The following is a 252705-nucleotide window of genomic DNA, read 5'->3' on the forward strand; positions in this document are numbered from 1 at the left end:
CCGCGTCTCTCGAGTCGTGTTTCCTCTCTGTGGTAGTCTTGGGTAGTCTGAACAATGGTTTACTCATATCAGTTACCAGGATTCGCACAGTGTAGCGCGCTGGATCTGAGCGAAATCACAATCCGGAGCTGGAAAACGAGCTGAGTCGCAAACTAACCGGCCACTAACCAGTCTCTTTAGCTGATAAGCACAGCGACAGTCTTTATTTGTGGGGCAGGGGGCCTTAGGAATGATGTAGCAGTTTATTCAATAAACTAGCGTCTGGTTTAGCTAATTTGCCAAGCTAAACAAAGTGGAGCCTAGTTAACGTTTGGATGGGGAGCATCAGATAATATCAGGCCTGGGGAAAATGGGAAGAGGTTGGGACAGTGGGACAAATCCACACAGAATGTACGAGTCTGAAAGATTTGCTCCCATGAAGGATTTGTCCCATCTATGGAATCTAAATTTACATACTATATAATATAATGTTGTTGCTTGTTTGCTCTTCAAAAGTGTGGTTTGTGAACCCAACGGTTGTAGATAATACATGACAGCGCAAGTAATCTTCAATTTATAACCATTTGTTTAGTGACCGTTCAAAGTTACAACGGCACTGAAAAAAGTGACCCGTGATCATTTTTCACACTTACAGTCATTGCAACAACACATGGTCATGTGATTAAAATTGTGATACTTGGCAACTGGTGCATACTTGGTTGCAGTGTCCTGGAGTCAGGTGATCACTATTTGTGACTTTTGACAAGAAAAGTCAATGGGGAAACCATATTCAATTAACTCTGTTACTAATTTTAACAACTGCACTTAACAACAATTGATTCACTTAACAATTATGTAAAGAAAGGTTGTAATGTGGCAAAATTATCATTGAAAGAGGACAAAAAGTAATAGTAACATTTGAGAAGTATGATATTTATGCGGAGATAGGTCTATGTAGATTAGATTTTTGTTGTTTAGTCAGACATTGAGAAATGTATAATGTGAGAAAAATATTGTTTAATTTGAGAAAAGTTTATTGTTTAATGTGAGAAAAGTTTATTCCTTATCGGTTCAAAGAAAAAGTAATGGAATGTTTTTTGAAACATGGCATCAAAGAAGGAATTGGAAGAAGATGGAAGAAAAATATGCATGGCTATAAATTAGATGAGGTGAGATTGAGCAGGAAATAGCCAGGGATGGGTAATAACTTTACTCTTTAATAGAGGGGGCATGATGGCTCCTCTCCTCAAGAAGCCCTCCCTGGACCCGACAGTATTGGCCAACTATCGTCCTGTCTCCAACCTTCGCTTTGTGGCGAAGGTTGTTGAGAGTGTGGTCGCACGACAGTTTCCACAATTCCTGGAGGAAACGTCGTATCTAGATCCGTTCCAGTTGGGTTTCAGGCCTGGGCACTGCACGGAAACGGCATTGGTCGTGTTGGTTGATGATCTCTGGAGGGCTCGGGACAGGGGTTGCTCCTCTGTTCTAGCCCTGTTAGACCTCTCAGCGGCTTTTGATACCATTGACCATGGTATCATGCTGCACTGGTTGGAAGAGTTGGGGATGGGCACCGTGTTACGGTGGTTCTCCTCCTTTCTCTCTGACCGGTTGCAGTTTGTGTTGGCAGGGGGGCAGAAGTCGACCTTGAGGCCTCTCATTTGTGGAGTGCCTCAGGGGTCGGTCCTCTCGCTCCTTCTGTTCAACATTTATGTGAAGCCGCTGGGTGACATCATCCGTGGCTTTGGGGTGAGATACCACCAGTATGCTGATGACATCCAGCTGTACATCTCCACCCCAGGCCACCCCAATGATGCCCTTGAAGTGATGTCTCAGTGCCTGGAGGCTCTGCGGATCTGGATGGGGAGGAACAGGCTCAAGCTCAACCCTTCCAAGACTGAGTGGCTGTGGTTCCCGGCATCCCGATATAGTCAGCTGAATCCATCGCTGACTATTGAGGGCAAGTCTTTGGCCCCCGCGGAGAGGGCGCGCAATCTGGGTGTCCTCCTGGATACGCATCTGTCCTTGGAGGAACATTTGACGGCTGTGGCCAGGGGGACCTTTTGTCAGGTTCGCCTGATTCGCCAATTGCGCCCCTTTCTTGATTGGGATTCCCTGTGCACAGTCACTCACGCCCTTGTCACCTCTTGCCTGGACTACTGTAACGCTCTCTACATGGGGCTCCCCTTGAAGAGCACCCGGAGGCTCCAACTGGTCCAGAATGCGGCCACGTGAGTAGTTACAGGAGCTGCATGGTGCTCCCACATAACACCGCTCCTGCGTGAGCTGCACTGGCTCCCAGTGGTCTTCCGGGTGCGCTTCAAGGTGTTGGTTACCACCTTTAAAGCGCTCCATAGCATAGGACCTAGTTACCTTCGAGACCGCCTGCTGTCACCGACGACCTCCCATCGACCTGTACGCTCCCACAGAGAGGGCCTTCTCGGGGTGCCATCAGCCAAACAATGTAGGCTGGTGACCCCCAGGGGGAGGGCCTTCTTTGTGGGGGCACCTACCCTCTGGAATCAGCTACCCCCAGAGATAAGGAGAATCCAAGACCTCGGTGCCTTCCGCCGCGCCCTTAAAACTTATTTCAGCAAGCCGGGCTGGCTTAACAAATTCTTTTAATAATTTTAATTGGTTTTGTCTTTTTAAATTTGGGGCCAAACAGAGCTATTTCTTTTAATTGTTTTTAATGTTTGTATTATATGTTTTTATCTGGCTGTACACCGCCCTGAGTCCTCAGGGAGAAGGGCGGTATATAAATTTGAAATAAAATAAAAATAATAAATAAATAAATAAAGGGGTTAAAGGCACTGAGCTGGTCAGCTGGAAAGCTGACAGTCTGGGTTTGAGATCCGAGCACCTCACAACAGGTGAGCTCTCATTCCTGCCCCAGATCCTGCCCATCTAGCAGTTTGAAAGCATGCAAAAGTGAGATTAATAGGTGCCACTTCAGTGGGAAAGTAACAGCATTAGCACTACCCCCTAGACTCAGATACGACTGGAAACCTTTACCCTTTATCTTTACTCTTTAATATATTCATGAATAAATATACAAAATGCTTTTGGTAGCATTAGAGATGCACTGTGGTGGGGGGGCATGAATGTATTTTTCTACAGATGCTGCTGATTTTTTTGGCTGAAAAACCATTTGCAACAAATATTAGATTGTGTAATGCAATGAGGAGTATGGATCTCATCATTAATTCTAATTCAGGTGCTTGGCAACTGGCATGTATTTATGATAATTGCACTATTCCAGGGTCACATGATCATTTGTAACCTTTCCAGCCAGTTTCCGACAAGTGAACTCAATGAATGAAGCCAGTTTCACTTAACAACTATAGTTGATTTGCTTAACAACTGTGGTGAAAAAATCATAAAATGCAGCAAAACTCACTTAAGTGTCTTGCTTAGTAATGGAAATTTGGACTCAAATCTTGACCTGGTTCTTGGATATTTAATCTGGGTATTCCTCCATCCCTACCCTCTTCCACTGCCTAATTTCTAACATTTCTACCCAGGCCCGTATCTTCCTTTCAAACATATCTTCCCACTCTCAATATATTTCCCCCCTGGTTTAATTCATCAATCATTATTATTTCCATTGTTGCCTCCCCTTTGTCTTCTTCCTTCTTCATTCCTTCTGTTGACTCCTCCTTTTCCTGGGTGTCTTGGTCTTTACTCATCATCCCTCGTATGGTATTTTCTATTTTTTCCATAATCTCCTTAAATCCTTTCTCCATGATGCTTTTGTATTTTGAAAAAGTAAGTCCATCTCCTTCACAATTCCACTCATCTCTTCTTTATTAAGTGTTTTGTTTTGTTTTAAAAAATTCAATTTTTATGCAGCAGCCCAAGAACTATTTATTCAATCTTTAAATTACCCTTCAAGGAGTGTAGTAGTTTCAATTTTTTATGTCCCATAGGTTAACAATAGGTTACTTGGGTCTCCAATAATCCAGTAGTCATAGGGTGGTTAAAAGTAATCCAATAGAAATTTTCACACACTTTCATATAGGTATTTCCAGATTTGTAATTAGATTTATTTCCAGACTTGTAATTTTCCCTTTTGTCAGCAGGTGGCACTCTCAGCTTAAATTTCAATATCACCACATTTCCAGCATTCTTTTAGTTATAGAAGAATTATAAAAGCAGAATAAGTTTTGCAAATAAATGATTTCAGCATTTTAAAATGCCTTCCCAGTACCATGCCTTCCCAGCTTAAGGGTTCAATTTTCTGTATATTTCAAAATTTCAAAGTTTATTATTTTCACTCCTGCACCCTTCACTTCTAGTTTGGTGGTTTGGTGATTTCTCAGAATGCTTAGACGCCACTTTGACAGATGATTCTGAGCAAATAATTCTAATTTTTTCCTTGGGATTAAATGTAAGGTAAAAGAGAAATCCTCTCCCCCAGTTCTACTCACTGTTCACCTACTTTGCTCCAGCACCAGTCTTAGATGATCATCGGCTGTCCCAGCTTTGTGGTGGCCATCTTTAGGCTGCCTCTTCTTCTTGCCATAGCTGAGCAGGAAACGAAACCCCAGGGCCGACAGGAGAGCTGCGACTCTCCTTGACCTCTCAGGGTGCCTCTCTTTGCTTCACTGGCTTTGGTTCCTCTTGGAGCCCACGAACATGGAGAAGTCAGTATAGGGGACACAGAGACCCATTCCCTGCGTCTGTATCGCCATGACGTCAACTGGAAGCTCTACTTTCTGCTTTTTAGGATGTAACGGTTCTCTTCAGCCAAGTATTTTCAGAATGATCTACTTTAATAGATTTCCAATAGTTTGTATATGCTTTGCTTTTATTGTTCATCTCTTTGATTGCACCATGTGCTAAAAGACAGGCTAACAGTATTACTGATGCTCTTACTACTGCTTCTATTGTTCCTAAAAGTAATTATAGCATCACTATGTTCATTTAGGGCCAAACCAAATGCCTGCATGTATATTAAACACATATTTTCTCTGCTGTAAACTGGCAGTAGTAGGCTACAGATATAAGGGGAAAAATCTGTCCAGTGCTCTTATTTTAATGTTATAGTGCACATCTCCCATGACAATGCTAGCTGGTTGTTCTGTCAAGAAACGGGGTTATTATTTTTGATTATTTGAAAAGAATAGAATATTTAAGGCAGTGATGGACTGGATTATCTATCCATGCATTAAAATCTGTTTCAAATCTTTCCCTGGAAAGGATTTTCTTAGTATTATAGTCTGTTAGTAGGAATGGTAGCATGCTTGCTTGTGTTAATTTCTTTGCTTTTTAAAAAAGTTTGTTTAAACAAGGCATCACATAACAATATTAAAGTAAATAAATAATAAATCTGCAAGTACTAAATAGTTACTAATAGTGGTAGAATAACTGGAGTAAGCATCTGCCTTGAAAAATTGAAATTACCGTATATTTGCTAGATATTTCCCTAAGAAATCTTAATAGCCTTTGACCAGAAGATGGCACTCCAGGATAACTTTTGCTGACATAAATGATTTCCCCCCCCCCCTCTCCAAATGTAGGGAAATATGTGTCCCAGGATAATATTGTAGGTTCCAATCTGGATGGGTCAGTAGTCATCTGAACTTTTGGATTTATGCTGGAGCCCATCCTCAGGGAAATTCTCACCAGAATGTTTTTCCGCCTTATAGGTTTATCAGGTTTAATTTTTTTGAAAATTGTCATTTTTGTAATTTTAAGATGTCATTAAAATAATTTTATTTATGTATTTATTAGATTTATATGCCACCCATCTTGTCTAGAATAAGAAAAATTTGAAAGAAAGCATGGCTTTCAGATATACCTATACCTATACCTATACCTATACCTATATCTATGCCTATACCTATACCCTGTTTCCCCCAAAATACACACACACACACACACATACACACACACACACACATTTCTGCCTTTCAATTAATAAGGTCTCAAGACAGCTGAAAACAATTGAACATATGACCATAATAATTTGGGTCCCAGGGGATATGACTTTTCTGCTGTGGTGCCCACCTTATGGAGCATTCTTTCCCACGAGATTAGATTAGCTCAATTGCTTTTGATATTTCAGAAGTTCCTTAAAAACTGATTTCATTATCAGGTCCTGGGTTCCCAAGGAACTGAAAGCTTGTTTGGATAGTTTTATTGCTAAGATGGCCATTCTTATCGTCTGTTTCAGGGGTGGGTTCTACTTAACTTTACTACCGGTTTGCAACGGGATCGTGCAGGCGCACTCACTTTGCGCAGGTCGCCAATGACAACATCCGGGGTGGTGGGCGGGGCCACCTGCCGGTTTTAATACCGGCTTTTTAGAACCAGTCCAAACCAGGGGAAACCAACCACTTGTCTGTTTGCCTAGGATTTGTATGTTTTTATGTGTTTGTATGTGTTGTTTTTAATATTCATTGTTTTATTTAATAGTTGTATACCACCCCAGAGTCACTTTTTGAGAGATGGGCAGATATACAAATTTGATAATAAAAATAAATGCTTATGGAGATTCTCAGTCATCTATGGTTGTCCCAAAGGTGCTTTTTCAAAAGGCAACTCAACTTTGTCTTTCCTTGAAAACTTTTCGCTTCTCATCCAAGAAACTTCTTAAAGTTCTGACTGAAAGATGGAGGATGGGAGGATTTATATTCTTCGTTGTCATCTGGTTGTTAGCACTGTTTCTGAGAGTTGTTGAGGCCATTTGGGGGTTTATCTGTACACTCAGGGTCACCTGAATAGAACAAATGGGTGTAGAACCTTCTTGGAACCCCAGGGCAACCAAGAAATGTTCAGGGATTAGCAAATTTTATCTTTCAAAATATCCTCTTTACCACCTGCTTTCTGTGAATTCTAGGGACCTTGAACCTTTTGCAGTCTTTCCCTTTTTCATTAGTTAAGAGAACAAGTTCTCTTTTCATTAGGAGAACAAGTTACATCCTACTATGGGGTTTAGCTTTACCAGTTTGAAAAGATATAGTTTCAGCTCCGAAATGTGATTTTTATCTACCACTAAACAATATATATTTAAACAAAATAATGTAAATTCCAAAACAAAAAGTAGTTTTGATTGAAAAATTTCCTAACAATGACAAACATTACAACAATGAAGCATAAAATGTTATCTAACTTCGATAATGTTTGAAATAAATATCCTTTGGAGCTGTAAAAATATGAAATATATGTACACAGAGAGATGAAAATGGAGTAACTGTTTGATAATTGACAGACTTTATTAATGTATAATTTCAGCATTATAGTTAAAAGTAATTAGTTCAGAGAATTCACTAGTGGAGAATTATTGTAAAATGTTATTTTGACTTTCAACTGGATTTTTAAAATGATTTATTACTGTGCAGTTACTATACATCCGTTTTCATTAGCTAGATCTTTCTACCTCTTAAACATATTACTTGCAATTGTATGATAAATATAAATAATTTTAAGGCATCATATTTTAGGAGAAATTCCAATCCCTTACCCAAACATATTACATTGCTAACATATTTTTTAAAAATGAGGGACTATTTTCAAGATGATTATCTTTTCAGATTCTTAGATGATCAAAAAAATGGCACATGAAAAATAAATAATTTTTGTTATTTGAATGTGGTTTATTAGATAGTGAGACAGTTAGTTTTTAAAAGAAATTAACTGAGCTGGATTCAATGGCATATTTTTGTTAGTAAGGACTGAATTCTCCTAAAAGACAGAGAAGAAAACAGCTTCCATGCAGTTTGAACTTCTGCTGCATCGGAAGGAGGCGATTTTGAAGGTATACAGAGTATAACAGGCAGGAGGAGAATTGTAATTTCACTCTAACTGAAAGATAACATATAAATTAGCCTTACATATCTGTTTTCCAGTGTTGCATTCCTCTTTCTAAACTTATAAGCAATAATTTAAAGCAGCAATCCCCAGCCTTTTGGGCATCAGGGACCGGTTCCATGGAGAGAGGTTTTTCCACGGATCAAAGGGGGCGTGGTTTCATGCGCTGACTGCATAGGGCTTCACTTGTTTGAGCGGCCCAGTTGGGGACCCTTGATTTAAGAAATAGCTCTTACAAGATAGTTACAGTATAATAGAAATTCAAAAGCTGCAATCTTATAGAAAAATACATTGGATAAGCCTAAGAAGACAAGGTTTATCCAAGTTTCAACTTAAGATTCTCAATGGATGCAAAGCCATTGTAAGGTGCGGCAGCCCTTTTTTAGCTGAACTTTGGATCCAGAGCAGTTCACTCCAAACATGGAGACAAAATGGAAAGATCTAAAATTGATTTAAATTACTTGAAAACTTTTTCTACTTTTCTTTTTTCTAGCTTCTTTAGCATAATACAGCCATTCAACTCTCTCTACATAGAAAACAATTTCCCTGATTCTTTGTGAAATTCTTTCCATTTGCTTCTTGCTTTTTGAGAACTTTTTCTTGAGAAATCATATGTATTACAAAGCACTGAAAAGTTGTTGGCTTTATGGTTTCATTTAAATAGAAAAATGGTATAAACTTCTTTGCATCATATTTAAAGATAAAACTCTTGTACTGTAATTAATTATAAATAATGGCTCTGTTTACCCACGTGGAAGAAATATGTAGAATTGCTGGAAATAAGACATTCAGCAATTTAGGGCTGGTAACAAAAGATGCAGAGCCTTCTTTATTTTCCTCTTGGAAAAACTCTGTAATGCTATTTCTTGAATTTCTTTTTTCAGTCCCTGAAACCGAGTCCAAGTATCATTTTTCACCTCCCTTTAAATCATTTTTAGGTGACATTCAGATACTTGTGTTTTGCATCTATGCTATGTAATAACTGTGTTACTTTGAATGAAATACATTTACAATAGTTGACTCAAAGCAGTTGTTCCATTCACACGAATAGACCTTTTAAGCTTCTACCCCCTTTCTACCCTGCTGTTGAATAAAATAATAAAGAAAAGATCCTATTGTTGTTGTTTTTTGTGTGAAGTCTAACTTAAATGTATTTGCTGAACCAAGAGAACTCAATAACTTTATTGCTGCTTAAGTAGCTTAGTACAATATCTATAAATAACCGGTTGAAAGAATAGTACTTTGTGGAAAGGTGTGTTGAAGCTAGACCCCTCTGATGTCTCAACAACAGTAGGGCCTTTCCCAGACATACAGCAAGAAGTCTTGCCACTGATGCAATGGGGATGGAATTGGTATAATTAGAACTTTTTCCCTCTAACTATGCTGCCTGGCATACTCACACAGCAAAGAGTTCAAGGTTTTTATTCAAACTCCCCCCCCCCAGATTTCCAGGTAGAACCCATGTTGAGTGAGTCCAGTCATTTAATTCAGGACATCAACAAATGCTAGGCAGAAATCTAGTCTCAACAGAAGACGAACAGAGTCCAAAGTCAGGATCAGCTTGTGGAAAACCTGCTGCCCCAATTGTTAGGACTCTTGCCTCATCCCAGTTCTTCACTACTATGCTTCAGCTTCCCCAAAAGCTGTCTTTTAAGAGAAAGATACTTTATAGGTTTGCAGCAGTGGTGAAATGTAAAATTTGTTATTACCGGTTCTGTGGGCGTGGCTTGGTGGGGGGGGGGTAATGTGACTGGATGGGCTTGGCCAACTTTTTTTTTTAACTTTTAAAGCCATTTTTTCTACAACCTCTTCGGCTGAAGAGATTGTAAAAAATGCTTTTAAAAGCCTCTGACGATCCCAGCTGAGTTGCCTGATCGTCAGAGGCTTTTTTTTCTTTTAAAAACATTATTTTTACAACCTCTTCGGCCGAAGAAGTTGTAAAAAAAATGCTTTTAAAAGCCTCTGACGATCAGGCAACTCAGCTGGGATTGTCAGCGGCTTTTAAAAACATTTTTTCTACAACCTCTTCGACCAAAGAGGTTGTAGAAAAAATGCTTTTAAAAGCCTCTGATGATCCCAGCTGAGCCACGCAATCATCAGAGGCTTTTTTTTTTTTTACTTTTAAAAGCATTTTTTTGGCCGAAGAGGTTGTAGAAAATATGCTTTTAAAAATAAAAAAAAAGCCTCTGATGATTGCGCGGCTTAGCTGGGCGGGGGGGGGGAGGGATTTTTACTACCGGTTCTCCGAACCACCTGCCACCATCGCTACCGGATTGGGCGATCCAGTCCGAACCGGAAGCATTTCACCCCTGGTTTGCAGGTCCTCCTCTTAGAATCTTTAAGGATTTTTATATGTACTATGTTCAAACAAATGGGTAAAAATAATGTAAGGGCATGGGTGGAAAAGTGCAAAAATATTTTATTTATGCATGTAAGTGACATTGGAGTATTTTGTTTTGTTTCTGTAAGGTACAGTATGTAGCAGCTCAGGTCACATAGTGATTCCATGTTCCCTTTCCTAATCAGTGTAACCTTGGTAGAGGACAAGGCAATCATAGATCTTTTTCAAATGCTTTGCAAAATTAGGGATAGAAAGAGTGATGGTGTAGATATGTTGTTAGAATTATTTTAATTTAAGGAATAAATGGAGTAGAGAAAACTGATGAAAGATTACTTAGACTGCATTTTTGAACAAATAACTCTTCCTAGTTTGAATTCCAAGTGAACGCATCCAAACTTTTCTTTTCCTATAATAAGCAACTAAGAAGATATTCTTGTTTAACATTCATAGAAACGACAATGACACCCAGACTGAAATCTTCAATAAAAATATGTCTCACTAGGCTGCCGTTCACTGGCTTGGCTTCATAATGGAGAATGTCATGCTAATTTAGCTGGATATTTGGGGGGTTTAGTTGTGATTTGCTTTATTACTGTTATTTGCCTAAGGACTAACTGAATAAAATTTAGTAATTCTCAGTATGTTATTTCTTAAAACCATCACCATACTATTTTCTCAAGAGAGAATGATTTTGCTTTGTATGATGGTCCTTAGAAAATCTGACAAAATGTTTAAATGAAAACATTTATGCTTGAAGCAGTGAAGGAGACAAACTTTACAGTTAAAGAAAGCAATTGTGTTTGTATAGTTTGGAAAAAATGTGTTGCCTCTGTTGTTTGACTGCAGAGAAACACATAAAGAAGTGGTAAAAATGTCAAGGTCATAATGTTCATGAAAGCCTTTGCCCAGTTAGGAATTTTTATTAATTCTTTAAATGCAAATACCATGGCACTGTGGACAAGTTCCATACCTCCTGCAGAGCAAAAGGTGGAAAATTACAATTAGCTTTTCAGAAGGGAATGTTACATACTAAGCACAAGAAGCCAAATTCTTTTTTTTATCTAAATGCAAATGTATCTCTTAAATTGAGACCTCTGAGATTATCAATATTAGAATCATCTCGTTTTTATAGTGAAAGTAAGAGACTTTTGGGGCCAACAGGATTTGCTCTTGTTTCAGGGATGCTAAATACATTCCTTCACTTTTCATATATCAAAGGAGAAGAATACATATTTGCCTGCTTTGACAATTTAATGTTATATATAATCCTGGAATATTTATTGAGAAATAACTAGTTTTCTGAAAGATCTAGCGAAGGTGGTTTTCTACAAGCCTTCATCTATTCAAAACAAGTGTAGAACGGACGTTGGCTTACCTGAACGTCCCTTTTAGGAGTGCTGCGACCACTGTCCATGGCTGGGATCTTCACTCCAGATCTTGACATTAACTGAGTGAGAGCTGTAAAACTCTCCCTATTAAGGCACGCCTCCAATCCCATGATCCTCCAGTCTATCACGAAGACACAACAAGACTCCCAGGAAAAGGTCCAACAGCGGGTCCAGGAAACAGGCAAGAAAACACTGCAGACAGTCTGAAAGAAAACTGCAACAGCAGAACATAACGGAACAACAAGGGAGGGAATGGACAGTGGTCGCAGCACTCCTAAAAGGGACATTCAGGTAAGCCAACGTCCGTTTTCCAGAGTGCTGCTCCCACTGTCCATGGCTGGGACATACCCAAGCTCAAAAACTAGGGCGGGAGACTGGATGCCCCCAACCCCTTGCCCAATACCACACTCTGCAAAACTCATCGCCCAAAGGCAGCATCTGAAGAAGCGTACGAGTCAATCCGATAGTGACGGATAAACTGTGACACCGAGGACCACGTGGCAGCTCTGCAAATGTCCTCCACTGAAGCCTGAGTCGCCCAAGCAGCGGATGTGGCTGCGCTGCGGGTGGAGTGCGGAAGGATGCGCCCCGGAACAGGTTTCGCTGACAACTCATACGACAATGAGATACACGCCCGGAGCCACCTTCCCACTGTGGCCGCTGAAACCTTCTGTCCCATCGAGCCCGGGTGAAAGGAGACCAGCAGAGCCTCCGTCCGGCGAAACGTAGAAGTCCGGCGAATGTATATACGAAGTGCCCGTCTGACATCTAACTTGTGCCAACGCCGTTCCGTCGAGTTCCGCGGGGACGGGCAGAAGTTGGGTAAGGAGAGTTCCTGCGCTCGGTGAAAGTGCGTGTTTACTTTCGGAATGAACGTAGGATCAAGCCTGAGAATCACAACACTTTCTCGAAACATACAAAGGTCTTCCCGAATTGAGAGCGCCGAGAGCTCCGACACCCTCCTTGCCGAAGTGATGGCTAACAAAAACACGGTTTTAAGCGACAGATGTTTCAAGGAAACCGACCTCAGCGGCTCGAAGGGAGGAGACGTCAGGGCCTGCAACACAAGTGGTAGGTCCCAGGTAGGGTATCTGTGTACCGGGGGAGGAGACAAGTTCGTTGCGCCATGAAGAAATCCTCTGATGAGTGGATGTCTAGAGAGAGAGTCGTAAGGCGGACATTTCAAAACAGTGGAAAGAGCCGCAGTCTGACGCCTCAACGTCGCAGGGGCCAGACCCTTTCTGAGACCAGAGTGGAGAAATTCCAAGACTTCCTCAACTGTCGCAGACGTAGGATCCACATGGTTCGACACCCCCCAGGTGCAGAAGGATCTCCAGGAAGCCTCATAAATCCGGCACGTGGATGGCCGTCTGGCAGCTTGAATAATTTCCGCAACACCGTCAGACAAATGTGATTTCTTTAGGATGACGCGTTCAAGCGCCAGACGGCCAATTGGAGCCATTGAGGCTCCGGATGACACACGGCCCCTTGAAGAAGTGACACTTGATGGGGTGGAATCACCCAGGGCGGAGCCACGGAGAGGTCGACGAGGTCTGCATACCAAGCCCTGCGAGGCCAATTGGGAGCGACCAGGATTAGATCCGCCTGTTCTCGTAGCAATTTCCTCACAACGCGTGACAGCAGAGGAATGGGTGGAAACGCATAGAGAAGGCCCCTCGGCCATTGGCACCTCAGGGCGTCGTGATCCGCCGCTGATGGATCTGGGTACCGGGAGACGAATCGAGGGAGGTGAGAATTCTTCCTGGAGGCAAACAGGTCCATCACTGCTGTCCCGAACCTGTGGCAGATCTCTTGAAACAGACGAGGGTGGAGTTGCCACTCCGCCGGGTCGATCCGTTCCCGGCTGAGCCAGTCGGCCCTCACATTGTCCACCCCCGATATGTGTTCGGCCTTTATAGATCGTAGATGGCGTTCCGCCCAGCCGAAGAGATGTTCCGCCTCGAACATTAGAGACCTTGACCTGGTGCCTCCTTCTTTGTTGATGTGCGCCTTTGCTGTCGTGTTGTCGGTAAGGATGAGTACGTGGCGCCCTTCCACCGACGTCTTGAGATGTTGTAACGCCAGTCTGATTGCCCTCAACTCGAGCAGATTTATGCTGCATTGTTGTTCCGACGGGGACCATCTGCCCTGCACCACCAGTTCGCCGAGATGAGCCCCCCAACCTCGTAGGCTGGCATCCGACGTCAAGGTCAGCCTCTCCGGCTCCAGAAAGTCGCAGCCTTCCAGAGTCGCCGGCGACAACCACCAGGTCAGAGACAGGCGCGTCTGAGGGGGTAAGTATACTCGGAGGTTCGAAGCCGAGCGGCCCGACCGTTGGTAGGGCAGAAGGAACCACTGCAGCGCTCGGGAGTGTCTGCGTGCCCACGGAACGATGTTGTAGCAGGACACCATTTTCCCGAGCAGTTGAGCAAGGAGCACGAGAGGTACCTTCTCCAGGGCTTGAATGCGAAGAAGTAGGTCTGTGAGGCTCCGAGTCCTGTCTGGGGAGAGAAAAACTCGCCCCTTGACAGAGTCTATTAGGGCACCAAGGTGAATCAGACTCGTTGTTGGAGCAAGGGTGCTCTTCTCGAAGTTCACCGAGAACCCGTGTCGTTGAAAGGTGTCCAGGACAAGACCCCGGTCCCGGGATGCCTGTGCCGGAGAGGAGGATAATATCAGGACATCGTCGAGATAACACATCACTCGAACAGGAAGTTGACGGAGAGAGGCGGCCACCACCGCTACCAGCTTCGTGAACGTGCGGGGCGCGGAGGACAGGCCGAATGGCATCGCCCGGTACTGAAAATGCCTCCCATCGTACTCGAACCTCAGGAAACACCGATGGTCGGGATGCACCGGAACATGCAGGTAGGCTTCCTTGAGGTCCACCGATTGGAGCAAATCCCCTCTCCGAACCCCTGCCAGGATGGAGCGAAGTGAGTGCATCTTGAATTTGTGATACGCCACGGACAGGTTCAAGATCTTTAAGTTCAGGATACCCCGCCAACCCCCGGAAGTTTTGGGGACAAGAAAAAAGGTTGAGTAGAAACCTGAACCCCATTGAGTTGATGGAACAGGTTCTATCGCTTCGATGCTCAGAAGATGGGCAATTTCCTGCAGCATCAGTTGGTGACGATCCGGAGATGACGGGACCGGGCATGGAACGAAGCGAATCGGCGGGGTTCCAACGAATTCGATGGATAGACCTGAGAAAATGGTGCGCAGCACCCAAGAGTCCTTTGTGGACCGGGCCCATTGGGGATAAAAAAGTTGTAGTCTCCCGCCGATGGGACCCGGAAGAAACGAGTCATTTGCCTCTGCGAGGCGGTCTGAAGTTTGAGCCATGAAAGGGGCGCTTGGATTGAGGCTGGAATCTGCTCCTGTCGCGAAAGGAATCCCTTCCTTGAGGCCGCTCCGGACCGGAAAAGTATGACCTGCGGGAGGAAGGACCGCCCGAACCCTGAAAGGAACGAAAAGGCGGGCGCTGGCTGTACGGGGTGTATTTTCTCTCCGTACGGCGGTACGAAGTCGGAAGTATCTTTCTTTTGTCTCGGTCTTCTATCAGGAGCGGATCCAGAGCAGGCCTGAACAGGTCCGGTGCCTTATAGGAGGCGGATGCCAGCCTCCACTTGGCCTTGAAGTCGGCCTTCCAATGGCGGAGCCAGAACAGGCGCCTGGAAGAGACAGTGGATGCCAGAGCCCGGGATGCGAACTTCACCGAATTCAGGGACGCATCTGCCGAATACTCGGTGGCAGCAACAATCTTATTTATGTCCTGGTGTAACCGGGTCTCTTCCGGGGGGAGCCTCTGTTGGAGTTGTTTCAACCATATCAGCGAGGCTCTATTAAAGAAAGATGTTGCTGTTGCCGTTCTGATTGCCCAGGAGACCGCCTGATGTGACCTGCGAAAGGCCAGCTCCGATCTGCGGTCCTCTGATCTAAGGCCATCCAGGGAGTCAGTCGAGACTAAGGTGTTGGAAGCTAAGGAAGCTACTGGTTGGTCCACCTTGGGAAGAGCTAACAAATCTTCAAGCTCAGGAGCGGCACAGTATAGTTTCCTATCAAGAGTGCTGGGCGATGTCATAGAGCCGGGTTGCCCCCAAGGGGACTGCAGAACATCCAGGAACAGGCGGGGGCACGGGATCACATCCTTGTCAGGTTTAGCAGACAGAAACAAGGCGTCGTGGGGTCCCGTGGACGTCGAAGCGCCAGACTGGTCCGTGCCTGAGGATGTGAAATTGGTAGTAATGCGCGCCTTATGTAACAACGATTTGAACATAGAAGGCCGAAACAACCCCGTAAAGGATGGGGATTCCGCCGGTAAGTCCTCATCATCCGAAAATTCTATGTCCTCCGGGCATTCTTCACCGTGGTCGGATTCAGCGCGTGAAGAAGAAGAGGTCGGTCTCTTGGCCCCCTGGTGTGAAAGGACCTGATGAGACCGCTGCGGAGGCGGACTTGCAGGAAGAGGTGGAGGATTTTGCGACGCCTGATGAAGGCCAGCTGCCAGAAATGAAGAAAATGCAGATGAGAACAGCGCTTGCAGGTCCTGATGCATAGGTAGAATCTCCCCATCAGGGCCACGGAGACCAGCGGCAGTTGGGGTAAAGGAGGCCTCTGGCGTAGGACGAAGGGGCCTCTGGGAGGTGGATAGTCCCACACCCGAGACATCCGGTAAGGATTGAGAGACGCCTTTAGACAGGCGTAAGCGCTCATCTCGGTGGACAGAAGGCGGAGCAGGTTGTTCTGGAGACGAAGGCGGGGACCCGGAGGAGGAAGAATCCCCAGCAGCCGCAATAGAGGCGGAGTGCTGCGCGGCGTCCGTGCCAAGGCCAACTTCTGCCACCGCCGCCAGTCTTGCCTTGTCCCACTGCTTCTCCAGCGCCCTATGGCGGCGCTGGGCATCCTTGTCCACTGCCTTGGAGGCCTTAGATTTATGAGAAGAGCGGCTGGAGGGTGCCAACTGCCTCCGAGAAGACTTTTTGGCCCGCTTGGGTGAGATACGTGGTGGGCTATGTTCTGGTTCCATGTCCGACGAGAGAGCCTGGTCCGCCATAATCAAAATTTTCAGGCCAAGGCCGACCAACCGAGGCGCGGCACTGGCGGGAGAAAGGTCTCAGTCTCCCCTGAGAATAATTATTATAATTGGTTTTTCTTTCTTTCTTCTTTTTTTTTTTTTTTTTTTTTAATATGTACAGCCCGAAATCAAAAGGACCAAAGGCTATACTTGGCAGGAGTCTTTTTTTTTATATATATATATATATATATATATATATATGTACAGCCAGAAGCAAAAAGCTCAAAAGTCTATGCTTTGCAGTTTTTCTTTTTTTTTTTTTTTAAATCAACTATGTACACGAAAAAACACAGTCACCAGGTGAAGGAAGGGCTTTTGGGGCTGTATTTAGTCCTGCAGCAGCCACCCGTCGTAAAATGGGAGCCCGTCAGAGGAGAGGGGCAGCTAGTAGAAAAGGGCCCAAATCCTGCAGTCTAGCCCACACACAAAATGGCGGGCGCCGGAGATGACCGAAAATGGCGGGCGCGCCAGCAGTGACAAAATGGCGCCTGATCCACTGTCTCGGCAAGTCCAACAGAAAAAAATGGCGGGCGCCCCAACACGATCTGAAACTGCGCCCGCCGTTGCCAGCCGCCCTGAGAGGCCCCGGAGTCACTCACGCCGCTCGTGTGCTCTGTCCAGCCGCCAACTAGTAAATCTGCCAAAAGCGGAGGGCGCGCCTCGAGACGACGCACCTCCGCGGTAGCTGTTAACGACGCGGCTCCGAATGGCGGCAGGCCTGCGCGCCAATTTTGCCTCTTCCGGCAAGTCCGCTCGGCAATGTAGAAGAGCGGGGAGCGCGCCCAAAGCGACGCTAACCCTGAGGCCGCTGCTGGCAGCAGAAAAGGGAGGCAGGGATGGCCGCAAGCCTGCGCGCCTGTCCCACTCCCGCGGCCAAAGTCCACGAGCCGGATCCGCCCCGAAGAGTCGGAATCCGGCGGCTGCGATCCCGCAGGCGAGGGCGGCCCTGCGGCACACCACACGCTTCCAGCAGCCCGTCAGAAGAAACAAGCAGGTCGCGAAGGAAAGCTAATCAAAAATAAAGAAAAAAATCTAAACGAGAGAAGAGGCAGGGAGAGAATAAGGGGAAATTTGGTAGAAATTAAGGCCAAATATCACAGCTCAGAAAATTCACTACAGTTCTTGTCAGTAACTGAGTGATAGACTGGAGGATCATGGGATTGGAGGCGTGCCTTAATAGGGAGAGTTTTACAGCTCTCACTCAGTTAATGTCAAGATCTGGAGTGAAGATCCCAGCCATGGACAGTGGGAGCAGCACTCTGGAAAACAGGAATAAAATGTGCTATTTGTCTGAAAGGAAAAAAAACCCTTTTCCAAGTGGTTTTACTCACAAATGTTTTTCTGGCTGCTGGGCTCATATAAGGGAACATTTCTGTATCTAATTGGCTATCTCTAAACCTATCTCTAATCCTTTTGCTTAAAAAACAGAAAATCTTGGTCTTCCAGAAGGATGTTAAATCTTGGCTTTTCCCCAAATGTTAGAGCCAAGATGATAAGGGAGTGCAATATATGTATACATTTTAACATTTAACCATAATCCTAACAAAGCTAATAGGATATACAAAATTCTTTTTCAACATACTTGTTTCTGCCCATTTTTTTCAAGTTATGTGAATAATAATCTTTTAAAGCAAATTCCCTGGCATGAATCATACTATCCTAAGACTTAAACTGCAATTTTTCAGGTAATATGCAAGGCTAGAGCAAAAGTGGGTTATATGCAGTGTACGGTAATAATTAAATTCACATAAAGAGGCACTGTCAAGAGTGTCAGATAAATTCTAGCATTAAATCAAATCACAGCTAATACATATCAAAATAAGTATTGGTTATGAAGTATATTTTCTGCTGGTATCAAAAAAGCTACATTTAAAACCATAATATATATACTTTATATATGCCAAATTAATACTCTCCTTGATTAAATATGCAAGAAATAGTTTATATAGACACTAGCACATATCCATCTTAATTCTTTGAACAATTATTGTGTGAATTGGGAAGCTATTTACTTTCTGTTTTGCATTTTCTCTGCAAACCATTAAATTGCAAACCATTATTTTAAATTAAGAACTGTCTTGAGTGAATCAGAAAAGTTCTATATAAACAAACTAAGAAAGAGAATAAATCAGTGGCTACTAGAAACGTGGGCTTTGGCTGACTTTCTCATATTTATTGAAGAAGTTGTTCTGTTTTTGCACAGTTCTCCAAAAAGAATCAAGATGGAAATTATTGCAATAAAATATTGGTAAAGGATAGGTGTATATACCCCCTTAGCCTTTGACTTAGGACAAAGCATAAGATAAATGGGAAGCAAAGTAGGCAGGAGATGGTACTTTTTCTTGTTTAACATTGCAACAAGAGCGTAGCATTTCTGTCACAATAGCAATATACTTAGCTTCAGAATCATGGCATGCTACATATTTTAATTTCTAATCTTTTGCTTTGTGCAGTAGATTACAGTATACTAATGTTTCAGTATGTCTTGAAGTTTTTCCATATATAGAATATTTCCAGAAATATTTGCCTACTTGTTTTTCTTTCTATGGCTCCCCACCCCTCATTAATGTGGAACAGTCATAAATATTTTCTTACTGAATTGTGGGAAAGGACTTGACCTTTGTACAAGGTTAGATTTCAGAATTGAAGAAAACCAATAAGAAAATATAGAAACTTTGAGTAGCGGCAAATATGGTTGCTCATCTCTTCAGTATGATCTTTAAAGTAGGGAGTAGTTCTAAAAAAATCACTTGACTGTATTTGATTTAATATTTAAAAATATATTTGTTCTAAAACTATTGGTTATTTATGGCAATCCTAGCTCTCCATTTAGATACTGTAGTAGAACTAGATTTTTCCGTCATTTATAGTAACAGGAAGATGTAGTAATTATATTAAAATTCAACCTTCTTCATGTAATTTTCCACTGAGAACCACCTAGGCACTTGCATACTTGCAAGACCAATATATGTAACCAAATATAGTGATTCGAGTGAGAGGTGATAATTGCCAATCTAATTTAATTGATAATCATCTTTCACTTCATTGCAATCTAGGGAGCAGCAAACTAACCCTTCACAGAAGGAGCAAGTTGCTGCAAATAATTTCATACAGTTTTTTCTTTATTAAAATTTGAAAGATCATCTAAATGACTACAGAAGAGCAATTATTTGTACAGAACTGTCCCTCATTGTCCCTAATTTCAAGCAGGAACCTATGATGCTTGGCATTTAGTTCCACAGTAGAAATAAGACTGCAATCCTGTAACCATGTATCTTGGAGTAAACTCTATGAATCTCAGCAGGACTAATTTATCTGTTAATCGGTATATATTTGCATGTAACTATCATGTGTGGGAAAAGAACTCATTTGTCTTAGTCCTAGTGACCAGTATTACAACTTGAATACACAGAAAATTTACTTGTTTTCAATTATTTTACATTTAAGATTTTGACATGTTATAATATTGCAAAAACATATGACAATTCTTAGAATTGTAACATATTTATTATATACATAAAATAGAAAAACAACATCTAAAACAGTATCATTTTAAAGAATCCATAGGATCACAATAAAAAATAACAGATGAGCCATGGATGACTTTTATTTACGTTGTATGGTGCCTTTGCCTTTCTTTTTTGTATGTTCATATAAATAGGATATGTTAGTGCTTGCGTTTGCGTTAACAGAACAGTGTAAATGCCAGCGATGAAGTTCTTGATATATAAAATATATGCAATTTTGAAAGAGTATGTACACCATATATAGAAGCAGAAGATGACAATTTAAGAAAACAGTTTAAATTTAAATATTACAAAAGTAGAAACTAAAGCCAGCATAATGCTAGGCAAGTTCACCACATTTTTCATAAACTTCCATTTTTTTATGTTTACTGATATCAATCAAATCAAATTATTATTTTGAAATTGGGGCTCCAGTGTAAATATATTCTTTTTCATAAGTTATCTTTAGCTTTTCTGAATGGCTTTTGCTATGTTACAAGGAAAGCAATTATCCTAATAGGTTTAGCAAGATTCTGTTCCCTCATCCTTTCTCCTGTGCTGTCCCTGTTCCCCAATATTAGATTGCTCACACTGGAAGGGGGCAGGTAATAAAGTGCTTTATATATAAAGTATTTGAAGTCAAAATTCTAGTAAAGGGATTGATTCCATTTCATTACTTGTTTTAAGTGCTCATGACTGCAACATCCTGCACAACCCCCAAAAGCCATTGATTTAACCAACTTGAGTCAGCATTCTTTTTGTTCTGACCTAGGCTCCCTTAAAAAGCAGGAAGCAGAGTCTTGGTCATGGCAAAACCCCTTTTATTTACCCGACTGTGAATTTCTTTCATTCACAGTTAGCAAGGCCTGGCAAACAGTCTTTCAAAGGAATACTTATCAACACAGACCTTATCTCGCTTGCCAGGTAACTAGTTTCCAAATGCAGTGCAAGGCAAAACTTGGCACAGAGTCATGGACAGATCTTCCCACTCTTGAAACAACCAAACAAATGAATTGTTTCCTGCAAAAGCCCACTCCCCGTTCACTCCTCTTTTGTTTCCTATGGGAGGGGCCAGTTACCTCCAAGGTGTAGCTTTACTCCTAAGTCGACCCTGCTTTCTTAGTTGTTCTTATCTTCTGGCAGCTCTGTGCATGTGTACACTGGGAACAGACTCCAGCTGTTCCTCTGCCTCACTGCTGTCTAGCTCCCTCTCCACCTCCGATACAGAGCCTTTGAGCTTTCCCTAGCCCCCAGGACTGGCCCATGTTCCTCCCCCACCTCCTCACTGTCTGACTCTGCTGCCAGCTCTGCTGGCCGCCAGCGGGCCACAACACTTTTGTACTTCAGTGGAGATCCTATGTACTGCTTTTATAAATGACCATTAATATATTGGTCATTTCCATTTACAGTATATCTACAGAAACCTGAATATAAACCTGACCAAATTCTCCTTTATGATTGCAATACACTAATGTAGCATTCAGTTAATCTCATTCATTACAACAGTACAAATAACAGCAATTACTTTATCCATCACAAGTGTATATACATATTTCCAAAGAAGAAAAGGAAAGCTTCAACTTTTAAATTATCCATACATTTCTGTGTGGCTTAAATAAAATATTTAAATTGGATATTAAATCTATATTGATTAGGAAAACTTTAAGAAAATAATGACAAGGCATATTCTGCCAAATTAATGGGTTTTACTTTTAAGTATCTTGTTCCAGTCCAGAAAAAAACTGTGAGGAAATTCTGTTCACAAAATGCTTTGACCAAACCAAACTGATGATTGTTGATAAAATGGAAATGCTAGAGCTGCAGGAATGCAGATGTGGATGTATATCTTATTACCTCACTTGTGGATTGTTACATTTAGTTCATACTTCTCATCCTATTGCAAAAAAAAGGGGGTTGTGTAAGAGAGCTCCAACTATTTCTGCAATCTGAAATGAGGTGTTTTGAGACAAAGTGAATGGGTTATGAATTAAAGTTCTTTTTATACTACATTTGGCACTGTTCCCTCACATTCCAGTTTTTATCTCAGAGGTTGTTCATGAAGCTTACACATATGTTTTTATGCATAAACAAATGCCCTTTTCAGACACACTTTTTAAAAACCTGTATGATCTTTTTCCCCAGAGCTGATTTCCACTGGTGAACAAAGCTTTTCATATTGACTATCAGTCTGCTTGTATGAACATCTTCATATCCAGCTACAAGATATTTCAATCCTGCCGATGAAATAGATATATGGTATATCTTAATCATTTGTGCTTAACATAAGATAAAGATTACTTATCATGAAAGATAAAAACGTTATTTAATTACAAGAAAAGGGAAATAAATGTACATGAGAGTACTGCTGTAAACTGTCCAAAGTCACTTCAATGAAATAGGTTGTATGGAAATTTAAATAAAATTAAAATAAAGTAGTTTTAGATAGAATTTTCATTGTGTTTATTGTACGGTAACAAATGCAATCCTCGATTGCCAATTAGTCAATATATTTTTGTAATTGCTGTGTGCATGATATTGTCAAGATGATATCAGTATTATTATAGCAACTGTCATTTACAAGAGATTGTATCTATATCTCCTTTAAATAAAATATGTTTACTTCATTAATTGTACGGCTTCAGGAAAAGGCATAACACTTTGTTAATTAAAGTAGCCATACAGCAATTTTTGTTTCTCTAAAAAAATTAAGTTACCTGCACTATTTTAAAGGTTTAAATTAAATTTGCTGGGAAAATAATTGTGTAAAAGATCCACAGTGATAAAAATAGTTAGTATATATTATAATGGGTAAGCAGTGAAGGAATTGCTTAGTATTATATTAAACTGCTTTAACAGTATAGGCAGTATGGCACTTTCATTTTCAGAAGCATCAAGCTTTTTTTAGCACATGGAACAAAATGAAATTTATATAATATACAAACAGTGCAATATCTATTTAGCTATCTGTATGATATATACAATCAATTATATATAATTAAGATTTTATGAAATAAATATGGAATAAATATATATAAAAACCTACCAGGATTAAGTATTGGACAGGTACAACCTCGGTTAGTCCATGATTCTGGGTAAAGAATCCGTTTTCCTTGCAAAATCTTCAGTTTTGTAGATTTCAGTACTTTCTGGATCATCACATTGACCTCAGCATGAGACCCTTTATCATGAGCAGACAAAATCTTTGCCTTTACCACTGTGGGAAGACAATTTCAGAAGGAAGAATATATCTTCTCTTTTTATTCCACTAGAATGGAATGAAACATAAATATTGACTAAAAGCAACATGTGCAGTGTACTGTAAATAGATCCTTTCAGAATTATTTTTACTTACTTTTAAAAGCCATACAATGACGTTTTATGCATTTCCATGTTCCATTGTACACTGCATAATGTATATACACACACGAATACACATACACAGATATATGCGATACAAGAAGAAGAGAGAAATCAATCAAAGTAGTGTCAGATCCTATCTTTAATACAAGGGTTACAACCATGATGGAGCCTGCCCATCATGGTCATAGGTTGAGAGGAAGTTGGGAGGACCCTAGTGAATCATGTTAAGTGAACGAGCCCCAATCCCTGCTCTCCCCAATGTGTTCATTAAATGAATCAGGGTCGTTAAGTGTGTATGGTGTACCTTAGGGTGGGGAAGACCATGGGTGGCCTAATGAAGGAACAAGATCACCTGCCTCTGCCATCCCAAGGCCTCCTCCCACCCACTGAGATACCCCATACTCTGCTTCCCACCCTTTGTGGTCCTCACAGCTGTTTGGGACTCCTCTGCACCAATCCCCTGTCACCGATTTGGTCACTTTTTAAAGATCTCCAGTGCTCAGATGTCAAGAGTAGGAAAGAGGACAGGCATTGCTGGACCATGTGGCAGAAAAGTGGCCAACTTTTTCTCAGACTCTGGCAAAGATGTTTTCCTTTTGTCACTAAACAGTAGCTTTCTCTCTCCCCTGGAAATAATGGTGTGGGAGGGAAGACATGCAGCCAATGGCAAATCTCACCTTCCTACATGCTTGCCTCCTTTCAGCGAACGTAAGCAGCCAATGAGAATGCAAGCATGTAGGTAGGTGAGATTTGCCATTGGCTGCATGCTTCCCCTCCCCACCATTATTTCCAGGGGGGAGAGAAGGCTAGCATTTAGCAACAAAAGGCTACTGTAAGACTAGCAGAGCTAATGTTGGGGAGGAGGAAAGGCTAGCATATAGCCATGAAAAGAAACCAGCTTTGCCAGGATTTGAGAATAAGATGGCCGCTTTTCTGCCATGTGGCCCAGCAATGGAGCAGCCTGTCCTCCTTTCTTACCCCAACACTCTGAGCTCTGGAGAGCTTTGAAAGGTAAATGAGAGATCATTACAGGGCTGGGGCGGAGCATGTGGAAAGCAGGCCCAGTGCCTGTGGGAACCTTGCGGAACAGGATGGGGGAGGAACAGGTGGGGGGGCATTTTGCTGCATCTCTGCAGTCATAAGGGTGGATGACTGCAGGGGTGCTGCAACATGCGCAACTTTGGGACCAGGTTATCTTGGGGGAGAGTCTATTGTAATTGTGAACCATCACTAAGTGATCTGTCGTAATTTGAGGACTACCTTGTATACCTGATTTGTTCTATGACTTGATTGCTAAGAATTTTATATTATTGTTTATCTCTGTTTAGAGTACCAAGAGCTCTAGCTTATTCATAATTTTAGGTTTTTGCATAAAACAAAAACAAAAAATGATGATTTTCCACAATATTATTAGAAAACAAGTTGATTTCTTACAAACGAGATAATTCAAGCATTTAAAGTTAAAAAACTTGGAGTTTCTACTTATTTCTTGCCCCACTAAAACATGAGTAGTGTTAAAGTTAGAAACCTAGAAATAGTTCTGTCATCACAAATAACTGCCAGAAGTAAAGTGCCAGAATATTAGGGAAGAATAGAATTTATACCATATATCAAATATACAATTTTCATGGAATATGTCTTATTAATAGGACACATACCAATAATATTACATATAATCTTTTGGAAAGACTATAACTAGCACTTAAAATATGTTGGTAGCTTTCACAGTTTATTAAAAAGAAATTCCCAAATCAAAGGGTATAATGTAGCCTAGCAGTTGAAAAATGTAGTGTCCACATAAACAATTTTCCATTCTGAATTATGTTGCCTGCATAATTAGTACATCATTTCACACTAATAACCAGTTCTGCTAATATTAGGAATAGTCCCTTTCATACATGCTTATGTGCATTTTTTCCCTAGTATTTTAACATATTTACTGCTGATATCCGCACCAATATGGGGACACCTACAGGATTTATACTGAAGATAGGATCTGCTGGTAGGAACAGAGGGAAATCTGAAACCTGCTATTCTTTTAAATTGTCAAAAGAATATCTTCTTTATCACAATAGGATTTGCTGCTGATGGTATATTTTGTGCACCCACCACATCATAAGATTCTTCTCTATTCCATTTTAACAATGGAGCAGAGGGCAACTTGCAGTTTTTTAACATGACCACAACACATTTGCCTTCTCCCTAATTCTTTGTCTTAACATCCAGTAAAAAAGAAAATATTGTGAAATCAATCATAGATTATTTTTATTGCTGTTGCACTTGTTCAAAATGCTGCCTTGGTAGCTATAATCAAATGCATGTTATTTGCCTTTACAGTAAAAATTTGGGATTGTAGAGCTTATTGATTTCTCCTCAGGCTACTTTTCAACTTAGTCCAGACTAAGAGAAGAAGAAATCCATGTGTTGCTTCCTTAAAGTAAGACATAAATAGTTGGAACAGATGCAGTTTCTTATCTAAAAGGAGCAAACTGTTTTTCCAAGCTAAGTCCTACCCTAACCAGGGGTGAAATGCTCCCAGTTTGGACCGTCTCGGGCAAGTAGGTAGTGATGGCGGTGGGCAGTTCGGAGAACCGGTAGCAAAAATCCCTGCCCCCGCCCCCATGCCCAGCTGAGCCGTGCGATCATCAGAGTCTTTTTTTTCTTTTACATGGCTCTGACGAGCCAAGCTCTGACGATCCCAGCTGAGTTGCCTGCTAATCGATAGCAAAAATCCCTCCCCCTCCCCCCTCAGCTTGCTTATTTTAGCTGCTGTTCACAACGCCTTGCTGTAATCCCTGCAATCCATTGCATCAGCAAGCAACTGAATCTCCCTGCCTGCAATCAAGCCGGCAGGGAGTTGTGGACTTCAACTCCCAGAATTCCTCAGCCAGCAAAGCAAAGCTGGCTAAGGAATTCTGGGAGTTGAAGTCTACAAGTCTTAAAGTTGCCAAGGTTGGAGACCCCTGTTCTATTGGGTAAGTTTTTTTCCCCTTTGGGAGCTTTAAAAAAATACTTAATTGGGGTTTTTTTTAGTTGTTTTTTTTTTAGACCTAGCCATTTAAAGTTTAGGAAGTTTTAAATTTAGCTGCTTTTATATAAAAATAAAAATAAATAAAAATAAAATAATATTTGTGCAGCTTTCTGAGATTTTGTGTGTTTCTGTAATGTTTCACTCTAACTACACAAACACACAAAATCTCACAAAGCTTTATGTGGAATTTTGTGTGTGTAAAGTGTGAAAGTTGGTTTTTTGGGCTTTTTGTGGCTGTGTGAGGTTCCTGCTTGTTGCAGGGGCCATTTTGGGTCTAGCACAGCTGCTTTTATATTGTGGGTGAGCCTGTTGTGTTGTGTTGTGTTTTATAGGTTAAAAAAGGGCAAAGAAGTGACATTGACTTGGCCACGCCCACCTGACCAACAAGCCACACCCTCCCAGTCACCTTACCAACAAGCCCTGCCCACTAATTAAGCCCAGTAACAGAACCGGTAGCAAAAAAATTTAGATTTCACCCCTGACCCTAACCTATAAAGATTGACAACAAAGATACTTAAAATCATGGTAGAAATCAAGATGCCTTCTTACCTATCCAGTATAAAATTGTTTCTATTTATTTTTGTGAATCATGTTTGTAGGATTAAAGAATTTGAAATGAATAAATGTCTGCTAAAGAATCTTCTGCAAGAGAAAAATATGTACTTGAATCCTGCTACAGTTGCTAACAGATTTCTTGTAATATCTCTGTCCTTAACACTTGCCTGATTTCATTTCCATGTCAGGAAAATTTTTGTCCAATTAACTGCTGGGCCTGATGCAACAGTTAAAAGCACTGGAAACCTGCCAAGAAAAACCTGATAATTTTTGCACTTTCCAGTCTATAGAACAATCAAAATGGTACATTAATAACTTCTTAATATCAGGATATACCACCTGCACAACTATAAATAAAAAAGGAGAATTTAGACATTGAAAAGTGTTTATAATTTACTCTAATTTGTTTATTAGAAATTAGTACAAACAGCCTAGTGCTTAGAAACAACATGGGGTGATAAAGTTATGTTATATTGCTTCAGATTCATATAATTAAATGTGCACCATGTTTTTTCCATATTTTTAAACTAATTTCTGTAACTGCTCAGCCATACAGTAGACATGAATTCGAAAGTTTCATTTTGCCTCATCAGAAATGTAGCATTCAACCTAAATGCAAAGGAACTGTTAGTTAGCTCTGAGATAAAGAAACCTGGAGTATACAGTTCAGAATGTGTCCTCTGCTTGTGTCCTCTGCTTAGAAAATAAAATTATAAGCATAGAGTCAGCTGCAAAGTGAGGATGCATTGGTGTTAAAAGAAAAAATGAACCACTTTTGGAAACATGCTTCTTGGTGCTAGACTACCAAACAAACATTGAGGGGGGAATGGGCATAACTGATCAACTTGTCAGCTACATTGCTCACTAAAGACAGAGAAGCAGCACCATGGGAAATATGCTGTAGTTCTACATTCTAACTTAAATCTAAATTAAATTCTAAAAACTAAAAAAATTCACATTAGGTTCCTAAAGTGAACACCAACTATTTTTGATAATTAAAATGACAACATATTATCTAGCCAATTAATGAGCTGGGCTGCAAAGAATAAGGAACCATACTCTATTAAAAGTATATAATACGGAAAGATAAAAACCAAATGGGTTGGATGTCATGAATTAATTCAGACATCTCACTAGAAGAAGAAAAAATGCAGAACCTCGATAATTAGAGTTACATGTAGCTGCTGCCCTAAAAGACTATGGTTTTCAGTGGAAATGAATGACTAGAGATAAGATGTTGAAGAAGATACAGTAAAGAAGTGCCAACCAAAATATTATTTTTTTTATTTTGGCTAGAAAATAAAAGACAGGAAACCTTCTTATGGCAGAACACTGGCATAGTGCTAGATGCTGAAGCAGAAAAATGAGTACAAGGCAAGAAAGAAGAGTTAGCTCAAGGGAGAAAGATCATTAGACGAATTATCCCATTAGGTTGGCTCCTTTCTGTTTAATCCTCCTGAAATCCTTCAAGACCTGTTTATACCATCAATTCCGAAGACTTGTTTAGATGACTGCACTATTGAGATTGAGTTATTCTGAAAGTGGATTATTTGGTGATAAAGTAGGCTAGGCAACCGCTGAATATCCTACCACTGTGGGGCAGAGTTTCCAGTGTTGAAACTCAAGGGTCTCGGACTACATCATCACAGTCCTTATTTTCTGACAGAGTAAATATGTATAAGTTTAATGAACTAGTACTCTAAGGCATTGAAAATTCTGCATTTGGTATGTAGCATTGTCTATTCCGTATTTTTCCAATTACAGTAGTTTTGAATAATTTTATATTAATTAGGAAATAATTATATATATATATATATATATATATATATATATATATATATATATATATATATATATATATTTCTGTACATGTGTGAAACATATAGGTGTATGTGTATGTATTTTGACTCACCATATGTATATTTCATGGCACAAAAGATCTTAAAATTTTGCAGAACTTGGTCTTTACATTCACACTTGCCTGTGGAAACACCAAAACACCTGTTACCATGAATCACCAATATTTCTATTATTTCTATTATTACAACATATTACAGTCCCCAAATGAATGATATCATTGCCCATATTCTCTGAAGTGAATTTGGAAGGAACGTATTATATATAAGAATATATAATACTTAATGAATTGTAATTAGGAAGGATACATTTCTTTCAAGAAATGGATTATTTTTGCATGAAATATTGTTTGTGTATCATGGTGAGACTGCAGGTCCTGAATTGCTCAGAATATTTGAAGAAGCTCCTTGAAGTCTTAATAGGCTATAAATGGGGAACATTTTGATGGAGATTAATTTTGGGATTAATATTTCTGAAATTCTAGCTATGCATTGGATCAAATTGCCCACAAATATTAATTGTGGTGGAAAGTCTATGGGAGGGGGTATGTCTCCATTTCCTGTTGTGTCAGAGGCATCTGGATGACTACTATGAGAAACAAAATGCTGAAATAAGAAATAACTCTTGGCCTAATCCAGCAGGACTTTTCTTGAATTCTTGTGGCTTTCTGCCCAGTTTTCCAAGTGTTCCTTGTTTGTTTCATTAAAAAAATGGAAAACTTCAGAATATATTCTACCACTACCAACAATTCTTCTAAATTTTCTTCAGGAAAAGAAACTTATGATAGGCTAAATCTTCTGACACTTCATAGTTTCTCTGTGTGGCATTCTTAATCATTGTAACAATATTTTTTCCCTTCAGTTAGGTGCACTAGAACTTTATATTTTTGTCCAATACAGCAATATAAATATTAATAAATATTTTGTCAATGTGAAATCACAAGGGGTAGGTTTACACAATCCTGTAGGCAATGGTTTTAATGAGATACTATTTATTTTAATATACCAAGCTAAAAATTTAGAAGGAATTGATTTTGGGGGAAAGGGAAAAGACAAGAAGCCAACACTGATACACATAAAAGTCTAAAATCAATAATATAAACCTAACAACATTAGTTACTTATTTGCATAAAAATTTGGGTTTCAGAACCCAGTTAACATTAATTCCAGAAACAATGATTGGAGAGAGTTCATTGGTGCCAGGAAGGGGAATGTGTCCATCAGAAAAGCAGCATCTTGTCTATCCATACTCCAATTCTTGCTCAGTTTATTCTTAATTTTCTGGCTTTTGGAAACATAGGCCTAGAAATCTGGGTAATGGAAATCACTTCATCAGAATAAAAACAGAACAATTGTTTTTATATGGTTCAATGAGATCTTGTTTCTTTTACTGAAGATTTTGTCTTTTACTTGTGACCGTCTGTTGGTTTTCCCACCATTTCTCAAAATCATCATTTCACTGATTATTAATCAGTAAGATTATCCTCCTAATGAGATAACTAGCAGGCCTGCGAACACATTCTTACCTGAATGTCGAAGAGCAGAGTATCCTTGTTCTTCCTCCCACTCCCAAGCTACTTCACTCTTGTTGAGGGCAGAATAGAGACCAGGGATTTCATGGTACCACTCTATGTCTGCATTGCTAAAAATCAAAGGAATAATGTGAAATATTTCTTATGAAATCAGTTCAGTTCAAGTGTTAATACAGAGAACTGTCTTTGTAAGATTTAGGAATCAGAAGTAAGTTAAAAAATAATCATGTTAAAAATGTATATGTCATATTCTTGAGTCCTTCCATAACAGATACAAAGTAGCGGAATATATAGTGCTGGCTACAATTTGGAAGAAAATTAGTTATTTTAAGCTCCTCTCTCCTTGGAGATTTGTACTTGATCTTGTTTGGGGGGAAAAAAAAAAAAGAAGAAGAGCTTGCTGGAAGGATGGCGTTACTAATAAAGTCTGATAAACAAGAAGGGGGGGGTGTTCCCCCACCCACAACTGTTTGAAGAGGCTCTGAACCTACAGACTCTGCAGAATGATTTTAATTTAAAAGAATTTATTCAGGAGGAAATGGCAAAATATTATGAGACTGTGAACCAGAAATTTGAAAAATTAAGGCAGGAAATTAAAGAAATGATACAACTAAAGTATGATAATTTGCAACAAAAGATTGTAACAGTGACTAATGGTTTTTCAGAAATTGTTATAAAGTTGGACACAAATATTAAATTGCTAGAGTCTAAAATGGAGAAAATTGATAATTTGGACAATAAAATATTAAGAATTGAAAAGGATTTAATAAATATTCGAGACAATGGTTTAGAAGTAAAGTCTAAAGAGGAAGCTGGTCACGAGACTTATAATGCAGAAGATATAAAGCAAGGAATTGAAAGAGAAGTTGTAATGTTGCAATACAGGATTACAGAATTTGCGATCAGAATTAGAGGTTTACAGGAAAATAACAGTGATGACTTAAGAAAAACATCTGCTCAAGTTCTGGCTGGGGTCTTAAAGGTTCGTCCTGAGGAGGTATTCAGTAAAATTGATAAGGCATATAGAGTTAATTCCTGGATTGCAAAGCAAAGGCAATTGCCTAGAGATGTGGTGATTTACTTTACAGATAAAGATATAAGAAATGATATTGTGCAAAAATCTTTTAATTCTACTCTACAACTGTATGGGAGAAAAATTTGGATATATAAAGAATTGCCGCCTAAGATCTTAAGAGATAGAAAGAAATTTGGCTTTTTGGTGACTGAGTTAAGAAGACAAAATATTTTATTCAGGTGGGATGTTCCAGTGGGTATAATATTGAGATATCAAGGAGCAAGATATCAGTTAAATACTGTTGAAAAAGCGGAAGAATTTTACTATAAGATACTTAAAAAGCAAAATCAACAAGAGACAGAAATTCAAGAAAAGCAGAAGGAGATGGAAATAATGAAGAATCAACAAGTTAAAGCGGCCTCCACAGATGAGTCGCTTTTGGATTCTTCTTCAGAGGTTTTAGCTGGATTATTTAATATAAGAGAGGCGGTTCCGGACTCTAATGCAATGATTTATCAAGCCACAAACCAGCATGGAATTCAATCAGATGATATACAATTTACAGAACCAGAAAGATTTCACCACAAAAGCAAACCCAACAGGATCAAGTTATAGATCAGCACGAAAACCAAATAGTCGATACACAATCTACAGAAAGGAATTTAGGATGGAGATCCAACCCACAAAAAGTCAAGAAAAGAAGAAGTAGGCCTCACAAAAACAAAAACTTTTAAACTAAACAACAGTGTAATGCCAGTTACCTATGAGAGGACTGAATATACGAAAAGATAATGGGCAAAGTATTGGTTTATTTTATCCTGAGGATAAAGCAGATCTCTGCAGTGCTGAATTTTTTGGGATGTGAAAAAGGCCTTAAATTGAATGGTTGGAAATATCTTGTTTGTTTTTTGGATTTCTTGATAAATATATACCGTGTACGCTGAGTTATATGGCAAGAGATCTACTGGATTGGGGCACGCAGAAGATCTGGTTGTTACCCTATTATGGTGGTTGGAATTAATAATCTGGATAAAAGACACCTCTATAGACATTATATGGAATATAAATATAAAGTCACTCGGGTGGTTGTCGGGGTTTTTTTTCTTTTTTCTTTTTTCTTTTTTTTTTTTCTTTTTCCAATATGAAGATATTTGTTACTGATGGGGGCAGATGGTACTTGAAGATACTGAAAATACTGTTGGAATTAGGATGTGATGTTACCCTAACGTGGGCGATGGAGTTTATCATCCAGCTGAAAGACATGACAGAAGATATTATGTGGATTACAAGCCTAAAGTTTTTTTTTCTTTTAGGATTTTATTTACACAAGGGAATATTTTTCTAGTAGAGTGGGTAGAATAAAGATATTAAGAATAATTATGGTAATTTTGTAGGAAAGTGGGTGGAGATAGGTTAGGTTATTGATTGTTTAGTTTAAAGAAAAGGGATATCATGTTTAGATGTGAATATATGTAAAAGATTTAAGTTAAGAGATATAATGATGGGGGGGAAGGAAATGGGTAGTTGAATAAATGTTAAATTAGGATTTTATACTGTATGGGGGGTAGTAAAAGGGTAGATTATGAGCAGAAATTGTTAAATTGGGAGATATAATAATATTATTATGTTAAATTAGGAGTTATTTGATAATGTCATAATAGAATGTCACTTTGAAATGTATATTATAGTATATTTATTAGAAAGAAAGGGTCAGCATATGGAGATGGAGTAAGTGGATAGCAAAGTATGATATAATCTGTTATGTATTTAGGTTTTATTATGAAGAAGTCAAAGGGGAAGGGGGGGTGAGGGGGGTTAGGGAGGAGGGGGGGAAAAAGGGGGAAAAATTTGTATTTGAAAAACTTTTTCAATAAAAAAAATAAAAAAAATAAAAAAAATAATAAAAATGTATATGTCATATTCTTAATCAGCATTGTTGTTTTCTGTTTGTTTATTTTAAAACCCACTAGAGACCCGAACTCATTTAATTTCCTCATAAAATATTCTAAGTTGTTTTTTGGATCTTGCAGAAATATAACCAAATCATTAGCAAAGGCCTTCAGTTTATAAACTTCCTTCTTTATACCTCTTATTTTCCCATTTTGTCTGATATCTCTATTCAGGAGACAAAGGACAATCTTGTCTCGCACCCTTTCAGATTTCACATGTGAGTTACCGGTAAATCACTATTAATAACAATTTTTGCTTGCTGTGATATATAAGCAGCTTTGACCCCCTTGAATAAAATTCCCATCAAAGTCCATTTCTTCCAGGACTTTAAACATAAAAAACCAATTTAAGTTGTCAAAGGCCTTTTAAATATAATGTCAAACCTTTTAAATATAATGAAAAAAAAAATCCCTTATAGAACAAAATTGTTCAGATGACAATTGTTCCAAGCATAATCTCAAGAGATTTATCAGGTCTCAACTTTCTCTATCCTACATCCTTTATATATATATTGAGCAATACAGTATATACTTGGGGAATGTGTCATGCGTCCACTGATGCTACTATCTTTTGGGCCAATGATTCTATGTATAGTTTAATACATTCAGCTACTTTCAAATCTTTTTTTTTAAATAATTTTTATTAAACATTTTTTCAAAAAACAAAAAAGACTCAAGCTACTTTCAAATCTTAATGGTTCAAGCCGAATAGCAGAAAGAAAAATCATGGTGTTAATTTTGTATATCTTGCAGTTTAGTACTACTAAGCTTTTTCATTTTTGTTCATAAAATAGTATGAATCTGTTTGTAAATTTGTGCTTTTTTTGATGACCTCTACTTCCGACGCAGGATTATTAAAGGTAAATTCCTCCCCCTATTATGATAAGCCAACTTGTTCAGTTTTTCTACTCACCTGTTGATGCAGTCTCCATTGATTGAATCACAACTTCCTGCACAATCACATGGTTGACAGCCATAATGTCCAAATCCCCAGTATCCTACCATACACCGATCACACTGAGGACCAGACACTCCAGGTTTGCAGGGACAATCACCATTGCTAGGGTCACAGAAAGTGCTGTTGCTAAAAGGAAGCATGGCTGATCCAATGGAGTTGCAAGAGCACACTGCAATATCAGAACATGCATATGAGAGACTGTTCTTCATATTCAATAGAAATGACAGCTTGCTTTCTTTGCATATTGTTCCTCTTGGTTATTTTTTTCCTGAATATTTAATTTATTTATAATATCTAGGGGAAATATTCCTCTAGAGTCTTCCAAATTTTCTTCTAAAGCTTCTCCTGAAAATTATGCCTATGCCTATCTCTTCTCAAATATATAAACGTTTACAGCTAAATATGAAGCAAAAAAGTTAAATTAACTAAATGAGTACATTTCAATCCCAACAATATATAGAGAGGGGGCACTAGGTTCAAGAAGACATGTATAAATTAGGTGTATGAAATAATGCACATATTATACAGCAGGAGCTTTATTCTCATCTGAGCTCATGTAATAGAATTCAGTTCATCTGTAACACTAGAAATAAACATTTGAGGAAAAGGCCAGTGTGTAGATAAACATCAGTCATTTTCCTTCTCATCCTCTAATATCTCTGCTAATTACATTGTTTTCCCTGTTTCAGTTAACAAGAAGTTCATGCTTTGATTCCATCATTTCTGATTTGGCTATAACATTAAATATTATTATTTAGATCTTTTTTTTTTTGCCATCACTCAACAAACTCTGAAGTGCTCCTAATATTTTGAAATAGGGTTGCCAGGTCTGCTTCCAAAAAATAGCGGACAAGCGGGGTGGGGGGTGGGGGTTAAGTAGTAAAAAAATTTTTTACAATTAAATTATATATTTTCTTACAAACATTTTAACACGTATTAAAATAATCACTTCAAAACTTTACTTAAAATTCAAAACATCAAATATATTATAATAATATGTAAAATATTAAATTACATTTTACTTTGCTGTTGTGTGTATTTTTTATTTGACGGCACAACTTTGATCAATTCTTTGTGTTTAAGGAATAATTCTTTAATTTCAGTACAACGTTGAGAAATATTAAAAAATATACAAAGTTCACTTTGAACTGATACAAGCAGTCAGTTACGTTCGTCAGTCCACAAATTTCCCATGACGCTGAAAATTCGTTCAACGTTTGCATTTGATACCGGAATTGATGCACAATACTGGAACAGTTTCAGTAAACTCGGAGTTGGCTCTTTCTTGAAAAAGTATGTCCACCTATCAAGGGATGAATCACCCTGCAGATGAACATAAACTTCTTCTAAGGCAGAAATTTCATCGAAGAGAGTGTTGGGTGGAAGTTCTTCTCGCCATGGTGATAATAACCAGATGTTCGTCATTTCTTCTAAAGTTGGAGGATTATTGTGATCAATTAGATTGAAACAACTTAGCGTCTCATATACTGAATCGGTGAAATTATACCACTTTTCTAGGTATGCAATGGCTCTTTGATACACGTTGATGGCTTCTTTCTTGAACTTTTGCACGGCATTCTCAGGAAAATGTTTTTTACGTAAGGCAAATAAAACTTTCATTCCAAAAAACTGCTCATCGTATTTTTTTTGCAAAGAATCATGCAGCTTACACATGATAATGTGAAGATCACATGCAAGAATTTTCTTGCTTTCCAGCTTCAATAGGGTGTCTTGCATTATTGACATGAAGAAGTGCGTGAAATATAAATACAATTCTGAAATTGTTGGTTCATCGTCCTTTGCGAGTTCATTTTCCTGATCCGAAATAAGGTTCCAGATAACCTTATGGCACTCATCAGATCCAAGAGAAATAAAATACGATTTTAGAGGTATCCAGTTTAAAAGAAGTCTTTCGACCGCTTTAAACAAACTTAACCAACGTGTTGGAACATGGAGCAAAACTTCATGGAATTCTGACTCGCAAAACTCAAAAAATGATTTCAACTCTTCTCGTTTCTTCGCAGAATTCGAAAATTCGGCAAAAACCTTCAGCACTACATTTTCGATATCAAAAGATAACTGCTTTAATGCATTTTTTTGTGCTGTTGTGTAATATGTGATTATTGCAATGAGCATTTGATCTTTGTCTCATTCTAACTTATGATAAAAAAGACAAAACATGATTCTCCTATCCTTATTCTCTTAGACTGTACAGCTTTAGATTACGTACCATTTCATCATAAAGCTTTTGAATAAAAAAAATGTCCACTATTTTGTGAAAAAAAATAGTGAACATAATGTGAAAAAAGTGGACTGTCCACTCAAATAGTGGACACCTGGCAACCCTATTTTGAAAAGACTAAATTTATTTTAATATCGTATCTATAGTGGACGGTTTTTATATTATTTGTTGTTTACCGCTTTATTAACATGGAAAGCAACTGTATAACAAATGCCAAAAGGTACCTGTTTGTATTAGTTGTATGAATTACATTTGGCAAACTTTATAAAAAAGATATAAAGAGCTAAATACCACCAGAATCTGTAATCATATCTCTGTTTAACTGAATACTGAGATTATGAATTTAAACAAACCAATTTCTGACTGACAAGTATATAATTATTTTATATTCTTGCTTGTGTTTATTGACTTTTGGGAAAAACATTTACATTTACAAATGTAATCCCCACTTTTTAAAAAAGTGTTCATTGCTGTTTTGTTTAAGAATGAAGTGTGGAAAAATATACAGTATGTTGCCCAATGTTACTAATTTTCATTATGTTATTAAGATATCCACTAATAATTTTACCTGTATATCTTTAAATGTTGATAATATTTTGAAACTGTTTCATTCTACGGTAGTTTCTTACTCTTGCTGGTAAGTTTGATTATTTTTACCTGCTACTACGTAATTCTATAAATTAAAGATTAAACATGGGCTAGCATTTTTAGTCACTTTTAGCATTTTGCATGAAAACTTTGGTTAGTTAACTAACTAATTAATTAGTTAATTAATTAATGAAACAAAATTATAAATATGAGATCTGGGTAATGATATAGGTTTAAATTGGAAAAAAATACTTTGGAACATATAGGCATGTAAATAAAGCATCTATTTGCAATTCATTAGAGGAGATGTATAATTTGTCAGGATTGTGTAGCTACTTTAAAGAATCAAATAAAGCCTGTTCAATGCATTGCAGATAGAAGCTGTGTTCACTGTACTCTATATTCCTCCTAAACTGAATCCAAAGCACTGCATAGTTAGAATAGAATAGAATAACAGAGTTGGAAGGGACTTTGGAAGTCTTCTAGTCCAACCGCCTGCTTAGGCAAGAAACCCTACACCACTTCAGACAAATGGTTATCCAACATCATCTTAAAATCTTCCAGTGTTCATCTTCAGGCATACCACATAAATGGAATCTCTAAATTATATAAATGATTCTGACCATTCTATTTGCCTGGGTTGAGGCTGATAAAATTCATGGTTGAGCAGGAATGTAGTTGAGATTGAATTAAAACTCAGGTTCCCTTGTTCCAACTTTCTTTTGCATGGATATTGTGTGCAGCAGTGGTGGGTTTCAAATTTTTTTACTACCAGTTCTGTGGGCGTGGCTTGGTAGGTGTGGCATGGCTTGGTGGGCGTGGCAGTGGAAGACTACTGTAAAATTTCCATCCCTACCCCATTCCAGGGAAAGGTTACTGCAAAATCCCCATTTCCTTCAGATCAGCTGGGAATTGGGAGACAGAAAACAGATGGGGGCGGTGTCAGTCAGAATTTTTACTACTGGTTCTCCGAACTACTCAAAATTTCCGCTACTGGTTCTCCAGAACTGGTCAGAACCTGCTGAAACCCACGTCTGGTGTGCGGTATTTATTTAGAGAACCTAATATTGGTATTAACTTGTAAAATAAGTATATTTTAAGTTCCCTCCTAAACCGTAGCAAGAAATGAACTGTTTCCTCTGCAGTACTTCCTACTTGTAATTTTTTTTTAATTATCCAAAGTATACTCGAATACATCTATCAGGTATGCATACATAAAAGAAGCCTAAGGTAATTAACCCTAATATATTAATTTTAAAAAATCACCCAATGTTGGAAGCTTGCAAAATTAGGATTGCCTTACATTTGCAGGTGTCAGGAGCAGAAAAAGGCTTTCTAAGATCTCGATAAAAGCCTGGCTTGCAACGTTCACAGTGTTGTCCTTCAGTATTATGTTGACAGTTGTCACAAATGCCCCCACTTTGGTTCCCTGATGCCAGCCATGTGTCCATATCAAAGTGACAAGTGTCAGAGTGCCCATTGCATTTACAAGCTGAAACATACCCAAGATTAAGGAGAGTGGAGGAGAAAGAAAATCAGGATTTTGCTGTTTTTGTAAAAAAAAGGTACACATCATGGAAACTGTAAATATTGAAAGCAAATGGTATTAGAATATATGGGTTCGTAAAATGAGCAGATTGTATTACTGTCTAGTTTTTCTAGTATATTTAGCTTGTCAAATGGGAAATTTCTAAAATTATCATTTTATTTGGATGGATAGATGAATGGATGAATAGACAGGTATACTTTTTATTTAAATAATGTTTCCAATAAAATACTGTAAAAGCAAGAAAATACAATAAAAATTCATGGTCATTTCAAAATGTTAATCAAATTTCAAATCATTTTTTCCTGACATACATTTAGGATCACTGTAAACTCTTTATGTCTAGGTACTTTTTATATTTTAAATGAAGGCTGAAAATCTTTTGATTTTAATTCAGAATATTTTATTTAAATGCTATGGGAAAATATAAGTAACAGTTCCTTGAATTTTCAGTAGACTAAACTATACAACTTTCTTCAATATGATGCTCTCCATACAATATGTACCAGTGGTGAAATCCAATTTTTTTACTACCAGTTCTGTGGGCGTGGCTTGGTGGGCATGGTAGGGGAAGGATACTGCAAAATCTCCATTCCCACCCCACTCCATAGGAAGGATACTGCAAAATCCCCATTCCTTCCCCACTCCTGGGGGAAGGATATTGCAAAATCTCCATTCCTACCTTACTCTGGGACCAGCCAGAGGTGGTATTTGCTCATTCTCCAAACGACTCAAAATTTCCGCTGCCGGTTCTCCGAACTACTCAAAATTTCCGCTACCGGTTCTCCAGAACCTGTCAGAACCTGCTGGATTTCACCCCTGGTATGTACTAAATAATCTAATAAGGACTGGAATATTTTTTAAACCAATGGGCTTTCTCTCAGGATTTTGAAACAGGATCCCATGACTGAGCAAAAAGTGGAATTAGATGACCTATAAAGTCATTTCCAAATAATATATTCTGTAGCATGATGATTCTAATTCTCAGCTAACACGGTCCATTTGAGATTAGGAGAGTTGTAGCCCATGATATCATGGCCACCAGTTCAATGAAACTTCAAACAATACCTTCTCAGTAAGTGTCTGTTCTTATTTTTGTAAACTGAGAAATTATAAAAGGATGCAAATGGTAGTTTTAGTTTTGTCTTAAAAATTTTACCCATTGTTTGCAGAAGAGAACTTTGTTTTTACACAATAGCCTATAAATGATTTCATTACTTTGGTCTCCATACTTACATTTGCATCCATTTGGAGCGCTTGTTTGGCCATTTGCAGCAAGCCAAGGTTGGTCATTGTAAAGAGGGGCACAATGCTGACAATGAGTTCCTGCAGTATTATGTTTACAAATGCATCTCCCATGGACCTAACAATTGAAAACAACCATGTCTGCAATGGCATGTGTACAAATTTTAACATTCAGATATCCCCATTACACAATTTCATAGAGTATGTGCTACTCTAAGGCAATAGAATAGCATTTTGTAATGAAAATAATTCCTTTTTGAAAACTGATGACTGAGAGCTCATCCAATAGATAATCAGCGCACATCCCTTCATTGCACATAACACTTTCTAGTTTTAAGAGGATGTAATATTCTTAATGCTGTTTCCTACACAACCAATGAGTTGTATGGGGTTTTTTTTTAATAGAATTAAGCAAATGCATAGATGCTGGGAAACTGAGAATAGGGAGAGGCTGCTACAGCTCACACAGTAAGTAAGTTGTAAGGAATGGGAAATCAAACAATTGGAGAAGGAAGATAAGGTTGCAGTGATACTATTATTCATATTCCAATCTTCCATTACATACTTATTATACTGCACAACTTTCTCAACATAGAAGCAATAATACTTTAAAAATGCTGCCAAAAATGAAATGCATTTTTCTGAAATAAAGTACCATTTAAGCATCACAAACACACCCTGTAGAAAAAAAAATGATAGAGTTCCATTTGTTGAATAGTCTTGGAATGAATGATTCCTATTTAATTCTATTTAAAAATAAGATATACATACATTAAACAAACTAGTTTATATAAAATGATACCCATTGTAATTGGCCTTCCATTAAAATATTTGCCTGTTCCTTTTTATATTATTTTTCTTAGTACTTTGTAACTTCAGTTTTATTTTGGCTCCAAAGTAGTAAAAAAGAGTGGCCATCTGCTTTACACACTTCATGTATCATATGTGTTGTAGAGTCAAGCTAGAAGATGAAAATGCAATCTGTGGAGGACTAGGAAAAGTAGTGCAGATAAAGATATTTTCTTTAGAAAATACGTAGTTCTCAAGATTATTCTGCATCCTTCAAGATATTCTTAAGAAGGCCTGATTGTGGTGGGCAAGGATTTACAGTATTGGAAGGACATTTATGGAAACCATATTATAAAATATTCTTATGATGCTGCAGTGCACATTATTCAATCTTGCTTAGAATATTATGACAGAGGTACATAATAGCAGAGTAGACTTAATGGGCTTAATACTTCAATTTTATTATACCCACATGTTAACTATATGTCAAAGAAGACATTCAGTTGTATTTGATTTATCAATGCACATATTTACATTGATGATGGATGTACATATTGAAGCCAGTGTCCTATATAGAGGAATGGAAGTAGAATCCAAGGGAGGCATTCATAACAGTAGGTTTCCTTCCAGCTTTAACAAACAATGTCTTTTTGCAGAGACTTCAAGCCCCTAATTCTTATATACACATGTATGTGCAAGTAAGATCTGTAGTTAGTTTTGGAATGTAAACATTTCCTTTGGTAGTCCCAAAGGTGCTTTTTCAAGAGGCATCTGGACTTTCTGGATTTTCTTTGAACACATTTTGCTTCTCATCTAAGAAGCTGAAGAAGCTTCTTGAATGAGAAGTGAAACATCTTTAAAGAAAAAAAACAGAAAATTCAGTTGAAGAAGCTTCTTGGATGAGAAGCAAAATGTCTTCAAAGAAAAATCGGACAGTCCAGTTGCCTCTTGAAAAAGCACCTTTGGGACAACCATGACCTGGATGACTGAGAATCTCCATAGACCTTTCCTTTGATAAATATGAAAAATCACAGTATTCCTGCTTAGTGATATGGAAAAGACAATATTCCATATAGTCCATCGTAAGTGATACCATATTCATAAAAAGTATGTCAGTTACGAGTTGCATCCCAACATTTCTAGAGGATACTATATTAACACTGATCTAAATATTTCCATTTGAAAATGTTATAAGGAATTGCTAAACAGACACATTTCCCAGGCTGTTTCATTATTTTGTGAATCAACACAAGCAAGTTCATTTAACCAGAATCCTTTTACACACACACTATTTTTCATTCTGTCACTAGGCCTTTCCCTTTCACTTCACTCACAGACTGCTTTTCTTCTTAGCTTGACAGCTCTCTCGTAATGTCATTTATTATGCTATACAAGGCAAACAGTGTTACAAAAGTTGACCTATGTAAGATAAATGAGTGACTGATTTTCACACATGAAGACAGTTGCTAGGGCATGTTTCCTTCCATTGCCTTTTTGTTCTTGAATTAATATATTCAATTAGTTCTTTTCAAATTGCCTGTTGTTTTTTAAGAAAATCCCTCATGACTTATGTTCCTCCATATACAGTATCAAGAAAGGAGTGACTAAACAGCTGTAGACTAAGTTGCCTTCTCTACACCCCCTTTGATTATTCTTAATTGTATTAAAACCCAAATGTCTTGGGTTTTAATTTACAAGTGCAGGGAGGTTTGTTTTTAACAGATGTCATAGGAATGTTTGCTGAAAAAGTAAAAGGCTTTGAAACAATATCAAAAGAATAACAAAAAACCATCCTTAGGAAATGGTTTTAAACTATCAATCTTGAGCTACACTTTCTTCAACAGAATGAAAGGCAAAATGCCACAGCAATAAATATCTTCTGTTAGGAAACTTCACAAAATAAAGGGTTTTTTTATACTGTATGACCTGACTTGCAGCCACTTTGAAACTGGTTTGATTAACTACATTTTTATTTTGAGTGTATAATTATGGTGATTGTGAGAATGCTTAAATGGAAATATATTTCCTAAAAAAAAGCCTTTTCAAGTTTTGATATTAGCTTTTCTACTATTTCTACTGTTGAACAAATAATCCTACATCCTATTAAAATTACAAATGAAAGATTTCATTAGATAAAGAATTCATTAACAATAACATTTAAATACCAACATGTTATATGCCTACTTACCAATGAGATGTTACACAAACTGTGAACGGGTTATTTGTCTACATCCACCAACTGACATAAGTGTAGTATTTTTTAAAAAAATACTTCTAAAATATTTAAAATTAATTATCTGAAAGATTATTAAGAAGGTAATTTCAATAGCCCTGTGACTGGGTCCTAAAAAAGCCCTTCTAAAGGGCTAAGAATTCTGAGACTGAGGCTTGTAAATGAATTATAAAAAAGAACAAAAAAGGTTTATTAGATATGCGTGGAACTTGAAGACAAGGAAATTATCAGACTGCTAGTGAGGAAAAATGCGAAGAATTATATATAATAGGAAGAAGGCTGGACTGCTTAATTCATTCTTTGCACCAAAAGAAAAAAAAAATAGTCCAATCTATCAGAAACTGCACCATGGGGATAGAAGACAAACACCAATTAGCAAAGATGTTATGAGATAGCATGGAGCTTTTAATGAAGTTTATTTATTTATTTATTTATTATTGAATTTCTATACCGCCCTTCTCCCTGAGGACTCAGGGCGGTGTACAGCCAGAGTTAAAAAACATGCAGTACAAATATTAAAAAACAATTAAAAGATATATAAATTTGGCCCAATTAAAACTCACTACCAATTAAAATATTTAAAACATTTAAAAAAACATTTAAAAATTTCTTCTTAAGCCAGCCCGGCTTGCTTGAAAAAATGGGTTTTAAGGGCACAACGGAAGGCACTGAGGTCTTGGATTCTCCTTATCTCTGGGGGCAGCTGATTCCAGAGGGTAGGTGCCCCCACAGAGAAGGCCCTCCCCCTGGGTGTCACCAGCCTGCACTGTTTGGCTGATGGCACCCCGAGGAGGCCCTCTCTGTGGGAGCGCACGGGTCGATGGGAGGTCGCCGGTAGCAGCAGGCGGTCTTGAAGATAGCTAGGCCCTATGCCATGGAGCACTTTGAAGGTGATAACCAGCACCTTGAAGCGCACCCGGAAGACCACCGGGAGCCAGTGCAGCTCGCGCAGGAGTGGTGTTACATGGGAGCGCCATGCTGCTCCTGTCACTACCCGCGCTGCTGCGTTCTGGACCAGCTGGAGCCTCCGGATGCTCCTCAAGGGGAGCCCCATGTAGAGAGCGTTGCAGTAGTCAAGGCGAGAGGTGACGAGGGCATGAGTGACTGTGCACAGGGAATCCCGATCAAGAAAGGGCCGCAACTGGCGAATCAGGCGAACCTGACAAAAGGTCCCCCTGGTTACAGCCGTCAGATGTTCCTCCAAAGACAGCTGCATATCCAGGAGGACTCCCAGATTGCGAGCCCTCTCTGTGGGGGCCAACGACTCGCCCCCAATAGTCAGTGATGGAGTCAACTGACTATATCGGGATGCCGGGAGCCACAGCCACTCAGTCTTGGAAGGATTGAGCTTGAGCCTGTTCCTCCCCATCCAGATTCACACAGCCTCCAGGCACTGGGACATCACTTCAAGGGCATCGTTGGGGTGGCCTGGGGTGGAGATGTACAGCTGGGTGTCATCAGCGTACTGGTGGTATCTCACCCCAAAGCCATGGATGATCTCACCCAGCGGCTTCACATAAATGTTGAACAGAAGGGGCAAGAGGACCGATCCCTGTGGCACTCCACAAATGAGAGGCCTCGAGGTCGACCTCTGCCCCCCTGCCAACATAAACTGCGACCGGTCGGAGAGAAAGGAGGAGAACCACCGTAACACGGTGCCTCCCACCCCCAACTTTTCCAGCCGGTGCAGCATGATACCATGGTCGATGGTATCAAAAGCCGCTGAGAGGTCTAACAGGACCAGAACAGAGGAGCAACCCCTGTCCCGAGCACTCCAGAGAGCATCAACCAACGCGACCAATGCCGTTTCCGTGCTGTGCCCAGACCTGAAACCCGACTGGAACAGATCTAGATAAGATATTTCCTCCAGGAATTGCAGAAACTGTCGCGCGACCACACTTTCAACAATCTTCGCCATAAAGCGAAGGTTGGAGACAGGACGATAGTTGGCCAATATTGCCGGATCCAGGGACGGCTTCTTGAGGAGAGGCCTCACCACCGCCTCTTTCAAGGCGGTGGGGAAGTAACCCTCACTCAATGAAGCGTTGATAACACCCTGGAGCCAGCCTCGTGTAACCTCCCGGGAAGCCAGTACCAACCAAGAGGGACACAGGTCCAGTAAACATGTGGCCGCACTAAGTCTCCCCAAAATCCTGTCCACATCATCGGGAGTCACAGCATCAAACTCCTCCCAGATAACATTCTCAAGACTATTCCTTGTCACCCTGCCCTGATCTACCCAGTCAGAGTCCAAATCCCCCCGGATCTGAGCGATTTTGTCATACAGGTATTGTCCGAAATCCTCCGCCCTGCCTTCCAAGGGATCCTCCTGCACTCCCAGATGGAGCAGGGAGTGAGTTACCCTGAACAGGGCGGCCGGACGATTCCCTGATGATGCAATAGAGGCGGAAAAGTAATTAAACTTTGCCGTCTTTATCGCCACTAGGTAGGCCTTAATATGCGACCTTACCAGTGTTCGATCAGATTCAGCGAGATTGGCCCTCCAATCGCTCTCCAGGCGTCTTTTCCGGCGCTTCATTTCCCTCAGCTCCTCAGTGAACCAAGGAGCCGCACGGGATTGGCACCGGGTCAGAGGCCGCAAAGGCACGACTCGGTCCAAGGCCCCACCAGCCACCCGTTCCCAGGCGGCTACCAGGTCCTCGGCCGAGTCATGTGCTAGAACCTCAGGAAATGGCCCAAGCTCCATCTGGAACCTCTCAGGATCCATCAGGCACCTGGGGCGGATCCACCTAATTGGATCCGCCACCCTGCGGCGGGGGGCAGCGGTTCGAAGATCCAGGCGAAGGAGTGAGTGGTCTGTCCATGACAAGGGTTCCACGTCTATATCCCCAATAACAAGACCACTCAACCACTAGCCAGAGACAAAAATCAGATCCAGAGTGTGACCTCCCCTGTGAGTAGGGCCATGAACTAACTGGGTCAGGTCCATGGCCGTCATGGAAGCCATGAACTCCCGAGCCACCTCAAACGTTTCACCAATGGATGGCAAGTTGAAATCACCCATGACTAAAAGCCTGGGTGTATCTACTGCCACCGTGGCTATCACGTCGAGTAGCTCAGGTAGGGCTGTTGCCACGCGGCAGGGAGCCAGGTACGTAAGCAACAAGCCCATCTGAACCCCACGACCCCACCTCACAAGGAGGGACTCACATCCGGCTATCTGAGGCACAGTGGTCTCCCTAGGACCCAGATCCTCATTAATAATAACCGCCACCCCCCTCCCCTCCCCTGGGCCCTCAGCTGATGGAATGCTCTGAAGCCTGGTGGGCACATTTCAACCAGAGGGACACCACCCTCCGGGCCCAACCAGGTCTCCGTAATACCTGCCAGGTCCGCTCCTCCCTCTTGTATAAGATCATGAATGAGGGGGGCCTTATTTACCACGGACCTAGCATTGCATAACATCAGCCAAAGGCCCAGATCCTGAGTGAGTCTCCGAGAGGAGCCATGGGGACCGGGGCAAGCAATTGCTCTCAAACAGTGAGTGCGAGCCCCCAACACATGATATGGTCCCCTGCTCCCACCGTATCTGCCCCTCCCATCTACCGTGCTGATGGTACAGACCTCATAGGTATCGTCCCCTATCCCTTTTCCAATCCCTCGACCAGCACCCCCTGAATCGTTACCCTGTGCCGGGCTCGGCTCTGACCCTGGTGGATTTCCCCCCCCATCCCCCAAAGTCTTCTTCCCAATTTCTCTAGAAAGATCATTACAAACCCCCCTCCCAGAACCCCTTAAAGTCTTAAAAAATTTCCCTAGAAAACCCCACAAATTCTTCCTTGCTGGGGCTAGAAGGATTACATCCCAAGATACTAAAGGAAGGGCAGATGTGATTTCAGAACCACTAACTGTAATTTTTTAGAACTTCTGGAGTACAGGGGAAATGCCAGAAGATTAGAAAAACTAACATCGTTCCTATTTTTTAAAAAAGGAACAAAGAAAACTCACAAAACTACAGACAAATCAACTTGACCTTAATATCTGGAAAAATTCTAAAAAAGATAATCAGTAAGTTTGCAAATGCTTAGAAGAATCAAGGCAATTACTAGAAGTGCACATGGGTTTGTGGAATAATAAACTGTTGTTTTGTTTTGTTTTTTGACAAATTGACTAGTAGATCAAAAATGTTTTGGATGTGGTGTACCAAGACTTCAGTAAAGTATTTGATAAAATTGACCATAACCTCCCTCCTTAATAAACAGAACAATGTGGGATGGATAGTCCCATTAGCAGGTGGAGTTTTAGTGTTTGAACAACCATATCCAGTGCCTGGACCTAAATCTATGTTTACACGGAGGGAGATATCTCAGGGTTCTCTCCTGGATCCAGTGTACTTCGACATTGATATTGTTTACTATATCTTTAATAACACTGAAGATATTATAAAAATAGTCCTTGATTTATAACTGTAATCGAGTCTGGAATTATAGTTATAACTTATTGCAATTGTAATTTTTGGCATCACATGACCATACCTGATTATTCCACATTTTTTGTGGTGGACATTAAACAAATCCTTTTTCTCTAATGCATGTTTTTGCTGGAAACTAGAAATAAATGCTGGGAATTGGCAAAAATGTTGCAAATGTTATGTGACCACGGACATCGCAAATGGCCATAATGGGGAGAAGGAAAGAAGGGTCAGCAATTGAAAAACATAGTATACTAGAAAGTGGTCTAAAGGGTTTCAATCCAGTATAGCAAAAAAGAGAGAAAATCTTTGGCATCTGAAATAGGCCCTTTCTACTGGAACAAATGGGATGAGCTAGTCTGCCTCCAGCAGCTCAGGCAGGGAAGTTGCTTCCTAGCAGGCAACCTTTTATGATAATCATAAATTGTACACATGCATAGATAAAGGGAAAAGCACATTTATAATTCAAGCAACTGGAAAAAGATTGTGGAAAAAAGATCACGGGTATGCTAAAACCTTCAGAAGTAAGGAGTGGCATAACCAGTTTCAACAAAGCAGTCAATCTGGAGAAAAGTTCCATCTGAAAAAAGGAATGAGGTCCAAGGGACACATAAATGCATGCAGCCCATATAGTTTTCAAGAACTTTTGATTCCATTTCAAAATATTTGGATTTGAAGTCCTACTGAATTGATTTAGTAATAACCATTGTATATTTATTTATTTAATAAATAAGTATACCCATTTATATGCATATAAATATGTATGTAAATATGTATACCCATTCATATGTATACCTATTCAAAGTGCTAGCAAGACTCCTACATCTTCTCTTAGCATGAGGCACCTGATGAACTAGGAGAAGCAAAAGCTGTCATTATAACCGGCTCATCTATATAGAGCCGGCTTTATAACCGGCTCATCTATATAGAGCCAAACCTCTGTAAGTAGTGCCTACTGCAGAAATGAAATAATCTTAACTTAAAGTGATCTCAAATTCTGTAAAAGCCATAGTATTTGTCAGTAAAGTTGTGTGGATAATTAAATTTTGCAGACAAATCCCTTGAGGTTTTTAAGAGAAGCGAGGAATAATTTGTGTGATTCATGTTCGGAAATGTACTGTTATTTCACTGGAGCAGACTAGAATTATAAAAAGTCCTAGACCTGGCCTCTCTCTTGTATAACAATATACTCATATTGTTAAAATAGCAGTTAGGTATGATGTAAAAACTAGAATTCCTATTTCCTGTAAATTCAACAAAGGCCTTTTTTACCTTGTCTGATATTTTTCTGCTCCAACATATCACCTCTTGCAAAGACCCGCATCCCCTTCATATTTAATAGATATACATACATTAAGTAGAATCAGAATCTAAGGCTGAATGCAAGTGCTAGTATTCCCTAATTAGTCCCATGCTAAAGACATTTTAAAATCCTAAGTATGTTTATGTAATTCATAACTCTTGAACAGCAGAAGTTGCAAAGAGAAGCAAGGAATTATGGAAAAACTAAAAGCTTCACTCACACTAGATCCTACAGTTTCTAAGTATTTTCGACATGGGTACTTATCAATTAAAATAAAATCAATAAAGCCATTAGCTTGTCCTAGTGTTTGCTAGTAGTTTGTACTACTAGCTAAGATTTCTGCCAAAATATTGGTTATTAATATACATAGTCTGTTTTGATATTATTGGCTTTCACTGTAACATTTTAAAGTGGCCCAATTTAGTATAGACTGCTAATAAGGAATCACTTATCTTCATTATTATTCTAGGGCATCTAATATTTCAGAGGAGTCATCTGGAAATTCTAACATTCCATCAAAATGGCGTCTAGTTGAGCACAAAGTTTTCAAACAATTATCTGCCCTTCCAAGATTTGAACAATACAAACTTACCACATGGAAGACTCCTGCTGCTTTGACAGGCCTAAAACCTTTAAGAGGTGCACAGCGATCTGCATGGCCATTGCAAAAACAGCTCCCCTTCACAATAAAATCATAGATTGCGTAGTAAGTTAGCTGTGGTGGGTTTGCATTCAGATCATTGCTATGACATGGGCAGGATTGTCGCTTTAGCAGTTGCACTCGAAGGTTGGTGATTTTCAACTGTGCCTGAATTTTAGGACTGTAAGGGTCATCAGCAGAGTTTGGAGGTGACAGAGCTCGATATATAACCTGAAAATAATAAATAAATTGAAACTAATCAGTGAAATGAAACAAGTACGCCAACTAGAAATGTAAAAATGCTTGTGTAGAAGATGATCAGGCTGAGCCCGAGGGAGGAGTTGCACGTATGATCAGTCTCAAGTTCTTTTGTGCCCACAAGACATCTAAATCTATCCCAGCTTGAATTCTGTTGACTCTTCAACAGTCAATTTGCTTTGACCATTAGTAGTTCAGATTCTTGAAGAAAGTCTTAGCATATATTCATTTGAACTGCCTTGGCTCCTGATTTCTTGTGCCCGACAGCTTATAAAGACAACTATTAGCACCTAAAACATAGTTAGAGCAAGATGCAGTTTCTGCAGATTTCATTTATTGAAAGCCTGTGACTCTAGACTTTATGTACACTGATTTTAAATTTTAGATTTTAAGATTGTCATTGCATGAGGATTTTTAGAATTGGAAAAATGCCTTTGAATGAACCAATAATAAAGCTCCTAGCTTTGTCCTGTCCTTGAGGTTGTAGAATATTTCACCAATGAACAAGATTTTGTTTGTTTATGAAACAGAATTGCTAGCTTGGCTTTCTTTCCTTAATAATAAAGGAATCACACATTTGTTTCTATGTTAATCATGAAACAAATAAGATCTAGATCCGGGGCGGAGGGAAGAAATAATGATCACCTAAATTTCTGCTGAATAATGGTGCTGTAGTTTAGTTTCAATGTATACCACAAATGTGAAATTTAAATACAACTACTCATCTATGACAATTCTTCTGCCATCATAATCTCTGTTCCTGAAGTAAGGATATAACAAATATGTTCCAATAATATCTCAACATCCTCTGAGTATAGGTATTCTGTATTAAACTGCAGCAGGAGAAGCATGTTACATGTTCCATCCATTGAAGGCTGTCATCTGGTGGAACCCAAGAAGAAAGACTTCTCTGTTGTACCACCTTTTCTAGAGAATATCATTCCACACCCACCACCCCATGAGAATCAGATTGGCTTTGACATTGTAGGCCATTTACAAGGCTCTGAAAATGTGGTTTGTTCAAGGTATGGGATTCAGTTGGAGCCTGTGAAATAATTGTATTGAAATTGTTGTATTGATTACACCCTCCCTCCCTCCCTCCCTCCCAGTTTTTTAAAAAATCACAGCAGCTGATTAATATTTTGAATTTTGTTTGTGTGTGTTTTCTGCTGTTTTTTGTTGTTTTTGTTTTTGCTAGCTACCCAGTGCTGCTTGTTTGAGGCAGGTGGCCTTGTGAATTAAATAAACCAAACCACACACATAAATTATGCAACCAAACATACTTTGAAATCTCAAAAGATTTAATTCAGGCCATTATGTTTTTCTGAATCTGGTTGCAACTTCTGTCTTAGTTTTCCAGGATTTTTCACAGACAATAAATACGAATTGAGCCTAACTACTGGTTCTTTCTTTCAATTCTATAGTATATGATAAATTGTAATCAGTATTGTAAGTCACCGAAAACAGCTATGGATGCCAGACACAAAAGACCAGGCCCACATATGAAGTTCCAATTAAACTAATTTATTGCATATGCCTATGCACAGAAATGTACTCAACGAACGTTTAGCACTATTTTGGCACTGGATAAGGATTAACAGAATTCAAGGAGGGGTTGGATTTAGTCCATTTGTGGCTATATAGAGATTCAGGTTGATTCATCTCTTGACTCCACCCCAACATTCTGCCACAACTTCGCCTATAATGGAAGAAGTAATCACAAGGGTTCTATGGAAAAGATCTTTTAGGTTAGATAATGTGGTTCCAGGAAACTTTGATGAAATAAGTAGATAAATATAAATATATAAGTATAAAAATATAAATAAATAAATAAATAATGCAGCACATCTTATTTTAAAAACCATAAATTAGTTTATTTTCATTACCCATGGCCAATAAATATTTGATGGAGCAAGTGAAGGAACCCACTTGTGTTATTTAACCCGCCTTTTTAAAATAATAAAGTGATGTACAAATTGACATGCAAAACTGATGCAATCCTTGTCTAAAGCCTTTCTAATGGAATGATTTAGTTGGGTTTCTGATTCTACTAACACACTGAATTGTCAGATTGTTTCACCTTCTAACTGCTGTAGAGATATGGTGTTGATTCCAAGATGTCATATCTAATCACTTTTTTTTTTAATCAAGATTCTTTGCTGACCCAGTATTGGCTTCCTTTTTGAACTACCAAACTTCCCTTAGAGACTGGGGCCACTTAGGGTGGGGAGGGGGTTGAAAGAGAAAAGAAAGGATTTAGATAATTTACATTTCTGAACAGAATGAATGCAGCGTGCTTTTGTCTATTCTGTCAGCATGCCAAATCTGTCAGTGGCCAATGTGACAGAGACAAACCCAACTGGATAGTTGAATGCCAGCAAGCATGACTTTAGAACGTATCTAAGGGTTTTTATCATATAAAATAATAATAATAAAAATAATCTGTTGGGTACATGTAAGTGTGCCAATTTATAAATCAAATATGTTCTTTTGGGTGCATTGAAATATATGTTGTAATGAATAATAATGCTACTGCATTTCTTCAGATACCAAGGGAGAAAGAAACAAGAATGAGAAATGCACTGGGAAAATGATGCTCATGGGTTGTGTTGGACCTGGGTAAAAATTCTGAGTCATTGACGGGTGATTGAATAAGTGGTAACAAATTTCAAAATCTGCTCCCTAATACATATGTTTCTATATTTAACCAAATAAAGATTGAATTAAACTGTGAAAAATCCCAGCTCCCGAATCTGTGTACAAGCCTGAGTTCTTCTATTTCAGTGACATACATTCCCAACTACAATGAATTTTTAGCAACTATGGGACACACAAGATCTCTTAACATATGAAAGAAATTAGAGTTGTCTCAAACTGCAAGATAGTGGCAAATAAATTCAATAAATAAACAAACAAACAAGCAAGCAAATAAATAATAAAATAGTCTGGAACACAATAGAATTTTTAGACAGTTTCATTTTTCCTAATATGGAAAATTCAGGTTGATAATTTTTCAAGAAAAAGACCACTCATGTTTCCTTTAATTAAAAATAATCTGCATTGTATGTTTCTTTGTTCTTTCTGCATAGTTTATTTTAAAAAAGCAGATTTTAAGGAAAAGAATAACATTGATACATACAATAATTTATATTGTTCCTAGTTTTATTTATCTCTATTATCTGCACTTTATAAATGAAAGGTAGTAGTCAATCACCGTTTATAGTTAAAGGTAAAAGAGCACTTATTCATTATTTTATGACTTCATTTTAGTAATGAAAATAATTTGTAGTATTTGACAGAATTCTTTACAGACTTTTCTAAGATTGCCATGCTAACCAAACCCCAGAAAATACATAAAAGAACACAATTAAGATTACTACAAGTAAGGCATCAAATCTAGCATCAAAAAGGGAATGGAAGTACCTTGGTGTTCCTGCTTGGGAAGAATATATAGTTTCTTACTGCATAGCTCCTCCTTCCCAGAGGTTCCACAAAATAAAGGTTAATTCAAGATTAGGTGGCCTGTCTCTATCACCAACACTGCCTGCCTATTTTTCACATTGCTTGCCTGGAGCTACAAAATAGGATTTCTGGCTGGGTGTTAAAAAGCTATCGATTTATTATTGCGTTTTCTGAAAAGTCCAGTATTGCTCCCTTTCATCCTCACTACCTGGGTGTTTTGCTAAGCAATTGTCTATTGTTTTTTACTTTCACCAATGGGATTGCTGTTATTTCAGGCAATGAAAATAACAGCCTCCTGTGTGTCAGTACACTGCCAATACCTCCTGCTCAGTGAGAAGCAGACAACAAAACAGTGCCTTGCAAATTAGTCTCAAGTTTGTACCTTATATACATAGAATAGCATGAATGTCATTATGGTAAATCTGGGTTTTGGCTGTGCTTGTGGCACGACAAGCCAAAATATGCCTGAACTGACCAATATTTTCTGTACCGCCAGCAGGAAATGATAAAACCCATCTATGATACATAAAGCTTGGTTAATTTATTTATTTATTTATTTATTTATTTATTTATTTATTTATTTATTTATTTATTTATTTATTGAATTTGTATACCGCCCTACTCCCGAAGGTCTCAGGGCGGTGAACAGCCAAATAAAATACATATAATACAAATGTTAAAAAACCCATTAAAATACAATTAAATAATTGGCCCGGAAAACAAAATTTAAAACACCCCAAATTCATAAGACAAATTTAAAATTTTAAAATTTTAAAAATTTTAAAAAACAGTTTAAAGGAGAGGTTAGGCCAGGCCGGCCTGCTGGAAAAGAAATGTTTTGATGGCGCGGCGGAAAGCGTGCAGGTCCAGGATCCTCCGTATCTCCGGGGGGAGCTCGTTCCAGATGGCGGGTGCCCCCACAGAGAAGCCTCTCCCCCGGGGGCCGCCAGTCAACAATGTTTGGCCGACGGCACCCTGAGGAGCCATTTAAAGTAATTTTAAAGATAAGAGAGCAGTTCTTTTTAACAGCGTCACAAAAATTTAAAGATATATTACTATTAAACATAATTAACTATTTTCTAGGCAGTTTTTGTGTTCTGGTCTGTATACATGTCTATATACAAGTTTTCTTTCCACTATCAGTGCTATTATTTTAAGGACCACCTGCTTCAGAGATGAAATTTGACCGGTTCGGACCAGTTCAGGCAAACTGGTAGAGACAATTTGAATCAGTTCACCGAACTAGTAAAAACCACCCCTGCCCATGCCTGCCCAGTCGCCACTCACCCCTTCCAATCGCTTGCTCCCCCGTTCTGGCCACTCGATCCATTCAACGTTAAATGCTGCAGCAGAGAAAATCCAAACTTTTCTCCCTCCATTCACAGCGGAGCTGCTGCAGCCTGTCCATTTAAGGTCCTTCGACCCCATGAGGGAGGGGGCCAGGGAGGGACCATAAAGGGAGCAGCAACTCCGCTGTGAATGGAGGGAGAAAAGTTCAGCTTCTCTCCACCACAGCATTCACTATGAGCCTTTCTGCTGCTCATATACACATTTTTTCCTACTGGGTTCTGTGGGCGTGACTTGGTGGGGGGGGTCATGTGACTGAGTGGTTGTGGCCGTGAGTGACATTGAGTTGGTCATGCCCACTCAGTCACAGGACCCCCCCACCAAGCCACACCCACAGAACTGGTAGGGAAAAAATTTGAATGTCACCACTTACCTGCTTGTTTCAACCTCATGCTTTTTAAAATACAAACAGCTCTTCCAATAATTGCTGTCCTGTAAAATGTACATTTAAAGCAGTGGTGAAATCCAAATTTTTTTACTACTGGTTCTGTGGGCGTGGCTTGGTAGGCTTGGTGTGGTTTGCTGGGCGTGGCTTGGTAGGTGTGGCAGGGGAAGGATACTGCAAAATCTCCATTCCCACCCCATTCCAGGGGAAGGATACTGCAAAATCCCCATTCCCTCCCCCCTACTGGGGGAAGAATATTGCAAAATCTCCATTCCCACCCCACTCTAGGGCCAGCCAGAGGTGGTATTTGCTGGTTTTCCGAACTACTCAAAATTTCCGCTGCCAGTTCTCCGGACTGCTCAAAATTTCTGCTACCGGTTCTCCAGAACCTGTCAGAACCTGCTGGATTTCACTCCTGATTTAAAGGCAATGTGCCTGTATATTTTATTAAATGAAAATCACAAATGAGAAATTGTATTGGGTCAACTGAGCCAGGGGTGGGTTCTACTTACCTTTACTACCGGTTCACAACGAAACCATGCGCAATTCTGCGCATGCGAAGTTCCTGCGCATGCACAGAGTGCCCAATATAATGTCCGGGTGGGTGGGCACAGCCTCCCGCCGCTTTTACTACTGGTTCGCAAGAACCGGACAGAACCGGGAACAATCCACCACTGAACTGAGCTCTATTTATAGAATGATATAAAACTTCAAAGTAATCTCTCCTCGGTGAAAGAGAGATAGTTGTAGGAAATCTGCAGCTTGCTGCTGGATATAATTATAGGAACTGTTATTGGGGAAGGAGAGAAACTTGTGCACAAAAAGGAAGACTTTCCAAAGTAAATGTCTAGAAGAGGCTGTTGCTTTTAATTTTTCATTTAAAAAATAATAATTGATGACAATAAAATATGTACGTATTGGAAATAAGTCAGGCTAAGTGTTTAAAGTTAAATGTAAAATGTGGCACAGCCCTACTTCAAAGGTGATTCTGCCATATGCAGTAGATCAAGAAAAATGTACTTCTGTTCATATGTTTTTAGCCATTAATTGAACCTTTCCCAATTTTTTTGCAGTAGTTCTAAACTGAGTATGCCACGGCTAAAAAAATGGATCTTTCAAGTCTATAGTGGCATTAACTATTCTTAGCCCTCCTTCATCATCATATAATCTGGAAACTCCTAAAACAGAAAGTCCTAAAGATCCCCAATGCCTTCCAGATGTTTTGAATTATAAATCCCAGACTTCCAAAAAGGCTTGCCATAATCAATGGTTATTTGACACATACATCATATCTGCACTTCTTGTTTCAAATTCATCTTTTCTTGTGTTTATGACTACTTAAGTCTAAAATGGTTTTTATTTAAACAAAATATATTTTGTTTGCAAGTTATTTAGTCTGGACTGCAGGCTATCACAGTCTTCTATTGGACAATTCTTGTATTGATGTGGTCTACCACCCTTCTCTTCCAGGAAAGGAACTTTCAATCACTCTCCTTCTTATGTTTGAGTCTTAGTGGGCATATACTTGTGTATATGTCTGTATGCACAAAGTTCAGAGAGAGAGAGAGAGAGAGAGAAGGAAAGAAGGAGACAGAGAGAAAGGTTAAATTTATGTATACAAAATTAAATAAAGCAGCAAAATGCATACATATACAAGCTTACAAAACAAGAACCTTTAACACAAAATTTTGAAGAACCAGTGATGTTGGAAACATGGGAAAAAATTTGGGTTCAGAATGTTAAATTTACACAGTCGCAGAATTTGAGGGAAAATTTCTATAAAATGTTTTATAGATGGCATTTAGATCCCAAAAAGTTGTCATGTATGTACCCTAATGTTCAGCCAAAATGTTGGAGATGTGAATGTTTGGATGCTACGTATTATCATGTTTGGTGGACCTGTAGGAAAGTTAAGGCTTTTTGGATAAAAATTTGGTGGGTCATGCAGAATGTTTTGAAGAAAAAAATTCAATTCTCTCCACAATTGTTTTTATTGGGTATAGTTAAGGGTTTTACATTGGGTGAAACAAAACTGATATTGTATATGATAACAGCAGCAAGATTGTTGATAGGTAAATATTGGAAAAATGAAGCCTTGCCCACTATTGAGGAATGGACTTTGAAGATGGCCAGTTTTGCAGAGATGGCGAAGATTTCAGCATACTTAAAAGATTGTTCACAAGAGACTTATGAATGGGAATGGAAAAAGTGGATAGAATATGTTCAGAACAAATATCAAACTAGAAAGTATCAAATAGCTTTTATTTGAAAATAATGTATTAGAAATATTTTAATGTAATGAGGGTAAAAAGAAAAATTATAAAGGGGAGGGAGGGGTTCAAGTTTTTACACAAGTTTTATATTAAGGGTTTTTTTTTATTTTTTTTACCAGATATGAGTATAATATAGGGAAGTCTGGGGGGAGGGGAGGGTTAGGGAGGGTTAGGGAGGTTGGGAAGTTTGGGGTGGGTGGGTGGGGGGAAAAAGGGGTGAAAATGTAATTGTAAAACTTTTGCAATTAAAAAAAAAACAAGAACCTTTAAAGTAAAATTTTATTTTGTGTCAGAATTTTTGAACTCTAAAAATTTTTAGATATTCCCTTTACTATATAAATGGTATTTATCATACCACTTACAATACTAAATGCACTTTCAGGAAAATTTCAGATACACTCATACTTTCTTAGAAAAAAGTTTATAAAAAAGGATAATTAAGATGTAGAAATTTAAGAACCATTAAATTATACTGAAGGAACTGAGAATGTTTAGCCATGAGAAAAGGAAATGACATGGGTTGGAGATTATTATGCCATTCTAAATAGTAGAACAATAACATACAGAAGGTTAAATCTGATTCTCCATCATTCTGCAGTCCAGAACAAGAACCAATGGATTAGAAAAGAAGATTCCAGCTGAATCTGCTTCAAATGGCAAGACCAGTTTGATTGATTTGCTTTGGATCCCGCATTGCAGTGGTGGGGTTGCCCCCGGTTCGCACCAGTTCTATAGAACCGGTAGTAAAACCGGCGGGAGGCTCTGCCCACTGACCCTGATGTCATCAAAACCCTTCTGTGCATGTGCAGAAGCTTCTGCGCTTGTGCAGAAGAGCAGGCGCGCGCGCGAGCTCAGCAAGCATGTGCGCAGCCCCATTGCGAACCAGTATAAAGGTAAGTAGAACCCACCCCTGCTACACTGGGCAGAGGATCAAATTTAATGGCTTAATTAGCCACATCTAGATTTTATGAAATTTGCTTTAGTTTAGTTTACTTTATTGATTACCCCTTGGGCCATATCAAAGTGCAGAGTTCCAGACACACATTATTACTAAAATCTGATAAAAACAATTTAAAATGGAATTGGATAAAATACAATTTAAAATGAAATTGGATCCAGTTTAAAATGATAAATTTGATTAGCCTATAGGCCATATCAAAGCACAAGGTACAAACACATATCGCCAATAAAATCTTATACAAACAATTTAAAATAAGAGTAGGGTATCATACAATAATTATAGGATAAGATATAATTTAATACATAAATATATAAAATAGAATAAAATGACATAAAATTATAGTTCGGTATCACCCTTACAATCTATCCCAATCAGTCCCACGTATGCAGATCTCAACTGAACCATTTTGTTTAAGTACTGTGCTGTGTTAAATGTTATTTTCAGATTCTGGCTGCACATAAAGTAAGTTGTTTTGATATGGGGATCCCAATGGGTCATTTGTTTGGTATATGGACCAAGGAACCTGTCTCTCACCCCCTTATACAAGCATTAAATCTGTTTTAAATATTTATATGTAGTGCTGTGCAACACTTCTGATTCAATTTCCAAAAGATGCTTCAGAAGGCTATACAGTATTGCTAAAGGTTTATTTAGAATCCATGTAATCTCATTAGTTGACCTGGGGTATTTCCAGACAGATGACAGCTAGTGCTAATAATTTTTTCTTGTTCTTCCTCTAAATCATAAAACAGAATTGCAAGTGTCTGTCAGTATTATAGAAATACATCCCATTTCTTACATGTACATGCTTATTTTACAGGTTTATAAACTTCTTTAGTGCTGTTTATAATCCCACTATGCATAAACTAGATTAAAACTACTAAGAAAAACTAATAAATGAATCACATTACAAGGTAAAATATTTCTATGCTGAGGAACTATAAAAACCCATATAGGTTATTTGTTGTTATATTCTATCTCTACCAGCATAATTCCAGTTCCCCAGTTGCTATATAAACAAATGCCAGCTTTCTTTTAAGAAGCATCTATTTCAGAGTTACTGGGTATGGATGTTATGCTATTGGAAATTTTTCTCTTGACAAATATTGATAAAAATTTAATTGAGAACAGAATAGGAGGGTCCCAGGTATTTGTAGATAGAGTTATTGCATTCCTTTTAATTAGTTCTTTAATCTTGCAATTATCTTCTATAAATATTTCAATGTATTTCAAAAGAGGTTTTATATCCTGAATGGAAAAAATAAAAATCACTCCTTCTACCTTCAACTTTGAAGATTTTTGATCTTTAATGGGGACATATAAATATTCCTCAGACACCTTTCCTCCTTTATCCAAATATATATTTATATTTATGTTCTTAAAGTCAGCATGCCATTATTATGTGTGGATATTTGTCAATTTAAAAAAATGAATTTCATCCCAAAACTAAGCCAAAGAGTAAGGGACTGAATGAGCAACTTTACTTTCTAGTTAGGATACAAAATCATCAGAAGACTTGCAGGACAATCTCCTGTCACTGAGCATTTTACATATGTACAAAAGCAAAGACCTGCCAAACCATCATTGATATTATGCTTGTAGGGTAGCAATGTCAGTACAGAAAGTAGCATTGTGAATACAGAAAGATTTTTTTATTAGTATCTTCCATATACAATGGAATAAACTAATATATTCCACTTACAAAATACCTTAATAGTAAAACTCTTCAGATCTTTCAATATATTTTTTGCCTATTCAGTCCAGATTGTGGCTTCCATCCAGTCTATATAGTTTTTGCATGAAGAAAACAAATTACATTCTGTGATTCTCATTTTCCTAAGAATATTCCACAGCTTGACCTGGTTGAAATAATTTAAGGCTTTTCTATAGTTAATAAAGCAGATACTGCCTTCTTAATTATCTAACAAGCATCAGCAATAATATTCCTTCTTTTTCTTACAAAGAATTTAAACATTCTGGCATCTCCCTTTCCATATCAGTATGATCCTAATAATTATTTTGCTAGCAGGTGAAATAGTGTTAAAATGGTGTCCTTTCTTTGACATTGGTATGTGAACAGACTTACTGTTCTTCTCCATATATTCTAGCTAGCTACTTTTTGATTGCTTGCCATAATTCTATAGATATTCCACCAATTCCTGTACCCTTGTAACTTGGTAATGACTGGAATGCTGATCTGACTTCATTTTCTAGTTTTTCTAAATAGAACTTTTCTATTCCCTTCTGATACTCATCTGTCCAAAGTATCTGCCCAAATATAGCATCTGCTATATTGCTGCTGCCCAACATAGATGCCTGGTAGATATCTGGGATGAGCTACAAGGCTTGGGTGACTTTTGGAAGTACATATTCTTTACATACACTCATTCATATGTTTCATAATTAATAATGTGCATTTAAACCTAAAAAAAATCGAAGCAATTCTAAATTGGCACATTTTATTATAGAAAATATTTGTTAACATACTGAGGCTGTAACAAACCTACATTGTTGCAGTTGTTTTAATTACTGGATCTTTCTTGCTAACGAACATGTATGAGGAAATGTTTGATAACTGAGGCGCTACAGAATATGCAAGTAGAAATTCATGCATGAGTTCTCACTTAATAACCTGTGTGGTCCTGGGGGTTACAATAGCAACTGGGACTGCCAGGATTACTATTACTAAACAATGTGATCATATGACATTGTATTTTACAATCACATCACTCCAATTGCCATTACAACCCAACCATATATATCCAAATCAGAGATGGTACTCAGCAGGATCTGACCAGTTCTAGAGAACTGGTAGTGGACATTTTGAGTAGTTAGGAGAACTGGTAAATACCACCTCTGGCTGGCCCCTCCCCCATCTATTCTCTGCCTCCCAAGTCCCAGATGATTGGGAGGAAATGGGGATTTTGCAGTAACCTTCCCCTGGAGTGGGGAGGGAATGGAGATTTTACAGTATCCTTCCCCTGCCACGCCCACCAAGCCATGCCACGCCCAAGCCACACCCACAGAACTGGTAGTAAACATTTTTGAATCCCACCACTGACCCAAATATATAATTATATTTAGCTTTGACAGAAAGCTACTCAGTGGTGGGATTCAAATTTTTTTACTATCAGTTCTGTGGGTGTGGCTTGGTGGGCGAGGCATGACATGGTGGGCGTGGCAGGGGAATGATACTGTAAAATCTCCATTCCTACTCCACTCCAGGGGAAGGTTACTGCAAAATCCCCATTTCCTCCTGATCACCTGGGACGCGGGAGGCAGAGAATAGATGAAGGTGGGGCCAGCCAGAGGTGGTATTTACCAGTTCTCCTAACTACTCAAAATTTCCACTACCAGTTCTCTAGAACTGGTCAGATCCTGCTGAATACCACCTCTGAAGCTACTACCTCTTCCATTGGACAATTCTCTTGCTATTGTGTCTGTCCACCTTTCTCTTCCAGGAAAGCAATGGACAATCACCTTTTCTCTTGTGAGCGAACACATATACTTTGTGTGTTTGTGTAGGTATGTGCACATACGTTTGTGTGTATATGACAATTTTATTAACTTTAATTAAATATTAACTTTATATATATACAAAGATGGAGCATCAAGATACACAGACATGCTTCCACCCAAAATATGGACTGGTGCAATGTATATAAATCACTTTATTAGCATAATTATTTGACAATTTTACATTTCATTTTTGGTTTTCATGGAAAGGAGCAAAGAGCTTTTGGTCTTTAATTCTCCTGTTTAGGCTTCTGAAACTGATCACTACTTTTCCCAACCAATCTTTGCATTCCAAGGCAAGTATGCCTGCTTTTATTGAGACTAAAGATATTTTGCTTCTTCCAGTTACTAATTCTTGAGCTTATGCAGCGTGATTATCCAGCCTATACTAAATAACCTGATCTCAGTTTATAAAAAGTGTGAGTACAGAGGGAAGTATTGTATTTCCTTCTTCTAGAAGTCCATTTCATGAGGTCACTTGATTTTTGTGTGACAATACACTAAAATGATCGAAATCAAATAGAGCAGCACATAATTAGCACACTAAGGATATCTTCATTAACTGGGATGAGTGGCAAACAAATTTAATAAATAAAATAAACTTACATCTACCAACCAGTTTTGGTCAGTTTTGCTACTAAGAGTGAGCCTACTGCTGCATTAGACAGTTAACTTTTTTAGTATGATTTCCTGATAAAAAAGAGGAATGAAATGGCAGGAAATCCCAGAAGGCTATGACAGAAGCTGGCTGATGTCAGGCATTCAGGGTGTGAGATGAGGAATTTGGTAAGTACACTCTACATACCAATAATAGGTTGGTTTTCTATTATAGCAGTTTTCTCAACATTTAAAGAGAATGAGTGTCACTTGCAAAGAATGATAATAAAATACCCAGCTATAGACAAAGAAAACAAAGCTCACAAGGCTTCAAGCAAGCAATATTGTGCCTAGAAATATAAGTGAACAATCTTTATCTTTTATCTTTCCATTTATTATAACAAAAACTGATATTCCTTTTAAACATTAAAAATAAGGTTTCAGATGCAGGTGGCAGCATCTGGCCAACTTTGTCTGGCATTTGGAAATTCACCAGAGTTGGACCTGCTGAATAATTGGATGGGACACTTCCCAGTAATATTAGTATTGTAGGCTAGACTGGGAACTTCTTTACCTTTTACTGAGAAATAGAAAGTGGAGGACTTTACAGTTTTCAAACAAGATTGAATTGTTTATTGTCATGGGTATCTTAATGAACTCACCTCTCCTCCAGTGCAAGGGAAATGGCTGGAGTATCTCGAAGTGCAAAGTGCCTCTTTCTTAGTTACATCATCATCCAACCCAAAGGCTGCTGAGCAGTTGATGGAAAAATACTTATAAGGCTTCCAAGTTTTTCCAAAATCCTGAGATCGCTCTAGGACCATGGCTGCTGGTCTTGGTGATTTGAATATCATGATCAAATGAGTGAAATAAAATTCAGTTTCCAAATTGAGCTGGATCTTCTCCCTCTCTACTCCTTGTGCTGATTGCCACCATGTGTGTGGTAATCTAAAAGATGAATCAACCATAGCAGAAGGTGGATGAGCCAGATGTGTATTCATAGAGTTGCATTTGCTAAACTTAGGCCGCTTGCATAAGAGGTCTGTATTTTCACTATAAGAACAGTATAATTCTGTGGAGTTGTATCCACATGTTGTATCTGTCCACAATTTACGTCCATGACCTAGGTTTCCCATTTGAGGATTGCATGCCTTCTCACAGCGAGACCCAGTTCCAGGAATACTACTCAATCCTAAATAGGGGGGAAAAAAAAAGACTAAATGAAACTCCTCATATGTATCCAATCCCTAGTGAGATATTGAGTTTGTTTTCTTACAAAATAAGAAAGCATAGTTAAATAAACAATGGATCCCTTATACTCTCAATCTCAGACCAGCTCCATTGTATATCTAGATAAATAAAAATACTCAACTATTTTATAAGGCTGTTTTAAGGAATATTGTGATAATTTTTGTTGAAAACATTGACCATTTATATCAAATGATTTTACTAAGAAATAAATTTGTCCAAAACTCTTGAAATACTCAATTTCATTGTAACTAAATTAATTCCAGGCAGGTCTTTATTTATAGGAATATTATTGCTCTGTTGTACAACACATACCATTCTTTTCATGCAGTTGTACAGCACATACTTTTCATGTTCAAATATTAACATCACTAAGTACAAATCTCTTCTGCCAGAAATCTTGAAAGACCCCTGCCAGTCAGTGACAATTATTTGGGGAAGAATGGATGACTGGCTCAGTATAAAGCAACTACTTGGGTTCTTGTACAAGTCTAAACCAGTGGTGGGGTTTGCCCCAGTTCATGTGAACTGGTAGTGGCGGCGGCAGCAGGCTCCACCTACCCGCCCAGATGTCATGCGCTCACAGTTCCGAACTGGTAGCGAAGGTAAGTGAAACCCACTACTGGTCTAAATATTACAAAATGATATACTGCACATTACCAAGAAATTACTAAAAATTATTAAGTGGAAGATAATTATTAAACAAATGTCAAGAATACATAGATAATAATAGCATTGTCTGTTTGATGCCTAAGGCATCCCTTTTTCTTTTCTTTTTGACTCATGAAATGTATTTCAAACCTTTCGGTTTACATAAGCACTCAATTAAAACAAATTTAAAATTGGAGAGTAAGATCAATAGTTAACAGCAAATGTATGCATACTATTTTCAGAGGCTGTGGGATGTGTGCCGACTCCTTGTATAAATGGGGAAAGACACCTTCAGCACAATGCGATTGCGGGCCCCCCGACAGACTATCCAACATATAGTGAGGGAATGCTCTAACAGAAGGTATCCAGGAGATTTTAGGGACTTCCTCTGTATAACAACGGCAGCTACTGACTGGATCTCCAAACTCGACATTAAACTCTGAAATGTTATTTCTGTTTTCCTCTTAGGTTTTCTTACTGCTCTTTTTTAAATTGTTTTAATTGTTTTAACCTGTAAAAATGAAGTGTTTTAATATTGTGTGTGACCAGCCATACACTAAATAAATAAATCAGAGGCTGTCTACTCCAGTCATTTCTTCTTCTGCTCTATGCATCCTATCACTCTTTGCTTAAACAATGGAATGTTCATTTGCAATAAATTGTACTTATTTCTCAGAAAAAAACATGTTTAGAATCAAGGTTGATTTTTACTTTGAAAAGAAAAGTTGTCCTATCTTAGATGCAGACAGCACACTTATGCCCACAAAAAGAAAAAAGTCACATTATAAAGGTAAAGGTCACATTATAATATCCAACTCTTTTCAAAGTGCTGTACAAACATTAACTAATCTATATAGGCCTCCTGAGAAGTAAGGAAATATTTTCAGGTGTGTTATCAGTTACAAGTGCCATAAATTGCCTCAGTTAACATGCCGGCTGTTAAATTCTTCACTTTCATTATGCTACATAGGTCCTTTACTTGCTATATAATCAGGTTTACTGTAGTAATTTGATGTCTATGAAGATTTTCAGTTATCCATGGTTGCCCTAAAGGCAATTGGACTTCCTTTGTTTTTTCCTTTAAGATATTTTGCTTCTCATCCAAGAAGAGAAGTGAAATGTCTTCAAGGAAAAGACAAAGTCCTGTTGCTTTTTGAAAAAGCACTTTTGGGTAGCAACTTGATCATTCCATTTTTTGCTATCTAGCAAAGGAAAAATCTGAAGCATAAAAAATGTACCTTAGAGAAAATAAGTAATGTTATGTATATCCTGTGAGTTAAACTACATCTGCATGCAATCTGATACATATGCAATCTTTTTTGAAAAAGCTTGCCTTGCCTTTTAAACTTAATCCATACAGGATTAGATAAAATACTGAAAACATGCAAAATTAGGCTTATGCTTCCCGAGTCTTGGTCAACACTCTTTAGAAAAATAGGCAGTGGGGAGTTCACAACCAAAGGAAGGACTTAGGAGACCAACAGGAATAGGAGAGCTTTGTTAGAGAATATAGCAGGAGAGAAAGCAGGCAAAAAAGAAGCTGGCTTGAGATACTGGCAAAAGGATGGTATCAGTGGCATCAGTGGAGCAATGGGAACTTGGAAGCTGTGTGCTGTGTTTACCAGAAAATTATGCTAATTACCTCTGTGGCAAACACTAGCATTTCTCTTTGCAGAAGAAAAGGGTGAAAGAACTGGAGACCAGCCATTCTTTTTTATACACATCAGGGATCGTGACACACACAGCAGTACTGCACAAACAGCTTTCCACAAAGGCTGACAGAACGAGGCCTTTAAGGGGCAGGGCACAGGAAGTCACCCAGAGACAGGGTCAATAAGGGAATGGCACAAGAAGGAAGAAAGAACTTCAGTGGAGGGATGAGTATTTGGAGGATTGTGACAAGAACAACAAGTTGAACATGGTGGTTGGTCCTCCACATCAAGGAGTTGATCAAAGAATGCAAACATGGAAGCCAAGCACCATCTACCTGAGAAAGTTTTATTATTTCAGTCTCTCCAGCTCTGGTCAACAAAACCAAGAAACTCAACTGAAACCTCCATTGAGGAGGAAAGAAGAGCAGAGGTGGTAGTGGTGAAAAAAATCACTAGTATGCTAGATATAAGAAGCCATAGTAAGGGGAACTCTGTGTTGGTGCACAAATTCAAAATATGAAGGAAAGATTATCAAGACTCATCAATCTGATCACTATCCATTCCTGTTTATCCAAGTACGGTTAACCAATGTTGCTAAAAGAGGGTTGCAAGAAATTATAAAACTAGGGTAAAAAGATGAAGCTATATGGATTGTAGGAAGTGCTTTCATCACCCTTTCATACATAGTCAAGGAACAATAAAGGAAAGAAAATCTTGGAGGTGAACAAGTGGCCATGAAAATGGTGTTGTCAAGAAAGAATTGGATTCCTAAACCATGGTCTTCTTTAACAGTAAAAGATACTTTTAGATGGGGTGAAGTGCACCTCATAAAAACAGGAGGCAATTATTTTGCCAGGAACCTTGTGAATTTTATGCCCTTAAGGTTTCTGTGACTCCTTGTCTCTCACAGGGCCATAGTGTTAAAAAAGGAAACAAAAGCCAGTTGTTCTGTCCCTTAATTCGGAAGATTCTTAAAACAAATATAAAATTGAAACCTTTTCTTTCAGGACTTTGGATAAATAACGTGAAAAAACGTGGAACTTTGTTGCTACATTGTTGACTGTGGCGAGAATCCTATATGTGCACAAATGGAAATACACATCAATTTCCACAATGGAAGATGTGATGGAGAAAGCGATGGAACTGGCAGAGATGGCAAAACTTGCTTTAATTAAATAAAAGAATTTACCCAGTTTTGTTTCTACTTGGAAACTGCTTCTGGACTTTATGCTCAAAATCAAAAAAATGAAACTTTGATCTTATGCTTTGATGATTAGATTATTTTGTTGTTATAGAAATGGCTAGTAATTACTAAATATGTAACACTTTTACTTTGTACCTTTTCCCATTCCTTTCCCCCATTCCATTAGTATCTTTGTTTCTATCTGTATTTTATATAATAAACTTCAATTAAAAAGAAAAAATCTAATCTAATCAGCTAATCATAACATTATGAAAAACATTTTTGACATCAGTTCCCTTTTTATACTTTCTGCTTTTCTATTTCTGTTTTCTTCCTCTCTCAGTCCAAAGTTTATTGTTAAGATGCACTTTATTTGTTAGATTTCTATACAGTGTTCAATCCAAGAGCTTGAGGAAGTGAACATATATTCCTTTGTCTTACAACAGTCCTGTGAGGTTGGGTTGATTATTTGTACACTATACTGGATAATGAACTGAAACCTGTAGTATCAGACAAGACCCTCCATGAGGCAGTACTGTAGAGGGATTTAGAGCTGATCTTGGGGAAGATATGAGGGAGCCATTAAGCATGGAAGAAAGGAGTAAGCCATTAAGGAGAGTCTTTGACATGAGATTACGATGTCCAGAGATAGAAAGTAGCATGAAAAAGAAACTCAGAATAACCGCACCTTCATTTTGTTTAGTATAAACAAAAAGAAAATAAAGAGAAATTTGGACAAGCTTTCCAGATTGATGCCAACCCTTTGAAGTAGGCCAGGGGAAGAAACACTTTATTGTTGTAAGGTATATTAACAGAAACTTGAAAACCTGTCCAAATTTTTCTCTCAAAGGAAAATCCAAGGTGGAATTAGTTTGAGTTTCCTTTTCATGTTTCCTTCAGTTTCAGGGCAGTGTAGTCCAAGTCCCTTAATTAATCCTTGCTGCACTTTTTCTAAATTACATTGCCTGGTCTGAATATAAATAATGTAGCTTCATTAACAGCTTTCTTATTTTTGTTTTATTCCTCAAATCTATATGAGATGTTTTCCACTAATTAAAGTAAAAATGCCAGCATGTGGCATTCATGGAATGGACATGAATGCAAACGTATAATCCTCAGGTATAAATATTCAGAAGGAAAATCAATATGAAAAGAATGTCATCAGATCACAAATAATCTCTAAATTGTTCATTGCAACTAATGATAATCAGAGAAAACAATTGTCACGCACATTCCAAGGAGTAATTCTCTGTAATCTTTTGAAATCATGCCACTGGAATTACCTTAAGTATCTTTTTTCTGCTTCTGTTTAAACAATGTTTACTTAATGTGTAAAGAATGAAGTGTTTGTAGTAAGTAAATTCTGTCATCCTACATTGCCACATAGTTATGGTAGTTAGTCTTTCTTTAATTCCACTTAAATGACACATTACATATTTTTTGTTGATTCAGGGAAACTAATAAGGATGGTTTAGGATTCAGGGCTATATGTTTAGTTTGGTGTACAGTATACCTTCTATAGAAATACTATTTATTACCGAGTGCCTATATTGTTGCACTCTGCCAGTGAATGAACTAATAAAATCAAGGGTTCTGCATACCTTTTTTGGACAGGGCTTATGCCTTTGACTAAGTCTTGACCTGATTAGGTTCTTGCAGTTTTCTCCGCAAGGGTTTTCAGAAGTGATTTGCCATTGCTTTCTTCCTAGGGTTGAGAGAGAGCGACTGGCCCAAAGTCACCCAGATGGCTTTGTGCCTAAGTCAGGACTAGAATTCATGGTCTCTCCGCTTCTAGCCTGGTGCCTTAGTCACTGTACCAAACTGGCTCTCTCAACACCCATTACATCAGAATACCCATTATTCCACTATTTTTCAAGCGAGGAAGGAAAGCTGCAATATTATAACAAAATGCTTTTATATTCGGCTATTTTAAAATTCCATTTCCTAAGGTCATGCTAAGTCATATGCAAAAACGCGGTATATTCTCTGCGGACTAGATTTAAAGAAATTCGTCTTTCTCTCTCTTGCGCAGCTCCAGCCCTTTAACGATTTTCATCTAAGCTGACGGAACCGCTACCTCCGTTTAGAAAGCGAATTTCACCTCGTTTACTTACAATACAAGCACCTCTGGCTCTGAGTTGAGTCGAAGGAGGAACTCTGCGAGTGCCAGGGGGCGTTTTTCGGCTTCTGTCCCAGGCAGAGGAGGGAACGGTGCGGGAGAAGCACCCCAGAGTCAACGTCCCCCGCGAGGAACCGTTTCTAAAAGCGTCTTTTTTTCTCTCTCAGACCTGCGCGGGGGAGAGAGACACCCACCTGCAGAGCAGCCCAGCAACACGAGATGCCAGAAGGGACTCCCCATGGCGGAGCGCGGGGCACCGAGCAGGCATGCAGTCCTGTGGGCGCGAACCCTCGATCTGGGCGCCGCTAAGGACGACAGCCAGGCTCCCTCGCCAGAGGCCCCCCCCGCAGGGCGACGGCCGGAGGACCGATCGAGCCAACCCGAACTGCGGGCGCTACCGCGGGCATCTTTTTCGCTCCCGGTCGTAGCCGATCACCGCCAGCCCTGTTCCCTCGCCGCCTCTGCCGCCGCCTGTTTCTCCCAGCTGGGGGATCCCCGGCCAGGTGCATTAAGAAGAGGCGCCGATCCTCCTCTCCCGCCCCTCCGGCTCGTCTCCTCGTCCCGAGTGACAGCCTGAGAGGGGAGTGGCGGCGGCGGTGGCTGAGGCTCATGCTAGAGCGGCGGCGGCGGCGCCCCAGGAGGAGGAGGAGGAGGCGAAGGGCCGGCTCCAGCTGCTCCCACCCCTCCCGTCTGTCATAGTGGGGAGTAGAGACCGCCTTTCGTCGCTCCCCTGGTCGCCCCCGCCGCCTGCCTTTCCTCCCCACCCAGCCCGCCTCGGCCCTCCAGGGGGCCTGGTACTACGGTGCGCAAAGAACGGGCTGCCCCTGTCCCAACGCCGCCCTCCCGGCATTCCTCAAACCCACTGACTTTTGTCCGCTGTCACTTCGCGGCACGCCAAGGTGCTTCAGCCGGGCGGGTGGCCAGGGGAAGGGAGGGGCTCTCGCCACTTCTTTCCTCGCTTTTCCCCCTTTATTTATTTATTTATTTATTTATTTATTTATTTATTTATTTATTTATTTATTTATTTATTTATTTGTTTGTTTGTTTGTTTATTTATTTATTTATTTATTTATTTATTTATTGGTTCGATTTATATGCCGCCCTTCTCCGGAGACTCAGGGCGGCTTACAATGCGTTAAGCAATCGCCTTCATACTTTTGTATATACCTGCTTAGTAGGGCTTTTGCTCCCCCCCCCTCAAAGCGGTGTTCTTTTTTATACAAAGTCAGCTTATTGCCCCCACAATCCAGGTCCTCATTTTACCTACCTCGAGAGGATGGAAGGCTGAGACAACCTTGAACCTGGTGAGATTTGAACTCTCAGTAATTGCAGGCAGCTGGCAGCTAAGTGCTACTTAACAGCACTTTAGTCCGCTGCACCACCAAGGCTCCTTTAGCCTTTCACCCCACTCTACCTTCTTCCCTCCCAGCTGGCCTCTGAGGGCAACTGACCTCCTTACCCCGCAGTCACCCAGGCCATCTTCCCTGGAGGTACTCTTGCCTTGACACCATGGGGGGGGGGGGAAAGGCCACCTGGGCTGCTTTCTTTTTTTTCCTCTGCTTGCCTCCTGCACCATCTCCCTAACCTGCTTCCATTTAAAAAAAAAATTGGTGTCTCCAGTTTAGATATTAAAGATGGAGTGTGCAGACTTGACTGCATTGGCCATGAATGCCATCCAGTGCTCATTTTACACTTATGAAGTTTTTGGGAAAACAATATTTTATTTTTTTATTAATGAATTAAATTTTTATAGCTGCACATCTCACCAAAAGCAACTCTGGTGGCACACAATAATTAAAAGACAAAAAGATTTCCTGTGGTGTCCCATTCTAGGGGGCCATGCTCATCTCAGGTTCCTAGCCAAGGGAGCCAGTGTTGTCCAAAGATGCTTCCGTGATCATGTGGATGGCATGACTATACGGCAAGAGACACAGAACATTGTTACTTTCCCACTGAAGTGGTACCTATTTATCTACTTGCATTTACATGCTTTCAAAGTGCTAGGTTGGCAGGAGCTGGGGCAGGATGGGAGCCCACCCTATCATGCTTGAGGCTTGAACTGCCAACTTTCTGGTTGACAAGCCCAGCATCTTAATCACTAAGCTACTATGCCCCTACACAACAATTCAGTGCCACTAAAAGAAGGTTTTAAAAAACTTTTGCTTTGATTATGGCAACATTTTATTCACTGAATTACTGTTTCTGCAATAGAAGTTCACAAGCTGTGAACTGCAGTAGTCTCAGAAGGAATCCATTAAAAAAAACACTGATCAGGTTTGTCCAATCACAGCTGGAGTATTGTAGAAACTTGTTCCAGCTTTGCCTGAGTCTGAAGCAGACCTATGTTTGCTTAGGAGCAAGGGTTGATAGCCAATAGCAATAGCCAACTGCAAAAATAATCTGCCAAAGACATGCTGTGACTGCTGAATGTTCTCCACCCATTGGCAACTTCTAGCATGACATGTAATAGTAGACCCATTCTCTTTGAATTACCTGTAGTGTACAGTGTTTGTTAATAAAGTTCAGAATTTTCTCCACTTATTTTAAATGTCCAGTCTTTTGAAATAAGAAACACGGGGGCAGTTGGATTAGACAGCTAGCTAAGTACTGGTATGTTGATGCATGGCTTGATCAGTACTTGCTGTTGTGCCATAGTGCTCTTGTAGTAAACATACAAATTATGTTGCCCTATTATAGCTTTTGGGCCCTTTTAGTATCCATTGCAGATTACAGATATTTTTTAGTCTGCTTTTATTCATATATCTACAGTTTGCAGACAGAATCTTTTTGAGGTCACTGCTCAGCTTGAATTACCTGATAAGTCAATATAGAGAACAGCAGCCCAACCTACCTGAAACAGGCAGATCGCTTTGGGAAATCATGGCATCATTTCATGATTGCAGGTCAGGGTTTCTACTGAGTGAAGGGGTTGTTTATATCTCTTACCACTCTTTTACATCCTGAGATTTAAAGTTGGCAGAAGGAAGTAAAACTGTAGGTGCAAACTACTTTTTCAAATGGTCCCTTTTGGTGGTGATGAGGAGTCTTTTGTTGTTGCTGTTTTTGGATGATATTATTGTGGGCGGAGAAAAACCTGATTGCAGAAGAACCTGAATGATTAAATTCCCATAGAAATGAAATGCTACAATTTAGCAGAGATGTTGGAGACAGGGGGCATGATGAGAAATCCCCACATGGAAAACAAGCCCAATCATAATAATGTTAGCCACCACCCCTTTTCAAGAAAAGGACTTGGCATCACATTCAAAAGCCAAGGGAAAAAAGGACTACACTTCATATCCAAAGTTATTCTACAATGCAGAGGAGGAACAACCAATCAGGGCCTATAGTGGTCATTGTCTGGACTCAGCACCTTCTCTGTCCCTTGACAAACTGGTGCAATCCAGTCAGGATTTTTAAAAGTTGTCTTCCCTCACACAGCTCTCAGCTGTTTCTGAAGCAACTTTAAAAATTTCCTGTCTGGATTCTAGTAATTTGTCAAGGGGCAGGATGGGTTTGAGTCCAGACAACAACCATTGCAGGCTCTGATTGGTTGTTCCCCTGCTTCTTGCTCTTCATGTCCATGAGGGGAAGGAAAGCCTCATTCTGTGTGTTTGCGTGTGTGTCTCTGTTTGTGCTAGTTTATCAGTACCTGCCTTGTCCTTCAAAACGTCTTCCCTTCTTGCTGGTGTCCCATTTTTTTCATTCACTTTCCCAGATATTTGACCACTTAGATGCCTCCACACTCCTTTCCCATAATCTCTCCTTTGATACTAATGCACCCTCCACCCTCATTGTATTATTGTTTCTTTGGTATTGCAATGATTAAAACAAAGGAAAAATGCTTGTTTCTTGGTCTCTTTATTACACTGTGGGACAATGGAAACATTGTAGTAAGCAAGAACTGATAGTTCAGATAAGAACAAGGAACATTTAGGGGTACTTTGTAACTTGATTTCAGCATGCACATGTTGCAACTTAAAGATAAGAAGGGAAAGGAGAGGGGAGGGGAGGGGAGGATTAGATGCGGCACAAAGAAAAGAGTACACTTTGCCCAGCTTGGACAGAAACTGAAAGAAGGCCTATTAGGAGATGCCAGGGTGGAATGAAGGTGTGCTGGGTAAAGAGGTGGAGAAAACATGGTAGCCTGAAGATTTACTGCCCTCCATGGTCCTTATGGGTCATCATTGGGTTAACTGGAATGTATAAAAATAAAGGAAGCTGCTGACCAGTTGAGAATATAGCAATTCAGCAACTGGGGATGAAATAGCCATAGGATGATCAGCAGCTGGAAGTATGGGCATCAGAGGTGGGTTTCAGCGGGTTCTGACCAGTTCTGGAGAACCGGTAGCGGAAATTTTGAGTAGTTTGGAGAACCGATAGTAAAAATTCTGACTGGCCCCACCCTCATCTATTCTCTGCCTCCCAAATCCCAGCTGATTGGTAGAAAATAGGGATTTTACAGTAACCTTCCCCTGGATTGGGGTGGGAATGGAGATTTTACAGTATCCTTCCCCTGCCATGCCCACCAAGCCACGCCCACCAAGCCATACCACACCCACCAAGCCACACCCACAGAACCAGTAGTAAAAATATTTGAAATCCACCACTGATGGGCATGCTAGATACTGTAGCCAGTTGAAATTGAGGATGTTCCTAGACTGGAATGAAGCTTGAAACAGAAGGCTCTGATTGGGAAATAGTACAGCTGAAGCAAAGCAAAGTTTCAAAATACAGGCAGGAGTCCATGTACTGTGGCCTGGAAATCGGTGGAAGACAATGATGTCTATTCCTGCTTTCAAGAAATGATGGTTAGCCCATTCTGGCAACTGGACAAGCAGAAAATGTGGCCTGGTCTAGATAGTGAAAAGTTTCTGATTTGGCGGTAGATAGAACGTTTTACTGGTGGACAAAGGGAACAACAGTTGGTGCTCTGAAGTGTTTAGGAAATTTTTTTTAAAAAAAATTGAAACAAACGTATACTTATTTTGATTTCTAGTAGGATGATTTAAATTATTAAACATTTTATTATAACAATTAAAAGTGGACAGTGGGGTTTATTTTTTAACTACAAGCCTGACCAAAGTTCACTATTTAATATATTGGTGTCTGTATAAGTATGTAGCATTCTTGTTATAATTTAACAGGAAGTCTTTGCATGGGGTGCAGTTATTCAGATTCTTTTAGCCATCTGAATTTCTGTCATGTGTTTGGTTTGGTTTGGTTAGGTCTGGTCTGGTCAATTTTGGGGGCGGGGGGTGTCAATTTTCTTCCCATTTTTTCCCAGTGAAGTTCCACTGCAATGTATGCATGTATGTACAATCCTTGTTTAATGACCACAGTTGGGACTGGCAAATCCATCACTGAGTGACAGGGTCATTAAGACTTCATGTGACCACTGGTTTGCTATCAATTTCTCTATTTACACTGCTTCTTGAAGCCTGCTGTAAAGCATGTAAATGGCAATCGTATCATCATGGGACACCGTGATGTATATATACACTTACCAGTTGCAAAGTGTACAAATCTTGATCACATGACTGCAGGGATGCTTCAACAGTTGTAAGTGTGAAGACTCATCGTAAAGTTATTTTTTCAAACAGTTGCTAAACAGGCAGTCATGTATGGCCACCCATCTCAAATCCATGAGTCTGTATGGCTAACAGCATATATCAAGAAAAACAGGAACAGCCAACAACTAATTAACATAACCATTGTGCAGTTCCTGCTATAGATCCAGATCACCAAACAGGGTAACAAATTACATCTTTAAGATCTTACACAATACTTATACTCTTATACTCAAAAGTCATTCAGTATTACCAGGGTTGAGTTGAAGTCTGTTGTTCTCCATCCAAACCCTCACAGCTTCCAGACACTGAAACAGAACCTCCACAATATCACTTGGGCTGCGGGGAAGAGATAATATTTATCTGATAATATCAGTAAACTAATGATACTTCATCCTGTGAAGCATTCACTGTAGTGAAGTGAATGACTTCACTCCAGTACCTTCATATAGAATAGGAGTGGAAATAGTACCAAACCCTACAAAACAACATAAACTACTGTATGAGTGGGGCTGTATGGTGGACCTATCCCCCCACCAATACATATTGAAATCACAGAGAAGGAAGAATATCATCATAACATAATATTGCTACTCCCAAAGCACAAAACTGCTTCAGAAGTGTCAGAGGAAAAACCTCTTAGCATTTTGCTGCAACTAATTGATTGTTTAGTTTGAATGGTTTGAATGAACCAATCAGAGCACAGCTTCCTGGCTCTGAGTTTCCTGTGCTTTCCAACGGCCATTTGGTCAGTATATAAGTAGCACCAGGACTGCAGCCACTAGAGAGCCTCTCACGCAGACTCTCTGAGAGTCGCTGAGAGACAGAGAGAGAGAACAGCTGTGAGCTGAGACAGCTGAGAACAGCTGAGAGCCTCCAGAGCTGAAGTCACTGCAAAGAGCTGAGTCACTGCCTTGCTCCCGAGAAGACTTGCAGGAGAGGACTGGCAAACAACACAGAGGACCTCCCACGTTTTGGGAAGAAGACTAGAGCAAATGGACTTTGCTAAGAGGAGAATCTTTTAGGCTGTTAATGCCTTCTTGTAGGTTTGTTTTTATGTGTTTTTATTATTATTAAACTAGTTACCTTTCTAAGACTCCTCTGTCAATTTGCATGCTTTTGTGCGTTTGTGTGCTTATCGGGCCACAGTCCATTCGAACCCAGAACCTCCTTTACAGAAGGATACCTTGACTGATGCTGAGAGGCCACGAAGACTAAGGCTGGATGTCCCACACTAGGGATGGGTTTCAAAACCCGTTGCTACTGGTTCGCTTGTGGGTGTGCGCTCGCTTGCGTGATGCTTCTGTTCATGCACAGAAGCGTCCGGGCAGATGGGCGGAGCCTCCAGCCACCACCGGTAGCAACCCACCACTGCCCCACACCTATTCTCTGCCATCAACAATCATTTACAAGTGCGGTCAATGCTTTAATCTCTGTACCCAGGTCTGAATCCTATCTGAAAGGAATCCAGATAATCTGCTTCCTCCAGCATTCTCTGGACTCGTCATGCATACTTGAAGACTTGATGAAAATTGTCACTCTGGACAATTTTTCATCTAGCAATGACTTCTTGAGAAGGACATGAACCAGTGGTGGGTTGCCTCTGGTTCGGAACGGTTCTATAGAACCGGTAGTAAAACCAGCGGGAGGCTCTGCCCACCGACCCTGACATCATCAGGAAGCTTCTGCGCATGCGCACATGGCCCCGTTGTGAACCGGTAGTAAAGGTAAGTAGAACCCACCCCTGACATGAACTACTGTCTCTTTAAGAGATAGTAAGACTATCCTGTACCTTAAGAAAGGATTCACCACTGCCAGAACCCAGCCACATGACACCTCCCAGGCGGCCTTAGCCAATCAGGAGCCATATGGTCCTAACATGCAGTAGGCAAGCTAACAGTCTGGAGAAATCAATCCTGTGTTAATGCCCATCCATCTGTGCATATTTGCTTTTCATTTTTCTGTAAATGATTAAAAAGAATAAAACAAAGAGGCAATTTTGTTGTTCTCTTTCTTGATTTTTCTCTATTATATGTATTCACCAAAGAGACTGCAAAGTAACAAACTTTATTTTTAGAAACCTTTTGAATCTTTTCAAGCCAACAGGATTCCATGCTTGAGTATAATTTCTTCTATTAGAATTAATATTACTAAAATCAACCATTAGTCTTAAAACTATGCTAATCACTATAGAAAAGGAGTGAAAATAGTAGCTATTCTCACCCGACACACATATACTATTTCTCATAACCAGCCTCTTCCTTTTCCTCAGTAAAGTTTACAAAAACCTATTACCCTTGTGAACCTAGCTTGAAAAGTTAAACGGAATCTCAAGGCCCCTCTTGACCTAAGCATATTTTTTAAAATAATTAACAGAGATGAAAGGCAGAGACTGAAAAATAGGTTACTTGGGCATCTAACACTCAATCAAAATTTCTCTATGACTTTTTATGGAAAAGTTAACTTCTGTCTCCATGTCTCTCATTTTTTGCTTTATGAAGAGAAAAATGAAGTGTCATATCAATACTGAATGTTCAAAGTTTTCCCTTTACTGGCAATACTCCAATGTATCCCTCAATATACACAATGTATACAATATTATACAATTATATGGGGTGGCAACATTTTCTGAATTCAGTTAAATGACAGGACTAATATATATGTGGTTCATGACTAATGTACTGAAAAGGGCAGAAATCATTTTGTGAAATCAATTTTATAATTCTTCCACTAAATCTTTATGAATTCCACCAGTGAAATCAGAACATTTACTTCGCTGAACTTGTTTAGTTAAAATTTATCAAAAATAATGTATAATTGGTATTGAATTTCAATCACAGGGGAGGTGTGCACATGAAAAAAAAACCCAGACTAAATAACAAGAAACAGTGGGATCCAACATAAATTATATGGAAAAGTCCTAATTAAAAGGAAAATAATTATTCACAATTGAATAATGATGGTGACATCTAGTGTCAGCTACAAGAATAAACCAGTCGAAATTCAGATAATACTTTAAAAAAATAAAATGACATATTAGAAGTTAATTTCTGAATCCAGTTTATATGAGTCATTGAATCACTTTGTATAGAATAGTTAACTACTGTTCATATCTGTCACCTTCTGTATATTATTAGTAACTTACAAATTATACTTTGTACCAGATGCGTGTGACACATCTGGCCTACAGGCCACGAGTTTGACACCTATGGGCTAGATGGTACAAAAAAAACCAAGCTAAAGCAGTACTATAGGAGAAAGAAATGTAATACGTCTTAGACACATTTTCAGAGTTTTTTCCTATATCATATTGGACGGTTTGAAGTTATGAAACCTGCTCTCTATGAATTGTTCACATGTATATGAATAGCTTCCACATGCAGATGTAAAACTGTGGAATTGTCATCTACAGAATCTATACATTTTACTGGCTTTCTCAAATCAAATGTTGGAGCAATCTGAATAATAGTATGAATGGAGTCAACAAAGCTGGCATGCATAGACTTGTTCTCCCTATAACAGAATCTTGAGCTGTAGTAAGTCCTTGTCCATGTCAATATCAACATGGAGGCTGAATGTTGCTAGACTCTATTAGATTTTTTTTCTTGGTTTGTTATACTGACAAATATGATAGGGATAGATGAGCCAAAATCGTTACATTATATCTCAATAGGAAGCAGCAGAAGCACTTTATCCAATTAGGATGCTAATCCACAAAAATGTAGGTAACACATTCAAGAGCCAATTTAATTATTTTGAGATACCTTGCTGTTAAAATTATTAGATACAGCCCTGTTTCCTTATTTCAACCAAACCCAGAGGAGAAAGAACAAACCCCAAACCCAAAGATGAAGAAAAAAAATGCAGACTACTTATGAAAAGTCATCTTAGTAGGGAAATGCACACTTTTGATTGGTTCCTTGTTTTTTTTTTTTCTGGCCTTCAGTTTCTTTCACCCATTATCTAAATACACAGATCAGCTAACTTTCTTTTATTGTAATTCTTTCTGTGCCTAGATCTCTTCAAGTGAAATTTCTCCACAATTATTGCAGTAATCGATCATTACACTATTATAATTACTATAAAATATAAATTTCATGTCTAAAGAATTAAATAGAGCCACATGTAATATTCAAGGCCATTACCTACACATATTGCTTTCTTTTAAACTACCGTCATGGTGGATTTTTTCATTACAAAATGTATAAACAGCAGCATCTATTGCTATTTTGTTATTTGTTTCAAGCACTCAGATTTGTTCTGACTGGCAATATATTCCAGTTCTAGAGCCCACAAGAAGACAAGGTTTGTTTCAAATTTGAGCTTGCATTTTAATTTAATTGGAAAGTTCAGCAAATTGCAGTTAGTTTGCATTGGAACTGTTGAAATAACTAAACTTGACTTTTCTGAAATGTGCCTAAATCAGGGTTCCAGCTCTCCAGGGAAAGGCAGTAGAGAAATAATACATATTTATCAAAGAAACATATAATGGATGTCATGCCTGTTACATTATATTGTTGTCCAATTGAGAATTACTACTATTTGCTGTTGCTTGTGACAAATGAGCTAGATCAGCTTTTTCCAACCTGTTGCCTTTTTGCATTTTCATACTCAAAAAGGAGCATTTGGGAAAATCTAAGAATATGTTAGTTTGCAGTGCTGTTAATTTCAATTGAAAAAGTAGAAGCAATATATTACTGTTATTGCACCTAGTAGACAGGTTTTGTTACTCATTACCTGCCCAAAGTATGTGAGTTTGCTGACCAAAATAGCTGTTTGGTAATTTTAAATAGTACTTCAGAGGAAAGAATTTCTATTGGCATATAACCTTTAAATGAAAAATGCTAAGAATTCCTTTGCTTTCACTTATGGCTGCAAGCCACTTGGTTCCTTGCCAGTTTTCTTAGCAAGGTAAAAGGTAGGACAGCACAAAATACAGGCAAACTAGAACAGTTACCCTGGAGGGGGATCTGCTCTTGCATCTTGCAGTAGATTCCTTTAAGTATGGGTGTGTATACAAGAGCTGTGATTTATGGAGCTTTTAGAGACAGTTACTTGACTTTCTGTCTGTCTATATTTTCTCAGTGCTTGAAGTTTTAATACTCAGAAGAAAAAAAGAAAAGTATCCTATTGGTACATTCCACTTTGTTAGGAGAAAAAACTGTAAATGCTGCAGAGCCCAGCCCAGAGTTTCCTAAACAGCTTCACTTACTCCAAGTCTTAAAGAGAGGGTAAACCACTTACAGCCCCAAGAACCCTGTTCAAAAACAACTGCCCAAAATTGCACTGTAGTTTCCGGTCATTTGATTTAACATAAAATAAAACAGAGAAAACAAAAAATCCATCCAATTCCATTTATTAAATCTTTTATGATGAACAATTAGATTATTCCAGGCCACAAAAGTTTTGCCCATTTCTGTTGTAGAAGCTTCTATGCTCTTCTCAGCATTCAGTTAAGATTCAATCCAGCTTCCTCTTCAATGGAATTTGGTGTTGAGCACACCTTTACTTAAACCAATGAAATATCTTGGGCTGGCTGTATCATAAGACCATGGAGGACTATAGTACTATTTTTTCACACTGTGCTAACCCTAACATTTGCATAGTAGGAACTAGAGATTTTAAATTTTTTCATAGTTCAAACTTTTGAAGATGAGCTTAAGAAGTAAGAAGAAGAAACAAATGCACTTGTAGTGATCCCAGTTTAATTCTTACAGGGTTCAGAAATAGTCCTTAGCTTGTTCCCTGGAGGAGTGATTGATTTTAAACAATGGCTGAATAGGAGAGAAGTATTGTTTCTTGCAGTACACAGTGGAATGTATTTTTTATATCACACTCACTCCTAACTGACTTCATTTTTGAAGATATGCAAAACAATATAACACTAGTAAATCTTTATCATTTGTAAAAGTGGATTGAATTTGTATGTGATGAGGGAGATCACTTTCCAAATTTTTGTATTATTTTTTAAAATTAGGCATCTGGCGCCATCCCATGATTCATAATGAATGCATTTTTCTTCCAATTCCATTTTATTGGTTCAACCACAGTTTCCTGGCAAAACTGACTATGATCTTCAGGAAGTTTTAATCCCTGCAGATCTGAATGGCACCAGGTCAAAAAAACCTAGTGCAGACTATAAAGCTAATTCAGATAGCCTTCCATGGATTATGATCCTCTATATTTTGTCTCCCCTTCTCTGTGGTATTCTGAAACAAGAAAAAATTACTTTATAATTACATAGATTATAATGTATTTTGTTTTCCTCATTTCAACTATATATTTTCCTTACAATACATATTGGGTCTTCCTCTCAAGCTCTTGTTTTGTTTTGCATTCATTTGGTATTACATCATCCTTGCTTTGCTTAGATATGCTTTTCTATTCCACTGTACTGAAAAAATGATTTTTTTCTGACTTACTACCTCTGCCTCTTCACTTCAGGTTTGTAGTCATGTTTTGCCCTTTTTCACCACAGTCAACTGTAAGGCTGTCTGGGGGAAATTATCTCAAATGAATATAAAACAATTAAACACAACGTAGACATCAGTGCCTGCCAAAGCATTTCAAAGCAATTTTAGTATGTGTTTCGTTGTGCTTTAAGGTATGAATTCAAGAGTCAAATAATTTTAGCTGCTCAGGAATATGTAGCAATTATATTCAGTTCATATATTTGAGACTAAATTTAGTTTGCTTGGTTAGTCCATACTCATACATCAGTCAGGGTAATAATTATAAATCACTCTATACTCTTAAAGCAAGTTCTATAATACATTTTAAAAATAAAATTGTAATTATAAAAGTCTGAGTTAATCAGATTAATGTTGGCCTAAGAAAGAAATTGGGGGATGAGTCTACTTAATTATCTTGACTGAAAAGACAGATCCAGATATGTTTAATAGAATTATTATCAAGCTGCTATCACTGTAATCATGGGAAGCAATGTAATTCAGTACCTTCAGAGAAGAAAAGGTAATATGTACCATAGCTGTTCTATAGTACATATTTCAAATGAATTTATTGCATGACAATTAATTGGGTGACAAAAAATTCTAATTAGTTAATTTTCTGAATTTTCTGGAACAGATAAAGGAAGGCAATGTTTGCAAACATCTGAAGGAAATATGAAGTACAGCTGAAAATACCTGATGAGCTAGCTGTAATACTGTGCAGTAGTCCATTTTAGAAAACAATACTTCATTTCATCTGTGTCTGGAGTTAATTGTTAAAATTGTCTAATAGTTAAGAGAATTTATATTATGATAATATATCATGCTAATAATAAATAAAAAAGGATTTTTTTCTCTAGATACGTTAACTTCCTGAGTAATTTTAATTTTAAATACATCAACCAAATTCTTTTGTATGTCCAGGGAAACAAAATAATCTGGAATCTGGAACCCAATAAAGACATAATACTGATAGGATATGATCATGTCACCCAGAGCCAGCCTTTCAACTGCTAGAAAGCTGATGGTGGGATCTCTTCAAGAATATTTTCTTTTACAACAGCATTGCAGTTATCTCGATGGATATGACGGCCTCATTCACTGGGGTCAGTGAGTCTAGGGCTCTAGGCTGACCAGCTTGTGCTAGTGCAAGTATGATCAGCTGGCCATTTTATTAGGACAGGATTGTACAATGCCATCCTTTATGATAATCCACCAGCAAGGCAATTCCTGCCTGTCTTGTCTTGCCATAAATTAAAAATAATGTTTTCTGGCTTCTAGTGCAAATGTGCTGTCTGGTTTATCTGCCATGCTACATTCCTTCAAACAGGATATCCACCTGTCCAATAAAGTGTCTTCTTTCTTCCAATCACATGTGAACTTTGTTCTTTTGTTTCATTTTTAATGCTTTTAAGCTACTCTGACTTGTATGGATTTGGAGAGCCTCTACGTCTGCAATGAATGCATGCGTTGAAACCAGGCCAGTCTATTTTACAAAACTACATAGATAGATCCATGAAGTCTTCAGAGTTGAGTACAAATTGAAGAAGGCTTTGTTGAAAAATCAGATACATAAAGCACTTTTTCTAACATCTTCATATACTGTACATCTTCTCTATTATTACAATCATATCCTACCAGTATAGGGTAACCCTGGGTGTCAAGGATTCTAGACTGTAAATTTAACTTTTGGCTTACATTCTTTATAGTATTGACCTTTTCCTTGGTATTGAATTATAATTAAATTGTTACTGTACTCTGATGTTCTGAGCAACACATATCTTTATTTACAATACATGTTATTAATCATTTATTTACTCTTTATCTCTGCCATGTTGAAATAATAGGATAAAAATTAAAATATATATCTTTAAAAAATCTAAAATATACATCAAATCTAAATTATTATTTTATCTCACTATAGTATCAGAAATCCATGTTGAAACAGATAATAATTTTAAAATGGCAAGAAATTTATTATTTTTTTTATTGAAAAGTTTTACAGAAAAGAAGATTTTTCCCCCAATATTCCCCCCACCCTTTTTCCCTCCCCCCACCCCCCCACCCCTTCCCCGCGTCCCACTCTCCCCCCCAGACTTCCCAGAACAAAATACAGGGTATTTCAGTTAACAATCATAAGCTAAATTAACCTATCTATCCTTAGACTACAAAATCTCCCCCTGAAACCTTAACTCCACTATAAATAACATAATACTTCTAAAACTTAACATTCATTCATAAGCTATTTGATATTTTCTTGTCTGATACTTATTTTGAATATAATCAATCCATCTTCTCCATTCCGATGCATATCTTTCTTGTGTATAATCCTTCAAATACGCTGAAATTTTCACCATTTCCGCTAAGTTCGTTACTTTCAGTGTCCACTCTTCAATAGTAGGCAAAGAGTCCTTCTTCCAGTATTGCGCTACCAACAGCCTAGCTGCTGATATTAAATTTAAAATCAGTTTAGTCTCTAATGCTGTACAATCCGTAGTTATACCCAATAAAAACAATTGCGGAGTAAATTTCAACCTTTTTTTCAAGATGTTCTGCATCACCCACCAAATTTTTATCCAAAATGCTTTGATTTTCTTACAAGTCCACCATATATGATAATAAGTTGCATCATCACATTCACATCTCCAACATTTAGCTTGCAAATTTGGATACATACATGATAATTTTTTAGGATCTAAATGCCATCTATAAAACATTTTATAAAAATTTTCTCTTAGGTTTTGTGCTTGCGTAAATTTAACATTTCTAACCCAAATCTTTTCCCATGTTTCTATCATCATTGGTTCCTGAAAGTTTTGTGCCCATTTTATCATACAATAAAATGGCAAGGAATTTAATAGTAGACAATTGTAAAACAAGCAGACCATGGGGACATTTATGTCAATCTGGTTATTTAGATACCGTTCTATATTTTCAGTTATGAAATTTGACATCCATTATTAAACAGATTTTGTCTCTGATGTTCTTAGTGTTTAAAATTACTTACATTGTTTAAAATTTCTGTCTGTAATCTGATTATAGTCTACCCTAACTTGAACACAGAACTATGGATGCAAAATCAGCAATTATTCCAGAAAATTTATAATCCTTTGTTAATTAATTTATTTTGCCCAACTGAAACTATTCCTTGTTGTCTTTTTGAAAAACAAATATGTATTTATTTTACAAGGCTTCCACATTGCTTCTGTTAAAACTGATTCTATCGTATAGAATTCATCTTTATAAACACAGATTAAAACAAAATAATAAACAAAGGAACATATAACAATAATTCGGCAACTCTACCGAAAAAACAATATGTTAAAAAATAGGAACATACAACAATTAGCAGTTCAACGTTAAAAATACCATTCTTTTCTAGAGGTAGCAATTACAACATTCCAGCACCCATGTGAAACAACCATATTTCAGGCAATTTCTAAAACCAGGTGGGAAAGGGCCTTGCAGATGTCCTGGGGCAAAGTATTCCATAATGGCATTTGTGACTAAAAAGACACATATCAGTCCCTAAGGAGAAACACACAGAACATCTCTTCCCTAAGTAATCTTATTGAACTAAGAGAACGTACTCCCATAGACACTCAGGCCCTGAGCCATGAACAGTTGTAAAGCTAACAACAGGACCTTGAAGACAACTAGTAACCAATGAAATTCTCAAAGCAAGATATGACCATTACTACTTTGAATCATTTATTCTGGGCTACCCATAGTTTCCAAATATTTATTGAGGGCAGGTCTATGTAGAGTGCACTGCAATAATCCAACCTTCAATTTTATAGATACAATAAGCATTATTATCTCTATATAGATATAGTGATAACCATTATACTGTATCTATTATATCTGTAATTGTATCTATCTAGACAGACAATGAGTAGAAAGTGTCTGAGGAAAATATTACAATAAAAGAAGAGTCAAAGAAAAGTAGTGATCTATTTTTTCTTGCTTATTGGAATCATATGAAAATGTTTAAAATATGTATAAAAATTCTATAAACATTTTTGTTAAAGCACTGCTCATATAGAGCTTTAAAAATGAGAAAGTTAATGAAAGATACACAGATCTTTGGGTTATCATCAATTTGTTATTTATTTATTTATTTATTGCTTTTAACAACAAGTATTGAACACTGTGATGTTCCACTTTGAGTTCCACTTTTTACTAAGCCTTTAAAGAAGTTAGCGACAAGGATGACATACTGAACCAGAAAATGAGCTGGTGACAATTATATGAAAAAATCTTCCATTAGAATCACTACTGAAAGTTGAAGATTGGCAAAGGAATTGTTTGCTTATACTCTGAATAACCCCCTGAGAATTAGTAGTGTCTTATATTTTAATAATGAGTGTCAAAATGATGAAAAATACCTGAAAAGGTTAAAGTGAGAAGTGGCACATAGTACTAGTACTTCAATTGTTTCTTTTGAGGTAGATGGGTAATGTATCCTTTTGTCAGCACCTGTTCAATTCTTTTCCCTGTGTGTATATGTGCATATGTAATTTTATTATATATCTGTGTATGTGTGTGTATGTATTTGCACGCCAGTATGAACCTAAATCACATATACAAGAGAGAAATGTAGAAAATACATGCAATACTACTGCAACGCTCTCTACCTAGGGCTGCCCTTGAAAACCACTCGAAGGCTTCAACTGGTGCAGAATGCGGCCGCGCGGGTTGTGATGGAAGTGTCCCGACACTCCCATGTTACACCCCTCCTGCGTGACCTGCATTGGCTACCGGTTGCCCTTCGGGTGAGGTTCAAGGTGCTGGTTATCACCTATAAAGCCCTTAATGGCCTAGGCCCGGGATACTTGTCAGCCCCCCTGCAGCCAGCAACAATCTCCAATCGCCCGGTGCGTTCCCACAGACAGGGCCTCCTCAGGGTGCCGTCGGCCAGACAATGTCGGCTGGCGATCCCCAGGGGGAGAGCTTTCTCTGTGGGCGCACCCACCCTTTGGAACCAACTTCCTTTGGAGCTCCGGATGGCCTCTGACCTTCACTTGTTCCACCGTGATTTGAAGACCTGGTAGCCTGGACTGATGGGGGGGGGTGTTTCTTAATAGTTTTAAATTGATTTTAAACTGTTTAAATTTGGACTTTTAATTTCATATTGTTTTAATATGCAATTGTGCATTTTATTGTTATGAGCCGCCCTGAATCCATTGGAGATAGGGCGGCATATAAATTATATTAAACTTAAACTTAAACTTAAACTTAATTTTCTGTTTGAAACTACCAACTCAGTTTTAAATGACCCCCAGAATGCTTTTTTTCTTTCCAGAAGCCCATTGGAAAGATTATTCAAATACTCAGAAGCCCACAATGGTCTTTATACAGTATTGATTTCAGCAGGACCATGATGTAATTATGTAGCATTGCTTTTTTTCCTTAAAAAAGAAAAAAAAAACCCTAGCATTTGAAACAATAAAAGTTTGAAGCTTATGAGACCCTGTTTTTTGTTTTGCTTTGCTTTGTTTTCATCTTTTGACATAGTGGCTGAGGACGCTTTAGTGTAACAAGCAAATTAAAGTTCACAGTTCTTATGCAAGGAAACTGACAGCTTCACACAAACTGCTTGCAATATCATTAGAATTAAGTTTCTTTGATGGATTTTTAAGCTTTGAAGGAACAGGAATGTCCTATTGATATAATTATATCAGGCCAGGCAGAGGCCTTGCTTGTGTAATCCATCTGAGCACAAATAGCACATTATGGTGTTAGCATTATTTCCATGTGAAAGTGGCTACATTTGGCTAAGCCTACCAAGTTATCCTGATTGACACATTTATAAATGGGTCACTTGGAATGTGCATTATAGATTCAAAGAAGAGAGCAATCCACCTGGTATTTAAGAAGGGAGGTCCTGGGAATCTGCCCATCAAAGGAGCCCTTTCCACCTCTATTACCCTTGCCTCCATAGAAACAAAGACAGAAGGTTTTAGAGGAACCACACTGTACTTTACAGATTCTTGTCAGCTGCCTTCATCCTTTATGTCATATTATACTTTTGTTTGGACAAGCTCAAGGTTCCCTCTTTTCAGTCTTATGAAGCAGGGAAGGAGCTGTAGATATAATAATCTGTTATTATTCTACTGCTTTGCAGTCCACCCTGTAGAACATGTGATCACCCCTCTTCCTGCAAGGCTGCATACATAACTACAGATACATATTTAGTTACAACATTTTGGATTGCAGTCTATATTTCTGGATTAATACCTCTTTTTGCAGCTCCTGAGTCAAAAATGATATGAATAAAATTTTGTTGGTATTCCACATTTGACTTAGTGGGATTATAAATTGTGCATTGAACAAGACTGCATTGGAACATGTAGTATGCTGACTGCATTCTCTCTTCACATTTACCACACAGCAAAATACCTCATTCCTTGTGTATTTTATATCAGTGGTCACCAACCAGTGTCCATGTGTTGTGGATTTAATAAGACAAACACAACTTTTGGGTTGATCAGAGACAGATTTTATATATATATTGCGCAATAGGTTCAAGGCTCTGTACATGAAGCGTTGAACAAAGACAGGAATTAGGTACAATGGTTTTATACCCTTCTAGACAAAGGATTCTTTTGAAGTCAGCAGTTCATATGGTCCTATACATTTATTAATTTTAATTGACATTACAGAGTTTCTTTGCAAAACAATCATAATTCTTTTTGTAGATTACTGAAGCATCTCTTTTATCTTTTAACGATGGACAACTTTTAACTCATGTGGATCCCCTTGACCTAACCAACCCTTAAGATGTATGTCATTAGAATGTTCCTTTCTTCTGACAACTTAGAGGCCTCCTAGAGGAACCAAAAGGACCTTGGCTGAGTTTGTACTCTTTCCAGCCGGATGCATTGCTTTTTAGAATAGAGTGAATAGAAAGTTATCCAGTGGTCATCCATCAGAGCCCGCTTCATTACATTACATGCACCACTGGTGGTCCATGAGAAAATTTTGGTGGTCCGCAGAAAATTATTTGCATTTTTATATTGCACTAAATACTATTTATCTTTTTTTTTAAATCATATTAGTGGTCTGTGGGATTTAAAATTATGAATTTAGTGGTCCCTGAGGTCTGAAAGGTTGGTGACCCGTTTTATATCCCAGAGATTTCTGAAAGCATCTCTTTTCAAATTATCCCACTAACTTAGTCTACTATACTTTATACATACTAATATATTATCTATAGTTAGACTCCAATACATCAATTTTGTACTTTTCTTATTTTTAATCTTTTTTAAAAAATATTTTCTCTAATTTTGATAATCAAGTTTCATCTTCTGAAACTGCCCTGAACTGAAATGAGCCTAGATAGATCAGGATATCACAGACAGATCCAAACTTTTTCATATTGGATATTTGTTCTGAAAAGGTTCATGAAAAAATCTTCAGAGTTTTGTTATCCATAAAAAACAGCACAATGTATAGCTTCTAAGATTTAATAATAGGCTATGAGTTTTTTTATTTTATCTTTTTGTGGAGGGCTAAAATAGAATTGAAACAAAAATATGTTTGCTCTAACACTAGTTAACTTCATGGTACTGTAATCATAGTATCATTTATTCTTCAGCTGTTCATTTAATTGTGATAATTCTTTATAGTTTTACCAAGTTTTGTCAATTAACCCTAATACTTGCAGAATTGAAGTTTTTAGTCAAATGGAACACATTCAAAGCTGTTCTCTACTCTTTGCATTTAAGTACACAGTCAGCTTGTTGGAATAACAATGCCCCACATTTATATCAAGAGGACTATCAGCTTACAACTTTGCCTACAAGAATAGATGTATCCTCCCATGCTTTTTCTTTAATGTGATATATGCCATCATCTGCTAGCATGCCCCTCTGGATTCTACATAGAATAAACAGAGCATATTTTGTACAAAATAATTAATGGGCACAAATTTGGCATCAGGGCTCAAGCAAGGATCAATATCAAAGCATTTTAAATTCCTGAAACAATCCATTATGGATCTCATTCTTATCTTGGAAAAAATAAATTCCCCAGCACAATTGAGCTAGAGACTGTTGAACTTCAAAAGGTTTCAGACTATCCGTGAAAGTCTCAACACGTATAAATGTAATTTATAATTTTTAATTGATAAGATCATGTATCTCACATAATCACTTTGTTTTCTGTCTTCCCCTCCTTTTGCACTTCTCATCCCAATTTAAATCCTACTTCAGTCTAGCCGCCCCATGGCATCGGATGAAGTGATCTGTAACTCATGAAAACGTAAGTTTTTAAATATAATTCATTAGCCAGAAAAGGAGATAGTATAGACTTTTTCTGATTCTTTGCTTGTTAAAATATCTTAGTATTTTGTATATCAAAGCTCCTTTGTTACATTTCCATGAATGTTATTGTAGTGTCTTCATTGAATGAAACCTCAGTTCTTGTTATTTTGCAACCTTATCAGTTATAGGTATATCTGGGGTTTCTACAATATGTATTGTAGGAAACCCTTCCCCCTCCCCAGATTAAAATATTCTTTATTGTTTATTCTTAATATTAAAAGAGGCAGGATAGAATATTTCCCCAAAGGAGAAATGGAGAAACATGTTCTTAAAGGCAGAAAGCAGACCCAATCTTCCTGCATAGGAAAACAGCCTCAAGCAGAAGAGACTGGTCTTTTGGAATGGAGATTTTGTATCCAATCAGGAAGACTGGGCCAATCTATTCATAAACACAAAGGTTGAAGCTGACAGGTTGAATGTAAATTCTACATTCTCCCACCCAAATTCTAAGGACAGGACATGACCTTTAGGATGTAACAGGATTAACCCACCACCATTAGAATAGCAAAAAGCACAAGGCTCACTACATTGTACAACCCCCTGGAGCATCTCAATTAGAACCCTATAAAGATCCATATACTCACTTAGTCATTTGGTCAACCACTCTAGAAGCATTGCTGCTGTCACTGAAATTTCTGGAAACCAAATAAACTTTCTTTCCTTGCAGTCAGCCTCCATTTTATTTCCAGCGCCTTACTTCTGGCTTGGAAGCAGACCGGATTTTTCTTCCTACACTCTTATACATATCAACATTCCATATAAAATCAATGTAACCTTGGAACTTTTGCTTTTGGTTTTATTTGATGGAAGAGATCAGTGACTCATTGTAACCTATAATCTTTAGACATATGTTTAAATGCATTCCATAATGCATTTATGGTAGATTTGTCCACAACCACAACAAATCTACTTTTCCAGAACTCCAATTTGCTGCAAATTAATAATAATGCAGCATATATTACTTAACCTTTAAACTGCAGTAGCAAGGCAATGTCACAAGTAAATGCCTTATTCTCCAATATGGAAACTGTATATACTCAGGGGTATTAGGGGTTAATTTATTCTTCCTCCCTTAATATATTCATATGTAACCACTCCCATACTTTACTCCGCCTTGTGAATATAAAAGGAACTGTATGCACCTCCTCCTCGCTTCTATCTGTGATTACTCAGTGAATATAGAATGTCTACTGTAAATAAACAGTGTTATGTTTGAATACTTTATTCAAGAATCAATTATTGAGTCTGATCCTTAAAATTACGCAACAATCTGGTAGCAGAGGATGGTTTAATTGACTCAATAAAACTTTAGATATGCCTAAGAGAGAAAACTCCAGAAACAAAAGAGAAAGACCCAACACCAGGGCACACAGTAAAGAAATGGAAGCTGATCAAGAAATGATCGATGAATCCACAACTGCAATATCGAGAGAATCTGAAGACTGCACTACAGATAACGAGGAGATAATGGATGAAACTGATGACCAAGAAGAGAACGAAATAGAAAACAACGAACTCAGGTCAGAGATACTGAAACTCTTGAAAAGTAAAAAAGATGATGAAAATCTCATCGCGAACCTCCAAGACATAATAAAAAACAACGGAGCAGCGAGAGAGAAACACATCCCAACAGATGAACTTAAAGAATCAAAAATGGTGAGCGAATTACCTGTAGATAAGAATATAACAAAAAAGAAGACTAACAGTCCCGCACAAAATTTTGAATGGCAGCCATCTTGGTTTCAACAGACCTCTAAGATGAGCGAAGCAGAGCCAATCAGAAAGCAGAATTCAAAATATTTGGCGCAAAAAGCCTTGCATGATGCAAAAAACAATAAAGAAAAAATTTACTCTTCAGAAGAATCAGACACAGACATTGAAGAAACTTCAATAGAAATGCAAATAGAATCAGCAATGAAAATGCTTTTTGCAACATTCGGTCCAAAACTAAGAATTACAAAAGAATCAACAAAAGCTAGCAATCGAGAAATAAAGAAAAGACAAGCAAGCAAGCAAACGTCTCAGAATCTACCCGCTTCTATCCAAACGACCAGAGCAACTACGCCTGAACCCAGAGAGCCCTGCAAATACCACCCCACGCCACAGACGATCCCAGGAACCAGCGATCTCAACAAGAATCATCTCAACAGAAAGAAACGAGCGCCTGTCGTCACCTGGACGCCCAAGATCGAACCGGAGACCGATTCATCGGAAGAAGAATGCTACGAGGGAGCTGCAGCAGCGAGAACCTCTCCCGACAGCTCCAGAAGCGAAATGAACAACGCGCATGTGCAGAACTACGCAGACAACTACGGAGGACATGAAGAGCAGAGAGAGCCATTCAGACTCGTTGCAAGCATACCCACACAATTCTGCAACTTTCGACACTTGCAAGATCACGGACTACCTCCAGTTGTAAGTAATGGGTCTAACAGTATTGGGAATTTGCCCAATGATTTCCCAAAACTGAGAATAGATGGTATTAATTTGCAAGAATGGTGTCAACAACGTCAGGTTGTTTTTCTAAAAGAAAACTTATTATTCTTTATTACTAACCCCCCCAAAAGACCTTGGACTCTAAAATTGGACTGCCTACACCACAGAGCATTTTACTTATTAATATCCAGTATATCTCCTGCTATGTACCATAGTATTAAGCACAATTTGACTGTATCAGAAATTATTCAATGCATGTTTAAATTATTTCATAGTGAAAGTGTAGCAACTACTACAAGGATGTCTAAAGATTTCTTCTCAGCTAGGATAAAGCCAGGGGTTACTATAAGTGAGCATTTAATATCTTTAAACAAAATCAGAGCAGAGCTGCATTTAAGGGGAGAGGTAATTTCAGATCAAACAATGAAGAGTGTTATCATTAACTCATTAGACCCATCATGGGATAACTATATATCACATTTGGACACAATTAATTTAGGATACTTATCCATAGAGAATTTATCAAATAAGCTAATAGCTGAAGATAATTCAAGAAGGAGTCGCTGTAATAACCATATAGAACAGAGACAGTAGAAGAGAGTAGCATTTCAAGAAAAATATTGTGAATCAATTGAATGCCACAACTGTGGATCTAAAGAACATTGTAGAAGAGATTGTCCTAAATTCCTTAGAGAAAGACAAAAAACTGACTATAGAAGTAGATACCATAACAGACAATCATCCATTGATAGACATAGATATAGAAGATCACCCAACTATAGAGAACATAGAGGGGGCAGGGATAACTCAAAAGATAGAAGATCTGGTTCACTAAATGGATTAGACAAACATAATACATCTAACATACAACAATCAGGGGATAATGATTGGCTCATTGATTCTGGGGCAACTAATCATACTACACATAACAAAAGTATATTATCTTCATTCATAGAAGATAAATTTGTAATCAAAGTAGGTAATCAAGAAAAAGTCCAAGTTATTGGTAGAGGAAATGTAAACTTACCCGGTCTAGGAAAAATAGAGGGGGTATTACTAATACCGGAAATACCTCATAACATACTTAGTGCAATAAAACTAAGTAGAGATTCTGACATATAGTATTCTCAAAAGGAAAAGCAACACTAGAGAAAAACAAAACAAGCTTAGGTAGTGTGATTATCAAAGGAGGTCTACCATATTTAATCATAAAAGAAAGATGGTTACACAACATTGACTCCAACTTGGATGATAACAATGACATAGATAATGGAGACAATAGTAATAGTGATAATGAGGAACATGAAACAATTCATAGTCACAAAGACACATCTATTAATGACACATACAATAACAAAAAACCTACCATTAGAAAACCAATCCACGATGAATGTGCACATATTTTACACAGGAAATTGGGGCATGCTAGTTTTCCTGTAGTACAAAAAATGATTGAACATGCTGAAGGTGTTAAAATAAAAATAATAGTAAAAACTATTTGGAATGTTCGGTATGTAAGTCCACAAAACTAAAAACTAGCCCCAAACCAAAAAAGGCAACTAGATCAACTAATCAAATTTTTGATTTGGTACATATGGATTTGGTTGGTCCATTAACACCATCAATCACATATAGGAAACGATACTTTCTGACTATTGTAGATGACTATAGTCATTACGGATTTGTTTACACTTTGAAACACAAAGATGAAACCTTTCAGAAATTTAAAGAGTTTTACAAACGTGTAGAAACACAACATAATATTAAAATAAAACAAATCATGACAGATAGGGGATCTGAATTCATGTCAAAAGAATTCTCCCAATGGCTAAAAGACAAGGGGATGCTACATTTCACGTCCAGCCCTTTCTCTGCATTTCAAAATGGAGTAGCAGAGAGAAAGAACTCAACATTACAAACCATGATTAGATGCACATTAGAGGATGCTGGCTTAGGAAAACAATTCTGGTCAGAAGCATTACAATACTCCAATTATACACAAAATAGAACTTGGTCCAGCATTATAAACAAGACACCATATGAATTAATGTACAGCAGAAAACCCAAAATAGCACACATGCACATATTTGGAGTCACAGCGGATGTACACATACCAAAACAATTGAGACGTAAAGGAGAGAACATGTCCAGAAGACTTAGATTCATGGGATACGAAACAGGCACAAAAGGGTACAGATTTATTGATAACAATAACAAATTTATAATTTCTAGGACAGCTATATTTCATGAACAGGCCAACTGGTCTAAAATACATCTTAATGAAATATTTCCAATCACAAATTCAAACTCTGAGCATCAAGATAGAGAAGAATGCAATCATAACACACATAGATACAAAAACAAAACATGGACAAACAGTCAACACAGAATAAAGACAGATTCGTTAACAAAAAAGGAGGCAAGATACTTACATGATAACGATAGTAAACCAGAAAAAACAATTAGATGTAATAGAAATCAAGTGCCAAGCAAATACAAAGATTACGTAATGTATATGGATAGTGAAATATCAACACCAAACACATACGAGGAAGTATTAAAGCTTCCCACCGAAGAAAGAAGAAAATGGGAATTAGCCATGACCAAGGAGATGGATAGTTTACGAGAGTTAAATGTATTCACACCTACACCTGCACCTAAGGATAAAACTATTATAGGCACCAGGTGGATATACAAAATTAAAAATCTAGAAGGAGGCAACTCATTATACAAAGCTAGGTTAGTTGCACAAGGTTATGCTCAAAAATATCCTGAGGATTACACAGACACATACTCTCCCACAGTAAGAACTGAGAGTGTCAAAACAGCTTTGGTTATAGCATCAGCACTTAACCTTGATGTATTCCAATATGACATACAAACTGCGTATCTACACGCAAAACTTGATAAAGAGATATATGTAAGAGCACCTCATAGTCAATACATAAACAAGAATGAAACGTGGTTATTAAATAAAAGTTTGTACGGATTAAAACAATCTGGCAAACGCTGGTATGAATGTTTAGTCAAAGTGCTCAGAACTATGAATTTCAATGCTACTACTGCTGATAACTGTTTCTTCGTCAAAAAGGAAGGTGACTCATTAGAATTTGTGTTAATTTATGTGGATGATATTTTGTATATAGGTAAACATAAAGAAAAAAGAGACACATTTGTAACAAAACTAAATGAACATTTTTCTTTAAAATCATTAGGGAAGGTAAATAAATATCTTGGAGTTCAAATCAGCAAAACCAAAAAAGGTTTCAAACTTTCTCAGAAAGATAAGATTATAGAACTCCTAAACAAGTGTAATTTAAATAATGCTAAGCCTTGTGATACTCCTATGCAAACTGATTTCTTAAGGAACATAGATGAATCATTCCCTGAATTTAAGGATAATACTCTCTACAGATCAGTTATTGGTTCACTTTTATATATTTCTAATTGGACTAGACCTGATATTGCTTTGCCCCTCAATTTGTTGTCCAGGTATGTCAGCAAACCCTTAATGTATCATTGGGAAGCTGTTAAAAGAATACTAAGGTACTTGAAGCATAGTTTGGACTTCTGTTTATTATTGGAACCCAATAACGTCAAAGAGCCCATCCTCACCTGTTACGCTGATGCGGATTGGGCAGGTGATACCATATGTAGAAAAAGCACATCAGGTTATATATTTTTTCTTAATGATTGTCCAGTTTACTGGTACACTGGAAAACAGGATTTAGTAGCCACTTCAACAACTGAGGCAGAATATGTTTGTTTATCCAAAGCCTCCAACAATCTTGTATGGTTTAATGATTTATTGTCAAGTACTTGGAAGAAACCTTCATTACCATTTATCATACACGAAGATAATAAAACTGCTATTGAGATATCTAGATCTGATGCTATTGGTCAGAGATCCAGACATATAGATATAAAATTCAAACACGTGAGGCAATTATCTCAAGATGGATTTATCAAAGCAGTTCACTGCGAAACATCAGAGCAAATAGCTGACATATTAACAAAGCCTTTGCCTTCTAAACAACACAAATATTTAACTTCCAAATTGCAAGTTTTGTATTTTCTGAATCTGAATGTAATTATTGTTGTATATCGAATCGGCATTTAGAGGGGGATTTGTCACAAGTAAATGCCTTATTCTCCAATATGGAAACTGTATATACTCAGGGGTATTAGGGGTTAATTTATTCTTCCTCCCTTAATATATTCATATGTAACCACTCCCATACTTTACTCCGCCTTGTGAATATAAAAGGTGCTGTATGCACCTCCTCCTCGCTTCTATCTGTGATTACTCAGTGAATATAGAATGCCTACTGTAAATAAACAGTGTTATGTTTGAATACTTTATTCAAGAATCAATTATTGAGTCTGATCCTTAAAATTACGCAACAGGCAAAGATAAGGTGACCAGATTTTAACATTGGTAAAGCGGGACACCCACCATTTTGTGGGCATGGCTTGGAGGTCATGTGACTGGGTGGGCATGGCTAGCTGGTCATGTGACCGGGTGGCCATGGCTATGTGTATAGAAAAAAGTCATTTCTGACAGGTCCTCGCACTTTTGACTGGTCCTCACACTTATGACCATCCTCACATTTATGCCCGTGCAGCATTCTTAATAACCATGTCACTCATTTCACAACTGCTTCTCTTCACCATGGTGATAAGATAGGGCAAAAAACGTAAAATGTGAGGACAGTCGTAAGTTCGAGGACTGGCCAAAAGTGCGAGCACCAGTCAAAAATAACTTTTTCAGCCCTCTGAGTAGTCCATATGCATAAAAGAATACAGCAATAGAGAGGGATGAAGGAAGGGAAGGGAAATTAGAGTAGGAGTGAGGGTAAGAGAGGGAGGAAGAGAGGAGGAGAAGGAGGAAGGAAGAGGAAGTAGGGAGGAGAAGGGGGGAAGAGAAAGTAAGAAGGAAAGGAAAGAGAGAGGTGGTAGGTTTGAGGGGAAAGATTGCTGTACAAAAAAGATGAAAGGGAAGAAAGCCAACCCCAAACAAATATAAAGATATTAAGATAAAGAATGAATTGTTAAACTTTAAAGAATAAAAGAGAACAAATATGAATAAATAGCAATAATTAGAAAAACACGTACAAACATACAATGTATTTTCTTTGAACAGACTATTTGGCTGGTTCACAAATTTAAACAGTGTTTAGTCATTTCAATTAAATTTACAATTTCTATATTTCCTTTTGCCATATTTATTCCTCATCTATTTTTTTAAAAAACCAATATTACCCTTTATCCTCATCTCTAATCTTAATCAAATTCAATTTTTCCCTTCTATTCTATATTATACCCCTTCCCATTGTCATCTATTTTTATATCCATCCTCACATTGGTTAATTATGTAATATTACAGTTGTTTAATATAAATTCAACATTTTAATATAAATCAATTAGTTATATAACTACCTTTTTTGTATATTAATCAATATGAACATGAATATTCCAATTATTTCCATGCAATCCAATTTCTTACAAATCAATTAATTATATTTACCAATAATAATAAACCAAATAATTTCCCCCATATATTCCTCCAAACCACAACTTAACCATTTCTGCTTTCAACACAATATACAATTAATAGTATCTCAATTATTACAATTCCCTAGTTAAATAGAGCTTTTTTTCTTTTGTGTTTTAAAATCTTGAACTCTCCTCTTTTCCTAAATTTCCCATTGTTTGCAGTTTTGCACCTACCTTTTTTGGTGAGGAAAAAGAAAAAGAAATCTCTCTCTGCCTCATTTTGCCACATTGCAGCAAAGACCCTGCTTTACTTTCAGTTTTGCTTTTAAAGCATAGTTAGGGGGAAAAATCTCCAGCACTCTGCAGCTAGCAACTTCATAGCCCTGAGCAAAACAGCTGAGAGCAAATCAGCTGAGAGTCGGGAAGCGGATCTAATCAACTTGTGTTAATTAACCTATGCTGAAGCTTTAAGGGGCTGTTTTTTTCTATTTTTGCAGGCATCTGTCTACTCATTTGTTTTCTTTTAACACTGATCAGCTGTAGGGCGGCCCTTTGAAGCCCCACAGCAAAGTTTAAGCAGTTTTTGTCCCTCTAGCCATCAGCTGGGACTCAGGAGGCAGCCGGGAGCAACCCACCACTGCGCCGTGCATTCTTTCCAAAAATCGGGACTTTTTTAAAACGCCGCGGGACGCGGGACAAATTGTTTAAAAGCGGGACTGTCCCACCAAAAGCGGGACGTCTGGTCACCTTAGGCAAAGATATTATATTTGTACCTATACACACAGACAATAAAAATAATACAAAGCCATTTCCAGTAGAAATAATTCAGCACAATAGATTTACTCTTGACAATAAAAAGTAAGCTAAGATGTTAAAAGTAAGCTTTATAGATGTTCCTTAGCAGTATCCCCACTGCGCAAGATCAAGGAACAGATGCAAAGATTTCCTTCCACAGCCATTATTTCACTAACAATTTTTTCTGATAGAATGATTTAACAACCATTGATCATTATGTTCTTAAATTTTGTCCAGCTTAAAAATAACATTAGTGGATGCAATTTACATAACAATTCATTTAAAACAAGTATAGCTCAGGAATGAATGTATTTCCATTGTTGCTATCAATTAAATTTATAATGTTACAAGATTGCTTGATTTCTTAATTTACTTAAGCTTTCCCAGAATTCTGAAGGAGGATGACCATTGCAGAGAATTCTGAAAATTGAAATCCAACATCTGAAGGTTATGCAGCTGGCAAAGAGGTTGCATCTTGTGAGGGAAGGAGCTGGTGTGAGACTTCTGGAATATTTAAGGGACAAATATTTTCTAATTTTATTTTTTTTAAGCAAATTTTTTAAAGATATTTTAAGAAATAAATATCTCCTAAAAATAGGGGTCCTCAAACTTTTTAAACAGGGGACCATTTCATGGACCCTCAGACTGTTTGGGGCCCTAGACCGGCTGAGTGGGCGTGACTAAATGGTCATGTGACTGGGTGGGTGTGGCCAATTTTACAGTCCATTAAACAATGCACACAAATTAATCTTTAATTTGTTTTGCTCCTATTATCTCATTTTTCCTTAATTATCAAAACCACAATTCATTTTTTTTCTGTTTCGTGGAAAAAGTCTATAAGGGGTTTTCAGTCAACAATAAATATATTGTCTTTGCTCTAATCAACGAAGTAAATCTAACAATCTCTACAAGTTCCATCATCTTCACCAACTACTCCTCTATTGTGGATGATATTGAACCTTTTCACTTTTGAACCTACATACTGTATAAAAACGTTTATGATATTTTTCAAACTGTCTATCCACTAGTCCCCCCCCCAAAAGCGCTGGCTTCAAGTGTACATGTCTTTAAAATCTTCTGAATTATTAAATATATTTGTATCCAAAAATGTTTGGCTTTATTTCATGTCCAACAAACATGATAAAATGTGTTGGGTTAAGATGATAAAATGTCCCAGCAATGTGCTATGTCGTGATGGGTGGGAAAAAAACATCATCTTTACACCGGAATATCATCTAAACCTCTTCCAGCTTCCTCAAAAGGTTGGCACCGAGAGAAAAGGTGGCATTGGAAGGGCGTGTCTTCTACAACCTAGTGAAAAAGGTCTTTCTGCCATGGTGACAAGGATGCGTGGCAAGCAAACATGGCATGCCCACCACTACACCGTTAATAATTAGCCATTCACTGCTGAAAGGGACTGGTTTTATAAACGGGCGCACAACCTGTTAGCATTAGAGTGATTACAGTTCCTAGTCCTGCTCCACAGGCTCAGTTGCAGGAAACCTAGGAGGAGTTTTAACAAAAATATTCCAAAACGTTCAGTGAGAAAATTATGCACCATTATGGCTTCAGTCTAAAATAGAACAGACTTTTTTACTTTCACTAGTGGGCACTGCCCGTTTTTGCAATGGATGACAAAGACTGGATGATCCGCCCTGTATCCCATAAGAAATCATAGCCAATGGCACTCATTAAAGGCAATTCGCACTGCGGCTAAGCCCAATAGTTCAGTTTGATAAAAATAGGATCGCCAACTCTGATGACGGACATTGCACTAGAACAGTGTTTCTCAACCTTGGAAGCTTGAAGATGGGTGGACTTCAACCCCCAGAATCCCCAGTTTCTGTTGAGAAACACTGCACTAGAAGAAGAACCCAAACAATTGACTCCCTTTATGACGCGTACCCTATGAGGCACTGCGCGCGCACAACCAGCCCGCCGCTCTTTACTCTCACTCCAGCCCCAATCAAACTCAGCTTCTCTAGCCCCGCCCATCCGCCTTGTCTCTGAAAAGCCGCCTATCGGAAAGTGCCTTTGCTTCCCGCCTTCGCCTGAATCATAGAGATAGGAAAATGTGTAAGTCTATCAACAGGACGGGGAGGTGGGGGAGTATTATTCCGTTCAGGTGAAAGGTCAACAGGAAAGCTTTGCTCGAGGAAAAGAGACTGCGCGTGACGTCACTTCCTGGCCTTTTCTTTTGCAAGTTTGGCGGGCGCACGTGTTGCCCCCCGAATAATTTTTGCAGTCGCAGCCGCCCCTCGCTTGGCCGGGTTGCTATGGTGAGTAAAGGGAGGGGAGGCAGCGCGATCGGAAGGTCCCGGGTTCCGGGTGATGCATCTGGGAGCGCGGTTTCGAAAGAGCCTCTTGGCTGCAGTATTGGGACTCCCCCCTCCCCGACTTCTCAGAGTAATAGGCGTTTATCCCAAGAGATGCGTTGGGATAGAGTTCTTATCACTCCTAGCTGAATGGACCCACCAGGCTGGGAAAGACTATTGTGCACAGTACCGAGCTAGATATGGACTATCCTGGTCTTTGCAGATTCCTAGTTTTCTGTATGTAGGGTGGGGGGTGTCTGTGCATCTGGTGGGGGGAAGAATGGGTTCTATCTATGGACATGGCTTGCAACTTTTATTTACACTATGCGGGAACATGCATACATACATTTTATTTATTTATTTAACATATTTATATAGCCACCCTCTCATGAAAACGTGATTCTGGGCAATGCACAAACAACAATTTATTTATTTATTTATTGGTTCGATTTATATGCCGCCTTTTTCCGGAGAGTCAGGGCGGCTTACAATGCGTTAAATAATAGCCTTCATACTTTTGTATAAACCTGCTTAGTAGGACTTTCGGCCCCCTCTAAGCGGTGTTTTTTTTTTTATACAAAGTCAGCTTATTGCCCCCACAATCCGGATCCTCATTTTACCTACCTCGAAAGGATGGAAAGCTGAGTCAACCTTGAGCCTGGCGAGATTCGAACTTGCAGTAATTGCAGGCAGCTGGTGCTACTTAACAGCACTTTAGTCTGCTGCACCACCAAGGCTCTTCAATCTCAAAACAATCGAGCATAATTAGAATAAAAAAGCGAAACCAAGATTTCGGGAGAACAACAGTCACTGGAATCATACAACTACCTTGCGTGAAATCTTTGAGGTTGATAGAGAAGCTATGCCTGGAGTAACCTCATGGGGGGTGGGGTGGGGAATGGAATGATGTTCCCAAGGCCACAGCAGAAAAGGCATGTTGCCTGGGTCCCATCAGGTGGAACTCTTTTGGAGATGGGACCCACAGCATATCTCTCCTGGGTGAATAAAAATAAGATTCCTAGTGTTAGGATTCCTTCTGACAACTATATGGTTTGAATACTGTGTATGTTCTTGTCATGGTGTTTGGGACTTGTTTAGTTAAAGCTTAAAAGAAAGTAAAATAAGGCCAGTTAATGGTGTATCAACTTATTCACGGTCTGGATGGTACTATGGTGCTGGAACTGAAATATGAAGTGAATAGTGAAAGACTTAAGGTAGAGAAAACAACACATCTTTGTAAAGTTGGCTCTAGGATTTACTAAGGTAACACAACATTAATTATGCTCATGAGTGTGTACAACTTTAAAAGAGAATTAGATATTTTTAAAACACCCATCACAGATTTGACTGCTTTCAGAATGGTTGCGCTGTAATTTCCATAATCTTTAACACATCTCTGGAAAATGTCCCAAATAATGAGATCAATAGATTAGCTTATGGCGTCATTAAGTGTATTTTGTCAACAGTTTTTTGAAATGCTATAATCTTTTTCTTAAACTTATAATTGATAAATCTTAGCAATCAAACTCTAATCAGGATAAGAGTCTAACAGTGTGTGTGTCTGGGGGGGCTGTTTTTATTTTATTGTCTATGCAGAGTTTGCCTCTCAATCCAAAACCATTTCTAAATGGGCTAACTGGGAAGCCAGTAATGGTGAAATTGAAGTGGGGAATGGAATACAAGGGCTATCTTGTATCGGTTGATGGATACATGAATATGCAGGTAAGTCAAGAAAATATCCATGTTATCCAACTGGTGAAAATATAGGGAGAAGATACTTCTGTACCTAAGCACAGTAAGGGATTAGTTTTGAGCAAATAAATTGAGGCTTAATGCAATGCAAATATAGCGTTGAATTATATGAATGAATAAAAAAACAAAATGCAAAGCCCAATTAAGTTCAGCAATAAGGTTAATTTCTATATTTTATTGAATAGGGTTTAATAAAGAATTCATGCTTTGTTTATATTTTACAGCATTCATACTGTATGGTGTTATTGCTAACAAAGTAAACTATTTTTATTATAACATCCACAAACCCTTATAAACTCATGATGTCTGTAAGAATTATGAACCAAATCCTGAATTTGGAAGAGAGGAGGTCTCCTTTGTTGATAGCATTCAAGTATAAATTGGATTCTTAGTTTACCAAAACTTCAGTTACATAACCCAGTTCCTACTAAGCTGGCTGCTAAAGGAAGACTTACCTGCTCCAAACTCACCAATCTATTGTATTTACATGATAGACAAGGGGACTCTTCTTCCATGGCCAGAGCGGAAAATAAACAGGCTGCTGTGATAGTTTTTCTTCCTGGTGCTTACCAGCCTACATAGAACTGTATATTGTTAGGTGGTACAGCAAAGTTTTCTTAAATAATTTTCATTTTGTGTATATTAAATTCAGGATAGTGATTACCTTTGTTTTGAAGACCTTCGTAACAAAAAAAGTTTCATATCCTATATGATAATAATTCTGCGTTGTATATCTATTGTATATCTATCTATCAGTCGTACTAGCCACATGACCATGGAAGTGTCTTCAGACAATGCTGGCTTCCTTGGCTAAGAATGGAAATAAGCATCACCCTGTAGACACGATTGGACAGGGGAAATCTCTGCACACTTGATCAGAAAAGATTAAAGAAAGTTAAAAAAAATAGAAAACTAAATTATTTTCTTTTTTTGGCTGAAAGAGTCCTTTGTGTTGGCTTAGAGAAGCCAGTGCTCTATCCCTGTTCTGCATTGACTCCCCACTTGAGGATGTGTTCAGTGGTGGATACTAAGGAAGAGACCTTTGTGTTTGGGGATGCTATTGGCTGAGTGGGACTGCAAGCATGGACCAAGACTACTTCCTCTATTTCTGTTGGGAGCTTCTGCATTATGACCTTTCTACTGAGGAGAGGAGACAGAGAAAAAAGCCTGTTGGCACAGTCCTCATTATTAAAGCTGGTGGGTGTCAAAATTTATGGGAGAAGAAAAGTATAAAAGGGAATTGGCAGAAGGTAGGAGCCTCATCAATTAGCTGGATAAGTCTGACAGCACCTACACAATAGCATTGCTCTTGTTATATGAGAATATGGGAACTTTACGCGGATCATAGCCAGGCATGATGGCAGGAGTGTGGCAGCAGCAAGAATAGATAACATGTATTGTATATAGCAGGGGTGTCAAATTCACATCGTCACAGTGGTGTCACATGACATATTGGGACGTTCCCCCCCTTCGCTAAACTGGGCATGGGCATGCCAGAGCATGACGCATCCGACCCATGGGCCGGGAGTTTGACAGCCCTGGTATATAGGGAAGAAGAGAAATGTCAGCACTGATCAGGAGGAGCTCTCTGCAATCAGCTGATGTGCTTCCTTCCATTTCATCTACTAAGCCAGCCTATTTTTTTTCTCTCCCTGCCACCTGATACCTCTGAAGTATCCCTTGATCACCATAAGTGTCAGTTAAGGATCTGTGTAATGGTTTCTTTATATATATATATATAGTATACATATAACAGTGATGGTGAAACTTTTTGGCACCGAGTGCCAAAAAGGGAGCGCACATGTCTAGGCCACAACCAGGAAATAGAGTTGCCCAGGGTGCATGCGTGCCCCTGAAAATGAACTACTGGTTTTAGCTACTGAACTTCCAGTTTCAGTCAGCTACTCTTCCAGGTTTCTGGAGCGCATGTGTGTGCGACAATCAGCTGGCCGACACGCATGCTCACACAGGAAAAAGGAAGACCAGCTTCCAGTTCCCGGCACTGCTGCATGCAAAAGGGTCAGCTGATCATGGTGCGCACATGCACACCAGAAACCCAGAAGAGGAACGGGCGACGCCTTGTGTGCCAGGCGACATGGCTCCGCGTGCCACTTCAGGCACGTGTGCCATAGGTTCGCCATCATGGCCTTATAAGATCTCAGAAATCAGTTAATACTTTGAGAACCACCAATTTAGAGTATTAAATGTTCGAACGTCTATTAAATTTTAAGTATGGATTGTAGAAAATGTTCTCTAAAAGGAATACATGTAACTCTCCTATTCAGTAATACTCATTTCTGTTTGTAAAGCTTGCCAATACCGAAGAATATATTGATGGTGCATTGTCGGGACATCTTGGTGAAGTTCTGATAAGGTAACTACTGCATGTAACTGAGTGGGTTAAAATGAAGTACTGTGGTAAGAGTGATTGAAGTGCTGGATGAAGACAGAGAAGTTAAAATTCACAACAGGAAATTTATTAGAAAGTATTGGGCCAATTGCTACCTTGCCAGATGTACATTGCATCTATCTTGCCAAATCATTGTGAAAATTAAATGAGAGGAGCCCTCCATATGATATGCCTTACTCTTTTTTGAATTATAAATCTAACAAATAACCGTTATCAACTACAGGTCAGGTTATGACCACTGATTCAGTAATTATTCATAGTTACGACATAGCTGAATGAGGGGGGCTTAAGGTTGCTCTGTGAAACACAGCAGTGGTGAAATGTAAAATTTGTTACTACCGGTTCTGTGGGTGTGGCTTGGTGGGGGGGGGGTAATATGACTGAATGGGCGTGGCCAACTTTTTTTTTTTAACTTTTAAAACCATTTTTTCTAAAACCTCTTTGGCTGAAGAGGTTGTAAAAAAATGCTTTTAAAAGCCTCTGATGATCCCAGCTGAGTTGCCTGATCAGCAGAGGCTTGCTTTTTTTAAAAAAAAAAAAAGCCTCTGACGATCCCAGCTGACTTGCCTGATCGGCATAGGCTTTTTTCCCTTTTAAAAACATTTTTTCTATAACCTCTTCGGCCAAAGAGGTTGTAGAAAAAATGCTTTTAAAAATAAAAAAAAAGCCTCTGATGATTGTGCGGCTCAACTGGGCAATGGGGGGGGGGATTTTTGCTACCGGTTCTCTAAACCACCCGCCTCCATTGCTACCAGATCGAGCAATCCAGTCCGAACTGGGAGCATTTCACCCCTGAAACACAGGCATCATAGCATCCACAGAATCACGTAATTACAATTTGGAAACTTGACAACTAACTTGCCGTTATGATCGTTGCAGCATCTAATGGTCATGTGATCATTATTTGCAACCTTCCCTGCTGGCTTCCAACAAGCAAAGTCCATGAGAAAGCTGGCAGGAAGTTGCCAGTCACTCCTACTCTTATTGCTTTTCCATCTGCGCTTCATAGCACTTTCCCCACCTACCCACATGCTTGCCTGCACCTACCTGCCTGCACTCTGTAGCATCTGCCTGCCCAAAGCTTTCACCTGCAACTTTCACCCATTGGCCTGTTTGCCTGGGACTTCTATTTCTTCCCACATTGCAATCAGGTGAGGTCCTTACTTAATAATCTACACGGTCCTGAAGTTGACAGTGGCAACCAGGAGTGTTGGAAATGCTGTTTGTAAGTGACGCAATCATGTGATGGTATGCTTTACAACCACATTGCTTAGTGACAGAAATTCCAGTCCCTGTTGCCATCATAACCTGAGGACTACCTGTGTAGTACTTGGTACAAGTAGTCCTTGACTTACAACCATTTGTTTAGGGACCATTCAAAGTTACAGTGGTACTGAAAAAAGTGAGTTATAACAATTTTTCACACTTAGAACTGTTGCAGCCATCCCCATTGTCACATACACAAAATTCAGATGTTTGCAGTGTCCCAGGGTCATGTTATCTATCGCCTTTTGCAGCCTTCTGACAAGCAAAGTCAATAGGGAAATCAAATTCACTTAAGAATTGTGTTACTAACTTAACAACTGCAGTGATTCACTTAACCGTGGTAGTAAAGGCTGTAAAATGGAGCGAAACTCACTTAAGTATCTTGTTTAACAATGGAACTTTTGGGCTTAATTGTGGATATCAGTTGACAACTACCTATATTGGAAAAAGTGCATTAATCAAATATCTTAGTGCTATAATAAAGTTTTCATTTTAAATCTTCTGTCAAGTTGCTAAATGCAATTTGGTTACATGATTCTCCTTCAACAGTCAAAAGAAATTTTCTTCCTCTGTCCTGAATTTCCTTTGCACCTCCACATGCTCCATCCCCCAAGATTTTGGAAGGCATAAGTCTGGGAAAGCAAAATAGTAGAAAGATCTGTTGCACGAGCCAAAGTTTGCTTGCTTCACAATTTCATTCTTTATAAAGCACTGTTTCTTTAGTGTATTTGACAGATAGAAAAATATATTAAAATAATGACACACATTCAATAAAAAGCAGTTTTAATATTAAACACAACACCAAATACAGAATCAAAATTGTTTGAATGCAAACCAGCTATAAAAAACAGTTGTTTTTTTTTAAATTCATGTGAATTACAGCAAAAATAACTTATCTCTTTATTGCCAGGTGCAACAATGTCCTATATATAAGGGGTGTAGAAGAAGAAGAAGAAGATGGAGAAATGAGAGAATAATGTTGGAAAATCTTGTGTTTTTTTAATGTGTAAAATATATATATTCAGTTGTAGCTTTTGAAAAAAATTCATGTTTTGTAACATTACATTTTGGGGGACAGAAAAATACATATGGCTGAAAGAAACAGTCAATATGAAAGATGAACCACAAATATAAAAACTGGGATTGTTTAGCCTTAATACAAATATTTTAAAGTAAATGGGATCAGATATATTCCATCACCATTTATGTTATATGACTCACTAAGCTAGGAGCAAGACTTATAACTAGTACAAAAATATACTTTACCCAAAAAAAAATTCAAGTAAAGTAGTAATCATCTTCACTTCTTGTAGTTGCATCTGTAGCTTGTTCTGCTTCGTACTTAGTCGATGGAGGCTGTGAGCGGTACACTAGTTTTCTTCCCGTCTAAAACAAAGCCGAAAAATATAACACCTTCATATGCATGGACTTTTAAAATCAGCCTTAATTTTCCTGTTAAAGTTCCCATTACATAGTCTTTCACTTATATTTTATACAAATGTAGAAACACTTGAAATGGATGCCTGTAGGTAGATTTAATTAGAACAAAACTATCAGACAAAACACACACATTTCAAAGTTGCTTTGAATGGGGGGGAGGTGAAGCCTTTTTTGTCTGAGAACCCAGTAAAGTCACATCACTGGACATCTTCCATCACTCTTTGAATTTGGCACACCTGAAAGTACAATTAAATGCTTTGCAGAAAGAGTTTTGGCAATGTTTGTATAAATTCTTTCGTTTTTGTGACATTACTGAAAATAGTTGAAGATAGTCATGATTAATTTGGCCCCATTAATATGGATATGTATCTTAAGGCTAGATGTTTAATATCCTATTTTGATTGAAATTATGTTGTGGCTGGGATTGCTCCAGAAAATAGCTGTCTGCACATTTTGTTACGGACTTTATGATAATTAAAAAGTTCTTTTAGACAGTTGTCGTCTATATTATTATTTATTTTATAATATCCTAATCCTTCAGAATTGAAATCAGAATTAAAACCAATAATATAAAAATAATTCAAACTCTGATTTAAATGTGATTTTAATGGATTTTTAAAAAGTAGACAAAGTCTACTTCAATTGTTGAATTAAGAATGCCATCCAAAGATTAGCAGCTATGATAATTTCTTCTGTGTGAGCAGAGAAAAATGCAAAAAAGTATTTTTCTAAGTGGCATGACCCCAGTGAGCAGTGGTTCTCAACCTTCCTAATGCTGCGACCCTTTAATACAGTTCCTCATGTTGTGACCCCCAACCAGGGGTGGGTTCTAATTTTTTTTACTACCGGTTCTTTGGGTGTGGCTTATTTTGTGGGTGTGGCTTGGAGGTCATGTGACCGGGTGGCCATGGCTATGTGTATAGGGACTACTCAGAAGGCTGAAAAAAGTCATTTCTGACAGGTCCTCGCACTTTTGACTGGTCCTCACACTTATGACCATCCTCACATTTATGCCCGTGCAGCATTCTTAACAAACATGTCACTCATTTCACAACTGCTTCTTTTCACCATGGTGATAAGAGGGCAAAAAACGTAAAATGTGAGGATAGTCGTAAATTCGAGATCTGGTCAAAAGTGCGAGGACCAGTCAAAAATAACTTTTTCAGCCCTCTGAGTAGTCCATGTGCACAAAAGGACTACCCAGAGGGCTGAAAAAAGTGATTTCTGACAGGTCCTCACACTTTTGACCGGTCTTCGCACTTATCACTGGTCATCATTTATGCCCATTGTAGCATTCTTAACAACCATGTCACTCATTTCACAACTGCTTCTCTTCACCATGGTGACAAGATAGGGCAAAAACGTAAAATGTGAGGACAGTTGTAAGTTCGAGGACTGGTCAAAAGTGCGAGGACCAGTCAGAAATAACTTTTTCAGCCCTCTGAAAGAGGGGGAGGAAGAGAAAGTAAGAAGGAAAGAAAAGAGAGAGGTGGTAGGTTTGAGGAGAAAGCTGTACAATAAAAAAGATGAAAGGGAAGAAAGCCAACCCCAAACAAATATAAAGATATTAAGATAAAGAATGAATTGTTAAACTTTAAAGAATAAAAGAGAACTAATATGAATAAATAGCAATAATTAGAAACACATATACAAACATACAACATATTTTCTTTTGTAGGAAGTTAGCACCCACCCCTTTCCTGAAAGAGTGAAATATTTTAGGAAATATGAAAAAGGCAGAATATTATATTTCCCTGGGATAAGCATGTTTTGAAGCAGCTCCCATCTTCCTGCCCCCACCCTTTGTCAATGGGCCATTAAGGCCTGGGCCAGTCTATTCTACATAACAAAGATCTACCTCCTTCGGGCAGAGCCATAGTAGGAATTGCCAAAGATCCAATAAAGATAGGATTAGCCCTCTACACAATAGCAGCAGAAACTCACCACATGTGACCTGGGAAGCACATGTGACCATCAACCAGCAAGGCTAGCTAAGACCCCACCCCCTGGGAGTCTGACAACCAATCAGAGTACTCTTTCTGGGCCCCAAGAAATGCAGAGCCAGAGAGAGCATAAAAAAACGAGGATTTACTGTATCTGCCCTTTTCTGTTCAGGAACTCAAGCCATGTGATCCTGTCCACCATTAAACCATCTTTCCAAGCAGTCTCCATGTTTCCAGTGTCTTTTTCCCCACTTGGAGGAGAACCTAGAAGGAGATTTCTTCCAACACTTTGAACAGAGTATTTGACCGGTTCACAAATTTAAACAGCGTTTAGTCATTTCAATCAAATTTACAATTTCTATATTTCCTTTTTGCCATATTTATTCCTCATCTATTTTTGTAAAAAACCAATATTACCCTTCATCCTCATCTCTAATCTTAATCAAATTCAATTTTTCCCTTCTATATTATACCCCTTGCCATTGTCATCTATTTTTATATCCATCCTCACATTGGTTAATTATGTAATATTACAGTTGTTTAATATAAATTCAACATTTTAATATAAATCAATTAGTTATATAACTACCTTTTTTGTATATTAATCAATATGAACATGAATATTCCAATTATTTCCATGCAATCCAATTTCTTACAAATCAATTAATTATATTTACCAATAATAATAAACCAAATAATTTCCCCCATATATTCCTCCAAACCACAACTTAACCATTTCTGCTTTCAACACAATATACAATTAATAGTATCTCAATTATTACAATTCCCTAGTTAAATAGAGCTTTTTTTCTTTTGTGTTTTAAAATCTTGAACTCTCCTCTTTTGCCCTAAATTTCCCATTGTTTGCACCTACCTTTTTTGGTGAGGAAAAAGAAAAGAATTCTGCCTGCCTAATTCTCCAACGTTGCAACAACAGCAAAGCCAACAGCCTGCTTTACTTTCGGTTTTGTTTTTCAGCATAGCTAGGGGAAAAAACATGCTCCAGCAAGCAGCAGAGCCCTGAGCAAAACAGCTGAGAGCAAATCAGCTGAGAGTCGGGAGCCGATCTAATCAAGGGCTAATTAGCCTATGCTGAAGCTCCGCGGGCCAATAAAATTACAAAATACCGAACCATTGGTTAAATTGCTGGCTCGCCCGCCCCTCGCCCACCACTATTTATTGGCAATAAATAGTGGTGCGGAGGGGCGGGGCAAGCCAGCAATTTAACCAATGGTTCGGCCGAACCCCCTAGAACTGGCAGAATCCCACCACTGGCTATAGGGCGGCCCTTTGAAGCCCCACGGCAAGAATTTAAACAGTTTTTTTTCTTCTTGCCATCAGCTGGGACTCAGGAGGCAGCAATAGATTGGGAGTGGGCGGGGGTAAGCGAATGGCCGGCGATTCAACAGAGCAGAGAGTGAGGGTGAGTGAAGGCGTGGGGGGGGCGAGAGAGGGCTTTGGCGACCCCTCTGAAATGGCCGTTCGACTCCCAAAGGGGTCGCGACCCCAGGTTGAGAACCGCTGCTCTAGAGGGTTTTTAAAATAATAATTAGCCCTTGTAGTTTTCCTAGAACAGATGGATCCTCAGTGCAGTGTTTTCCAGAGAGGAATAATGAAATTTTTGAATTCTTCAAGTCGCTAATCTAGCAGCTGTGTTATGTGCCAGTTTTAAGTTTATGAACTAGTTATAAAGGCATGAAAATTAACTTGCAAATGCAGTTGCAAGATCACTTTCTTTCAGGAAGAGAGAGAAAGTATCCCTACATATACTCATTTTTTAGTGTAGATAAATGCATTGCTGCATCAATTGGTATGTTACTAGATTGTACTATACCATGGATCAGCAACCTGCGGCTCTGGAGCCTCATGTGGTTCTTTCACCCCTCTGCTGCAGCTCCCTGTCACTCAAAATATGCATCACAACCGCCAATGTGCAACACCCGCCGGCATGCGATTTATTGAGCTTTTCAACTCCCGGTAGGCCAACCATGGATAAATCCAAGAAAACAGAACATTTAATTCAACTACATATGCTAGTTTTGTGACCGCTCAAGAAATAGGCAGGCATGGGAAGGGTTTTGTGGCTCCCAGTGTTTTCTGTGGGAAACTGGTCCAAATGGTTCTTTGAGTGTTTAAGGTTGCAGGCCCCTGTACTATACCATATAATGACAAAACTATTCTGTTGGATTCGTCCAATCTCAATCTAATCTGTATGTGTGAGCTTCAATTCCCCAATTTCCCCAACTAGCATAGTTGTTGACAATTGAGGGTTTTGAAGTCCACATGGCTAAAGGGAGTCACATTGAGAAAAATGGGTAAAACTTTTCTCTGACGTATATGGAAAAATATATTCACACACACTGAATTCATAAACTAACTTTCTTTTGGATTAAGCAGCTTTGCTGCTTAATTTCTTTGGCACAAGAAATTTTAGATACATGGATGAATTTTGTTACATGAACACATGTACCATAGTTAACAAAACCCTACTTTCTGAGTTTGGGCAACATTGCTAATGAATTTAAAATGGAAGAACAAGCTGAATTCAGTTAGGTGCTTGTGTTCAAGTATTTGCCTGAATATATGGAGAATTTAAAGTGAATCAAGAAACGGTAAGTACACGGCCCCGCCCTAATCTCTGTCTAATGTCCATGTGTTCAGATGGAAGCTCTGAAATTGAATTGTACTGTATGAACATGGAGTGGCTACTACAACTGTCAACACAATACAGGATCTTCCTTTATCAGGTCCTCGATCACCCAGAGACCTGAATTGAAAGTGAGCATATAAGATATAAGACCAATAGGGCCACATACATTATTTATAGCCCAATTCTTTGAATCGTTTTTCATACAAAAAACCCACAAAACTTCTAAAGTTTTGTTCTAAAGTCACAGTTTTGGAAGCTGAATTTCAGGATGAGAGAGATACGCCTTTTTAAAATAGGGCTCACTGCCCTTTAATGAATATATCTGCAGGTTTTACTGTGGGTTTATGCTACTTAGCCATGCAGCAGCTATGACAAGGACAGCCTGTATTGACTTTGGCCAAGCATAGTGCATCTCTACTGGGAGGGGTACCTTATAACACGCACAACAGTAACCTCCAAGGCTGTCTTGGATGTTGGGCCACTGGCAGATGGACATGTTGCATGGAGATGAGAGGATTATAATCCAAAGGTGTGGGTGGAAAAGCTGATCTTTACTGAGAATATTTGCCATGGCTGAATCAAATAGATTAGTAGGTGCAAAGGGGAGGGGCAAAATAAATCAGCTTCCTAAGTGGGGAAATTAGTAAGGCAAATTCTAAGGCCCCATTGCAGGCCCCATTTGCCCTTTTTTGTGTACCATATTAACTATTGCCCAAGATAATACTAGAGTTGTAGCAAAGTATTCAAGAGGCGCTCCAAAATGCACAATGTATGCAAAGCAGCTGTTTTCAGATTTAAAACACATTATTTTTCAGATTTGTGCAGCTACTTTCAGAAGTTGCTGTTATCTCTCCACGTACATACAGTATATAGCTATTTGGCTAAAGCTACTTGCTCATGGAGACAGCTGGGAGCAGCTTCTGTAATAGTCCAGTAAGCTTTGCAAATAAATGTCTTCATGCTTGCTGTGGTCCTGTGTATTATGAAGCATCTCCTTTGAATAATTGTTATAACTTTATTAGGCATCATTCCAAAAACACTAACATGTGGGTAGACAGTGTTGCTACATTAGCTAATCCTGTTCTTATAATGCATCCGTTTAAGCCAATCTTTCACCAAATATTTATAAATCTTATTAAAAAATTATGACCACTGCTAAACTGTATTGTGGGATGACTCTGTACATAGGAACCTGTATCTGTCTTTAAATGGGTAGAACACGTAATTCACAAATAGGCATTATTTCTAAGAATAGGCATAATTACTTAGATATAGTGTAAGATGCTAGTAAATTTTTTAACTACAAATAACTAGTTTAGGCATTGACAAAGTAGCTAGGCAAGCATCTATTCTGCTATCATCCAGCACAATCCAAGAACACATCTCTCTAAAGCACGACTACCAACCCTTTTCTTTGGTTCTGCAACTGCTCTCTCAAGAGCAAGCTTCAGCCGTTCTTCCTGAATTCTTCTGAGTTCTTTCAATTTGTCTTCACGTATCCTTCAAGAATGGAAAAAGGGAAGACTTTGAAAATGAAAAGTTTATTGACTAAAGAAAGCTTCCTTTTTTTAATGTTCCCCGATTTTATTTTATTATGTTTAAATCTGAAGAACTCAGCATTATTTCAGTGAGGGGGAAAAACATGACAGACCAAAGAATGAGAGAGGGTCATAGTGACTTATTGGAAACCTGCGACGGAGGCCCCCCTGCCTATGTGAGGAATTGCACTTCGAGCTCTTCCTTGCTCAAAGTCAAAAGGAAATCTCAATGTCTTTTCTTCATGCCTTCTGGTTACAGCTTCCATTGGTGCCACAAGGTTTCCTTCCAATAAAAACTACTTAGCACCTCATCCTTATACTGTATAATCACATCAATTATACATTTGTTTTGCCCCTACGAAAATGTTACATTTGTTCATTTTAGAAGACAAAGCTGAGTGTCCTAATGGACAAGAATAATATTTTATAACAAAACCCCCCACAAATATTGTCTCACTAGATGGGAAATCTTATGCATTATATTGGTGGGAAAGAACTTCCTAATGTCTGGCCACCCTCCCCCCTGTTATTAGTTCATATAATTCCCCGCCCCCCCAGAGTTCCAATGCTATAGACTGAACATTCTGCATTTTTAAATCACAGACTAGTTTTGCTATTTTGGGAAATATTTTTGGTTTGCATGTGGTTTTTTTAATTTCTAAATCCTCTAAACACTCTTTGACCTTTAATGGAGGCTCCGTATTTAGATTATCACTTATTTGTAATGCAACAGATATAATCTTCCATTATGTCACCAATCATGAGTTGAGGTTCTTGGAAATAATCTTTCTTTCTGTCCATATTCTCTGTCACTTGTATAGTTTCAGCATTGCTGACTGCTATTCTCTAGTCTGACTTATCTCCTCAGACATATCCATTATTCTGTAGCTGTTCACCCAAACTTTGCTCATACAATTTTTGTTTTACTGTAAAGGGGGCCTTAGGGATTCTGAAAGCATCCAGCAAACAAAAATGGTTGATTCTTTCTAAAGCTGTCTACGTTTTTAGGGCAAAAGCTGGACACATCATCAATCTTGATATTGGTTAAAATGGTGTTGGAATTCAGAGTTAAAATTATGTTAATTGATGAGATTATATTTTGGCAAACTCTTACCTTTGTCGCCTTTCCTTTGCTCTGAGCTTTTCAGTGACTTCAATGATCTCAAGATACTCTTTTGGAAGTATTTCAAACATCTCACAGAGTTCTGAAACTCGCATTTCTATTTTTTTTAGCATTTGAAATGAGGTCATGCTGGATACTTCCTGTGTCCCACAGCAAACTCCATATACTTCTGCTACTTTTTTAGTAAGTGCATCCAGTATTTTATTCTTATGATATAAAGAAGAAAATTAATATCATTAACTACCCTTAACCTTGGGAATGGAATAGAGAATATATTTAAGTAAATAAATACATAAACAAAATAAGGCAAATTCTGAGGTTACATTAGAAATCCTGAATCAAGCTTACAGTGAAATATTAAAGCTAAATACTAGAGGTAAACATTCCCCAAATTTAGAGTAAGAATTATATAATTCTGAACATTGCTAAAAGGGAAGAAAATAATGTATAAGCAAAATGGTATTCGTTCAGTGAACAAGAGCTAAAATACAAAGTTGGCAACATACACTATGGAAATTCAAATGAATAAATCTTAAAAAAATGCAGTTTGGTGGTCAAAAAGGCATAAAACCAATGTAGATGCAAACACAGATGTAAGAACCCAATGCACATTGGAAGAAGAGGTATTCTGTTCAAGGTTAAAACATCCTAGTCTTTGGTGGTCCATCCTGAATTCAGTGAAACAGTTTCAATGTTGGGATTGGCTGTTCTGACCACTTGGAATTGTGAAGTGGGGATTGACATAATCCATTTTAAGGTCTGGTTTTTCTGGTAAAGCTGGAAAAACTTATTAAGGGAAGCAGTAGGTAGGATTCTGTGCTGATTGCTAAAACAGCTCAAGAAGGGTCCAGCAAAAAGGAAAAAGCCCATGCAAAACAGCAGAAGAAGCCACTGTTCCTCTCCAGAATGTTTAGTAAGGATTTGAAGAGAATAATTCCACATATAAGAAATGGAAAGGCATACACACCACCAAGGAAGAGTACATACAGAGAGCAAAGAACCAAAGAAATGATTGTCAAAAAGTCAATAAAGAATATTTATTATTTATTTATCAGCTCATTTTATAGCTGCTGCTCATTCAGAAAGCCATTCTGGAGGACTTTGGGCCAGTCATTCTCTCTCAGCCTTAGGAAGAATGAAGGGCAACTTGCACTTCTGAAAGTATTGCAAAGAAAACTGCAGGGACTTATTTATTCAGTCATCAGGGCTAAGAATGACTTGAAGGTCTCAAATGAGAATAAAAATAAAAAGTTTATTCAGCAGCAGCTAGACTGCATTTTGAGCAGTCCACAAATGTAGGGGGATATATTACTTTTCAGGAATCTGAAAGGTGCCACTTGGAAAAAGATTAATGACTTATTCTGTCTCTCTAGAATGTAGGACATGGAATAGACGTATGGAACAGGAAGATAATGCCAGTTGAATGTAGGGGGGAAAATAACTGTAAGAGGAATTTGACAGAGTAACAAATTAGGCAAAAAAATATAGTCTCCCCTTGCTGCATATGTTCAAGCTAGAACATGTTCAAGTTGGATTTGTACACTGTGCAGCATCTGCATGTATTCAGGTATAGAATCATAGAATGTAAGAGTTGGAAGGGACCTTGGGGATCATCTACTGGTAAGTCAATTGTAGCCTAAATAACTTCTGGCTCTATAGTTCCCTTACCTAATTACCTCGTTGTTGGAAAAGGCACTAATGTTAGAAAAGGTACAAGGAAGAAGAAGTGTATGACCAACAGCAAGGCAGATGGACTCAGTTACAGTGGCAATGAAGAAGACCTGAAGGGCCAGATTAGGAACAGATTGTCATGGAGAAAATCTGGGTGGTCATTAAGAATTGATCCTGATTCGATGGGATATAATAAATCAATAAACCTAGCATTTCATTACCATCATTAGATATTATAATGCTAATCAAAATAAATCACTGATGGTCATTTTAGATGCTCTGTAATGTTATTCAATATTTATCTGCCACTCTAGCACTTCTTAAGCTAAATGTTGCCCACTGGTATATTAACAGGATTGGTTTCATTTGTCTATCAATGATGAGTCTGAGTCAGCCCATCCCTCATTTGTGACAGTGGATATGTTATTCAAAAGTTGGTTGTAAAGTTACGGTTCAAGGTCACCTTCTGATGGTGACTTTCTGTATGCAACCCTGCAGCATTCCTGGCGTCAGAATGGAAGCTCTTTATCACTGCTGCCTTCTGGGATGTTTTTTGATTTTCCAGTCCAACCTAAAACCTTAATATTTATCCCATTCAAGAACAAATCGGGCCTGACCCTGCTTAGCTTCTGGGCTTAGGCAAAGGTGACCTGGTGCTGTATCTGAGGCTCCCAGGGTATTACATACAGGTAAGAGATACAAACTCAGTTCAAACTGAATTATCTTTTTAGGATTGAACAATCTGTATTATGATGAAGATGGTTGATGCATTCAAACTTACCATGGATGCTGGATTATATTCTCCTGAAGAAAACATTTTAGCTTTTAATGCCAGTTCAGCACTTTTCCCATCTTCTTTGAGGCAAGCAGCTATTAGAGCTTCTTTTTTGTCTCTAAGGCGCTTTACCTTTTGTTCCCTATTAAAAGAGAGCATAAAACTTTATAGCTAGAATTTTAAATTAGTTTGTCTGTTTTAAACAGTTGAAGTGCTCATTGAGTTTTTCTAGTCTAACATTTTTCAGAGGAAATAACATTTTTCAGAGGAAATAAAACATTTTTGCTAAGACCAAATTGATTTAATAGGCATTTCCTGACTCAGAGATTCCTGCAAATTGTCATAGAGTGATTTCTGGCAGACATGGTCTTGAGTTTGTAGCAGTGTCATTATAAACTGGCTAATGCTGTAAAATAATTATCCAAATAATTTGCTATTAAGAGCTAAAACCCCTTAATTAGAAAGGACATCTTTTTCTTTAATTAAAAACATCATTTAGGAAAAGTGGTGGAAAAGTATAAAAGAATACATTGGATAGAATAGTATATAATGGAATGATCATCAATTGTATTGAAGGGGAGTGGGGAGCTATCCTGCATTGGACAGAGGAAGGCAGCCTCTATAGGAGGCAGATGTTAGAAGGGCAGCTGTGGCAGCTCTGTAGGTTCTCCCCCTAAAATCGTAATTTTTTTTTTCTCATGTGCCATAAAGCCTGCCTGCATAGTCTGCTATTCTTAGGAAGGGTAGAAGTTTTGTCTGATTACCAACACTTGATTAAGATTCAATTGCTAGTCCAACCAACTTCATTGCATGGAATTATGATTTGCCTTACGCACCAACATCTTTTGAGCTAGTTCTGTATTGGTGTGCCACAATCACAAGATTTAAAGCAACATATGCCACTTACTTGCAGTTTCACAAGAACTGACTCATTTGAAAATATGGTTTATTCATGTAAGAATATAAATTCTGAATTATATCCTCTTATTACATTTCCTAATTATATTATTTCCAGATACAATAATCTTAATTTCATTGGGCAATGTTGTATTCCTTATGTTATTTTTTTTGAATTGGAAAGAGTTTTTGTGGTGGATAGCTTCCATGTAATACAAACATTTTTTTAAAAAAGGTGATGGGTGATGGGGGGAAGGCAGTGTGTTCTCTCCCTGAAATTCTCTAACTAAAGTCTTGAATTATTAAGATTATTCATTTTAAAGCCAAAACTCGTTACATTTTTAAGGTATGTCATATCTATTAGCTTCTCAATTCTAACATTAAATCCCTTTCCCTGTGTTAATTGTTCAAGAGCTGAAACCATTCCACACCACACCCTGCTTAAAATTAAGCTAGTCAGCTGTGCCTGAAAGAGAGCACAATATTGAATTCAGCTTCTGTTCCTGGCTAAAATCAAGAAATCTCAATAGGCTTGTTTGGAGCACAAATTGCTATCAGCGTGCATGTATGTTCACACTTTGAAAATATATAAAACAACCCTATTAAATTAATAACTTACACATGCTGCTTAACTATTTTTTCTCTCTGCTGGCTTTCCTCCAATGTGCCACTAATATCTTGAATGTTTTGGAATAATGAAAGATTTTGCTCTTCAAGATATCTGAACATCTGAAGTAACTCTTCTGTGTCTTTAAAATATATCTCTGTCTCCTAATGAAGGAGAGACAGTAATGCATAATATCTGGAATGGCACATCTGTTTGCAAACATTTTTTGAAAAAAATGAGAATATGGTAAAAGGAGGGCATTTGAGGATTATACTCAACTGGCAATAAAGGACTATGTTTTCTTCATTATTAAATGTATAAATCAGCAAAAAACCCATTAATTTCATTTGTCAATTTATATATTATGCAGACTGTATGGTTTGCTATGCCACCAATTTTCTGTAAACTTGTTTAAATGTGACTGACTTAACAGGTGGCTGATATGCATTGAAGTGCTGCATAATGTCCTTCACTGACACAAGTTTATGGTATATTTATAGACACTACTGTTTGCTATAAAGAACACAAATAAATTCAGGGATTACTTGTCAGGTGCAAAAGTTCAGGTCTACATGAAGGTCCAATTAAACTGATTTATTATTACTCATGCCTACGCACAGGAAGACTCAAATATTTGAGAATCTTCCTGCTAGCTGTTAGATTGGAGTCAATGGAATTCAAGACAGGTTGGACTTAAACTGCTTGTGACTATTAGAGATTCTAGGCTGATCCCTCTTTTAACTCTGCCCCCAGGTTCTGCCACTCCTTCTTTACATTACTGGATTGAATCCACCAAAGGATAAAAGAATCCACTGCTGGATAAAATATATAAAACAAACAAAATATTTCCTTCTAGTCTAAATACTTTAATTATAGAATAAATGAATGAATGAATGAATGAATGAATCAATCAATCAATCAATCAATCAATCAAATCAATCAATTCTTTGATTTATTTATTAGGTAATGTTTTCTGCTGCTTTGATTCTTATAGCATTGTACAGTAATTCAGATTATGTAGCTGATATCTGAAAGGTTGTGGGTATTAAATAGTATCTAGAGGCACACTTCTTTTTCAAAAACAGTTTTATATTATTTTTACAAATACAAGTGTAAACATATGCAACACACCTTCCTCCTCCTATTTTCCCCACAACAATAAGCCTGTGAGATGAATTGAGCTGAGAGACAGTGACTGGCCCAAGGTCACCGAGCTGGTGGAATAGGGCAACTCTTGGGTAATGAAACGACTGCAAGCAAACAACCAAATTAGCGACCAAGAACCCCACAGTTTAACTCTGAGATATGTATATTTTAAAGATAAATGTCTTACTTTGTCACAATTCTGGATATCATCCAAGTTAAAAGTGTCTTCTGATGATAGAGAGAAGCTGTTTTCACTTAGACCACTGTTATTAAAAGAAAAATTAACTTGGATATAATTTGTGTGTACACCTTGAAGCTTGCCAAGTAAGTGTTTACCAAGCAGGAAGATTATGCTTGGTAGAGATTCCACCTGAGGGAAGGGAAGGGAAGGGAAGGGGGAGGGGAGGAAAGTTGGTATCCATAGATGAGCTTGATTGGGTTTTTTTTTTCCCGAATTCAGATTGCTATCACCTTTCAGATGATACATATGTATCATCTATGAATAATTTTGGGTCCAGTGCTCCTTGTGATGACTTTCTAAAGAACCTGTAGTCTCCTGCAAAAAAGAAGAAGAAAAAGAAACATATAATATCATTCTTATTTAGCAACAGGATAAATTATATCCTGTTTTATCTTATAATTATATCATACACAGTGGAGAAATGAATCCACCATGAAAGGATTGCCCTATGGCCTGTGGGAGCACATAACTCCCAATTCTACTTTTTAAATTTTTGGTGGCCTCTAGAATACTTGCAGAATGTTCTGCTGTAATAAGGGGCAAAATAGGTACATTAAACTTCTGCAAGGATTAAAACATCTATTTTTATCCCTTAAAACCTCCAGGTGTCTCAGTGCAAACTGGTGATATTTCTTAGCCCTTATACAAAAATGGAAGCATCCTATGTAATAAGTACTGATTGTCCAACTAAAATCTTAATGAATTTTCATATAATGAACAAAGAAAAAGCAAACATGCAAGTGAGAAAAAAAATTAAAGAAAAAAGTATATAGAAGCAGCTTCTCATATTCTTCATAGCAGTTTTAAGCGCAAATATATTTTCTTTCTAAAGTTACATCATATTATGCTTCTTTCTATAACCTATCCTGTTTAATCATCAAAACCATGAGTCACAAGTTCATTTTTTTCATTTTTATGCAAAAAGTCCATAAGAGGCGTGGAGTCAGCAATAAATATAAACATGTTTTTACTCTAATCAAAGAAGTTAATTCATCTATTTCAGGAAAATCTGTTGACTTCAACCATCCCTCCATAATGAGCAGTGTCAACTCTTTTCATCTTTGTGCATACAGTAATCTCACTGCCATGATTGTATACTGAAATAATTTTTCATGGCTTCTTTCTAATGATTTATCCATTAATCTTAAAAGAAAAAGTTCTGGCTTCTGTTGAATGTTGATCTTTAAAATAATCCATATCAAAGTAGGTATTGGATCCAATTTTTTTTTAGCTTTTTACATGTTAATCAAGCATGATAAAACGTTCCTTCATCATGTTTCCAACATACATTTGAATGCTTTTCTACGTTCTAAATAATTTCTCTGGCATTATGTATCAATAAAACATCATTTTATAAAAATTCTTTTTGAGATCATGTAAATTTCAACTCTTTTAATCTCCCCTGCATCTTTCTTCCAGTTTGACAGCTTTTCTTGTGGTTGCCATGGTGAGAAAGGAAAGTATGTCAGTTACTATGATGGGAATAAAAGGCATGGTTCTTTTTTTTCTTTTTCTTATGTCTCAGTTGGCTCTGCCTAGTTAGTCAAATAGTCTAGCTCATATTACTCTTCTCTTCTTGTTTTGTAAAATCCACCAATTATTACTGCCCACATATATAAACAATCAATCTTCCCACAGTGGTCCAGTCTGTTAGTTAAACTAACTTTATTATTTTCAAAGATACTTTCATCAAAGAAAAAAAAATTCTTCTTTTTTTAAAAAATCACTATCCTCCTTTTCTGTTTGAAACATCCAGTGATGGGTTCCTCCTGGTTCGGCCTGGTTTGGCCAAGCTGGTAGTAGTGATGCTATTACGTCACCGAACCGGTTCCCTTTCTTCGGGAGCTGGGTCCTCCCACCCCCACCCCATTCCTACCTTTTATTTGTCTTTTTCCGCCCAGCTGAGAAGTGCGGCAGAGCGGATTGCCGCACCTCAGCTGGGCTGATTCGCAACGTGCTTGCGAACACGAAGCGTGTGCACCAAGAGAACCGGTAGTAAACCCGGTTAGAACCCACCACTGAAAACATCCCAATATTGTAATCTTGATCAGCTTTTTATCTTTAAATTAAAATCCTTTAAAATAGTTTTTTTTCCTGTTTTTTAATTTCAAAAAGAAGACACTGAAATTCTTTAATCTTCTTTACTGTTTGGAATAACTTAGATTGTAAAGTACTTAAATTGTGAAGTGATTAAAAAGGTGACCTTTTGCCAATCAAATGTCCATAAAAAGACTGTACAGCAATTCAGGGCAAATTGTGAATCCCTTACTTCCCAAGTTTTGTTTTGTTTTGGTAGGTTTGTTTTTTTTTTTGCAAGGAGAAGCTCTTCCAGAGCAGTAGTGGGCAATCCCGATTTCTCCTGCCTCCAGAGAACTTTTCTGTCACCAGAACCAACTCTTGGTTGGCAATTGAACCACTGTGTTGTCTCCACCTGCAGAACTGCTTATAGAGATGTCTAATCAGCCATACAATAATGACTAAAATTGTGGAAACCTTTTGGGAAAAGTGTATTTTCTAAAACTATCTAATAACACCACTTTTTTGGGGGAATAGTATCATAAAATTATATATCAATGGAAAGATAATTTAATCAAGAATGTAATGTAATAACTTTTATGAAGGATTTGCTATTAGAATAGCAGTTACAGTATAAAGAAGAAAAGTTAAACATGTAGAAAAAATGAGATATACAAAAATTATCACCATATCAGTTAATAATTGGGTAACCTTTAGCATGAATTATGGCCTTACAACATCTTCCCATGGAGTGAACCAAGTCTTTTAGTTCTGCAGCTGTTATAATGTGAAACCAAGATTGAATGATTGCTTCTATTAACTGGGATTTATTGCTGTGTCGCTTCTGGCTAACAGGTTTCTTTAGTCGGCTCCATAGATTTTCAATTGGGTTAAAGTCTGGGCTATTCCCAGACCATTCCAGCAGTAGAATATGATTACCTTGAAACTCCCCCCCAAAATTGGTGTTATTAGCCATCAAACCTCAAAAATATACTTTTCCCAAAAGGTTTCCACAATTTTGGCCACTACTATAAATCTCACCCAAAACCCAGATTCCTTTCTTTCAAAGGTCTTCCTTATTTCTTACCTTCGTTACTTGAAACTTGTGCCTTTTCCTCTGGCTTGCCTAAGTTGACTGAGACTGATTTCTCTACTATCATTTTCTTGGCTGGCTGAGGCCCTTTATGAAGTGCCATTTTGTCTAAAAGTAGTAGCCAAATAACACAGGAGTCACATATTTGTAAAAAGAACAAATCATCACCTCTATTAATCCTTGCTAAATCCAAACAAGACTGACATTGACAGGAAGTGAAAGCAATCTGCAACCGATATTAAAGTGTTGTCAAAGTAAATAGTCAAATCATGGGACTGGAGACTTAACTATCATGCAGGAAGCCTAGGAAAATCAGTCACACTAAGACGAAGGTTGCAGCAAAAGAGAACGCTGATACATTATTTTGGTCATACATCAACAGGACAATTATGTTCTTAGATTTTTCTTTAATGTTGATGTAATGCCACTACAAATTATTTATTTAAATTGTAAAGTTATCTATTCAAACATTACTCCAAGGGCATACAGTTGGTTAAAACTTCATTTTAAAACACTGAAGCAAATAGACTAAAATCAGCAACCTGGAGAAATACACAAATATTCGAAATATTTAAACAGGATCACACATGATCCCGGCTCACAGCCTGTTTAAAAAAATAGTTTTAAATGCTTTCCAGAAGGACAGAAGGGTCAGAGCCAAAGAGAGAGCAATTATTCCAGAAACAGGACTGACAATTTCACTATATAAATATTTCACTATAGTCATTTCACTATATAAACATCATTAGGACCTAAAAAAAAAGAGTATATACTTCATAATGTTCCTTCCTGCATGAACTGGGTTGTGGATTTTTTTTTTTTTTTGCATCTTCAATAATTTGGGATATGACAAAATGTATTTATTCCAACTAAGTTTTTTCTTTTAGGACATAGTTTTCTCCCTCCAAGTTTAGAGTATAATATCTTGGCATACCTAGATAAAATTTCTATTTAAAAAAAATCCTCCAAAAGCAATCACGAGGAAACCAATATAGTACAGGAGTAATCTAAGAGTGCTTTTTCACTATTCAATAAGAGAATACACAACTTTGCTAGACATAGCATCGATTAGAATTATAACTCTCTTGCTGAATTAAGATTTTTCAAGAGTGCTCTTTGAATACAATTTTTGAGTCACACTGTACACATTTAATTGTTATACAATCTAACCTAACCTTTATAATAAATTTAGTCTGCTAAGTCTTGACAAATTTTGATTCATATAATGTTTCCATTTTATGATTTCCTCCTCTGGAACCTGCTCAGATAGTGATGCCAGACTGACTAATCCAATAATTTCCTGACTCTTCAATTTTTCCTTTTGTGAAGAAGACAATACTTTTCTTCGTTCAGTTTTTTTAATACTTCACTTATTGTGGACCCAGGGTGCTCTCTGAGCATGGTTGATTTCACAGTTGTTTTACTACTCAATTAAATAGCATCTACAGTGCCAGGAGGGGGAGCGTTGTCCTGTTTATATACAGTAGCTTATCCTGTCAGTTGATTGGGTTTTCGTTTTTTTTCTTGGTAGTTCCTTGTTGTTTGATGCTTATTTATTTGACTGAGTTGCTAGTTTCTTGATTAGGGTATTGTTTATTGCTTGATTGTCTAGTGTTAATCCTGTTGTTGATCCTTGCTTATCTGGGAATTGATTGCTGCTGAAGAGATGTTCTGGAAAAAAGTTTTGCTTCTTTTTTAGCTTTTTTAACCTTTGTTTTTTTTACAGCTAGATAAGCAGGGATCCAACACCAGGATTAACACTGGACAAACCATTAATCAGTAAACACAGGCTAGCCAAATAATTATCCAGGAGACGACCATACCACCAATTGACAGGGCAAGTACTGGGAGGGCAAAAACATATGCATTTTTTCTTTGATGACCTGTCTGAGTTCCATCACTTATGTACATCTTTTTGGTTTTTCTTTTTGGTAAATTGATGGCTTTTTTCCAATTGTGGTTTTAGTATCCTGATGAGCCCCCATTCATCTTAATCTCCTTTTTGTTAACATGAATACTCCTGATACATTAAACAAATTGGCCAGAAAGAATCAGCATGTCAACTGGCTGCACCCAGGGGGAGAGCCTTCTCTGTGGGGGCACCAGCCCTCTGGAACGAGCTGCCCCTAGATGTGCGTATGATCCCCGACCTGTGCACCTTTCACTGCGCCCTGAAGACCCTTTTGTTTCAACAAGTCGGGCTGGCCTAACATGAATATGAATTTTAATGGGTGTATGTTAGTTTTTTAATTTGTGGGCCAAATTTTTGTATATTTGATTTTAACGGTTTTTAAATTTTGTAAATTTTATGTGTTTTAATATGGCTGTACACTGCCCTGAGTCCTTCAAGAGAAGGGCGGTATAGAAGTTTAATAATAAATAAATAAATAAATAAATAAATAAATAAATAAATAAATAAATAAAGGATATTATGGATATCCCAGTGCTTTTAGGTACAACCAGTGCAGAGCAATTATCCCACTCCAGTAAACTATGCCTCATGGACCATAATTATTACAAAGTGAACCAGTCAATATGACACATGTCTAAGTTACATATTTGTTTGTTCCTATTTGCCACCTTCCCTGCAAACATAAAGCAGGAGATGGGAATATATTAAAAGAGCATAGTGGAAGTATGCTAAATTTCTCCAGTTATTCAGAAACTTTACTTACCAGGCAATCTCATATTAATGGAAATTCAATGCTTCCCTTTCTTTTTTTTACATACTTTAAAACTTCCTGCCTCCACTGTATATATTGTCCTTTATATATTTTCAATTTAGTTTGTTCCAGATGTGTTAGCCTTGCATCACTCAAGATTCCTAGTTGGTGTGCTTGCTAGAATTACAGCAGTATTCCCTCACACTGTAATTTAAATGGTCAATTGGACCACTGAAAACTGTGTACTTACTTGCTTTATTTTGTAATACAATGGAGGCTGAGATTAGTTTGGTTTTATCAGCAGCTGCTGGGAAAGAAATAAGGGATTTTGATGGGCTTCTTTTCCGGTCTTTCTTCCTCTTTGCCATCTGCTGCTCTTGCCATGCTTTGGGAGAAATACTAAACAAAAAAGCTTCATAGGATAAATACAGCTTCAAAAGGTCTTCAGTGTTTGCAATTTCACTGCACATGTGAAAAGAGAACAAGGGATACAAGGGATAGAAGATGTTACAGATGTACAATGCTTAGCAGACATTCAAAAAAATACCTAAGAAAGCTGAGTAAAGTATTTTCCCTGAATTACAGTATATGGTTTTCTAATAGCAATAGCACTTAGACTTATATACCGCTTCATAGTGCTTTTACAGCCCTCTCTAAGGAGTTTACAGAGTCAGCATATTGTCCCGAACAATCTGGGTCCTCAGAATGAAGAACAAAGACAATAATTTTTATTAGTACTGGAGCTACTGTGTTATGTCTGGGCAATAAGGTTTTTCAAAATTACTTTAATTTGGGGAAGATTATTTTATCAAGAAACCTTCTGTCCTTTATCACAAACATCTGTGAACTTGTTCAGAAATTTTAAAAAGAACAATTGAATATGCTTTATAAAAAGAATAGAAAGTATTAAATTGAGCTTAATAAGAACATCTACTCAAGTTTCCATTTATTTTATAGTTCTAAAGATTCAGCTTTCTGAATCTCAGCTGTCACTTCTCAGTTGTCCATGGTATAAATAGTGTACATTATGCTTATTACATTATTACAAAGATTTTGAGCTTGATCATTTGGTGCCTTTCTGTATGACAGATGTATAAAGACCGTTGTGTAGGTATCTGGTACTTGAAATGCAACTTCATGAGCAAGAATATGCTGCATTGTGGAAAAATATATTAAGAATCTCATCATCAAGAATCCTTCCCATAAATCTCTCTATAAAGCAACAAGAAAGAGCTCACCTTTTAAGGGAGAACAGTTCATTCATTGCTATCCTCAGTTCTGTTGTTACTTCCATTTTGTATTTTGCCTCTTGAGTTGCCCTAGAAAAAGGCTGCATGTTATTTTAATACAGAGATGTTCATATTGAAATAGAGAATCAATCTGATGTAGTGGCTAAGGCAACAGACTAGAAATTAGGAGACTGTGAGTTCTAGTATCATTGTAGGTATGAAGCCAGCTGGGTGACCTTGGGCCTGTTGTCTCTCTCTGCCTTGGGATGAAAGCAATAGCAAACCACTTCCAAAAATCTTGCCAAGAAAATTGCAGGGACTCAGGCAGTTGCCAGGAGTCAACACTTGAAAGTACCCCTTTTCCAAATATTAAAATAGTTATATCGGTGTAGTTTAAATCTCTTACATAAAGAAAGAAGTGGTATTTTTGTCTCTTCAATTTAATAGTAAGATATGATAGTTGCATAAACTATTGGTAATCCAGAAACTAACTTGATGATAATTTTAAAGAAAACTAAAAAAAACAAGCAATCAAACTTATTTTTCATCAATGTGGGGCAAAAAATCCAATATGACATTCAGCAATTATTATTTCTTGAAAATACTGAAAATGAAAAACACAATAAAATTTCCCTTGATGTAAACCCTTTTGCCTAAATGAAATTGTGTGGTAGGTGAGTCCTAATATCAGCTTCTTCTTCTAATAACAAATTCTTCAGGAATCTTTGGAAACTCCCCATTCCTTTTGTGTGTGGTGAGGTAGACAGTGAAATCTCATCTACAGAAACAGTTTCTTTACTTGTAATAGAATTCTATTTCTAAAACTGAATTAGTTTATTGTTAGTTACTATTAGTTCTTATCCCTTTAGCTGCTTGCAATGAGCGATTATGAAGTATTACATCTGAGATCTAATGGCATAAATAGAAAGATCCCAAATCTAATAAGTGGTAGTAATCTAATGGAAGAAATTATCATTATTTTCAAATGCATACCCATGCCGTCACACTATTCTGCAGTTCCCCAAGTACATTAATTTCTTATTCAAGCAAGGACTTGAACAAAATTGGTTTAACCATGATGCTAGGGCAGCAGAGTCTCTTTTGGGATGACTCAGAGGGTATACGAGTATGCAAGCCGATTGCAGTTCTGCCTTGTAACTAATAGTGGCAACGACTGATGTGGGGGCATCATAAATCCCAGAGTTACCATTGTAGACATGATGATGCTTGGGGTAAAGACTGGTTTGAGATATCTTGGCAGGGTGGGGTGGGATTAATCTAGAGGTGAATAGAAGTTTATTTAACTGGATTAGGGAAAAGTAAAGACTCCTTATGCCAATTGCCCGCTGTATAGAATGAATAGATGCAATTCAAAAAACAGCTATCTATGGGCTTTTATGTATGATTTTATTCATATTCTGTAAAAGGAATGTACAGTTCCTGAATGCCTTATGTTTGGCTCCTTAAACTCCTGCAAATACTGCTGAATTACAATGTTTATAATGTGACATGAGGATATTATTAATGTCCTGGAAGGTAATCATAGACATTATTTAATAATATTTATTTTTATTTAATATAATATAAGCTAAATTAAATCAAATTTGTAGCTAGTCTAACACAATATTTTTTCTTGGGCATTAATATTTTAGAATGTGACCCCCATGACACCATTCAAAAGCCAAGGATGACCAATTACCTAAAACCTAAGAAACACATCTAGCAGAGAGCTAAGGAAAGCATTTAGGTAGAAGACAGAGTGTCCATTTCCTGCAGTGACTCTTTGACGGCTTTTTTACTTGGGAGAACAGAAGAGGGAACCAGACAATGAATCTTTAAAGTCACACTCCAAATGTGGCCACTACAGTCAGCTGTAGAGTTAAAAACAGAATTGTAACTAACAATTTAAGGGCTTCTACAGAGCTCCTATCATTTTGTCTGAGAAAATCCTCAAATGCAAGTGTATCGTCATCTAATTTTATTTCAGCAATTCTGGCCCTCCTCTCCTCCTTTGCTGCCATCTTCTCCAACTTTGCCATGGTGCGCTGTTTTACTTTAACAGAGTACTGGAGAAAGAAAAGAATAGCAAAATGTTATATACAAAACATCTTAACGTACAGTAACTTGTCATACCCAAATCATTCCCATGCACTTCTCTGGCAATGAACCCTTTGAAAAGAACTTGATTAAATATTGCTGTGTTTTTTTAAAGACTCGGATATTGATTACCTAAATCCTATATGCTTTTAAAATAGTGACTTGGATTTTGTGTGTATCTGTGTGGGAGAGACAAGCCTATATATTCCTGTCAAGCAGGGGTAAAATCCAAAATTTTTCGCTACCAGTTCTGTGGGCGTGGCTTGGTGGGTGTGGCAGGGGAAGGATACTGCAAAATCTCCATTCCCTCCCCTCCTGGAGGAAAGATATTGCAAAATCTCCATTCCCACCCCACTCTGGGGTCAGCCAGAGGTGGTATTTGCCGGTTCTCCGAACTACTCAAAATTTCCGCTACCGGTTCTCCAGAACCTGTTAGAACCTGCTGGATTTCACCCCTGCTGTCAAGCCATTGATCATTTTCCCCAAATTACCTCCCTGCAATCATTTCTCACACGTGTGTCACCTTTCTCCATTTTGAAAATTATGAATACCATTTACTGCTACATGATAGATTCAGAAATGTGAGCTGGCCTACAACTACGTGTGTTCTATTTTTTAAAAAGTCTATAAAATCTTGAAATTGCATTATTAACTAGTAGTCCATCATATCCTTTTCTTGATTCTGTAACTAATAAAGAGGAATCATTAGTTCATTCACATCCCATTTAACAAAATAGCCCTACAAGTGTCGGGATTCTTTCTTCTATTCTCTTTGTATCAGCTGCAACTGCTCAGCTTGTCTTCAAACTACTATAGCTTTTCTTAACAGCCTAATATTTTCCTGTTTCAGCTCTCCAAACTGGATCTTTTCACCATGGGTTTTTTTTTTTTTTTTTGTATTCTAGCAAAGTCCACTTTTCCTCATTAGCTGTGACCCACTTCTCCCTCAGCCTAATGATTATGCCATAGCACAAGAATGTGTAAAATTGCACATATATGTCTGTGCATGTTAAAAGCTGCTTTCAGGTAGTTTGTGCTTTAACTGAAACATGCTCTGTTTGTTTGGTCTGCGTATGAAAATAAGTTGGGCTGCTCTGTTCTGGATATTGGAAGATAGTTCTAGTGGGCAAAGAGGCAATAGGAAACAGCCAGGGACATTCCTGGTGACTGAAAGGTGGCAGGGGAAGATAGGAAGGGAAGGCTCTGCAAAGGCCTGGGGCCAATGAGGGTATGCCCTGTTGGGTTCTGCTATATGTTCAAGTGAGCTTAAAATATTCTAATAAAATAATATAGATCTGAAAATTTTCATACAGATAGTCTTCCCTTACAAATAATCATTTAATGACCAGTCAAAGTTACAACAAATCTCCAAAAAGGAACTTATGACCCAGTTCCGGAATTGTGACAGCCACATACGCCCATGGTCATGTGATTGCATTTTGGGTGCTTGGTAACCGGATTACATTTATGGCTGTTTGCAGTGTCCTGTGGTTTTATGAATGGGATTTTTGGTGGGGTTTTTTGCCAGTTTTGGGCTCTTTTGGTTTCTAGCAAAAAAAAAAAAAAATCGCTTTGGATAAAATAGATTTTTTTAACGACTGCTCTGTTGCTTAACAACTAGGGCATCTGTTTAATGACCACCCCCCAAAAAAGTAAAAGCCTGATCACTTAAGGGCCTCCATGACTTATGACCATAATTCTGGGTTGTTATGGTCTTAATAAAGGACTACCTGTATGAGAAATGCTATACAGGTAGATATTTAATTTATTCAATTTAGATACTGCCCAATTCCAACCTAGTTTAGTGTACAATAAAGCCAACAACATTAAAACAGAATGCAAGAATGATAAAAAAAATAAATCCAACTATCTACAGCCACATACAATTCAACAGGAGTTCCAACTAACCTAACCTGAGACCTAGGAGAATAGCTAAATCGCGAAGGTTTTCTAGAATGCCTGCAGAAACATATACACATATACTAGTATTTTTATAAGGTTTATAAAAACTATTACCTCCAATAGAAATAGCTCCTTCTCTTCACTGATGTAATCTGCTATAGACTGTTTGTCACTTTGACAACCTTTAAAAAAATAAATAAAATTTTGTGATTTTTTTTCTCCTGATATTCTGCAGCCTATATTTTTAAAACAAGCTATATGTTATCAATGACTTAATACAAATAAATTGACATTTTAAAAATTGAAATATTAATTGTCTGTCCACATATTAAACTAAAGTTGTATAATGTCAAACCAAAGGATAAGGAAACTATGCTAGAAATAAAGCCAAAATTAAGAATTCAGTAAGTTTAGTTAGTGAGCCCACAAGAGTTTTACAGAGTAGTTCAAGCAAACTACTGTAAAATACCCATTTTGCAGATGACTATGTAGAATATTTCATAAAAGCAAGATTTCTTTTCCTCTTTTGAGGAACATGCTAGAGATGTGCCATCATATTTCGTGGTTTCCTGAAAACAAGAAGAAAACAAATCTACCATACAAGACCTGTTTTTTTCTTTTTTTTTTAGAATAGATTTCAGAGGGTCCCTGTTGATGTTTCAACACAGCTGGATGGGGCTTGGTAAAATGTGTTTGGAAGATAATTTACACCCCTTATACGGATTATATTAAAATGATCTTCTCACCCGTATGGAATGAGTGAGGGGTGAGAAAAAAAAACTCCAGAAAATAGTGTGACTTCACTACTGAGAGTAACATCCAGGTTGGAAGGCACCAACCTAGTAATAAATTGGAAGGAATTCCTTGTTATATGATTCAATGTTTTCAAAGTCTTTATATAATTAGAGCTATGAAGAACAAACAAGAAAAACTTAATGATAGGCATTAGAGATAATCCTCAATTTATGACCAGCATATTGTGGGCAAAATGCTGACTCTGTAAACAGCTTAGAGATAGCTGCGTAGCACTGTAAAGCGGTATATAAGTCTAAGTACTATTACTAAGTGCTATTGCTATTAGTTTAATGACTGTTGTTCACCACAGTGATTTGTAACAGTAACAGTAAAAGAGTTGGAAGGGACCTTGGAGGCAGGGCCGGATTTTCCTATAGGCTAACTAGGCTTCAGCCTAGGGCCTCAAGATCAAAAGGGGCCTACATTCAAATTGTTAGCAAAATTAAAATTACACTTTCACTATAGGTGAAAGGGCCTCATAAGTGGAATAGCCTAGGGCCTCTTTTCATCTAAATCCGGCCCTGCTTGGAGGTCATCTAGTCCAACCCTGCTCACGCAGGAGACCTGTACCAGGGATTCGACCGCCGAACTGCCAACCTTTCTGATCGACAAACTCAGTGTCTTAGCCACTGAGCCACCTAGACAGCCATATGATTCTGCAGTCATATGATCAAAATTGCAACCGGCATGTATTTTTCATGTTTGCAGTGCCCCGGTGTCATATGATTTTCATTCATAACCTTCCCAAGGACCCTGGCAAGCAAAGCCAAAGTGGGAAGCTGGATTCCCTAAATGGCCTTGGCAAAAAAAGGTTGCAAAATAGGATATGACTCACTTAATGACTGCCTAGCTTAGGGGTGGAAGTTGTGGTCGTGAGGTAACAAGGTAAGGACTACCTTACTAATACCTGGTGGGATAACATAAAACCCATGTGTGGAATGCAAGGATTGAAGGGTACCACTTACTCCAAAGAGTAGGCCAGACAAAGGATAGCAGGAGTGACATTAAATGTGAAAGATGTTCACACATTTTTGAGATCCAGGGACTGAAGCACAGGAATACAGTTAAGAGCATTTGGGCAAAAATACCAGAAAGGGAAAACAACAATGATGTTATTGTGTATTAGAAACCACTAAGCTGATCAGAATATCCTGAACCAATCAGAGACATTTTAGAGAAAAGATGCAATAATGGGATACTTACTTCAAGTACTCAACATCTATCAAAACATCAACTCAACCAAGACTGTAAAATCACAAAATTTCTCAGTGTTCCTGCAGTCTATTATTTCTCTAAAATGTTTACTCACACTTTGCAAAAGCAAGAGCCCAATTCAGAGCAGGAAGATCTTTTCCCATTGTTTCTGTTGTTTCTTGTTCGGTGACTTCTTCTAGTTTTCTCAAAGCTTTTCGACATCGGGCTCTTGATGAAATGGTGCTCCTTTCATATGCCTTCAGAGTCTGCTTAGTTTTTCTAATCTAAAATTGAAATCCATGTTTATTGTCTAATTTTAAACATGTATACTGCCTTTCCTAACTGCCTTCCAAATTCATAATCTTCTCAAGGCTGGTCTATGATCATAGTAAAGATTTTATTTTATTTCCACGGTGTCTTAAAATTAAGCACAATGTATAAACATACCGTAATAAAAGCACATCCAAATATTCTTATAGCTCTAACAGTCTTTTTTAAAAAGTTGACATATTTTATTATCCCCAACTCTACATGCATGGGGATGGAGAATGGTATATCAGGAAAAGGAGTTTTTAAAGAAAATCCATTTAGGCAAGTTTTATTGGTTCTGCAGGTTGTCCTCTATATTTTGAATGTATATTATAGTTGTCTGAAATTTGAAAGTAAATTATTGGAATTCCAAATAAATGAGAAACTAAATGGTGACCAAGAGAATTGCTCTGGGATTCATTTAATGTTTTTTCTTCATGTTCTCAAACTACAGTTGAATCTCCATATATTTGTTTCCAATAATAATTATTTCCAATAGTTCACTGAAGAAGAAGGAGCAGAGAAGTAGCAAGATAATAAGAAATGGAGGAGGAGAGGCAAGAAACTTGATTTAAGGAGCTCTGTTAGCCACAATATATGCTACTTTCTTTATTTGGCTCCAAAGAAAGAAGCAGTCCTTTCTCTTTTGGTTGTATAAAATGAATGTTTAAAACATACAGAAAGTTCTGGTTTCTATTTATAATTATTTATATTATTGTTATTACTGTCTTATTTTAAATTGTTGAGTTTTCACTGTGTAAATTATAACAGCAATTAGTCAGTATTATTTCTTATTAGTAAGAAGCCACTATGGTTTGTCTAGGAGACTGCCCTTACCTTTTTTTGGGGTGGGGTGGGGTGGGGTGGGGTGGGGTAAAGCAAACTATGATTCAATGGGATATGTGAAACTGATCCAAACAAAGAGGCCAAGAAGGTACAGTAGTAAGCAGTAGCTGACCAGTAGAATACTTACAATTTCTTTCTCTGTGCATTCAATATCTCTGTAAAGGTAGATTTCAGTGTTGTTCCTTTCAAAAGGAGTTTTTTGCCTGTATTCTTCTGATGGACAATATTAACGAAAAATATTTTAGTACACCTCAAAATGTCAGCACTAACAACAGGCAACAGCAGTTTTGAATTACTAAGTTAGAATGTGTAACAGGTAAACATGGGCTTTTCAATGACACATCAACCAAGTTATTCCCAGATAGCCATTCATGTTAATCTGTTGCAGTAAAAACAGCAGAGGGGCTGTTTTTCAGCTTCTTAAGCACCAAGAGATAATACCTAACTGTTGATATCAACATAATTATAAAATAAATTATATTATAATTTTTATAATACATAAAAAGTTATGTCATAATATAACAGTGCACTTCCTCAAATACCCCCGTTTTCTCTGCTCTAGCGGAAGTATGAACTTCATACTGTAGAGTAGAAATTACATAACTGTTAACTGTGTTACAGGTCATTTGAAGGTTATGTTATGTTACTTGGCATTTAGGGTATAAAGGATGAAGTAGTGTTTTAGTTCAGAGCTCTAAGTGGTAAACCTGGGGACCACCTCTGTCTGTTCCCACCATGCTCTCTAATAATAACACTTCGGGGAATTCTTCAGCAACCCTCCCCAAGACAGTTCCTCTTATTCTAGAGCATAGATATTTTGGAATCCTGTGAAATAGGATTATCATGAAATAAACTTTATGTATTTGCACCTGTCTTACATATACAAAGTTATGTTACTTAAAGAACTACAATTTCCTTAAAAAAGGGAATCAGGAATCATTAGTCCCCCCCCCCCCCCAGATACTGTTGAACAATCATTCTAGGCATCTCTCATCATTGACCATACTGCTAAAAAAGTATAGCAGCATCTCCAGCAAAGCTCCTGTGGCAGAGTGAGATGAGTGGTTATAAAATGGTCTCAGTGTTAAAGGGTGTTTTGTTCTTGTTTGCAAGCACAGTGCATAGGATCATACAAACACTGAGAAGTTTTCTTCCTAATTGGGAAAGCTGAGATCAGTCATATCTGTCTTTTAGTGAAAATATAGAAAGGAATAGATTTCTTAGGCTGTGGAGTATGCTGTTGGTGGATGCTGGACATTGCTGGAGGTGGTATTTGTGCTATGTGGATTGGATATTCTGGGTCAGTCAAGGAACTGATAGAGGAGGGATCTGCAGCTGAGGGACAGAAGGACCTGAAAGGGAGAACTGAAGAGTGGATTGCGGGTGGCAAAGACAACTGCATTTGTAAAGGCCAGATCAGGTATCAGTGAAGACAGTTTGACAAAAGGGCTGGAAATCCAAGAAGTTAAAAAAGTTATATTTTCCCTCTTTCTCTTCTCTAGCACTGATTCCATCTAAGAGTATATCAAAGTGATGATATGGAATATTTGTGGAATCAGAGAACAAGCAGCACAATTAAGAAGCAATAAAAATATCTGTATGTATACTATGTATGCATGTATGCATGCATGCATGCATGTATCTATCTATCTATCATCTATCTATCTATACTTCAGAAAGCTGAGGCCACTATATATACAGATAATCCTTGAATTACGGTCATGCTGATCATTAAGGGGGTCACCATGCAACTACAACTGAATTTTTGACTTTTTTGAGGCAGTTGTTAAGTGAATGTGGGGAACATAAAGCCACAATCATTAAGTGAATCTACTATTTGCAAAAAGGCATTTTTTTTTTTTTGCTAGAAACAGGAAACCAGTTATCAAGCACCCGAAATACAATCACATGATGGGGCTGAACATTGAAATTTTGAATCCAGATCATAATTAGCCCTGGGGAGATCTGTTGTAACTTCAGACTGTTGCTAAATGACCAGTTGTAAGTGAAAGACAAATTGTGTTAGAAATAAATAGAAACCATTTTACTTAAAAGCAATAAACATAATTTAGAGAAGAAATGTAGTGCTTTATTTTTCAGGTGGGCATGGATCCTTGAGGTCATAAAGCATACTAGGTCTCCAAGACCACATTGAAGCACCAGGTTTAGAGAACCACAGTCTCCTTTGCCATAGATGCACCTATGAGAGATCCATACAGTACACAGCTTCTTAACCTACCAATTCAATTCATTTCTCCCATATAGTTAATTATTTCACTAGGGTTTATTTTAGTCTCTATAAATAATATATGAAGAACCTACCAACAATGTGTCACTTTTACCAGATTCCTTCCTTACTAAATTTCTTGATATGCAATTTCTAGAATTAAATAGCTTCCCTAATTAGAATTTTATAATTACAAAGATTACATAAATTTAAAATGTTATTATTACCATCTAGTTCCACAAAAGGACTACGTGTAACACTTGTTGATGCCATTTTCACACAAAATTCTTCTTAGATCTAGTAAAACACAGAAACACAATAGTGAGAAAGTTTGAAATCACATTTTATTCAATCTGCAAGTAAATAATTGAATAATCTGTAATGATACATTTGGCATCCTGAAAATTAAATGGTCCTACATGTGTGCCTATGTGTGTCACACAATTATATTTACAACGTTGCACAAAAAATTTTGTTTTCCCTTTTTCTGATGTTTGAATGCTTATTGATGACTTATCATAGTGTACATCAAACTAAAATGGATGGTGGTGACAGTGGAGAGAGATTTGACAAAGAAATATAAAAGTATGTGGCTCCACTTGTCTTATTATAGGGAACAAGTTTCAAGCTTGAATAGACTCTATTTGTTATCAAAACGAATGTTCATCTGTGCTTTGGGCTCTTGTCTTGTCAATCAGAATTTGGAATCTACCATTGATTGCTCCTAAATTATGAAATATATTGCTCAAAAAAATAAAGGGAACACAAGCAGAAGACATCCGAGATCTGAATGAATGAAATAGCCTAGTTTATACACTGCTCAAACAACTAAAGGGAACACAAAACTACTGTATGTAACGAACAAAGTATTTAATAAGGCTATTTCATTCATTCAGATCTCAGATGTCTTCTGCTTGTGTTCCCTTTATTTTTTTGAGCAGTGTATATTAGCTCCAGAGCTACAATTTTAGAATACATTTTCTCTACAACTGTGACTGGCCTTTAGAAGAGGTATTATTATGCTTTTAGTGAACATATTCTTTTAAATTATCATCAATGTTCTTTTGTTTTGTGCTTTAATGTGTCCTATTTCCATTCTTCTGTTAAATCATGTCCAATTCTCCAAGGCTGCCTGACATGTCCCTGCAGTTTTCTTTCCAGTTTGGTGTAGTGATTAAGGCAGGGGTATCAAACTCGATTTCATTGAGGGCTGCATCAGGGTTATGTTTGACTTCGGGGGGAGCAGGGGTGTTAGGGGGACATGGCCAGCTCAATGTCACTCCTATCAGGGGTGCCTGGAGTGGCCTGAGTGCTCTGCCAGCAAAAACAGGCTCCTGAGCTCCGTTTTCAGCTGCCACAGCCTCCTGCAACCTTCTGCAAATGGAGTTCGGCAGCCCTCCCGAGCTCTGTTTTCATTGACAGAGGAGTGCAGGAGGCTGTGGCAGCCAAAAACGGAGCTTGGGAGCCTGTTTTCGCTGGCAGAAGCACCGTGGGCCAGTTCTTTGCTGTTTCCAGGGTGGCCCCATGGGCCAGATCATATCTAGTCCCCGGGCCTTGAGTCTGACACCCCTGGATTAAGGCATCAGGCTAGAAACTAGGAGATGGCTAATTCTAGTCTCATTTTAGGCCTGAAGCCAACTGGGTCATCTTGGGCCACTTTCTCTTATCCCTAGGAAGTAGGCAATGACATACTACTTTTGAAAAATCTTGCCAGAAAACTACAGAGTCTAATTTAGACAGTCTCTGAGAGTTTAATACAATTTAATGGAAGGGGGGAGAAACCATCTTTACTGTGAGTCTAGTTTTAGAGGTAGTCTTGTCATTCATTCAGTGACCAACCAAAATTAGGATGGTATTAAAGAAAGAAACTTGCTCAAAGCTGCAGCCATTGCAACATCTACACGGTCACACAATTGTGATTTGGGCACTGGCCAACTAGTTACACTTACAATGGTTGCGTTATCCTGTATCATGTGATTGTCATTTCCAATCTTCACTATCTACTTCCAACAAAGTCAAGGGGAAACCAGTAGGAAGTTGCAAATTGTGATTAGATGGCATCACACCTACCAACCACAAGGGATTTGCCTAATCCATCAGAACTGGAACAACTCATAAATCAGCGCAGTCATGACAAATCGTCCTTTATGACAGTTTTGCTAAGCCACAGAGTTCCCAGTCTTAATTACTTACCTCCATTTACTGACAACTATCTGTAGTTTAAATGTATTCAATCCTATTTAGTGACTAAGCAAAGTGGAAGGTGTAAGAGTTGCAGAATTTCTAGGATTTAATAAAATGACTAAAAACTGCTTCTTCCACAAATCCTCCATACACAGAATGTCTTTCTCCAAGACTGGTTTGACCTGGCCCATTCCAGCACTTCTAAATTAAATTTTTATATTGCCATAGGAGGAAGCAGCTACGTCGGCCAGAAAAGTTAACGTCTGCCCGCCTGCTTGCCGTCCTAATCCCGAAAAGGCAGGTGGGCCCAGCGGACAGCTGAGGTGGCTGCAGCCGCTCCATCCTCCGGCGCTTTGCAGAGCTCAAAAGAGTCGGAAGAGACCCCCAACTCACCTTCACCAGCGGAACTTCCTCGGGCGATGGCGCCAACAGCAACCCCAGGCGAGCTACCCGCTCCGGCGCAACCGAGGCACCTGCGCTCGTCCCGATCAGACTGAGGCTTCCCGCGAGGAGACGGTTGAGCCCGGCTGCTGGGCACGAGGCGAGCATTCCCACGGAACTCTGGCTTGGGTTGCGGCCGTTCTCAGGCAGCCGCCAGCCACGGGCCTGCAGGGCAGCGGAAGCTGGCGGTCCTTCCCCGGCAGAGAAGCCCTTGGGCGCACTGGGAGGTCGGGATTCTTCGCCCAGGGGACCTTCGCCCTGCTTCGCCCATAGAATGGGAGGGCGTAGGATCTCTCGCCCTCTTCCACTCTCTCTCCCCACTCCCATCCCCGCGCTCTACTTGGCTTGCGTTTTAATCGGTTCCCTAGCGGTCTGGACTGGGAGACCTGATCCATAAATCTCGGCAGTTTCCGCCCGATCTTGACTCTTAGCCATGAAACAGGGCGGAACTCCTCAGTTCAGCTGCCTTAATCCTTGCGGCTTCATCCCCAATTCTTACCGCGTCTGAACTGGGAAAGAGCTGGTGGCTCGTGTTCAACAAGTCCTTCATTTTTAAAAAACATTATTTACTTTATTCATTAAACATGAAACTCAGTCAACTGAACGTTCAAAAATGCATCACAAATACCATTGACTGGTGCTATTGGTTGATACGGGTGGCTACCAGCGTCCTAGGTATCAACCAAGTACATTATTATTATTATTATTATTATTATTATTATTATTATTATTATTATTATTATTATTATTATTATTATCATATTCTAGTGTCCTAGATATTCTAGTGTCCTAGGTATCAACCAAGTACATCATCATCATCATCATCATCATTATTATTATTATTATTATTTTCATTTTCATTTTCAAGGTATTCTAGTGTCCTAGGTATTCTAGTGTCCTAAGTATCAGCCAAGTATATTATTATTATTATTATTATTATTATTATTATTATTATTATTATTAATTAGTTAAGCATATATAAGATAACAGGTAAAAGTATAAACATAATTTGAATACATGAAAAGAGTAAGATATTAGAACAGGGACTTCAATTTCTTAAGTGCAAGGACATTGCCAGGAAGAGATTTTTTCCCCCTGTAACTGATATTTGTATATGCCTTTATGATTAATCGTAGAGTTTCCTTCTTGTGGGGCACTTAAAATATGATAGGTAAACTTAGCCGAGGGCTATAGTGCATTATAGATGCAACCAGATCCTTTTCTTTCTGTTGCTTTGATGGGTTTGAGCTCAGAACAGGAAGAGTAAATATGATTGTCATTAAGATTCCACAAAATTCGGGCTTCGGGTTTAAAACTGCTACCCTTCATCAAGTATTTGTTCTCATGGAATGCACACCACCCCAGAAGTAAACTCCGTTCATTGGAGCCTAAAGAGGGACCAGGGAGTACCTCAGTTCTATTGAACTCTATGGCAGTTGCTTCCATTGATGCATAAGATTGAGCTAATAATGCTCAAGTACATAGTTTTGAACATGCCTTCTAGAGAACAAGGGAGAGATTGACAATTGAAGTATAATCGATTTGGAAACCGATTTGGGAATAATGGGTATTGCTTTAAGAAAACAATAAAGACTGGCAATTCTACCATACTGATTATAGCCAAGCTTTGTGGTCTGAAGTTCATGCCACACTTTTCTAAATTACTGTAGTTAATCTTAAACTTTTAAAGCTTTGTGCTAAGAGTTTACCCTCTGATATTTTGGAATTATAAGCAAACACTTAAAATAAAATCCCATAAGTAAAATTCATCACAAGAAAGAAACTGTGATTTTGGTGCTCCACAAAGGTCCTAGCCAGCTGTGGCTTGCCATCCAGGCTAACCCCTCAGCCCCCTATATTCTCTTTCTATTCATTCTGATGTGGGAAAAGTGTGTGTGTGTGTGTGTGTGTGTGTGTGTGTTTGTGTGTGTGTGTATGTTCATTTCTTTATTAAACTTCTTTTCTAAAAGTTGTCCCATTTGCCATTTCCAAACCTCTCAACAGATGGAGATTCACAGGTTTCTTCCTTGGTTGAGAAGGCACCTTTTGTATCTAGAAAAGTTATTTTACCTCTGTGCCTGAGTGGGCTGGCTTCTCTGTGGCTGGTTTATATGGTTGGGGCATTTATTTCTTGTTTCAACCATTTCTCATGGCTTCCTCCCCCTCCCCCAAACAATTCCAAATCCCACTGTGCAAATTCAGTTCATTATGGCCCCTAAATCACAGTTCATAGTGGCACTACTAAGCCCATCGCGACTTCCTTTGCGTCTATTTATCAAATATTCAGACAGCCCAGCTTCAGAATGACTCTAGGTACCTTCACGAAATTAAAAAAAAGCACCAAGACATCCCAAGTCAAACCCTCCCACCTTATCTCAAGCCAAAAGTTTCATCACCACCCTTAATCAAAGGGTGGCAAGAGCCAAGTTTGAGGCAGGCAGGGTAGACGATGTAGGTAGGGGAAGGCTATTCCAGAGAATAGCCCCCCCCCCCCCAACTCATCTCTGGAACCGAAGCAAGCTGACTGATAGCACAGGCTCGGGGGTAAACCAAGGGCGACGAAGTGCTACGTATTAAGCCGGGCTGCGCCTCGTCGTGCTGAATGCCAGCCAATAAATTCGGCCCTTGCCGAGAGGTCCACCCTGACCAAGCAAACTTTGCTCCGCGCTCTCCGCCCCCCCCCCCGGAGCCGTTGTCCGGCTCCTTGCCTTGGCTCTGCGGCGGACGAGGCGATGGCCGGCGGTGAGTACAAACTGCTGCTCGAAGGAGCCCAGCAACTGGTGCTTGTTTGCACCCAAGGCGAGCAGTATCTCTTGGAAGCCGGCATGCAGCAGCTGGCCCTGCGGGAAAACGCCAGCGTCGTCATCGGCAAGTAAGTGCGTCTCCGGAGGGGCGATGTGTGGCTGTCTCTGGGCAGAGAGGCATTCCAAATGGCCGTGGCCAGCTCCCCTGGTCTATCAGATGACAGGCGAACGTGAGAAACTGTTGCCTGAGGCAGGGGTCTCCAACCTTGGCAACTTTAAGCATGGCGGACTTCAACTCCCAGAATTCCCCAGCCAGCAAAGATTTTATATGAATTGTTAATCCAAAGTATATAAAAATGACATTGTCTGTTTGAATATGTATTAGAGTTTTGGAAAAGAAAAACTACAATAAAAATTATTTACCAAAAAAAAAAAAGACTCATCTGTAAACAAGCCCAGATCTAGGGCCCAGTTTACTCTTCTTTCCATACTGGTGGATCATAAAACAGTGCTTAAACCACTTGATGAAAGAGGAGATCTTCAGCACTTTTCTTAAGAAGAAAGACATTAGAAAGAAACAGATAATTCCATATAATCTCAAATTGTGGTTTGTTTTCAGAAATGGGTGTATAAAAGCAGTTGGTGATGCAAGGGCCATTCGTGAGCAATTCTCTGGAGCAACTTTTGACAAAATAATTGATTGTTCTGGAAAGTGCATTTTACCAGGTTGGTATGGATTTAAAGATTTATTGCACCAAGCAGAAATTTATATATTTATAGAAGGTCAATCTATGCCTCTATTTGACTTCTTTCTTTTCCCTTGAAATGAAAAGGACTGGGTAAAGGACACAGGACATTCTGAAAGAAAGATGGCTGTGTCAAATTGGATGTATCTGTTGAGCATGCCAGGACTTTTAATCTATAATATGTAAAATCAAAACTTCAGCTAGAGCAGAATGTGGCAGCAGGTGTCAGGCCCAGCCCAAAAATGACATAGAAGAATCCAACCAAAGTTCAGTTTTTTATTTTCTTACATGATATAGACAGAATCTTGCTAGACTTAACCTATACTATTCTAACCCTAATGGAAATATCCTGGGAGATTCTAGGGAGTAGTTATCCTAAATCTCTTCCTCTGTCTCCAATCTAGCTCCAGGCCTCTTATCTTGCCCCACTTCTTGGAACATATTCCCACCTTCCAAGGAAACTGACTCTTAACTGTAGTCCATCACACCATCTCCCCTTTTATAGACACAAACCATCACATGTTAGTGATGTTGGTTTTTAGGACATGTGATACCACTGCTTTACAAGGTGCAGTTCAAGCATTCATGCCTTGGAACTGGGCTACTCTTCTCAATTTTTTCTATTATTAATCCTGTTACAATTGCATCCTTCTCTACCTGGTGTTCCCCAGAGATCTTCAGAGACTGCATTTCTCACAATCCCCCAGCCAGCACCACAATTACAAAACTGCCTGAAAGTTCTTAGGTTAGGCATTTCTTCCCAACTTGACAGAACTGACAGAACTGTTGTCAAGATTGTATGCTGCCTTGAGAGCTCCTTTGTGTTCTTGAAGGTTTTCCTGGTCAAAGAATGAGTAGCACAAAAACAACCTTCAACTGTCTAATATGTATATGTTAAGCAGGCAGCATAGAGTTAGATCAAGAAGCTTCAGAACTGAAATACCAGCAAAACCAGAAAAAGAATACATTAAAAAATGCCCTGAAGAATATAAAGATTTAATATGATTTAATACTTCCATCTATGGTTAGCTGGATGCATATTTACAAGAATTATGCCATAGCAAAATTTCTAAATAAATAAAATAAAATAAAATAAATAACCCCAGGCAGGACATAATGGATCCACTGTCCTGAGTCTCAGCAGCTGGAATTCAGATAAAAGTGAAATATCGTATTTGGGCCAGTCACTGTCTTTCACCCCAGTCTATCTCAAAGTATTGTTGTGAAGATAAAATCGATGTGGAAATACTATATATACACCACCATGAGCTCCTGTAGAAAGATGGGGTTTAAATCTAGCAAGTAAATAAATAAATCAAATTACAATTACACTTTTTGTTAGACTCTGTAGAAATTGCATGAATATTTTCAAAGACAAGGGATGATTAATCTCTTTCTAGTCAATTGCTACAATATTACATGCAAACAACAGTTTCTCTCCTCTCTGTTTCATGTTCTCAATTTCTAAACATGCAATGTAAGACATTTGCTGACTGTATGATTCATTATTAAAGTTTGGAAGTTTGGTACTTCTCTCTTCTGTACTAATGGATAACTTTGAAAACTCCAGAATTCATATTTACTTTATATTTACTTTATTTTTAATTAGGACTAGTAGATGCACACACACATCCTGTATGGGCTGGTGACAGGGTGCATGAATTTGCAATGAAGGTAAGTTACAACATTTAGAGAAGATTTGGGTTTCTTGCTGTTATGCTGTATGTGCCTGAAGTGCTTTTCTGTTTGCTTTGGAAATGGAGAAATATTGTAACCTTGGGTGCAGTCATTGACTCCATAGTCCCTGAGATACTGGCAACAACAGAATAATGTATGACTTCATTTATGCCTTTTATAAGTTTGATAAAAATGCGGTTCTTGAATTTTCTCTGAAAGTTAATTGTTGTAAATTCATCAATAATTTTTTCTAATATTGCACTTGAAAAAGCTGTTTTAACCCACAAATAAAAATAGTTAAAATTTAAAGACATGACCAATGTTGTGCCATAGATAATTTTGCTATCAAAAGGAGTTGATGTTTACTTAAACATACATCAACTCCTTGTTTTTAAGAGAAGTTTTGGATTGCATGAATAGATATAATAAGCCAAGCTTTGCAGGGCATTTAACCAGAGGTGAGCTTCACATAATTTAACAACTGGTTCACCCAGAATCCAAAATGTGAGCAAGCGTGCTGGGGCAGGTGGGCAGGCCCAGCCGCTGGCTGTAACTACAGGTTCACCGGTGGGGTTCGCTGAATCCCACCCCTGCATTTAACGCTTTGTCTTGAAATTAGCTATTTTTTTTGATCCCAAAAAAGTACCATCTTTTTACACATCTGCCACAGATGGCATTCTTGATTTTATTTATTTTTGGAAAACTTTCAACAGGAAGAGTATATAATTTTTAAAAATTGTCAGGTTCTGATATATCTGTGTAAGTCCATAATCAGATCTTCTGATTTAAGAGGGCAGTATGCCAAATACCTCTGCAGATTCTGTAAGTTTTTCCTTACTCTGTTTGGCTGCAGAGCTGGGTTTAAACAATGTAAATGTCAAATTATCTGCAAGGATGCTTAATAAATATAATATATCTCCAGATTTAATTGCTTGACTTTGATTGTTAGTGCACAGTGCAATTGCTAGGGCTCCTAAAACCAAATTAAATGAAAGAACTTATTTGGCATCCTTGTTTAGTATCTCACAAAATTACAATGAAGTATGATTATTGCCAAGTCTTATTTGCACACTTGTACAAATATAAATCTGATCAATCACATTAGCAAAATAGGGCCTGAACTTATATATTTTAAGTCTCTGGAAAACTGAATGCCTTTAAAAAGCCAGTGAACATATAGCTGAGTCATATTAACCATACAATATTTGATATTTTCTAAGGCAGAATATATTTCTTTTGTTGTCTAAACAATATATTTAAGATGATTGGTGATATTTTGTATATAATTTATACAAATTAATCTAAATTAAGAAGTAAAATTAGTCTACAGGAGATTATCTCCTGTGGAACCTTTCCCAATTTTGGAATTAAAGTTATTTTAGAATCTTTCCAGGAGAGCTTTCCTGATGCAATACTCTGGACTTTGTCCCAAGCACACGTTTCATGGATGATTCTGTTTAAGTTGGCAGGTGCTTCCTATATGGATATTCATCAAGCTGGAGGAGGAATACATTTCACTGTGGAGCAGACTCAGAAAGCCCGAGAAGATGAACTCCTTAAAAGTTTCAAAATCCGTCTGTTACAGATGCTCCGAGCAGGCACCACTTTGGTTGAATGCAAAAGTGGATATGGTTTAAATCTGGAAACAGAAATTAAGATGCTCAGGGTCATTGAACAGGCTAAAAAGGAATTGGACATTGGTATTTCTTCCACCTACTGTGGAGCCCATGCAGTTCCTAGGTAATTATGTGTTGTTTTGTCTATAAAATCACTTAGAGTTAGAGTTGGGCACAGATGACTTTTCAGAATTCTCCACTAAATTTTTGAGCAAACATATAGTGTGGTTGAATTTTCTTGACTTTTTAGGTGAAGGAGAAATTATCTGACAATTTCTAAAGTCAGAACTGAGCAATTGTGGCATAGTGGTTAGAATGCAGTATTGCAGGCTAACTCTGCCAACTGCCAGCAGTTCGATCCTGACTGGCTCAAGGTTGACTCAGCCTTCCTTGCTTCCGAGTTTGGTAAAATGAGGATCCAGATTATTGAGGGAAATATACTAACTCCGTAAAGCGCTTAGAGAGGGCTGTAAAGCACTGTGAAGTGGTATGTAAGTCTAAGTACAATTGCTATTGCTACTTCGTGTGAAAGTACAATCACTCCTGAAAAAGCACAATAAAAGGAAGGAGTTTTTTCATAATGACTTTCTGCAGGAAATAATGGAAAGTGGGAAGCCAGGGTGTTGCAGACTGAGGGGGAGATGATTGTACAATGGAAGACATTAATAATATCCACTGGTCACCTATAATTAAACAGTTCTTATTTCATCTATTGATTTTTAGGCATAAAAGGACGAGGAGCATACACTGCTCAATTCAACTGATTTTGCAGATTTGTTTTATTTTCTCTTTAACAGAGGGAAAAATGCTACAGAAGCTGCTGATGACATTATCAACACCCATCTTCCTAAACTCAAGGAACTTGATCTTAATGGTGAAATGCATGTTGACAATATAGACGTCTTCTGTGAGAAGGGAGTCTTTGATCTGAGTTCTACCAAAAGAATTCTTCAGGCTGGAAAAGCTATAGGATTACAAATGAACTTCCATGGGGATGAGCTGCATCCAATGAAAAGTGCTGAGGTATGCCTTTGCTAAAACGCCTTTGCTTTTGATTCTGTTCTGAGATAAGAGCAAAGCCAAATATATCATGATAACGTGCAGTGCAACATTCTGGCAATAAGTAACAGAGAAATGTAGCAGCAGCATATGAGGTTTAATCTTTTAGAAAGCTGAACCTCCTAACCTTTGCTGATCACTTTTCAAACATTCATTTTGTTTATCTTTTCCTTATGATGTAAAATTAAAGAATGAACTCTCCTTTTTATCTTTTTCGTTGTATTAAAAAATACAGTTTAATAGTTGCTGCATCATACTTTGATTATTCAAAAAATTATCATTACTATTGTCTGATAATTTATATAATACAGTATATTCCAATATAAGCTTCAACTAAACAGTATTTAAAAGGTGATATCCCAAATATATTTCATCTATTTAATGAACTAAAGCAAAAAAATAAAGTTATGGATTATAATTTAATGTCATCTCTTTCTTCTGGTAGTTATTCATGTTTTGCTTAGGAAAAAATAACTCAAGCAAACATACAGGTGAAACTCAAAAAATTAGAATATCGTGCAAAAGTTCATTTATTTCAGTAATGCAATTTAAAAAGTGAAACTAATATATGAGATAGACTTATTACATGCAAAGCGAGATAGTTCAAGCCGTGATTTGTTATAATTTTGATGAGTATGCTCATCAAAGTACAGCTCATGAAAACCTCAAATTCGCAATCTCAGAAAATTAGAATATTGTGAAAAGGTTCAATATTCTAGGCTCAAAGTGTCCCACTCTAATCAGCTAATTAAGCCATAACACCTGCAAAGGGTTCCTGAGCCTTTAAATGGTCTCTCAGTCTGGTTCAGTAGGAATCACAATCATGGGAAAGACTGCCGAACTGACAGTTGTGCAGAAAACAATCATTGACACCCTCCATAAGGAGGGAAAGCCTCAAAAGGTAATTGCAAAAGAAGTTGGATGTTCCCAAAGTGCTCTATCAAAGCACATTAATAGAAAGTTATGTGGAAGGGAAAAGTGTGGAAAAAAAAGGTGCACAAGCAGCAGGGATGACCGCAGCCTGGAGAGGATTGTCAGGAAAAGGCCATTCAAAAGTGTTGGGGACTTTCACAAGGAGTGGACTGAGGCTGGAGTCAGTGCATCAAGAGCCACCACACACAGGCAGATCCTGGACATGGGCTTCAAATGTTGTATTCCTCTTGTCAAGCTGCTCCTGAACAACAAACAACGTCAGAAGCATCTTACCTGGGCTAAAGAAAAAAAGAACTGGTCTGTTGCTCAGTGGTCCAAAGTCCTCTTTTCTGACGAGAGCAACTTTTGCATCTCATTTGGAAACCAAGGACCCAGAGTCTGGAGGAAAAATGGAGAGGCACACATTGCAAGATGCTTGAAGTCCAGTGTGAAGTTTCCACAGTCTGTGTTGATTTGGGGAGCCATGTCATCTGCTGGTGTTGGTCCACTGTGCTTCATTTAAGTCCAGGGTCAACGCAGCCTGGAGATTTTGGAGCACTTCATGCTTCCTTCCGCAGACAAGCTTTATGGGGATGCTGACTTCATTTTCCAGCAGGACTTGGCACCTGCCCACACTGCCAAAAGTCCCAAAACCTGGTTCAATGACCATGGGATTACTGTGCTTGATTGGCCAGCAAACTCGCCTGACCTGAACCCATAGAGAATCTATGGGGCATTGCCAAGAGAAAGATGAGAGACATGAGACTGAACAATGCAGAAGAGCTGAAGGCCGCTATTGAAGCATCCTGGTCGTCCATAACACCTCAGCAATGCCACAGGCTGATAGCATCCATGCCACGCCGCATTGAGGCAGTAATTGATGTAAAAGGGGCCCAAACCAAGTACTGAGTACATATGCATGCTTATACTTTTCAGAGGTCCGATATTGTTCTATGTACAATCCTTGTTTTATTGATTTCATGTAATATTCTAATTTTCTGAGATTGTGAATTTGGGGTTTTCATGAGCTGTAAGGCATAATCATCAAAATTATGACAAATCAAGTCTTGAACTATCTCGCTTTGCATGTAATGAGTCTATCTCATATATTAGTTTATGAAAAACTAAGTTGCATTACTGAAATAAATGAACTTTTGCACGATATTCTAATTTTTCAAGTTTCACCTGTAGACACATAAAAAAGCAGCACATTTCATAGTGATCTCTAAAGGCATCTGAAAGCTTATGCACTAATTTCGATCATAATATACCATGCCCATATTTAGATATCATGATAAACCACAGTTATGAACAATGGGAATTTGACTGCATGCTCCTTTCTCCCCTTCCTTATTTTCATCTGACCAAGAGGAATCCAGATATGTTTTATGCCTCCTCTGTCAGATAATAACCCATCATATGATAAATCCTTTCTCAGCCCCTTCTGGTTTTCCAGGAAAGAGAGGAGGGGTTAGATTCCAGGAGCTGGACTCATTATATTGCATTAAGCCAGGTTCTTCCAATTATTTTCAGGCAAGGGTTACACTTAGTTTTGAATTATATAAAGGAGGCCACATTTCATGAAGTAGTAGTCGAAGGACAAATTAACAAAATATTATTTAACTGGGTTGACAATTAATTTAATAAATTTCTATATTTTTATTACTTCCCCCTTTCACTTAAAAATAAAACATAATATGCTAACTTTTGAAAGAGTTTTGGGTTACTCTGAAACTTTTGGAATATTATAGACCTGAGTTTCATACTTGTAAAATCATGTTTTCATGTGATATGCAAATGTGACCAGGAAGTATCTGAAGCAGTGACTGTTTTAGCTGGCATTTTATAATCTATTGTTGCTTTATATTATTATTCTTAAAATTGGATCTTATTTGCATATTTTACATTTCATTCTTCTTTGTCACCTTACATTTGGCACAATAGCTTGGAGCTGAACTGGGTGCACAAGCTATAAGTCACCTAGAAGAAATTAGTGATGAAGGAATTGTTGCCATGGCCCAGGCAAAATGTGCAGCTGTCCTATTGCCAACCACTGCCTACATCCTGAGGTAAATGCAATTCTTTAATATGGATATTAGGCTTTATATAAATATTTTATATTGGGGAAGGCTGTACAAGGTATACCTCTCATGGAACTCAGTGGGCCCTACAACTGAGTCAACACACTTAGAATTATGTTACATAGCTTTAGTTTCAAATTAAATATTGACTTTGCACAACTTGAAAGACTACTGAAAACCAAAGTCCAGTTTAGAATATACTTATATTCTAAAAGATTTTAAATCTTTTAAAATCTAAGAGTACAACTCTAGGGAGCTCACAGTAACAATAAAACTAAATAATAGCATATGAAACAAGGATCCTTTTTTAAAAAATATCAACAAATTCAGTGTTCAATAAGGATGAGTTAGCAGGTCTGTATTATCTAAGTTTTCTATAACATGCTTACTCTTATTCTGGTATTTCACGCAATAGAAAACAGCAATCTTGGAAATTTTTGATATACTGGTTAAGGCTGAAATAATGGGCTAGTAAAGTCAGCTATTCATTCCATATGAACAAGAATGTCCATGTGAGCGGAATTCTCACACAACCAGGTCACAAAGAGGATCCAAGATTCAAGGGAGTTCCATGCTTACTATCCACGACCATATAAAATCTGATGGTCATGTAGAGATGATGGAGATAAGAATTCCATTGCTTCCATTGAGAGTTTCAACTAAGCTCTGCTAAAATATTCTTTATGTCACCTGTGGGTCTCTGTGTGTATACTGTATATGTTCTTATTTTTGACAGCCTTTATATTTTGAATTAGAATCCATATTCATGTAAGACTTAAATGTGTCTTATGTCCAAGCATCCATGCACAGGAGTGAATTATAAATCATTTTTTTAATTTTCTAGTTCTGGTGTTTCTAATTAAAACTTTGTCAGGGTTAAAATATATATTCATAATGTAATGTTACCATCCTGAATCTCTTATAATCCCATTACAGAAAAAAATCTCTTTTTTCCCTTTTGTAATGTTAGAACAGGGGACACGGTGGCTCAGTGGCTAAGACACTGAGCTTGTGATTGAAAGGTTTACAGTTCGGTAGTTCGAATCCCTAGCACCATGTAACGGAGCTCCCATTACTTGTTCCAGCTTCTGCCAACCTAGCAGTTTGAAAGCATGTAAAAATGCAAGTAGAAAAATAATAACCACCTTTGGTGGGAAGGTAACAGCGTTCTATGCGCCTTCAGCATTTAGTCATGTCGGCCACATGACCATGGAGACATCTTCAGACAGCACTGGCTCTTTGGCTTTGAAACTGAGATGAGCACTGCCCCCTAGAGCCAGGAACGACTAGCACATATGTGCGAGGGGACCTTTACTGTTAGAACATTTGAAATTATATATGGTGAATGATCCAATGCATTTAATTTTGTTTTTCCAATACTTTTTTTTTTCTTTTTCTTTTAGATTGAAACAGCCTCAAGCTAGAAAAATGTTGAAAGAGGGAGTGATTGTGGCTCTTGGCAGTGATTTTAATCCAAATGCTTACTGTTGTTCTATGGTAATGCTGCCATACTGGTGGTTATTGGAACCATAATGATTGTTCATTGACTGTTCCTTTTCTTCTTATAGTCTCAGAATGTAGATATAAAAATATTCTGTTTCATTTTTTATATTGGTGACCTATGAATTTAATTATGAAATGAATACTGGATAGTATGAAGTAGCCTTGTGCATAAAACAATTTTCCACAAGATTTTCCAGAAAGAAAATGCTTTTGAACACTTGAAATCCATGCAGATAGACCTGAGTTTCTCAAATGTAATGCATGGGTCAAATAGAGATCATTATTCTCTGTTTTGTAGACTCTGGATCTCCCAAGATTATATTGCCAAAGTAGGGTTTCAAACCATTAAGTAACGGCAGTGCAATTTTGGAAAACTGCCCATCCACAAAACATAAACAGTTCCCCAAACTTCTATCTCCCACCCACCCCCTTCCACCCCCAAAATGATAAGAAATGGCTGAAATTGTCATTCCTGTCCCCTCTGCTGAAATCATTACATCCTGGTCAGGTTCTCTGAGGCACTGAGCTACTAAAAAAGTAATTAATAAAACAGAATGTGATTATCTGTTCCCTTTTGTCTCTTCCATTGTACGAATCAGAATGCCTGCAGAATTCCATAAAATAGTGTTCAAAATGCCTGACATTGCTTATGGTTTGAATCATGCCATAGTTTGGAATTCAAATAAAACTGAGCTTGGAAGCTTTCAGAAGTGACTGATGTAACTGTTGATCTATTTTGTAAATTCTGACAGCACTTTTGGTTTTTTTCATTAGCTGATGGTCATGCATTTAGCCTGTGTAAACATGAAGATGTCCATGAAAGAAGCCTTAGCTGCTGCCACCATTAATGCTGCTTATGCTCTTGGGAGATCTCACACCCATGGGTCTATTGAAAAAGGCAAACAAGGAGATTTCATTATCATTAACTCTCCAAGGTAAGAGGGTAAAGTATTCATTTGTGTTGACATTATTGGAAATTAGTTAGACTGCACTATCTAGGAAAGTATTATAAGCAATAATGCTATTACTAATAACAAAAGTTGAAATTTCCTTTGAGTCACGCTTGGTTCATAGTGATTTCCTAACTATTTATGCCTTCCTTTAAATATGAAGGCACTTAACCTTACTATCCTGTGCTTGTTTATCGTTTTTGATCATGCAGACTATCTAGTATTCTATTCTCTGCATAAAATATAATTATCTACTTCTTTTAGGTGGGAACATTTAATCTATCAATTTGGCGGCCATCAAGAATTGATTGAATATGTAATTATTAAAGGAAATATTGTTTACAAAAATGACAGCATTCTGCAATACTAGGTATATTCTATAAGAATAAATACCACAGTTGCCAGATCTCCAAAGTGCACACAGAACAGTAAGATCTCACATTTATGTAAAACCTGAATGTTATGCTTATGTACCATACACAAGTCCAGGATTTAATTGATGTTCATTCCTATTTTTAATGAAAACAATGGCTTATTTCATTTTTAACGTTTCTTTTTCTCAGCAAATTATAAAATAAATATATATAGGTGTTAAATCTCTTCAGTTTCTTTCAATTATAGTTCATCAATATGATTTGTAATTAGAGTAACAATACAATAAAGAAGATTCAAATAACTGCACATTTGTTATCTTGTCTTCGTGAAGAAGTTGATTTGTATTTCTTTTGAATAGCACAATTTATCATTTAATGGGAGGACACTGAAGAGCAGTTTATAATGTATCATGGGAGATGAAACATGAAAAATTAGAATATCGTGCAAAAGTTCATTTATTTCAGTAATGCAACTTAGTTTTTCATAAACTAATATATGAGATAGACTCATTATATGCAAAGCGAGATAGTTCAAGCCTTGATTTGTCATAATTTTGATGATTATGGCTTACAGCTCATGAAAACCCCAAATTCACAATCTCAGAAAATTAGAACATTACATGAAATCAATAAAACAAGGATTGTACATAGAACAATATCGGACCTCTGAAAAGTATAAGCATGCATATGTACTCAGTACTTGGTTTGGGCCCCTTTTGCATCAATTACTGCCTCAATGCGGTGTGGCATGGATGCTATCAGCCTGTGGCACTGCTGAGGTGTTATGGACGACCAGGATGCTTCAATAGCGGCCTTCAGCTCTTCTGCATTGTTCGGTCTCATGTCTCTCATCTTTCTCTTGGCAATGCCCCATAGATTCTCTATGGGGTTCAGGTCAGGCGAGTTTGCTGGCCAATCAAGCACAGTAATCCCATGGTCATTGAACCAGGTTTTGGGACTTTTGGCAGTGTGGGCAGGTGACAGGTCCTGCTGGAAAATGAAGTCAGCATCCCCATAAAGCTCGTCTGCAGAAGGAAGCATGAAGTGCTCCAAAATCTCCTGTAGACGGCTGCATTGTCAAGCACAGTGGACCAACACCAGCAGATGACATGGCTCCCCAAATCAATACAGACTGTGGAAACTTCACACTGGACTTCAAGCATCTTGCAGTGTGTGCCTCTCCATTCTTCCTCCAGACTCTGGGTCCTTGGTTTCCAAATGAGATGCAAAAGTTGCTCTCATCAGAAAAGAGGACTTTGGACCACTGAGCAACAGACCAGTTCTTTTTGTCTTTAGCCCAGGTAAGACGCTTCTGATGTTGTTTGTTGTTCAGGAGCGGCTTGACAAGAGGAATACGACATTTGAAGCCCATGTCCAGGATCCACCTGTGTGTGGTGGCTCTTGATGCACTGACTCCAGCCTCAGTCCACTCCTTGTGAAAGTCCCCAACACTTTTGAATGGCCTTTTCCTGACAATCCTCTCCAGGCTGCGGTCATCCCTGCTGCTTGTGCACCTTTTTCTTTCACACTTTTCCCTTCCACATAACGTTCTATTAATGTGCTTTGATAGAGCACTTTGGGAACATCCAACTTCTTTTGCAATTACCTTTTGAGGCTTTCCCTCCTTATGGAGGGTGTCAATGATGGTTTTCTGCACAACTATCAGTTCAGCAGTCTTTCCCATGATTGTGATTCCTACTGAACCAGACTGAGAGACCATTTAAAGGCTCAGGAACCCTTTGCAGGTGTTCTGGCTTTCTTAGCTGATTAGAGTGGGACACTTTGAGCCTAGAATATTGAACCTTTTCACAATATTCTAATTTTCTGAGATTGTGAATTTGGGGTTTTCATGAGCTGTAAGTCATAATCATCAAAATTATGACAAATCAAGGCTTGAACTATCTCGCTTTGCATGTAATGAGTCTATCTCATATATTAGTTTCACCTTTTAAGTTGCATTACTGAAATAAATGAACTTTTGCATGATATTCTAATTTTTCAAGTTTCACCTGTATACACATGTGGAAATCTTGTTTTGAGTTTGATTTCTTTTTGTGGTAATTCCTAGGAATCCAATTTCATAGCAATTGGATGTTCTGAGATATGGTATCAATCAGATTAACAGAGTTGGAAGGGAATTTATAGGTCATCTAGTCCAACCCCCCACTCAGTTGTAACTGGTAATTGAACCCAGTTGGTAATTGAACCCAGGGAGAGCTACAGAAGTTTTTCTGTTTGGATTAGAACATTGTCTTGATGTGGCTTCATATTTTCTGATTTCTATCTCAATTCCCAGCTTTACTTCATACTCCTGGTTTCAAAGTTTACTCAGTAGCTGCACATCCAGGCAGCTAGTTAGATATGATTTATTCCAGTCCATAGGGTGACACAATCTAAGCATACATTTTGTTTATGTAGCTAATCTACACCTTAATCATGAGGCCAAAATTTGGCACTGTCCTACCCACCTTACTGTGGGTCAGCTTAAGGTACAGCGATTAACAGATTTCCCAATCATGAATTAACACAACCAACTCTTATCTTCCACTGTGTATGCTGAGACTGGGTGAGGAGGCAGGATGGACAGACAGCTAGCACAGTAGTTTCAGCCACATGTCAGAAATAGTGTGCTTTGCTTTAGAAATCCCTGGAGTAATGATCTCTTTCAACACCACCAGAGAATATGATAAGCTAGAACCTGTGGCAGCACCAATGAGCTACAGAAAGTGCTTAAATTCAGATTACTTCCTTACTCAATTAGTGTTACTGCTGCTACTCCTCTCTTAAAGTTATGTCAGTCTAGCAGCACAAAACAAATCAGCCATGGAGGGGAAAACACAGCAACTGGATAGAAAGCAACATGCTTGCAGAATGTAGGTGAATTCCAAATCTTCCACAGCATCGTAAGAGTCATCACCAAAATGTCACATTTAGGCTTGTATAGGAAAAGATGGAAAACAGTGCTTCCACATTAGATTAGAAAAATCCAAAATCAGCTTGCCTTTGCACTGTTAACTAGGGATAGGAGGAAGGCTATATCATGCAAAGAAGTCCATCAACAGCTATTTGTTTGTTTGTTTGTTTGTTTGTTTGTTTAACAAACCTATTTTTTTTTCAGACTGTAGGTAAGAAGATATGTAGAAATACTTAGTCTTATAAAACTTTTAAGATGTGGCTTATAGCCTTCAAACTTGGCATTACTACCAAATTGTATTTTACTATACTTCTACAATATCTCTCATTGCTTCTATGTATTATGCACAGTTCTAGTGCTGGATTAATTTGGTATAAAGTATGAATTTAATATTCATTTCTGAAAAGATTTAAGAATTAATTTCTTTAAATATTTAAAGAAATATATTTATTTTAATATACCGGAACAATTTATTCATATTAATTTTGGCTTGACATTGATTTTATTAACTTTGCCATGAAATGTAATTTGTGTACAGGATTATATTCCAGTCCCATCTCCATTTATTTGTAATAAATTAAATCTATATATTCTCTTTTTCAATTTGTGAAATAGTAAAATTATTTCAGCAACTTTTCTATCAGCATTTTTGGTTTTGGAAATAATCCTCCCCCCTACCCCAAATACTCTTTAGAATAAACTACAGAAATTTTACGACACATACAGCGATCCAGCAATTGAAATACTGCGATTCAGTTCAGATAGTTTTCACAGTTCTTCATGCTCTTCAGAATCACTGTGGTGATGGTGGTGACAAGAAGCACTTTTACTGGCCGATAGAGAAAATGCAGTTGGGGAAATGGGTCTGGATTCTGGAATATGTTCCCTTCTGTATTTCTCAATGTATGGTTCAGCTACTTCCCAAACCTAGATGTAGAAAATAAAAAAGTGAGTTAGAAGAAAAGGCAAAGTCTGATCCTGAAATTCAGCAAAATATTGGAACATATCTCAAAATAACTAATAAACAGGAGATACGCTAAAATTAGGAACAGGAAACTAATGCCCTATAAGCCTTTTGCCCTACAGATGTCTGCTACTGGCTATAAAGCTAAGGCTTATGGGGTCTGAAGTTCAGACTATAGTATTTAGAAGGCAAGTTTTTTTTTATCATTCATTCATTTATTCATTCATTATGATTTTGTTAATGTAACTTATTGAAGCCAGTTTGCCCGCATCACCAAGACAAGATAAAAAATCCTCCCAATTTTTTCTTTTTTATTCTGAAATTCTGTATCTCTGCTTACTACCCTCTTTAGTAACAAGGGAAGAAATACTTCCTTTTCTGCCCAGATTTTACAGATTTTATTTTTGCAGTACCTAGTTTGAATATTTGTTTTTATTGGCTTGCTAATTATTTTCTGTCAACTATTGTTTGTTTTGTTTGTTTCCTGACATTAATTAGTTGAGCTGGGAAACTTTTGACAATGGAAAACAGATAAATATATTTGAAATAAATATGCCATTATCTTTTCGCAGTAGCTGCTACAACCCTGGTTCAACCTTCCTTCTATTGACTGGGAATTCTGATAGTTATAGTCCTAACACATCTGAAGAGTATCATTAAATCTTTAATATTTCATTGTTAAATATTTAAATATTTTTTCATAGAACAGTGAATACTAAATCTTGTAAGGAATTATGAACAATTGCTATGTATACAAAGTTATATGCATTGGTGTATATGTATAACAACAACTTACCTTCTGATCCACAAGCAATCGCTGAGTTGCTTCGATATCTGGGGCCATAAAACGATCTTTTAACCAAGGCCTGAAAAAAGTCAAATTAAAATCCTCAATTTAGTCCTATTAGTATGGTTCTGTTAATATTTGGCCAATGTTCCCAAAAGCTATAATCTATGGGAATCATCGTTTGATATACCTGACAACAGACCGCACAAGGTCATAGACTTTCTCCAATGGGGTTGTAGTCCTGAGAGGGCGTAGAAACTCAATGCCCTGACATGCTGCAAGCAGTTCTATAGCCAGCACTAGTGAATATAAACAATAGGAAAATAATTGGTTAGCTGAAAAGAGTTCAAGATATAAGACTCAACATTTGGAGTCACAGAACCTGATTGGCACTTTAAGGATGTGACCAAGAGTGGAGTTCTGAAGAAATTATACAAATGTTTTGTCATTTGCCAATAAGTGCAAGAGGTTGATCTGTAGGTTAAATATCAAGGGGAAAGTAAAAAATCAAATTAGGACAGTATATTTATTAGGCCAATTCAAGACCATAAATTAACATGCATTGTACAAACATTAGGCAAAATTATAAACAATAAATAAACAACGAGGACAAGCACCATAGCCATAATATTGGTAAATGATGTAATCATGAAACCAAATATTTATTATGGTCATAAACCTCATCATATCCAATGCCATTAAGAATACTTCTTCACCAAGCTATTCATAATACAGAAATGGCAAAATAAAATACTTACAGATTAATAATAATAAAAAAAGGGTAGGGCAACATTTTCACTTGAGCTACCTTAGCGTCTAATGAAGTATACTATGACAATCTATCTAAGATCAGCAACTAAAAACATATTTTTGATTTGATATATTTCACAATCTTAAACCTTATAGTACATTAGCGCTGTGGTACCAATTACAGAAAAGATGAGAGAAGGCTGGCTCCTCTGATATGGACATGTCCTGAGAGTAGCACCTTCCACTATTGACAAGACTGCCTACCAAATAGAAGTCAATGGCCGGTGACCTCGTAGGCATCCAAAACAGAGATGGCAAGACACCATCAACAAAGATATGCAAGCTGCAGGTCTACGCCCTGGGGATGCAGCTGACTGGGTAAAGTGGTGTTCAATGATCCGAAAAGCAGACCCCACACTTGTGGGAATATGCTAAGAAGAAGAGGAGGAGGAGGAAGAAGAAGAAAAAGAGCAGCAGCTGTCTGAAGGAGCCTAAACATGCCCCTCAGAATAGTTCTGTATTTTAAAAATTCTTGCTGTGTCACTTAGATGCTAAGAGCCAGATGGTCTTTCACATTTTCAAAGGAAGTAAATTCCCTGTAGATTTTAAAAAGACCAATTTGTGTCTGGATATCTGATTAAAAACAAGCCCTGTAAAGCAAGGAACAAGAGGAATCAAACTGATTCGCCCATTCCTATCTCTAATGGTGTCACTGCCTGTCTCGGAATCCTGCTTTTGTTCAGCCTCATAGGAATCTAACACACAAATGTACCTCGTGAAGCCTTGCTGTGATGCCCTGTGTCTTCCTAGGAGGCTGCTACTTAGCTTTACCTTGTTCCACGTGCTCAATGACTTTAAGCGCTTTTCTTGCAGCCCATCCTCCCATGGATACATGGTCCTCTGTCGCAGCACTGGTTGAAAGAGAGTCCACAGAAGAAGGGTGGCACAAAGCTTTGTTCTCTGAAACTGCAAAAGCCCAGAAGAAATAAAAGCAAATAATAATGGAAACAACGTCCCATTGTAAAGAACAGTCAGCCATGAAAGATCTTTGTAATAATAGTATTGTATACAAAACTTCGGGCATTGGTCAAATTCTACATTTCAATGTATCCTGAAATGAACAGAAGCCAACAATAAGTTCTGCCTAGTTGAGTTTGGTATGTTTCTTCATTAAAACTGAATGCCTGCTTAACTATTTACATATAACTGTTTACAGATTTAAAATAAAAAAAAAAAAATGGTAGGAACAGAAATTTGAAAATGGTTTCAGTTACAATATTTTGCTATACTTCCTTAGATAGAAATAATGGCTTCCAAATGTTTCCTGTAGCTACCTAAAAATCTTTCCATTTCTGCTTTCAGAATGTTTTAATACTCTTCTTCTCAGAACTCGTCTAGCTTAGAGACATTGCCAGATCTCCCTGCATGCACTATATATTTGAATTCTCCATACAAATTTCAATAATATTCAAGTCTAGATACTGTGCAGGCCTTCCATAAACTTTGTATCTTTTTTTCTTTGCTATGACAGTTGTCATAGTTGATTCAAAGGTAAGCTTCAGATTGTTGTCTTGATGAAATAGCCCAACTGTGGTGGGATAGTAGCACCTACAATATTTCTATATAACTGAGTGTATTTTTTCATCTACCTACCCAATATTTCCTAGGCTCACGAAGGCTGAAATGAAGACACAGTGCTATATTATATAATAATAATAATAATAATAATAATAATAATAATAATAATAATAATAATAATAATAATAAAATTTGTATACCGCCCTACTCCCGAAGGACTCAGGGTGGTGAACAGCCAAAAGATAAAATACATATAATACAAATGTTAAAAAACCATTAAAATACACTTAAATAATTTGGTCCAGAAAACAAAATTTAAAACACCCCAAATTTATAAGACAAATTTAAAATTTAAAAAATTTAAAAACAGTTTAAAAAAAAGGTTAGGCCAGGCCGGCCTGCTGAAATAGGAATGTTTTGAGGGCACGGCGGAAAGCGCGCAGGTCTGTAATCCTCCGTATCTCCGGGGGGAGCTCGTTCCAGATGATAGGTGCTCCCACAGAGAAGGCTCTTCCCTTGGGGGCCACCAGTTGACACTGTTTGACCGACGGCACCCTAAGAAGCCCCTCTCTATGGGAGCGTATTGGTCGGTGAGAGGCTACTGGTGGCCTCTCACCGAACAGATATATATTATGCATATATATCTAGGAATAAGCCTACAAGCCAGACTATTATTTATCCTAAGAAGATATTACAAATAGAGAATCGTGTTATCAATGTACGGCAGTATTGACATAGTGCCAGATTGTAATTGATAGCCCTAGATGCAATGAGTTATGCACAAGAGAGAAATTGTCCCCCCAAAATGTACGCACTACAGTACTATAATAAAACAGGATGCACTATTATCAATACTCCCAATTTCAGGTGAGAAGTTCATATTTTCCCAAGTCCTCAGATGCCTGTGACCCAAGTACTCACCCAAGGCAGCTGCTGTGCAATGTGCAATCATGAAGCCAGAATTTAGACCTCCTTCTGTAACCAAAAATGGTGGTAATTCACTGAGTGATGGGTTACAGAGTCGTTCAATTCTCCTTTCACTAATTGCAGCAAGTTCATGGACACCAATTGCAAGGTAGTCTAAAGCCTGCAAGTTAAATAGTTTTAGAGATAGGAATTTTAGCCCTCTTTCTCCCCCCCCCACAATTCCAAATTAACAAATACATGTTAGAGGAAGAAATTTTTGACACCTACCTTGGCTGGATATTCACCATGGAAATTTCCTCCAGAAATTGTCTCCTTCCGGTCAGCAAAAACCATCTTTACCAAAAAATTAAGAATTAACATGACATGTTTAAAAATGACTCCTTTGATCAGCTTAAACTCCACATTTTTAATGTATTAATTTATTTACTTGTTTCATGATACAGGTGGCACTTAGCAAATCATTTTTAAAGTGATTTGAGTGGAAGGTAAGCATATATCCTTTTGATGCATAGAAAATATTTGATAAAATCAATAGGCGTGAATGTTTTTGCACAAATGTGGAGTTGAAGATCGGTTGCTAAATATAGTAAGAGAGCTATAATAATGGAACTAAAAATGGAGGAACATAAATGGAATATTTAGTAAATGATTCAGTTCTGAGCAAGGAGTCAGATCAGGGTACATGATGTTACCTTAAATGTTTAATATATTAATGTAGAAGGATAGTGGATACTATGTAGCTTCTTGTTAGGAATAAATCATCTATCTATCTATCTATCTATCTATCTATCTATCTATCTATCTATCTATCTATCTCAGGGGTGTCAAACTCGTGGCCTGCAGGCCGGATGCATCATGTGCTGGCCATGCCCACCCCCGTTTTAGCAAAGGGGGGGAAAGTCATGATACATCACTGACAACAGCGTGAGACTGCAAGTTTAACACCCTCTATCTATCTATCTATGTATCTATCTATGTATCTATGTATGTATGTATGTATGTATGTATCTATCTATCTATCTATCTATCTATCTATCTATCTATCTCTCTATCATCTATCATTGCTCTAGCTAATCTAATCTAATCTAATCTAATCTAATCTAATCTAATCTAATCTAATCTAATCTAACTCAACCCAATCAAATCCAACCCAACTCAATCTAATAATATATCTTCTATCATCTGTCTCACAATCCAAGTTCACTTCTTGTAATAGAACTCCTAAAAGGGAAAAAAGCCAATTTATTTTTAAAAGAAATAAGGATACAGGATTGTCTGTTGCACTATTGATCTCTGTGGTAATTATGTTCTTTACAAAGGCAATTGTATCATTCACAACACCATGAACCTACAAGAAAAAGATAGATGTTAGTTATTTTTTGGTAAACCATTATTCATTTTAGTTAACCTTCTCAACCTGTCACCGTCTGTATGTGTTGAACTATAACTTTCTACATTCTCAGCCAATATAAGCAGAGGCTTCAGTTTAGAAAGTCTGTTAAAACAAGTCCCCTTTCCATCTTTATTGATCAAACAGAACATTAGTTTCATAATAATGCCTGAGATTTTGTAGACAATAGAAAGTATGCAATTTATATTTACAGCATACTTTACAGTATTTAAGTCAGATTGATGTTTGGTTGGATCACAAGTGTGGGAGAAACATACGGAGTTAAGGAAAAGTATATATTGTATTGACTCAATAAACAATAAACAAAGCCTGCAAAATATATCTGTGTAGGTTTCCTATGCAATATGTTACATATGTTTAATAAGTTTAACTATAACTATAGTGCATGCAGCAATGCTTAATTTGTTGTTAATGATCTATTCACAGATGATTATTTTTCACTATTTTTAAATTATCGTCTAGAATTATTCAACTAATTGTTGAATTATTATTCTTTGAAATAATAGTTCCATATAGATTCTATTTCTGTAACGAATATAATCTCTGATTGGAAAACATTTTTTCGTACAGTATAATCTCTTTGAAGTCAACTTCAGCTCCTGGTGACTTTGATAAAGATGTCCATAAAATGTTGGCAGCAATAGGAAATGTTTTATTACTATCTTCTTCCAGGCTGTTTTTTGCAAGTACTAGAGCCCTGATACTCAGGATAGGACCTACGTATTATGTTATATTGAATCAGAATTACCTTTGAAGTTCAGACAAGATTGGCTAGATACTATAACTTGCTCAAACTGTGAATATTTAGAGGCTCACATGCTGAGGTAAGTCTCTTTCAAGTAAAGATTGAGTGAAATTTTCCTGAGAACAATTTGATAATGATCTCCTGTTGTCTTCTTCATCTAAAAAGTCATTTTCTGAAATTATTCTGCAGCCCTGGGATTTCCTGTTGATTCCAATCCATGTGCTTGCCTGTCTAACCCTGCTTAATTTTTCAGACTTCAGTCAAAGTTGACTGCATGCTGCCACTTAGCTACATGTGGGTGGTACTACTTATTAACGAGTGCCATTCTTAAGTACAGTTGTTGAAATTAATATTTTTTGTAAATGTCATCAGTTTTACTTGTGAATTCCACTTGGTTATAAAACTAACTTCAGTTAACTTGGAAAGTATATTAAGTTCCTGACTACATACTGTATATCTGAAGGAATTTCTGAAGCTTTACCTGAGGGCAACAACGTAATGTGTATGCATCTTGCACTCTATCACAAAATCTATGCGATTCTGTAAAAGAAACAAAGCAAGTAATGTTTGTTTTAGAAGACCTGCATTGATATTTTGGTGAAATCTTCACAATGCTGTATTAAAATATGGGATTTGCATTGAAATGTTTTGTAAATGAGTTATGTGACAACTGTTTCCACTTCTGTAACTCTGAATTCACATAGCAACACTTACAAATATATTGAATTTTAGCGCCAATAATATTGTATTATTTTACAATGAAATATGATGTCATGTGTTTACAGGTACGTTCTACATTCAGACTAATTTTATACTGTAGCATATTTAATGAATTCTAAATATTCTATATGTGTGATTTTTTTTACAAATAGCAGTCATGACTCAAAATACTATTTTAAATTAAGCTGAAATGTCATTTTCATTTTTTTAAAAAAAGATTGCACTAATTGGATAAATAAAATATATATCAACTGCCAATGATTACTCACCTGCTATTTCAGAAGGATGATGATCAGAGTCTAAAAGGGACCTGAATCGAAAAGCTACCTCAATCTGCCCTGGATGTGGTCGCAGTGCATGAATATCTGATTTAAAGTAAGGATAAAGAGGTAAAATATTTTCAGAAAATAAATGAGGAAGGATTGAAATTTGACCAAAATGATTTATGGGCACCTTTGAAATTTGAGGAAAATATGGAGATATGGAAAAAATTGTCCCTGTGCTAGGCCTCCCAGGATCCCTGAGGCACTTCTTTCTTTGTTTAACAACCCATGGACTCATTTAATGACTGCATGAGGGAGAGCAGGGATGGGGGGGTGGTCATAAAGCAATCATGTGGGCACTTCCTTAATGGCTGTCATGACTTCTGACCATAATGGGTAGCCTCCATTATGGTTGTGAGCCAAGAACTACCTGTATAGCAAGAATGTCAATGGACCTCAAGTTATGACTTATACAACAAAAAAAGATATTTAGAATTCAGTGGATTTGTATATATAAGGAATGTCAAAATAACATTTTTGGAGACATAATAAGCATAATGCATCTTTAAAACATATGTTTTTACAATGCCCTATACTTACCAAGTTTTGGAAGAAAGTAATGGATTATATTAACATGATTGTATGACAAAAGCTAAAATTCTCAGAGGATAATATTTCCTGAACTAAATGTGATCTAAAACTGATAGTGCAAATGAATTCTCTGTATCCTTACTGCTGCAACATAGGAAAGATAAATTTATGGCCTCTTCTACTCAATGGATTGAAGACTTCATTATATTTGCTACATATGAGTTGATAGACATAAACTTTATATGGGCAAATATAATGAAATATCAGATTCATTTATACAGAATATAGTAGGTTAAGAAATAGTCATATAAATATATCAGAAATATATACGGTACATTTTGAATAATATTTGCATTAGACAAATATATAAACATCTCTCTCTCTCTCTATCTATCTATCTATCTATCTATCTATCTATCTATCTATCTATTTGAATCTGTTTATTAATATAATGACATATACAAAAGTTTACAGGACTTCCGGTTGGTGAGCTGCGGCGATATGGTGCTGAGTGAGTGATCGCTACTCCTCAACACCGCCTGTCACCACGTTTTGGGGATCCCTTCGGGGGCGCGGGACCTGGAGAGCCCCGCGGACAATAGAGGGAGTCCGGCGAGCGAGAAAGTGAAGCGCAAGCACTTCTCGCAAATCCGGGCGGCTCTGTCAAACCAGCGTGAGTGTGTCAGCCTTTTAATGGCTGACTTGAAGCTGTGGGGAGCTGACAACTAGAAGGAAGCAAGGAAGATCGGAGGTGGCAGTGGCGTGATCGAAACCTACTTTCCCTGCCTATGTGGATTTAAACATCAAAAAGGGGTCGGCGTAGACGAGATCGAGGGGCTCAGAGTGGAACCGAGCGGCGCTGGAGATCAAAGAGCAGTTTGCCAAGGCACAGAGCTCGTCTAGCCGGCACAGAAAAGGAAGTCTGAGGGCGCTGAAACTATCTGCATTAAAAGAGGTTTGGTGGAGCAAGGAACACATAAGAACTCAGAAAATTTTGTTCCTCATTTGCTGGCCATAGCGGGAAGGTGAATTAAGCTGAAGATCGGATTTTACTTGCCTGTATCGGAGAACAGGAAGTGCAGCCATTAAAGAAGCCTGACAGAGCAAAAGCTGAAAAGGACAGGCATAGAGACAATCTAGCTGCGAGATTTACCATAGAGCTTCGGCTGTGGCTAAGGAAGAATTGGAGGAGATTGGAGGAGATTGCTGACTGAGTGGAAAAAAAAAATCAAAATCAAAAAACTTCCTCTTTGTGGAAAATACCATTTGTCCCTTATTGTATCTTGATAGCTTTCCTCTTTATTCTTTTTACTCTTTATAACGCTGTCCTTAACCCCCTGACCCTCTACATAGTAATAGTGTTATTAATAAGAACTGTTAATTTTTAGGCTATTTAAGTCTTGATTTTATTTGCCTATAAGATATACTATTATACAGTGTTATTTGATCTGCACTCATTTAATTATCTAAGTATACTCACTTCTATCTATAGTAATTCTGCATATTTTATATATCAACTTATTAATATTTAGTAATATAAGAATTACAGTATTTTCTTGGTTTAGATATACATAATATACTCTCAAGCTATGATATTTTAAATCTTCTATATATATTCCGCTGCCTAGCATTTATAGTATTTATTTATTTATATAGTATTTATTAGTATTTTTATAATATTTAAAACTGTAATTGTATTTAAAATCAAGTATTCAAAAATTCCCATTTACAGCATTTATAGTACTTTAAGCATTTAAAAGTACAATATTTAGCCAAATTAATTGCTATAGTGATATATTGATTGTGACTTGTTGATTAATTGATATATTGATTGTATAGTATTGAATTGTCTAATCCATATCTACTAAGCTAGTTATATTTGTTTATAAATTTAGAAGGAAAAATTAGGTACAGGAATATATATCTATATATAGATATATATTTAAAAAAAAAAAAGATAATAGAGGCGCTAACTGGCGAATGAGAATTTGGAGTAACATTGATAGGATAATTAGAGAGCAAAAGAAAATTTTGAAAGAAATGACAAGCATGTCATTCACAGTGGGGAAAACAGGAAAAAAGACTCCCTCTAATCCCACTATAACGACAACCTCTCCGGCGACACAAAAATCAACAGAAAGCCTGGCAATGCAAACTCTGCAAGCATCATTAACCCTGATCCAAGAAACAATGATGGCAATGCAGGAAAAACTGTTAAATAACCATGTCGAATTAAAATCAGACATACATGCATTGGACCAGAAAATGAATGAAATCCAAACATCAATAGTTAATAATGAACAATGAATTCAAAAAGCTGAAACAAGAATTGACCAAACTGAAAAGAAATTGGATATTGTGGATCAAACATTAACAAGTCAAAATAAAGAGTTAGAAGACTCAATAATCCAATTGGAGATGGACCAGGCTTCCTTCTACTTGCGATTTCAGAATGTTGTCGAGGACAAAGAGGAAGACCTAGGTGAAAAGATGGCGGAGCTGATAGCTGATGCACTTCATCAAGACAAACAGGCGATAATTAGGGAGCTGGACGACGTATACAGGGTCCAGACTAACTACGCAAGAAGGAACAAGCTTCCTAGAGAAGTACATATCCGCTTCGCATGGAAAAAAGTTAAAGATATTCTATATAACATGGCAAGAGACGAACAGATAACATATCGAGGAAAAGAAATAATAATCCTAAAACAGATACCAAGAAGAGTCCGGGAGATGAGGAAGGGATACAGATTTTTGGCCATACAGTTGAACAAAAGAAAGATACTATTCAGGTGGCTTCTCCCAGAAGGGATGCTAATAACCTGGCAAGGAAGAAAAATCAAAATAGAAAGCCTGAGTACAGCACAAGATTTCCTTGACCAGTTGAGAGGTGTGGAAGAAGAGCAGGGTAGCAAGGAAGAACTAGAAACAGCAGTAGTGGAGGAGGAAGCCCTACACCAACAGAATACGAACGAAGCAACTGCAGAGGGGAAGACAGAAGAAGAAGAAGAAGCCAAAGAGAAGAAAACAAGACCAGTAAGGGCCGTAAGAAACAAACAAGAACCAATAATCAGATAGAGGTATAGAGATGAATGACTTGAAGCTAATATCTGTAAATGTCAATGGACTAAATGATTACAAAAAGAGGAAAAGAATTTTAACAAAATTAGGTAAACAAAATGTTGATATAATGTGTTTACAGGAGGTACACATAAAAAAAGAAGAGAGTAAATGTTTAGAATATAAAAAATTCGGTCAAACATTCGATTCGCTGGCAGAGAAAAAGAAAAGGGGGGTGGTAATTTACGTAAAAAAAGGAATTGAAGCAGAATTGAAATTCAAAGATACAAAAGGTAGAATCCTCATGATTGAAATTAAGAGAGGGAATTCCAAGGTATTATTAGTGGGCATTTATGCCCCAAATAAAAAACAGGGAGAATTTTTTAAGAAACTCCATGAACAATTAGTGAAAATGGCATATAACGAAATCTGTATGATAGGGGATTTCAATGGTATTGTGGACCCGGAGAAGGATCACAAGAGCAATAAAGAAAAAAAAAAATAAAAGGACAAATTTACCGAGAGCTTTTTTCGAGTTAGTCGATGAATTAGATTTAATTGACATTTGGCGTACCTTGCATCCAAACGATAGGCAATATACCTTCTTTTCAAATGCACAAAAGTCGTGGTCCAGAATTGACATGGCATGGGTTAGTAGGAATTTGGGGTTAGAAATCGGAACAGCAGTAATTAACCCAAATGATTGGGCAGATCATAATCCGCTAGAAATTAGATGGAAGCTTGTTCAGAGGAAATACCAACGGAGGTGGAGGTTAAATGCTAAATTATTGGGCGACAAAGACTGTATACAAAAATTCAAAGAAGAAATAAACCTCTTTTTTAAGGAAAATGAAAACAAAGGCACATCTCGCGCAATAGTATGGGATACAATGAAGGCCTATCTGAGAGGAGTCGCGATTTCATATACTGCACATAAAAATAAAGAAGAAAGGAAGATTCTGGAAGACTATTTAAATCACATAGGAGAATCAGAAAGAAAACTCCAAGATAACCCAGAAGATGAAGCTGCCAAAGAAAATTGGATGATGTGGAAGCATAAAGTAAATATCATGGAGCAAGAAGAGCTGGCACAAAGAATGAAAAGAATGAAACAATATCTTTTTGAGAATACTAACAAATCGGGCAGGTGGCTGGCTTATAAATTAAAAAAGGAAAATGAAAGGGGAATAATTCATACCTTAGAAGACTCTAAGGGCGAATTATTGACTAACGAGGAAGGAAAACGGGATAGGGTGAGAGAATACTACGAATCCCTATACAAAGAAGAGGAGATACCGGATGACAAAATAGAACAATATTTGATAAAAGCAGAGCTCCCACAAATAACTGAAGATGAGAAAGAAATGCTCAACAGAAAGATTACAATTGAAGAATTAAAAACAGCCCTCTCCAAATTGAAAAATAATAAAGCTCCAGGACCTGACGGATTCCCAGGGGAAATATATAAAAAATTAGAAGAAATACTCCAACCGAAATTAGTAGAAATTTTTAATGATGTATTGTTAGATCAAAAAATCCCAGAGTCATGGAAAGAGGCGCATGTTACACTTGTGCCGAAAGAAGGTGCCGACCTAAAACAAATTCAAAATTACAGACCAATTTCGCTCCTAAATACTGACTACAAATTATTCATGGGTATAATGGCAGAAAGAATGAAAAAGATTTTAAATAATTGGATATACAAAGACCAGAACGGATTTTTACCGGGGAGACAAATTAGGGATAATTTGAGAATCGTGCTAGACACACTAGAGTATTATGAAGAACACCCCGGAAAACAGATGGCTCTGATCTTTGTTGATGCTCAAAAAGCATTCGACAATCTAAATTGGAAATTTATGATTAAACAAATTGAGATTATGAAATTCGGAACAAATTTTGAAATGATGATTAAATCTATATATAATAACCAAAAGGCGAACATCCTGGTGAATGGGGATAGGACCAAAACATTCCAAATTAGTAAGGGAGTAAGGCAAGGTTGTCCCCTATCCCCCTTATTGTTTATTTTGGCCCTAGAAGTTCTTCTCCGGAAAATTAGATCTAACGAGGAAATAAAAGGTTTGAAGATCAGGAAGGAGACCTACAAGACGCAAGCATTTGCGGACGACGTAGCTTTAATCCTTGAAGACCCCATAGAATCGGGACCTAAAGTATTAGAGGAATTAAGTAAATATGGAGAGGTGGCAGGCTTTATACTGAACAAAACTAAAACCAAAGTATTGATCAAGAATACAACTGAGAGCCAGAAGAACAAGATAGAAGAAGTATTAGGATTACAGGTTGCCAAAAAAATTAAATACCTAGGAATTTGGATTACATCTAGATGTTCGACCTTGAAAGACGATAATTATATTCCCCTAATTAGAAAAATGAAACAAGACCTAGATAGCTGGAAAAAAATAAAACTATCACTTTTGGGCAAGATAGCCACAATTAAGATGAACATCCTCCCCAGAATATTATTCTTATTCCAAAATATACCGATAAATCTAAACAAAAAAATTTTTTTAGAATTAGACCAAATCATTAGAAAATTTATATGGGAGGGAAAAAAACCGAGATTTTCCATCAAAATTTTAAGGGGCAAAAGAGATATAGGCGGATTTGGACTCCCGGATTGGGAAACATACTACAGGGCAGCTAAGCTAGTTTGGTTAAGAGACTGGATCACCCTGGAAAATGAGAGGATTCTCACTTTAGAAGGCCATGACTTGCAAAAAGGCTGGCATGCCCACATTTGGGACACGGAGAAGAAAAGGAAGACACATTTCCACAGACATAAAATTAGAGACTCCTTGGTTCAAACATGGACTCAGATTAGGCAGAAATATTACAAAAAAATTCCAAATTGGCTCTCAACGATGGAGGCCCTGACCCACCCAAGTAGGTGGGAGAGGGAGAAAATGGGCAGATACAAAGATATTTTGGATGAAGGAGGGAGGCTTAAACCAAATGACACCTTATGAGAGCAAGGAATAATCCTAGATTGGTGGACCTACTCACAAATAAAATCCAGATATCAGAGAGATAAAGAACAATACGGTTTAGAACTTGGACCAAATGGATTGGATAAAGTCCTGATGGGAACAAATAAAAAGATTCTGGCAAAACTATACAATTATTTATTAGGCGAGGGTAAGTTCGAAGATGTCACAAAGAACCAAATAATTGCATGGGAGAAAAATATAGGGCGTGATATAAATTTTGGGGAATGGGAGGAGGCATGGAACAGAAATCTTAAACTTACTAGAGCGGTGGCATATAAGGAAAACCATTACAAAATGTTGCATAGATGGTACCTAGCCCCGGCCAGACTAGCAAAGATATATTCCAATATACATCCCAACTGTTGGAAATGTGGCCATGGTCAAGGCACCTTCTTTCACATGTGGTGGACATGCCCGGAAGCGAAAGGATACTGGAATAAAATTAGGAGGTGGTTACAAGAAATAATTGACGAAGATATTGAACTAACACCAGAGATTTTCCTCCTGGGAATAATAATGAAACCATATAGAAAGGAAATGATACATTTAATGATCCACATAATTACAGCCGCTAGATTGGCATACGCACAGTACTGGAAAGAGAAAACTCAACCACCAGAAGAGCTTACAATTAAGAAAATACTCGAGTGCGCAGAGATGACTAAATTAACTTATGAATTAAATGATGAGAAGTCAGTTTACTATATGGTATGGGAAAGGTGGTACAAGTGGTTGCATGACAAAATGAAAGAAAGATCTAAAGGTGTGTTAAATATTGGTTAAAAGTGAGTTGAAATGTCACCAAATACTATTTATGTAAATAGTTAAAACACTGCACATCCGATATTAATTGAAAATGTTATCATACTTATGTGTTTTATGTTTTATGTTTCTGTTTGAATGTTTGTTTTTCCTCTTTTCTTTTTTCTATTTTTTATATTTTTTTTTTGTTTTTTGTTTTGTAAAAAACCTCAATAAAGTTTATTTAAAAAAAAAAAAAGTTTACAGGAAGTCCTTGATTTACAATCATTTGTTTAGTGACCATTTGCAGTCACGACAGCACTGAAAAGATTGATTTACCATCATTTTTCACACTTACGACAGTTGCAGCATCCCCATGATCACTTGATCAAAATTTGGATGCTTGTCCACTGGCATGCATTTATGCTGGTTGCAGTGTCTTGAGGTCATATGCTTACCGCTTCCAACCTTCTGACAAGCAAATTCAATGAGGAAACTAGATTCACTTAACAATTGTGCTATAATTTAACAACTACAGTGATTCAATTAACAACTATGGCAAGAATAGAGCCTTGATAGTACAGTGGTTTAATGCACCCTGTTATTAACACAGCTGCCTGCAATTTCTGCTGGTTCGAATCTCTCCAAGGCTCAAGGTTGACTCAGCCTTCCATCCTTTCTAAGGTAGGTGAAATGAGAACCCAGTTTGTGGGGGCAATAAGCTGACTTTGTATAAAATATACAAAAGAATGAAGGCTATTTCTTAACGCATTGTAAGCCGCCCTGAGTCTCCAGAGAAGGGCGGCATATAAATCAAATTAAGAAAAAAAAAAAGAAGGGTCATAAAATGGGGCAAAAGTCACTTAACAATTGTCTTATTTAGCAATAGAAATTTGGGGGTCCATTGTGGTCATAAGTCGAGGACTACCTGTAATATATTTTTGTCATATATTTTCACTTTTTCATTATAGCACTTTTTATGTGTTTTTTGAATCTCATTGACTATTGCTATTATTTTTCTATTTATTCTTTTCTTTTTTGTTATTAATTTAAAAAGCAATAAATAAACAAAAAAAGCAATAAGGATAAAGAGGTAACACTTTCCCTTTACTTGTGAAAACAATGCCTACTTTTTTAGTTTTGTATAAGCTTAAGTCTATATGGAAAATGCAGTGCAGGAAAAAATAATTTAAAGTTGTAATCAATTAAAATCTAGCAGTGTAGTATAAAATATTTGCTGCTCATTCATTCAGTGTATTCCTATTTCTTTCAATGAATGGGACCTATAAATAAAATGGTGGAGCGGTGGTATTCAGCCAGTTCTATCCGGTTCGCGTGAACCGGTAGCGACAGCTGCGGGAAGCTCCGCCCACCCACCTGGATGTTATCATGTCCCGTTTTTGATGCTCTGCACATGTGCAGAAGGCCCTGTGCAGGCGCTCACATTGTGAATTGGTAGTGAAGATAAGTGAATACCACCCCTGAAATGGTGTAATTATGGAGTGTTTTTGTTTGGGATCCAAACACTATTCCTTTTTTTAAAAAATAATTATTTACTTCCATGTTATTTTCATTCTCCACTCACAGCAATCAGCTAATATCTAGGCCCAGGAACATAATGCATAGAACCTAACTTATTCTGGTTGAGTTCTTTGGTTTCCCAAACAACTATTACTGTTAAAGCAGAGGTGTCAAATTCACGTTGTCATGTCATCATCACCTGACATATTGCGACTTTTCCCCCTTCGCTAAACCGGGGGAGGGCGTGGCTTGCACGTGATGCATCCAGCCCGTGGGCCATGAGTTTGACACCCCTGTGTTAAAGTATTTTCCTAAATATTTTCATGCTTCTGCAAAGTTTTGGATTATTTTTAAGTTACCAGTCCTTTGTTGTGATATGTGATGATGCTAGTTTGGCTGCCACAGTGAGAATTAGTATTGTTGAAAATATATGCCACAAATTTGCAAACTAATGCATATGTTTTGTATAAAATCTGTAATACTGTTGCCCATTGTTTGGTGGCAAGCTCAGGTGAATTATAGGTGTGACAAGATGTATGTTTTAGAATTGCTGAGGGATTTGCTGGAATATATCTCTGAATAAAAACATGTGGAAAACAAGGAACAAGCAAATTACCACAGAGGGAAAGATAGACAGACCAACATACAGACAGAACTTAGTCTGCGTTAAAAATACCAACCTGTATCAAAGGCTTTTGTTGTGCCCTTGAGAACTTCCAGTGTGAGGGCAGCTACAATGTCAGCTTGTCTAGCAATCGCACTGGCCCTTTCAACTGCTTCGCATCCCAGAGAAGTTATCATTTGTGTTCCATTGATAAGAGCCAGACCCTTCAAAAAAAAAAAAAAAACCCACCAAGGATTATATTCAGTGAATCTTTCTGTTCAAAGACATGTGTATGCCCTTCCTATATTTTCCTGGCTCAAAGAACACAAAATGTTTCCTCTTGTGCTTCAGCCAAAAGCAATCTCAGGAAACAGCCTGGGTGGGGAATGAAGCAACTTCCTTCATTCCAACATTTGTTCAACTTGAAATTACTTTTCTGGCAGTCATATCTCATGTTTGGCTACAATTTACTTTCCTAGCAGTCCTGTCATCTATAAAACTCTATGAAGATACGACGCTTCAGTCTGAATCTCTTGAGTGTTTCACATATAGTTAATTTAAGTTCTCTTTTCTTTAAGAGTCTATGCAGAGAAGCAGTAAATGCAAAACACTCAAATATATTCCATTCAACTATATAACAAAAATTTTCACTATATAAAGCAGAGTTCAGTTAAACCCATGCTGAGTACTGATCTGCATTCTAGCCACAGCTTAATAAGAATATGTAAAAGAAACATATGTTGATCTTGGGCATAGGGAAGATATGAATGAGCTATAAAGGGAGGAAAAGATTGGACTGTTCTAAAAAAGAAGAAAAGTGGGAGAAAGAAACTGTTTCCCTATGCCCAGGTCAATATTATAAACACACACACACACGTATACATGCATACACACACACGCACATCAGGGATGGGTTCTAAAACTTTTTACTACCAGTTCTGTAGGTATGGCTTATTTTGTGGGCGTGGACATGGCTTGCGGGGGGGTAATGTGACTGGGTGGGCGTGGCCAACTTTTTTTAATTTTACTTTTAAAAGCATTTTTTCTACAATCTTAAGAGGTTTCAGAAAAAAATTCTTTTAGAAGCCTCTGACGATCAGGCAAGTCAGCTGGGATCGCCAGAGGCTTTTGAAGGCATTTTTTTTCCTACAACCTCTCTGGCTGAAGACGTTGCAGAAAAAAATGCTTTTAGAAACTTCTGACGATCAGGCAAGTCAGCTGGGATCACCAGAGGCTTTTAAAGGCATTTTTTTTTCCTACAACCTCTTATATATATATATGAATATACAGACCTCTTCGATTCACTATACCAATTCAGTGCTGGATTATGTACCTAAATAATACATTATCTGCCAATCGAAACTGTGGTATTGGGAAACAAACATGCATTTGATTACCTCCTTGGGCTTCAAAGTAATTGGTTTGAGTCCATGAGCTTCCAGCACCTATAAGGCAGTACCAAGAATGCTTATTAAGTGAGAAAAGCTTTTCAAATGAATTGAAATTCTCAGTATTCTACGTACAAATATTTTGAAATATCTAGAAGCTATGCAGTCTAGGACAAAAATGAGGAAATGGCCTTAAATTTGCATTCAAGTTTTAGTTTTGATTGAACTGTTGTTTTGAATTTCTAGATTTTTCTGTGTTTCCTTTTATTTAACTTTCTTTTTTTACTACATATCACTATTTAACACATTTGTACTGTAGGAAATGGAAGGTTGCCCACACCAGCTCCAAACAGTTTTTTTCTTCAAACTGCCTTAACTTAGTGAACTGCTTCTCCTCAGGCAGTAGGTGGCTTCTAATTGTGTTAGCTTCAACACAAGCACACACTTTCCCAGGACCAGGAACTGTGGAATATTAATGTTTGCAGTTACACAGTTACTCATATTCAAGCAAGCTAGAGTACAGGTAGTCCTTGACTTAGGACATAATCAGAACCAGAATTTTGGTTTAAATTGTTGTGCTTATAGGTTAGGCACCACATGACTGGATCCAATTTTGGACCATTTTATGGCAATTATTAAGAGAATCATGCAGTTAAGTGAATTCATTCTCCTACATGGACATTTTTTGCTGGAAACTGGAAAAATGTCGGAAACCAGGAAAAAATTGCAAATTACAATCACCTGACTGTGCAATGGGTCAACCAGTCATAAATGTGAGCACGTTGCTAAGCGCCCAAAATGCAATCATGTGACCACAGGAGGAGGGGCACAATATTTTACAACAGACCTTAAAGAACCCTTTCTGAGGTAATCATAACTTTGAATTGTTGTTAAAAGATCAGTCATAAATTGAGGACTACCTATAATATATTGTAGATATTACTCTGAACAGGCAATTTAGTAATTTGGAAGAACAGGGCTGGCTTATGATACTCAATGTCTCTTTTACCTCACTTTATTCAGGCTATAGATCCAATTAGATTATCTGGTGTAATAATACAAAAGTCTGATTAAAAATAAATATATACTAGGAAAGTATGCCGTATATACTTTATACAGTATATAAAGGTTTCCCTAGGTAGGATTTTTAAAATTCTACCGTAATAGATTTTCCGGAAATTTTGAACTGAAGTGGCATTTTCTGAAATTATACTAATTTCTAAAAAGATGTTACAAAGAAAATCAATGGGAAAAAATCTTAATAATGCTTTAAACCAGGGCCAACCCTGGTCCGTGAACCAGCACCAGACCACAACATGCCAGCAACCGGTCCGCGTAAACAAGTGAAGCAAGATGCAGGCAGCACACAAAACTACCTCTGGTCCACGGAAAAATCTCTCTCCACAGAACCAGTCCCTGGTACCCAAAAGGGGCCTCTGTTTTAAAGTTTACAAATATATTATGTTAGAATATATGACGATGATAGCCAGTATAATCTAATGATTAAAGGCACAAGGCTAAAAACCAGAAGGTAGAGTTTTAGGCCTGCCTTAGGCATGAAGCCAGCTGTATAATTTTGGCTAATCATTTGATCTTAAGCCGCTTCTGAAAAAGTAAGAAAACTGTGTTTATCCAGGCAGGTGCTAGGAATCAAAATGGACTTGGAGGTACAGATGAGTTCAGGTACTTGATTTTCTGTCCTAGGAACAACTTTCCCACAGACTGTGGACAGTAATGGTTAATTAAAATCTAACACATAAGGTGGAAGATCCAGGCTGAGAAAAGCTTTCTTAAAAACTAGGAGTCAAAATTGATTCATCTTCATGGTCATCCCATAGGCATTCATGAATGCAACAGAAAATGTAGGAATCATTTAAAATGCCCCCGCAGATGTCATGAATTTAATATTATTTGTGTCACTTTATCTCTGCTTCTTACAGTGTCTTGCTTGATGGTGAGACCTGAGGTCGTGAAAAGACCTGTGGTCTATTGGTGTAATAAAGCTATTTCCCAAATATATCCTTTCGATTTCTCCTTAGAAGCAACATACTTGCCTTTGTTTTTTAAAAGAAGGTATAGAACCAGGGTATCATTTTTTTTTACATTTTAAGACATTATTGCAAAAGTTTGAAAATAACCTTCTTCCCTTTTAATGGACCCTCCCATCACCATGTGAACCATTTACGTTAGAAAGTTTCTCTCTTACATATTTTGCATCAGCCCATCCACTCTTTGGGGACCACATCTTTCCTTCGCCAATGAGTCCCAGGGCAAGATGGGAAAGAGGCGCTAAGTCTCCACTGGCTCCAACAGTCCCTTGCTCTGGAATGTAAGGCAGGCAGGAAGCTGTGGAAGAAAATTATTTTGGTTAGAGCTTCTCTTTGTGATACAGCATTTTGTCTCCTCATCTTTAGCAGAGCACTTTAATGATAGTTCCCACTGAGCAGGAAGGCAAACCAAGATCACCCTATTGCCTTTCAGCAGGGACAATAGACTCAACTTTCTCTATTCACTACCACTATCCTAGGTTACAGGGGTATGCACGTCAGGGTGGGTTCTACTTACCTTTACTACCGGTTTGCAATGGGAGTGCACGCACGCTTCTGTGCATGTACAGAAGCTTCTGCGCATGCACAAATTATCCATGATGATGTCCGGGCAGGTGGGCGGAGCTTCCCGCTGCTTTTACTACCAGTTCACAAGAACTGGACCGAACCAGGAGCAACCCACCACTGGTCCACGTCCACCATGCATGGTAAAATAAGTCAAGATGGCAACACACATTTAAAAAAACAAGTTGAACTTTGATCATAGCCACCATCTCAATTTTTTTAATCTTGCTGTGCAATCAATCCCACCCAAGTTCCCCAAAGCACCTCAAGTGCTACTATTTCCTGTCTTCCCCACAATTCATCAGTACAACCAATAAAAAGTTAATTGTTACTTCAGTGAGAGGAACATGTTTGCATGCATTTTTCAGGTGGCGGATGGAAAGGAGGGAAGGCTTTTTGTGTTTTTAAAGTGTGCTGAAAATGAGATCCTTGACAGAGCCATAATGACTGAATATATAATAATTGCTATTATTATATTTCCTTTCAGCAAAAGATACTAAATGCCACTACATCATGATGATCTTGCCTGGATGGGAAATGAAACTTCTGCTAGAAATCAGCCAAGCTCCAAGAAACAAACAATTGAACCCTGTGATCCATATATTCTCTACTTGAAAGATGTGGCTATCACTATGTTAGAGCATTACAGGATATAAATAATATTGAAGTTGGCAAACATGGCTCAACTCTAGCATTCTATCGTTTTATTCAAAGTGCAATCCACTACTTTAAAGGCAAAGAGAAGAGAGAAAGATTGTTCCCTTTTTCATAGGAGATTCTTTGCTCGTTAGTAGGAACTTTACTTTCTTCTAAAGGATAACAATTGTATTTGAAATACTGAAGTCTGGAAAAAAAAAATCAGGAAAACACTTATCGTGTTACCATTAAATGCTTTAATGACTTGCTGAAGAGTTTCTAACGAAAGTCCACTGTATCCTTTGGCTAGGACATTTATCCTCAGAGCTAAGAGCATACGGCATCTCTCAGGAATCAAAGGCTTCCCAACCCCTGAAATGAAAATGTTCATTTCAAAATTATCAGGACGAAATTGATTGTAAAAATTATGATGAAATAATTAGAAATGAATTCTCCATTACCTGCAGAATGTGACCGGACTAAGTTCACCTGCAGCTCCCTCAGAGAGAAAAGAGCGGAAAATAGTCAGTTCAAACTACATTATGAAATTAAATTTAATGCAAAAAAGTTTTTAAAATTGAAACTATGGAAATCATTTCACTACATTAAAAATAGCTTTGGCTCATTAAAAATAGCTTTGGCCCATTTAGAAATTTTCTATATTTTCTATAGTTTTTTTTACCGAGTTTAGAAAGAAATAAAAGTGACATACTGTAGCTTACTGTTTGGAATAACAGTCCGTGCAAACTTCCCAAAGCCTGTTGTGATTCCGTAGACAACTGAAAGAAACAGATACATTATGTATTTATTATTATTGTGTTTCAAGAAAGAGACTTAGATTGTCATGTTTACTGCCATAACTGTTCAGGTAGGCCTGTATAAGACTCTGTAATCCAGGGCCATCTCTAAGTACCACTTAGAAAATGGTATGTGATAGTGGCAGCAATAAAGAAGCAGACGGTGTGAATGCTGGGGTCACTACAATCAGTATTGTTCATTGCAGCAACTTTATTGCTTTCTCCCTCTCAAAATGCTTTATAACCAGGGCAGTCTCCTTGGGCATGTGCATATTTATCTGTTGCAGTCCCTTTGGCTGCAATCCTGAATCGTGCAGCACACATAATAGTACATCTGAGAAGATGAAGTCACGGGTGAAACATTGTCTTCATGCTATTTTTCATACCAGTGGGTTATTGTATTGATGGTCATGGCGGCTCCTTTCCCACTTTCTACCTTTCATTCTACCCCAATGACTGCAACATAGCTGATTGGTCTTAATACCTTTTTATTGTTTTATATTAAGAATATGTTTTCTCTTTTTCTACAGAAAGTGGTGCTTATTCCCAACTGGATATATTTGGCATTAAGGCCAGTGGTGGGATTCAGCCAGTTCACACCACTTTGGGAGAACCGGTTGTTAAATTTCTGAGCAGTTTGGCAAGAAATCATTAGGGCAGAGAACCGGTGGTTAAATTACTTGAATCCCACCACTGATTAGGGCAGTAGATGCAAATTCAGTTCTATTTCTATTATCATGTTGCTATGATTTGGGTGTGCAATAGGTACATTTTGCTTGTTTTAGAACAAGATTGGCTAGGGGATTTTGTTCGCTCTCAAGTTCTAGGGATGCAAAGTAAGAAGCAGAAGAAGAAAAATATTGGTCTGAGCTCCCAGGAAATCATTTTATAAAATGAAAGCAATGGTTACCTCTTTGTTCACTTATAATACTTTCAATAACATCTCTGGATTTTTTTACTCTAATTTCAGCTTCAGGAGTAAGCTGGAAAAAAAAGTTCTTACTTATTTTGTGTTTTAATTATGGGTAAAGAACAAAAATATCAAAATCTCTCAAGATATTTACCTTGATATTATACAGCCCCTTTCCTAAATTTACCAAATCTTCTGTTGTCAAACTATTTCCATCTAAATAAAGATACTGAACGAAAGAACTGTGTTAGAGAGAATAACATGATATCAATAAGGGCAACAAACTGTAATCTGTGGGGTTATTGTTGATGCTTGTGCACAATCAAAGGCATTGAAGTGGAACCATCAGAGTTTCTCTTTCATTTTTACTTCTTTAATTTTTATATTGCTCTTCCTTCTGCAGTTTATAAGAAAAAACAGTTTATAAGAAAAACACAACAGTTTATAAGAAAAAAATAAAATAAAAATAATCTGAAACGGAGCCATTGTACTAGTAGGAACTATTTTCATGTAATTAAAAAAAACATTATGTCCAAAAGGCAAGGTCCAGACTATTAAACTCTTAGATTGCAATGATTCATTCCAGCATCTTTTTTAGGACTGTGCAATCAGTCAATTTCCTAGACTTGAGAATATTAGGAATGTAACTTCTTCTGTTTACTCAGATGTAATTCCCATTGTGTTTGGTAGACCAGAACCTAGACATGCACACAGAAGCATATCATACTGTTGTAGTGGTGGTTTATTATTAGAGCAGCAAGGTTTTTTAGAACAGTGTTGGAAAATTAAGAAAACAAGGAAGCCTGCATATTTATCATCTAAATCATATACAAGAAGAAAAAACATGGATCAGAACAGGAAACAAACACATTTAGATTTATATTCCAAATTATGGAACATATATTATGGAGCAGACTTTAATTTCAGTTCCCACTAGTGTATGGTAATGGCCATTCTGGCTGTGATGCTGTTAATTCGATCACATGTGGACATGAAATTGCTGAAGGCTGTGCTAACTCTTCATAAACCACCATTCCCCCATACCTGTTCTGGTTCTCTATATCTGTATCTGTATCTATATCTGAAATAACATATAAAGAAAATAAACATGGCAAGCTGGTGGTTTAACTTTACATTTAAGAATATTTTGGAGATTGATTTTACTTTGTTCATTTAAACTTCTTTTTAGGCTACTGTTATTAGCAAGAGAAAGAATACAATTATGCACTAAACTAGATCTTTTCAACCTAGGAATCTTAAAAAAAAAATCTGAGAGATTTTTCAAAGGATACAAATAAACACCTTCTGGCTGAGATGGAATAAAATCTGGGGACATTACATCTCCTTGTATCACTGGAGGTAAAGGGAAATTAATCTCATTAATACATAGATTTTTTTCATTTCTATGTCCAAATAAGTCATGCCTTGGTTACCTTTCTTCTTCTTCTTCATCATCATCAACATCATCATCAACATCAACATCATCAACATCAACATCAACATCATCATCAACATCAACAACAGCATCGTTCAAATCTTATTATGCCATTTCCCCTTGTCTCTTTATGCTTTCTTTTTCCCCAATTAAATTATTTACTTAAAAGATTTGTATGGCCATCCATCTTAGAGTACCACTCTGAGCAGGTTGCAACAACAACTAAATTTAAAAAAAACCAGTAAAAAAAAAACAAAACCAGCCAATTCACAATCTCCCAGCTATGCCCCAGAAGAACCAGGAGGAAAATTAGCTCTCAATGCTATTTTAATAGCAAACACACATATACAACAATTTTGTCAGACATAAATATTTATTATTTGCACATACCTTTCCCATATAGGTGAGGTTGGACATTATGGAAATAGCAGCCTAATTTATATTGTTAACAATAAATACAGAAGGCCAATATGAAGCTTAGAAACCAAATCCCTGTATCAAAAACTGATTGTCAAAAGCTTGATAGTGGATTAGCAATAGGGAGGAATGATAAAGGACAAACAACACAGGGACAATTGCTTTTCTGCTGAGATACAATTGCAGCTGAAATCTGGGATGTTATGATGAATGTGACATCAAAAACAGCAGTTTAGATCTAATATATTTTCTTTCAGTTCATGAATAAGGAAAATACATGGTTTGTATACCTCTTCTAAAAATGCTTTAAAGATATTTGAAAGTAACTGTAACTAAAATATCTTATATTTAAAGGTAAACTTGTTCCTGACGGAGACCAGCTTATATTGTTTCCTGCCATCTTTTCCCTTTATGACCATTTCAGTTTATGAAATGTATAATTTCCCTTTTTTTTTTTTTTTAATTTGATTTATATGCCGCCCTTCTCCGGAGACTCAGGGCAGCTTACAATAGCCTTCATCCTTTTGTATATTTATACAAAGTCAGCTTATTGCCCCCACAACTGGGTCCTCAATTTACCTACCTTAAAAAGGATGGAAGGCTGAGTCAACCTTGAGCCTTGGCGAGATTCGAACCTGCAGTAATTGCAGGCAGCTGGTCTTAATAACCAGCTTAATAACAGGGTGCCTTAGACCACTGAACTACCAAGGCTCTTTGATGTACACCTTTGATGTACACAAGGTATTTTTCAGACCTGTAATGTGCAGTTTGCTTACCAACTTCCACAAATTCATTGTCCTCTAGGACATCCTCCAAGGCATCATCGTGGTCCAGCAATCCAAGTCCTTTGCAGCATCGTACATAGAATGTTATTTCTTCCACTGAAGCAAACCCTCCATTGTCAGGCTTGTTTTTGATGTAACGCCTCAGAGCTTCTTTTCCTAGCCATTGCACTGTGCTTGTCCCAGTTTGACAAGGGACAGTGAGCCATTCCCCTCGGACATGCACCGTGTACCTTGGCATACCTGTCTTCAGCTCAGGGTTGTCCTGTTACTAGAGAGCTTCAGTTTAAGATTGAGCACCTCTCTGATCTACATTCTGCAGCACAAGCCACCTGACTGGCTTCTACTGTCCCAATCAGAAGACTAAAAAGCTACCCACCCACCCGGAGGTTCCTGGGTTCTGCAAATAAATCAACATATGTACATAACCAAGTATCTGATGAAAAACACAGAGAAAGCAAATCTTTGTGAATTAAATTCTTCTTCTTCTTCTTCTTGTGCCATATCCATCATCGGACATTGGCGATCATGTTGGCAATCCTATTTTTGTAAATTAAATAAGCACTATAAAATAACCTCTTGCTATCCAAATTAGCTCTGAAGCCTGTTTTGTTTCATTTTTGTTCTTGAAAGAACTGCTTCCTAAACTCAAGTGTTTCCAAACATTTGACTGGTATAGTATAGTTTATTGAATAGCCCGAAGGCCTTTTCAAACAAAACAGAAAAGAAAAAGGGAAAAAGATAAAACAGTTATAAAAATAGCAATCTAAAAATATATGATAGATGACATTAAAATTTTACAATATCAAATTTCAATAGCTAAGTTGTCAAGACTAGATAACCCAAATAGGATAGCTCCTCTCTAACTGAGCTCATCTTCCTTACAATCGATAAATTTTTTTTTGATATAATTGGCTCGTATTGCCATCATTCTTTTAAGGTATCGAGTGATCGCTCTTACCAGGGGAGGAGAGTCAGCCCTCAACAAAAAAGCTAATTTTTGGCTTATATTCCAGTGGGGAAATTTATTTATAATTGGGGACAGATATTGTTTTCTTACTTCTTGATAGAGACTACATTCGAATATTATATGCGCCGTGTCCTCCATGACGTTTACCCCACATATGCATATTCTTTTGTCATACGGGATTTTCTGATAACGGCCGAATCTAACATTGGTATCTAGAAGTTCGAATCTAAACTTAACAAATAACTGTCTCTCCACTGATGGCATTTCTAAATGTAAATACTTTTCCAGAGTGAAAGTTGTTTTAACTGCTGTCAGCAGTTTAAGGGAATGATTAGTTGAAAGGGTTGCCATGTCCATTTGCCCATGTATATCTTTAATCTGTTGTTTAACTTGATTCAGTGTGTCACACAACGGGAATCCTACGCCATATCGGTTCAATATTTCTGACAGCCACATTTGACTGAGATAATAATTATGTGAATTCAAACTTTTTCCTGGTGAATTCAATTTTCTATTAATTAAAACATCCCACGCAAGTTAAATTTTTTCCCCATGCACCCACTTTCAAAGATTTTACCTGCTTGAATAGCTAATATTGTTAGCTTGAATAGCTAATGTTCCTAATGTCTCCAGTTGTATTCAAACTCAAAAAACTCAGAGACAATACTTTCTACAAAAATATGTTTGATAGTAAGTATGTTCAAAGAAAGCCCATATGCGAAACCCAACAATTATTTAGTTGACAGAGCACTTCCTTGTTGTGCAAAGAATCCTAAATTTTAGTCATTTACCATTAAAAACAAATTGGGTTCAGAGTTGTTTTGAACTCTGATTGCACCAAGCAGAACAAACATTACTCAACTCAGCCATATTTTTGTGTACTACAAAATAAAATTCTTTTGGTCTGTTGATAAAAGGAAGCAATAATGTGAACTCCTGGCTTGATCTTCATCTCTTCTTTGCTTCTGCCAGGGATATATGAACCTTTAACCCTAATTGGAATTGAGGAGCATCATCTCCCATCTAGGCACTTTAATTTTTTCTTTTTCTACATGTTGATCATCAAATGAAACTGCAGAATCTCATGTTATGTTGGTAATAAAAATGTATGCATGCACAATCACAAGCCAATAGTTTTGTATGAATAAATTAGTCTGCCTTCCCAAATTCACTACCAAACTCCATTCTAAATGACGCCATTCTGAAATGAGCTTAGAGTTAAGAGGATGCATTCCTTTAACTAAGTTGTAATTTTCTGTATGGGCACATTTTGAAAGAATATAAAAGATTACTCTAATGACAAAATCGGTATTGATCATGAGGTAACTAGGGTAAAGCAACAACCTTTAGACTTCAGCCCAAACAGAACTGATATGTATAGTAGACCTATTAGTATTAATCATTAATCCAAATGTGAATACACAACATTTAGGTAATATCTGTTACAGATTTCTCTGGTGTATTTCTCTCACATTGAAATGAAGCTGAATTTAGAAGCAAAAAGCCATACTAGAATAAATATGGCTATGGGGAAATAGACTGAAATTTTACTATAGTACATGGAAACTACAAGTCTTTATACATGCAATTGTCTTATGGATTTATTTGGAAATGGCACGGGAGGGCTGTCTACTAATTTCCTTTTAGCTCCGTTTTCTCTAAAACATCTTTCTTCCCTCACTGCCGGCAATAACACCCTTTTTGTCTAGGCAAAAAATTATTCAGCATATTTCTAAAAAAAACAAAAAACTAATCACCTTCCATAAACAATATGGAGAAAAGAAAAAGGTTGTCAGCTATAAATCTTCTAAAATTAAAATATGGTTGAAAAAATATTTTAAAACATTAGGGAATTGTGGCTGCATCTTGAGTATCACAATAGACCAAAATATATCAGTACTCATGTGTGTGTGTGTGTTTGTATCTAGCCCCCTGCTAATCTATTTAGGTTGAATAGAAATTATAGCACATGCGTGCACACACACACACACACACGATCTGTCTCCTATCATTTCTATCCAACCTAAACAGATCTAGCAGAGGGCATACTTATGAGCAGTTAGAGTACCGTACTGCAGGCTATTTCTGCTGATCACCGGCTGCCAGCAGTTTGGCAGATTGAATCTCACCAGGCTCAAGGTTGACTCAGCCATCCATCCTTCGGAGGTCGGTAAAATGAGGACCCAGATTGTTGGGGCAATATGCTGACTCTGTAAAATGCTTAGAGAGGGCTGTAAAGCACTGTGAAGCGATATATAAGTCTAAGTGCTATTGCTGTGCTCTGAGCCCCTTTTGTCAAAACCATATCTTGTTAGACCCTGCAGTTATGGCTTTCCAGCAGTACAGGTAGTCCTCAACTTACAACCACAATTGAGCCCAAAATTTCTATTGTTAAGTGAGACATTTGTTAAGTGAGTTTTGCCTCATTTTACGACCTCTCTTGCCACAGTTAAGTGAATCAATGCAGTTGTTAAATTAGTAACAAGGCTGTTAATTGAATCTAGTTTCCCCATTGACTTTGCTAGTCAGAAGGTCACAAAAGGTGATGACAGGACCCCAGGATACTGCAACTATAAAAAATATGAACTAGTTCTCAAGCATCTGAATTTTGATCATTTGACCATGGGGATGCTTCAACAGTTGTTAAGTGTGAAGAATGGTCGTCACTTTTTTCAATGCCATTGTAACTTCAAACGATCGCTTCAAACTGTTATAAGTTGAGGAGTACCTGTAGTACCTGCCCTACAGAATAGCATCCTTTGAAGATTCAGAGGGCCCTGACTCTGTTAGCCTTTCGCAAGGCACTGAAGCCTAGCTGTTCCCCCAGATGTTTGAGTCAGGTAGCTAGATGAGCTCTATTGCATTTTTAGATGAACGAGGTAGTTGTTTTATCCTGGGTGCCAGGAGTTATGTTCCATGGGTTTTGCCTTTTAATCCTGGTATGTCACCCAGAGCCACCATTGCAAACCACCATACCACATAAATCTTGCCCCGCCCTCCCAATTTTTTGTTTTTTTACAAACATATCAATGCATGAACAGTGTGGCACCTGACTGTCCTACATTTTGGTACAAATAAAATAATATTCATCATATTTACTACGTTTGAAAAGCTTATATAATTCTGGTAATAGTACACATATTTAAGTTATATATAGAATAACAGAGTTGGAAGGGACCTTGGAGGTCTTCTAGTCCAACCTCCTGCCCAGGCAGGAAACCCTACACCACTTCAGACAAATGGTTATCCAACATCTTCTTTAAAATTTCCAATGTTGGAGCATTCACAACGTCTGTAGGCAAGTTGTTCCACTTATTAATTGTTCTGTCAGGAAATTAGTTCTAACTAATCTCCTTGATTAGTTTCCACCCATTGCTTCTTGTTCTACCCTCAGGTGCTTTGAAGAATAGTTTGACTCCTTCTTTGTGGCAACCCCTGAGATATTGGAACATTGCTATGTCTCCCCTAGTCCTTCTCTTCATCAAACTAGACATACCCAGTTCCTGCAACCGTTCTTCATATGTTTTAGCCTCCAGTCCCCTAATCATCTTTGTTGCTCTTCTCTGCACTTTTTCTAGAGTCTCAACATCTTTTTTACATCGTGGTGACCAAAACTGAATGCAATATTCCAAGTGTGGCCTTACCAAGGTATTATAAAGTGGTATTAACACTTCATGTGATCTTGATTCTATTCCTCTGTTTATGCAGCCCAGAACTGTGGCTTTTTCTACTATTGAGCAAGGTACTATATACTATATACGGAACCTGTGCATTTTGTTTTTCTTCCCTAAATCTTTTTTATATAATCTTTTATTATTTAATTATTCAATATTTCAATATTATTTTTATGCCAATCACCATATTGAGTGTCATTTGTTTTACTACAATTATTACTAATCATACTTATTACATTTAGCAAGGTTATATGGTTCTAAAAATACTAATATTTATGTTATAATCTTCCATTAATTATTCAATATTTCAATGTTATTTTTATGCCAATCACCATATTATTCAAGCATACTTGATACCTTCAAATTCTAATTTCCCCTTACTTCACTTTATTATATAAAAATGTGTATTCCATTAATCCCCCCCTCTCTAGTTTGCATCCCTATTTTAACTTTTAATTATGCAACTATTATATTTAAAAATATTCCCTTTCTATCCATTGTCTCTTGCCCGCTTTAAAGCTTTCTTCTTTTCTTAGCTTGCCATATTCCTCTCTTGGATCTTTGTCTCTATCTTGACTAATCATTTTAAACATTTCTCCTTTCTCTGCCCTATTCCATTGTCTAATGTTCAAAATATCTACTCTTGCCCCATCTCTCTTCCAAAAAAATCTTCCTGCAACTCATTTTTTAAAAAATTCCCTTAAAATACTCTCCCCTTGGCTTATTTCATAAGTCATTGTTGTTTTTGTAGTTATCTCCTTCTTGTCATCTCATTTTATTTGTTGGTTTTTCTGTTCTGTTTTTTCATCTACTCTTTCAATTGGCTCCTCCTTTTCCTGGGCGTCTTGGTCACTCCTTGTCTTTTGTATCATGTTTTCCAGCTCTCCATCTATGCTCTACATTTTATTCATAATCTCCTTGTAGCATCTTGTAAAAGTATCTTTAATACTTTGAATTAATGACGCTGTTTCTCCCCAAATTCCACTCTATTCTTGCAGATGGAGCATCTCATTTAGTTTTATTTTGTTCCTCTTTTGTCCAATAATCCAAACACCATATATTCAAACCTAAAGTCACTTCTCAAAAAGTTCAATATTCATGAATCTTTATATTCCAAAGCTGATTGACCTGTTCCTCTGGATAGTTCCAAGAATTTTTCCAGAACCTTCATAAATCCCTCTATAAATTCAATCTTGTGTTGCAGCTTTCAGGGGTCACTTTAATAATAATGTTTATTCTCACGTTTAAATCTCCAATAGCCAATAGGTATACCACATAAATCTTATAAATAAAAATAAACCAGTTAATTATTTCTGCCTTTATAAAGACAAAGATTTGACTCATGAATCAGACATGAAAGCTATACCAACAGTTAAAGAAAGAATATAAATCAGAGATAGTTGTATCTGTTCATTGTTTATTTCACTGTTCTGATGAAATCAATGATTGCATTATTAAGTATCCCAACATAAAAAGAGATTGCAGGTAGAAGAACTCAAAAAACTAGTGTTAATACACACAATTTCAATAAAGTCCACTAGTACCTGTTGTGGTAAAAGTACAGCTAGTGTAGCAAAATGTACAAAAATATAGGATTTTTTTCCCAGTTTTGTAGAACGTGTATGTAGCAGAAGTGCAAAGCTCTAGAAAATGCAGAAAGAGCTTCCTTGTTCCAGGTTTAGAACACAATGTAAAGTAAGAAAGCAAATGAGATCTACCATGATTTTATTTGTAATTTTTCGCAAAAGGGTGGAAAAGAATAGCTAAATTCTCTTATACAAGGTCAGCACCATCAACTCTGCAGAAGTTAGGCTGTTTGTCCCTCCAGGCCCAGATCTTTGGATACCAACATTGCAGTCACTGGATGCATAAATATTTTGTGCTGCTGGAAGGCACTGATGGCTTGGTCACGTGATTTTTCAAATTTATAGAGATCCCTATAAAAAATTCCACATAACAAAAAAATTTTTTTTAGTGCTTTTGTTTTCATTATCAGTTCCACATAATAAAAACTGTAGTCTGAATCACATAGGATCACATAGTTTATCTACTCCATTCGGAGTATATTTGGAGTTTGAGAAAAGTGCTACATGATAAATAGGAGCAGATTTGCATGAACCTGTTTTGAACTTAGTTACATTTCCGCCTGGATGTAATGTGGAGAATTTACATTATTTATATAAAATATGTATATACATCTGCTATTTTAAAAATCCCAGAGTGGAGTGATAGATAAAACAAAACAAGGTCTCAGCTAGTCTAATCATCCAATATTTTCAAAATGTCTCATTATTTATATGATTGCTCTGCCTGTTAGATTGCTTGCTTCAATCAAATGTGAACAACATGATGTTTATTAATCTCCAGTAACAACAAAAATTATTTTAAAAAGCCAAAATCTCACAGCCAAATTTAACAATATTTAGGTTCTCCTATGTCATGGGTATCAAACTTGTGGCGTCATGTTGCCGTCTCGTGACCTTTTGCGATGTTTTTCCCATTCATGGAGCTGGGGTGGGCATGGCCTGCATGTGACACATCTGGCCCATGGACCGCCAGTTTGACACCCTTGTCCTATGTGATCTTATAATAACTGCTATTCTTTAGCATGTATTAATGATTTTAAGTTTTAAAATGACATTATAAAACAGCAATGCCAACTTTATAAAAAAAGGTTGTTAACTCTTGCTCCTTCAACATCCAGGTTGTGAAATTTGTATTGTTGGTATATGAAAAGAAATAGACTAAACAAAAGCTACTACAAATTCCACATGAAGATGATTAATAAGGGAGTTGTGTATTTGCATTATAATTCTGATACTGGTGATTTTGAAAAAGTCAAAAGTGACATTTAAGTCAATGATCAGGAAAATGGCCAAAACATTTTGACATTTATCTTACTTGAATAACGGACGAGTAAATTTCATGCGGCCTTGTTCAGTAGCCATCTTTAGAGCTAGAGGGATGGCATCTTCCCACTTGGCTTGAATGCAGAGGCGGAGCCATCTGAAAGGTAGCGAGATGAAATTCATTTCCCTTTTTATTGTATTCATTTATATTACTATAAACCACTTAACAATTTTGTAAACAGTGATGTATAAATCCTTTTTATATGTAATTAATAATAATCCAGATTCTAGAATTGAATCAATCCAGATTCTAGAATTGAATCAATATGCAAATTAAGCATAGTTATTCATATAATTTATCTTTTTTTTCAGATATCCAGTTATAAAAATTTAATTGGCACACAAGAAAAGCTTTAAAAATGATAATTTGCCTCTATTAGTAGGGTTTAGAAGAAGCACTGTGTATGCAAGATGCACAAGCTGTCTTGGTAAGATATCCCTTGCATAGACATATTTTTAAATTTTTTATCCCCTAAAGTTTTATCACACACTGCACATATGCTTTCAACTTCTCCTTAGGCTTTCTTTTAAAAAAAAAAAAAGTCAATTTGCTTTATTCTACAACATGCATCAAATCAATCTACTGATAGTGAGAGACTGTTTTTCAGTGCTTCATGAACAACTAAACCAATCAGCAAGACTCTTGCACATAACATATAGATAACGAATAATCAAACTGACAAATCAAAATTTAGAATTTTAAAAACTGGCAGGACCCTCTACAGATTAGACAATTTTAAGGATCATGTCAATTTAACATTCTTGGCTTAACAAATATAGGTGAATGACTGTCAGGCCCATAGATCATTCCCCTCCCCTTTCCTCCCATTTGGGATGTTTATTCTTATCTCTTTAAACCCCATGTTGCTTGCTGAAGACCAAAGTAGGAAATTGTGGTTGAATGCCAATTGATAAATAGTTTTAAAATTTGAATTGAAGAGACTGGAAACAAAGCACTGAAGTCAGTGCATGAGGATGAAACAAATATATATATATATATATATATAGTCCTGATATAATAGTGGCTTATTTAGCCAAAAGCTTAATAGTCTAACTAACAATGTTTGTTGACATCGAAGTAAATAGATTAAATCTGCAAAAGTTTCTAACTAAGCAACTGGTTTTGCCAGATATAATCCAACATTTAAAGGAGTCTAAGTACAAAACAAAAGTATCATCTTTCACCGTCTTCCAACTTCCCAGGTGTGATGCTCTCATTCTTGAACAGCTGCTTACTTCTATATATTTGTTTCCAATTTCTGATCTCCATCATGAGAGATTTAGGTGTACATGAAATAGGACTAAGTAGAAAAACTTGATTTTCAATATATTATTTCTACATTTGCAACGAACCTGAATCTGATTTCGAAATTGTTTGTTGCATTGAAGTCATAGATTTCCTGCATTCGACTCACATGGCTCACTGAAAGAGGATTCTATGAATTTTGAAATAGTGTGGGTGGGTGTGAGAAAGAGAAGGACAAACAAGGAGGAAAAGGAAATGGGAAAAAAGCCACAACAATATATCTTTAGTTCCAAATAACAATGTCAGTTTCTAAACAGTGTTTTTGGGCAGTCACTCACTCTATTGTAGAAAACTGCAGTTCAGAGCAGATAATAGCAATATTATACAGCTACAGCTTCATTTTGCCTTTGGTCTATATTCATTAAATAGAAGTAAGAAAATTAAGTAACCAATTCCTAGCATTGTTTCTTTTGGTGTCCAATCTATTTCTAAAGCAAGTCCCTCAGCTTTGCTTGTTGTAAAGTTACCTAGCATATCCAGAGCCCTTCTAAACCAACATATACTATATTTAAAAAAATAGTTGGTTAATTTGTAATGTAAATAACAATCCTTCCCTTATGCTTACACAAATAAGGAAGAAGGAAACACACGAAACATTTGAACGAAAAGGTTGTCTGAGTTAATCATTCCCCATGTTTGTGAATGAAAGAATATCACATTGAGCTATCATTTACCACTATTTATACATTGGCATAATAAAAAACAACATCGTGCAACTCCATATTGTGTGCCAGTCACACCTGTTCCTGAACCAAAGGCTCTACTCACTCATACCTTGGTCATCACTTCAATGGGTTTCTGTATTGTGCTATATATAGTATAGTAGTATAGCCTTTATTGTCATTGTACATCATATATACAATGAAATTGGTTAAATATATGGGGTTGCCCATAAAGAGCACCCAGGAGTTGCAGCTGGTATAGAATGTATTAGCATGGGTAGTCCTCAAACTCCCCAGCTCTGTGAGTAGCATTGGTTCCGAGTCCAATTTAAGGTACTGGTTATGACCTATAAAGGCTTACATTGGCCCTGACCCTCCCCGCCTTTAGGAAGGCCCCGAAGACATGAGCTAAAGTAGAATGAATTCTACTGATCATAATTTTCTGGTTTTTTTAATTGATCGTGGATAATTTATGTTTGTATAAAGGTAATCCTCAATTTACGACCACAATTGAGCCCCAAATTTATGTTGGTAAGTGAGAAATTTGTTAATTGATTTTATGACTTTTTTCACCTCATTTGTTAAGTGAATCACTGCAGTTCTTAAATTGGTAATATGGTTGTTAAGTGAATCTGATTTCCCCATTGACTTTGTCAGAAGGTTGCAAAAGGGGATCACATGACTCCAGGACACTGCAACCGTCATAAATGTGAGTCAGTTGTCAAGAATTCGAATGTAAATCATGTGACCATGAGGATGCTGCAACAGCCATAAGTATGAAAAATTGTCATAAGTCACTTTTGTCAGTGCCATTGTAACTTCAAACAATCACCAAATAAACTTTTTGTAAGTGGAGGACTACCTGTATTAGTTTTTATCTTTTTACCTGTTGTGACTTTTCCCAGAATCATTTAGACGAGATGGGTAGCCAAACAATTTGAATAAACATTCAATTTTCCAAATTAATGAAATACTGTCTAAAACGCTAGGTTCATGCCATATTCCTTGAAAAAAATCCTTCTTTTCAATATCTGTTTGAATGACAAATGGCTGGCAACCACTTACCTCCAACAGCAGGAGTGCAAGGAACTCAATTAGTTGGTGAGAAGACAAATCTTTTATATCAGCTGAGCTGAAAGAACCAAGATCACTTTCACTGGCCTAAAGGAAGCCAAATTGGAAAGAAATGTGAAACACATAAGGGCAGGGATATACAAAGGAGCTCAGAGTTTCTAAAATACAAGGATCTACATTCAGAAGGATTTCATTTATCAAACCTCACTTTGGTAAATAAGGATCAAACACCAAGGCTTCAGTTTTCTTTAAAGACAAGAAATGTTTTGTCTTACATACTTACAGAATTATAAAGATAACAAATATCTGCAAAGACAAGATTAGAATAGACTTCCTACTGTATGTGTAACTTATTCCAATTGCAACAAGGAAAATTAAAGCCTTACTTCCACATAATTATGAACAACTTTATATCATAGCATTATGGCAAGTACCTATTTCTATTGAGTAAATTCATGCAATGTCTCTCAAACTCATACTATCACTAATAAAAATATATATGAAGAAATAATGTTCAAAACAGTCTAAAATAGCAGCTAACAAAAATATTTCAGTATAAAGGCAAGTTGTTAAGGACCTTGTATTAAATTCTATACTATGAAAGTGGAAGTCAATGCAAAGTGGAACACTAAAATAGCACTTGACAAACATATAAAACCTTCTGTGTATTAGAAGTCATTAACTCACTTTGATCCATCTTTGGCTCAAGGCAACACAAGCATTTGACAATGTAGTATCATATCTGATGATGGGAAAAAAGAACAGGATTTGTTTACAAATGTAAAAGTGTGTGTGCATGAAATTACATGTTTATTTTTGGCACATGCCTAATGCTCTACATGCATTGAGCAGATTATGTAATATAAAGAACTTTGCTTACAGATATGTAGAATTTTTTAAAAAATAATTCAAAAATATTCTGTAGCTATTTGATTCTTGATTTTTGAATACTGGTAATATTGATTTTAATACATTTATTTTTATACAAAACTATTCTATATGTACTGTAGATTTAGATCATATAAAAAAAAATAATGTGTCTCATATTCATCTAGCAATCAGCTAAATGCTCATATCAACATAACAAACAAAAGATCCAGAACAAATAACGTAGATTTTTAAAAACAAACATCTTTATTAAGCAATAGCTTTAAAAATACAACTAAAAGCTCTGCCTGTAAATATGGAGATGGGGAGAACTACTAGAGGAAAACTCTTACTCAGGTTTTACTGGTGGCATACCAGGAGTATGCATCCATGCAGTCCAGTCAACTTTGTTAAGAACATTAACCTAGAAAAAAAATGACATCCTATTAGCCAAAATGAGGGCAGTGAACCAAAATTGCTTTTAAAGTCATATCAATTTCTTACAATATAACATACCCCACTTTTTTTAAAAAAAAGTCACCAAAACAAATTAAATGCAGTTGAATATGTAAGAAATCATCAAGTCTCCAGATTCTCAGATATACCGTATTTTCCGGCGTATAAGACGACCGGGCGTATAAGACGACCCCCTACTTTTCCTGTTAAAATATAGGGTTTGGGCTATACTCGCCGTATAAGACTACCCCTCTTCCAACGCACACCAAATAAAAATTAAAAAAACATCAACTGGCTCACCCACAATGTAAAAGCAGCTGTGCTAGACCCAAAATGGCCCCTGAAACAAGCAGGAACCTCACACAGCCACAAAAAGCCCCAAAAAACAACTTTCACGCTTTACACACACAACACAACACAACACAACACAACACAACTGGCTCATCCACAATGTAAAAGTAGCTGTGCTAGACCCAAAATGGCCCCTGCAACAAGCAGGAACTTCACACAGCCACAAAAAGCCCAAAAACCCAACTTTCACACTTTACACACACAAAATTCCACATACAGCTTTGTGAGATTTTGTGTGTTTGTGTAGTTAGAGTGAAACACTACAGAAACACACTAAATCTCAGAAAGCTGCACAAATATTATTTTATTTTATTTTTATTTTTATATGAAAGCTAAATTTAAACTTCCTAAACTTTAAATGGCTAGGTCTAAAAAAGAACTAAAAAAAACCCCAATTAACTATTTTTTTTTTAAAGATCCCAAAGGGGAAAAAAACTTACGGTACCCAATAGAACAGGGGTCTCCAACCTTGGCAACTTTATGACTTGTAGACTTCAACTCCCAAAATTCCTCTGCCAGCTTTGTTTCTGGGAGTTGAAGTCGCTTGCTGATGGAATGGATTCAGGCAAGCGAAGCAAGGCAAGCAACTAAGGCAGTGGTTCTCAACCTTCCTAATGCTGCGACCCTTTAATACAGTTCCTCATGTTGTGGTGACCCCCAACGATAAAGTTATTCCTAAAACCATCAAAAATATGTGTTTTCCGATGGTCTTAGGCCAGGGGTCCCCAACCTTTTGGACCTCAGGGACCACCAACTTCATAATTTTAAATTTCGCAGACCACTAATACGAATCCAGTGCCCCGCTTGCTGAAGCACCTGGACTCCCAGTACGGGATGGGGTCCTTCAGGCACTCTCCATCCTCTCTGTCTCTCTCTCTCTCTCTGTCTCCCACTCTTTCTCTCTCATTCTCTCTTTCTCTTTCTCTCTCTCTCATTTTCGCTTTCTCTCTCTCTCCCTCTCTTTCTTTCTCTCCCACTCTTTCTCATTCTTTCTCTCTCCCCCCTCTCTCATTCTCTTTCTCTCTCCCACTCTTTCTCATTCTTTCTTTCCCCCACTCTTTCCCTTTCTCTCCCCTCTTTCTCATTCTTTCTCTCTCTCCCACTCTTTCTCTCTCATTCTCTTTCTCCCCCCTTTCTCTCTTTCTCCCACTCTTTCTCTCTTTCTCCCCCCCACTCTCTCTCATTCTCTCTTTCTCTCTGTCCCCCTTTCTCTCCCCCCCACTTTCTCTTTCTCCCTCCCCCTCTTTCTCTTTCTCTCTCTCCCACTCTTTCTCTCTCATTCTCTTTCTCTCTCCCCCTCTTTCTCTCTCTCCCCACTCTCTCCCTCTCATTCTGATTCTCTCATTCTGATTCTCTTTCATTTTCTCTCCCTCTCTCTCATTCTCTCTCTGATTCTTTGGTTCTCTTTGATTCTGTCTCTTTCTCTGTCTCTCATTCTCTCTCTCTCACTCTCTCTCTCTGATTCTCTCTGTCTCTTTCTCTCATTCTCTTTCATTCTGTCTTTCTCTCTCTTTCATTCTTTGTCTCTTTCTGTCTCATTCTGATTCTCTCTCTCTCATTCTCTCTTTCATTCTTTGTCTCTTTCTCTCTCTGTCTCATTCTGATTCTCTCTCTCATTCTCTCTTTCATTCTTTGTCTCTTTCTCTCTCTGTCTCATTCTGATTCTCTCTCTTTCTCTCTCTTTCTCTCTCTCTCTCATCTCATGGGCCAGCCAGTGTCTTGGGGCTGAGAGGAAGTCAAGCATCTCCCTGAGAGACTGAGGGCCGGAAGAAGTGTGGGAGCGAAGCACTACTTGAACTTGTGCGGCATGAGCATTCGCCTTGGTATATTTGCGCCAGCCGATGGCCAAGGCAGCCCTCATCTGTCTGCTGAAAGTGCAGCATCAGGATTCTGCCTTGCTATATTTGCGGCGCAAGGCAGCCTTTGTTTCCTGCTGCTTGGGACTCAGAGCGGTAAATAGCGTCTGATCCGGAGAGCAGCTGGATTTTGCTCTCTAATCCGGATGCCAGATCGGCCCCCTGCAAACTCTCGTCTCTCAAGGAGCGCTCCCTGAAGCGGGGCTGGAAACTTTGGTTGGACTGCTTGAGAGAGGAGAGCTTGCAGGGGGGCGATCTGGTGTCTGCAACAGAGAGCGGCATCCGGCTTTTTCTCTCCGCTGTAAGAGCGCTGTAAGAGCGGCAGCCCTCATCTCCTAATGCTTGGGACTGCAAAATCCAGCTGCTCCCCGGACCAGTCACCATTTACCGCTCCGAGTCCCAAACATTAGGAGATGAGGGCTGCCGCTCTTACAGCGCTCTTATAGTGGAGAGAAAAAGCTGGATGCCGCTCTCCGTTGCAGACACCAGATCGCCCCCCTGCAAGCTCTCCTCTCTCAAGCAGTCCAACCAAAGTTTCCAGCCCCGCTTCAGGGAGCGCTCCTCGAGAGACGAGAGTTTGCAGGGGGCCGATTTGGCATCCGGATTAGAGAGCAAAATCCAGCAGCTCTCCGGATCAGACGCCATTTACCACTCTGAGTCCCAGGCAGCAGGAAACAAAGGCTGCCTTGCGCCACTCCTGACACAAATATACCAAGGCGGAATGCTGTTGCCGTACAAATGAAAGTAGTGCTTCACTCCCACAGCTTCCAGCCATCGCAAACGCCGCTTCTTCCCGCTTCTGCCGCCCCCTCCCCCACCGCCACAACAGCACCATTCATTCCGGATGGCGAGGGTTGCGCTCGTTTTTCTGTATTGCACCACCATCAAAACCCCTGTGAAAGGGTTGTTTGACCCCCAACCACTGAGCTAAGGTAAGCAAGCCAGGAAAATGCGCTGCGCACTCCCACCCTTTGCCTGCGAGCCCGGACGCTGATCCGGATGGCTGCAGAAGGAACTGGGCACCGGCTGTCATGTCTTTTCTGCTGTGCGGGGTTCGGCACCTGGGCTCCCGGGGTTTAAGCCCCTGGGCCAGCCCGTGCTGCTCCAGGATGTTAGCTTCGGGCTCCTTGGAATCGCTGCCGGGTGGTTCTTCCCGTTGGGGCGATGGTGGGTGGCTGCGAGCCTGGAAGAGGTGGTGAAATGCAGAGCAATACCTCGTGGGGAAGGAGTCCGCCGTGGCTCCCGCAATCCAAGCGACGCTGATCGCTGCCGAACCCCGCACAGCAGAAAAGACATGACAGCCGGTGCCCAGTTCCTTCTGCAGCCATCTGGATCAGCGTCCGGGCTCGCAGGCAAAGGGTGGGAGTGCGCAGCGCATTTTCCTGGCTTGGCGCCGATCCGGACGACTGCAGAACGAACTGGGCACCGGCTGTCATGTCTTTTCTGCTGTGCGGGGTTCGGCACCTGGGCTCCCGGGGTTTAAGCCTCTGGGCCAGCCCATGCTGCTCCAGGATGTTCGCTTCGGGCTCCTTGGAATCGCTGCCGGGCGGTTCTTCCTGTTGGGGCGATGGTGGGTGGCAGCGATCGGCGTCGATCGCTGCGCACTCCCACCCTTCGCCTGCGAGCCCAGGTGCCGATCCGCTTGGACTGCGGGAGCCACGGCGGTGCTGGCCAGGCTGGGTCTGGTGCGGTGGGCGGAGATGAAGGAGCAGCCTCGGCGGCAGCAGCAGCAGCAATTACAACGGGAAAAGCCATGGGGAAAGGAGGACGAGGAAGATCTGGCAAGGCGGTGCGAGCACTTCATGGCTCCTCCGGTGAGCGGATTGCGAGAGCTGTGCGACTGGGGCGGAGACATGCGAAGTCGCATGGAGCTTCTCATAATGGAGACTCAGAGCCAGGTGTGCAAGGCGCTGGCCCAGGTCGACCGCGCCACCGCTTTCACCGTGGACTGCTGGGAAAGGAAGGAAGGTGACCCGAATTCCGGGGTTGAGTGGGGACGCGTTCCTTTCTCGTGGGCCGCGCACTGCCTGGCACCTCTTGTAGGTTGGAACTAATTCGGAGTACAGCTTCCCCTCAATGTTGCCGGTGCTCCCAAAGTGTCATCGGTCAGCGCCAGCAACTCAGATTCGGGTACCCGGCGTATAAGACGACCCCCGACTTTTGAGATGATTTTCCTGGGTTAAAAAGTCGTCTTATACGCCGGAAAATACGGTAGATTTTACTCATAATGAATAGAATACAATTCAGTCATTAACAACTAAAGCACGGGTTGACTTAGCTGGATGCATGCAGGCATAAATATTTAAATAAGATACTTTTTATACATATTTCTTCAAAAGTACTTCTATTCTAATCCCAAGCCATATAATCCTGAATAGTATGTGAATTTAAATTACTGTGCTGCTTTATCATTTTACATCCCCATGCTGGAATCCTCATAATGACATATTTTGTTTATATTTATACTACTAAAATTTTCATGTCTGTAACTTTTAAGTGGGGCGAAATGGGGCATCTTAGGATAAAACCTTTTCATCCAAGGTATCTCAAATGGCCTGGATCCATGAATCCAAAGGAATGCAGTTCAGAAAAGTTATGGCAGCTTCAGCACAATGGGGCTGCTGCAGTACAGAATTCTCATTTTTAACATTCTATGACAGTTTTCTAGCCACACTCACTATCTCACCTATCCAGCAACAAGCACTTATCTGCCTTCTTGGGAGAGAGGGAGGGAGAAGGAGGAAGTTTTCTGTTTCTCTGTTTAGATAAGGAAGAAAGGAGGAGGTAGGGAGGAAGGAAGGATGGAAGAATGGAGCAGAGAAGTAGGTAGGGGGAGGGAAGAGGGAGATTTCCAATGCTCTCTATTAGTTTTTCATGACAAAACTCAATAAAACTCAGAAAGCTGGCAGGAAGTCATAAGTTATTCCTGCTCCCACTGTTTTTCTGTTTAGGTAAGGAAATCTCTTGGAAAGAATGTCTGAACAGGTCATAGATTAAACTATAGCTGAGTTTAAGAGACTAAAAAGTCACTCAAGTGGCTGCTAGGTGAAAAGGAATAATAGTCACTGGTTTCAGATGGGCAGCTACACAAATTGGATAAATAAATAAAAAGCAAACTAGTTTATTGAAAGGACTATGTATAAAACAGTTTGATTTCATTTCATTCCATTCTTTTAGTTTGAATTGTAAGTAAAATCTCGAATTGTAAGAATAGCATCTAACCTTATCCTTGAAATAGGAGTAGAGGAAATTCTTCCAGTCTTCAGTCACTATACTCTTGTATGCAAACTGTTGGATGTATGCCCTCAAGAAGCCAATGAAGACATCTGTGGGAGTATGACATATATTAATCAACAGTAGAATGTCTACGTTAAAGAAAGTTATGTAGTTTTAAAATAAATAAATACCTGGTCCACCAAGCAGCTGCTCCAGATGAAGCAATAAAGCAAAGCCTTTCTCATATGGAACAGAAGAATATGCAACATCAGGGTCTACTTCCTTCAGACTAGGGATCAAATTAGTCACTTCATTTGTGCTTCCAAGATTATTAATCTAGAAAACAGTTATGAAAATTAAGATTTTTTTAGCAGCACATTTTACACCTCTGCTCTGCAAGCCGCTTTTACTACCTGTATGCTTTTGGATACAATTCTCTTTTTTTAAAAAGTATATTCATTTTGTTTTATCATAGAAGGTACAAACAAAAAAACAAAATAATAAACAAAAAAAACAAAATAAAAACCTATGTCCAGCACTAACAACATAGAAAGAAGATTGGTGTACAAAAAAGGAGAAAAGGAGACCCAAATATCAAATAAATTTGGGTAAGGTGCTGGTAATGCTCAATAGAGCCCCACATGATGCGGGGCGGATATATTTGAGGTGGTGCTTATTCCTATTTACATCTACCCATGTCATCAGATCTGCCAAGACAACCATGCTCTGGGTCCCATCTACCAAGGAATGTCATCTGATGGGACCCAGGAAGAGAGCTTTGGTGCCCGCCCTTTGGAACTAGTGATTCACTTTGATGTAATGGTTAAAACGCTGGCCTAGAAAGCAGGAGACTATGAATTCTAGTCTCATTATAGGTATGAAAGCTGGCCGAGGGACCTTGGACCAGACCCTCTCTCTCAGTCCAACCTACCTTACAGGGTTGTTGTTGTTGTGGGGAAAATAGAAGGAAGGAGTTTTATTTAGACAAGCCCAAACACACTGCAGCAACTTGGAACAGAAAAAAAAAAAAAGGAAATAGAGAATTTATACAACATATTCCAACAAAATGAAAATCCACACAACTTTATCAAAAAGTCCCTGACCACTCAACCCAATAAAGCACAATCAACACAAACCCTAAAAAGAATTACACTGCCATACATCAAGAATATCTCAGAAACCACCAACAGACTCCTACAACCACATGGAATCAGCATGGCACACAAGACAACTAAAGCCCTTAATAACATCCTAAGCAACCCAAAAGAACCCAACAACCCAGAAGAAAAAACAGGAGTCATCTACAACATACAATGTAAGGACTGCAACAACCACCATGTACGACAAACAGGCAGAAGACTGGCAGAACGCATCCATGAACACCAACTAGCAGTCAGAAGACATGATGAAAATTCTTTAATTTCACAACATATAGAGATTTAACCATAGTTTCAATTGGGAAAATGTGGCCATCCTAAGACCAGCCAAGTCCAAAACACCAGGGAATTTCTAGAAGCCTGGCATTCTGACAAATCAGCCATCAATAGACACATTAACAACATCTATAGCAGTGGTGAAATCTGAATTGGTTTACTACCGGTTCGCTGGCTGCATGTGCACAGTGCGCACCACGCACCAAATGCGAGGTGCACGCGCAGTGTACACCAAAAAGAGGCATGCGGTAAATAGAACAGCACGTGACGGTGAGCATTGCTTTTAAAAGTAAAAAAAAAAAAAGCCTCTGACGATCGCACTGCTCAGCTGGGATCGTCAGAGGCTTTTTTTTTAACCTTTTAAAAGCATTTTTTCTACAACTTTTTCAAAGAGGATTGTAGAAAAAAATGCTTTTAAAAGTAAAAAAAAAAAAAAGCCTCTGGTGATAGTGCGACTCAGCTGGGCATGGGGGGGGGCAGGGATTTTTGCTACCCGTTCTCCGAACCACCCGCTGCCATTGCTACTGGATCAGACGATCCAGTCCAAACCAGGAGCATTTCACCCCTGATCTATAGACTGTGCAACGGACTGTCACCCAGCGCAAAAGAGAACAAAAAGACTATAGAATCTCTCCACCAGGAATCAGCACCCAGATCAGCATAGATCACGGGTGTCAAACTTATGGCGTCACGTTGCCGTCACATGACATTTTTCTCCTTCGTGGAGCTGGGGTGGGCATGGCCTGCATGTGATGCATCCGGCCCACGGGCCGCGAGTTTGACACCCCTAGCATAGATTAACTCCAAGGTTAACATCAGACCAACAATCAAGCAAACAATATCCCAATCAAGAAACTATCAAATAAGCCAAGAGCAAAAAGCCCAACCAAAGAATCCCTAAGACCACCCCCACCAATACTGATAGGCAAGCCACTGGAATATAAACTGACAGCAAACTGCACTCCTCGCTAGCACTGATGATGTTACCTAATTTGGGTAATGAAATGTCTGCAAGAAAACAAGCAAGCTCAGAGAGCATCAAGGACTCCTCTTTTCAACCCGGAACTACTAATATTCTCCTTTATTCAGGAGTATTATGTAATATTTGCTGCCCCGAGTTATTTATAAAGAACTAAAGACAGGATAGAAATATAATAAATAAATAAATAATTTCCCTGGACTGGTCTTTACCCTTCTGGCATCTAGAAAGTCCCTGAAGACATGGTTGTGCCATCACACTTAAGGGGCCAGTGGAAGTGGTGAGCATCTTCAATGGTTTTGCTGAATCAGATGTATTGCTTGCATTTACCTACTGATTGTGACTGTTTTGTGTCTGAATTTCTGACAGTAGTTTTTAATATAGTTGTATGCTATTTTATTTGCATTTTTATTGTTCTTGCTATTGTTTTTAATTGTTGTGAGCTGCCTAGAGTTGTATATATGAAATGAGCAACTATAAAAATTGAATAAAGTCTATCAATCAATCAGGTTTTTTCCTGGCTCATGAAACTTTGGGCACTGTAATGTCTACCCTGCCCATATCTAGATCAGACATAGAGCAATTTTTAAAGAGAGAGGGAACTTTTATAAGCCCAAAATGTTTTAACTAAAATGATTTTAGATTTTATTCCTCAAAATACACTTTCTTTTTATTACGTTGACTTCTGGCTCTTTTCCCCAATTCAAGTGAAATCTGAGGATTGGGGAAAGCTGAATTCAAGTGTATATCAAGTGAAAAAATTGGTTAGCCATAAAACCTCAAATAATGCAAGAAAATGTTGAAAGATTTCCTGCCTAACATAATAAGGAAGTTTGCACACTGTATCCACCACTTTGAAGGTGCATTTCAGTAGCAGGACATGAGAACCTACCTCCAACAATACTCATATAATGGAACTTCCTAATCAAATAAATGTTTCATTATTAGTCTTTTCTGAATTAAGTTCCACACATCTTTGTCTTGTTTAAATATTCTGTTTGATAAAGAATTCTTCAACTTATTTTATATACTTCTTCTGCTGCTGCTTAATGGATTTATTTTATTTAATTTACATATTTCTTTCTCAGTTTGAATATTGAAAATGCCAAGGAAGGGGCAATAAAGCAAACATTTCCAAAAATTAAGTCAGTTTAAGGAGAGAGTATAATTTTGTGTCTTGAAGTCAGATGCATTTACTTTAAATGCTTAAAAAATACCTATTTAATATTTAAAATATCTTTACTCAATACAGTAGTCCTTGACTTATGACAATTGAGCTCAAAATTTATGTTAAGTGAGACATTTGTTAAATGAGTTTTGCCCCATTTTATGACCTTTCATGCCACAGCTTTTAAAGTGAATCACTGCAGTCGTTAAGTTAGGGATACTTAACGGATGTTAAGTGAACTGGCTTCCCCATTGACTTTGCTTGTCAGAAGGTTGTAAAAGATGATTCATATGATCCCAGGATAATGCAAGTTCATTGTGAAGCATCTGGATTTTGATTGCGTGACCATAGGGATGCTGCAATGGTTGTTAAGTGTGAAAAATGGTTGTGTTACTTTTTCCAGTACTGTTGTAATTTTGAACGGTCACTAAATCATCATCATATTCATTTAATGACCCCATAATCTCTTGTAGGGTGGAGTCTAGGCTACTGAATGGAGCTAGCAGAGTGTTTTAATGGCCGGATGCCCTTCCTGTTGCCAATGCAGAGTTTTGTTCAGCAGATAAATTCTTAGTGTGCCCAGAGAGAGAGAGAGATATCTGCCTCTACCTAGGATCAAACTCACAGCCTCCTGATTGTGAGGCGAGAGCTCCACCTCTAGGCCACCGCACCACTTTGAACGGTCACTAAATGAACTATTGTAAATCAAGGACTACCGGTTCAGTTCAATGAATTTTAATACAAAATAAATGCCATTATTTAATCAGGCATTTTAATTTTTTAGTCATAAAGAGAGTCCAGGGCATGCAAATAAACACAGCACATCTTTCCCACATTTTAAAGCAGCTTTTCCCAAACCATGTGGCTGCCTGATACACAATCCCAGGAAAGGAGACCGAAACTATTTTAGGTATTGCAAGGAGTCTCTGAAAATAACCTCTGGAATTCTGCACGTTCCTATTTATTATTATGCTTATTATCTTCAGATTACCTGGAAGATTCAGATGACTCAGGATTGCGGGCAGTGCTGGGATTCAAATAATTTAACAACTGGTTCTCTGCCCTAATGACCAGCTGGGTGAGCGTGGTCATGGTGGGCGTGGCCAGGGGTGTGTGACAGGCAGCACTCGGCCTCCTGCAACCTCCGGGAGCAAAAATGGGTTGCTCCCTCCCGCCCCATTTTGGGCCTTGTAGGCCTCTCTGCATTTACCTGGGAGCTAAAACGAGGTGCGTGGAGACTCCTGGAACGGGCGTGGCAGGAAGGGGCAGCCAACAATTTGACAACCGGTTCGCCTGAACAGGCCCAAACTGGCTGAATCCCACCACTGATTGCGGGCCTTTCATAAGGTGCTAAAGACTTGTTCTTCTTCCACAGACACGAGGCTAGGTGTTACTGGTGTGTTAATACATGTATTGAATTCCCCCTAGATGCTTGGGGAGTTTAAACTGGTTTTAGATGGATTTGCATTATTTGTTCTATTATTTATTAGCTATCCAGACTCATGTGTCAAGGGAGTAGTAGTGTAGATTTAAATACTCCATAAAGAAATAATTCACTTACTGTGTTTTGTAACTCTCGCCAGCCTCCTAGAGCCTGAAAGTGCCTAAATTGTTCTCCAAACAGCCGACCACCAATTCTGCGTTCTAGATAAACAGTATGCCCCTCATTTAGCCTAGAATATGAAGCAGATAAATGAGTATTTATTTTGATAGACCCTTAAACAAAAAAAAATTCTTCAAACATTTGGATTTCACCTACCAAAAGTGTTCCCAGGTCTTGTTTGTTACCAAATTCCCTGTCCAGCTATGAGAAATTTCATGTGCAATAACCTGAAATGTATAAAAATGTATTGTGGCTTCTTTAACTCAAAGAGACAATAGGAGCAAAATCACGTTTTGTTTTACTAGTTAATGTCTTTGGCACCGAGTACAGAATTACATGAAGGAGAATGCCATCAAATGGATGCAGCCAGAAGAAGATGGAGAACTTGTTTTTCCAATGCTCATATAATCTCCTAAATCTCTTAAATGTATTTCAGTTATAAATTTCTATATGAAATTCTATAAAATACAAACCTTTGCCATTTTTATTATTAATATGTATTGAATATTTTTAAACTAAATAAGTAATAATATTTATTATCTGAAGATATTTATGTAAGATCTGAGCAACCCATTTACATTTCACAGTGTAGTATATACTCATAAATGAGCAAATTTAGAATTATACTTACATTGGATAATGATCTGTCACCAGCCTGCACAAACAAAAAAATGTGGGTAATTAAGTCTCTAAATTAAGTCCTACAATATTATGGACAATAATATTACTTAACAATTAGTCCTACAATATTATGGTCTAATTTGGACAAAAAAAATAGTTTATAGGTAGTCTTCGACTTACATCAGTTCACTTAGTGACTGTTACAGCAGCACTGAAAAAAGTGACTTACAACCATTTTTCACATTTACAATCTTTGCAGAATCCCTATGTCACATGATCAAAATTCAGACACTTGGCAACTGACTCATATTTATGACGAATGCAGTGTCTCAGAGTCATATGATCCCCCTTTGTGACCTTCTGACAAGCAAAGTCAATGGAGAAGCCAGGTTCACTTTACAACCATGCTACTAACTTAACAATTGCAATGATTCATTTAGCAACTATGGCAAGGAAGGATGTAAAATGGGGCAAAGTTCACTTAACAAATGTCTCATGTAGCAATATAAATTTGGGGGTCAATTGTGGTCGTAAGTGGCTACCTGTATAAGGACATATCAAAAGACAAGATACTGTGAAAATTTCACAAATGAAATGGGGTCAAACTGATTCAGTATTATTTTCTAGTATATTATTCTATTCTATTATTCCATTATCAAGTCAAACTTACTAATAAAGTAGGAGTTACAAAAGTGAGGCAGGGATTCTCCATACCACCATATGGAAATGATGGGGGCAACACCAGCAAGTCATATTGACCCCAGACATAAGGACCTGCCAGATCTTCTGCTATTTTCAGCATGGCTTCAGTCTGAAACAAGAATGAGCAAACCAGTGTTTAATGTTTGAACATGTGATTATACAGAAGACAAATAAATACACAAGCATATATAGCTGTTATCATTATGCAAGTAACCCACCACACCAAATTCATAAGCTGATTTGTCCACCAGTTCCTTTTCAGCCCACACCAAAGTTCTAGGGCCAATTACTCTGTAGAACAAAATTCAATTAGATAAATGAAGAATACTGTTTGGATTTCATTACTATGCAAGACAGTATTAACTAGAGCAAATTAATTGCAGTGAAGAACATTGAAATGCAACCATTCCTAGGTAATTGTTTCAGTTATTTTTGTTCCTAATACTGTTTCTTGACTAATCTTCCACTCATATACTGATTATCACGGAAAGAACAGGCATATGCCTCACTTTCTCCCTCATCTCTTGCCCCTGGGCATGTGGATGCCTTTTACCAGATGACAGAATTGATAGTTCCCTGCTGCCATTTGCAATAAGAAAATGAAATCTGATTCTTCCCAGTCAACTGACCAGGTGGCTGGTAGAACAGGTTCATTGCCTGAGATGTGTCCAGCAGAGAAACCAAGCAGCCTTTTTCCAGTGACCAAGAGCCACAAACAGCAACTGAGGATGTAGGATGCTTAAACTCCCCCCCCCCACTTAACCAGCATTCAACTTTATTACTCTCACCTGCTTTCCAAGGCACCAACTACTAAAGCAACCAGATAACTGGGTATTGGAACCTAACATAGAGGAAGAAAGGAAGTAAGTTCTTAGAAAATAAAAACATAACTACAACAGACCTATATGTTTGACAGCTTAAAATTAGAAGGTGGTTGCTGAAGAAAAGTCATCCATATGACTTGTATGATACAATATGTCATGTGAATACTCTTACATTTTGAATGAAACGGAATATCTTCCTAGTTTGGTCTTCTGGATCAAGCAAGTCTCCATCTCTCTTGGCACTCATAAGAGCCACCAGCTCACTTGGAACAGATATCTAGTTAAACACAAAACATATCTTTAATTTCTACCCAATATGACAATGCTTTTCCTTTTAATTAAAATGCTAATTTTGCAACAATGCAAAACTTCTGTTATGTGCTATGTATATGCTCCCCTCTCCTTCCAAATGCTCCCTCTACGTCTTGCTATTTTTCAGCTTTGATTCTACTGTACTACATCCTCAACAGCTCATTGAAGCAAAATTAGATATAAATATGTACAGTACCTGAATTATATAAGCTTATAGTAAACGTTTCATTATCTAGCATTTAACAAGAAAACTAAGTGCACAACTTTAATTCAAATAAATTATTTTAAGTGTAACCATTACAAAAAACAAAGAGAGGTGTTCAAGCAGACAAATCCTAAAAATGTATCTTCCATGCATTTAGCCTGTACAAATAAAGCCTTGACATATGAAGAGCTCTTTTATACAAGGGTAAGGTCTTGGCCAATTGTAGTTCCCTCATACATTAAAACCTATATTGTATATTGTATATTTAGGGGTAGAATGTCTTGCCAAATGGGTAGAAATATGGCTACTGTAGCAAAAGTAGCAAGAAAACAGTGGAGTTGCAATTATAGAGTGTGCTGGGGAAAACAAATAATTTGTACCTATAGTAGCCTGGTTTCAGACGTGGCTTCTGCTGGGTGGGTCTGTCTGTCTGTCTGTCTATCATTTTTAGTAACTGTCCATTTCCTTCACACCCTTTGTGGGTGATCTCAGAAAGGATCCTGAGAAACACAATGATTCTCGTCTCTCAGGATTTTTTAATGGCTTTCAATAATGTTAACCACAGTATTCTCAGAACTGTTTCCAAGGTCTGAGAGTTGGATTATGCAATAGTAGTTCTGCTTTCTATTTGAAAGATGTTTCAGACAATGGTGGTACAAGGAGTAGGTTGGGTCCTTCATTCATCTGTTAGAGTGTGCTCCAGGGCTTGTTTCACCTATACCATTTAACATCTACATGAATATGCTAGGAGAGGTCACCTACAATTTGAAGTGCACTATCATCAATATGCTGATGATATCCAGATGTACTGTCCCCATTGTTCTAGAGGCAAATGTAGTGACTTCCTTATGCATGAAGGCTGCTAGGGTCAGGATAGAGAAAAAGTGTCTCAAATTCAAGTCAGGCAAGCAGAGTGATGACTAATTCAGAAATCTGCCGATTATAGGACTATACCATTTATGATTCCCAGGTGCACAATCTGAGGATTCTTTTTGACTAGAACCAGGAGAGGCCTTTGATCAGCTTTGGCTAGTACTCCTGATGTGACAATATATGGAACAGGATACTCTGATAGTTATCACCTATGTATCGTATCTAAGGTAGGACTAGAGCTCACAATCTCCCAGTTTCTAGTCTGATAACCCCTACACCAAACAGGCTTTTATCTCATTACATTACTATAATTTGCTATGCATGGGTTGCCTTTGAAGACCACCTGGAAACTTCAGTTAGTTCAGCAGCTTGTGTGTTTACTGGCCAATCCCAGTACTGCTTTGATATATCATACCTGCTAGAGTTGCACTGGTTGCAATGTTTTTCTTAGTGTTATTCAAATGCTAATTGCCATCTATAAACCTTGGGGTCTGGCAAATGTTAATACATACATTTCAAAAAAATCTTTACTCAGAAGGAGCAAACATGACAATGTGTAACAGTGGGCTTCCAACTATTAAGAGAGCTGAATAATTTAAGTGGCTTTTGAGTTGTCTTGTTGATATAAAGATTTGTTGACTGTTGGATATATTTATGTGTAACGTTTATTACTTGTCAAATAACTATAAGAAATTACTTTTATTCTTTTGTCCCTTTTTATTAATATTAGCCCATTCAATATAATTTCCCTATTCAACTCTGACGAAAACACATATGCTCAAAAACATTAATGAAAAATACAAACAATACTGCATCTAGTTATGTTCTGTTTATTTTTCTTTAAAACTCACTTTTCAGACTTGGGTAAATTATCTAAAAAGTAGTTTTTGTTTGGGTATGTCATACGAACCCATTAGCTAATTACAACAGGGATATTTAAATCAGGACTTTCTAATAAGCGATTTTGATAAGAAAGGAAAATGTTTGGTAAGCTTAGCTCTTTAAAGCTACAGAACGCTGGAAATTTCTAACTCCAATAACGGACAGGGCCAACATATCATAGATTTTCATGAAGGTAATTCCTTATGTAATTTGCAATGCAGCAAACAGGATAATTTGAAGAACATCTATATGTTGTAAATTAACTGCTAATCTCAGTATTTTTATGTGGAACTGTAATGACATCATTACATTACATTACATTATACCATTTAATGTTCCTCCAGCACTTTTTAGTTCCCTCTTCTCCTTTTCCAAGTTCTTACCACAACTTTTTTTAAATGTTTGTGGTTGATTTGTTCATTCTGCAAACCAAAATACTGTCTTCTAGCAAACTTGGGTCTAAACCAATATTTCTCAATCTCCGTATCTTTAAGACCTGTGGACTTTAGTTCCCAGAATTTTCCCATCCAGCACTTTAACATGGGTGGAATGGCTCTTTAAGATCTTAAAGTTGCCAAGATTGAGAAACATTAGTCTTAGCCATATAAGTAATATACACCAAAGTACCTATCCAGACTTTACACACAGAAAGTCAACATTTGGTATCTGCCAAGACTAACTGAATATTTTCAGTGTTTAACTATTTCTTTCCTCAAGTCTATCTGGCAGAATCTATGCAATTTTGAAACATACCTTATACCAATTCTGTTGGGCCAACCTAGTACAAAAGGAAGGCATTTCTGCAACATGGAGTGCTTACCTACTAGAGTCTTGGGGAATAATTTAATAAAAGATGCTTCAGGGTATGCAGGAATACGAATGTAGCATCCATTTTGCAAGTCTTTAAAACTTTTAATGCCATATCTTTACCCAGGATCATACAGCTGATCTCTGCAGCTGCCATGTGATCCAGGGAAAAGCTCTGGATGCTTCAAAAAGCCACAGTTTCACAACTCTTTGCTCTCCAAAGCACCCTTTCAGCACTGACCCTAAAGCACTAGTACTTACCTCCGCATAATATGTTAACTTCACAGAGGGGGTATCTTGGCAGGGGAGAAGAGCTCTGCAATGAGTAGCCTAATGAAGAGAAAAGGACACATATTACTTCTTGTATAGATAATGCAGCAAACCACTAAGGGTATGGCTAATAGTACAGGCAGTCTTGGGTTACAACTATTCATTCAGCGACTGTTCAAAGTTATGACAGTGCCAAATGAATGATATTTACAACAAGTCCTTGCAGTTCCAGTTGTCATGGCATCCTTACTGTCACATGACAATTTACAAAATTCCCTGCTGACTTCTCACAAGCAAAGTCAATGGCGAAGATGGCAGGAAACTGGAGGCTTCCAGTTGGAATTGGAAGTGATCTCATATAAGCACTTGCTTATTGACAGCAACCAGAACTGCTGGAACTACAAAGTTTATAGGTTTAAAAAAAGCAAGGTAGTCATATTAGTGTATCATATAGTTTAAAGGCATATTTGAATGTTTGCATTAGATAATTAACAACTATACATAGGTCTAACAATATAAAACATTATTGTTCTAACATATTATACTTATTTTTTCTGTATTTTTTGATAATGTATGTATATTTGTGTTTTGTTCCTTTTGCTTTATTTTTGTTATTTTAAAAAATTATATCTACATATAATTATATAAAAAAAATGTCTATAAAAAAAAAAGGACTACTGGAACTGCTGTGGCCGAGTGGTATGGTCACATGGCTTTGCACTTTATAATTGCATAGCTTAGCAATGGAAAATCTGGTTCTAATTGCCACTGTAACCTGAGGACTACTTGTAAAATGTTTATTCTATACTACAATGCAGCACAGTATCCAATTCTTGCATAATCATATCCAGTCACAGTTCGTTCAGGCTCACATCCTTAACTCAATTACACACTTACACTTTATTGCACCTCATTCAGTAGACTCCTTTCTAAACTTTATGTTCTTAGGCAATCTGAAATTTGGCAGGCACATGGGAAGTAGCCCAGTAAGATTACAAAAATGCATGCCATACATTTGTACGTACCTGAGTTATAAGCAGAGTCTCAAAAATGACTGTGCTGTGAAGTGTCCAATCCAAAGTTGTACCGTATATATACAAATCAGAATGTGTAAATTTATAAATTAAGACGTGTGTAAAGCCATATAATTCATCTAAGTATGTTAAACCAAGCACTAAACTCCGTATGACAACGAAGTATGTCTTTACCCTCAATGACACATCTTCTGTATATTAGGATGTATTAGCAACATACTATATAAATGTCTAGGAAGTAAGGCATTCTCAGGCTTTTATCAGACAGTAAGACCAGTAGTACTTACTTATGAGATGTATCGCTAAAGCAACCTTTAGCGAACCTCTGGATCCGGCTGTTTTGGCTAACTACCGTCCGGTCTCCAACCTTCCCTTCGTGGCGAAGGTTGTTGAGAGTGTGGTGGCGCGACAGCTTCCTGGGTACCTGGATGAAGCTGTCTATCTGGATCTGCTCCAGTCCGGCTTCAGGCCTGGGCACAGCACGGAAACGGCATTGGTCGCGTTGGTGGATGATCTCTGGAGGGCTCGGGATAGGGGTTGTTCCTCTATCCTGGTCCTGTTAGATCTCTCAGCGGCTTTTGATACCATCGACCATGGTATCATGCTGCGCCAGTTGGAGCGGTTGGGAGTGGGGGGCACCGTTCTGCTGTGGTTCTCCTCCTATTTCTCCGACCGGACGCAGTTGGTGTTGGCAGGGGGGCAGAGGTCGACCCCGAGGCGCCTTGTTTGTGGGGTGCCGCAGGGGTCGGTCCTCTCGCCCCTTCTGTTCAACATTTATGTGAAGCCGCTGGGCGAGATCATCCATAGCTTTGGGGTGGAGTTCCATCAGTATGCTGACGATACTCAGCTGTACATCTCCACCCCAGGCCATCCCAACGATGCCCTTGAAGTAATGTCCCAGTGCCTGGAGGCCGTGCGGATCTGGATGGGGAGTAACAGGCTTCGACTCAACCCTTCCAAGACCGAGTGGCTGTGGCTTCCGGCGTCCCGATATAGCCAGCTGGTGCCATCGCTGGCTATTGGGGGCGAGTTATTGGCCCCCAAGGAAAGGGCTCGCAACTTGGGCGTCCTCCTGGATGCATGGCTGTCTTTAGAAGAGCATGTGACGGCCGGGGCCAGGGGGGCTTTTCATCAGGTTCGCCTGATTCGCCAGTTGTGTCCCTTTCTGGATCGGGACTCCTTACGCACAGTCACTCAGGCATTCGTCACTTCCCACCTGGACTACTGCAATGCTCCCTACATGGGGCTCCCCTTGAGGAGCACCCGGAGGCTCCAACTGGTGCAGAATGCAGTTGCGCAGGGGATTATGGGAGCGAGGGGGCGCTCCCATGTGACGCCTCTCCTGCGTGAGCTGCATTGGCTTCCGGTGATCTTCCGGGTGCGCTTCAAGGTGTTGGTTACCACCTTTAAAGCGCTCCATGGCATAGGGCCTGGATATTTGTGGGACCGCCTTCTGCCGCCGATAGCCTCCCACTGGCCAGTACGCTCCCACAGAGAGGGACTCCTCAGGGTGCCATCAGCCAGGCAGTGTCGGCTGGAGACCTCCAGGGGGAGGGCCTTCTCTGTGGCAGCACCTGCCCTCTGGAACGATTTGCCCCCGGAGATACGCATGATACCAGATCTCCGGGCTTTTTGCCGTGCCCTAAAAACTTTTATTTTCCACCAAGCAGGGCTGGCGTAACCCCCCCCACACTTTTGAGATGTTAGATTTTTAATTGTCTATGGGTTTCAGTTGGGATGTTTTAAATTTTGGGCCAAAGTTGTGTAATTCTTTTAACAAATTTTAAATTTTGTATTGGGATGTTTTTTATTTTGGCTGTGCACCATCCTGAGTCCAGCAGGAGAAGGGCGGTATACAAATTTAATAAAATAAAATAAAATAACCTACTCACCTGGCACTGACTAAAAAGAAATGGATGTCTTTTCCCTGATGTCTGCTCTGGAGTAAACCACTGAAGCGCTGAAGACCTTGGAGAAGTTTCAAAAGAGATCTCCACAATCACATCTTGGCCCCTGCAAATATTCAAATATTTAGACTGGGAATATCACTTAGACTTTCCTAAACCATCCCTCAAACCTCAACTGTAACAAAGATGAATACCTGTTGAAAGATCTTAGTAGTTAGTAGCCCACCCACAAAGCAAGAGGGTAAGAAAACTTCATATGCACAATAGAGCAAGGGAGAAAATTAAGTTATCAACTGGAAGAATAAAAAACAACAAAACCATGCAGTATCTTAATGGAAGCAGTTGTCTATTGCATTTTTAAAGCAAATCAAAATAATTTTATAATGTGCTGCTCAACAATTATAGTCAGTTGCTGAGTCCCATTTGCCTGAAAAGAAGTAAACAACAAAATGAACCTATTAAATACCAAGTTTAATCTTATATCATCAGATCCCTAAGAAATTCTCAGAACAGATATCAAAAATATTTTAATGGTTATTGACAAACAAGAGAATGTGAGAACTATCTCTTCTGAATATGTGGGCAAAGAGCCACAATGTACTTGTGCAAGTCTGCTAGACTTTAACCTACTCTTATGTATTATTCTTATAATGCACACCTGCAATGTTGATTTTTTAAATTCATAGTACTTTTTGGATTAAAGAAGAAAATATGCTCCAGAAATCACCAGATTGACAGATACTTTCTGAGGACTCTAGTCTTTCTATAGTATGTTTTAATTAGCTGCAATACACTTTCTGTACTGTTAGGTCTTTGGTGTCCAAAACCTCTTAAATAAATCTGAGCTACGATAACAAATAAATGTTCTAACAATAATGAAAAGATTTTTGAAGTGAAGATGAACCACCACCTCTCTGGTGGCACAGCGTAATTCTGGCATGATGTGTCAAGTTTCTTTAGAGGGTGAGGTTGAAAACTTTTGACATCCCATTCTTCTGCAGCAGGAGATTACCAAGGACGACAAACAGGAATAATTAGCAAATGGGTGGTGTTGAGAAAACAAGTATCCTTGATTTTAAAATTGGAAGATAAATTTATGGAAATGAATTTGTCCAGCAGTGCATTTCTCCTAATATTACTCATCCTGCTGCTGATTTTGGAGGTTTTTCCTCCATAACTTTCTGTCTTAGAAGTAGGGAACCAGCCCAGTTTTCGGTCTTCCAAGTCTGTCCTTTTGCCTCCCAATCTACAATTTTCAAGTGAATTGCTTTACTAAAATTTTTATAGATTTGTCTTTTTCTTCTTTACTTTTCAAAATATTTTTTAAACTTTATTTCTGGAAACTTGGTTTTTATTTATTTGTTAATTTTGCTGCCTATCTCACTGTTGGGCTACCCTAGACTACTTTTTTTGAATGAAGAAAAAATTGCTCCTAACAAAAGATCAAAAATAAGGTCTATGGAAAGATGTCCTAGATTGCAAAACAAAAAGAGAATTGTGGAACAGAAAGCCAAGAATGCTTTCAAGATTTTAATAATTATAAGACTGTTAAAGTCTTATTAAAGACTTAATTAACATTATTAAATGTTAAAGATAACATACAATCCTGTGCCCCATCTAATAATATTTATAGTACTAGAATTATTTTACTCATTTTTGCCCCACCTTTATTATTTCTATAAATAACTCAAGGCAAAAAACCCAATGTATTTCACCCTCCTCCTATTTTCCCCACAGCAATTATGCTGGGAGGTTGGTTTGGCTGAAAGTACTTTGAAAGTTCATAGTCACCCAGCTGCCTTTCATGCCTAAAACATGACTAGAGCTCACAGTTTTTTGGTTTATAGCCTGGTGCCTTAACCACAAGACCAAACTGGCTCTCGGCAGTTATAATGCTGCAGTATCATTTATTCAGCAAGGATAGGGTCATATATAACAACATAAATCCTAAGAACAAGCTAATAGCAAGATAACTAAGGTATGAAGATAAAAATGCATACTTCCTCAAGTGGAATGGTAACGTGATTTCAAGTGGTGCTCCTTTGAAGCTGTGTTGTTGTCCAAGAACAAACTGAGCCACTTGATTGTTAACAACCACTTTCTGTATTGTTAGGTCTTTGGTGTCCAAAACCTGTTAAATAAATCTGAGTTACCGTAACAAATAAATGTTCTAACAATAATGAAAAGATTCTGCAAGTGATAATTAAAACACTAAATGTTTTACTTATTAAAAATTAAACTATTTTAGCATAGAAGATAGTTCAAAATACTTCATTACTGTATATTTCTCCACTCAATTTTAAAAAAAGACCAAATGTATGTGACTTTAGGTCAGCTCAAGTCTTTAAACTGGTATAAGCTTTTGTTATAAGGCTGCATAACTATTCCTACTCTCTGGCCCATTTTCTTCTTTTTATACAAAAAGAGAATAAAACATTTAACTAGTAAAATTTCAACTTGTTTAATGTAAAAGATAAACTGCAAAGAGGAACATAATTTCACAATACTATCAAAAAATTCTTTGGAAACTTTATTTTGGCCAGGATAAACATTTTTGTGCGTTGTGTCACATTTTGGAAGAAAAGGTCAGAATTTTATATATACAGTCCAGAAACATGAGTAATACATGTATTTTGTGCTGTGCTTCTTTCAGAAGCTGTCATGTAAGACCTCAGTCTGTTCCAAGAAAAATGGAGGGGAATTTTGTTTTCAGTTTAGAAATAGGGTGGATCAAAAACCCACCCTGAAGATTATTCCCCACAGGAGGAGGAAGATCATCCCCCATTCCTCCATTAAGAACTATACTTTGACCTAGCAGAAAGTCCTGGAAGGATTATGCTTTTGCAACATCTGCTATCAGGGAGATAAAATGCAACTTCCAAGAAGACTTAATGTTTTATTAGTGCTTGCTCAGCACATGCACAGCATTATTTTTTTATATTACCCTTTCATGGTATTTGAGTGTGAGCCACCATGCATGGTCATCCTACACACCCCTCCTTTACTAAACGTACTGCTCCACGTTTACACAGTAAGTAACAGGGACACCACGTCCCTCTACGTAAGGAAATTATTATTTTAATTCAGCTGCTTAAGATAGAAGCCAAAGAAAACCTTACACCCAATTGCTCCAATGCATGTTTAAGGAGCAAAATCTCTTATCAGCAATCCCGGCACATCAAGAAGAGAGTTAAGTACGAGTGGATAAAGGATCGTCCTTTATTTCTTCTTTATTTGACTTCAGAACCCCGAATTCCCGGGCAATTCTGAACGCTGAAGCCCAACACAGCGAGAGAGAACCTTCCCCCCCCCACCCCCCAATTCGAAGCCCCCCCAGCCCCCCCCACGGCAGGAGAGGCGTTACCAGGGAACTCAGGTTGTCACTTTCCGACCGCACGGTGAGGGCCGCCGTGCCCCGCAGCGATCGGCTTTCGAAGTCCACGCGGCAGCGTAAGTAGAGATGGTGAGAGCGGCAGGCATCAGGAGCAGCGAAGGAACTCGGGTCTGCGTCAGCCATGGCTCCAGCACACAGCTACACACTGGGAGGCTCAGCGCGACGCTGGCTATTTATATCCTAGGACCGCCTTGTGGGCTTGAGGGCCCCCTCCTCATTGTGGGTGGACTCGAGGAGGACTCTGGGAGTTATAGTTCTTCACGAGGTCCAGCGCTCATGCAACTAATGGGAAATAGACTGCTACTCCCATGATGCACGACAGACAAATAACTTCTGGCTATCGCTCAAGCAACCTATTAATCTATTACAAATCCGAAACTTCAATGAAAGCAGTTTAAGTGGGCAGAAAGCGACCCCTTTTATCAGTACTTCCTCGTTAGTATAGTGGTAAGTATCCCCGCCTGTCACGCGGGAGACCGGGGTTCGATTCCCCGACGGGGAGATGCAGCTTTTTTTCCCTGTGTATTTCTTCAAAATCTTAATAGAAACCGAGATACATTTCCAGATGAAAATGTATATTTTACACGTTCACAGCAACAGCTAGTAGGCTACCTAATTTACTATCTTTCAGTATTGATGTCAATAAACCTACAAATCCTATCTGATGCTATTCTTGCAAGGACCAGTACATCTTTCAGCCAGCCAATTAAAAGTTTAAAGAGGAGTATCACCAATACCCTTTTAATTATTGCTTAAAAAAATAATGTAAGGAACTTACTGGGACAGTTTGAACTGGGGAACACATTCAAAAACGCTGAAATCTGACAGTGGCCAGATATCAGCCTCGAATACAAAATATACACTCGGGTCTTTGCTGAAAGTTTTTCCCTTTGTCTGCTATGTTTGTTTTGTCTTACTTTCCAGTATATCATTTAACCCCTTTGAAGTCAAAAAGGGTGGAGTTGGCCAAAAATTAGCAATTTGCTGCTGCTGCTGCTGCTTACTGTACTTACAGCATAGACCAGTGTTTCTTAGCTGGAAGATAGGATAGGATACAATACTTTATTGGCCAAGTGTGATTAGAGACACAAGGAATTTGTCTCCGGTGCATAAACTCTCAGTGTACAGACAAACAACAGAGTGATAAGTCATAGATCATCAATCATAAGATACAAACAATTGTTAACTCATAATACACCAATAGAAGAAGGTAGCATGAGATAAGAGGTGAGAAAGATGAGAAGATAAGATGAGAAGGATGAGAAGATGCCAAGAACCAGTGGAACAGAAGTTGCCTTCAAAAGTTGTGGGTGCTTCATCACTGGAGGTTTTTAAGAAGAAATTGGACAGCCACCTGTATGAAATGGTATAGAGTCATCTGCTTGAGCAGGAGGCTTGGACTAGAAGACTTCCAAGGTCCCTTCCAGCTCTATTCTGAATTAGTCATTTGGTGAGGCTATTAATATTTTATAAAAAATAGGAAAGGGGGTTGGAAATGATATAGTGATGGATCTAACACAATAACTCACAAGACAGAGTAGTATCTTCTAGGAATTCTTTTATTGCAGGCCTGGATTGTTCCTAGGCCCATTCCTCTAACAGCAACTGACCTTTTGTCCTTCTCTTGCAGGTACACATCTGGAACTGCTGGATGGCCTCGTGGTGAGACCTCTTATACCCAGGGGGAGGAGTTAGAGGTAAGGTGGGATTGTGGAAATGATGGGATATGTGTTTATGTTAACCCTTGCAGGACTGTGAGGGGTTGTGGTGCGAATGGGTTAGACATTTAACTTGACAAAACCCCCTCTAAATGTCTAACTGATGGCAGATACATGGTTTTTTACATACACACATATTAACATACATAAAATTACATGATTTACACATAGACACATATTTTTGACATGAGGCATGTGTGTTGTTTGTGAGATAAAGGTTTGGTAAGTATATCTGCTGTTTGCTCTTCTGTGTCACAGTGTATAGTCTTAATAAATCCAATATCTGAGAATTGTCTAACATGCTTACACTTAATGTCGATATGCTTTGATCGTTGACCAACGGCATCGGCCTTTGATATTTCAATGGCCGCTTTATTATCTTCATGAATAATTATTGGGTATGATGGTTCAGTCCAAATGTCACTGAGTAAGTCATCAAACCATATTAGGTTATTTGCGGCCTTAGACAAGCAGATGAATTCTGCTTCGGTGGTATTTATTTATTTATTTATTTATTTATTTATTTATTTATTTATTTATTTATTTTATTAAATTTCTATACCGCCCTACTCCCGAAGGACTCAGGGCGGTGAACAGCCACAGGATAAAACACATAAATACCCCATAATTTAAAATAGAATAAAAACGAATTAAATAATTTGGCTGAACAAATTTAAAATATCCCATAATTTAAAAACAAATTAAAATTTACATTTAAAAAGGGGAGAAGATTTAGGCCAGGCCAGCTTGATGAAATAAAAAAGTCTTAAGGCGCAACGGAAGGTGTGCAGATCCGGGATCCTCGGGGATCCTCCGGGATCTCCGGGGAGAGCTCGTTCCAGATCGTAGGTGCCCCCACAGAGAAGGCTCTCCCCCTAGGGGCTGCCAGTTGACATTGTTTGGCCGACGGCACCCGGAGGAGCCTCTCTCTATGGGAGCGTACTGGCCGGTGGGAGGCTATTGGTGGTAGCAGGCGGTCCCATAGATAACCAGGTCCTAAGCCATGGAGCGCTTTAAAGGTGATAACCAGAACCTTGAAGCGCACTCGGAAGACCACCGGGAGCCAGTGCAGCTCGCGCAGGAGAGGTGTTACATGGGAACTCCACGTCACTCCCATAATCACCCACGCAGCTGCACTCTGCGCCAGTTGGAGCCTCCGAGTGCACCTCAAGGGGAGCCCCATGTAGAGAGCATTACAATAGTCCAGACGAGAGGTGATGAGGGCATGAGTGACTGTGTGTAGAGAGTCCTGATCTAGAAAGGGACGCAACAGGCAGATCAGACGAACCTGATGAAAAATCCTCCCAGTCACGGCTGTCAAGTGCTCTTCTAAAGACAGCCGTGAATCCAGGCAGACGCCCAAGTTGCGAGCCCTTTCTGTGGGGGCCAATGATTCACCCCCAATAGTCAGCGATGGCACCAGCTGACTATATTGGGACGTCGGCAACCACAGCCACCCAGTCTTGGATGGGTTGAGCCTGAGCCTGTTTCTCCCCATCCAGATCCGTATGGCCTCCAGGCACCGGAACATCACTTCAAGGGCATCGTTGGGGTGGTCCGGGGTGGAGATGTACAGCTGGGTGTTGTCAGCATACTGATGGTACTTCACCCCGAAACCACGGATGATCTCGCCCAGCGGCTTTACATAAATGTTGAACAAAAGGGGTGAGAGGACCGATCCCTGCGGCACCCCACATATGAGGGGCCTCGGGGTCGACCTCTGCTCCCCTGGCAACACAGACTGCGACCGGTCAGAGAGAAAGGAGGAGAACCACCGTAGTATGGTGCCTCCCACCCCCAACTCTTCCAACCGGTGCAGCATGATACCATGGTCGATGGTATCAAAAGCCGCTGAGAGATCTAACAGGACCAGGACAGAGGAGCAACCCCTGTCCCGAGCCCTCCAGAGATCATCAACCAATGCGACCAATGCCATTTCCGTGCTGTACCCAGGCCTGAAACCCGACTGGAACGGATCCAGATACGACGTTTCATTCAGGTACTGGGGAAGCTGTCGCACAACCACACTCTCAACAACCTTCACCACAAAGCGAAGGTTGGAGACTGGATGATAGTTAGCCAATACTGCCGGGTCCAGGGAGGGCTTCTTGAGGAGAGGCCTCACCACCGCCTCCTTCAAGGCGGCGGGGAAGGCACCCTCACCCAATGAAGTATTTATAATCCCCTGGAGCCAGCCTTGCGTCACCTCCTGGGAAGCCAGCACTAACCAGGAGGGACACGGGTCCAACAAACATGTGGTCGCGTTCAATCTACCCAGAATCCTGTCCACGTCATCTGGGGTCACAGGATCAAACTCATCCCAGATAACATTCTCAAGACCTGCCTCCGTCACTCTCGTTGGACCTACCCAGTCGGAATCCAGACCTTCCCGAATCTGAGTGATTTTGTCATGCAGATATTGAACAAAATCCTCGGCTCTTCCCTCCAAGGGGTACTCCCACGCTTCCTGGTGGAGCAGGGAGCGGGTCACCCTAAACAGGGCGGCCGGGCAATTATCTGATGACGCAATAAGAGCAGCAAAATGAGTACATTTTGCTGCTTTTATCGCCAATAGGTAATTCTTAATATGAGATCTTACCAGTGTCTGGTCCGATTCAGAAAGACTAGCCCTCCAAGTACTCTCTAGGCGTCTTTTCTGACGCTTCATCTCCCTCAGCTCCTCAGTGAACCAAGGAGCCAGGTGAGATCGGCGCCGGGTCAGAGGCCGCAAAGGCACGACTCGATCCAGAGCTCCAGCGGCCACCCTGTCCCAGGCGGCCACTAGGTCTCCAGTCGAGACGTGAGCCAGATCCTCAGGGATTGGCCCAAGCTCCATCTGGAACCTATCAGGTTCCATCAGGCGCCTGGGGCAGTACCATCTTATCGGTTCCACCTCCCTGCAGCGGGGTACCACGGTTCGAAGGTCAAGGCGAAGGAGAGAGTGATCCGACCATGACAAAGGCTCGGTGACTATGTCCCCTATTTCAAGATCACTCAACCATTGTCCAGACAAAAACCAAGTCCAGTGTGTTTCCCCCCGTGTGCGTAGGGCCATGAATTAGCTGGGTCAGGTCCATGGCCGTCATGGAAGCCATGAACTCCCAAGCCACCTCAGACACCTCACCCATGGATGGCAGGTTAAAATCCCCCATGACTATAAGTCTGGGAGTATCAACCGCCACCGCGGCGATAACGTTGAGTAGCTCAGGCAGGGCTGCAGCCATGTGGCAGGGAGCCAGGTACGTGATCAGCAAACCCATCTGAACCCCATGGCCCCACTTCACAAGGAGGGACTCACAGCCGGCCGTCTGAGGAACAATGGTCTCCCTCGGCCTAAGGCCTTCTCTAATAATAACCGCTTCTCTAATAATAACCGCTACTCCCCCGCCCCTCCCCTGTGGTCTCGGCTGATGGAATGCGGGGAAGCCTGGTGGTTTCCTTGCAAATTAGTAGAGGTGGCTACTAATTTTTGTTTTCCTGGGTACCAATATATAGGACTGTTGTTGAGGAAAAGTACGTACCCAGAAGTGCTTTTCCTACTTTTGATATCTCCCGCGCAGTCAGCGTCCGCATAACAAGTTAACTTTGGTTTCGTTGATAGGTCTGGTTCAAGGCATAAATGGGCATTGATACTGTATTTTAGGTACCTGAGTAACCTTTTGATGGCATCCCAGTGTAGAGTTGTAGGCTTACTCACGTGTCTGGATAGTAAGTTGACAGCTAAAGCGACATCTGGTCTTGTCCAGTAGTGACCCTATGGTAGACCTGTATAGTTTGTTATCAATGAAGGGTTCAGCTTCATTATACATATTTTTTAGAAAATCTAATTGCATGGAAGTCTCGCTGGGTTTTGCCTCTGACATATTACATTTTGATAATAGTTCTATGATTTTTTCTTTTTGTGAGAGTCGGAAACCTTTGTCAGTTTTGGTCACTTGAACCCCTAAGTATTTGTCTATTTTCCCTAGTGATTTTAATGAGAAATGATTCCTTAATTCAGCGGCAAACTTGTCACATTTGGTCTTTTGCTTCCCTATGTATAATATATCATCCACGTAGACAAGGATACCTTCAAATGATTCATTTTCTCTCTTTATGAAGAAGCATTTATCTGCTGAAGTGGCGGTGAAGCCCATAGAGTTGAGGGCTTTGGCTAGACAATTGTACCACCTTTTACCTGACTGCTTGAGTCCATATAAGCTTTTATTCAGGAGCCATGTGTTGTTCTTTCCTTCATTATATCCTGGTGGGGCTTTGACATAAATTTCCTTGTCCAATTCTGCATGGAGATATGCAGTTTGCACATCGAATTGAAATACCTCTAATCCCAGGATGGTGGCTATTACTAGGGCACTCTTGACGCTCTCAGCTCTGACCGTGGGTGAGTAGGTGTCTGTGTAGTCCTCTGGGTACCTCTGGGTGAAGCCTTGTGCGACTAGCCTTGCTTTGTACAGTACTTTGTTGTTTTCTAGGGTCTTGATCCTGAACACCCATTTGGTTCCTATTGGTTTTTTGTTTTCTGGTACTTGAGCTGGTGAGTATACTTGCAGGTCCCTGACACTCTCCATTTCTCTTTCCATGGCTTGTTTCCATTTTTCTTTCTCTTCCTGGGGAAGGTTAAATATCTCTTCATAGGAACTGGGTGTGATATTGTTTGTGTGTATAGACATGACATAATCCTCAAGTCTCTTTGGTATTTTGTTCCTACTCGCCCTGACTGGTCTGTCAGAAGGTGTGTCTGTTTCATGCAGGTACTCGGCTTCTTTGTCCGTGAGGCTATCCAAGTTCAAAGTGGGGTGCCCTTGCTTCCATTCCTCGGTCCTTAGTTTGTGGTGTTTGGGCTTGTGTGTTTTGATTTCCATTGCTTTTTCAGTGATTGGTTCCTCATCCTTTTGTTTACATGAGTGCGTATCCCCACCAAGAAAAATGTCGTTGGAATGAAGCCTTGACCAATTTGAATGTTCATGAAAGTCCACAGATCTAGACACAATAAACTTGTTATTGCAATCCACGAACCTGAAACCTTTTGTTCCTGGTTCATACCCCATGAATCTTAGTCTTTTGGATATTTTTTCTCCTTTCTTTCTTAATTATCTGGGGATATGAACGTCTGCCGGGACACCAAATATATGCAGGTGAGCTAGGTTAGGTTTCCTCTTATACATTATCTCATATGGAATTTTATTAATTGAATTTGACCACAATCTGTTCAATGTATAGTTGGAGTAATGCAATGCTTCTGACCAGAATGATTGGCCCATCCCTGCGTCTTCTAGGACACATCTCATCATTGTTTGGAGTACGCCATTTTTACGTTCTACGACTCCATTTTGAAAAGGGGAAAAAGGTGAAGAAGTGAAATGTAATATGCCTCGTTCCCTTAGCCATTTTGTAAAATCTCTGGCCATGAACTCTGAACCTCGGTCACTCATTATCTGTTTGATTTTGGTGCCATGTTGTAATTCCACCCTTACAGAATTCTTTAAATTTTTGGAAAGCTTCATTTTTATGTCTGAGTGAATATACATAACCATATCTACTATAATCGTCCACAATGGTTAGGAAAAATCTTTTTCTATACCTAATGGATGGCTTCAGTGGCCCTACCAGGTCCATGTGTACTAATTGAAAGGTAGAATCAGTAGTCTGCTCTGATTTCTTAGGCCTCGCTTTGACCTTAATTTTTGAGCACTTACAAACAGAACACTCCAAATAATTCTCACAATCTTTTACTTTTAAACCCTCCGTACATTCCAACATTCTCTTAACAACTGGAAAACTGATATGTCCTAGCCTTCTATGGAGAAGGTGAGCACAATTATCATGGATGGGCTTTCCCATAGATAGCGTATTTTTACCTGGTGACTTACAATTGGTTGCCCTCTGGTGTATCCCTCCTGTTTCCATGTTTCCCTTTTTCTCATTAACGGTGCTTATGTTTACACTCCCTTCGTTACTCTCGTTAGGTGTAAAGTAAGGTAGACCATCGTGTATGGTTACCTACCCAACCTTTTTCCCTTGATTGGATAAGTATACTCTGCCTTCTTTGAACATTACTTCAGTGTCTGTGTCCTTTGTAAGTTTTGTGGTAGCTAGCACGTTATATGGTATCTCTGGCACATATAACACCCCCTCTATTTCTCCTATTCCTGGGATACGCACACTTCCCTTTTCTATTACCTTGGCGATGCTTTGGTTGGCCACTCTGATCTCAAAATCTGTCTCTATGAGGGAAATGAATAAACTTGAGTTATGTGTGGTGTGTTTAGTGGCCCCTGAGTCTAAGAGCCACATGTTATCACTTACTTCTTGTTTGGTATTTGGCTCTCCATATTTAAAACCATACATTGATCCTGGGTTGCTGTCCCGGGAGCTGTCCCTACATTCACTGTTTCGCCTTGGGTTGGGAGACCACCCACGCCCTCGTTCCCTAAAAGGTCTGCGGTCGGGTGATTGTCTCCCTCTGCGATCATTGTATCCTCTGTCCCTAATGTTTCTGGGGCAATCCCTTTTTAAATGGTTCCTAGAACCGCAAGAAAAACATTCTGGGTTTGCCCTAACCTGGAACTCAACCCTCTTGGCAGGTCTTGGATCTCTCCTGGATATATGGCGGTCCCTCCTTAGGTTATCTTCTGCAATTAAGCGATTGGTGAGTGTGTCTAAAGACAAGTGTTCTATACTGAGGCTGTCTAGTTGTGTCACAAAGTTGTCCCAGCTATTGTCTAATGAATTTATAACTATGCTCATCATACTCTCCTCAGTGATTGCTTCCCCCCTTTGCAATAATTCAGGTCTGGTAGCATTAAGCTTCAACAGATGCTCGCTCATGGGAACCCCTGGCCTGAGCCTGGCAGAATGAAAATCCCTGGATATCCTTGTAGTGGTGGCTCTACTTCTACTGTAAAATAGGCTATAAAGTTTTTGCATGACCTCGTGTACCGTCATGTGATTACCTATGCTGGGGTACATAGTGGGTGAGATGCTGGTTAACAATATACAAAAAGCCCTGTGATGGATAGTCAATTTCAAATGTCCAAGGTTTTTGGGGTGGTTTTGAAATTAGGAAAAGTATGTTTTCTTTCATAAATATTATTTGCAGTTGCTGACTCCATTCTAAAATATTTCTCCCATCTACCTGTAATTTTGGAAAGTTAACAGGTAATGTTCCAGAATTATTTGGGTAATTACTTACTGAGGGCAGCTGTCCATGGTCTTGGATGTGAGTGAACTCACAATATGGTAGTGGGATGCTTGAGCTAATGTTAAAAAAACAGTCAGTCATTTTTTTTCCTTCTCTCCCTGTAGGTAAAGACTGAGCATGCGCGAAGCTCATTTTGCGCTGGAAGTTGTCGGGTGAGGAGCTCGCAGCCGCAGCTCCTAGGCCTAGGCCTAGGCCTGCCAGGGGGAGGTCGGACTCACCCCTGGCGCATCTGGACTGCATGCTGGGCGCCTGAAGCTGCTGCTGGTCGGCTGGATCCCCGGTGGGCATCGGCGGAAGGCGTGGAGGCATCGCGGTCGTTGAACGAGGACCTCCGAAGTCCAGTGGCTCGGCGGCAGTGGCGGCAGCTGCAGTAGGCTCCGATCCTTTTATCCTTCTCTTGCAGGTACACATCTGGAACTGCTGGATGGCCTCGTGGTGAGACCTCTTATACCCAGGGGGAGGAGTTAGAGGTAAGGTGGGATTGTGGGAATGATGGGATATGTGGTTATGTTAACCCTTGCAGGACTGTGAGGGGTTGTGGTGTGAATGGGTTAGACATTTAACTTGACAGGAAATGACACTTATGCTTGGTGCTTGTGTTTATTTATTTGTGGACAGAAATCCTTAAAATGCAGTGTTCGCTGCTTTGTGATTTATTTGTTTAACTTATAGCCACACCTTTTGCCTAGAGTGGCTACAGAAAAAAAAATCCAGGAGAATAAAACATTAAAACAATAAATGTTAATACTAAAATTAACTTAAGAATCAACAAAGATGACAAGGAAGGGAGCAAGATGCACACTAAGAGGAGGTGGGGTCTTATCTCAGTCCATTAACCGTTTCTAGTACGCTACCTGCATCTGGGCCCCCAGGACAATATGTTAATCTTATACTTTTATATAATCCTCAGGGTATCTATCCATTCCATTAGCTTTGTTAAGTGGAACTCAGGAATTGTTCCTTGACGGCGGCCCTTATCTTATGGAACTATCTTCCTCTTAGCCCCAATCCTGCTTGCCTTTAAAAAGACTGTCAAGACCTGAACTTTCTGCCAGCCTTTGGGTCTGACGGATTAAATGTTGGATCCCAATTTGATTGCTTTATTTTTATTATTATTATTTTTGTTAGGTTTTTTTAAAAAAATTGACAGCTACATATAGTCACCTTGGTTGAGTGGGACAGCCATATAAATACCATAAACCAATAAATAATTCTGATTCTAAATCAATTCCTGAGCAGTCAGTCTTCTTAAACGCTAAGGAATATTTTACACTTATCTGATTAATATTCTTTCTTCAGTATATTGAACAGCCTACTCAGGAATATACCCTAAAGCCGTGATGGCGAACCTATGGCACACATGCCAGAAGTGGCACACAGAGCCCTCTCTGTGGGCACACATGCTGTCACCAGCTTCTCTTCTGGGTTCCGAAGACCAACTGGATGAAAGATTGAGGGAACTTCATCTAGTCCAGTGATGGTTAACCTTTTTGGCACCAAGTGCCAAAACTGGAGTGCATGCATGCGCCGGAGCACTGGAACCTGAAGAGAGCAGTTGGCCGGTATGCATGCGTGTGACGGAACCCGGGAGAGCCGTTGGTTGCCACGCGCATGCGCACCAGCCAGCTGCTCTCTTCCAGGTTCTGGCACTCCAGTGTACACGGGCGCTTCAGTTTCGGCACTTGGTGCCGAAAAGGTTAACTCTCACTGCCCTAAAGGAATAGAACATACCCTAAAGGAATAGAAGTTGTACTTATATTGGAACACACCCTAGTTTATTATAGAATGCAAGGAATAGCAATAACACTTAGCCTCATATATCACTTTACAGCCCTCTTGAAGCAGTTTACAGCATCAGCATATTGCCTCCAACAAACTGGGTCTTCATTTTACTGACCTTGAAAGATGGAAGGCTGAATCAACCTTGAACTGGTGAGAATCAAACTGCTGAACTGCAGGCAGCCGGCAGTCAGCAGAAGTAGTTGCAGTACTGCATTCTAACCACTGCACCACCACACTCATAGGTAACAAGTTGCATCATTCTCAATATATAATGGATAATGAAAAAGCCAATGAATACTAAAAACAAATCAAGGTGTTTTTATTGGCTATAGAAGGCCTTTCAATTGTGTCACCGAGGTTATTCTGTGGAATATCCTAGGAATATGAGAATCCCAGAACATTTTATTGTCTTCATGCAAAACCCATATACAAGGCAGAAAGCCACAGTCTAAGCAGAGCATGGCAAAACAGCCTGGCTCCAAGTCAGCAAAGGAATGAGACAAAGCTTTATATTCTTTCCTTATTTATTTAATCTAGATACTGAATATATATTGGATTGTAAGAAGGTAAGTATAATGTTAAAATTAGAGGAAGAAACTCCAATACATTTTGCTGTGTTGATAACAATATTGTCATAATTGAAAATGAAGATAGTCTCTGGGTCCTAGTAATAAAGATCAAACAGTTAAAACATAGAACTATGATTTATTATAAAGAAGGCCAAACTCATGGCAACAGGTCCAGCAACCAGTCTTGGAAATGACTTTGAATATATTAAAGTAGTGGATAGCCATCCTCTGCCTTTTAAAATCAATTATCAACAGTAAAGTAACAATCAGCCAAGAAATACATCATAGACTAACTCTTGGTAAGATAGCAATGAAGACCTTAAAAGGTGATAATGAAGACCTTAAGATGCTGTGACATTCCTATACCTACAAAGATCAGAACCATGCAGGCAATAGTTTTCTCTATGATATGCTATAGAAGTGAAAGTTGGACTTTAAAGAATAGAAATGTACATATATTGTATAATTTGCACGGAATGTATGGGAAATAATTTCATTGTCAACACTCTACTACTAATGGTAACAAAAGAATGCCCATCCACTGAAAGTATAATTTTTGGAAGAATTCAGAAGTGGCAGCATAAGAATTATACCTCTTGTGCCATGTCTTCAGATCTACTTGCTAGAACATGTGCATTAACACTGCTACCACTAAAGGAACCTGAATGGAACAATTCCTTTAAATGTTGTTTAATTTAGTTGCTGGTGAAGCTGTTGTGCCAGACAGAATCAATGCCTACTTGTTAACATGCCTGTGGAAGAATTGCAGTAACAGGCCAATTAAACTAAAAATCAGGGCCAATGTTCTTGTGAAATCATATATGCACTACAGAAAGAGCCTACCAGACTATAGCAGGTGAGACACATTAAATTAAATATAACCTATTATGAGATTTTCTGCTCATTAAAATGTGCTTGAATGTCTTTTCCACAGAATGCTTGCAACTACATTTAGTCAGAAACAATACATTATGCATGCAAAACACGCAAAAATATTCTACCACTGAGGTCATTTGATTGGCAAAACATTCTAATGTCTCTTTTGGGGTAACATAAATTGGCTCCTGAAATGGAAGAGTTTGCTCACTTTTTAATGTCAGCAATGAATAGTATTTCAAGGCACATTGTAAATATTTAAAATCTAAAACATTACCCTAAAATCTTGTGGTTCTTTAAAACCAAACAGAATTCACAGCTGAATATTACCAGGAAATGTTCAGACTGAAAACAGTGCCTCTTCTGCCTTTCTTATGAATTTAAGTTCAACAAGGCAGCCTCTGAATTTCAGTACCACCCTAATGCCACATCCAAAGGAGAGGGAAGCAGAGGGAAATGTTCAGCGAACACTTCTCATGCACTGAGTGTGATGGAAAAAGTCATGTCACCTTTTCTAGTTGCATAACTGACCTATGTTAGCAAGGATCTTCTTTACTTAGTATATTTAGGGTAGTGGAGATCTTTTCTGAGATAATGATGAAAGCTGACACAGACATCGATAGGAAGGACTCAGCTGTGGCCTGAGAACATTTTTCAGGCACAGCATCTCAAAAGAGCAACTAATTTGGAATAACTTGAAAGGCCAAAATAGTATTTTTGCTGTATGTTTACAATGTTGGTATTTTTAATATATTCCTACTGCCAAGGAAACATTCTTGTGAGATTTTTCTGTTTCAGCCTTACCCTTAACAGAAGAGAGATGCCATTTGGTTTTCTCCTTCATATAGAAGAATGAATGCAGATTTTTTTTGAGTACTAAGACAGTTGTTAAGATATCTTTTTTTCCCTGTATTAAGAACAAAATCTAAGGATGAATTATCATATTGTATTTTTTTTCCTGTGTAAGTTGCTGAGCATCTTTTTGATCGCAGGGGCACAGAAATAGATTTGATTATTTAAAATTGTCCATATTTCAGGAGAGATTAAAAAGTGAAGAGGGAGTTCAATTCCCACATGTGCTTTCCTTACCATGTTCCTCAAAACATCTGGCAGAATTAATATAAATTGGTATATTTTCTTGATTTCCTCAATCTGAGTTGCTGATCTTTCCATTTTCAGTTAAATATAGTTTAGCATTTTGTTCTACCTTGGTTAACAAAAGTTAAAAAAAAAGGTATTAAAAAAACAGAAACAGAAACAGAAACAAGCTTCCATACTTATGACCATAGCAGAATGAAAAAATGACCAGAAATATTCCCTGAATGGTCACCATTAAGTTGCTGTTAAAAAACTTATTCTTTTGTGTGTATGTGTATATCTAATATGTATATCTAACATATTATTTATGTATGTTCACTTTTTATTGGTTTATTTATATTTTCTCTTATGTATACTAAAACTAGCATAAAAAGAAAAAAGTGGAGTTTGTAAGCATGCAAATTGCCTAGGCATATTCACATAACATTTATGCTAAGTTTAGTGTTATGTGCAAAATAATAACCTAGATCAGTGTTTGCTAACCTCTTCTGGACCGAGTGCCCAAAGCGCGCATATGTACATGAGTGAATGTGCACACGCGTGCCCATATCTCCAAAATGCAATATGCATGCACCCCCCACACATGTCTCTCCCCCATGCATGTGTGCGCAGCCCCCCGCATGTGCCCCCTGCAGTGCCCCACCCCCGCACATGTGAGTGTGCCCCCCACCTGCACCCCCACAATGCCCCACCCCCTATGCATGTCTGCTCCCCAGCATGCCACCCCCCCTATGCATGTGCGGCAGAGACTCAACCAGCTGGCTGGCGGGAAGCATGCACACATGCGCAATGGAGCTGAACTGGGGCGACGGCTCGCTGTCACAAGTAAATGCCTTATTCTCAAATGGGGAAAATGTATATTCACAGAATATCAGGGGTTAATTTATATCTCCTTCTTAATGTATTCATATGTAACCATTCCCATCCATTACTCCACCCCATTGATATAAAAGGGGATGTACGGACTTCCCACTTGCTTCTATCTACGATCATTCAGAGAATATAGAATGCCTACTGTAAATAAATAGTATTTTGTTTAAAGACTATGTTCCTGAATCATTTATTGAGTCTGATCCTCAAAATTACGCAACAATCTGGTAGCAGAGGATGGTTGGACTGACTCAATAAAAAATAGATATGCCTAAGAAAGAAAACTCCAAAAACAAAAGAGAAAGACCCAACACCAGGGCACACAATATAGAGATGGAAACGGATCAAGAAATGATCGATGAATCTACAACTATAACAACAAAAGAACCTGAAGACTGCACTACAGACAACGAAGAGGTAATCGATGAAACTGATGAACAAGAAGAGAACGAGATAGAAAACAGCTATCTCAGATCAGAGATACTGAGACTACTGAAAAGCCAAAAAGATGACGAAAATCTCATCGCGAACCTCCAAGACATCATAAAAGACAGCGGAGCAGCGAGAGAAAAACACATCGTAACAAATGAATCTAAAGAACTAAAAATGGTGAGCGAATTGCCTGTAGATAAGAATATAACGAAAAGGAAGACTAACGGTCCCGCACAAAATTTCGGATGGCAGCCATCTTGGTTTCAGCAGACCACTAAGATGAGCGAAACAGAGCCAATCAGAAAACAGAATTCAAAATGTCTGGCGCGAAAAGCCCTACAGAGTGTAAAAAGTAAAAAAGAAAAAGTCTACTCTTCAGAAGAATCCGATACAGACATCGAAGAAACTTCAATCGAACTACAAATAGAATCAGCAATGAAAACTCTCTTTACAACATTCGGTCCAAATTTAAAAATTACTAAAGAATCAACGAAAGCTGGCGATCAAAGAATAAAGAAAAGACAGGCAAGTAAGCAAACGTCTCGGAATCTACCCGCTTCTATCCAGACAGCGAAAACACCGGCGCCTGAGCCCAGAGAACCCTGTAAATACTCCCCCACGCCGCAGACGCTTCCAGGAGCCAGAGACCTCAACAGGAACAACTTCGGCGACAAGAACCAAGCGCCAGTCGTCACCTGGACACCCAAGATCGAACCGGAGACCGAGTCATCGGAGGAAGAACACTACGAGGGAGCTACAGCAACGAGAACCTCTCCCGACAGCTTCAGAAGCGAAATGAGCAACGCGCATGCGCAAACACACGCAGACAACTACGGAGGACATGAAGAACAGAGAGAACCATTCAGACTCGTTGCAAGCATACCTACACCATTCTGCAACTATCAACATTTACAAGATCATGGATAACCTCCAGTTGTAAGTAATGGAACAAATAATATTGGGAACTTGCCCAATGATTTCCCAAAACTGAGAATAGATGGTATTAATTTACAGGAATGGTGTCAACAACTTCAGGTTGTTTTTCTAAAAGAAAATTTATTATTTTTCATAACTAATCCTCCCAAAAAGCCTTGGACTCTAAAATTGGACTGCCTGCACCACAGAGCATTCTACTTATTAATATCTAGTATATCTCCTGCTATGTATCATAGTATTAAGCATAACTTGACTGTCTCAGAGATTATTCACTGCATGTTTAAATTGTTTCATAGTGAAAGTGTAGCAACCACAACAAGAATGTCTAAATATTTCTTCTCAGCTAGGATAAAACCTGGGGTTACTGTAAGTGAACATTTAATATCTCTAAACAAAATCAGAGCAGAACTACATTTAAGGGGGGAAATAATATCAGAACAAACAATGAAAAGTGTTATCATTAATTCATTAGACTCATCATGGGATAACTACATATCACATTTAGACCCAATTAATTTGGGATACTTATCCATAGAAAACTTATCAAATAAGCTAATAGCTGAAGATAATCTAAGAAGAAGCTGCTGCAATACACACATAGAACATAGACAAACTAAGAGAGTAGTATTTCGAGAAAAATATCGAGAATCAATTGAATGTTATAATTGTGGATCCAAAGAACATTGTAGAAGAGATTGTCCTAAATTCCTTAGAGAAAGACAAAAACATGACTATAGAAGCAGATATCATAACAGACAATCATCTATTGATAGACATAGATATAGAAACTCACCTAATTTTAAAGAGCGTAGAGGGGGCAGAGATAATTCAAGAGATAGAAAGTCTGGATCATTAAATGGATTAGATAAACATAATATAACTAACATACAAAATTCAAGGGATAATGCTTGGCTCATTGATTCTGGGGCAACTAATCACACAACACATGACAAAAAAATACTATCTTCCTTTATAGAAGATAAATTTGTAATTAAGGTAGCCAATCAAGAAAAAGTCCAAGTTATTGGAAGAGGAAATGTAAATTTACCCGGTCTAGGGAAAATAGAGGGGGTATTATTAATACCAGAAATACCTCATAACATACTTAGTGTAATAAAACTAAGCAGAGATTCTGACATAAATATAGTATTCTCAAAAGGAAAAGCAACCCTAGAGAAAAACAAAAAAAATTTGGGTAGTGTGGTTATCAAAGGGGGTCTACCATATTTAATCACAGAAGAAAAATGGCTACACAATATTGATTCAAACATGGAAGATGACACTAACATAGAGAATGAAGACAACAGCAATAGTGATAATGAGGAACATGAAACAAACCATAACCACAAAAACACATCTGTTGGTGACACACTCAATAACAAAAAACCTACGATTGGAAAACCAATTCACGATGAATGTGCACATATATTACATAGAAAGTTGGGACATGCTAGTTTTCATGTAGTACAAAAAATGATTGAACATGCTGAAGGTGTTAAAATAAAAAATTGTAAAAATTATTTAGAATGTTCAGTATGTAAATCCTCAAAACTCAGAACTAATCCCAGGCCAAAAAGGGCTACAAGATCAACTAAGCACATTTTTGATCTGGTACATATGGATCTAGTTGGTCCATTAACCCCATCAATCACATATAGAAAACGATATTTTCTAACTATTGTAGACGACTATAGCCGTTATGGGTTTGTCTATACTTTGAAACACAAAGATGAAACATTTCAAAAATTTAAAGAGTTTTACAAACGTGTAGAAACACAACATAATATCAAAATAAAACAAATCATGACAGACAGGGGATCTGAATTCATGTCAAAAGAATTCTCCCAATGGCTAAAGGACAAAGGAATGCTACACTTCACATCTAGCCCTTTCTCTGCATTCCAAAATGGAGTGGTAGAACGAAAGAACTCGACACTACAAACCATGATTAGATGTACATTAGAAGATGCTGGCTTAGGAAAACAATTCTGGTCAGAAGCCCTACTATATTCCAATTATACTCAAAACAGAACTTGGTCCAGCATCGTAAACAAAACACCATATGAACTAATGTATAATAGAAAACCTAAGATAACACACATGCACATATTTGGAGTCACGGCGGATGTACACATACCAAAACAATTGAGGCGTAAAGGAGAGAACATATCCAGAAGACTTAGATTCATGGGATACGAAACAGGCACAAAAGGGTACAGATTTATTGATAATAACAACAAATTCATAATTTCTAGAACAGCTGTATTTCATGAACAGGCCAATTGGTCTAAAATACATCTTAATGAGATATTCCCAACCACAAAGACAGACACTGAACATCAAGACAAAATAGAAAGAGAAGGACTCAATCACAATACACATGAAAACAAAAATAAAACATGGGCAAATAGTCACCCCAGAATAAAAACAGATTCATTAACAACAAAGGAGGCAAGATATCTACACGATAACGATAGCAAACCAGAAAAAACAATCAGATGTAACAGAAATCAGGTGCCAAGTAAATACAAAGATTACATAATGTACATGAGTAATGAAACATCAACACCTAACACATACGAGGAAGTATTAAGGCTCCCCATTGAAGAAACAAAAAAATGGGAATTAGCCATGGCCAAAGAAATGGACAGTTTGCGAGAATTAAATGTATTTACACCTACTCCTGCACCTAAGGACAAAACTATCATAGGCACTAGGTGGATATTCAAAATTAAAAATCTGGAAGAAGGCAACACATTATATAAAGCTAGATTAGTTGCACAAGGTTATGCCCAAAAGTATCCTGAGGATTACACAGACACATACTCTCCCACAGTAAGGACTGAGAGTGTTAAAACAGCTTTAGTTATAGCATCTGCACTTAATCTTGATGTCTTTCAATATGACATACAGACCGCATATTTACACGCAAAGCTTGATAAAGAGATATATGTAAGAGCACCTCATAGCCAATACACAAACAAAAATGAAACTTGGTTATTGAATAAAAGTTTGTACGGACTAAAGCAATCCGGCAAACGTTGGTATGAATGTTTGGTCAACGTACTCAAAACTATGAATTTCAATGCCACAACTGCAGACAATTGTTTTTTTGTTAAAAAAGAAGGTGACTCATTAGAATTTGTGTTAATTTATGTGGATGATATTTTATATATCGGTAAACATAAAGAGAAAAGAGATACATTTGTAACAAAACTAAATGAACATTTTTCTTTAAAATCATTGGGAAAAGTAAACAAATATCTTGGGGTTCAAATCAGTAAAACCAAAAAAGGATTTAAACTATCTCAAAAAGACAAAATTATAGAACTCCTGAATAAATGTAATTTGAATGATGCCAAACCTTGTGATACTCCAATGCAATGATACTCTATTGCTTAACGCATTGTAAGCCGCCCTGAGACTCCGGAGAAGGGCGGCATATAAATCAAATTAAAAAAAAAAAATGCAGGCCGATTTTTTAAGAAACATGGATGAATCATCCCCTGAATTTAAAGATAATACACTTTACAGATCAGTTATTGGTTCCCTTTTGTATATATCTAATTGGACTAGACTTGATATTGCTTTACCCCTCAACCTGTTATCCAGATATGTTAGTAAACCCTTAATGTATCATTGGGAAGCCATTAAACGAGTATTAAGGTATTTAAAGCACAGCTTAGACTTCTGCTTACTACTGGAACCCAATAATGTTAAAGAGCCCATTCTTACTTGTTACGCTGATGCAGATTGGGCAGGTGACACCAAATGCAGAAAAAGCACCTCAGGTTATATATTTTTTCTAAACAATTGTCCAGTCTACTGGTATACTGGAAAACAAGATCTAGTAGCCACATCAACAACCGAAGCAGAATATGTTTGTTTGCCTAAAGCCTCCAATAATCTTGTATGGTTTAATGATTTATTATCAGATGTTTGGAAAAATCCTTCATTACCATTTATCATACATGAAGATAACAAAGCCGCTATTGAGATATCTAGATCTGATGCTATTGGTCAAAGATCCAGGCATATAGATATCAAATTCAAACACGTTAAGACAACTATCTCAAGATGGATTTATTAAAGCCATTCACTGTGAAACCTCAGAACAAATAGCTGACATATTGACTAAGCCTTTGCCATCTAAACAACACAAATATTTAACTTCTAAACTACAAGTTTTATATTGTTCTGAACCTGAATGTAATTATTGTTGTATATCGAATCGGCATTTAGAGGGGGATTTGTCACAAGTAAATGCCTTATTCTCAAATGGGGAAAATGTATATTCACAGAATATCAGGGGTTAATTTATATCTCCTTCTTAATGTATTCATATGTAACCACTCCCATCCATTACTCCGCCCCATTGATATAAAAGGGGACGTACGGACTTCCCACTTGCTTCTATCTACGATCATTCAGAGAATATAGAATGCCTACTGTAAATAAATAGTATTTTGTTTAAAGACTACGTTCCTGAATCATTTATTGAGTCTGATCCTCAAAATTACGCAACACTCACGTGCCCACAGAGGGCTCTGCGTGCCACCTGTGTGCCATAGGTTCACCATCACAGACCTAGATCTTCGCTGTCTGAGGAATTCTGGGAGTTGAAGTCCACAAGTCTTAAAGTTGCCTAGATAATTCCTACAGTCAAGAGAAGTTTGCATTTGAAATTATATCATTTTCTAACTTCAGGAAAGTATTAGAACAATGTTTTTAAAAATTGAGAATACGGTGTAGTTGTTGTTGCTGCTATTGTAAAAAAATCTGGATGTGAAATCCTGCTGCTTTACTGTAAGCATAGCATATCATATCAAAGCAAGACAAATACTTGGGGCAGGAGTAGCAGTCTTCTAGCCATTCCTTTTGTGTTCCCTATTTTTATGTTTGGGAAGACAATGCTCTGTGTATCTTTTGGCCAGTTTCTCTTAAGCTATCTTGCAGCCCTTTGGAATGGTGGATTTCACATTCTGTCATTAGTGCTAAATTATATTTAAGTAAAATATAGGACCAATTTCAGTGGGGGGATTCAAGAAATTTAACAACTGGTTCTCTGCCCTAATGATTTCTCTCAACAACCAGTTTGCCAAACTGCTCAGAAAGTTAACAACCGGTTCTTCCGAAGTGGTGTGAACTGACTGAATCCCACCACTGATTGATTTGTTTCAGAATAACTCATTCTTCCTTTCAGAAGCAAAATGTTTTGAATGGATCCCACCTGCAAAATCATCCAAATATCAAGTCAGGAGATGATAATCTAATTCCTGTGCATATCTGCCTTATATTTTAAAGTTGTTTATCTTTGTTCTAAGAGATACTATTTGATGCACAGTTACAGTATTAACATTAAAAGTGCTATTGATGGCTTGGTCTTGAAAATCAGCCCACAGGTGAATCACAAAAGATACCATTTGCATAGGGCCATCAGATCTGAACTGCAAAATTGTTGATAATCTAATAATGGGCAGTGAAGAGATATGTGTTAAGTCTAACTCTTTGCTGCCATCCAAAGGTCCTCCTAATTGTTGTTTCCAACTGATTTTATCGATTTTTATGCATGGCAGCAAATTGAGCTGAGCTTTTCAGTTCAGATTAAGATCTATGTTGAGCACAAATTCAAAGCTGAAGCTCTATCACTAATCTCAGGTCTTTTTCAAGTCATAATTTTAAATATTGGAGAACAAAATGTATCCTAAATGTAAATTAATGATTATAATTTATTGGAAGTAATCCATGTGAAGGATTTGAAACCAGAGAAATATTAATAAGATTATGATTGTTTATGTCCTTTTGTAAATCTATAATTTGAACTCCATGTATATGCTTGTTTAGAGAAGTATGTGTGTGCATGGATAAGCACCCCTCCCTAAGGAAGCTATTACAGAAAGTCTGTGCAAATGTGCTTCCTCTTCCTTTTACTCCCTAACTTTAAGGTCAGAGGATCTGGAAAATCTTCCTCTACCCACTGATTTGAACTGATGATTGCAATTGTGGCAGCTATTCCTGTTGCCCCCACCTCAACGTCCTCTACTCCACTTCCTTTCTCCACCTTTTCCTCTCCTTTTCAACTATTAACTCTTTAAATACTGAAGATTGATTCTACTATTCTAATTGTATAGAAGGAAAGAGGAAGCATGCAGGAAGAAGAAAACTGTATTAATGAAATCATTTTTCCTGTGCTGAATGTCTTACAAATAAAGTTATGTTTGACTCCCACTACCATAATTTCAAAATATGTTGTTTGGCACTGTGGAAGCTGATGTCCAATACATTTAATGGCATATTTGTAACTTCATTAACTTGAACAGAGATTATTCTACTGTGCTCCCACATTTTCTGATCTATATGGTGCATTTTTAGTATACCTGTGAAATGGAGAAAGTTTTATTTTATTTATGAAGTGTAAATGTCTATAAAGAAGCAGTGATTAAAATGAACTGAAGGCTACTCCCAGCACACTCACTTTTTCATGTTTAAATTTATCTTGGGAGGTAGAGTTCTTGATACAACATAGCATTAAATAATTTCTTGTTAGGAATATAAAAAAAAAACTCCAGGAAATGCTTACAATTAGAACTGCTTTCAAATGGGTACCTTTGCTTAGAGAGAAATAACTATTTCCCCCCAACTGAAAGTTGCCAATGAATGCACATGTAAAAATCTCCAGAGTTGTACAAACGAAGCCCATTTGCACACAGAACTCTCCGCTTCCCTCACTTAGTTGGATGAGGGCATCCTCACTATAGAGGATGAGGGCAGCAGAGGAACGGAGCAAGAGAACCAGGGTAGCACAAGACCAGCAGCTACATCAGAGAGAAACAGAAGAGGGAGCTATGACCACATCTGTCTAAAGGGAAGAGAGGCCCAGGGCTGATATGCATACCAAGCCAAGATAATACAGTTCAAACTAACCCTCCATGTTCTAATCTCAGGAAACTTGTATTTTATTTTTCAAAACCAGTCCAGAACTAAATAAATCTTTGATGCTGCTCTGCTTCTGGATTTTTTGTATTCTGGAAATATAAAATATGTGGGAATTGTATTGTATTACTAAAATACTCAAGGTATTAAGTTAGATATTTTTCCCATTTTGCCCTCAGGGTTTTTGTCTAAATTAGATATTATTTATCATAGTTTGTGTGGAATATGTGCCATACCATCATCTTGTAATGTTTTTGTTATACTTTGAGCTACTCCATGGTACCACAAACTTCGTTGTGAATACAAAGAGCACATCTGTTGGGATATGAGAGTTATTAATCAGAACAGAAGCCAAGTCACCAGCAATAGCAATGGAACCAATGAAGCTACAGAAAAAGCAAACAATTTATCAGATGCCTTTGCCCTCACCTTATACTGAAGAATCGCTATCTTAAGACCTTTACTTAATTTGATTGATGTATATGATTTATATAGCTGCCAATCTCACACAAGTGACTGCGCAGCTTGCAAGGATCAGAAAACTCAGTACAATGCTCAAAAGTAAACAATAACCTTACTCATTGAGGAAACACCCCTCATAGGAAACATCTCACAATATCAACAGAAGTTGTCTAACTACCTGACCCAAATGCCTGAGGAAACAGCTAGCTCTTTAGTGCCTTATAAAAGCTAAAACAGAGTATATATATTTAAACAGAGTATATATATTTAAACATAACAGAGAGTGGAGGTTGTAGTATGGGCTTCTGTGGATTTATTTATTTATTAGGTTGTAGGTGTAGGTTGTAGGTTGTAGGTGATGAGAAGTATGTTGGTTTCTTGGAGGCTTTGGCGCCTACCTATTTGCTGCATCTTGGTTCAGATAGATTGTTAAGAGTTGGATCCTGAGCAGGATGACCTGGACTGTAGGACTTGGAGTCCCCTCTGGGCCATGGGCTGTAAAGGAAGAGAGCAGTGTGTATTTTCAGTCCTACAAATTTCCATTGGCAGCGTGAGCTGTGCAGAGAGCATTCTGGATAAGGCTCGGTGGACTGTGTTTGCCAGTGCTTCACCGTTTTGTGGTGATGAATAGCCAGAGGCTGGATAGATAGTGGGCAAGACACAATGCTTGGCAATGGCACTGGAAGCCTTGGCGGCAGTAGTATTGCCAATGGGAATACTTTGCCTGATGGTAGTGGCTGGACTTTGGGAGGCCACTCCAGATGCAGGAGCAGTGACACTCATTTGTCTGGCAACAGTGCCATACAGTTACACGTAGCTAACATTGCTTTCTGGTGATGCCTAGCTGGATTATGCAGAGGAAAGGCACCAGTGCTTTTTGTGACGTCTTCAACAGAGGGCTTAGCAAGATTTAGAAGATGGGGAGTATGAACTGGGGTGCCTGAATCAAGGTTTAGTAGCAGCAGAAGATCTCTTTGCTGGAGCCATCATATTGTCTTCATCTTCAGGTATGCAAAAGGGATAGCATGGCAATCATGTTGTGGTTGGTTGATCTTTGCTGTCAGGATTTCACCATCTGATGGACCAATGTCTATAGATAGTTGTGGGTAGTGAGTGGCCTTCCCTATTTAAGGGACTGATTCCTTTCTCTGGGTGAGAGCAGATGGGTGGGGGGCAGGAGTGGGTCGTATATGTTGTAGAGAGAGCAACCCCTAGTCAGTCTGCCTAGAGTGGCTGAGGGATGGTGGCAGATGGATGAGTTGGTAAAGGTAACTATTCCCTGGTGTTGAGAGCCAGTGTTAAAGTGGCATGGACTCTGACACTACCACCATCACCCCCCTATGTGCCTAACGGTGAAATATAGGATTTCTCTCTTTGGTGGTGGTATCAGGACGTCTGGGTTGGGGGAAATTGGGATCTAAGTGGTGGCTTGATGTGGGTCACTACATACTAGTGTGACAAGTATGGGGATATATGCAGGGGTGGGCTCTACTTACCTTTACTACCGGTTCGCAACAAGGCAAATCTTGGTGTTTTACTGTATATGGTGTCACATTTCAACTCTGTGGCTTCAGCCCCATTTCCTGATCAGCTGATTTATAGGATATTTTTGTTACTTTTCAAGTCAGGAAGCCACTCTATGAAAGAGATACTGTTTCTTTCAAAATAAATTGAAATAGTGCCTTCATTCCATCTAGTCCAAAAGCAACTTACCATCTATCAGTGATTGTGGTTTACAGATTCTTTAAAAAAAAACTTAAATATTCATCTTGTTTGTCTGTCTAGTGCTTCTAGGCAGTAGATATTGCTCCTGTCCTACCCACAGAATAAGTGCTTCTAACATTAGCAAAGACCAATGTGAGCCAAACAAAGATGTCTGTATAATTATATCTTTACATGCAGTACCATTTATTCCAGGAACAAAGTCCCGTTGGGCTTGTTTTAAGGAAACTAAAACTCATGGACTCCTACAACAAATATTTTAAAAGTGCTTCTCTCGACATGGCAGTTATGCAAGATACTGTTCCATGAAAATCTTGATGTATTTCAGTTCATAGATAGGAGAATGTAAGAAGCGTATAGACATAACAAAAGTGTTACCATACTTAGATAAAATTGCAAGATTTCTGGTGGGTTCTGAATAAGGAAAAATTGGTTTTAATAGGGCAAAATCTATCAGCTTGCTTGGTTAAAAATATGCAAGTATTTATATGATTATTTACATAAATACTTTTATATAGTATATAAATACTATTTACTGTACATAAGCATATAAATACTGTTTGGTTAGAAAATATATAAGCATTTATATAAATAATACTTATACTTTTATAAATAATAATATTTATACTTATATAAATAAGTATTTGTAAATATTTACAGTTTCAGCATTGATTTATCCAGCATGGGCAGTTTCACTTCCTTTTAAAAGTTTATATTTTAATCAACAACTACAAAAAATTATTTTAAAATTTACTTTTGTTATTTATGTGGCTCTTTGTATTCAAATGCAGCATTGTGACAACTAAAAGAGTATATGAATCACAATTTTTACCTTAATGTATTATGCTTCGTTGCATAGCCAGCCAGATGTTCAGACTCGATTTAGCATTTTTGTCCGCCTATTGAGTCCTTCCCAAGAACCTGGGATAAGCAGATATGGATGTTTTATGGTGTTAGAAGTATCGCTGCAGGATGTAAGCTGTTCTGAGTAAAGCTGTCTTTTGCAATTGACTGACAGTGTGTCAATGCCAATGGTATACATTATTATTATTTATAAAATTTCTATGCCACCCATGTCCCCTATAAGGTGACTGGGTGGTGATGTATTCAGACATGACGTAAAGATCATGTCTTTCCTTGCTCCTCTTTAACATCTAAATGAAACTGTGAGGGGAGGCAATCTGTCAGCCTGGGATTAACTATCATCAGTGTGCTGATGATACTTAATTACACATTTTTGCACAATTGTAAATGATTGGCATCATTCGTTAACAATGCATTTCACTCTTTTTTCTCTCTCCTCAGTGACCTCTTTTTCTGGGTAGAAGTAGTGATGTAGTTGGCTCCAAGTTCTCATTTACCTCCTAACTCATATATTTCCTTACCTGCCTGTGGTTTCCTCTTACTATCACTGGAGGTTTTCAAGAAGAGATTGGACAGCCATTTGTCGGAATAGTACAGGGTCTCCTGCCTGAGCAGGAGGTTGGACTAGAAGACCTCCAGGGAGTCCCTTCCAACTCTATTATTCTGTTATGCATCTTCATGGGAGACAATCAGTTTCAATATGACCAGCATATAATCCTTCATCAAAAGTGGTATTTCTACAAATGTACTTTTATGTGATATTTTAAATAACTAACTAGGGATTGTGTACCCTTACCTTTCATCACAAATAAAACTTCCAGATTTTAGAATGATCAGTGACATCTTATGTTGCAGACTGAGGCAAAATTGAAAATGACACTGATCTCCCAATTCCAAGTGGGTTGTATCAAAAGGCCAATCAAATATTTTGGCTTTTTGAACAGAGACCTTCTCCTCTTTATTGGAGATTAAAAATGCAGTGAGGGTAAGATAAATACTTACCTATTACAATCTGTTACAAACAAACAGACATGAGGGTTTTAGTAGTATATAGATTCAGATTCAAATAAAAGAGAACTCAATGATTTGTCGCCATATTCATTATTTTTTTTTATTCTATAAACATATATGCACATATTTTAATACACATATAATAATGCACTTATTTGTATAGTCAAATTATATACAGTAAAATAATAGTCAAATTTGCAGCAAGATGTCATGTTTTCCTTTGTACCATGTAGAGTTGAATCAATTTTTGTTGATTTGGGGATTCACTGAAACAGTTTGACCAGGAGTGCTTAAACTTTTGTATGCAACTGAGTGTGATTGCAGAATTAGACATCTGCCCAAGAAAAATCCAAGATTTAACAATCAAAATTAGTTTAGAGGGAATCATGTGCTGCCTTGGAAATTTTAGCCAGGCTATTCTGGGAGGACAGTATTGTTCCATTCCCTTCCATTCATTATCCTTGAGCAGATCACCCCAAGAGACACTAAAATTGTTAGGTTTAACTTTAACTCATCCAATTAAATCTAAAATACATTCAATTTATTGTAGCCTTGATAACTGATGAAAAAAGAAAAAGTAGATGGTAAAACAGCATGTTTGTTTTAATATGATCATAAAAGTCCATGTCCGGCAAATTATTTGTTTTCCTCCTGGTCTGGAATTTTCTTGGATTAGTATCTAAAGCACAGGCTAGGCTAATATATAATTCTACTAAAGATTCAGAAGAGATTGCCTTAATTACAATACAAATAGGAATACAAATAAATTTCAGAGGTGGGCTACAGCATGTTCAACTAGTAAGAAGACGTAACATTTCAGACAAATAGTTATCCAATCTCTTCCTTAAAACTTCCAGTGTTGGAACATTTACAACTTCTGGAGACAAGTTGTTCCACTGATTAATTATTCTAACTGTCAGGAAATTTCTCCTTAGTTCTAAGTTGCTTCTCTCCTTGATTAGTTTCCACCCATTGTTTCTTGTCCTACCCTCAGGTGCTTTGGAAAATAGCTTGACTCCCTCTTCTTTGTGGCAGCCCCTGAGATATTAGAATACTGCTATCATATCACCCCTAGTCCTTCTTTTCATCAAACTAGACATACCCAGTTCCAGCAACCATTCTTTATATGTTTTAGCCTCCAGGCCCCTAAGAGCTGAGGTGGCGCAGTGGTTAGGGTGCAGTACTGCAGTTACTTCAGCTGACTGCTAGTTCAGCAGATCAGCGGATCAAATCTCACTGGCTCAAGGTTGACTCAGCCTTCCATCGTTCCAAGGTGGGTAAAATGAGGACCCAGATTGTTGGGGGCAATATGCTATTTAGTATACTGTCTATGGTGTAAGCCGCCCAGAGTTCTCGGAGAGTGGGCGGCATAGAAATATGAATAATAAATAAATATGAATAATAAATAATCATTTTGTTGTTCTTCTTTACACTCTTTCTAGAGTCTTACATCGTGGTGACCAAAACTGGATGCAGTATTCCAAGTGTGGCCTTAGCAAGGCATTATAAAGTGGTATTAACACTTCACATGATCTTGATTCTATCCCTCTGTTTATGCAGCCTAGAGCTGTGTTGGCTTTTTTGGCAGCTGTGCACACTGCTGGCTTATATTTAAATGATTGTCCACTAGGACTCCAAGATCCCTCTCACAGTTACTACTATTGAGCATATACTGTACCTGTGCATTTTGTTTTTCTTGCCTAAATGTAGAACCTTACTTTTTTCACCATTTAATTTCATTTTGTTAGATAGCACCCAATGTTCAAGTCTGTCAAGATCCTTCTGTATCTTAAGCCTAACTTCTGGAGTGTTGGCTATTCTACATGTCTATATTTGAGACCATTTTTTTAAAAAAACTTGCTGGTTGCATATAAATGTCTATGTACATCTCTTCTAGAAATAAATTAACATTTCATTGCTTAATCTAGCAAAGAAACATGCTATCTGCTTCATTTAAAAAGTAGTTTTACATACTACCATTATCAAAAATTATTTCTATGAAATTTGATTAGCAGAAACTATTTCACACATGGTCACTACTTAATTCTTGAACTCAGTGTAAATCTTATAATACATAAATAACTTCAAGCAAGTTGGGATATTTCTGCTGTTGTAAAATTATGTACTATGGTTTTGGTCACCTTTCATATTATCTGCTATTAGTACATTTTCATTATAAAATAGAAATAGTGGTAGTATAGCAAGATATCAAACAAATGCAGTGTTCTGTCATCATTAGGAGGTGAATACTGGCTGTACAAGGAAAAGAATCTATGGAAAATGGTTGGGAGTGACATTGGTAGTGTTGAAATTCCATGTGTTTTTCCTGGTATAATTTATGTTTTAGATGTAGACTGCAGAATATGGATCAGTGTTACATTCCAGGTTCTTTAGTGTGGCTGAATGTAATTATGAAGAATCCAGCATATTCTGAACTGGTTTTTCATGTGTTAATAGTAACTGTCATTCTGGATTTGGAATAGTGAAATTGCTAGTTCATAATCTGATTCATTGTGATTTCTATTGGGATAGGTTGCTGTTAGCTCCCCTGCTAAAATCATTTCCTGATTAATAATTTGTGCCCATTATTTTTTGTCAGTTCTTAAAAATAATTCTTAATGTAGCTAAATTTTATGAAATTGATTGTGGAATTAAGTAAGAGCTGATTAATTTAACCTTGATTATTTTAGTTTGCAGTTTATAAATTTAAATTTAAGTTGTCAAATATTGTGAATGTCAAATGGCTTGATGACTATTTGTTTTCTGTTTTCTCTCTTTTTTCCCCTAATTTTACAAGTTGCTGTATTTTGTCCTTTTTTATATATTATCTGCTGTGGTATAGAATAACTATTTATTGCTTTAGGTGACTTTAAGTCATTCTGTTTCCCTGGACAGATAATACTAATAAAAAGGAAATAAGTTAAAATCACATTTAACCAACTACATTCTCACCATCTGTTTGTGTTTTCAAGCTGGAAAGTTTCAAAGAACTGGGGCAACCTCAACTGGAGTTATACAGCGCACCAAGCCAGAAAGTGGTTTGTTTTGTTGGTCTTTGTACGCAGTGAAAATTCAGATTATTATGGTTTTAAATCATGATTCATGATTTGACTTTGTAAAAACTCAAGCTTTTGTGGCTTATTGAATAGATTATGGTTAAAGATTCATGGCTTAGTATGTTTCTGTTAAGTGTCAACCATAAAAAATGTTCTGTTTTTTTTCAACTTACTCCAAATATGCCTCCATTCGAAATATTGGTGAATCAGTATGAAATTGATCCAGTCCTATAAAATTTATCTATCTAAACACATTGTGCAGGGCATCTGAAGATCACTGTGATCTCTAGTATTAGATTCCATTTCTTTTCATTGCCAGCCATTCTGCTTAATACCAGTCCGTGTAAGAATTCTGAAGATTTTTTTTTCAAGAATTTTTTTCACTATTATGCAAGTTAGTTGATTCTAAGCAAGAAGTTACCTTGTTGTCACTTGTGTAATAGACTAAGTCAACTGCTCTTTACATTCTGTATATATGTTAAGTGACAACTTGACAAAAATGATGTTCAGCTTCTCCTGTGTAGTCCTTTGGATAGCATGCTGATATGATGTTTATGCTGGTCTTTGACCATGATAAAGGTTTGTTTGATTTGATGTTAAAAAATTGAAACTTAATTATGATTCTTTGAGTCATGGGCCATTGGTAAAATTATTATTTCATTTTGACAGAAATATTCTGCTTGATGATATAGATCAATGATGGCTAACCTTTTCGCCGTTGCGTGCCAAAAGCAGGGAGAGCGTGGGGAGGGTCACACGCGCACGTGCCCACACCCATAATTCAATGCGCCCCATCCCACCGTGCACGCATGCGTGACCCCCCTGCGCTCCCCCATTTTTGGCACGCGATGGCACGGTGGGCTGAGTAGGCTTATTTTTTGCCCTCCCCAGGCTCCAGAAGCTTTCTTGGAGCCTGGGGAGGGCAAGAATGGCCTTCCCTACCCACCTCCCGGAGGCCCTCCAGAGGCCGGAAACAGCCCATTTCCCAACTTCCAGTGGGCCCGGAAGGCCTGAAAATCAGCTGGCCAGATGAAGTAGGGCAATGCTCACGTGCCATAGGTTTGCCATCACAGATATAGGTACACCTTCTAACTGTGAGCTTCTTTTGTATTAAGATAAAAGAAAAACCTTTCTTTTTGATCAAAGTTGAATGTATCACTTAAAATCATTGTTTTGTCATATATTTATATTGTTCTGCATTTATTTTTGGTTTTGGTATAATTTAAGCTCTATTTCTGATTTCTTAATATTCTGTAAATAGAAAGCAATGAAAAAAATTAAAAAGAGAGCAAGTTCTACTATGTGAAATGTGCATGGAATGAATCTGCATTAGCTAGGCACTTAAAGAGATGTCTTTTTCTGTTTTAGAAATCACTTTATGGATTTTTTACCATGCAGAATTGTGCTATTTTGAGTCGTAAGATGAAAAAGAGAACAACTTGGAAACTGAGCCAACAGTTACCTTAAGCACTGGTTGCAATTAGGAGGAATACTATCTCTGTTTTATGTGTTAAGTGTAGCATTCAAACTGTAATTGTATTGTTATGATTCCTCATTCTGGCTCTCTTTTCCATGTGCAGAAGGTAGAAGTTATTTTTGGAAATGTCATGCCGTGATAAATACTACTGAATTTGGAGAGAAAAGGGAGATGTGATAGTCAAAAATTTCAGCCTGTAACTGATAAATCTATACAGTATTGCTCTGCTGTTGGACAGATAAATCCCACTCTTTCCTGTTAATTCACTCAACCAATGAAAAATAACTGTTCACTATTTTTCTTGGTCTTTTTCATGATAAAACCTTGGAACACTAATCATTTTGAAACAGATTTAGACTATATTTTTGTGAGAAAATTTTATTGTGAAGTAATGAATACTTTGCTGGCAAATACATTTAACTGCACAGATTTATAAATTCAGAAATGTACAGAGGAAAACTAATGAAAGAATATTTTGATAGGAACATTCCTAACAATTCTACAAGGAAAAGGATATCCTTGCAGGAAGGAGAAAGGTGGAGTTCTGCCTATGCTGCATTTTTTCAAGAATTGTACAGTCTTTTGTAGGACACAGGAAGAGGATACGGAAGTTTCTACAGGAAGAAAGAGAAAAGTTCAAACATAAACAGTAGCCAAAAATTACCAGCAGGTCATTAGATTTCCTCTTGCTTGATAAGTATTTCAATATAAACCAATATATTTTACCTATAAAGTTAGCATGTTAAAATGCATTAAAGAATCAGATCTGTGAATAATGTTTATACTGCATATGCCAGACTGTAGTGCCACTGTAGATTCCACTGTCAGCTGCAAAAAATGTGAGATTTTAAAAAATAAAGCCTGTGTTTGGGGAGACAGAGCTTGAAATAAACCTGCAGAAATTATGCTTGCACATGAGGTAGAAGGATTTATTATTTATTTATTAGTTCAATTTATATGCCGCCCTTCTCTGGAGACTCAGGGCGGCTTACAATGCATTAAGCAATAGCCTTCATACTTTTGTATATACCTGCTTAGTAGGGCTTTCGCCCCCGCTCCCCAAGCGGTGTTCTTCTTTTTTTTTTTAATACAAAGTCAGCTTATTGCCTTCACAATCCGGGTCCTCATTTTACCTACCTCGAAAGGATGGAAGGCTGAGTCAACCTTGAGCCTGGTGAGATTCGAATTTGTAGTAATTGCAGGCAGCTAGTGTTACTTAACAGCACTTTAGTCTGCTGCGCTACCAAGGCTCTCTTGCTTGATTACTATTTGTCTCTTTTTGCACTCTGTGCTTGTGTGTCCCAGCTAGGAGTACACAGATAGTAATAATCAATCCATTTATCAACAATTTTCAGTGTTCCTAAAATAGTATGTCACTAGGTAGAAAAAGTTTGTCACTGCTAAGTCTTGGGCTTTTCAGATTATTAAATTCTGGATGATACTTAAAAACCTGCAGCAATGCAATGAAGTACATATCTATTAACTATCATGAATTTCCTGGAACCATGTTTTTCAAAGTGTGGTTCTCAACAAAATGTTTCCCCAGAAGAATCTGGTCACAAAAGAGCTGAAATCATCATAATAAAAAAGAACTATTTGAATTGCTTCATTCTGTTTCTCCCAGTTTAATATATTTTATTTTTTCTCTCTCTATCAAAAGCAGAATAAAGAATTTACAGACCCCAAAGTATCCCAGGATCACGCTATTGCAATTCATCAGAATATGGCTAGATTTTTCCAACGCAGTTTTGGGCTGTTTTGAAGTTTTGATGAGTTTTTTAAGAGTTGGACTGATAGCAGCTGGCCCATGAGAGGTTTCCTGAACTGCTTCCCTTCATTAACACTTCTGCAACAACCCCTCCTCTCCCCAAAGCCACAGACTTTTCTATTGTATCACTGCAGACCTTTGCAGTGCTGCTGGAACCTGGGAGCCCTTCAGAAGCTTTCCATTTTTGCTCTAAGGAGCTTCTTTTGGAAGGTGACTTCATCAATACTGGATTTATGTTCCTCCTGTTTTTTTAGAAACATAATCTTTTTGCAACTTTGGGGGGAGGAGTCAAGTCAATAATGGTAAATTAAGGACACAAATTATTGCCTTCTACAACTTACAACTGACTATGTCCTATATATTCAGGAACTAGGAATTCATTGTTTGTTGGCCACTAGTAGAAGGAAAACCAAGAAATCTGTCAGTGAGCTTGACAATCTTTTGTACAGATTTCAAGGTGAGACACATATTACTATCTTTTCCTGTTAATACCTTATTTATGTAGTGTAAGCCAAAGGTCAGAAAGCAGGGAATAGGAACAGAAAGAAGGGTTTTTTTCTTCCAGAAAGTACTTTGAATCTGCAAATGTAGTAATACCTATCTGATTCTACATTCATTCATTCATTCATTCATTCATTCATTTAGTTTATATAGCTGCCCATTTTAAAACCAGCTCTGGGGAGTTCCCAATTAAAAGTTAAAACAGCATAAAAGCCATATTAACAGAATAAAACTAAACACATTAAAAACAACAAAAAGCTGGTGCCAAGTCACTTCATCTTATCCCAGTGCTTGGAGAAAAGGTGGATTTTCAAAGCTTTATGGAAGGCTAGAAGGAGATGGGCCTGCCAAACTTCAAGGGGCAGTGTTCCATAGGGCAGGGACTGCCACGGAAAAAAACATGCTTCCTAGCTCCCATCAGATGGCAATATTTAAGGGAAGGGACTAGGAGCATGTCCACTCTATTTGGCTTTGCAGGGAAAGGTGATTCCACAAATAACCTGCCCTATGACATATAGGGCTTTAAATGCTCCTGGATTGGACCGGATCGCCTGATCTGGTAGCGATTTTGGCTGGAGGTTCGGCGATCTGGTAGTGATGGTGGAGCAAAGCTCCGCCCACCCACCCTGGTGTCATTACTTCCTGGTTTTAACCAGGAAGTAATGTGTTTTTTACCTTCTGCGCATGTGCAGAAAGGGTTGTGCATGCGCAGAAGGTCTGCACGTGCATGTGACGTGGCATGTGCGCTTCCGAACCGGTAAGGAAGGTAAGTAGATTTCACCCCTGCTTTAAAGGTGATGACCAGAACCTTGAATTGCATCTGGGAAAAAACCCTGGAAGCCAGTGCAGCTTGCACAACAGAGGTGTTACATGGGCAGATCTAGGGTCTCTCATTACTGTGCACTACATGGTTTCTGGATGATTTGTAGTTTGTTAATTTTTTAAAGATAACTTCAGTCCTATAACCCTTGACTGGAAATAACCATAATTGAAGACCAATTGAATGAATTAATGAATGTAGATATTGTGGTATTGGAATAACATTGCTATGATGAGTGAGCACATCCAGTTAGTGGCTTACTCAGTAAACACTAGTTAAATAAACCTTAGATAAGGGGAATGTAAGAACACAAATCTTTAAAATGATAATGTTGTGATAACTCCATAGTTTAAATTTGAATTTTGCAAAGGAATATATTATTTTATCTGTTCTTAATCTTCTGCCATTCAGTTTCATTAGATAACTCCTAGCATTTTGAAAGAAATAGAAACGATCTTCAACTCACTTTTTCATGTGCTCTGTAATTATGTGAACACTATTATATTTTCCCATTGCTTACCTTTTCTAAACTAGAAATCCCCTACTGCTGTATCAGAGAGGAAGTGGAATGAATGGATGCATGTATTCATGTTTGTTTCTACCCCGTTTTTTTTGCTGTAGCCCTACCTATTGCTGGTATGTGGCTTTGGCCACAATTCCCTGGAGGAAACACATTCATCCAAAGAGAAAACAACAGCAACAATTGCTGTTTTATTCCATGACTCCTGAGTTTACTTAGATTGTTTACTGAAGGACTTGAAAAAAATAGTTTGAAAATTGGTATTAATGGCTACCTTTGGATGGCATAACAAGTCAAAGTTAGAGTTTAGCTGCAAACACTCTGTACTTGCTAGTTCCTCCTGCACCCTGGCGTGGATAATGAGCTGTCCGTTGTACTGTAAAAATTGGCTTGTCATGTTGCAAAAAGGAGAAGTAAAGGTTTCTTCCAGGTGGAACTAAAAGAAATACAGGTTTCTTTACTTTGCTTCATTTTCACAACCAGAAAATTCAGATGCAAATTATGAAGAAAGAGGCAGGTACAATAGTCATATGATAATAAGGGAGAAACCAATGGCACAAGTTAGCTAAATTATTAATTTGTTGTATCAATTCTCTGTATGTAATGTTCCCTACACTTCCTCTGTCTGTTGGTTGCTGATACATGAATGAAGGCATTCTGATTCTTCTTCAGTAAGTCTAACTTTTCTGTTTGCCAATAATGTAGTATTTAATGTTTTCTACTAATTTACCAAAAGCTATTAAACTAATTTGTTGTTTCCCAATTTTTTCTCCATTTTTTAAAAGATCAAATGTTAACACTGGTTCTTTTCCACTTGTACCCTGCAGTATATTGTTAAATATATTAAGGTCTTTAATCTACAGGTTTTTCTCTATTTATTCCATTATCTCAGACTGAGAAAATATATATTGTATATCTTCTAAGAGACAATATATATAAATAATTCACCATTTCTGCAATCTTCAATTCACTTTTAGCACTGCTTTATCACTCTCATTACCATGTAGTCTAACTTCCCTGCTGCTATTTGGCTTTTATTTCTTTTAAAAATATTGTTGGACTAAATATTTTTAATTCTTATGGAATACCCTCTACATTTTACTTTGCCTAAGATTGCATTTGTTCCCATTCTATTAATTTGTACAATATTTCCATTTTTTAATGAAATACATTCATGCTGGCACCTTCTTGGATTTCATTAGATCTTGCCTAATCTGTGGTGTGGGTTCAAGATGAGCTTCAATTGTAGCGCAAGTCACATTCCTCAAAATATTTTGTAGAATTTTGGACCTCTTAACTTTTCTATTTAACTTCTTTTTTATCATCCTCCTCATTTTTGAGGTGATGTTCGACTATCTTGCCAATTGTTCACTTATGTATGCAGTATATTCTCTTTGGTAACTTTGTTGTTAATGTTTCCAGCTAGTAGTTTTCTGCTCATTTGATTACTGTGTTCTGACTGAATGAAACGTTTTATCTCTCCATATCATTGTTTCCTTTTCTTATGAACATTTTTCAGGTGTAAGTGTGAGAGCAGAGACTGTTTTATTTATTAATCTATAAACCTCTTTAGAAAACTTTTTGGGTGAGAAGTGCAGTACAGTTTATTTAAATCAAGAAATGAGCTTACAATTCT

At 38.1% G+C, this 252705-nt stretch overlaps 6 protein-coding genes and 1 non-coding gene across 10 annotated transcripts; 3 read left to right on the forward strand and 4 right to left on the reverse strand.

Moving 5' to 3' along the window:
- Positions 1–22203: 22203 nt before the first annotated feature.
- On the reverse strand, positions 22204–69269 carry NTN4 (netrin 4). The gene is made up of 10 exons (XM_070947261.1): positions 69224–69269; positions 62839–63368; positions 49330–49608; positions 39972–40098; positions 38493–38681; positions 34315–34528; positions 30432–30547; positions 28962–29030; positions 23147–23317; positions 22204–22337 (listed from the first exon to the last, which is right to left on the reverse strand). Exons 1-10 carry the CDS (start codon positions 69267–69269, stop codon positions 22204–22206), a joined length of 1875 nt encoding a protein of 624 aa, XP_070803362.1.
- Positions 69270–100266: 30997 nt separating this feature from the next.
- SNRPF (small nuclear ribonucleoprotein polypeptide F) lies at positions 100267–107779 on the forward strand. Its single transcript, XM_070947449.1, has 4 exons — positions 100267–100381; positions 102014–102139; positions 104479–104543; positions 106756–107779. The coding sequence occupies exons 1-4, from the start codon at positions 100379–100381 to the stop codon at positions 106820–106822; spliced, it is 261 nt and encodes an 86-aa protein (XP_070803550.1). The 5' UTR covers positions 100267–100378; the 3' UTR covers positions 106823–107779.
- On the reverse strand, positions 107124–136520 carry CCDC38 (coiled-coil domain containing 38). Its single transcript, XM_070947888.1, has 15 exons — positions 136475–136520; positions 134148–134233; positions 132981–133149; positions 130991–131058; positions 128780–128943; positions 126887–126967; positions 125899–126110; positions 122980–123093; positions 120107–120191; positions 119823–119898; positions 118502–118653; positions 116992–117127; positions 114531–114745; positions 113285–113378; positions 107124–107231 (listed from the first exon to the last, which is right to left on the reverse strand). The coding sequence occupies exons 1-15, from the start codon at positions 136518–136520 to the stop codon at positions 107124–107126; spliced, it is 1806 nt and encodes a 601-aa protein (XP_070803989.1).
- A 5066-nt stretch (positions 136521–141586) lies between these two features.
- Positions 141587–152825, forward strand: AMDHD1 (amidohydrolase domain containing 1). Its single transcript, XM_070948089.1, has 9 exons — positions 141587–141744; positions 142236–142342; positions 143972–144036; positions 145502–145779; positions 146453–146678; positions 149571–149695; positions 151111–151204; positions 151985–152145; positions 152425–152825. Exons 1-9 carry the CDS (start codon positions 141605–141607, stop codon positions 152528–152530), a joined length of 1302 nt encoding a protein of 433 aa, XP_070804190.1. The 5' UTR covers positions 141587–141604; the 3' UTR covers positions 152531–152825.
- HAL (histidine ammonia-lyase) lies at positions 151841–182406 on the reverse strand. 4 transcript variants are annotated; one of them, XM_070948086.1, is made up of 21 exons: positions 182093–182406; positions 180757–180817; positions 180509–180545; positions 179619–179693; positions 179465–179537; positions 178470–178536; positions 178219–178256; positions 178004–178129; positions 176716–176855; positions 174519–174566; positions 173198–173345; positions 163600–163695; positions 163092–163150; positions 161722–161802; positions 160722–160787; positions 160449–160614; positions 158781–158915; positions 157390–157498; positions 157209–157278; positions 156173–156375; positions 151841–152096 (listed from the first exon to the last, which is right to left on the reverse strand). In XM_070948086.1, exons 1-20 carry the CDS (start codon positions 182337–182339, stop codon positions 156217–156219), a joined length of 2001 nt encoding a protein of 666 aa, XP_070804187.1. In that variant the 5' UTR covers positions 182340–182406; the 3' UTR covers positions 151841–152096; positions 156173–156216. The 4 variants fall into 4 exon arrangements, with proteins under 4 accessions (XP_070804187.1, XP_070804186.1, XP_070804189.1 ...); XM_070948085.1 differs by lacking the exon at positions 151841–152096 and having other exon boundaries at positions 155569–156375; XM_070948088.1 differs by lacking the exons at positions 151841–152096; positions 179465–179537; positions 180509–180545; positions 180757–180817; positions 182093–182406 and having other exon boundaries at positions 155577–156375; positions 178480–178536; positions 179619–180470.
- Positions 182407–188450: 6044 nt separating this feature from the next.
- On the reverse strand, positions 188451–216592 carry LTA4H (leukotriene A4 hydrolase). The gene is made up of 19 exons (XM_070946644.1): positions 216424–216592; positions 215060–215190; positions 213045–213165; positions 210110–210178; positions 206942–207046; positions 206734–206786; positions 206164–206236; positions 205914–206054; positions 205254–205277; positions 204779–204849; positions 204581–204692; positions 199631–199775; positions 199446–199549; positions 193914–193984; positions 193381–193435; positions 192685–192780; positions 191005–191087; positions 189644–189748; positions 188451–188679 (listed from the first exon to the last, which is right to left on the reverse strand). Exons 1-19 carry the CDS (start codon positions 216574–216576, stop codon positions 188550–188552), a joined length of 1842 nt encoding a protein of 613 aa, XP_070802745.1. The 5' UTR covers positions 216577–216592; the 3' UTR covers positions 188451–188549.
- Positions 216593–216883: 291 nt separating this feature from the next.
- Positions 216884–216955, forward strand: TRNAD-GUC (transfer RNA aspartic acid (anticodon GUC)). The gene has a single exon. It is a non-coding gene; the product is annotated as a tRNA-Asp (tRNA).
- The last annotated feature ends 35750 nt before the right edge of the window (positions 216956–252705 follow it).

This window comes from Pituophis catenifer, unplaced genomic scaffold (genome assembly GCF_029215685.1).
Source record: "Pituophis catenifer annectens isolate HBS135680 unplaced genomic scaffold, rPitCat1.0.hap2 SCAF_7, whole genome shotgun sequence".
In the NCBI taxonomy this organism is placed as follows: domain Eukaryota; kingdom Metazoa; phylum Chordata; class Lepidosauria; order Squamata; family Colubridae; genus Pituophis; species Pituophis catenifer.

Excerpts from the sequence above, each read along its gene's own strand:
- NTN4 (XM_070947261.1), bottom strand. The coding sequence starts at position 69,269 with ATGGGGAGTCCCTTCTGGCATCTCGTGTTGCTGGGCTGCTCTGCAG. Across the intron at positions 49,609-62,838 it reads TCCCTTGCACTGGAGGAGAG|GTTATATATCGAGCTCTGTC; the intron begins GTGAGTTCATTA and ends TATTATTTTCAG. Across the intron at positions 22,338-23,146 it reads CTGTCCAATACTTAATCCTG|GATTGAAATATCTTGTAGCT; the intron begins GTAGGTTTTTAT and ends TTTCATCGGCAG.
- SNRPF (XM_070947449.1), top strand. Across the intron at positions 102,140-104,478 it reads ATGGATACATGAATATGCAG|CTTGCCAATACCGAAGAATA; the intron begins GTAAGTCAAGAA and ends CTGTTTGTAAAG. Across the intron at positions 104,544-106,755 it reads CTTGGTGAAGTTCTGATAAG|GTGCAACAATGTCCTATATA; the intron begins GTAACTACTGCA and ends CTTTATTGCCAG.
- CCDC38 (XM_070947888.1), bottom strand. The coding sequence starts at position 136,520 with ATGGCATCAACAAGTGTTACACGTAGTCCTTTTGTGGAACTAGATG. Across the intron at positions 126,968-128,779 it reads TCTGTAGAAGCCCTTAAATT|GGCAACTCAAGAGGCAAAAT; the intron begins GTTAGTTACAAT and ends GCCTTTTTCTAG. Across the intron at positions 118,654-119,822 it reads ATATCCAGAATTGTGACAAA|GAGACAGAGATATATTTTAA; the intron begins GTAAGACATTTA and ends CTCCTTCATTAG.
- AMDHD1 (XM_070948089.1), top strand. The coding sequence starts at position 141,605 with ATGGCCGGCGGTGAGTACAAACTGCTGCTCGAAGGAGCCCAGCAACTG. Across the intron at positions 142,343-143,971 it reads TGGAAAGTGCATTTTACCAG|GACTAGTAGATGCACACACA; the intron begins GTTGGTATGGAT and ends ATTTTTAATTAG. Across the intron at positions 146,679-149,570 it reads ATCCAATGAAAAGTGCTGAG|CTTGGAGCTGAACTGGGTGC; the intron begins GTATGCCTTTGC and ends TTGGCACAATAG.
- HAL (XM_070948086.1), bottom strand. The coding sequence starts at position 182,339 with ATGCCAAGGTACACGGTGCATGTCCGAGGGGAATGGCTCACTGTCCCT. Across the intron at positions 178,257-178,469 it reads ATTCCAAACAGTAAGCTACA|GGAGCTGCAGGTGAACTTAG; the intron begins GTATGTCACTTT and ends TTTCTCTCTGAG. Across the intron at positions 173,346-174,518 it reads TTACTTTGAAGCCCAAGGAG|GGTCTGGCTCTTATCAATGG; the intron begins GTAATCAAATGC and ends TTTTTTTTGAAG.
- LTA4H (XM_070946644.1), bottom strand. The coding sequence starts at position 216,576 with ATGGCTGACGCAGACCCGAGTTCCTTCGCTGCTCCTGATGCCTGCCGC. Across the intron at positions 206,055-206,163 it reads CAGCTTATGAATTTGGTGTG|ACTGAAGCCATGCTGAAAAT; the intron begins GTGGGTTACTTG and ends TTCTTGTTTCAG. Across the intron at positions 199,550-199,630 it reads GCAGCTGCTTGGTGGACCAG|ATGTCTTCATTGGCTTCTTG; the intron begins GTATTTATTTAT and ends ATACTCCCACAG.